General features: G+C 34.3%; 5 protein-coding genes across 12 annotated transcripts; 2 read left to right on the forward strand and 3 right to left on the reverse strand.

The window, feature by feature from the left end:
- Positions 1-16,493: 16,493 nt before the first annotated feature.
- LOC115440448 (dachshund homolog 2) lies at positions 16,494-174,065 on the reverse strand. Its single transcript, XM_030164756.2, is given in 13 exon segments — positions 16,494-18,556; positions 36,061-36,120; positions 36,123-36,266; positions 37,308-37,454; positions 61,294-61,377; positions 74,789-75,007; positions 78,491-78,751; positions 79,234-79,304; positions 93,748-93,807; positions 97,254-97,443; positions 112,573-112,712; positions 147,944-147,970; positions 173,450-174,065. Coding segments are annotated over 13 exon segments (2,100 nt in total). The 5' UTR covers positions 174,016-174,065; the 3' UTR covers positions 16,494-18,425.
- Positions 174,066-198,761: 24,696 nt separating this feature from the next.
- LOC115440435 (kelch domain-containing protein 3) lies at positions 198,762-205,048 on the forward strand. Its single transcript, XM_030164734.2, has 5 exons — positions 198,762-199,159; positions 201,598-202,063; positions 202,172-202,367; positions 202,507-202,680; positions 203,018-205,048. Exons 1-5 carry the CDS (start codon positions 198,917-198,919, stop codon positions 203,079-203,081), a joined length of 1,143 nt encoding a protein of 380 aa, XP_030020594.1. The 5' UTR covers positions 198,762-198,916; the 3' UTR covers positions 203,082-205,048.
- Positions 205,049-206,210: 1,162 nt separating this feature from the next.
- Positions 206,211-208,548, reverse strand: LOC115440439 (DDB1- and CUL4-associated factor 13). Its single transcript, XM_030164737.2, has 5 exons — positions 208,300-208,548; positions 207,679-208,223; positions 207,267-207,433; positions 206,780-207,080; positions 206,211-206,490 (listed from the first exon to the last, which is right to left on the reverse strand). Exons 1-5 carry the CDS (start codon positions 208,376-208,378, stop codon positions 206,239-206,241), a joined length of 1,344 nt encoding a protein of 447 aa, XP_030020597.1. The 5' UTR covers positions 208,379-208,548; the 3' UTR covers positions 206,211-206,238.
- Positions 208,549-212,313: 3,765 nt separating this feature from the next.
- Positions 212,314-237,349, forward strand: LOC115440430 (prolyl 4-hydroxylase subunit alpha-2). Of its 8 annotated transcripts, XM_030164722.2 has the most exons (14): positions 212,332-212,591; positions 216,871-216,967; positions 222,763-222,968; positions 223,054-223,199; positions 223,987-224,143; positions 224,998-225,003; positions 226,049-226,230; positions 227,826-227,965; positions 230,770-230,894; positions 232,324-232,477; positions 233,232-233,456; positions 233,947-234,006; positions 235,102-235,267; positions 236,029-237,349. In XM_030164722.2, the coding sequence occupies exons 3-14, from the start codon at positions 222,790-222,792 to the stop codon at positions 236,145-236,147; spliced, it is 1,659 nt and encodes a 552-aa protein (XP_030020582.1). In that variant the 5' UTR covers positions 212,332-212,591; positions 216,871-216,967; positions 222,763-222,789; the 3' UTR covers positions 236,148-237,349. The 8 variants fall into 8 exon arrangements, with proteins under 8 accessions (XP_030020583.1, XP_030020582.1, XP_030020585.1 ...); XM_030164723.2 differs by lacking the exon at positions 216,871-216,967 and having other exon boundaries at positions 212,314-212,591; XM_030164725.2 differs by lacking the exon at positions 216,871-216,967 and having other exon boundaries at positions 222,749-222,968.
- Positions 237,350-247,486: 10,137 nt separating this feature from the next.
- LOC115440442 (J domain-containing protein-like) lies at positions 247,487-250,918 on the reverse strand. The gene is made up of 3 exons (XM_030164741.2): positions 250,780-250,918; positions 249,731-249,832; positions 247,487-248,806 (listed from the first exon to the last, which is right to left on the reverse strand). The coding sequence occupies exons 1-3, from the start codon at positions 250,864-250,866 to the stop codon at positions 248,483-248,485; spliced, it is 513 nt and encodes a 170-aa protein (XP_030020601.1). The 5' UTR covers positions 250,867-250,918; the 3' UTR covers positions 247,487-248,482.
- Positions 250,919-255,970: the final 5,052 nt, after the last annotated feature.

Here is a 255,970-nt window from a genome sequence, read left to right on the forward strand (position 1 = left end):
CATGAAGGCTGCAATGCCTTCGAAACGTCAGGAGAAAATCAAAATATAGAAAACTGCGATAAAATCCGAAAAATAGTTTTATTTCAATGTCTAAAATTCGCGTAAACATAAGAAATCAATAAAAAATATATTCTTTCATCCCGATTATTTTCAGCTAAGAGCAATTACAGGGTGTTGACTCGATCTGAAAAATTCATTTAAAATTAACAGTCGTTTTGCTCGATTCGAAACACATTTTTGATGTGGTCGTTTGATCGTTCCTCTGTTCTTTTATTTTGGGTTCAAAATTTTGACGTTTACGACGGCAATCAATCATTTATTTTTGGCGCTAAATTATCGTTATAAAAGCAGATAGGTGGGCTCGGTTGTTGACTTAAAGACCGGCTTTGTGCCAACACGCTATATTCTAGATTTGGTGTCTTTAGCGGCTATAGATTAGATAACTACGGGTTATTACAATGCTTATTGTAGACTATTGTTAATAGTTTATTATTAGAAACGAAAACTAATTTAGAAATACGTTCTGTTTATTTATTAATTATGTTACATTCTTTAATTCATTAAAGAATATATTTATAATAAATTCGAATGTATTATATTTTTTTTTATAAATTTGATGTATACATTCGTATAAATTATTCAAACGACAATAAATATATAATATGCCTTTAAAATAGCAATGTATACAATCTAGTTATGTACTTTCTTAATATATTTCTACGATAAATCAACGTATACTGTAATCAAATACTTATAGAAGCTAGAATTAAACATGTGGTGAAAAGTATTTATTTTATAATTAATTCCATTGAATCGCATAGCAGCGTTTAACGTAAATCGTTTACGGGCATAATAATCATTAAAATGTATTTCCATTTTATTCAAACCCAAACTCGGACCTCTGAGATTAGGATCTCTATCCTTTTATTAGGGTCCCGTGAACGTTACGGTTTCTTATGACAACAAAAAAACAAAAATATTATTATGTGAAACATAAACGATTTGCTGAAGAGGTATTAAATAATTAACATCATATATTTTTAACAGCTATACGATCGGAAAAGTTTGTTTCTCGTTTAGATAATACAAGTTTGCCCAAGAATAGAAGCAACACCATCCAATGTCGTTAATTATGAATCATAGCATAGTAGTTACGACACTTAGAGCTTGTAAATATGGCATATATTTGTATGGCTTGCAATGTGTTCGTCCCAACCAGGCATCAGATGTCTCATAATGGCCTTATAATTTCACTATCTAGAAGACTTGCGTACCGTAAAACTGTTGCTACAATCTCCTGTTTAGTAAATATAGATAAAGAGTTATAAGGTACACTGCCTCGTATTACACTAATTAGTATAATTTCTTTCAAAATTAAGGTGACTTTTACTCCGTGTCCGTTTTTATTTATTATTAATATTTTAGGGAATATGTCAGGAAACAGCAACTACAAGGCATTATTTTGAAAATGATTTGATGTCAATCACAAGAAATCAATTAAAATAATTAACTATAACATCCTCAATTGTATGCATACGTTTTTAAAAGTGATATAAACGTAATCTAGCATTTTATTTTAAATTTTCGTATTTATTCGAAAATGTATAATTTTTTGTTAAGTCCCTATTTTAAACCCTGTCTCGTAAAGACATCATTGTCTTTCTATTATTACAAGATGGTTTTATTATTATTCTTACGCAATTGAATATAATATTCTTGTCCTTATGGGCAACACTAAAACAATATATGACAGACATACATGACAGAATCCAGTAGACCTAATTTTTGAGTACCTACTACTAAAAAGATCCCTCTAATTTACCATACGTATATCATTATATTACTGAAAGCTTTGATAAGTCTAATCGCTACTCTATTCTTTCGTATCTACATTATCTTTAAAGAACTGTAGTCATCATTTTTGAAACCAAAATGTTAATAGTTCCTTGATTTTTAAAAACGACTACAGCAATTTCCATTTATTAACGTATCGCCCATTTTTCAACGTAGGAAATCTCTATTTAAATTTGATCTCAGCTTGACAAGACTAAGGCTTTTAGTATTTATAATGGTTTCTGATAATAGTCTAAAGAAATGTGTAAAAAAATGGCGTTTTAGATTTATCAAATCACGAATGGAAAAACAATCTAGAAAGGTCTATTAAATGAGTTTTGATAGCTTTATTAGAAATAAAACAAGAGTTAATGTAGGAGTGTGCTTGATTTAATTTTCTATTATTTAGCGTCAACGATTTCTTAAATATTTCAATTTGCTAATAGACTTTTAAGAATTATGAATAAATTTTGTTGATTTATATTTGTTAAAATAATTAAATGCTAAAAATTTATTTAAATTTGTTACTTTTTCCATTTCAAAATTAACGATCACAATATTATACAGAACTCAAAAAACTAAACAGTGTTATCATACAAAATATTCTTAATTGCCTCTTTATAACAAAAATAATACACGAATATGAGGGAATGGAAAATAAAGCAAGTGAATGTGTTCGTAACGTGTAATTTTGTTAAATAGGTATTCGATACGTATCGAATCATTTTGGGAACAAAAGAGGATTAGGAGTTTGGATATCATATTTTTAAAATGTATCTATTTTGGTCCCCTAATATACATGTTTAGCTATACGTGTTATTTGTTCAGTACTTTGGCGTGTTGAAAATTTATAGTGTAATATTTAAAAAAAATGAGAAAGCGGCGATAGCCTAGTTAGTTGTGGTTCAGACTGCCGAGATGAATGTCCGCAGGTTCAAATCTCAAGAGCACACGCCTCTGACTATTCTAAAATTATGTGTGTATTCTTTGTAAATTATCGCTTGCTTTCACGATGAAGGAAACCATCGTGACGAAACCTGCATACTTGAGAAGTTCTCTATAGGAATTTTGAGGGTGTCTGAAGTTTACCAATCCGCACTAGGCTAGCGTGGTGGACTAAGGCTTAATCCCTCCCAGTAGTAGAGGCGGCCCCTGCCCAGCAGTGAGACAATATATAGCTGCTGGGCACGGGCTGTGCTATCAAAGGGCTGATATTATTTTATTTCGAATTGTGTGTATTTTTTGACTAAATAATTAAATTTCAATGTGTCACATATGGATTACAAAAATTAAAAGCAAGGTGACCTGTGTTCGAGAAAAAGGTTTAGCCATTTGTGCCTTCTTGAATTTTTGCTTATAAAGCGTTATTTTTTGCAACCACTAGCCTCAAGTATTCGAGTATAAATTGGTGTGACTAAACAGAAAAAAACATATTTCTTTATATATAAACACAACTTAGACACAGCCCAAAAACTATTTACCAAATTTTTTGCACAAACATTTCCCGAATTAGGAGTTTTCTTTTTGCATCACGTCACATCGAAGGAGACCATTGGCTGCCGGCACACACATACATTATTAATAATTACCTGCAATACAAAAACTCCACACACGTGAAGTGGAGGTGGCATGCGGTAGGGGGCAGGAGGCCACTCCCACAGCAACGCCTGCTCATTTTAAATTGTAATTACAATTTATTATTGTCTCTGTGCCGCCTTCACCGCGCCAGACGCCATTTTATCGATTAATTCAGGCATTTTAAGCGTTTCAGTACATTGAAAAGGATAATGCATTTCGTGATCTTTTGAAAAAGTTCGTATTATGTAGCTATCGACGACTGACTCGTGACTGATTGAAGAGCTTTTGTGGGGGTGACACCGTTTGCTGGTACGTCTGCAGTCCGTTTTGTTTTTCTATTTTTTTTTGTTTCATATTCAAATAAAGTGAACTTAAATATTAGTATTGTTCTATAAATATGCCAAAAGTTTATTAAGATGAGCAACTTATATGTTAGTATGAACATATTACCCCATCACAAGTAGAAATTAATACTTCTAAATAGGTCTTTCTTATAAGTACTACACTTTTATCCAATTTCCAGAGTAAATATCTCAAAATAAAATAAAAAATAGTTTTAATCGAAAACAATACTTGTCATTTCATTACATTGCACTACACATTCATAAGAATATAAAAAAAAAAAACTAAAAGCAGATGTAAAACTAGAGGCATTAGCCCATCCTGATGTAATACCCCGCTGTTATCCACGCATATCGATGTAATTATATAAGTGTATTAATACAATACGGTTGAAAATTGATTGCTTTTGAATATTGGCGCGTAATTATTGCATGACAGAAAGATGTATACGTCAGCTGGCGTGGAATTAATATAAAGAATTTTTCTGAATTTTTAATTAACCTCAATAAATATTGGATTTAATAGCTTAGTTGATAATACACGGGACATGCGATAATTACGTACAAGAAATGTCCACATTATAAACCATAATTATGTTTTATAGTGCTTGGAAAATTGAAATCAAAATTCTTGAGGCTATGAATTATTCTAAAAAAAATAGTATTGAATGTAAAATTTACATACCCTTTTTATGTCAGTTGGATGTTGCGACGAGCGAGTGCGCGCTTCAATAGTAAATACTAAAACTGCTCATAAATATAAGTTATATAAATAAAGTAGTGCAACTCACTGCGCTTTTAATGCGAAGCCTCTTTATAATACTCAGTAATTTTCAATACCAGTAATTATATAAGCTTGTACCACTACGCCAACAGTTTTAAAAAATAACCCTTTATTTACAATTTGTCTCAGGTTCGCAGCTCTCTACCATACTAATATTATTTTCAAATTGATTTAAATAGCATAATTGCCAATAATTGGCAGATATTTTAACCACACGATATATATTACAACACTAATTTTAGTTGTTAATATGAGACGCAATCAAGAATATATTTTTGTCGACGAAAACGTAAACCTACTGACACAATCAAATAAAGTTACTTAAGATAAGTAGTATTTAATGTAAACATTGAAAAGTTGTTCTCATCAAACATGTTCTCTATCCTTTTATTTTCTCCTACCTGCCAGCTCAAGTTGGTTACTTCGATTTGCACCCTGTATTCATTATAAATTTTACCCCTAATTTAATATATCTATAGTTATAAGAGTAATTTTAATTGTTGTTTAGAAATAATAATAATTATTCTTATGGCACTCTTAATAAAATAATGACCCATTCCAAAATTGCCAATTTGTGGGAATCGTTAAACAACCAATTTCTGTTTCCGACCTTTTAATTTTTTCCCTTTTTTTTCATGCTATAGGTTCCATGTTTTACCTATCTTTAATAAGCTCAGTTTTATAGCAACTTCAAAAAAAAGGTAGCAAACAAAAATTAGTTTTCCGACGACTGCCACAAATTAACAATTTTGAAATAGGTCATTATTTTATTAACAGTGCGTTATACATTGTTTTGACGTATCATAAGTGCATCTTTGTTCGCCTACGTGGTAAATATTGTATTTTATTTTTTTATTGAGTAAGTTTAATATTTGCACGTGACTAGCCACGTCATAACTATGGTGAAAACCCGCCAATGACTTGCTATGTCTAGACGTCTTTGAGGTTCAACCGGTGTGTATCCAGAGGGAGCAGACATACTTCTGAGTCTAGCATATACTATATATCTATTTACACTAGCTTCTGCTTGCGGTTTCCCTTGCGTTAAAGTCAGTTCCCGGGACAAAAACTAGAGGAAAATATTGCTTTCTGCTAGTAAAAATTGATAGTCGAATCAGTTCGTTTGGATATTATTTCGTATGTACAAACTTACATACTTGACCTTTATATAATATAAGTAGCTTTTGCCTGCAGGTCCGCCCGTGTGAAAAAGTTTTTCCGGGATAAATATTTTTTCGGAATAATGGTAGCCTAAAGCACTCAGGAGTAATGTAGTTTTCAAGTGCTAAAGGAATTTAAAAAATTGGGTCAGTAGTTCCAGGGATTAGTACCTACAAACAAACAAACTTAGCTTCTTAAAATTAGTATAATTTACTATCGGTATCATTATGAATAGCCAATAGATCCTATCCACATCAGGTAGTACAATCTACTTTACATGGCCAGTATTTTGAAATAAGTTCCTGTAACGTTCTTTATTTAAAAATTTTACAATCAGCTGGGGACGTAGCCAAGATAGCTTTCTACAATCGTTAACGCTGTAAGAAAACAGATAAAATGTATGGCAATGATATATGCTATCGATAAGATTATTGCTAGAATATGACATTCTCATACATAATGTTACCGTTTACAATGGTAGAAAGGCATCTTGGCTACGGCCCCTATTTTATTTTAAATAAAACAATACAAAATACGCGATAAGCGATAAGCGGCGATAGCCTAGTTGGGTATGGAACGGTCTGCCAAGACGAATGTCCGCAGGTTCAAATCCCAAGGGCACACACCTCTGACTTTTCTAAAAAATCATGTGTGTATTCTTTGTGAATTTATCGTTCGCTTTAACGCTGAAGGAAAACATCGTGAGGAAACCTGCACATCTGAGAAGTTCTCTATAGGAATTTCGAAGGTGTGTGAAGTCTACCAATCCGCACTAGGCCAGCGTGGTGAACTAAGGCCTTATCCCTCTCAGTAGTAGAGGAGGCCCGTGCTCAGTAGTGGGCAAGTATATAATACAGGGCTGACATTATTATTATTATTATACAAAATACACATAAGACGCCTTTATTCGCGAAGGGGTAGGCAGAGGTGCAACCAGACACTCACTTTTCGCCTACGTGTCAATAATGTGATAGGGGGTGAGTCTATCACCATATCGGGCACAAATTTCAGACTCCGGGCTGATTCTAAGCAGAAAAACCCAATATTACTTTTCCCGGCCCGTGATTCGAACCCAGGTTGAAAGCGATGATCATACTACGCAAATTAACTACGGCACCGAGGTACTCATTATACTGTTTATTTTAGATGTTATATTGTTATCAACTAAAGAACTTAATAGCTCTAAAGGCTAAGTGCCACAAATGATTTAGTCGCGTCTGATGTTTATGAGTTTAACATTCAGCATCAAATACCATCAGACCCTCTGTTTAGTCGCTTTGAGATAAACTCCTTATGCCAGACAATTATCCAGTGTTAAGCCTGTACTACACCGAGATTTGGTTATTATTTGTATACTGAAAGGTTTAAAACGTCATATTACGAAATCGTGTAACAAACCGAACTTCTAAATTAAGTAGTTTTGTATAATGATTTTATAGTCCCTTAACCTTAAGAAAGTTAGAAATACATTGCAATTTATTATTATCATTATGCAAGGAGAAATTTTAAATATTTTAATATCCCTTTTGGACCTTATTGAAGGAAATTATTACAGTGTAGTACACGATAATGTCAACTAATGACAGAAGTTTCAGTGAAAGATGTCTTGACGGGGCCAAAACTATGCCGGCCGTGTGTAATATAATACTAACATATAATAATTGCTATAATGTCCACCCTAGGTTGTGTCTGTATCATGACATCGGTTTTGTTTTCATATGTATTTTATTATATCCTAAATAAAAATATTTAGTATTCTAAAGTATTGAGTGTGTGTGCGTGTACGTGTGAAATTATAAAATTATTCATATATTTTCAAGAATCTGTCTATGTCTTTATAATCGAGATTCATAAATTTTATACTTGTAGACACTGGAAAAGAACTCGTTTCCACGAGTTATTATGGCAGGTTTTTCATTATGTGTACGACCGTCGCTGTCGAGTGTACTTTATCTGCCCAAGCGCGACAGCGCTCGGTGTGCCTCGAGACTAAATCCAATTGGATTTATAACAAACAAGAGGTCCTCAGCTTAAAAGCAGAGTAAGTTTATCTGCGTGCCTTTCTTAATGCGAATTTGTGAAAGTTGACCGTACTTGATGTCTTTACTTGTTATTGTTTCAGAATATTTACATAACTTCGCTTGCATCAACATTTATGTTTGCGGTTTCGGTCACAGAATTCTGTAGAATTTTTTATGTAAAAGGATAGAGGCAGGCAACGTCTCACTAATTGAATATTTGCTTATAAATAGCGAACACCACACAACTAGTGCAAAATAGTTATAAATAAAAGAAATCCTATGTTCCAGTAATGGATTGACAGCGATGGAGAATAATTATTGTATCTGAGAAACAAAAAAGAGATATCTAATAAAACATTAAATAATGTAGTACGGATAACGCTTAGGACCTATTAAAATAATATTTAATTTTAAAATACCAAGATTTTTCCACTTGAATACAAATTAATATTATATTGTATACGCAAACATTGCAACTTATATTAATATGAAAAGTCCTGCAAAATATCACAAATTTCGTAGATACATGAAGTGATTTTCGATAAATCCAAATTGTCACTAAAACAGCCATTCCGAAATCAGAATGTAATGCAAATTGGCACCGCGGCCCCTCAGACGAAGGGTTAAGATGTTTTCATAACTGAGTGTCGCCCTAACAGTGTTAAGCAATCGCCTTTCTGTTTCCATTTTAATTGAAATGAATAAAGATTACACGTACCCTCTCCTGACCTGCGGACAAATTCAAATTGCTTTGAGAAATGTCTTCAAGCCTCGTTTTATAAATTATTAGCCGTGAGTCACATAGATTTATCATTCAAAAAAGATTAGCATGTGTCTTAAGCTATTAAATAGCTACATAAACTAGCTTGTATTGGCTCTACTTGCAATAATGTTTGTATTCAGGAAAAAATAGCCCTTGATAGCAACTAGTGATTGCAATTAATGAAAGAATTTATAGAATCCGAGCTGTCACTCCAGCAAGATTTTAAACAAACAAAAACTTCAAGTTGTAATAAGTAATAAATAGTTTTTTTTTCCTGCTTTTGTAATATCTGTATAACTCCATATAAGGCCAGCAAACAAGCAGGAGGGGCATCTGAAGGGAAGTGATTATTGCTCATAAAGACATATAATGGTAAAGAACGAACTTGTATGATAACTATATTTTATAAACGGTGTAGCAGGCTTGTGTGAAAAGGGTTGAGTTATTGGTCTCTAATAGGCTCATATACAATATTGCCCTATATAAGATTTCATTCAGGACATCCTAGTTCACACTCCATACAGATTGCTACTAAATCAAATATCAAATACACAGATCAGTATTAATCTAAAAAAATTACAGCAACTTATATTAATAATCACACATTGTTATTATTTAAATTCATAATACAGAGAGCATAATTTAATCTTCAAGCGAAAACCAGTAGGCCATGATCTTCCACACACCCTCCACAGGGTGGTAAGCTCAAACAAGACAATAAACACGACCATACATCACGCAACAACATAGCTCGAAGTTATTTAATTATCGTAAGGAAAAACTAATCCGTTGAGAGCAGAGAGCGAAAATTGCGCGCCACCGTCGCTCGTCGGCAGGTGCGTGCGCGTGTGTTACCTGCGTAAGGTTATACAGGGTGGTGCGATTTGTGGAATTTTGGTGTTTTGATAATTTCTAATTCTTAATAATATCTCGATTGCTAAACATGGGCCTCCCGTAAATATTACTAGATTATTCTATTAGAAGTGACATGCAGCCAGCGAGTTTACTAGGTCGTCTGTCCATAATATTATGTATCATACTAACATGCTTGAGACATACAAAATGAAAATACAAGTACCCTGAAACATAGGTAATGTTGAGCCATTTTCAAGGCTTATACCATAACGCCAGTTTGTGAAATAGTAGTAATTATAATAATAACACAAATTAAATTATAGATAGGATAATGCTATAAATATAATACGGATTCATATGGAAATAGATTTTTTTCAAAGAATGGTAGTCCATAGATACTTTTTTAAAAATGTAATGGAAGCTCACATGGGAGGTCATATTCATAAAAATCAAAAACTTCAAAAACTTTTTCTTTCATTAACAAAATAAGTAACAGTTTACTGTCTTTTCAACTTATATTCTAACTTAATAGAGCAAACTCTATAATGAAGACACCTTTAAAATGCATAGGATGTATTTGTGAAACGAAATATTGGCACATTCCTACGCATATAACACGCAAACCGAAATGAGAACACCCTGTACTGTACCATACTTCAATAGAGACTACAAGCGGCGAGGAGCTGTCGTGTGCGACAATATTTATGCGCGCAATATTAACTTCGCCACGACGAGTATTAACTCGAAACGTTTGTGAACCGGCTCTATATTACGCAATTATTTTATTACATAGATTTATTACCAGGCTGAAAGATAAGTTGCCGATTGTACTAGTTAATTCAGTCATAATTTTTAAGTTAATTTTTCAAATTAATCCTCTGGAGTCATCTTTTGATTGCTAAGAAATACAATGACCGTCAGAAAAAAAAAATGAATTTTATATTATTTTACAAAGAACAAGTTATATGTCGCATTATGGAAATTGTTCTGAAAGAACAAAATAATAATCTTTAATAATAATAATTAATAATCTTTAATTTTAGAATACTAATACCGAACTTGGAGTTCGATGTTGCCGATCTGGAGTCCAAAGTGGATGAAGAAATAAACAACGGAACATATTAAATATTAGGTGTTCTTTTATGCATAAAAATAAACTTAAGGACTACTTTTGCAGCATTAAAAATGTGGATCAAAATATTTTTAGCCATATAACTTTACTTCTTGTAATATCCGATGGACGCAAAAATATTTTTTACTGTTCCATCTAATTTATCTTTTTAGGGTAGTGTGACCGAAGAAGGGCCCGGTTCCTAACAAGGCCCACCATTCATGTTTTAGTGTTTTTTTGTTCTGTGCAAAAACATTTTACGTCTTTTTTGTTAGTTCATTCTATATAACATTTTATAACATGTCGTGATATACTGCAGTTTAATCAAAGGATTTTGTTTAAATCATTTCATGAACCGATTTTAATTAGATTTTAAAATTAGTTGGGCCTTCAAGAGTTCTGTTAAATTATACAATCATATAAAATACATTCATTAAGTCATTTATTTTCGAATGAATATACGAAAAATGTTATCTTTAGTTGCTTAATAATAATAATAGCCAAAATATAGCTTCTGATTTCCATTAAAATGCACCAGAAACTAAATATTTAAACCAGACTAAACACAACAGATGCAAGTCAAAATCTTTGCAAACACGCTCAAATAAACCATTAACGTCGACTGACTTATTCCGGAGTTATATTATTTGAATGATTAATTACCTATTCATCGAATTAAAAACATAGTTTATTATTATAAAATACAGAGTCAGAAAAAGATTAAGTACAGAAGCCAAACTATAACAGTGCACGTCAAACATTTTTCTTCTTGAATACCTTGTATACCTCTAGTTTTGATGAGTGTCTTAGTGTTACGCAGGTTAGAATATATTTATTGTTATACAATCTTAGTGATCAAGAAATAAATTGCATGTCCATTATAATATTTTTATTTTATCCGCTTGTTTATTTCTTTTCATATGTAAAGTATAAGAAGAACTTTATTTATGCTAAGAAAAAGGAACAAAATAGCCAACATATAAAGGACTTGACACTAGTTGTTGCTATAGAAATTTCAGTAACTGTCAGTGTCATTATAGTATAGTGTTCTCAGATGATATTTCTAGAAAGCGTCTGCGCGACGCTTTACTTAGGATGTTTTTGTTGCCGAAATAAAATTCTTCCCAACCAAATGAAGAAGAAGAAAGCAATCAGATGTGGCGTTGTATCAATAGAAAGAAATTAACACACAGCACCCCTTTATCCTTGAAGGGGTGAGCAGAGGTGAAACCAGAGCACCTACTTTTTGCCATGTGTGTTCAATCCACGATGTTATAGGGGAAGCCTATTACAAATTCCACACTGTGAGCTAATATTGAGCAGAAAACCCAATACCACTTTACCCAACTTCAAATTTGAACCCAGGACGTCATAGCAGCAGTCGTACCACTTACACAATAAGCCTAAACCATCAAGATAGTCGAGGTATAATTATAATAATATCAGCCCTGTATTATATACTGTCCCCACTGTTGGGCGCGGGCCTCCTCTACTACTGAGAAGGATTCGGCTTTAGTCCACCACGCTGGCCTAGTGCGGATTGGTAGACTTTACACACCCTCGAAATTCCTATAGAAAACTTCTATAGGAATTTCTTTCTTCTCAGGTATGCAGGTTTCCTCACGATGTTTTCCTTCACCGTTAAAGCAAGCGATAATTCACATATAACTTTTTTAGAAAAATCAGTGGTGTGTGCCTTTTGGGATTTGAACCTGCAGACATTCATCTCGGCAGACCGTTCCACAACCAACTAGGCTATCGCCGCTTTTAGTCGAGGTAGTTTGCAGGAAATAGATCGTCCATAACTATAGCTATATACGAATCATTTCTAGTAAATCTTTATATCATACAATGTCACATAGCGGTATCAACATCGGCCTGCACAAAACTATGTCAGGACTAGCCTTACTAGTATAATTAGGTACTAGCAATTACTAACACCTTGCTTTACGTCGAAGTAAACATTAAACTAGGGTGTCATAAAGTATACTGAACAGGGCATTGCGAAAAGGTAGTACTGAGTTTGGTATTAATTGGAGAGATAGTGTTAAGTATTGTTTTATTTTAAATTAAGTATTTGACGGAACAGCCGTTATGGCTTATGAAGTCTAGGTTTTGATCAATCTGAGTTTTTGAATCAGAATCATAATAATATAGTTTCATTATCACGGGAAATTCAAATTACTCAATATGATTTCATAACGTGATAGTATAATAAATATTTTTTTTTAAATCAACATTCTTAACCATGTAGTTAGGTGTAGTAAGGCTATGAAAAAAGCGCGGCCACGAATTTGTTTCTGAATAATAATTGCAAAGCACAGTGAATAAGATCATAGGGATATAAAAAAAAAGTTACATATTACAAGGCTGGAATCCAACCGCCACTTTTCGTTTCTTGGTTGATTCCACCTGTTTTGTTTTGTCGATCGTACTCGAGTACAATACACACAGGTACAGCTAGACCGAAAAATAATATTTATAATAATAATTATAGCATTTTTGTTGTTAATACACTCTCGGCTGTGTGGAATAAAATGTGGCTAATGTGTAAGTGAAATTGAATATAATTCGTTGAATAAAATATAATAATAATAATAATATCAGCCCTGTATTATATACTCGCCCACTGCTGAGCACGGGCCTCCTCTACTACTGAGAGGGATTAAGGCCTTAGTCCACCACGCTGGCCTAGTGCGGATTGGTAGACTTCACACACCTTCGAAATTCCTATGGAGAACTTCTCAGATGTGCAGGTTTCCTCACGATGTTTTCCTTCACCGTTAAAGCGAACGATAAATTCACAAAGAATACACACATGATTTTAGAAAAGTCAGAGGTGTGTGCCCTTGGGATTTGAACCTGCGGACATTCGTCTTCACAGTCCATTCCACAACCAACTAGGCTATCGCCGCTTTAAAATATACTATAAGCAAATTAAAATTGCAGTTGTGTGTATATTTCAGTTCAAAAATAGAGGTAGAAAATTTTATTTAAATGAAAACACCCGACCTATTATTTGCAAATCTATTTATTGATTGTGTTCATATCAAAGTTTAAAAAAACTCTGTCCCATCTACAAAGTTATTTCATATGAAATTGGAAAACATTTCTCCAAACATATTTAGGGGGTCAATACCAGCACAACGTCCGAATCGCGAAGGGTGGGCACCGCGTCAGTACCGATCCCGCCCTACGGGCAAATATAAAAATCATTCATATGGACAAAATAAAATTGCATCCCAAATAACCCGGTGCTCATCGGCCGAAAATCTATTAGCAATAAATATGAAGTTTTCCGATTTCACAGGATTTAAAACGGCTATCGCACCGTCTGATATAAAACGCGAACTCTTATGACTTTTCTGTTTTACGACGCCGTAGTTTTATTGGTTTTCAAAATTAATTACCTACCTTATGATATGACTGAGATAAATTATTTTATAACGACATTTTCACCTTGTCCGGTGTTTTGGTTATGCATGTTTGGTTTTTAATTGAGTCATTAAACATTGACTTATGTATCTCGTTTTTAAATCCAATATATTTCCTTTTACGTAAAGTAATTAATTCTACTTAGTTTTTTCGGGTCAATATGAATTCGTGTTTCTAGATTGTGCCATATATAACGGTGCAAATCTTAATGCGGTTGGGCTAAAGACCTGCATCATTTTAATATAAACGCTATCGTATTTACTGAACGTGTATCTATATGTTGTATGGATAATGAACCAACTCCTATCCATTGATTTAAGTATATTTAGTAATGCAATAATAACAATATGAGGTCTGTATTATATACTGACCCACTCATGGGCACAGGCGGCCCATATTACCACCATGCTGGACTAGTGCGAGTTGACAGACTTCACATCCCATTGAAATTCTTATGGAGAACTTATGTATGCCAGTTATCTCACGATGTTTTCCTTTACCAATAAAGCCATACCATTACCATATACATTTGGATACCATATAAGGTAAATCCCTGGCCTGTCAGTTTCCGTCGTCACATCAAGTAGAAAGAGAGGCGTCCAGAATACAGTGTCTTCCAATTACATCTTACCATTGAATGTGACGGGATGATGAGGTCAGTGCGATGCCAAGCAGTACTTGAATTGACAGACGCGACACTTGGTACGAAGTAATTGACCTACTCCTATCGATATTATTCTTCTTCTTTCTCGTTTTCTTCATGACTGAAGGTCGTGCCCGCTTTTGTAAACCTTGGTGGTGGCGCTGACGAGCTGCTTCTACTCCACCCTCTCTTGTGCCTGTCGCAAAGCATCCGTGAATGGGATTCCTATGACCTCTCTGATGGTGTCAGACTATTGGGTAGGTGATTGGCCTCTAGGTCTTTTGCCGTCTACTCTACCCACCACAACCATCGATATTATTAGATTAGAAATACTGATAAACATTTGGAATACTATGTCCAGAGACAAGTCTGGACTTTTGTTTTGAAAATACCCACATGCTTTACTTACATGTGACAAACTATACGCGGATGTTGCCACGTGAAAAAACTAGTTTACATATTAATGTATTCTACAGGTAAGTAATTTTTTATCTGAATGTAATCTGTTCGGATTTATTATAAGTAGGTAGATTTGATTTAAAATGTTTTAAACTGGATTGTAAAAACTATTTTATTGCAAAGCGAAAATCAAAGAGAAATCAATAATAAGATTTGATTTGAAATAAATAGAACCAAGTTATTTTCAGGAAAATAAAAGTATTTTCGTTAGATGAGTATTATTGACTAGTTAGATACAATATATTTGAAACGCCTTTATTGTTTGCTAACAACGTGAAAAAACAATTTAAAAACAGATTGATACAAATTCTGTATAATTTTGTAACACATTTTTTTATTTTCCTTTTAAGTGTCGTGTAATAATTATAAAAACAAAATGTATTATAAGACCTCATTAAGATAGTGGCCACAGTTATTTGACAGAGTTATTCAAAAAAGTTGTATTAATAAAAACTTCATACATGACGAGGATGATTGATAAGGTATTTAAAGATAAAAATATAATAAATCTAATGGTTTTGCTTATTTAACTCGAATTTTTTACGAAGTATTCAATTATGAACCTTATATCATCTGGTTAATGATACCGAATAGCATTTGCCTTCAGCACTCCTCGACTGTAGATACAAAACAAGTTTAGGGTCGCAATGTGTTTCGGGATGAACGGTAGCGTGGTAGGTAGACCTCACACCGTTGGAGTGAAAACTAGGCCTTCGGACATAGAAAGCCCGCACCTCATGACCCGAAATTGGCCACCGTGGAGTTTTAGTTGGTATTCTGCCGTGTTAAGCGCAAAAGCGGTATGTCAGGGAAACCTTATTTCGAGATAATACTGAGATAGAGAAACTCTTTTAAGTTTTTTTAATAAGTTCTAACAAAGATACCGTTATTTAGGCAAATTCATTGGATGGGCATTTGTTTAAGCTATCTGACGCCATAAAAATCAAGATTCTTATTTTTTTTGAGATACGGCAGTAATTGTCATGCGTAGGGTGTATAATGTACCTAATATAGTGTTAGGGACTAAGTCCGGAGTAGTCCGACGTGTTCCATCTCTCCGCTCGGCTTTACGCCGGATCGTAAGCCCGGCGAACCTAACATAACCGTCCAGTCGCTACCCATACGGCCGGGCGTTAGTGGTAGGTCACTTTCGTCGCGAAAACAAAAAAAAAGAGTTTCCATTTATATAAATGAAATATTTTTTTAAATTACTAGTTAGTTATATCATTGATATTATCTTTGTATTTACGTCGGATGCAAGATCATTATTTTTTAGAAGTGATACTACTTCATAAACATAATTGTTTTAAAGTAAACGTCTTTATTATGGTTTATATTCCACTGAGGGTTTTAGTACTTATAGACTGAAAAAAGCATTTGTATATTATATAAGATACTTGCATCCGAATTCATATTTCTATCATATTTAAGTTAGTCATATGATGTCAATAAATACTGCATTTCATTATCGTGGTTAGTGCAAATAGGATCATAAAACAAAACACAAACTGATAATTTTCCCTTTTAATCTTGATATTTTCATCTACGATACAAGGCACACACACAATTTTAATTAAATCAATAATAATCATATAATAAATAATAATGTTTGCTTGAACTGCGTACTATTACCCAAAGAAATAATACGTACATCGACTGAGAAGCCTCAACATTTAAATAAAGAAAAAATCTATACTATGAACGTCAAGACAATTATAGACAATACTGTATTTGTGTGCCGGCCGGCTACTTACAACTGTTATATCCTAACTCAGTATTGTCAATTTACTTTGTGATGAAACAATAATCAAATGATACGAAGGACCACATTCACGCTCTTTACACAGTCACTCGTGATCAGCTAAACATTTATTATAACAACTAAGTTTTATTCATTACATCGTATTATCCGTTACAGATAATTTACCAAATTAATTGTATGAATCGAATATTTGTATCGGCGCTTGACTATTAATAACTTATTTATAACAAATAAAACATTAAGGTATACTGTTGTTACTCAATGTCGGTCATCGCGGACATCTGCGCCTGATTACTCAAAAAACGTATTTCATATCACGTAATAGCCAAGCGCCAATTCTCCGCTTCATATACTCTAAATCTTATTAAAACTATTTAAGACATCCAAAGTCTCGTAAACTAAGCATCAATATAAATAACGCTATCATTTCATACTTTTTATATGTATAATTTTAAAACTACTGAACTTACGTTAGCACTTCTACTCATATACATCGATACTGCGTTACAGATACGAGACACAGCGAATATAATTATTTATACAGCGTCTACATTACCAAAGTTAAAACGAGACACTTAACGTTACATTGTACGAATAGTCGAGAACCGCACTGTCTCTGCTGCCTGTGTTCTCTCTTACTGTTCAGTCAATAAACAATTGTAAAAATGTATCTTTTCAAAACCACTAACTTAAGGTATCATCTATAGTACATTTTATGATTAAAAAGATATACTAGTTTCAGTTACAACTAATCATTGCACTAAAATTGAATAAATTACGTGATAGTGAAGATCACATAACATTACTTTATTGATATTGAACGTTACTTTTTTGGGTGACATAATGTTTACCTACTGTCACTCAGTTTTACTGACGATATGGTGGTCTTTTGCAAATATTAAACAAACGGTCTTATAGGAACTTAAACACCCTTTACAGAACAACGGCGAGACTAGTGTAGTCAACTTTAGAAAAAAACAAAACTCCAAAAGCAGTCTTTGATCAATTCCAACCATTGTTTCAATCGATCTCTGACCGACAAAATTCATCAAAGCTTATGATATGTATGTAGTAGGTAGATACGGATTGAACGTTTCCAAATAACCTTGATCCAATGTGCACATCACAAGAGTTAAACAACAGAAAATACTTATTACATAAATATGGCATTTAACGATAAGTGTAAAGGTACTACTCGTGGTTTAAATATTGAAGAATAAAATAAATTATATATTTGAATCGTCGATAAAACCGCATGTCTTACTCCTAATAATAATATATAAAGTGTTATTTACAAATTTTACTATGGAAGAAAATTTGACGAGACTCCGTTGAACGTTACGAAACCTCCTTATTACGAATTCAATAACAATATTTACAAATTATTCTCAATAATACGAAGTACCTACAACTTCATTGAGATCCTCACGCCGAAAACTTAGAATAGAATAAACAATAAGATGAACATTCGAATCTTGAGAACTATCAAAGACACTCGTTCGTGCGTAGGTATTCTGAAAGATTAGTGTGACGGTATACCATTGTTCGCCAATCTAAATCTTTGGATTTTATTTTTCCCTAAATTCAGGTTTGACGCTGATCATTGGTTTTCTCGATTCGTTGACTTCTTTATCGTACTCTTGGTTGTCGGGGAAGTCCATGGCCCCGGCGTGTGCCAGCTAAGTGGCTGAGCTGAAAAGCACCGAGTTCTTGTAGTAGCCGGCGCGGTCGGAGAGCGGGCTCTTCACGTCGCGTTCCATAGCCTGCTGTCGCGACTTGCGCTCCATCTCCAACTCCTGCGCCAGGGACTCTGTGGACAACGGATATATTTTCAAATTATTTTATAATCTATAAAAATATCTTCCATTATATCTAAATTACATGTTTTCAGAATAATAAATTAATGTCACGAATGTTAAAGAACTAGAACAAAAGTATAATAATTCAAATAGTCAGATTATAAACCCGAACCTTTTAAAAGAGAGATACCATGGCCAACACGAGACTTTAGATAATTATACAACATGTAATCTACTATTTAATACAACGAAGTAATAATAAATTATCAATTTCAAATACATGCAGCATAGCATACGGTGCGGGCGTGGAAGTGAGAGAAAATCGTACACGACATTAAAACGCAAGTGTGTCGCCCCGGGAAATGTCATTAGTGTTTAGGGGAAACCCATTTCACATCAAACGGACTTCACATCCGTACGGCGTATTCTAATTTAATATGCGATGTTGCTCGGTAAAAACGTATCACGCGCAATATTGTGTTATTAAATTGTGTCTAGAAGGGTTGTTCCTTTGCGCTCACTTCTCTTCTATATTAGTGTTAATTTATTGTTAAATATCATATCTCTTTATAAAATAAACGTTAGTATACACGCTATATAGCGTAAAGTATTTGAATTACGAACGCACACAAAATTCAAATGCGTTTTGGAGCAAATGAAATCAAATTCAAATATTTTAATATTTCAAAACACGTCTTGACGATAGGAGGATTCTCTAATAAGATTTTAGGTAAATTGACAAAGTTCGTGAAGAGGCAAGAGTAGGTGAGGTAAGGCAATTGTCTCCAAAAACGTCGACGTTTTACGAAATATGCTTATTCAATTTCATGCAACGCTTGCCGCCTCCTGCAATTTACGAGATATAAAAGATATAAACGGAATCGCGTTTTTTGCTTACTTTGTTGGAACATTTTCTCAACGGGGAATTCAATTTTTGATCCTGACATTCGTAGACAATTTATGCTTCGAGTGTCTTCATTTATAGCATTTCAACGATATTGTATGTTTAATTATAATTAGTGATGGTATATTCAACGTTGATATGTTTTCGTTTCTAAAAAAAATTATATGGTCGATGACAATTTGTTTTAAAAACATTCGTCAGTAAAAAAAACTCAATTATAATCCGATTTGTTTCTGTGAAGTCTTGCTCCAGGGCGCCACACTCGCAAGTGTCGCGCGAGGGTTGTCCCGAAACAGAACCTATTATCTCGGGCGAGATTATACGCCTAGGGCGTCACAATTAAATATTATACACTTAAAAGCTTCGGCCTTTGCCGTTTCACTTCGCTGCCACCCCTAAATGTCCCATTAGGTTTGTTTGAATACGTAATATTTTTGCATTTGCCGCTTCTAAAACAGAATTGCCGGTTCCTTTGAGATGTATAATCTATTTGTTCTTTGAAACAACTGTAATGGTTGAGTGCTCAGCTTAATAAAAAGTTATCCAGTAATGTTTGCCCTCGTCTTTCCCAACACAAGATGTCTACAAAAGACATTTGTTAATTCAGAATGATTTCAGAATCGAATAGGTATTCTTACATTCAACAATGACATTTACTTTCACAGTTTCGTAAAGACACAAAAACATTTAAAAGAACTATTTCGATTTCGTTTCGATCAGATAGTCAGGGAATGATAAAAAAGGACTTTACAAGGTAGACGTGATTCCATTTATTTGTAATACCAATAGAAATAAAATGACACAGTTGTTAAGTGACAGTGAGAACGGAGACCTTTTTTATCTTAATAAGTAAAGCAATAAGTACATTCTATTAAAAGAAGTTTCATAACACACCCGAGCAAATTGGAAGTAATTTTTAGAAGTTAAACATCAATACTTCGAACAATTTAGTATGAATTTAAGAATGTGCTGGATTCACCGTGGTGATAGGTACCACAGTCTCAAAAGAAATTTGATGTGTAACGATGGCTCTGTTGTATAATCTTATATAGCCAATAAGATCAGAAATTTACGTGTATATGTGTAATGACAGCGATAATGCTGACACAATATGGGTGCATAGGGTGTGTAGTTTTAGTCTCCGATATCGTTTCGAACAGCGTCCGATGTATATCGGAACCGACATTTTGATGACACAATGAAAGAGAGTAGCAGGTGAAGTGTCACGTCGCATTTCCTTTACTGTTTTAACGTTACATCATTAAAACAGTTCGAAATGTAAAGGTCGTTTTATAAAACATGCGGTTTGTGGTGCGTCAGTCATTCCGACACAATTATCGGTGTCGGTACAGCTGCCGACACGACCGACATGTCACTATCGATACTATTGCGGACATTTCACCTGGTCATCGTTGTTAATGACAAAACTAAGTAAGCCAGTCTTCGCAAAACCGAAGAGCCTACCCTTAGATACTCGAGGAATTAAACCTTCCTCAAAGTCGATTCATTAATTACCAAGTACGATTTCATAACACATCAATTCCGATGCTTAATCTTTCAGCTGATTAAACTATAAAAGAACGTAGTAAATAATTCACATTTTATGCTTTCAATTTCTTTCTTAATTTTCAAAGGAGTTATGTAAGACACGGCAAAATAATTATAGTCTTAATAACATTTTGGTTAAAAAATACTATTCAACGCACTGAGTAACTAATTCAATTAAAATTATACGAATATTTAGTGAAATACATAATATTGATTACATTGGACGACTCATTAATATTCGTTGTCATAATTTTTTATGTCACCTAACACCCCTGTAAGAATAATAGAAAGTCCATCTGCTCATTATTTTTAACGATTTTTAGCAATCGACACCTTTGTGGGTTGTTAAGGCGAAATTAATTATGGCCGTAAAAATATATAAAGAAAAAAAGTTGATTAATACTTTAGGTGGAAATTTGAGATGGTTGGTAAAAAAGGGTTGCTTTAAACAGATGATGTGTAAAGGGAACTATATCGCATTGGTCACGAAATGAGTTCATAAACAACCGGTGGCTAGGCCCGGCTGCTGACAATCCGACCGTGTCTAATTCCATTGATTGGATTGATTTTCCGTTAGAGACATATTTTTTAGTCCTGTACCAAGTACACGTAGTGATCGATTGGACTTTATGAGTTTGGTGATATGGTTAATATTTAATTAGTATTTGGTATGGTCTATTGCTGACATTCAATCGTATTACTAATTAGTCCATACTTTAAATTGTGTTACCTTATAGGCTATATTGTCTATGTTCGAGTGTTGAATAGGCGACGACTAAAAAATTGCAAGCAATAATGATGTCAAATTTGTCTAACTTTTTCAAGTGCGTTCGTAATTTTTGTATAAATTATTTGCTCTAAGAATTGGAAAACTAAAAATACATTGGACAAATTGATGAAAACTCTGTGTTCAATACTGCGGTTGTATTACCAGAACATAAACAAAAAAGTTAATATCGTCAAAGGTTTTTGAGCGCACCTGTGCGGTACAATTTTTATTCCATTCATTTTACAAGCTCACCTAAAAAGTAACATGGAGGAGTTTCCTCTTTATTAATTTTTCAACTTTATATTACTTATATAATATCGCTCGGTTTATTCGTTTCGCTTGAGATAAAAAACCTGTTTTATAAAAATAAATTGAATTGAAATTTTTGGGATAAATGGAGTATGCTATGGTACACATTTATTCGTAATTGAGTGATGAATACTCCTTGATGGCAAACACTTACTACAAAATTTATCATCTCTAACTCGCTTTTGAACCGATTCTGACAATTCTACCCTCAACGTGCCCTTAGAAGTTGCCTTACTTAAAATCCGTAGTGGTTGGTTGACCATAAGCCATATTATATTAATGAATACGGTACTTGATGTATATATAAATACACACACAGAAAATAAGTTTTAAATGTACTTCGCACTTAAGAATATCGTGGTCACGACCTAATGCAATAGATCAATATACATTTGTTCTGAGCACTATTGTGATACAACCAACTAATAAGCCTTGATACGATCTTATATCATGTAATCATGTTAACTAATATAATAGTTGTTTGTAGGACATGGCCGCAACACAGGGACAATTGTGTTAAAAAGCATTTTAAATTCGATAAATACATTGATGATATTGATTAGTTTGCGAAGCGTTTATTTATACCAATAACCACATTGATTGGTTCCACTAATTATGATTGATTGCTAATACGTACGTAAACATTACAATTATTATGTTGCTCCCAGAAACATTGTTTATTTTAACGAATATAGGTGACGTAGTTGGCTTTACGAAAATCTTGTGTTATAATAAAAACTTAATACATAATTCTTTCATTACCATATTTTTTAGTACACAACTATTACATATATTCGCTATTCTTCTGAATCGAATAAAATGATTAAGATAAGCGTAGATTTTAGATAAATAAATCGAAGTATTAAAATTATTAATCCAAACGTTTCTATTTTCATATTCATAAATTAACGTAATTTCGAATTGGTTTCGTTATTTAAATATTTCTAAGTTGTTTGCAATACTTTTGACTCATCTCGTTTCTTATAAAAAGCACGTAGAAAAAAGTTTTCTAATTTAGGAATAATAAAATATGTTTTTTTTCTTTTACCGACGGCACTGAGGAAAGTTGATGAAAGGCTCCAAGTTTTAATTTTTGTTTTTCTGTTACCAACCTTTTTTTATATTTACAACCCGCTTGTATTTTTGTGTTTTAGCTTTATGGGCATCTTATATTTTTATTTTTACGTCTTCCTTTGCAGTGCCGTGTCCAAAGTCAGAAAATTATGCAATAAACTGTTTTTCAGTATATTCTTTAATGATTAGAGGTAGTCAAATAGAATATTAATTAATTTACTAATTATTTTCTCACTATTTAAGTTATTATATACTTTATATTATATATCAAATGAATATAAATTTCAGTAAATATAATCAGTCGATGATAATATTAACTTATATCTAAACCAAAATTCGGCGACTAATCCAATAGTAAATTGAATTAAGACTAATCTTCGCAATTGGCTTAAGCCGTCCACGAGGCAATCCATTTGTTTACAAGACGATTACGATGCTAGAAAAAAGTTTCGCATCGTTACTCTGTGGTTGGTTAGATATTCGTAAAAATATTGCGCGTCTAGTGTTGTCTTTGATTTCTTTTCTTATTATCCTGGCATGTAATTTTACTACTCTGGCAGCAAGTACAGCGTAGATTTAATAATATAATGTTAACTAAAACAGGGCCCTTATTCTGTATGATAGTGTAAACGCGTAACTCGGCCGTGTCATGTTATCTTCGAGAAATGTGTGTGGAATGGTATTCTGTAAGCCAAATTTCTATAGTACTAAACATGATGCGTTGTGGTTTGTGCTTGTTACGCACTGTTAAAATAACGTGCGGGATAGAGAATAAGGCCCCAGTTTGTGTCCCTCAAATATTCCCAAATTATTATTGCACGTATTTTCTCATGGATTAAAAAAAAATCTTAATTTTATATGGTTTAGTGCGACATACTCCATTCTATTTGTATGGAATCGTTAAACTTGCGTGTTCGCGTGCGTTTCGACACTTGGGGTAGGGTAACAGTTCAAATTAGTTGCAATTTCTACTTAAACCGGACCGTCGGCAAAAATCACGTGGGCAAAATGCAGGAAATGATTAAATCCATATCACTGGTTTGCTTAGCCTTACACTTGCCCGTAATGTCGACATATCAAATAGTTATTTACACATTTATAGTATTTGTTTACCTCGGTGAATACCGAGAAAAATATCTGAAATATTTTCCGTTGCTTTAGTACATAAACAAGATTGGCGATTTTTTGTGATTCATCTTAAGTTAAGTGATCATGGTCGTCCAGGAACATTAAATAATAAATAAATATAAAAAAAATCTAAAATACATCGCGATAGATCTTAAAATGTTGTTTTCAAAAATGGAATTTATGGCTTCTGATTATAAAATAACCGATCATCAAAATGCCACAATCTCATATCTTCGATATCCCGGGGATCCCGGGGAAGTCGCACACATGTTACTTTAATAGTTTGGTACAATATACGTAAATTTCTTCTGTCAAAATAACGTCATTGTATTAGGCCCATGTAGCAATCTAATGCTATACGTGAAAACAAATTCGTAATCATGAAATAAAATTGCCTTTGATAAACTGCGAAATATTTCAATATTTCCACAATGATTGAAGGCGCGTGGTCGCAGCACGCAGACGCGCACACACAAGGCCGGTGCATTTTTAATGAAATTTCTGGGCTCTCCACAAAGCGGATATACATGAAAAAAACTACGGTTTGATTCACCGATACGTGCATCACATTTTTGCTCCTCGTTGGCTAAAAGTTGAGTGCATTGCGTTTTTTGATATCAAATAAAACGTTATTCGTTTTTGAGTTAACAAGGGGCTTGTACTTTTACAACGGCGTTTGTTATCAAACGAATGTTTGGTACAATGGAAGTATCTGAAGTAAGCAAACACACGGATGGTCTGTTGAGAACTGGTTTATTATTTTATTTGCCTCGAACAGTATTAATTACAACTACCCGCTTCTTAATAATATCTATAACCATTACATCTTCCCCCTTTTAATAAACCAAAAGACATATATCACTAAAGAATTTTGCCTATATAATGAATATGAAGTTATTAGTTTTTGAAAAATAATGCAAGCTTGTCTCGAGCCTTAGCAGCAGCTTTTCTAATTTTAGGCGAACTCGAGAGCGCGGAATTAAGTGACGAACTGGCCCCATCTTTATTTTTGTGAACACTTACATCAACCTCCCTCCTTTCCGCGGGGGAAAGAAAGTGGTGACTTAGGCCTACATGCATCCAGTTTAATTATATGGCGCCTGTTTCTCCTATATTTCCTACCAATATCGTCCGATAGAAAATAAGAGCGCGGTTGCGGCGCCTGCGCCATGACGCGCATGTATCGCCGAATATTGCCATCTGCAACAATGACACGCTCACCAGTACCTAACTTTGGTAAATTATGGGCATGCATGTCATAATATTTTTTAACCCGGTCGCGATTACGTTTAATATTTATAAAGTCTTGCGAATTGTCACGGTCAGGTCTTAATTTATCACCGTGCACTGGCAGCCGTGTGTTGATCCTCCTGCCCATTAACAGCTGTGACGGAGAAGAAATACCATCGCGTGGAGTTGATCTTAAATTCAACAGCCCTAGGTAAAAATCTGTACCTGTATGAAGCGATTTTTTTATAATATTTTTAACAGTACGTACGGCGCGTTCACTAAGACCATTTGACTGAGCATAATTAGGAGAGGTAGTTATATGTTCAAAGCACCATTCCCTACTAAATTGACGAAACTCACGAGATGCATATGCCGGCCCGTTATCCGTTATTAGCTCTGAAGGTATTCCGTGCCTAGCAAACTGTTCTTTCATTGCGAATATTATGGATTTCGCAGTAATATTTACTAGTGGACTAACTTCAATAAATTTTGAAAAGTAATCTACTAAAATTAAATAGTATTTTTTGTAACAAGTAAATATATCGGATCCTACTTTCCTCCAGGGTGTATCTGGGGTTGGATGAGATATCAAGGGTTCCTTACATGGTCTAGCGGCATGTTCCGCACAAACAACGCATTCACGTACCACGCGCTCCACATCACTGGACATCCCGTTCCAGAACATTACATCTCGTGCCCGTCTTTTACACCGATCGATCCCTAAATGCCCTTCGTGCACACGCTGCACCATTTCACTCCTAAGTGCCCGCGGTATGAAAACTAAATTATCTTTAAACACCACTCCGTCGAAATATTCCAATGTTTCCCGGTACGGCCAGTGTACCTGTGCAATAGGATCCGTATCGTTTTTATATTTAGGCCACCCGTTTAGAATATAATTAATAAGAATTTGACATTCTCTGTCTTCCTGAGTAGACTCCCTTACTTTATGTAACTTAGTGTCGCTAAATCGAACATTACTTAAAAGAAAACAAGATTGTCCTTCGACATCCTCGGATACCTTGTCGTGCATAAGATCCGGAAGGGCCGCTCTGGATAGAGCATCAGCTAAGTACATGAATTTTCCCGGTTTATATTTAACAACAAAATCGTAAGCCTGAATACGGAGCATCATTCTCTGCAACCTGGCAGGAACAGCGTCTAATGATTTTTTATAAAGCGCCTCCAAAGGCTTGTGATCGGTTTCTACCACAATATCTGCACGTCCATAAACATATTGGTGAAACCTCTCCATCGCAAAAACTATAGCAAGCATCTCCTTTTCGATCTGGGCATATCTAGTTTGCGTATCCGTCAGCGTTGAAGATGCAAACTCAATTGGTCGGCCATTTTGTAAGAGAACCGCACCAAGCGCAGTTGCGCTCGCGTCTACTGTCACCACGATTGGCAAGTCGCTGGCGTACAGTGCCAACACAGGCGCGGCACACAGTGCCTGCTTAAGCCGTGTTATAGCCGCGTCATGGGTTGCGTCCCAATACCATTCAGTATTATTTTTAAGTAGTTGCCGGAGCGGTCCTGCTAATTCCGAGTAATTAGGTATAAATTTTGCTAAATAATTGACCATTCCTAGAAATCTTTCCAGGGATACGCGATTGTTTGGGCAAGGCATATCTTTTATAGCCTTTAATTTATTTTGGTCTATTCCCATACCCTGAGCGCTAAAAATATGACCTAAATACGATATTTGTTCTACGCCGAAGACACATTTCTCACGATTAAATTTTATACCTATCTCACGAGACCTATCAAGCAACGCTTTTAATCGTATATCATGTTCATGCCTTGTCGCTCCCCACACTATGACGTCATCAACAAACGAGTCTACTCCCTCTAAATCCTCGAGTGTTTGCCTTATCTTAGCATGGAAAACCTCACTTGCACAATTTATACCGTATGGCAGCCGCAAAAACTGGTATCTCCCAAACGGTGTACCAAAAGTACATAAATCGGCACTCTCATCGTCCAATTGGATCATCCAAAAACCGGACCGGGCATCCAGCTTACTGAAATACTTAGCACCGCGTAGTTTAGCAGCAATTTCTGTTAACGTGGGAAGAGGATAATGAGCACGCCGCACAACGCGGTTCAACGGTCGCGGATCTAGGCACACACGAAAACTACCGTCCTTTTTAGCTGGCAACACTATGGCGTTAACCCATGGCGTCGGATGCGAAACCTTTTTTATTATACCTATTTTTTCCATACGCTCTAATTCAATTTTTAATTTATCTCTTATACCCATTGGAATCTTTCTCACTGGGCATATTGTAGGACTTGCATTATTTTCCAGTACAATTTTATATTTTCCCGGTAATTTACCTACACCACGAAACAAATCAGTATACATATTAATATGAATAGAAAATATTCTTTGGACCAAACCTAATTCCTCACTTGTATATTTGCCGAGAACGCTTTGACAATTATCCTGCGATATAATAAAATTTATGACATGTTTATTCTGTTTGTAAGACCAAAGCATATCGCACGAACCCAGTATAGGAATATAGTTACCACAAAATGATTGTGCTTTTACGTGACATGGCTTAATATCCTCCATGCTAAAACCTAATTTTTTAAATAGTTTAAATGATATAACATTAAGATCAGACCCAGTATCAAGTTTAAAATATACACTCAAGCCATTACTGCATAATGTTAGTTTTTCAAACCACTTATTGTCTCTAGATCCAAAGCACTCACTTAGGGAATCAATTTGGAACAGTTGATCACTGTCATCACTGTCTTGATTTACTTCGTACACTTGTTTATTTGACCGCATAGGACACATTTTACGAAAATGCCCCAAATTATGACATAAGTAACATTTCACATTTTTAGCAGGGCATCGAAAGTCCTCCTGGTGATCAATACCGCACGCAACACAACACTCCGGCACTGCATTCCGATAAATCACTTTCTGGTTAGCCTGGTTGCGCACGCCAGCCGACATATCGCTGGTCGTGCGAGCTCGCACAGAGCCCGCGCGCCAGCCGCTTGCGCGTTCATTACGTGCGCGCCCGTTGTAAGCGCCGCTTACGCCACCATTCACACGATTTCTTGCACGGGAACCGTAAACTACGTCTATTGCTCCGCCTTTTGAACACTCGCCGAACTTTGTACCCTCAATGTGACGATTTTGTTCGATCGAAATTTCATTAGCTTGACACATTCTAACAGTTTTATCTAGCGTCAGATCATCCGTTCTCAACAGTCTATCTCGTAGAGTACTGTCATTGACTCCACAAACGATTCGATCCCGAATTAAACTATCTTCCAGGTGGTCAAATTCACATTGTTGGCTGAGTAGCCTCAATGCCGTTACGTATGTATCTATAGATTCTCCATTATCTTGATTACGGGAAAAAAAACGAAATCGCGCCATAGCTATATTGTGGCGAGTGCCAAAGTATTCATCAAACTTTTTTATAACTATATCCACGTCATCTTTTTTTTTTTTTTTTTTTTTTTTTTTATTTATTTTGGCAACAAACAGTCATGTACATTTATAATAACCAAAGCTACTTATCCTAAGTAATATAGATCTAATGATATGGACCTCTAGTGCCGAAAAGAAGTTAATGTTAGTTACAATACTTTAGGTCTCCGTGAACAACATAGATAATACAATATAAATTCTTGAATAATAAAAAGATCAATTAATTAAAGAGGTGTATGACAAATATTGCAACACGTTCGTGCATTATTGCTTTATGTGGGTAACAATTTCAATTTCTGGAAGTAGAAGATTTACTTAGTTTCTAGAAATAGAAAATATTTACTAAAAATAACAATTAGAAAGCAATGCAAATCAAGTTATACAACATTATAATTTAATGACTTGAATTGTTTCAAAATATTCACATATACAATATTCTGTTATAATTGGGCAAGCGTGAGTTTTTTGAATTTATTAAAAGAATTATAAAATATGTCGACATCTGATACTGAATTATGTGTATTGCAGAATTTTTTATTATAATTGTTTAAGCTTCTAACAAGAAAACGATTACGGGTATAGTTTTTGTTCGCAGTAGGGGGTATGAACAATTGCAAGTGTTTGTCATTCAGTTGATTTACACGAGATGGGTGTGATAAATATCTACTTTTTGCAATAAAATTTATACGACTTAAGATATCCGGACAATCAATCAGGCCGTTTAGAATTTTATATAGAACAAGGAGATCAAAATGTAAGCGGCGTGTTTTTAAAGACGTTAAGTGGTACATTTGTAATGATTCGTCGTAAGTGTTTGAATTGCAATTGTTTTTATAATTTAAGATGTTGATAAACTTCCGTTGGACTCTTTCTAATCGGTCAACGTGTAAATTATATGATGGACTCCATATTAGGCACCCAAAGTCTAAAATTGATCGTACAAATGCAAAATACAACATTTTAATGGTATGAAGATTTTTAAATGGTTTGCTACATCTGTTGATAAAACCAAGCATTTTGAATGATCTCCCAATTATGTTATCTATGTGAAAATTAAAGGACAACTTTTCGTCCATTGTAACACCTAAATCCCGAATTGTTTTTACTCTAGTTAATGTACGGTTGAATATTGTGTAGTGAAAATGAATAGGTTTAGTTTTACGCGTATAACTAATTATAAAGCATTTATCACTATTAAGAAAAAGCTGGTTGTCTTCACAATATTTGGACAGATTATTTATGTCGGCCTGGACTTTAAGACAATCATCAACAGTCTTTATAGCTCTGAACAACTTTGTATCGTCAGCGTATAGTAATTGATGTGTATTTGGGAGGGCTTTAATAATATCATTTATATAAAGGGTAAAGAGAACCGGACCAAGATGCGACCCCTGAGGTACACCTGAAGATATTTTAAGAAAATCAGATATGTATCCTTTTATACATACAGCTTGACTTCTATTTTTTTATGTAAGATTCGATCCAGCGTAGGAGATTGCCATGTATACCGGCCTTCCACAATTTATCCAGTAATAAGTCATGATTGATTTTGTCGAAAGCCTTGGAAAAATCTGTGTACACGGCATCTATCTGGAGATTCTTATCCATTGCACTCAGCAAAAATTCTGTAAATGTAAGTAAGTTCGTGTCTACACTACGCAGTTTCATGAAACCGTGTTGTTCTTTAGATATATGATTGCGGAAATGATATGCCAGTTGTGATGTAACAATTTTTTCTAATATTTTACCGAGAATACAGAGTTTAGAAATGGGTCTATATTCCGTTATTACATTTGTTTTTGTGTTTTTTGGAATTGGCGTAATAAGTGCTTTTTTCCATAAAATCGGAAAAATACCTGAAGTCAGAGATAAAGAGTAGATTTTGTAAATGGGCAATGATAATTGTGAAGCACATTTAGATATAATTATAGGATGAATACCATCATACCCGGCGCCTTTCTTAATATTAACAGTTTTAAGTTCCTTATGAGTTAGGTCTAAAGACAGGTTTATGGAATTTATACTTACTGTACTATCTGTCGGATATAGTCTAATGCAATTACGTGAATTAGAACGATTGTTATTGATAAATACTGAATGAAAATATGTATTAAATGTGTTGCATATATCTTTTCCACCCGTAAGAGATTTCCCCTGGTAAAGCATTTTGGCTGGCATATCATTCAAACTACATTTTTTATTTTTTACATAGGTCCAAAAGTAATTTGGATTTACTCGAATTAAACTTTCACTTTTAATGACATATGTTTTATGCAATTGGTACTCTAATTTATGGAATCTCTTTCTTAACAATGAAAAAGCATTATAATCATTCGAGTTTCCGTAACGTTTCCATTTTTTGTGATATTTGCATTTTTCTTTATCCAATTTTATTAACGATTTAGAATACCAGGGCGGGTATTTAGAGTTGTTAGATATTACTCGAAGTGGTACGTACCTATCGACTAGGTTATTTAAAATAGTGTAGAAACGTTCTGTGAGCATATTAACGTCAGTAAAATTCCCGAATTCTTTATCCCAATCAACCAAAGAAAGTTCTCTTTTGATTGAAACAAAGTCTGACTTAAAAAACAATTTTTTTGTGGTACTATTTGTAATAAGAGGCTGGGGAAATTGTAGCAACAAGCTAATAGTAAGCGATTTATGATGCGGGTCCTCTCTTACAATGGGTAAATCACAAGTACAAACTTCACAGTGTAAATTACTGAAAATCAGATCTAAAATTCTATTGTTGAAATTAAAATAAGAATTAAACTGGTATAATTGTGACAAATTCATAAAATTCGCAGTGGAAATGGATAAACGATTATTATTTGTGTGTAAATTCATGCTGTCGCGGGTCTCATCATAGTACCAATCCGCATGTGTGACATTAAAATCTCCGACAATTAAAAAAATATCGTTTGGTTGTGCATTTACGTATTCACTTACCCTATCAAAAAATGAATTCAATTGTTGAAAATGTGTCTGACCATGAGGAATGTATGTGCACAGTATATGTACGTTTAATGGTGTAGTCTGGCCCGTCGATCTGTAAGAACCACTATTTAATAATGAAAAACTTAGCCATAATTCATCAACGGGCTCAATTGTACTTAAGTTGTCAACTTGCGTTGGATTTAGGTTTCGACGGATTGCCACCAACACGCCACCCCCGCGTGCGCATCCAGTACTGAGTAGATCACGATCGCAACGAAATACAATATAACGACTATCAAAGTATTCAGAGTCATAAAAACCAGTTGTCAGCCAAGTTTCTGTAATACATATAACGTCAAAGTCGTGATTTAATATATTTGTTGAAAATTCCCAAGATTTGGTACGTAAACCCCTCGCGTTTTGATAATAAACAGATAACGTGTTGGAATCGAATTAATTAAAAGAAAACAAAGTAATAAATTGTAATCAAGCGATAATTTGACCCTATTGAAAAATTTGTGCGAACAAAAACTATAATGCATTCATTAATGTTACAATATATACAAACATGCTCACGTCTTTTATAATCGCGGAGGTAGGAAGGTGCACAACCCGTGCATCTACCTCTCACTAGAACATAATATGTAAAACTACAGTATATTGAGTTCAGTACTATGATTTTATATAATATATCTTGCCCAAAGTTAATCCAATGAACAAAAATGATGTTGCTTATAAGAGGGTAGAAAAATCCTTTTTTTAAGTCTGTCGCTAGTTGATATAAACTAATAATACACTTTATATCACCGCGTTTAAGTGTAAAATGGGTTGAACGTCGCGTAACAACGATAAACTCTGCATCATTTTGTTTAACAATATGATAAAGTAATAAAGCCATTAATGAGAATGAAAAGTTACATAGTCATTTTATTTTGACAAGATCTTTTTCCGTTGCAATCAGAAAAGCTTTCGTGGTTTCTGATTTACGTATGAATATTTTGCTATCGTTCAACCAGACAAATTTAAATCCTTTTTCCTTGGCTAACAATCGGACTTGTCGATAAAGGAACTTATTCTGCGGAGTAAGATGCTCGTTGATGAAGATAGGTTTTGCTGGTCCGGTGAGTCCCAGGTCCGCCGTAGTCAACCCACGGCGAGCTCGAGCTGCCGCCAGAAATTCCATTTTCATTTTGCGTTGAGTGAACCTTATTATGATGTTAGGTATAGAATGTGGTTCAGAAATTTGTTTTGGTGAGTATTTTCTCACTCGTTTAATATAATCGATGTCCCACTCAGAAAGTGTTATGCCAATTTTAACCGACAATAAGTGAATTATGGTGTTTAAATTTTCCTCGTTAGTTATTGGTACTCCAGTAACTTCTATGTTATTGCCACGTCCGTATTGGTCAATGATGCCAATATGGTTCGTTAAATATAATATTTTCTCATCAAATTTGTCCAGTTGTTGCTGAAATAATTTTAGTTTATGATTGTTTTCATTTTGAAGTTCACTGAATTGTTTTTTTAATGTAACCTGTTCACGTTCAAGAGTTTCCTGAGATATTTTGATAGCATTTATTTGGTTAATCACTTGCTTTACATCCGCTGACAGAGCTGATAAACAACTTTTCTGGTCTTGAGCGAAATCTTTTAGCGTAGTCATGATTTCGGAACGAAAGTTAGAAAGTGCTTCTGTATATTCATTCTCCATTTTTTTTCTCTTACGCATGGTAACCGAAGAATTTGCATCCAGATCATGTACTTTTGATAAATCGGGCTGGGATCCAGTACCATACGGGGGCGTCCTCATGGGATTCATTTTATTAGTTGGGCGGGTATGAGAAGAAAAAAAAAAATAACTGTTCGGAATATCACTGCACTTTGCACTTACGGGTGTTAGAGCAAGACGAAAAATTGCAACTGTCTTTGTCACTCAGAGGTGCGGCCGTAGTCACTGTACTTATACGATCGTGGATGACTGACACCAATTGCAACCTTATCACTCACTTTTTAGATATTAGTATTGACTGTACTAATTACGATTGAGCGGAGTAATTAAGATGTAAAATTTGCGTACGTCTGATCAAGTTCACGGATAGTGGACGAATCTTGCTCTTCAGACTTCGTAAATTTAAATGTGGAGAATATGTCATACCCCTCAGATCCAATAAGATTTACTAATAGACTGGACTGAACACTTTTATCTTCCTTGCCGACGCCGGATGCCTTCAAAAATACTTTGAATTGTTTAAGCCATTTTCGCCATGCATCAGCCCTTTTGGCTGGACCACCTTCCAATATTAATTCAATTGGGGGCCTCGCGTGTTCCATAATATTTGCTTTTCGTTCGCACAACGACTTACACGACACTAGTGCAACCACGAATCCAACTGTACTACAATAATAATTATGAATTATATTTAAAGCACACCGCTGCCACCATGAAGTAAGCAAACACACGGATGGTCTGTTGAGAACTGGTTTATTATTTTATTTGCCTCGAACAGTATTAATTACAACTACCCGCTTCTTAATAATATCTATAACCATTACAGTATCAATTGTGTATGTTTAGTTCAAATCAATAGATATTTTATGATTACTCGTAAAATGTTTTTCGCAGTTCTGTACGCGTAAGTTCGTTCGCGGAATGAAGAATAGCCAATATATGAAAATACGTCACTCAATTATTATTAGTAAAAATATGATCAAAACTGAGACGATTAAAGAAATTAGAGTGCCAAAATAAACAAACAAAAAGTGAGCTTTATAATGTTATTGCAAATTTAGCGTGTTATGTGATTTAGGAATCAATTTGTAGTCGTTTGATCTTTTCATTAATTATAATAATTTTATTAGTGGATTATTTACCCTAATCGACTGCTTTCGTGGCGTAGTTGTATTACATGCACAATACGACTCAATTCTGAGGCGCCAAAGTGATATTGGGTTTTTCTATTCATTATCACTCAGGAGGAATTTGTGCCCGATATGGTCATAGGCTCGTCCCTATCACATCATGAGACAGAACACACATGCCGAAAAGTGTGTGCCCTAGTTGCGGCTCTGCTTACACCTTTGGGGATAGGGCACGATGGATGTTTGTTTTGTTTGTTTTATTATTTATGTATATACTACAGATATTTAACACGATTTACATCTCATTAACTCGTGTTCTATAATCGTCAATATTTTATTTAAGCAATACGTGTGTTTGTTTTCAATACAAAAGCAACAGAACAAACTCATTGCTGTATCCGCGTGCCCCAAATTCTCAATACGCGCGGTATGCAATATGATGAGGTATAATTCATTCCATTGAATTTTTTTCGTCTTTTATAAAGCCCTTTTTCATTGAATGTAAAACATATGTGTGTTTGTACACACAAATATTCGGCAACAGGAATTCAATCATGAAAAATGAATGTATCAATTTTATTTATAGACGTAATGCGAACATTTCAATGCATTTCAATATCAAGTAATCATATTTAGAATAAAATATTGTGATTTATTACAATTACCATTAATTTTAATTTGATTAAGTTCCGCATGGAACTAATTCGTATTCAAGATTGCGATTATAAACTTATCGGTGATTATTCATTTTGTAATTGCGTTTTGAAATATTGTACGTAAAAGGTATTCATAGGATTTATTTATGTTTGATTTGTAATAATTATGCTTAGCCATTACAGTGTATAATTTAATCTAAAGCTCGTTGCGGAATAACGACATATTATTATAATTTATAAACATAACGCAAATAATTATATAATATTAATACGATTTTTATTATTAAATATTAATGAAATAGTTTTTAAAACACACTGGGCTTTGCGTCTTAGTTTACGTGCTAACTAAAGAGCTTGATATTAACGGAATAATCTCATCATATTGTCTTATAGCGACTACTGGCTGTCGAGGTGGACTTCAAACCTCTAAATTTTATTTGTATCTCACGTCCGAAGTACTAACTGGTAAAGTAATAGATATGATTAATCAATGTGCAAACGCTATGACTAATTGTACAGTCCTTCTAAAATGATAGGGGCTTCTAAAGCTGTTGCTTCTGGTTTACTTCGGCAAAATAAGTTATCGGAAGATAGTCATTGACAATCGTCATCTTGATCCGAATGATTAAGCAACTCACCAGAGTAGTTCTGCCAGAAGGCGGCACCGCCGCTCATGATGTCGACCGGCGGCGGGGGTAGTTCCACTGCGGCTTGTCCGGGGTGCGCGGCGGCTCGCGCTGGAAGGGAGGGGAGGCGGCTGGCGGCTCCGCACTCGGCGGCTTGCTCTCCGAACCGTTCTCGCGCTCGTGCCGCCCTTGTTCTTGCGCTGCCGGTGTCAGATTCTCTGCATAGACATTTACTCAGTTACCATGCTGATACTAATCATTCAAATTACTTTTTACATATAGAACTGACTACATGATCAATTTAATAAGTAATTTCTGCATAATATTACGTTAGGAATTACGTCAACCTGATGAAACTTATTTACATTAAAGTAATTTAATCAATCGACACGTTGTAAAATTGCGAGCTTTAGATCGTCTTATAATAGCTGCATTAATCAATCAAACAAACAGCCAATAGACGTAGCAAACAATGATTATGCAAGAGAATCAAGTCGAATGCGTGTTAGTTCAGCAATGAACCCCCGTTTCAAATGGCCTGCGAAACGATTTCCTGACACGGAGATTAGTACAAGGCTTCACCGTGCGCCCACCCTTCTTACGTCACGCACTCCATATGAACTTAACAAGCGATAAAATTACAAATCAACTATCGAGAAGCGACCCTAAACACGACTATTAGAGTACAACTTTCTAGATGCGGCCGTGCGAGCGGAGTTTTCGCGTACAGATAGTTTGACAGACGGCAGGTTAACATGTCAAGTGCACATACACTTCACGTCGAAACTTGTTGAATGGTCCGGGTGCCATTGACAATTTGACATATTCAAGACGTTGCAAAGGATGAAATTAATCGTTTTAACTGACTTTGAATGCAATCAAAACTTTGTCGAGTGCTTATTGACGAATGTTTAATGGCTATAGTAGTCTCGCTGCTAGTAGCAATAATTACAGTTGGTATCGGTTATGATTCAAATTAATATGGTTTTTTATTGATTAAATTTATAATATAAATTTTATTGAAGATTAGAAGACTTGATCTTTGATAGGTAATGTTGTGATCACTATCATCGTGTCTTTAATAATTAAATATACTTCATTAATTATAATCTTTGAAACAGTTCAAACTTTTATTTAAATTATTGCCATCAGTACGAAACTCTACCACACTTTAAGAATCAAACGCAACCTCAACGGAGAAAAAACATCATCCTTTTATCTTGAGTACTCTGTAATCTATAATAAGTGGTCATACGTACCAGTTACAATTCTGAGTATTTCTGCAGGAGCTCCGGACTGCTTGAGCGCTTCTTCTATCTTTTGTCGTCGCTTTAGTTCCATGTCGAGTTGTTCTTGAATCATTTGTCTTTGTTTCCTTTCTTTCTTTAGCCGCTTTTGGTACATCACTGTAAAAAAACATATATTTTAATAAAAACAAATCGATAATTCGTTGCCTAACTATTACAAGGCCCTAAGTATTTTTTTATTTATGTTGGAAAAGATTTAAAACGTCATGTAGGTACAAATTTTAATAATCCATGGTTCTTCCTTTATTTATGTTTCGGTATTATTGAGCATTTCAACTAAAAAAGACAAAATCATGTGATACCTAATTCAATTTTCGCTAAAAAAAAATAACATAGAACCTTGTAACAATGAACCAGCAACTTGTCAAGACTCGTAATATAGTAAGATATGTGAGAAAATTATAACTCCGAACCATAAGAAATCTGGGTATTATAAACATTTACTGAAGAACATACAGGATGTATAACATCTGTTCTAATATAATTGAACATTAATATTAATAGAAGAAGGCGAAACAGCTCAGTCGTACCGTATCGAAGCAACAATTACTTCGCATACCGCACGCGGAGCAAAACAAAACTCAGACTAAATCAACGGTTTTGCTTTTGCCTCGAACGCCATACTTCTCTCCACCTGCATAATAACCGTACCGTGCACACACGTGAGGAACTGTTTCACGCGCTATCTCTCTCCTTCTTATGACATATAATAACATCGATAATATGTCAAAATGTTCGATTCGTCCGCGACGTTGCTCACGTAGCGTTTTTCGTTTTGGTATTTCTTCGTCAATAAATCGCTCCATCGTCCACGCATCGATAACGTTAATTTCTCTCTCTTTCGTGGAGCACGGCACTATTCCTATCTTTTTCCCTCTGGAGTTCGATTGACGAATGATTGAGTCGGCATACGTGTTGATAAATGCAGTGTACAGGCCCTGCCTTCGATAGGGCAGAGGGGCGGCATCACTAACATCGCGGAGAAAGATATAAAAATTGATATTTCCACTGATTTCACAGCTTATAAAAATAGTTTTACTGCAGCGTAGAGATATCGTTGATTAAGTTGGTTCCCAGCTTTATATCACCATTTATATTTATCCGTGTAGTTTAATGGAAATGTGCTTGAATAATGTTATATTTAAGCGTCACAACGCTTCAAATAAAAACATGATATAATTTTGCAATGCTCGATAAAAGAAGTACGGAAAATATAAATAGTTTGATATAGTTACGCGACTACTTTTTACCGGACATTCCCGTGCCTAAACCAAAAAGTGGATATAATAAAGAAACTATTTGACTTAAATTCTTATGGTATTTAAAATTTTATAATTAATATCACTGAGGGAGAACTTAGATATTAAATGTTATTGATGTTTAAAACTGGGTCATTTGAAAAGATTAACAAATTTATCGACGGGTCTTGAAACAGATTTTTATATTTAAAAACCTTTATTATTTGGTTATTTATAACCCCTTTTTATTGTGTTTTAGTACAACAGCTTATATAGCTGGATAAACCGTCCTGTATCATTTTATTTGACATCTTGCGCATGACTAAAATTGTAAACAATCTCAAGTCACAGTCCATTAATGTTACAAGCTCAGGACTAATTCAAAGTTAACAAGTTCAAGAGAAATGTTCTGTAAAAACAAAAGGAATGCATGTTTTCTCATTAAAGATTTGCTAGTTGGTAATTAATGTTGTTGCTAATGAAACGGGCGAGGTTCACTAGAGATCGACTCCTACGCATCATTTGTCATGGTACGACCTTCGACATGGCGCACTAATAATGTACGGATACCAACATTGCCCTCTTGTTTCATTTTATTAATGTTATTGTATTGCAGCAGCTAGTTTTAAGGCGGTTTTCTATGATTGCCGGAATTATATCGCTTTTGAATATTGCATAATTACATATTGCTGTTGGATTGTTACCTTATATGCTTGACACAACGTATAGCGACTGCTGTACCAACATATTGGTGGCGAAAAATCTGCTATAGTGGCTTGTTCCAAACTCTGAAGATGCACTCAATTAGTAAGCTCGGCCGACATATATAATCACAGATGGTAAAAAAAATAATAAAATGGCTTACTCAGATATATAACTTAACGAATTCTAATAGAGGGTGTTTTTTTTAATCAAATGTCTTTTAGCTTTTTCAGTCCGAATAGACACATTTAAGTCGATAATATGTCGAAGAGATAGAATTGCACAGTAGCAATGTCAAATCGACGCGACACACTTTTTAAAGTATATTGCATTAACTATTTAACTTTGTTTTTACGACCAGCCGCCTGCCTCACGACAATACCCTCTGGGCATAATAATAAAATAGAAAGTAATTAATGTAAATTAATCGAAATATTTTAAAACATAAACCTGTCGCGCAGTTTAATTATATGTATCGTTATAATTCACAATATATTTACATGAGCGTACATAATTGCCTCGCTTACAAAATTAGGATGGTAAGGTCCTTTTTCAGTGAATTTCTCGTCAATACAAAGGTCTGCGTCCACAGATCCGTTCAGTGGAAAATTAGTCGGACCATCGAGTCCGAGTATTGATTCGGTTTAACACCTCTGAAAAACAGCTTTGCACCCGACTGAAGATTATTTTTAGTCCTTTTCATCTTACTTTTCCTGTTAATTAACGCGTAAACGTTTCATTAATTATGTTTGGACATAACCTTTTTTGACGAAACCTCAAAGGTAAGCTAGCTTGTGTCGAAGTCTGATTTCCAATGTCAAATTCTATTAGAAGCCACCGAAGCCAAAATGTCAATCAACGTCTGCCCACGCATAATCCAGCGGTAGGACCTCTGTCGGCGTCTATTGTTTCTACGAGTCAATATTTGTCTATAGATGTTCGGCCCCGCTTTTTGCTCAATAATCCGGCCCATTGCTTCCTCATTCATAAGTTCGTAGCGCACGATGAATCGTAATAATCTTAAATCGGTTTTCATTTGGACTGACTGTTCAAAGAGTTTTGATCCCTGTTGCCGCCTTTTGTGCGCGATGACAGTTCTAATTCAATGTACTTCAATCGATTTTATAATGTTAATCGTTCTTTTGTTTTCTGTTTAGATATCTGTTAGCGTCGATTGTTATAAGTGAGATAAAGGATGTCAATTAATATGATTTTATTGTGGTATATTTCTAGTTATTTAATAGCACAGAGTACTCTACAATATTGCGAATATGAATGCCTTTGGAATAATGAATAGTGTGGTTTAAATCATAATAGTTATTTACGCGTGTTATAAGCCCCTATGAACACAAAAATGCCCTTTGAGCAGGATAGCAAGTATAAGTATATTATACGACGCAAAATCCGACCGACAATCAGTGGTTAAATTTATTATCTGTAAACGAAGCCTAATATATAAAACATTGAATAACATTCGATGTCTTTGTTCAAAATAGATCAACAATAAAATGAGGATTAAGAGAAGGAAACAAAGCGTGTGATATGAAGCGAAACAATTTGATGACCGAGCGTATGAATAAAAACGAACCACCAAAATATTGAAGGAATCCGTTCAAAGGGGAAAAAATGCAATAAAAAGCCGAGCCCGATACAGAATGAGAGTGTGGTTAAAAAGCAACGAACGAATATGGTTGCGAACATCCGTTGCAGACAAAACTTGGGCTACTTGACTATGCAAATTATATTTGCGGACCGCCGCGGCTGAGACCCGATCTCCGACATTTCGTTTCACTTTTACGTATATAACGTGTATTCTTTTCATATTTTCATCCGATTTCCCTCCCCTCGTTCATTTTGTTCCGTTTTAAAAGTCGCGGAACAATGGTGCTTTCCGCGGGGCTTAGTCGCCGCGAGCCGTTTTCTGGACGCGGCTTCCTTTTCTTATTATTATACGTATCTCTTTATATCTATCGAGTTTTCTTTTCTTTAATACTTTTTAACTCATAAATGGCTGATACGGTCCCCTAGGGTTTGTTGCTCGAATAACATGTAAATGAGTCGTTGCCGGTACAAATTCAAATTGGAATCTTTGTTATTCTGTAATTTAGAAATCCGGTTTGTGTACAAGCTCCGTAATCTACATTGCGAATATAACTTTATACATATTTTACATTAATATAGTCCTCCAGTTCATAATTTGGTTAATGATCTGGAAAAAATATGAAAGGAACCAAGCTTAATATTGAAATGCCTAAAACTTTTATCTGGTTATGTAGGTAGGCAATGTTAGCAATAATAGTGAGTTATCTACTTCGACCGCGGAGTCTATTGGCACTATTGTCAACAAGTATGTACGGTAACCCTCCGCGGATACGGATGTGTTAATGCTTTATGGCTCTCTTTCCTTACCTTTCTTTTATATATATCATATAAAAATAAGTAATGTATTTTATTTATATACTTTTTTTAAAACAATTTTTTATCAAATGGTAAAATGATCATGACAAAAATTATCATTATTTTTTGTTTTCTGTTCATCAACACAACGCATTGCTACTATTCTAAGAGACATATTATGTGCATAGCTGAAAGCAACTCCTTAATTACAAGAAAGCCTCTCGATAGTTGTCCCTATGGTGCAATACGACGTAAATAAGAATCGACATTTATGGCGGAGTGGCACCCTCGCACTCGCACCCGAACCATTTAGATAAGTCTTTTTATAGTTCTTTATTGAAAATAAATTGCCCAGAATAAAATCAGACACAGTCGGAATGGTTTTCCGATAGATGTGTATGAAATAATGTCTTGGAGATAAGATGTGACAGTTATCAAAAACCTATGTTTATTGACGGCTGTAAATGATATTCTAAACGCCCTTCTCGCCTATCACCTTTGCTACGCTACCATTTCACCACATATAAATACTATTAGTTAAATAAAAGACAATCAAATATGAAGCTCACAATATCAAATAAACTCCCAAATAAATAGTAATTAATGAGTACTGCCTACATTAGTTGTGTAATACCTGGCAAACAACGTTTACATTGTAAAATAGGCCCTATGAGTAATAGATGGATTTTGCATTCTTACTCTTCTATATAAGTACGTAGGTTCCTGTCAATATTCTTTTTATCTTTAATTAAAGAGCATAATGGCTTAGCATTAATTAATTAAGAAGCAATATGGATACAAATAAACCAACACACTGTTATAGTAAATCTCGATAGCGCAACCATTTAACCATATATCATGTTTGCACGAAATAGATTACTGCATGTTGGTAGTAGAATATAGATGGCGTGTATAGCAACAATATAACTATTTTATGTAGAATTTGGTAACAAACGATGCAGCTGGTTACCTTGAATTGCTAAGAAGGTAGAAAGCTACATCGGTAGACGGAACGTGATTTTTTGAGCTTCGCATAATCTTATTGATATAAATATTTGGAAGAACAACAAAATTTTTGATATTACGCGAGTTTTTACAGGAGAGAAAATGGTTTCCGATTCACTAATGTCTAGCCAAAATTGGGTAATAAGTAGTGAGTGTTACATTTACTCTAATTTTAATTTTCTTTTTACTGTTTTATTTAACACTATTATTAGAGAAAAAATAATTGATTTTATATGCTTATTTATTCTAGTAATGTTTGAAGCTTTAATCCAAGTCTAGAAATAATTTCACCGAATACCGGGAAATCTCTACACAGGTGCAAAAACGGTTAAAATTCACATTTATGTTAACGTATTAAGAATTCTATTATAAAACACCATGCGAAATAATCGTGGTTAATTAATAATGGCTATTTTTCCTCTTAATACATAAACAGTTCACTAAACGAATTTTATCAATTTATCTAATGGACACGTTAACAACCGTGTATCTGTTTTCACGTTTTATTTTGCCTCCACCGTCATTTATGTGCGGGTGTGGTTTGCGATAAAAAAATCCTCCAAATTGTGCGGATTATTGTATTTGTCAGATGTGCGGGGGATTTAACTTATGGGCTGTGAATGACCTTTGTAGATAAACATTATTCAGAAACCGTCCGCTACAGTTACCATAACGTTAACTTTTACACGACATTCCATTATATTTTTAACTTACAAAATATCAATAAAGGTGTACGAGGAACGTTTTTTTTATGATAAAAAGAAAAAAGATCGCAAGCACTTTTATCAAACCGATCAAAGGGCCGGTCGGACATTCCGACTTCTTACGACGTTAGTAAAAAAATACAATCTCTCTTTATAGTTACCATTCCACTGGTTATTATATCCGTATCGATACGGACGAACTTACGGACCGTGAAATGTTCGATTCTTGATATTTCCAGCCCCCGGCATTGTTCCGACAATTTCGACACTTACAGCTTTAATAATTCTAATAAAAATATTCCCGGTTGACCTAAACAGTGAGTGAATTCATTCATTTATTATTTCAATTTAATAAATATACATTAATGACTGTAGGTAACTGATTTTAATGGTGTAATGTACGCAATACATCATTTTAATAACAATCTACCCTTACACTAATAAGTTATTTAAATTTAACCCTAAACTTCCAATGAGACTATGACTAAGAATACGTCCAACACTTTTTTTATTGTCTCTATTATGGAGATGTTTCATTGTCCGCTTGTTTTTTGGCTGACTAGAGACTTCGTTTCTTATAATTATCCCAATCCTTTGTCCGATCACTTTAAACTGACTAAATTTGACTAAAATTGTTTATTTATATTAAAGCCAACTCAATTCCAAGTGTTCGTTTTCCTTCTGCATAACAAATGTAAAAATCTAACCAATCGAGTTTCGTTTCTTTTTTGTCATTGACAAGGTAAATAACCTAACTATTATAATAAAGGAAACTATTTATGATTTCAAAGCGAATCGTGCTTATTCTGAATAAATACTTCCACAGGTGTCAATCAAAGCACAATAAAGTTAAATTTAAATTCGTCTATTACAATCACGTACATACAAACATACAAACGAGCATTCTGTGAGTGAGACGTAAAGCGTTAACATCTAAACATGGCATTAATGTAAGTCGTGACTATAAAATATTTGGAGCGGCCGAGTCGTGGCGCCGAGCACAATCTAAGCCCAGAATATCATCGCCTCGGATTGACAATTGAGGTGACGACATACCATTCTATTATAAAATTATCGATCGGTATGTTTGTTTCTTAAAAAATACTGTTTCGATCGCGACTGGGTCACAACATCGGTACGTAACTCGATACACATCGAGCGAACCTAACCCGCTCGGACAGATGAAATAAAAAGGAATCGATTCTTAGTAAAAAACCGATGCACTCCGGGATCGAATGCTATATTATTTTCGTTGAAATGGCTCACCGGGCCATGCTTCCTGCGACATCAGTGTGGTCGTAAGGTGACACCGCATATTAATATGGCTGAATTAATAATATTGTAGATATCCGCTGGCAGGGCTCAAAATCGCGTGCAAACACGTCAGCCTGTGACTCGTGAGGTTTCTCTACTTATTTTTGAAAATTATATATACTCTTACAAGGTGGATTTAAATAAACAAATCCAGGCTTGATTTTTATTTTACTTGAAATGTTTTAAGTTTTATGAATACTGTTATTTTTTTATGTTTAGTACATAATAAAAACATTATTGAGACGTTATGTATAAAATAATTTAAAAAACGACGACATCAATATTTAATACTGACCATAGTCAACCGCAAGTTATTTCTATGTATGAAATTGTTCACGAAGACTCAATTTGACTTGTAAACAGTTTCATTTCTCTGTTAACACACTCTACCATAACAAACTATCAAAATACAACCGTAATGATAAACAAACAGGCTATCAAAAATGTCCAATAACAGTGTGACTATCAATATTTATGTCAATTTGTTATTGCAACGAGCGACGTTCCAGATTGGAGAATATTAACGCTATCAACACAATTTATGGCGACAGCGAATAAATAATTTGGATAAATTAATAGATTCATTTTATTAATTAACAAAGAACGTCTCACGAACTCAGCGCATAAAACATTGTTTATAGCTCCTCCAGCTTTCGTTTTATAAAATATAAAACACTGGCGCAGGTAGACAAAACGCAACAAATATTGACAATAGATGATTGCACTCCGTCCAGCGAAAGATCCCCTTAGCAAACTGCGAATTAAAATGGGGACGAGAAAAATTAATCCTAATGCGATTTTAATGAAGCCGAAATGAACGAATGCCATAATGAATTGTTAAGCCGCAGGGTTATTCGTTTCGTATCACTAAAAATAGAAAGAATAAGCCTGCTCTGTATTATAAGTGAAAATTCACCAAAAGAATTTAACATCATATTAATTTTAAAGCCACTTATTTGTGCTGTAGACGGAACATGATATTACCTAAACTAGAGCGATGAAAATGTATCGAAGTGAGGGAAGATAAAATGCAATAATAATTAAGGCTCAGCTTTGTGCAAAGACGCACGCCTTAACATTGAGTATAAAGCACACCAGCGCTGAAAATGTACACCTGAAGTCTGTGCTCGCTTTTGCATTAACGAATGCGGAAGCGGCGTTGTGCATACAGGCCGCGTTGCACCCCGGCTCACCCCCCGCGCCCCCACAGGATACTGCCCGCCCTGTCGCACCCTCCACTTGGGAGAGCGAGCCTCTCGCTCCGACCAAACGCCTCCAGCTGCAAAGCATGTCCCACCCGTGCGTTCATTACCTCCACGCGGCGGCGGCGACCAACAATTCAAGTTTGCTTTCCGCCACACAATCTACGCTACCAGACAGACTACACTGCTCCATACACTGGCCACTCGAATAATAAAGATGCAGAAATTAACCCGTCCGCACTGAAAAAGAGGAAACTAAGTGAAGCTATCTCGAGTTGAATGGAGGTAATGTAACGCGAACACTCGTACGGCGAATGAAAGAAACTCATACGAATAACGCTGAGCATGTTGAAACAGAGGGTAAATGTCAACTGCGGAATAAAAACAGTCAACAGATAAATGCAAACGATAAACACACGCGCCGACTGAAAAGGCAACACGTGAATGCGACTGTTTGCTCTTCAAACAACGATAAAACATATTTTTAAAAGCTGCATTGTATGTGTATACACGGCTCGCGATGAAGATTCGGTACGTACGAGAGATCGATAAAGTTTCTGCACTAAATTTGGTTCAGCCCATAAAATATTCAATTACGCATAAGTACACATTTACTAAGGCTAACAACGACCACACGGCACCCCCATTAAAGACGCCTAAGGGCCATTTAATCGGTCAGTGGATGTAAATTCGCCAGCCCCAAAACAAATATCCCAAAACTAATAAGGAAACGAAATATGTAAATCGTCTGCCATATTGTTTCACAAGTGAAATCTTCCTTTAATCTTATAACAAATCCGCGTCCAAATGGCCGGTCCGGAGTGAATTTGAATATAAGAGGGTTGAGTCGAGGGTCAGGCAGGTTGTTCCGCAGCCTTGTTGCGGTGAGGAAGGAGCAAATGTATGCAAGACACGCACGGACGAGATAGCGCCCGTAATGTTGTCCTATGCACATATTGCATCAAATTAGTTGTCGACTTGTAAACAACGAGGAGGAAAGTAAGGCCGCTAAGACGTCGGCGGTGGGTAGTTTGCATGGATATGAGAACGGCAATATGGGGGTCCGCAGCTGCTGGCTGTACTCATTAAGATGTTTTATGATCGGCCCACCGGACCGTGTTGCCAATTTAAGATATTTCTATGCGGGACGGCGCCACGTTAGTTTGGCTTCCGATTAGGGTATTAAAGTGGTCCTTTAAGGTATTAGTGTAATAATTGCGGTACCCATTATGCGGTGCGCATTGTCCAAATATTCCCCATGCGACGCACAGGGGTAGAGCCAATCGTGACTTAATGTGCGTTGGAATTTACGCGACACAAATGAATTCCACATATACGGCACTCGGAACAAAAGAGTTGAGCAATAAAATCCAGTAGCAGTGGAAAAAGACAAAGTTCAAACAAATTTGGTACGATCCGTCGCGCACCTATTTCCCGCCAGCAAGTAAATCAAAGGGTGTTGAAACTTTACACCCACTTAATTCGGACACAGTAATAAAGCGTTCGAACTTCACCGACTCTGGACATCAAATGGGTTGCCCCTTCTCGAATTTTGTTCAGGTGAAAATTAAAAGTTTAGCTTTGTTATCGTACGTAAGCCGCCGATGCGGTTAATTGGGAAACATTACTATTATTATTACACTTTGTAAAGTGACGTGCGAAGATTTGTAAAGTAAAAATTGTAAAATTGCAATTAAATATTTTAAGTTATTAAATACAAATGTGTTGTTATTTCACATATCTTTGTTATTTATAAGAGTTGTAAAGTTCAATAAAAAAAATTAAAAATGCAAATCAATATTTTAAGTTATTAAATATAAACAGAATATTGTTATTTCTTACATCTCAGCTATTATAAGTGATGTAAAGTTTAGTCTAACATTGAAATTACACTAGCAGAAATCGTACAAACTATATGGAGCTATCAAACAAGCGTCTAGCGCACTGCGCACACAAGTTTCTTTTACAACTGAAGCTCGCTATTTCCTGTTAATTTCTGAACACTATCGTCTTACTGTTTGGATTAATAGAAAACATACAAGCATTTTTCTTTGTTATAAGTAGTTTGAAGCAAATATACAGACGTTCGAAGTTAATAAAAGAATAATTTTAAATAAAAAATAGAAAATAATATTAGTTTTAGAACTCAAGGGACATTGTTTCATCGTCGCCAATACATAATAAATCAATAAATACAAGTTGTAACTTTGTGCTGACTAGTAAACTATTTAACGCAAACTTGATACCGGTCAGTTCACTCCTCCGGTCACCCGGGATGAATAATTGTAGCCCACTTCATAGACTTTGAAATATAAAACTTGGGCTCAATTGAGCCCCTTGTTCTTATTGAAATCTGAAGAAAGGGGAGTGTGGTGTACACCGTATACGACAGTCCGTCTGGGTATGTTTCTATAGGTGATCCTACCTAGGTTGTGTCAGCGGTGAGCTTGTATTGCTCTGTTCGGATTTTAAAGTATGTGGTAAGGTTGTGATTACTAGTAATTATAAACATAATGTCAGGATGTACCACAATGCATTTTTTTGCTACTACTTTCAATTAGGTGTTTATACTACTGACGTATTTCTTACGTCATGTACTATTTAAAAAAATGTTTCAATATCAGATGATATATATAATAACTCTGTTTTTGAATTGCTAATATTGTGTAAAAACGACCTGTCGTAATTGGTGAAATGAAATAATTTTTATAAAACTAGTTTTCGCTCGCGATTCCGCCCGCGTGAAACAGTTTTTTCGGGATGAAAGTCTCGCTTTATATTTTACTGGGATAAAAAGTAACCTATAGCATTCAGGAGTAACGTATCTTCCTATAAGTATTTTTTTTTAAATGTGTTTAATGCTTCCTGAGATTCGCGCGTTATAACGTAACGCAATATAAACAAAAAGTAGAAAATCTCATTACAAAACATACTAATTATATATATACATATGAAAATAAAATTAACAAGATATATAGTCGAGTGTGGGCGGTTATTAAATAATTTATTGACTACAAACTATTCGAGAGGGGTTCTGTACAAATGGCCCGCTAAGATACTGAGAACTCTTGTTATGGAATATTGCTAACGTAAACTTTGCCCATGAAACTTAAATGGATTCGCACAGCTATATTGCGAGCGTGAACAGATTTAAACTATCTTTCAAATTTATTTTCCGTCTTAGAGGCGAATGCAAATATTGTTCTCGAATTATTCGCTGAGGAATATTTTATCTTTGTAGTGATATTATTTGCTCTTCAGTGTTTTAAGTTTTTGGATTTTATAGTAAATAATACCGCTAAGTAGTTTTTTCGATTATTATAACCGTTATTTTATTTCTTGTCTCTTTCACTCAAAGTTAGGAAGAACGAAAAGCCGCATGATCAATTTACAGCAAAACATAAAGCTTTATTTACACTTTATCAAAACAATAAAATAGCAACGCGGCCCTGATTGAGTTTGCACCGAACCTTTTATAGCTTTCAATGTACATTTCGTCCTGTCAGTTGCAAATTACACGGGCTGCCCATTCACGCTCAAAAATCACTCTCAATTGAGTCAAGTGGGACAAAATAAAAGGTGAATTCATCATAGGGGTGCGAACCGGCACCCCCTATCGGGAAACCAGGGCGGAAAACGTATGTCCGCTCCATTTGTAAACACTAACAGGTGCTGCCCGCTTTTGACAGTTTATTAAATTAACTGGCCGCACCATTGTTACTGATCGGAACATCAAAGAAATATAATCAATAATTGTGACCTTAGACGCTTCTTATTTGTTTATATGTTATACGAATAAATTATGTAATTAGCACACCAGGCCTTATTGCCAACAGGACAAATTTAATTAAGTTCAAAATTAATTAAACATCGTTCATTGATATGATGTTTTTTTTTTCAAATTTCACGTAATATCACTGGTGACCATAAAATACAAGTCCATTGGCACCGCTGGTCACATAAGGTCCGCACTGTGAAATTATAAATGTCCACGGACGGTTTTCAATTTCAGTGGACATCATTTGATTACGTCGGGTAATGTAAACGCGCACGCATATCGCAAGGGCAGGACATAATTCGTTTTGGCTGAAATATTGTCTGTCGTCCGGAAAAAATAATATTGCAAGCTCGTATCATTTTTCAATTTGAAAATGTAAATAAAGACTGAATAGAATCTAATAAACATTTAAGTACCGCTATTTATCGCCAGCCGTATTACGGCTCATTGATGGGCTCTGAGCATTTCAAATAAACAGTTAACGTTAGTAATAGAATCTTAGCAATAACAAGTCGAACAAGATAAACAAGCAAATGAATTTACTATAAAAACCAATAAGTCGATAAACCGAGCGGGGATTATGGCGTAAAAGTCTGTTTTCTGCCGAATGAGAGAATAAACCGAATCATCTTTTACACTCCGACGGCTCAACACGCGAAAACAAGATTCATTTTATTGGCCGGCCGTCAGATTGAATGCGATTTTTTAAATTAGTTTTTTAAACTAGTTCAGGAATGATTGATATGTAATCTAGTTACTTGTTCATAAAAAGATCGCTTGTCAGATTAGCGTTGCGGAAAGTAAAGCTTAATAAAGTGCCACGTAATAACACAGGATGTCTATTTTTGTATAATAAAGAGAATATGATATAAGCAGCAACATTAATACGATATCCTGCAATCAATTCAGTGTACGGCTTCATCGACGTCTGTTACTCGTGTGTGGTCGCGCAGTAAAACAAAGATTTTAATGATCGTACTCTGGCAACGTAAACAATTTATTAATCCACAATCGACATCGTTACAATCGACAGACACATTCGATTCATCGATACATCGAATCGACTAGTATCTGTTTGCACGGCTCGATTTTTAATTGCCTTTTCGTTGTACACAGCCGTCGCATATTTAGCATTGATTCGATCAATTGAACACTGCTTTAATAACTGGGTATGAAAGATGTTTGCCATGTTCATATTTCAATTAATAAGAAATGTTAGTAACTTTAGATCGCTAAGTTATGTGTTCGAATTGTAAAAGGTGTACGGAATCAAATAAGTAGTTGGTGATTGATGTATGACCAAACTATTGTTGAACCACAAACCTTAATGACTTTTGTCTTCCATAAAACTTATTAATAGCCTAAATTATTCAATGAATTTATTTATTCTCTCAATGTTGTACTTATATCTAAGGTAATTTAAAAACCAACTAGGCAAAATTGGTTTAAAATTCACCGCGGGCCGGGGTAGTGAGTAAAATTTGAGATCAATAAGCGATTTCCCCGAGACACCGGATGCGGTCCGTTGGGCACAAGTTCAATTATTATTGAATTTCCTATGTCCCCAGTGAGAGCTACACCATGCATATTGAGAAAACCTTACAGTGTAGAGATTCCCTTTAAGTAACAAATTAATTTACTTACTAACATTGCACATAAATAAAAAACATTTTTATATGTTTAAACAATAATTAACTGTAAATCAATAGACGATTTAACGTCTCCCAACAAAATTAACCCCTATAGAAGAAAATTCATTAAACAAACTTTTCTCCTTAGAGTCCGTAGCTTCTTGTTTTTGTTTGTTTCTATAATTAAAAAGCCACTTTGTCGCCTCCGTTTGCCACTTTATACATTTGCATACAGTTTATTTATAGAGTACTAAAGCTATTAATTTTGTTGGTATTTTATGTATGAAGTGTGTAATTGCCCATTGATACGACAGTCCGCCATCAGTTAGCATTTGGTCAGGGCTAGTGCACACTGTAGGAGGCACACGGGTGGGCACATTACCTTCGCCCGGTGGCCGGCTGTCTCATTCTAGTGTCGCCAGTCGCCAATCGCCAGTTTTGAACGGAGTTCTAACTCCCAACCGTCTGGCGCTAACACGCAACTCCGGCTCAGTAGTTCATACGCTCCGATGGGCAATTTGTAAATTGTGGCTTAAAATTTAGTAAATTTGTTTGTTTGTTATCTCCCCTCATAACTTATTTATGTATGAAAAATGTGAACATAACTACAATACAGACATACTATTGTATAATTCATACATTGAGATAAGACAGAAGACAAAGAAAAAATTAAATCGCTAGAAAGCTGTTTATACAGGTACACATAAATTAGCGAAGGAAACAATCGTAAACAGCCGTGATTACTGTAATTATAGAACAACGAGTGCAGCGTGTGATTACAGTTATTAAATCAATTGACACATGATGCGTGAAGTCGATAGTATCGAAATTGATATTATGATCGTGGCAAACGCAACACGACTGCATTGCCGCACTTCTCACTGATTCGGTGTCGCACTAATGTCACGAGCCGTTTACATATTAGCCACACACAGACACGATTTTTTTTTGTTATAAATGGCCTTGTTAATGCCGCAAAATCAAAATATTTTATCGTTACTTTCATTAAACCACGGAAAGGATACCGATCAAACCACAATATTACAGCAGTACATGGCACGTCTAATTATAAAGTTAATTCATTACGTATGAATTTCATATAAATCCCGTGAAAGTTCGTTTCAACTCCTTAATATAACGCGGAAACATTATAACATTCATTAAAAGACGTTCTAACATTTTCACATGCAATCATAAATTCTAATTTGTAGCGCTCACGGATCTGGTTACCACCTCGCCTTCGGTTTTCCAACTCATTGTATGTTACTCCCAAGACATCGCAGCCCCAAAGTGTACATACAAAATTAATTAGACAAAATCTCGGGGTCTTGTAATATTTTATTATTATTTCCTGTGCGAGATATTTTATTAGCACGTTACATTCATTACTTTTCTCTTAAATGTAATGAATCTGAATAGGATCTTGATGGGCGGCGCTTTGCGTGTGTGTTTTCTTCGTCTACAAGTTTATAATTATAGTAGTGGTAATTACAAGGTTGCTCATATTGTGAAACCTTGAGTTTCGTTTCGTTATCTGGCTACAAATGTTGACGGTTTGTTAAATTAAACGTCGAGTACTGAACTGCTATTTTCTTAATTATAAAACGCCTCTCTGTATTTTGTCCGCACTGTGTTAACTTATCTTTTTGTTTGTTTAGACTTTTTTACTATTATACAAATGTGTTCATTGAAATTTTTCATAATTAGGGTGTTGCATTCAACACCTCAACACTGATCTGGAAAATAGGTCACGTCAGTCTCAGCAGTTAGACACTAAGCAACCCAACGTGTATGTTACAATGTCTATACAGACTTTCCTTTATATAGACTATCTCTTATCCAATTACTTGAACATTTTTAGAATTGCTCATAACCAGAATTACGGACATTTTCTGCGCAAACAAGAATAAGATAATGAGTTCCGAAGGATCCATTCCCGGTAATTGTTAGCAAAACACTTCGTAAATACCAAATCAAAGACACTTGAAATGTAAGCTTAAGTTAAGACTCTATAGTACCCCCGATAAGGGAAGACTCAACACAAGAATTAGCTTTGTTAAATAGTGGTCAATCTGTGTGAGTATCCGTTCGGCACGAGCCAACACCGGATTCTACTTAACGCTGATGTGTTGTGCTGTGATACGTGCCTTTCAGCCTTTGCACTGCCGCTGTTTATGTCTCTAATGCGCACTGTGAACGGAATAGCTAAGAAGAAGTCGTTAGACCAAAGACAGATATAATTAGATGGTACTTTTGTGTAATGAAGGACTGTGATGCCGAAGTCAAACGACATAAAAAGACATCGAGCTGATTCACAATAATTGAAGGTTTAGTTTTATTTGGATAATCAAATATCGTCGTCAAATAACTTAGAATGAAATCAAACAAATCATTTTAGGGATCAATTGTTTGAAAGAGTTTTCACCCTTGTTGATTGCACAGCTCCAAACAATTGATATGCATGCGTTGTACGAAGCGGTTGATTCTGTCCAGTTGGCAAAATCTAATCATCTGCATTACTTACGCACTCGCGGAGCTCATACTGCGCTTCATTTCATCACAATATCCCACCCTAAACGGGTTTCGAGTTAGATTTGTTGTTTTCCATTGCTTTTTAAACGTTAATGTGTCTATGTTAATGTGAAACTCGCCAGACTTAAAAAGTTAGTATAGGCTACAACTGATTTTTAGAAAGCTATTTGGGTAGCTAATAAATTATTATAATTTTGATCACTGATTGTTAATAAGGTTTTTCGATGTAAAATACGATCTGATGTGTGAAAATTTCTTTATGAATAGTGATAAATAATATTTTAACATTAAATATAGGAATGGCGGAGTAATAAATGTGCTTGGTGATTAATAGAACATAGAGAATTTATAAAATACCCTCGTACAAGGAGAAAACTCGTCACGCATTCTGCAAGCAATTCAGTTATCAGTTCACGTACAAGATTCCGAAGGATGTGGCGAGAAATCTGTCATATTACTTAAGCTCAATATCAGCTCGAAGAAGACGATAAACTTTTTAAAAACATGGACTATTAACGTCCAAACAAATACCTCGCTGCAGTCTTAAAAAGACGTATTAACGAACACGAACCCAGAACAGATTAAAACAATTTTTCCCTGGCCACAGCCGAGCCTCAAGCAAAAAATGGAACAAAACCACCGAAGCAACGTTTCAGTGTAAATATTTGCACGGCGTCGTCCACGAAAACTTTCATAGCATTCCTAACTTCGGTGAGACCTTACACTTACAAAATGGATAAGTATAAATTGGCCCGTGCAACTTTTATGTTTAAGTAGATATTCACTTGATTTTAAATGACGTTTTATATCATTATCATTATGCGTGATAAAATATTATTTATCGTTCAATAAGATACGAGCGCTGGTATCGAGCAAGGAACCCTAAAAGTCATTATAACTGATGTCGGTAATTGAATTCCGTACACAAGGTGCACAGGCCCGGTATTCCGAATGCGTGCTTCCACGTACTGTCGCGGTCAGGATTTCGCGTGTTTTTCGAATATTTTTCGTCTCCGCGCACTTGAGTGTTCGATAAATGATTCGATGGTATTTTGATTATTGTTCGACCTTTATTGTTTTATGTATCGCTGCGTTATAGGAATTTATAGACAACGCGGGTAAAACGTATTTGCTCTTTTAAAAAAGGTGATATTGTTTGTCTTATATAATTTTATACCATGATTAAGTATGGACAGGTTAAATAGCCTTTTTAATGATAAAGATAAAATAAGTCAAGTATAGACCAATGGCTGTACAGTTTGTTAGTGTTAATTCTAAGCGGGATTGCTATTATTTATGGCGCTTACATTTACACAATAAACGTATCTGCATCATTCACTTCAATAAAACATAATCACAGAAACAAGCGTATAGCATTCTAGTGTATGACTTTATCAAGCTAAACAAACGGATTGTGTGCACCCCAAATAGGAGGCTTCCGTCAAACGTACACACAATAGCGCGTGGTCGTCAGATGCGCATTCGACGGTGCAGATTGTGTCTATTAAACCGTGTGTACCTAGCTGCACAATCGAATTGGAGGGCACTGGCATTTCGGCAATGGCTCTACGATGAGAAATGTTACAGGGAAGGGAACACCGCCTTCTTTGTTTCAAATTTACATGTTTCGAACAAGAAGTTTAAAATTTTGAAATTCGAATAAGAAAAGTAAGCTATTACGATAAGGCATACAAAGAAGTTTATATTAAAAAAAATATTGCACAGTTTTGTTAGAGCGGCAATATTCGAAAGAGAAATGATTCCAATCTAACATTAGTGGTTCAAACTGATTGATTGCCTTTTGGTGCATTAATTCAATTATGGCAGGGGTGACATTTGCAGTGAGCGGCGGAATGTATTAACTACTGACGTATGTTGATATGATTGTCCAGTAGTTAAACGATTTCATTTGAATTTGATCACTGGACTGTCCGGCTGTGATAGTGTTTGCTATTTAGGGGACGAATAGTCAAATGTTCACAATGTTGTTGATGTTACGATTTCATTAGATGACTGTTTATTTTGATAGGTTAATTCTTGTTTTAATAGCTGATGATGAAGCGGGTTGGCGGAGTGATTAGTGAAAATATTCAAACGTGAGCATAAATCAGAAGAATTGGCGGTGTTTTTTTCGGTGTTTCATTCGAAAGATACGAAGTTTCTCTGTGACAAAGAGAGAACTATAAGTCTGAACGGTTCATAAATTTACATTTTATAGATTAAACTGGCTTTGACGCAGTTTTACCATTTAGAGACTTAGAACCGTCACTTACCTACTAACTATTGCATATTAATAGATAACTGAGTAACAAAGTCGTTTACGTTATTAATACAATTACAATGTAAGCTGTTGATAATAAAAAATCAACACCATAAAATATCGAACGACAATAACCACCCTTCAAAAACCAAATTCAATTCCAAATGATTCCTTAAAGCGAAACACGTAAGACAATTTCCGTGTTACTATGGGGTAAAACAGTGTCAAATTATGATATCAATATTACATTTCCTACATAAGTTACATGTAGAGCAGGCATCGATAACCCTTCATTCCAAACATAATGTACGCATAATTGGCGTAACATTTCCATTGCGAACCCTTTCAAGGCACCGTAACGTTACGGCCTACATGTTATTTAATTACACAATCTCGAGAACAATGAGAATTATACCGACTCCTTTACTTGTCTCAAATGCAAAGGGTTGCGGCCGACGCAGGCCCGAATTGGGTGACAACCGACAAGTGACATTGCACCTTCGTGTAAAGGTAAGGTGTTGGCATTGGCTTTTGATACAGTGTGATTAGTTTATTGTTTTTATCCCCGAAATAATTAAAAGTGTTTTGACTTTGTTGTCAGTCTGTTGTTGTAAAAAAGAAGAACCATTTTTATTTTTGTCTGGTTTCATTTATTGTAGTGTTAAATGAGAATATGTTAAACCGTGGATAGCCCGATTGTTGAGTGCTATTATTTTTTTCTTAGACAATTTCCATTTATACAATTATATAAAAGTAATATTTTTAATTTAATACCTAAAACATTTTTGATAGAATTCAAATTGTGACAAAAATTTGGTTCGCATATTTCAAATGTCGAATTATTTTTACCATAAATAAATCTATATTTATCAGTACGTCCCTGTGTTAATTTTCCAGAAGATATGAGTGGAACGCCTCAGAATCATAAGGCGAGTGCGGGATAGTTCCGATCTCCCTCCAACTAACATAAAATCTTTCGTAATGAAGGAGCCAAGCCCTTCAATTGTGTCCCTAGCCCTGGGAATATGTAGTTCGACTCAATTATAAACGAATATATCAAAATGTGACGGGCGATAGCCTAGTTGGGTGTGGAACGGACTGCCGAGACGAATGTCCGCAGGTTCAAATCCCAAGGGCACACACCTCTGACTTTTCTAAAATCATGTGTGTATTCTTTGTGAATTTATCGTTTGCTTTAACAGTGAAGGAAAACATCGTGAGGAAACCTGCACATCTGAGAAGTTCCCTGTAGGAATTTCGAAGGTGTGTGAAGTCTACCAATCCGCACTAGGCCAGCGTGGTGGACTAAGGCCTAATCCCTCTCAGTAAGTAGTAGAGGAGGCTCATGCTCAGCAGTGGGCAAGTATATAATACAGGGCTGATATTATTATATCAAAATGATTGAGTAAGACGTTTCCACGGAACCTTAGCCTTGGCGCCATTTTACTAAACATTTTGCAAGCATTGCTCTTTCTCGTAACGACTTTTCATTATAACAAAATAAAATAATGTACGAAAACGTACTAGTAGTTCATTTCTGCGAGTCCTAAGAAACTAAATATATTTTGCATTCCGAATATGTTTTCGAGACAATAATTTCTAGGTCATTCGGTGAATTGGACAAAATGTACCATTACTACGCAAATGATTTTAATTAAACAAATTCGTTACCGACAGATGAAACATTCACCGAAACCAATCGTAGCGTAACGTTAGAAATCAACAAAGGAATCGTGTTTATTAGAGAGGAACATTAAATTTACCTCAAATAAAATATCAAAAGTTAGTATTTAATTTTCAAAAGCGGAGGATTTACTAGTATCATCTCTGTATAATGGAAGCTCGGTGGGTGCAGTACTAAAGCGTTAGATTCCGATACGATAGCGCATTCAATACAATATCTATTATGAATGGACGGACGTTCCGCGCCCGTTGATTAGCTCCGCCGGGCTCTATTCCAATTTTCATGGCGGAATATCGGCCGCCCTGATTAATTATTATTGGTACTCGTCACTCGCTGGTCAGACTTATCAAACTCGAAAAACGTATGTAACTTTGTAATGTTTTATTGAAAAAACAAATAAATCATTGCAATTTCAGGGATATTCCATTGAATAAATAATTTAAATAAAACAATAAATATTTTCGAGTTGTGCTTGTTTCTAGTCCGTAAGTTTTCGCAAACGTTTAAGTAGACATTAATCCCGTGTGTTTACGATGAGCAGTTAACACACTTCCCGAACATGTTTCATTGTTATTGCACTCCATTATCTTCCATCATAACCTGGCCAGAATATGAATATATTTGTAAACTGATATTTAAATGGCCAGGCATGAATGCTGATTACCTACAATTATAATTTTCGTAATAATACACTGGCATTTGAACGGGCAGTAGTTTACTTGACTGACTACTTGAGCGAGTGCGGAGGACAGGATCACGAGATGAAATAGTAATTGAATAATAATATAGTTTTAACAGAAACATGTGTAGCATCGGTATACAGCTAGAGCGAAATAGATCATCTGCGTGTCTTTATTTAGATACATTATGCCCTAAATTACAATGACATAAGACTGTACTTAATTAAGTTAATAAGCTTTACAATTGTAATTAGAATACACAACAAATACAGTATTTCAAACACTAACGGACGTTTATAGTTTTAAACCACTGACCATATCCAAAGCATCGGTATAGTGTTATCATTAATGACGCGTAAAAGATACCCCTGTTTGATTGTGTCCGAAAAAAGAAAATATATTTATTTATAATGTTTATTTCATTAACATTTTCGTTTGTAAGGTTTAACTTAGTTTTAATTTATGTTATCTATTGTCAATAGCTTGTATTACCAAAAAAAAACCACCGAAACCCATTAGGATAAAGACAGATAGACTGGCCGACTTTAAAATTATATCATAAAAATCAGTTATTAGCCCTAAATTACTCATACAGTATACTTCTATAGTAATACCAAACCGTTATTGTTCAGGAGATCTGTTATGAATAAAAAGTAAACATTTTGGGGTTCTGAGAGTCAACAGGCCAGTTTGCTATCGTGACCTAAAGTTGTATTTCATAGCGCGGACGGTCGCAGCGCTATCTGATGATTGGTTTTTGGCAATTAACAGTATTGCTCACATCCCAATCGAGTTCATTCACCGTGTGAATTATGTATTGAGCCCTGATTCCCTCTTTGTTGCGTCACTGTATTTACATCTACACTGCGTTAATATGCCACTATTATCTTGATACGATTTTAGAACGAGGAAAAATTATAGCGAGTATTTAAAACAATAATTAAACCTATTTTAATGCAAAAAGGAGGTAATTTGCATGTAATTTACCTCGGCGACTAATGCAATAACAAATGATTAACGGAATTTCTTCAGACACCCTAATTATTTGAGATCCAGTTTTAGTATTTTACATAATTTCGTTTTACAGTAAATCGGAATAATTAGATTGGAAACGCTTAAATAAGTTCGCCGTAAAATGTCAATTTGGTTACTCTATTTCCTTAAAAATCAACAGATTAACTGAACTAACAACAAAGGTGCTAACTTGGCAGCGAATAAGTTGTCAAAAAGCTTTTAAACTAGATCGAAGATTGCCCAGTAGTCTAGAAAATCCATTACCTAGGGCTCACACGGATGTTACAAAGCCAACATTTCTTTGATTTTTCTTTAGCTAATTGACTTTATTTTTATAACCGTGTTTGGCTTCTAATACTTTAAGTATTTTAATGCTTACAAAGTCATTATAACACATGTTTCAGAGACAATTATTGTTTGGATTTTATGCTACGACAGGCTCACTGCACCCTGTCAGCCCTTTATTAACATTTAAATTTATATTACATTAACACAAGAGAAATGCCTACCTCGATAAAATATCTACATCACCTTTACATCCTCTGTGACATGTAAAATTGCTCTCGCCGTTGAATTTATCTAAAATGTTTCGCATTTATTTGGTGTAAAGTTGAATTTAGCTTATCGTCTAATAACATCAATAGAATTAAACCCTTTGTCTCAAGGCTTCGGAGCACCGCGGCCATATCGCTTGACATTTGTACAAAGGTTACCTCCATTCTGTTGGTTTTCTTTTTGCTTGACACAATGTAGTATTGCTGAAGAAAGGGTACTTTGCTGGTATAACCTTTGCGTTTGTTAGGGGAATGTTTTGGTTAGAAATTACGTCGAATGCGACATGAAAACAGATATTTATATTTTATTTACACTAATCAAAACTCAGTAGCGTTTATGCCGTACATTATTGGTGTCAATTTATACCGACCTATACACATAAATTTATTTTCCAATTACTTTGCGTTGACCTACAGCACCGTAGTAATGGGTTGGGTATACGAGTAATTGTATACAACAAACAAAACCCAACCTTCATTACTTCTAAGGGAAATTATTTCGGTTAATAAATGATGTAATTATGTTAATTATAAACGTCAAAACAAACCGTAAACTATCATTGAAGCGATAAGTTAAAGTTAGCGTTGACACACATGGACGTGTCTACACCAAATGCAAATAAACGCCTACGGCATCAACGGCTATAACAAGGTTTTTAAAACTGAATATTATTTACGTAAATATCTCATAATTAAATATACCAATAACTACAAAATACGTATTTTTTTCACGAAGCAATTCTGATGTGAAGGCACGAAACAAATTACAATCATAACGCATAAGTAATATAATAGAATAATAGTTATAATGTTGGGAATAAATAAAGCGGCAAGGAAGACAATGGTCCTGTAACGAGATCTCCTGTTAATTGTAGCGAATGCGGAGCGAGCCACTGATCGGAGATTTATGAAGGCATTGAAATTACACCCTATTTGTTCTTTTGAAAGAGAACGCTGTTTGGTGTTCGTAGGAACAATATACGACGTTAGTGTACTCTTTGTCATAATATTCTTATATATTTTTCTTATGGCGTGTGTCTCTTTCCAGCATTGTTAGTCACTTTAATCTTCTTTATAGCAAGTTTGGTAGAAGTCACAAAAGTTATTATCGCTCATGATGAGCCTTTGCACTTTAAAGGAATGGATTGGATGGGTTTTATCGCTTTAAAATATATATCAGTCTTCTCACCGGCCAAGGAACCTTTACTAACTTTTGTAAATACAAAATATCACGACTACATACCTCTCATCTTCTGCTCGTCCAATAGTTGTCGTTCCAAGTTGTCTTTCACCTCTCTTTCTCTAAGCACGTCCATTTTCAGTTCAGCTGTAACAAACAAAACATTTATTCCTTATATAACCATTCTAAAATGTGAAATAATTGATGTCGCAACGTAGATATCGACATCACATAAAATTTGAATTGAATAGAAAACATTATAAAACAAAACGTTATCATAAACAACATTTTAACTTAAATAAATGGTTCATTGTACACAAAAGGCATTGTATAAATTTAACAGTGAGCTAAACCGGTAACAAGGCCTTCAGCTAGGGGCCGATTAGAAGCATAAACACGGATTAACTCATTCGGAATCCCAGTACTATTGTGAAGGAGTCGAAATGGGAGATTTGCATAACTTTCAATTAAACTAACCTGCCGGAAATTATTAGGGGCAAATGTTTCCGGATTTTGGCACGTTTGTACCTGAATATTAATTAATCATTTTGGCTATTCAAATCAACATTAAATTTTAGGTTTAAAATAATAATGACATTCAATATCAAACGAATTTTCTTAGGAGTTATGTGGCTTTTCTAAATAAATACTTTTTAATTTAAGTAAACTCAGCTTAGCTTATACAGGACGGTAAGCCCCGTTTCAATCAAACTGTAATCTTGGCAATCGATGAGCCTAATATCGAGCCATAAGCATGGGTGAAGGCATTATGCAGGAGTCAAATTTGAATAGAAAGAGGTCATGCCCGCTCATAGTTTAATTTGGTCCCTTATTCAATTAGGTACCTTAGCGTCTATCTAATGGAGGTCGTAAGGGGATCAAACTGATTAACTTGCGATCTTAACACTTACTGTTGTATTGCATTCGAGAAAATTAATTTGGGTATGAAGCTAGCTGACAGCGATGTTTTACAGAAGGAAATTAATGTTATTAAAATGGATTAGCAGGGAAACATTGGAATGTCTTTAGGAATCGAATACGTCAGGAAAAAGGAGTAAAATACGATAATTAAACTTCTAAAAGGCTTACTTTCGAATTAATTAAAGAATCATCTATTACAATAAATTGCATGCTTTTATGACTTCTTACACCCTTTGAAAAACTATCGTGTAGTTCTATAAGCATCGATTGGTGAAACATTGTCGGTCCCGCAACTATCTTGTTCAATACAACGAGAACTGATTCATTTAATAATTCCGTTAGTGTTTTAATTATTCCAATCGCTACGATGTAATTCAATATTTCATTTAAAACGATTGCTATGTTGAGTTTATCGTGTATTTAATGAAGATAATAAACTAGAAATCACCAGAACCACGGTATAAATTTGCTACACCATTAATGATTTCTACAAGATCATTTGATACATGTTAAATAACATTAAAATTTGTAATTACACAAATAAACGCTAACAAGGAAATAACACTAATTAAAACAACAGAAACACAAATAAGTTGCCAATTAAAAGCGACTCAGAGATACAAAACAAAATGTTGCTACTGATATAAATCTACAATGATGTGAACATACGAGCAAAGAGTCCGATGAAGGTAGTTGGTCAGCCGATCAGGCACCGTATCGACGTATAAAAATCTTCGCGATAAAACAGAGACAAGTTAACTTGTGGGTGCGCATGGTTATAACAAGGCCCCTGGATAAAGGTATGGGTATCGCACAATAGCTATCTCGTATTGGGATCTTGTAAATTGAAACGTTGTCTGCTCGCTGTTTGTGATTACCGATCTTATTGTATACTGAATGGTAAGTAGGCTAGTCGTGGAACTATACACAACTTTATAGGGAACATCATTTTTGTAAATCCAAATGTACTCATTATGCAACTGGATAAAATCATAATAATGGATACTGTATTGGCATAAATTATTATATCATAATGTCTTTGACGCACGATATTTACAGACATTTTTACATAAACAGATCAGAAAATAACTCAAAAATTTTAATTAATTTTCCACAAGAAACCATTCTTGATCTGTAAGCAATACAGATTTCTTGCATCATTCATTTATTTTGATTTAAAATTGCATCAATCTTAAAACTTCATTGATCGAGAGATTAATTTTGAATCAATCCCGGTGTAAACTATAATTTAGAGGGCTTTTAGTTAAGGATGGTTTTGCACATGAGACGTAAATTACCTTTACCGAGGGACGGCCATTAAGTCCCGCGTCGGCATGCGACGTATCTCAACATCTTGCGATTTGCGAGTAGAAGCGCCTTAACAAAAGACACCTCAGTGTGGTCTCCGCGCGCTCAGTAGCGTTCGTACTTTGTACCGCTGTATTGTTTCAATTTAAAGTAATTGTTCATTCAACATCATTGTATTTAAATAGAACATTTTTTAAGTTATCCTGTTACTTATAAACTATCAATACCTAACACTTCAATCTAAGTTTAGATATTAAACATTATAAAAATATGTTTAGTAGAAAATTATTGACTAATAAATCATAAAACCCAGACACTAAGAAGAGTCAAAATTAAATTGATCCTTTGGAAACGTTTATCGACAAAAACAAGAGAAATCCAAAAATATTAAAGCGGAACACTCGATTATTAAATCGATCTTTATGTCGGATCAATCAAATTTAAAACCTGATCGAGTTGCGTCCGATCGAAAAATTATTACTTTATAAATAAAATAACAATAAAAACGATGCGCCCGCTTCAAGGGAATATATAATTATGGACAATTATTGTGATATCGAAACTCAATGGTCGTTAGATGATTGAAAGGATCAAGACCCATAAACAAAAGGCACCATTTTTGATTGCGTAACTTAATAACTCAGTGGATACAAATAATTAGCTGATAATCGTAATCGATTCACAAACACTTACGTAGTATAGGAAACGGGCGGGACGAAAAGTCAATTTTACTTTTTTGTTGGGAGTACTCGGGAGCCAAATGTGATTCCCGAGCCTGGAAGGGTCGCGAAGAGAAAATTCTATTTCTCTTCAATTTCATGCACTCAGCAAAAATAACAATAATATTTAAATTTCGAATGTGACGCCCTTTAAGACCTGTGCAATGAGATCGAGTAAGTTATTTAAATTTGTAAATACGACGCCCGAGAAAAATGACAAAAAAAATAATTAAATTCAAAACCGCAAAGAGTTTCATGGCTTCGCGGACAAAAATCTGTTTACTAATTGTACAAGCTAAAAAGGTGTTAGACAAAACGAATAATTTATACAGCAACTTCGACGTGGGCCATAACAAACGGAACAGTTTAATTTCACCGAAACATAAGTCATAGGGTAAGCGAATTAAGACATATTTTCAAAGCCCTCGGAATGGCGAAGACGAAGTTGAGCTTGCAGTTAAAATAACAATTAAAGTCTACCTAAAATTTACGACTTAAAACTGGCAAAATAATTTAAACGGGCATTATACGGTGAGCGAACGAAACGCGCCTTTAGAACTGGAAACAAAAGTATGCATTCAAATTTTCCCTATGTGCTCAGTTCAGCCTTTTTAATACCGAACGGCTAGGGGAGCATTCCTTCAGTTTTAAGGTGAAATTATAATGGTAATAGCGTAAGTTGGAAAATATTACGGAATATTGTTGACTTAAACACTTACAGGTTAAACAATGAGAGAAAATGATTTAGTATTTCGCTGCGGTTTAATATTCGGTATAAACAATAAACAAAGTCTGTATTAGAGATAAATACATTAACAGAATTGAGGATCCTTTTAAAAAGAAAATACAAAATAACGGTAATGGTTGTCGTGGCGCGGAAAACGAATTTTCTTCCCTAGGCGTTTTTTTAAATTTACAAACCGGCGGCAATTTTATTTTATTGTTATTAGATTTTTCCGGCTTATGTCACACGGCGATGTCACTGCGGAGGATTATTCCCGCAGTCTCCACGCTAATAATCATAAGAATTGCTTCCCTTTATTATGTGTGAAATTCAGATCATAAAATTTTTTGCAACACGCTCGTTACCGCCGCGGATTGTCGTTCTTCTTGTGTTGGAACAAGAGCATTTTTGGGGCGGCAAATTTAAAGCAACCGTCAAAAAACGAAACATTTTCTAGTACTGCTTTATTACACAACAAGATTTTCTCATACATGTGTAACGCATGATTATGAATATATAATAAGGTGTTTACATTCCGCGTGCCTGTTATTATGACAAAATTCCTGTGTTACGTTACAATGTATTCTTATTGTTGTAGTGGAGCAACAAATAATGAAGATGTCGTCGCAAAATGGATTAAAAAGTAGCAGCGTATCGAACGTGCCCCGTCTGAATAACTCGTACTGTTATCGTTGCACGCGCGCCCAATCTGCGATCGAAATACACCGGATAAGATTATCCAGTAGCCTGTATTATTTTAATGAGACTACACGACTCTTCGAGATTCGATACGATACGAATAAGCTTAGGTAACGAAGCAAATAAAAATATGCAGGTCAAAAGAGATATCCACCGGCCGCGGCGAAATGACGGCTCCTGTGCGAATATAATACTGTTCCAGGGACTTTTTAAATTAGCCGCCGAACACGATAAACTCCAGTACATCTACATACCAGCTGACGGCAGATCGGCCGATACCATTATGTCTCCAGTAAAGCACCGATTTAAAAATATACACATTTATAAGCGACCAACATCTGGTGGTATTTAAATAAGATATAAACGCCGGTTTTGTTTTTGGCTACAGGTTCTCGCTCCCCGCGGAAAACTCCCCTAGCCGAATATATTGGTATTAAAAATGCAAGGGAGATTTATACGAATGGCTCTAAGCTTTCATTAGATGTTTCTTATGCGGGTGTTTTTGCGGTCGCCGCACCCTGACCGGTAATTTTTCATTTTTCTATAAAAATGTCCGCTGTTTCGGGAACATCGCGAGATTTAACTGCATATAAAGAATATTAATGCCACTCGGGAGTGGAGACGCGAGCGCCGGGCAGGTGTACGATATGACTTATTTTATTTCAATTCCCCACCCACGGGGAATAGAAATTAGAAGAAATGTTTTTAATGAAAAGTAATGGATCCGAGTGTTTTTATGTGCGCTGGAGAGTAATTGATCTTCATTTCCTGCTCGCAACTTTATAGACTTTTTTTAATATTATGCCATTAGCAGAAAAATTGTAAACCGACATTCTCTTATACGTGCTACTTCGTGATATAAATAATCACATACATAAAGTTTAAAAGAGCTTTGAATTTCCCCAGATTTTTTTATTTAACCTATTAATATTATTCATATCGAAATTCATAATATCCATTGGAATATATAATTATTTTATGCCGGGAAACAACATTATCATTTCAACACAACAATAATTAAAATCCATACTATTAAAATGTGTATTATCTGTGCGATCGTCAACCATAAACGCGTATAACCATATTATTCCAGCTCATAATTTTGTATGTAAATTACAACTACAACAAGCGTTTGCCTCACCCCATAGAGACTGCGCGACGGCTTTTGCCGCGGGAGCCGTCGTAGAGAAGAATAAATAAGCGTTCGTAGGTCTACTTGCGCTGGACGTGTAACGGCTCTTGAACCCTGGTTTACGTCAGATTTAAATATTAAGAACAGTCGTATGTGAGCTCATGCAGCGTTTTAATAAGGAAGAGGTAGTTATTTGTAGACAATGTAGAGGATATTTCCTTAGAAGAGCATATTTTATATGTTATTTTTTGTTTAAAAATGGCTATTGCATCCTTTCTTATTAATTAATGAATTTATTGGTTTCATATTCTTTTGCACTTACTGCGTAATTTTTATATAGATATGAAAATCTCTGTAGGATTATTATGAACTGTATTGGAATTTTAAACATAAAAAGTTATCTAGTTTGAAAGTGCTATTGGACTCCGGAGATTAACAAAAAATAATATTATGTATAAAGAAATCTGGATAGTAAAACAACAATAATTTATTTGCAACGATTTATTACTGTTTAAATACATACTATAGATAATCGTTATGCAAAAACAGTAATTGGTGAAGTTTTTAAGACACGTACATCAGTTTTATTGGCAACTCTTTTGTACAAAGGTATAGCCACAGCCCAAATCACGCGGCGGTAAGAAGATACACAAACGTTCATAATTCGGCGTGCGTCACATTAAATTATTTCAGCTAAGTAATTCCGAGCGGTTAATTATTGCGCACAACCTGGCAGGCGAGTTGAGAATGTAATTATTATTAAACTTTACGATTGTCTCACTTTACCCCTTTACTTAACCTGACCGGGGCGCGATGTCCTATATACTTTGAGCAAACAAAGAAAATTAGGCATCCGTGCACAGATATGAGGTTCAATTTCGAATGTACTAAATACGGCGTGTATGTATGATGTGTGAGACGACGCGCCGGAATCCTGAGGGAGTTTCTTAGCTTGTTGCGGAACAGGATTCATATTTGAGCCACTGTATTTATATTTATGGGTAAATTGGGCTGGAACGTGCATAATAGATAAACAATACTATATGATAGATAAATTATTTATATGATTTTAGTAAATCAGAAAGGATTATTGACTTTGTTTGAATGTAATTTGAAGTCATTATAAGTGTAAAGAATTAAAAAGATCATTTTATAAAATCATATTTAAATAACGTTCTTTGGCTAAAAATACTAAAGTGATATTATAAAAATCAAGTTTTTCAAAACTTCGACTACAATACATCATGCCTAACAGCATGGGAGTTTAACCGGCGCAATCAATACTCCCCTAAATAAGTAGTCATGAAAACATTTCAAATATTCACTCGAATAACTTGATGAATTCGAGTTCTGTACCCGCGAGCGTTATTGTAGAGTTGCCCTTCAAAAACTAACGGTATTATCAGCATATGCAACTGTTTCAAATAATTATTATTTATTTTATTCTTTCTATAACGAAATTATGATAAAAAATTAAAACTAAAATGCAATTTATTTTTCTAAACGTGTTTTTATGTAAACCACTGTCAATGAATGCTAAAAATGCGAATCAAAAGCTGAATAAAATGAATAGTCACATTGTATTTGTAGTGTGTTGTGGAAATATAATATTTTCATTGTTCGAAGGAGTGCCGCGGGAGAACACGCTCAAACTTTTCCCCTAAGAATATACTGGCAATTATTTATCCTATAGAAACATGAAAGAAGCATTTTCTGTTATAATAACAATTTGCTATATACTTTATTTTAATTAATTATATCTTTATACCTCAGTCACACAGTTTGATTTAAAAATTTTAAATTATTAATGACAGATAAATATGACTGCTAGGCACCGCCAATCGGTCTTAATAGATTAGCTTTTGCACGCGGCTTCGCCGGCGTAAATGCGTTTTTTCGAGATAAAAATCACTATTTAAATTTGGAATGCGATTTCCTTAAAATTATTTCATATAGAGTTAAAGAACGCTTCCAAGGGAAACTAGATATAGAACAGTAGGAATGCAAACGGAGCGGGGGTTTTTCATCTTTGCGGTATTGATTATATGTTTAATATGAAGGAAAGTTTTCCGTAAAAGGCGGTGCAGCTTAAGTTAAATAAATTTTATGTAAAATTTATAAAACAGAAAATGTATAATTCTTTTTTATTATTTTCTGCATTCATGTACTATTGTTTTCAGTAATAATGGCAAGGTTTTATATATTAAGATATCAGCGAACACTAAGTGAATAAAGCCAAGACAGCGACATACAATAGTGGAACTTTATTTTGTTTATGGATTGATCGTCAACAAGGAGACCCAAAAACATTTTTATATTCTAGATTTTACAAGTAGTTTCAAGTACTAATATCTCGTAAATAGTGTTCTGAAGTGGTCTACTAATTGCAGTCACGTATACGTTTGGTATATAAAGCTCCCGCAGTTAACACGTTAGTCAGTCTTAATTCTGCTGCGAAAAGGAAAAAAAAACTCGAAAATACAAAGTAAATTCTAAGTATTGACGCCAAAGAAGCTGCCGTACGACTTACGTCAGAAGTGCACCATTTATAACTATGTAGAGCTATCTGAATAAAGTATAATCAAAATAATCTCATACATAATATAATAGCATTAACTCGCGACGTTTTTCGAGGAATACAAGTTCTTGCAGTAGTTCTAAACAGCTTACTCCATTCTAAATCTAGGTAATGCAAGAAAGTAGAACCTTATAATTGTACGAATTAAATCGGTTACGTTAAAATTATTTTCATATTAGCTTCCGTAAATGCGGTCATGCAAAACTAATAGAGTACAGTTGTCAATCTGGTTGATTAATTAGTATACAGCTGGTAAGGCCGGACGGGTGTTGGGCGCGCGGGTCGCTAGATGTCGCGCGTGTGGTCGAGTCGCGTGCGCGTGCGCACTGTAACCGGAGCGACACGCGCATGTAATCCAATATGGCCGACCGATGTCTTTCGCGTATCGGTACATAGCTGGAATGGCATTTTAATATCCCGCCGTTAATGTCACTTATTGTTTACTTAGTGCTGAGCTATTGGTATGAAAACCACAGAGTGTGAAACCATGGTAATCTATAGAGCGTACAGTTTATGTTCTTGATGCATGAACATTGGCTATTGAAAATGCAGTTAGAAACGTCTACCGGCAATGTAGGTTTATCGTTTCTCGTACGTTATTACGCGGATGTTCAAAAATTTAAATATTTGCGGTGAGAGCATATACTACAATAATGCGTAAACTTCTCTGTCTGTTACATACATGCTACAATTGAATATAATCGTTTTTAACCATATTATGTATAATAATTATAAATGTAATGCTAATGGATAAAGTACAAAAGACTTACTTCTATCTTAGGCCTTTAATTTAGCTGTTATTTTCCCCAAATTTATAAGCTAAGGCCAAGTAATAATCTACCTTACACTCGATTTAACAGCTTGGTAGCACCACCCACTCAGCGACCACACAGTGTGAAAACCAATACATGACTCATTGTGACGACAACCAAGGAGAATCGCATTTCGGGACCATTTAGTACACTACAAAACTAATGAGTAAAAGTTGAATGAGGTTACAACTTTTACTTATCGGTTGGTGAAGGACTACAATTTGCACTCTTAGTGTCCAATTAATAATAATAATATAATAATATCAGCCCTGTATTATATACTTGCCCACTGCTGAGCACGGGCCTCCTCTACTACTGAGAGGGATGTCCAATTATTACTACCAATTTTAAACAAATATAACGCGTTCTAATCTACCTACATTGTTGACAGAACATCCCGTGACTTCAGCCCGAAGTAAACAAACATAGATTGCATTGGTCGATTTTTGAAGCACCTCTGTACAATGGTGCGAAAGCTGGCGCGGCGGTGCAACAATGGCTCGTTTGGCGGTATCTGCGCATCTAGCGGTGGCTCGTCAGAACGCTGCAGGCGTTTGGCAGTGGGAGCCGCGCAGGCCTCGTGATGGACAGCTTTACTGACAAATTCCACTATGAAATGCTGATATTACGAACCGTATTGTAGTGTTTTAATATGGAATGTAAGCATGTGGTAGAGGTTATGTAAATATGGATTTTCTGAACTCATGTTTGTAAATACAAAAGCTCTTTTTTTTTTTATAAAATAAACACAATTGTTGAATGCCGTATAAAACACTTTTATCAACAGTGCTCTGTAATTCAGATAACAAAATGTTACTAAACAATAAATCCATAAATATCGAGAATTATCGACGTATCATTGTTATTTACACAGTGATAAAATCGCATACACTGCGGTAAATTAGTACCGGTGCGATAGCGTCGCGAAGCCCGTCGTCAGCATTGTAAAAGCTTTCATATCAATTGAATCCATTAGCAGAGTACACATTCCCGTCTGTCTATTTGCTCATCAGTTTTTATCATTGGCCAGTTCAGTTTGTTTGATCGGTCACTTCCACGTTATTGATGGCCTGTTTCCCTCCTACTGCTTATGATTGCTCGTTTTCAATGGAAATTATTACTCATACACGTTTTCCATTTTTTTCAATTTTCTATTATAGAACGCATGCGATGGGTATTTTAATGCATTCAATATACTGATATCTTTATACGACATGTAATTTCATACGATGCCGTAATACAAACTTTCGTCCATAGATGGCTCTGCTTGCTGGAAAAGTAATGTTTGCACCAATCCACGAACCGCATTAAAATCCCATTACGATTTTAAACACAAAATAAACAAATTGAAATCTTTGCAACAGGACCCAATAAAGTACCCTATCAGACCGTTCGTTGAACAGCACTTAGCTTAACAAAAACTGATAGTTGTTAAACAAAAGAGGTGAAACAAAACCGGTAACAAGAACGGACCATTTCGTTCAGAAATAAACTAAGCGGTAAGAATTAACAGGGATAAAGGCTTAAAAGAGTAGCCGAAGCAGATTTATGTCGCGATGATCACAATCGAACCGATTTAGCGTGTTACGGTTATTTTATTTTTTCGATTGGACAATGTGTGCGCTAAGACGACCCTTACGGACGATCGCTTTAAGCCACTACTTGCTCGTATTTTGAGTTAAAAGAGACAGGAGTTATAGATAAGGCGTAAATGATATGTTTTATACGATTCTATAATGACCCTCGACGCTCTACTTGTCTTTAGTGACCAACACAAGTAGGCAATACACGCAAACTATTTCTGGCTAAAGGGCTATTCCAGCGTCCGTCCACGCTGCGGTTTGAGGTGAAAAAAATCGTGAAAAAGCTCACTTAAAAAGCCACAATATGACACCTATTTCCCATTCATTGCAAGTGTATTTACACGAACGAATCGACAGCGTTTTATCATAAAGTTCTTTCACAGAACCCTTCCAACGTTTATCTGATAACGTTGTGAATGTGGTACACATTTGTCCACACGTCACCCGCTGTGCACTAGTGTAAAAATTGTCAGCGAATACGCCTAGATAGTGATCTACCATTTGTGAACGAAAGGGGCGCGAATACCATGTTTGTCTAGTGCTGCGCTGCCGACTTTTTATGGGAGGCATTTTATACACATTGTTGTTTTACATTCTGAACTTAAAATCAAAGAGAGGTATATTTTTTGTCCCTTTTAGTTGACTAATTAGAATTTAAAACAAATGAATATATTCAATGCTTGACAGCGTAGTTAGGTTCTAAAACCAAATATTTTAAGTTCGAATCCTAAATCGGATAAACGATTACGTGGCAAGGTATTCGAATCAAGGAACTAGAATTACTTTTGGGGTTAATTGTAGACCTATCAGTGCCATTATTCTGTCTACGTATTTCTTAGGATACCTATACAGGTGTTACGGCACGTCCTTAATAACGTCCAATATTTGTACAATATAGAAGAATATTAACACTTTAAGACACCTCCATCGATGAACTAGCTTATTATTGCCTCCATGTATTTATATATAGGAGATTTGCCGTAATATACAAGCAAATCGATCCAACCAACTAAAACTCAAGGCATCCCGAGTAACACCTATCAATTGAGACGATGCGAGCCAAGCGAGAGATTGCTGTAATTTCTATAAAAAAATTCAACGGTAAAGTTCGCCAGACACATCGATTCGAAAAAATGTTTCATCAACAATAATTTTATTATCGTAATAACAAAATTACTGGTTGTGATTTTATGCGATTCTCACTCTTAGCGCTGTAGGAGTAAGGAGTTATTTCCTGGCCGTTCACCCACATTTATATGAAGGGGAGAAATGGAACCTTTTGTTAGCCTATAGCATTATTATTTCTCATTTTGTTTTGTTTATTAATACAATTGGCTGGAGGCGCAATATTGATATTCAAGTTTGATGACTTGCTCGGCCAGTTTTCTCTTCTGTATTTTTAGGGTTTTATTATGATAAATACTACATTTTTGAAATTTCAAACACAGTGGTTATATCTGACATTTTCAAATATAAATGCTGGATGCACTTTAAACGCGCGAAGGTTATCCATAGTGCACATACAATATTTCTCATGGAGTAAAACGGAATGACGTGAATAAATAACTGGCAGAAATATCAATTAAACAATTATGCTGTCCGAATGGAATCGTGTGTAATGATAGCGGGGCCGGCTATAACTCAGACGCATCTGTACTGAGGCTATTTGCAAAAGGCACGACAGGCAGTGAGCCCGCCGCGCCGCGCCGCGCTGTGCTCTCCACCCTGCCGTGTGCACTATGCACTACTAACGTGTGTTTGCCGTGAATTACTATACAATTTAATATATTTCTACGCAACCTTCCAAAAGTAGGGTGTTCTCGATTCGTGTGTTTGTATTTTTTTTTATATATATTTTCGGAATTATAGGTCGATTTCCGTTATTCCTTTATCATTTAATAAGCTAGGTTCACGTAATGGCTTCATAAAAATTTATCTCGATTTAAGGTGCATGATTCCTACTTTAAAGATAGGACGTAATATTTTATTTGATAACTTATAGTTTTTGAAACAGTTTTATAAAACTAAAGGTACCAATCCAAGTACTGTAGACGGAATTTTAATCTGTAAAGATCTTTGTAACACTATAATTACTTATATAAAACAGTCAACCACCCTCTGTGTGACAATATGGAACACATTACTTTAACACATTAGTTCTGACTTCTGCTCTACATAAATATGGATTAATAATAGAGAAATATTATAAACTATCATTGGTGGGAAGTTACACAACTGGATAAACATGATTATTAAAAACAATAATTTATTTACATTCTTGAATATTTAAAGTGATAGGACCTGCTTTTTGTAATAGCTTATTTGAATTATAAAACAAATAGAACGGACTGAGACGAAACTTGATTGAAGGACTAGTAAATCACAACGTAATGTATGGACTTATGAAAACAATGCTCAACAAAGCTAGTGTTTAGTGGTAATAACGTAATCTTTATATGGCATGATAAACAGTTGGATGCAAATGAAGCTATCGATGTAATACGTAACTAACAAAGTTAAATACGCTGTATAAGCTCATAGGAAACTCTAATTACTGTTGCTTATGCGTCAGATTACGTGAAACCTATTCTCGCGAGATGTTGACTAATATCAATTACAACATTTGCATGTATGAAGCTTCCAGGGCATGATTTTGTGTGCATACAACGGTTATCTATGAAATTATTACTGACAAGAGCAGGATCTCTATCTTTAGAAAATACTAACTGGTTTTATTTTTTGAAACTATATGTTACAGACCTAATTTTTTTTTTAAATAAAGTTGAACATGATCTTACGATTATGGTGCGGTTATGATCATGGTTCCAAATTGGTTACCCAAATATAATGTTAACGTCAAGATACGAAATGAATGATAGCCAGAATTATGCTGATTACCCGGAACTATGTAATAACACAGGTGACGAATATCGTAGATATATTTTTTTTATACAGGTTTAGCAAAGTGATTTCACTGCACCTGATGGTAATTACAACTGTTAAAGTGAGACGATTATCCCTCGTCGAGACAATCATGCCGGTCACTTTAAAACCGTAAACATAAACTGATCCCAAAACTTACCTTTTTCGTAACTAATCTGCCTCTCCTGCTGTCGCGCGTTATCCGCCGCCACCTTGAGCAGGCCTTGTATATTCCTGAGCAGGGTTTCTGTGGAGGACACGAGCGTGTCAGCAGTGGGGTCGACAGGCACGGAGGGCGGCGTGACGGCGGGCTGCGCGTAGCTCACCGGCGCAGGTGACGACGCCGGCATCTCTCGCTCGCCGTCGCTTAGCTCTGCTCCTGGTGGATACCACCACTTAATTAGTTCGTTGAACAATATACTAATATATTACACTATAATTAGTGTAACTCTGTCAGTCTGTTAAGTTTTCATGGCTGAACCGTTGAACCAATTTCGTTGATATTTTATATGGAGCTAGTTTGATACCCTAGGAAGGATAAAGGCTACTTTTTATCCCGTGAAAATATATAGCGGAACTTTTATTTTGGTAAAACTTTTTACATGTGGACGAAGCCGCGAGCAAAAGTTAGTCGATTATACGTTATAGAAGTTATTTAGTATTTGTGGCGCAGATTGACGACAGTTGTTTTTTTTATAGTGATAGAGGCAATCGAGCAACTGAATAACTTGGTAAGTAAAAATGTTCACCACCGCACATATATAACCACAATATTAGAGGAATCATAAATGTTATGCCTGACAGTAGAAGTATTAACAAAATGTCCAAATAAACAAATTCCTTTGTCAACTACATAACTCAGTAGGGCTAAAATGTAATTTAAATAACTTGTCCGATCATTCGATATTGAAATCGATATTGCAACGTATATCTTGCGTTCAAGATATGATAATTAAAATTATTCCATAAAGGCCCTGGCAATGAATTAACACATATTTATAATCACAGCTTCATAAGAAGCAGTTAAAAAGAGCTAAAAGCAAACGAGCAATACAAACATTTGAGTATCGCGTGCGTGTATCATTCGCGTTGCAATTATTGCTGCTATGAACATCGATATCGCGTGGTGATCGGCTCGGCTTTGATGCAGAGTACGGCCTGTTCGATGTAATGGCGAATGTAGATGGTATTTGTTAGAAAAACTTATTTTCATAAAGTCTAATCAGGTTTTTATGAATTTGTATCAATAGAAAACAATGTTTGGTACAATGCAATTTCGTTAATGCTAGCTTATTGAAGTTCTTTTTTATCTCTATAGATTACGGATATTGTAATTGTCCGACACCGAATGGGCTGACTCTATCCAATTTATATGGCCGACCACGCAAGTTATTCATTTTGCAAGAATGGCATAACACCGACATATCTTACGTCGATTTATTCCACGGACAAACATATGGTATTCCGTACAGTAATTATAAAAAAGAGTCAATATAATCTGCCATTAAAGTACATAGTCGTTAAAATTTATTAACGCACCACAATCTCAACTATACACTAACGTGATGAAACACGATGCATTTACAATTTTAAAAATGACGATATAATTACAATAATGTACGTACGAGTACACCTCGTCTGTAACGGACCGCACACATAAAAAAGAAAGTGTTTCGATTGGCGTCTCTCACGGTCCGAAATAATCTATCGATACATTTAAATTAACTGACAAGATAGTGACCGCTCATCAAATAATGAAGACAACATCGTTTCGTCATTGTTGATGCGCACGATAACACTCTCCGGTTGTCACAACACAATCTCCCTAATAAGGCCAATTAACAGGATACTAAGATATTTTTACAAACGAACATAAACTCTATAACTTATACTAAGGATACAAATTAAGATTAACAGGGAATGCTAGTCCACGAAATTAGTTTCCACATGAGTGTTGATTGAAAGAGGTAATTCTAAATGTACAAAGATCAAAGTTGAATGACATGATCTTTAATTAAAAGCATTTTTATAACGAGACTGGATCGATCGTGACGAGCTTAAATTAATGCATCAATATTTATTGTAAGCGTATTAGAATACATAATTATGAATAATGTTACAAAACCTATATTTACTAATATTTAATTTTAATTGCCTAATTGTTATTGTCGAAATGTGGATCCTCCCGTAAGACGAATATTTCTTACACATCGATGATCGTTACCCGTTCCCACGCTCTCTGAACATTTTGAATGTAACCTGTAATAGCTACAATACACAATCCTTATTGTTTCACTTAATTTAGCTATTGTGTTCTTCAAGTATTTACACTCGTCGATCAGTGTTATGATTTGCATTTGCGCAGTTCCATTAAGCGTATATTGCGCATAGAGTTAATTAATTAATTTTAATAGCACCTGAATTTGTAAATGTCTTCAACATATTGATTGCAGTTAAATTGAAAATTTCCCCTCATTACCTACATTCTTATAATGATTTGAAATAGTAGTAAATGCATTTATAATTCAGTGACTACGTCTAAGTAACCAGTTTCTATTTTGATTGATGATATAAACGAATATAAAGTACAGTACTAAATTGATTTAAATATTGAGTATAGCAATAAAATCATGTACAAAAAGCTGAGAATAAAACGAATCTAAGTTGAAGGAGAAATGTAACATCATCTATCAAAAATATCCTTAACAGATCATGATATTTATGATAACGAAGACATGTAAGCCGTATTTATAAGTGCTGAGAAATGAAGGTAGTGATTAGAGAAACCTTATATTATACTGACGTATAAGTGTCCATCGAGAAATTGATTATAACTCGTCTCATAGATAGTGGAATGCCATATATCATATGTATTACGTACCTACACTTACGAATTAAAAATTAAACACTTATAAAAATATCATGAGAAACAATGATTACGAACGTATGGTCCTGCACTCACGTGTAAAATTGAATTGGGTCCTTTTAAGCGCTATTCATACATTATTGGGGGCAATTGCGGCCGATACTCGTAATAAGATTTTATTATATAGGATCATTACAGGCAAACGTGCGGTGTCTAGGGATCAAGACGAGAATACGTATGGGAACGCAAGCTATGATCATTTGATAATCGACCTCCGGGACGCGCGATGCGCAAAACCAATGTTTAGTTTCCACGTATATTAAATTAGAAAAATAAAATTTCGTTAATTAACTTATACTTCGGAGTTACGCTCAATATAACCTATATGTATTATAAAATAATTAGCATCGAATGGTCCTTACAATGTACCCTCGTGTAGTTGTTTTACATGTAAGCATTTCCAGTTTCTAGAATAAAAGGAACCGTGGTTTTATGGCTGATAATTTTCGAACTATGAACGTTGAAGGTTCCAGAGCTATTACAGGGTAATTTCGTTTTGCATTACATGCCAAGTATATTGAACGGGTGATACCACCTTGTGTTAATGCTACACAGACACTTTCTTGTCATACCCGGGCGTGATTACATCGCAAAGAGAGCGGTTCATTTATCGATACATCTAATTTATATGAAACTGTGAGATTAATGCCGATAGATTAATAATTGGATTCGCTGAATGCAGTGCCTGGTGGGCAATTTAGAGCGCTGCACTTGTATACATGAGCCCGGCCCGTAAGTGGAAACGAAACACGCGCACCCGGTATCATTTACGTTTTCATACTACCATATTTTCTAGGCGTACATTTTATGTTACGCATTTAGATTTTGTATCTTACGTTTTAGCTTGGATCTATTGATTACACTTATTTACTAATATAATATGTTTATGTTTATATAATACCTAACTCTTGATGAGCCACTTAACACAAGACGTACCTTCATCTTCGTCTTTAACGTTGTGTTCCTCTTGATCGGAGAGGGCGGCGTCGCTGTCGTCGGAGTGCGACCGGGGCGAGGCGGCTGCCGTGGCGGCGGAGGGGAGACGCGGGGGCTGCGGCGTCCTGCGGGAGGCGGCCGAGCTGCGCCCGCTGGCGGAGCCTTCGCCCCGGTCGCGGTCGCTCCGTTCAGATCGCTCGCGGTCGCCTCCAGAGCCAGACTTGGACAGGTTAAGCACAGGACTGTGGCCTGGAGAGGAACCTGAGAAATACAACGGGTATTTGAATATAGAAACGAAAATGACTCCGAGCATTATAACGCATTAATTTATAGAGACGATAAAAATGTGAATAGTTTCTTCTTACCAATTATATAAGTAATATAATAAATATAATGGTTGATTTTAATGAACTTTTAAGAAGTCGATAGTACAACGCTTGGGTCTTATCTTTACAACCCATTTATCTCCGTATTACAGTAATTACCTTATTTTATGTAGGTTACGATGGTATGCTACACAATTTTGATCCTAAAAATACTTTGCGTTATGTATCAATTATTATTGGAAATATATGAAAACTCTATTTTTTACTTATAATATTTTAAATTCGTAATCCTTGGCCCTGGGCCCTAAATATCTATATGTCATTCTTTGCCTGTCGAAAATAAATTCCCGTAATATAATTAAACTAGAAATCAAATCACATGCAACATTAATGAAATATTAACGAATGAATAATCACCATTGTGTGAACCATCGCGAGCCTTATCCATCGCCATGACTCGCTCCATATCGCCTCTTTCGTCACGCAATCTGCAACAAAAATAAAACCAACTATAGCTAGCCAATACAAAACGTATCCTTGAACAGTAACATCTCGTTATAATGTGTTACTGTCAGAAATCGGTCACGCTACATCGCAAAATGAATCCCAACAAAGCTACTGACAAACATTCTTATCATTTGAAACCATAAAGCATGCTTCCCACTGAGTTGTGGAGCTACCACAAAGGGAAAAGTATAATATTATAGAACCCCGCTGGGTTCCTTTGTGAGCGGATGAAGACGGTATATGTAATCATTTTGTATGCCGATCTCTCGTGCCGCTACCCTAATTCCTTAGGTCCTTTTTGATTGTGAATTATTAGACTTCTGATGCTTCCGTTCCGATTCGGTTTTATTAATATTTACTCGACAACTTTTTACATCTGTTTGGTTAACTTTAATTTATTATACTTTCATAGGTTTAAGTACTTTGCTGAATATTTCAGAAAAATTGGGATAAAGTAAATTGAAGTTGAAAGGCGAAACCTCGCTATTCATAAATATGTAAATAAAAAGTACAGAGATATTGAAAAATGAATTCGTTGTGGAAACCAATTTCGCTCATTTCAAAGGGGTTAATGCTACAATTTTTGCCCAGTAATGCCTTTCGAGCATTTGAATATAAATGACGTCTGAAAGTGAAATGTAACATACATAATAAGTGGCTGTTTTAAGCCTTCGCTGAACCCTTTCGTGGCTTACAGAGTAAATTTACCACAGAGACCGTTACTATGAAACTCGAGTCTATTAAAATATGTGCTTACTTTTAAATAGAAACTAATTAAGCGATGTTGTATGTAGACTTCAGCCGTAAGTAATATTCTTGAGGTACATTCGTATTTCGAACTTGTTACGATTTTAGTATATTTCCTAATGATCGCCGATATAACAATATCCCTCCTTTAACTTACAATTATATAATATAATTACTAATAATTATTTTTATTTAGTACAATGTCTCAATCCAAGAAATTTAGACCGAGTTTCATCACAATAAGTGTCGTATTTTATAATAAATACAACGGAGTGTCTCTGCCCGGCGCTACTCTGCGTTAACCCTCGCAATCTACTTCACTCGTTCGGCACTTTACTGACGAGTCACGAAGCTCCGTTTGAATTTAATACATTTTTCATTTCCGACATAATTAATATGTTAATACTGAAAAAAGTTGTATCACTGCGTAATACTAAGAGAAAGAAAATTTACGACACTAAACACGGAGTATACGTCTTTTATGTACAATTAAAAAAATAGTATTTTTCGAAAAATTATTTAAAAATATTTTCGAACGAACACAAGAAAATATACAACCGTAAATTTACGAAAGTGAAATACTACAAATAACATTTAATATGAGATTTTTTTTTCAATAATTACATACTGATAATTGCTTAAAATTCACGTCATCGTATACTAACGTAACCCTTAAAAGCACATGGTATTTTACAAAGATGAATGAACGTATTTTTTAACCGTAAGTTGTTAACAAGGACTCTCACATCCGTGAGCGACCCAAAAGGAACAATAACATCGCACGATCGGACAAAAGATAACTTTCAAATCAATAAAATAATAAATTATTTCCACTTCCCACTTTTTATCTTCATAAATGTGTAACTTTGATTGATGATGGGGCCGCTACAAATTTGTTACATGAGATAATTAATTTTAATAAGTAGATTTGTAAATAAATAATTTTTAATAATGTTTTCATTATAATTGTGCTTGCAAAATAATGTCTTTATTTTATAATAATGACATCAGCTCTGTATTTTTATACCGTCCCAGCACTGGGCATGGGCCTCCTATACTACTGAGATGGATTAGACCTGAGTCCACAACGTTGGCTTAGTGCGAATTGGTAGACTTCACACATCCTCAAAATTTCGATAGAGAATTTCTCAGGTATACAGGTTTCCTTTAGATGTTTTTCTTCACCAAAGCAAGCTATAATTCACAAAGTATCTACTTATGTGTGTATTGTTTGTGAAAAGTCAGAGGTGTGTGCCCTTAGGATTCGAACCTGCGGATTCGTGTCGGCAGTCCGTTCCAAACCCAACGAGGCTATCGCCGCCGTTTTTTTTTAACTTCTTGATAATTTAGTACGATTAAAATATAATCGTCTTGTTAATTCGATGTTGTTAATATATATAGTATTCATACTATTCGAAAATGTTTACACAAAGAAGTGCCATCATCGTAAAATATGAATTATTTAAACAATTAATAAATTTGCATAACCTGAGCATTGTTTAGATAATTTTCCATATTTTCTAATCACATCGAGACACTAATAACAGTAATGCTAATATTGGTTATACAGAAGGTTAACGTAGTTAGTTAACGCTAACCATTGCCATTACAAAATGGGTAGTGGCCTAAACAGATATTCCGGGGCCACGAGCGCGGACAATGCGTCCCAATCTACCCACCAAAGCCAACGTACGTTGATTAGTTAATACTAGACCGTTCACATAACCTAATACCCAACAACTACTGAGCGTTCCGTTCCGAACCGTTCTTGTATGCATAATCTGATTACGATAAGTATTAACAAAGCTTTCGGTAATAGTGTCCTCGATTTACATAACGCGACTTCTGTGTTGATTGAAGCCGCACAAATGTGAAATTAAAACATAATTTATATGTACCATATTTGCATTCTGAAGGATCGATTACGATAATCAAATCCTGTCGGAGCGTCACTCTGTAAAACATTTGCTTGACACCCAAATCAAAAATCGTTTTAGCTCACCCTCGGAGGGGAGGTTGGGGAAACGTCGACGCCTCAACATTTATTATTTCAGACATATCACTCACATGCAAAACAAACTCGGTCCGATCCATCAAATAGTTTTGTCTCACCCCTACGCCGCCGCGACACAAATCGTGTGTGTAAGTGCTACGGCTTCAGGAACTGATTCCTAACTACTGACAAAATAGTGACTATTCAAAAAAAATTGGCCTCTATCAATCACGACTTAATTATTTTATTTATATTTAGTAGATTATGAAAATGTTTCAATAATTATTATAAACTACAATCTGATAAAGTTCATTTTAAAAATCATTCTAATATTTCACCATGCAATAATAAATGAATCGTTGGCAGAAACACAATTCCTCAGGAATAAATAAGTTTGTTCATTCAGAAGAAACGAGCATTGTAACCCCCTGAACAGTCAACAAAGCTTTGAAGAAAATCGAGCGAAAAAAGGCTAAAAACACCTTAGGGGCTTACTAATCGAATAAAAAATATCAACGACCGATGCCAATGTGTGGGGGAGAGATGGAATAAATTATAAAGAAAATATAAGTAGCAAGGGGCCCTTGTTATGAGTAAAAAGTTCAAAACATATGCAGATAACGGAACGGTTTGATTTCGAGATGTAAACGCAATATTGAAGTGTAATATCCGTGCACATTTACATACGGTTTATGATTGGCAAGGATTTGTGTGCAAATAGCAGCTCGTGCATCTTTACTGACAAGTAGACCTTAATGTTTTACCTTTAGAGTACTTTTTCCACATTTGACTTTAAAAACAGCTAATTACCCACAAAGAACGCCAAAATCAACGCGAAATAAAAGCAAAATTTTGAAATAATAGGAAAACAGTAACACGATGACTTGTCGTCGGGCGCACCCTTCGCATAAACGTCACGATGTCATTTGTAAAAATTGCGGCCTACCAAGCTCTCCAATTTTGGAACAGGAAAAAACATTGCGTGGGAGTCAAATTGCAAATTTTAGGTTGCTTGTGTAATTAGCAAAGCGAAGAAGTTTATTGCGTATATAAAATAAGGTTTGTAACTTTAATGTATTTCCCCTGATAAACAATAGCATATTTCAAAGACGGTAAGTACATAATTCAAGGAAATCTATACATATTGAAGTTGCTATTATATAAATATTTTAAATTACAAAAAGATATTATTTTCCAATTCACAAAGAATACACACATGATTTTAGAATTTCTTTGTGAATTTATCGTTCGCTTTAACGGTGAAGGAAAACATCGTGAGGAAACCTGCACATTTGAGAAGTTCTCTATAGGAATTTCGAAGGTGTGTGAAGTGTACCAATCCGCACTAGGCCAGCGTGGTGGACTAAGGCCTAATCCCTCTCAATAGTAGAGGAGGCCCGTGCTCAGCAGTGGGCAAGTATATAATACAGGGCTGATATTATATTATTTTCCAATGTAGAAAACAAATTGGATATTGGTTTTTACAATATTCAGTTCCGAAGCAAAAACAATATAAGCTCAATGCATCCCCTATTCGAAAACATCGAACCAAAGTAACCAAATTCGGGGGCGCTGAAAAGAAATGGTAAAGACAGTGGAAGCTCCGCGGGGGAAACCGGAGACAGTTATTTAAATTTGAATAATATGATATGAAAAAAATTACATCACTTAATACCGCAATAAAAGTACACTAAGCGACCGGAGCATTACGTTTGGCAAATGCAAAGCGGAACATGCAAATTTAGCTTATGAAACGTGGAATGAAATATAAAATGTGTTTCGAAAATAAAATATGTCTCTTGGGGCTTAAGTGCTTATTATTACATTACGAGTACGTGAGGTGATTTAGTCGGTTTTATAGTAAGGTGTGAAGACAAATGATGTTTTGGCACTTATTGATTAAAAAATAATGGGTTAGAAAACGTAGTAAATGAGGGATTAATAAATAAAATGGCGTTCATTGGTAGTGGATTAGGTGCTGTGGCGTAACGAGATTCCGATCGGATGAGGTTATTAGGATTTAACGGCCAGCGCGTCGCTTGTCTTCCGGACTCCCGGGCGCAATGTTGAGATAATTATGCAAAATTGCTTCTACGATTCGTACGGCCCCAGTTTTTAGGGGCATTACCATTATCCGTAATGGGAGTGCGTTTTGATAATGTACAATTTTATTGCACGATTATTAAGGAAATTGGAATCGTGTTGCTCTCTGTGTATTGTCATTTAGGAAAGGTTTTTGGTAATACATTTGATTTGTCTTTAATTTTGTTAAAATGTTGGCAATTAAACGATGATATATTATCATGTACATTGTTATTACACAAAGAAAGTATTTCTTTTCCTTGTAAGTACATGAATGCTTCACAACAGCAGATTTATTTTATAGGTATACATTTTTCTCAATTTAAAACGGCAGTTTATTACCCCATCATTTCGTCTCTATCAATAAAATAAAATGCCACAACGAAACACTTCTCGTCGTAATGTACCGATATAAACATATTATGTTGTAATACTAGTCGAACAATTCAGTAACCGCCGATTGCATAAATATGGCTTCAATGCACATGCATATGGCGAGACCACAGAAAATTCACATCCATCGGCACACTTCCAGTTCAATTCCTCACATAATGTAAAGCGACAAACTCTTTCCTGATCATCTAGCCGCTTGAATCTAAGTCATCGATTCGCATGATATCTCTTGAGTGGACGGTTTCGAGTCTGCATCGGCTGAAGCCGCTGAACGGGCAAGGCTCAGATGCATGGGTAATGATTGTGATCGAAGTGATCGCTCGCGCAGACCGCAACATGTTTCGAACGAGACGATAATGGCGTATCCACGTACACCTTTTATTTTCTGTGGTGATAATACAGAATTTTATGAATTCAAACGTGGTTACATAATCTTTCTTTATTTAATCGTAGTTATCGAAACTAAATACGGGTCATTAACTCTTTACTTTAATTGTTCTACCAGAATGGCCTTAGAATTAGAATTTAAGAAAAACAAAAATTTATACTTTATTGATGACATCAATCGTAAAGTCATCTTCGTTTGTCATCGAAACAGATAAAGAAATTAATGCATGAGACAGGAAATGGTAATTAAAAACTAGTTGGTCGCGCGGACAGGAGATAACCACTATCTAAAGATATAAACTCCTGTCTCTTTAGATGCTATCTATAGACAAAAGCTGTACATATCTGTGTCGATTTATCTTAAACCAGAATTGGACAATGTGACACATCGATCATAGTTTTGTTCACTTTATTGATAAAAATAACAACTCTCCGTAGATAGTTCTGACTGAGTTGTATAAAAGTCTATTTTATTTTTTAGTGGACATGTTAGCATTAATTATTGTCCTTGGTCTGTATTAGATTACAATCTTTCAACGGGTAAAATAGAAGAGAAGTAGTTATAAATTACGTAAAGTAGGTAATTATATTATGTAGTGAAAAAATAAATACATACTTTGCTAATTATAATTTTTTGACAAACATAGACCTTGTAACAGCAATAAATTAATTTCAAATCAAATATAGTTTTTAAACAGATTGTATACGGCAGTTATAAATTCAAACAGCGCCATCTCTTTTTATTGCTGCGCACTACGTTGTACACTTTTATTTTTTTAACATAAACAAATTAGTTTATTATAAAAATGAGCATCTGGATAAAAATCAAGCGACGCTATACCGACAAATTTGGCACCCCTTTATAATACCCCCAATTTCCCTCTTTCATTGCGGTCATTAAGCTTTTCATACGATTCTGGCGGCACGCGGTCTCATGCGCAGTTTCCTCAACACTTCTTTACTGTGCCTTATTTTAGCGATGTCACTTTATAATAAGACTCTACCAATAAGGACTAGAGACGGATTTCTCATTAAAAGTAAAATATCTAACTGAACTAACTTTTGGTTATTACTGGATCTGGCAGTTTTACTTATAAGAAAATATAAATCTCATAAAAATAGGTATGTATATTGTATTTCGCACTAATTTAAAACTTCAGTGTTTTCAGCTAACAACTGAATTACCAATGTTCATGCATATATTGATCGGCAATAATATTCGTCATATATTTTGAAAAGACAAGACAACTTATAACACAAATTTATCGCATAATATTTCGGTAACTATTCTAACGTTACGTACAAGATTCTATAGAGGAATATTTTTTCGTCCAGGTTTTTTTTTATACGGGCACAGCCAAGTAACCTTACCTGATGGTAAGTGAAGTAGGGTCCAATAGAATGTCGACTGACGAGAGCTGATTACACTCGACAGTCATGCCGGCTCTTGGAACCGGATATACACAGGCTGATCTCGTGGTGGCTGATAACGTGGGGCACTATGGCTGATATTAACACCTTGTGTACGATCGTAGCTATCCAGGTGGATATCAAATATATCCTACCACCAGCAAAGTGTCGGATATATATTAAGATAAAAAAGTTAATACATACAGCAAGTGCAATGGCGAAACCTAATGAGTATGACAGTATGATTTAATGGTAACAGCTACCTATTGAAACAGGTTGTGTCAACTAAACTGTACTTTGTATCTAATTAACTGTGTGTGCTTACCAATAATACGGAGTTAATTAGTTTGAACGTTAGAAAATACAAAATAGCCGGACGAGATAGTATTTTTTTTATTTCGCGATGCAATAAAAGAGCCTCTTTAAACTTGACACTGAATTATCAACTTTCAATGGCTTTTAGGCGAAAAAAGCCTGAGCGTTAGCTACATACATTATCGTAGAGTACAAACTTTTTATGAAAGAAAGTTTTAAAAATAGCAAAGATCCCAACACTAAATCGCTTCTTTCGATAGAAACATGACAGTAAATATATTTAAGGCGATATCAAACCGACTATATTTTTGGAGCATGAAATTCATAATCTGCACTGATGACTAGTGACAATAAATGAATGAAGTCCTATAATTAGTTGTCCAGTCATAAAATAGATTAGGCATTCTTTAGAAAACAGGATACATTAAGTCATAATTCATTAACACGTAAAAAATATAAAAAAATATCATAAAATCCGACGATAAAACGATTGTGAAATTAATAACAAATGTATTTTTATATGTTCGATGAAAACGTATTCATCGAACATTCAAAAAACGAGTAAACAAATTTGATAATTAACGCAACAGAAACAAACAGGCGTGTGTGCATGCATACGTCACATATTGAAGCGGGCAGTTTGGCAGAAAGTAAACAGAAAATATAATTTAGAAGCAATTTGCCGCGGATATGTCCGCAATCAAATTGTCTCGTTAATACCATGGTGCTATCAAAACATTTGATTTGTGGCCAGCAGTGTAGGGTTGAACGCGATTATTTAACCGGACGATGGTTAACTTCGTTTCATGACCCTTGATTGTAATATTATGTTGTTATTTGCGAAAAATTCTGCTTATTTTATGTTGACTTGTAATATGTAACAAGCTTAATTATCTACTGTATACATTTGCATTTAGTAGATGGAATCTGTAGTAGTTCAAAAACAGATTTAAATGAATTTAGAGTCGCTTAAAGTAAATATCGTTATAGCTACTATTTATATGTTGTTTATATTATATACCTGGATTTCCATTGAAAATACATAAAATATACAGGAAAACAACGCAATTTCAGTCGATTAATGCGCACTCACACACGACTCGCTTTCGACGCGAACTCAGCGTGTAAACAGTAAAATACTTTTTATTCGCGTTGTACAATTCCCCTGGGTGCCGGGATTTGCATAACAAAACGGGAAAGGTCAGAAAGCGAACAGAATGGCAAGTGTCCGGTTTGATGCCCAGTCAGCGGCTCTATCGTTGGACGTTCACTCGCGCTATCACACTTGAATTGCAACTATTTATTGTTATAACTGAACGCAAGTTATTCATTTCATATATTAGGGATACTATATGTACTATGCTTTAGATAAAACAACGCATTTACTATAACTGTATATTGTTATGTATTATCCATTTCGTAAATAATAAAAAATATGTTCATATTAAAATTATTAATTTATGATTTAACACTCATTTATAATATTTCCGAATAAGACCAGTAGACAATTTAATGACATATCAAACGCAGCACGGGATGTTCAAACTCAGCCGTACGAGATGCATATTCATGGTTGCTCTACGCCGCATGCAAATTGTGATTTACACATTGTAATGAATTCTTTTGATCTGTGGATTCAGATATTTGATTTATCCCATCGATGTCGGGGTTGCCATGACACGTTAATTTCATATTCATAGTTTCCGGAGATGTTCATTTGTTAAAAAGTTTATAATCTGTAAAATATTTGCCGGGATTAAAGAGCGCGCTAAGCTCTATTACCATGGCAGCAACTTTCATTACTATGAAAACATGACATCAGACCGTGACGTGAGATCACAATATCATTATTAGGTGCATTATAATGTTCACGATACCTTCACTTGGCAAATTGAGTATCAGTAAAAATGAAAGAAGCACGAGACTGTTTATTTCAAATAGAAAAAAACAACTAAAAACTTACATAATTACCTTAGAGATCCAACTGCTTGAAAGAAACGCAGAAATGACAAGACGATGACAAATGAGCATCGTTCGCATCCACACAGTCGGGTGGCGGACCTCATCAAATTATTCCCCACTTAAAAAATATCCGTAAACAAAAACATGCCAAGAAAAAAAACACTCGCGGAGTAAAAAATAGGTATTGGCAACATTGATTGATGTGTACTAATAGGGCGCGAAGAATGAGGCCGCGGCGTAATTAAAGGAAAAGTGACATCTTCTGTCAATGACAGTGTGCCCAAGTTCGTCTAGAAACAGAGCGGTCACGCCTTTTAGTGAGGAAGTGATTAGTGTTACAAACTTATTAAAACTATTACTGAGTGAAGGCTGCGTAATTGATTGCCGAGTGCGCTGCGGCGGCGCATTCTCGACAGATTTCTTGACGACGTTTTATTTTGTGCTTCATGCTAATTTGATTTGTCTATTTTTAATACGGTTTTACTTTTTCTTAATTAAGTGGACGTGAAGGGCACGTAGCTAAGTTGATAGCGCGTACTCAAGTAGCGGGATCGAATTAATGTTTGGCAGAAAAAATGTCTGCGAGAATATGCTATTAATTATGCATTGATTTTATTGACGAATAGGTCTCATTAAGTTAAGTCAGATTTCTTGTGGAACTTAATCGATTACTTTGATCTAAGGAATGGCGTGTTTTAAAGATGGTTTTATTTTACTATATTTGATTATACTGACTTAGAAGAAATCAGAGCATAGAAATGGGACAAGCTAAAGTAACTAACACCTTTAATTACGCATAATCTGCAAAATACGTTTGTATTTGAATACCAACATTTTTAGAAACCTCAAATAATTTTATCTGTTTAAGTATCTTGTATCAATCATGTTCATTGCTATTAAGATTCGTTAAATATAGGTATTAAGTTTATATGAACACATATTTACAACCTTTCCACTATTTCATCGTCTTATAAGGCACTGTAAGTCTTATAAGAACTATCATATTATAATTTGATAATAAGAATTTTATGCTGTAATAACAATATTGATATCTTTCAATTATTATTGCAATGATAAATGCACAGAAAATTAAAAACATAGATCCATTAAAGTGGTAAGGTTGTTATGAGTATTTTCAGACGCCCTCAGCGCAAGTGACACACGAATGAAGGATGGTATAATGAATGTTTTCCACCACGCCCGGCACGCCTCGCCGCATAAAATAACATATCCAATTAGCATAATCAGTTTGTGAAACAGAATGCCAAGATTCTTTCAATTGGTAATTAATGCGTTTTAGGTATTGTGATGTTAATATGAATGTCTTGAAGATCTAGGTGATAGATGATCTAGATTCTAGAATGTTGCGTAAATAAATTCATCTTTTCATTTCAAATGGTTCAATTCCATTTCTTCGTACTGTTTCTTATGATTCTCATGAAGCGTTAAGTGACGTAAGTATAAATGACAAAATCCAATATAATACCAGCTTCGTAAAAGAAGGTGACACGGTTGATTTTCCTTCCTCAGTTTCCCTTATCGCTGTGTACATATCATTAGTAATGCAAAATAATGGGATACGGACACCTCGTGCCGTTTGCCGGCTAATGATTAATGCTTTTCGCCATTAATTCTTATTTTTGATGAGAAATTTGACTTGTGCTGTCAGGCGCCGGATCCAGATTAATATAGGCTGACGTTGCAACTTACATTATAACTGATGTAGGTGCCTCCGACACGGAATATTTGAAATTTTGAAACTGATTCTATTTTTACTATTACGGGCGAGGATAAGAAATGACACGAATATTGTGGTCGGGATGAATGTGGGTGTTCCACAAAAACATAACTATAACTTATTGTTCTCTCATACGGCTTCACAAGAACCTAAAGTAATATTGAAAATCTGTTGTTAAACAAAATTTTACATCAAAGCTCGTGAAACAAATAGTTTGGTTGGCCGACAGAACTAAAGACGAATAGTTTTCGCTATAAAATAACAAAGTACAAAGAGCTAGATAAAATTCCAGTACGACCGCATCAGTGACAAACTCGGAAGGTATTCGGAGGGCCGCCGAGGCCCATGACTCGGCACCCTTTACGCAACCCCCACTGCATATTAGCACACTCAAAATCAAAAGTCGGTATTATTAATGATTGCGCGCCATGACAAACTAAATATCTCCCTGTACCCACTGAAAGTTACGCACTAATCGTCCAAAATTACCGAAATCTCGAACGTCTACGGAGTTGAGTCGCCAGATGCGATAGCCCGCTATCATCTTTCAAAATAGAAGAAGAAAAATCACTTAAGATTCCGAGCATTCAGTATCTTTATCTTTAGGATACAAGAGTTCATTTTATGACCATTAATTTCGCCTTTTCCTCGGGTGTTTTATCACAACGGCTGCGAAGCTCTGTCGCGCGTCTCATTAATCAAAAGCATTTGTTTACAACGAAGGGAATTTGATTTGATTAAAATAATTCGCAATATCCTTGATAAATATCACCCTCGGTCTTCGTTTGATCTTCACTGAAATTAATGGTGGAGGATTCAATCACGCAAATGTTGCCACCGTGAATTTTGACGTTTCGCGTGATGGCACTGACGAATTCGAAATTCAATATCATTTCCGTTGTGAATGTTTGAATTTGGAACAAATTATGTGTACACGGTGCACCCGAAGTTTTAACCGCGCCACTCAATCAATATAGATTTTTAAGAACTGTAAACGTTGAATTGTTTAAAATGTGAAATCGAGGGTCAGCAAACAGAGCTATCTTCTCGTAGCAAGGGGTACGGGGATGAATAACGATCGACGTCAGAGCGATGTGTGCCGATCCGCGTGGCGTGTGCCCTGGGCGCGGCGCGACCGGCTTAACCCGCCGCTCGTCGATTAATCGCAGCTAATTCGAACTGAAACGGAATTAAACCGGACGAATGCATTGATCCAGACGATTTGTCGACTGTTAACTTTAACAACGATTTATAAGTAAGCGAACAATGCTGAATAATATATTTAGTTTTTATTTTTTATATAAATTGATTTATTGCCACGAAGGCATAGTTGTAATAAGGTACGACTGCAGTGGTGAAGTCTCGACTTTGCAAATTGATATTGGTTTTTCTACTCAGTATCAGCCCGGAGTCCAATATTTGTGCCCGATATGGCGATAAACTAGCACCCTATCACATCATGGGACGGAATACACGCGGCGGAAAATGGGTTCCCTAGTTGCGCCTCTGCCTACACCTTCGGGAATAAATATTAATATATTTGGTGTCTCCACTTGTGATAAGAATAATTGATAATTCGTAACTACAATATTATAATATTATATTATTTAAATCGATATTATTTACTTAATGAAATACAGACTCTTTATAACAGTTTTTTGACTTGCTGTTGAATTAAGTCGCAGCCACGCAAATTGGCGAATCGTAATAAAAAAACGACGCAATCTAGATCAGATCTATAAATTATAATCATATAAAAAATTTACGAGAACACGACGCGTATTCATTCCGTGGGATTCAACAGCTATTTACGGTTAATAAAGCGTTATTAAATAAATGACGTGATTCGTAAAACGCGAGCGTGAAGCATCTTGAGTGAAAACAAAACAAACAACACGTAAAATTATATTAAATCAGAGATAATCCTGTCAATTAATTGGACTTAGCATTGAGAACTGGTCTTGCGGGCGCATGCGCAAATTAAACGAACCAAGATAACACCAGCAAGGAAGGCTGACACTTGGACAAGGACATTTATATAAATTACTATTTACAGCTTATTACGTCTTACAATAAAATCACTACAAATTATAATTACGCAACTTGCGATGTATTTTTTTTATCTTATTGACGTAAAGCCATTCGGTTTTTATGTGATGATGCGTAAACTGGATAATATATTTTATAATTAAATAACCACCAACAAATTGAATTTATTAACAGTTAGCACCGATACTAATTGTCACGTGATATAATTTTAGATGCATCTCAGTTTTTTTTAAACTAAGTACTAAATACTCAGAATGAAATTACGTGCATTTCTATAACCTCATATTGGAAATAAATTTGTCAAATAATCTCAATAAAACTATTTGCGCATTTCAAAATAAAATATTCCTTTTTCGAAATTAACAATTTTTAAAAATAGGGTAACCATTTTGAATTTGGAATTGTTCGAATTTTCTTAAAAAAGCGGGTATAATCCCTCGCCAGTGCCGGACGATGGCCGGCCGACTGGCTGACAGTGACACATCGGTACACGGTCCTGTCCGACTGTAATTCTACCCCAGACCTCGGCCCGAGCTCTGTGAATTGCATTTTGGTTAACCATTTTAAAATATTATAATTAAAACACATACGTTTCTTTGGTTAAAACGATTATTTTTCACTTCATTGAATGTAGTTGTGGCGAAAGTATTGTATTTATATATGATAAAGAGATAGCTAAACTATTTTTAATATTGCGCGTCCTTTCATTCTGCCGTAAGCATAATATTTTTTCAATTATGAAGCAATGTCGCTTCTTCATCATATTATACCTTCTTATTAAATAAAGAAAATCTATATTCTGAAAAAATCATTCCCTTCCGGAACCTCAGACATCAATCTAGCGCGAAACAGAAATATTCAAGCGTACACTTCAAAACGAAGTCAAAACCGCGGGTATCAAAGCGATCCGCCGATCAATCACCATCCATTAAACAAGAGAAGAAAAGTGCTTTCCCCCAACGATTGGCCCTCGAATCGGCCCAATTTACATGAGAGCTGCTTTTTCCTCGCATCGAGATTAGCCCCTGAATGAGTTTGATGAATCGTTCGCACCCCGCAAGCGGCCGACTCTGTGAGCGGTCATTTGTTAAAAATACACCCGATCCACGGATCTAATTGTCTCCTCTAATTTCACACCCGCCTGTGATATCTGGGCCCTGCTTAAATTAACACGGATTCGTTTGTTTTAAAATGGATGTTCATTGTCGTGTTTTTCGTATTTTATTTATTGTGGAATTATTTTACGAACTACGTAGAGTACTACGCATAATGATGATGAGAAAATATGTAAAAAATAATTAATGAAATAAAAATAAATTTAATTGTCGACGTCAGGTAAGCGCCTTACCTTTCGAGGTGTTTTACGATGTCCTCATATGCCGCTCTACAATTCTCCCAAATACCAGATCTGCAGACAAACAAACACAAAATAAGAAAAATTAAGAAACGACACAGAAAGAACGAACAAATAAATATAAAAAGTAATGGCGGATGATGTTTAGTTATTGAAATGTTTGTCTCAACAATATTTGCAGACATTTCATTCACTATGCGCGTAAGTACAAGCAAAGGGCTTGTTCAAAAGAAACTTTTCAAATGAATAAAGGGTTGAAGTGTAAAAGAAATAATTATGAGCACTCGAAATTAAATGTTCCGTTAGGTGGAGCGAGGGGCCGAAGAAATTAATTATGTTTTAAAAACAATCGTTTATATTTGTGTCGTAACTCGTGACCGCTCATGCGTGACCGTTCAAATTGTTTCTAGACTACTTTAACTCTTTGTTTTCCATTAAACTTTCCTTCGACATTTGCAATAAGAATCCCTATTATTGCGTACCTCCCTCAAGTGGAGGGTTCTGTACTCTTATAATAGATGGTACCTCAGATCTCTTTAGGCCCTATTGCTTTGGTTTGAGCATAATTCTTTTAAAAGCATTCCGAATTATTGCATATTTCCAATTATGTAATTAAAGACGATGAATATTATATTAAGATACCCTCATTATATTTATCACTAAAATACACCCACCATACATGGATATATTCCTAAAAAGATTTCCTAATAAATTGTAGATAGCCATAGACGGTGAGAAAAATTAAGAAGCCAAAGATGTTTAAGATCGCTCATTCGGTTACGTCTGAATTATAAGCTTCATTGAAATGTTAATTAGAGTCTTTTATAATACACAATATTAACTTTTCCGAGAAACATTATTAATTTGTAATTAACTTCATTAATATTTGTCTCCTCGATTATTCTTTTTATTAAAGAAAATAATTAATTAAAACACTTATTAAAACGTTCACTAGTAAGATATCAGGCGCGAAGGGTGAAGGTGATATGTTCCGAAAGGAAACCCGACATAACATAGTATAATAGATAAGTAATAATATTCATAAATACGATCTGCAAATCGTTCTAATGATAGTTATATTTTACATAATTTACGAAAGAAAACGCCGGCAGGAATCGGATTATATGGGCCCTTCGCCCAGTATATAAAGAAACAACTATTATGTAATGATATATGAACAATGAACTTGGTAAGAGATACAGGCATAACCCAAGAGTGTAATATGACAATGTGGCAGTAAGACAGTGGGGTAATTGATGTGAACATTGTGGGTCTTCCGAGCGGAAGTGAGGGCATTCAGTGTTTGTACTTTTCTAACTGGATTAACTTCCCTGCCCTTAGACATTTAACCTGCACCACTTGTCGCATGACCCGCTTAGAGGTTTCATTTCGTTTACTTGTTTATTGCTAATCCGTTTACGCGATACATTTTTAATTAAATTAGGGAGTTTTACAAAATTAATTAATTTATTTATTGAGTTACAGTATTTTACCTTTTGTGTTATAGATAGTTTTGGAAGTACTATTATGGTGTTAATATGAAAACTGCGATCTTAAGTTTCTTAGTTACTTACTCGCTGTACCGTGGAGATAATATTATTATATTTATTTTTTATAGTTTTATTGTACACCAAATACAAGAACACTGTGCTTAAGATTAAACAATAAAGGCACTAAGGAAGTACAATTGTCGATCTTATACAAGTCTTTAGTTATTGAAATTAAATGATTTACTGCATAGTTCTCTTAGTAGTTTAGTTTAAGTTTAAGAGATGGCGCTGGTAGCATCACCTACTAAAAATAAAATTAAATATTATGTTTCCTTATAAGATAATATATTTGTTTGAAAATTAACATTTATATAATGCTATCAAACGATTTATAATAATAACACGATGAATCTCTTATTGTAACCTAAAACAACGAGTTGTTCGAATATATCCTCTTTTTGATATAGAATAGCTACGCGGTCAAAGCCGCGAGCAAAAGCTATTAAAAAATAAAATACACAGAAAACCAAGTCGTAATAATCAGTTTTGAACCAAATATACCCATACTAAACGTTCATTTGTTTGAGCAAAGTCTTCAGCATGACGCTCTCTCTATTCATATGAAATTGTGGGAGTTCGTGGGCAAAGATATTACTAATGCATTCATTTACTGAAAATATATAAAAATATCTTTGATGCTGTTGTACATTTACTAACGCAATGTCAAAATGACCCTGTATAATAACAAAGGCTTATAGATCTTTAGCATTAGGTTAACGTTGTATGCAAACAATGGAATGCAAAAATATTGTAATTCATAATGTAGAGCCACTTTTACTGATATCTGGTATGTGCGATAGATTGTGGTATAAAATGATATTTGACGTCTAAGTTAAGCCGTGTTACGCAGGCCATATTTGAAAATAACCTAACCTTGACTTTAAAATGGTTATACAAAAAATCCTTGACTAGAAACTGCGTAGAGCCTACCGAATTTGTTTATTTTGTTGTTATTACAAGATATCAGATAAAAACAAACCAACTTTAAAATTGACCGTCGATATTGACTATGAAATAATATGTTCAACATATTCATTTAATTTGAAAGGTCCTGTAAACAACAGTATTGTAAATCTTAATGTTAGCACACCTGACCATTTCCCATATCGTCAATGGTCGTGTAGTTTTTGTCGATGTAAACAACCACGTTATTTTAGTATAATAATTGACCAGTTATCTTTTCGTAAACAACCCCATTCATAAATGGTGGTAAGTTTATCTTTAAATCATTAAAACCAAAATAGTCTCGCATCCGGTAATACGATTTATGACATCCAAATATGTATTACCAGCCACAGGGTGTCCACACCGTAAAACTTGCTTGTACATTTTGACTAGGGTGTCTATTTAATATCCCCCTAAAGACTATGTAATCCATTCGTTTTTAATGCCTTAAAAATATTTAACGATTTGTTTATTTTCACTTATAAATTTTATCACTGTTCCTTAACAATAGTTTGAAGTATTTAGGCGCTATTTTTGTGTAGGTTTTATACTCCGATAGACACGGGCTTCCGGGGCCTTCACTCTTTATCAGTCTCTGATCCCTTTTTTAAGTTCAGGCATTCAATACTGATTTTGTGTTGTGGGTGTTTTAAGCCTGCGGATATCATTATGGTGAACCTCGTTGAGTGCTAGAGTGCTAAAAAGATTTCAAGCACCTATGGTCTGTTTCGGAATTGCAAGACCTAGGAAAACAATTTCTTCATAAAAATATTATGTTATCGATGAAATTTTTCGATAGCAAATCCGACAAATAATATACTAGTACTAATTTTAATTACATTTTGGCCCACAATCCTATAAATATTAATGACTTTTTTTTATTAATATCATTTTTGTTAATAGTTTGCTTATATAAATTATAAAAGGAAAGCCGAAAGAAATCAGGTTGTATGGATCCTTCGTCACAGATAGAGATCACAAGTTGCCTCGTGTTGCTTGACTTACCTTGCAAGCGCCTCCATGTTGTGCATGGGTTGTCCCTTGATGATGGAGCCGTCGGGTCGCGGCACGCCGTGGTGCGGCATACCCGGCGACATCAGGGCATGCTGGTGCATGAAGCCCATGGGGCCAAGGTGGGTAGGGGGAGCGTTGTAGCCATTAGCAAGAAGCGGTGACTTCTCCAGCCTAGCCATTTCTGTAACAAAGACTTTTTATACGTTACATATTGTCTCTATCTTTATATCAATATATGTATTCATGAATCATGGGCTATGTGTATACATATTTTTATTTGTAAATTTCCGTCCGCTTTATTCTCCGAAATATAAACCAAAACAATGCCGGAAGCGACGATCAAGTACAAATTATTGATTACTTTTTATCCTTTGCATCATTTACAGGTAGAGCTCAGGTAAAATCCAATTAATTCCCAGTATTATCATTTAATTACTGGTTCCAATAATCGAATCGCCCGTAAAACGGTGTATCAACAATAATAAAATGAGCAATGAATTTAGAGACTATTGTTTTCTGGGCACCACAAACAACCCGAGTAAACATAGAGGGGTGTTGCGCAAATATTCTTAAAATGACGCCCCGAGAGGAGGATTTCGGATGTGCCGGGTGGTCTTCGGCTGCCCATGACCCCCCCGAGGTCATCAAACCTACTGGGGCGTCGGAAACAATTAACAAGGTGTCGAATTAAACACGAATTAACGGTTGGACGTAAAGGAAAACACCCTTTTCCATTGTGGAACCATTTTACAAAGGATTTTGGGATTGTTAAATATTAAATATTGTGTGTCGCTTTGTTCAGCTAAACGATCGTATGCGACGTATGGTTGCTGTGACAGTGTTTTAATTATTGCTAATTAACGACATACATTTTCTGATGAGTTTTCTTTATTAACCGCATCTTAACTTCGTTTGTTTCAACAGTGAAGAGAAGGAACTAATGATTATGATCTATATAATATTATATTTTTTACAACTACATTGTACCATAACATTTTATACGTGTACAAGAGACCTTTAAATGTAAATACACTACCAAATACAAAAAAAAATCACACTACATATACTATTTTCAAAAAGTATAAATTCACAATCTATCAATCCTATTGAATAATTAATAAATTATACATTTCATTTGAACAGATATGACTCGTTATACGTGGCAAAGGTACACAAACACATAATGCCCAATGGTCCCTGAATTAATTGTGCGGGTTTATTTACTTGGTTAACCGGCGCGGTTATCTTTTGAGCCATGCGCCATTCTAACTTCGTATTTATTGTCATTAATTACCTAACATTTTGTGCTACATTTCAGTCGAAATTTGGTTTTGATTATAGGTGAGTATCATTTTATAGTTCATTTTAACTCATACTTCTGCAATTGCGTATATTTTATGCACGCCTTAAAATTTAAACAGTGTAAATAAAATTAAACGGGTTTATTGCATGTAGTTAATAAAATAAAGAAATTATTTAAATACATAACAGGAAAGCATAAAAAACTATTTACTCCGCATACTTCGATTGGCTAAGGAAAAAAAACCGCTATGCTATGTCTGCAATTTCTACGGAACGCATTCGCTACGACATGTATGAGACAAATAGACATGGAAATGATAAATGTTCTTCACGTCGATGGAAAAGAAACAGATAAAATCAAAAACATAAACAAAAATAAATAACTTGCGTTCAAATGGTATCACATAAATAATCTTCAACACTATTAAGTGTGAACATTTAAACAAATACATCGTTTTTATGCAAATATATTTGTTTTACTAACACGAGTTCGGCTACCTATCTGTTCTTTTCACCAATTAGCATTAATCAATGTACAATTTACCGATGTTTCATTCGAAACAACCAAGAACAGTGTAATGTTTATAATAATTCATACTTTAAGAAAAACATTTGTATAAGTATTTTAGATAATGGTAAAATATCAGCACAGATGGAAACCAATATTTTAAAGGTTATAGCGCGCCTTCCACAACCGCAATTGGGTCACAATACCAAAAATCATACATATACAAATCCCCAACACAAAGTAGGGTCGGCAAACCGCATCGGTTGACCACACTTACTAATTAACTAAATACGTGTTAAATCTCGTAATAACCTGCGGTTGAAATAACCCTTTCGGCCTTCTCTTTCTTACAGGTGGCCGTTCTAATATGTTCTCCCGCTTCTATTAAAATAACGACCGATGCTTCGATGAATTAAAATGCTTACTGGCCAATATAAAAATAATATCGGTAAACTCTTAATGGGAATGGCGTATTCTTGATACATAACACAAATGGTTGCTTCTTAAAAAAAAAACAAGTTTATCCCCAACAAATTGTACCTCAATAATCGACAAAAATGTTCATCGCTTATGATTATGACTATTATTAAGCGAATTCACTGATCAGGGCATTTAAAGAAATGAAACGTCGATTTCGAACAGCTATTATATCGATTTTCATCGATTTATTGATCGAATATCGACTGTCCTCGACAAATGGTCCCACAAAATTACCGGCCATTATTTCGAATTAGAAACGATAGAATCGGGACCCCAATTATATCACTTATACGTTTAAAGGAGGTTGGGATAATCATAACCGCAAAACTTTTGGATAAATATAGTAAGGTGTTCGACAAAAAACCGTTTAGTTGCGATATAGCTGTTTGTTTCTCTTTGACCGTAGTATACGCCTGCCCAATTGTTACAAATAGCTTATTCACATGGAAATGTTTTAGAATGATCTGAATTTGAATCTTTTAGCCTTTCGAAAAACGGAATTTAAAAGTAAACTAACATTAAGAATTTACCATATTCACAATAAATTATAATATAATTTGAAATATCATAATTATTTCTAAAAGTAATTTTAAATAAGCCTTTAAAATACATCGTTAAATACAGCCCGAGTTTAAACTAAATTCTATCAAATCTTTCATTTATAAATTTGTCCGTCTGTATGTGCATCACAGCGGGACTTAGACCCTTCCAAGATCGCACCACCTACAACGCTTCTTTGTCATCCACTCGTTTTCCATAATGTCACTCAAGCCGTTAGCTCAGTTTGCATAAGGTCAACTTATACACTTGGACAATAGTGGCCTCAATGAGCAACAAATAGCAAATCCAGTATCTTTTCCACTTGGCGTTCTATCAAATAATTACAGTAAGCCTGTCTCACAACGCGTTTACAGTCTTTCAAACTGTGTATTACCTTCTGGGAACGGTGCGGGTATTTGCACTGTACGACATATCAGGCAGGGTCTACCAGGTCAATTTGGTATTCAAGCATTGCGGGACAGCGTTATTTGTGACGCATCTTCCCAAATGGCAAATATAATTACGTATAATGCACGTATTATAATTGTTGTGTTAATGAATTAAACCTCCTTTATTTAACGGTCTTCTCTCATTGGCAAGTCCATACATAGTAAAAGAAGCATAATAATTCAGTTTTATTGAGCACTGATTACAAAATGACCAAACAAGCAAGCTATAAAGGTCTGTCCATAAAGCTAAATGGATGAATGAGCTCTGACATTGTAGCAGTCGATCGTAGCATTACATTTTGTAATTACGGTCAGGATATTCGATTATAAAAAAATAGATATTATAATCCGTTTCTGATAGAGTAATTCGATTTTTGTTTTATATTGTTTAGAACTATTCATGATTGATCAAGAACCAGAGCCGAAACATTTTGGCAACATGTTAAAATGCGGCTCAAATCCCAAAAAAAACAAATGAACACATGATAATTTTCCTATCTCTTTCCTATCTTTTTTAAGACACAAGATACAAGATGAATTTATTTGTCAAACATGTGTAGGTTATTATAAATTGGAAATGCAAAATTTGATACACGTTACTACCTCTAAATCCATCGCATAGCTACATAACGTCTTTATTAAATCTACTTGCTAAATACTCAAAAGGGCGAAGCTGCCACTTCGTGAATAGTTATAAATAGAATTCATGTTTTGCTAAAGTTTTGTTACTGTCGTAAAGTAAGTACTATCTATCGTAAATGCTACCTCCTAGATTTAACAACAGAGTAGTTTTTACTGGAAACCTTAACACGACCGTAATGGCCGGTAAATCACAAGAAAGGAATAAATTATCAGATGCATTAACTGCTAAGAAATAAATAATGATAATAAATATATTACAATGTAGTCTCAATTATGTTAAAAACTAAGAATGTAACGCAAAACTGGTATAATCTTCGGTTAATTGATTTTATATACATACATAATACATGCACATACATGTACGTGTTATACCATATAGACTTGAATCATGTCTTGTGTTTAGTACAATCGCTTTCCTATGGCAGAAATTCCTTTATTTATGATAACAGTTTTTAGTTCGTTTTGTTACCTTTGATTTATATTGCTTACCTTAAAAAAAATATTATAGATTGATTTGGTAAGTTTTAATATTTACATTACATACTAAAAAATATAAGAAAATATTCCGTGGCCTTTACCGTGCAAATTAATATTTTTAACAATTAAAAAAGTTACGTAAATACAATTAAGTATTGTTAAAATGAAATTGCGAAACATTGGAAGTAAGAGCGCAACAAATCTTTAAAACTATGTATGGCAAAACGAAAAAACTCGAAAATGATACGAAACAAGGCGAATTAAAAGCAAATTACAGTCAGTCGGCAATCGTAGCGTTTACAATAAATACATAATTGTACGGGTCAGCATGCCAATGGCATATACGATTGGGCAAAATAACGGGCCGACCACTTGAGCGACAAATCTTCTTTCAATCGTGTCTCTTTTAAACAAAAACACATTGCACTGACAGAATTGTAAAATTGGCAATGCAATTATTATAAAGGTCATTGGCATAACACAAACACGGAAGAGATTTTCTGGACGGAGCATAGCTATAGGCGCATTACATACGAAATTGTCTTCGTGTCAATTTTGCCTGATTACTTTATTCATGTAGACTTGACAAAAACAATTTTAGAGCAGTTCCAACATCAGTCAACCTCAAGTGAATGAGTCATAGTGACGGGTTTTCCATGGCGTATACGATGGTCAATAACCAAGCGGCTGCAGGCTGTTTATCAACCAACTAAATTGTAGTTGCTATTGCTGTCATACAATATTAAAAAAATCCAATACATTTCGAATTAGGTACGTAAAAGTATCATTAATTACGAACTTAAAAAAATAAGTAATAATAATTCGAAATTATCTCATAAGGTTTCTGATTCGTAAAAAGTCAGTGTCGATATGTCTATAAAATTACACTTTTTTATAACAGATTATAAAACATATTGACACGGTAAAAAGCTCTAAACTCCTACAAAGTTATGCAGTGCAAAAATATGCGCCAAGTGAAAGATACTGGAAACTTCTTCAATTGCAATAAGCGGATTCCTTACATGTGTAAATTGTTTGAAACGTAATAATACGATTATGTTATTACTAAGAAAAACAAGGTTATTTTACGTTTTATTTACTAAGAGTGTCTTCTGTCACGTGTATAACTTGATAAAAACAAGAATTAACGTGATTCAGCTATATTATGATTAATGCATCATTTATGCATCCTAAACATCTAGAAGCTATATTGCAATTATTGTGTATATTTGTAATAACAAATTAATTGCTACAACGAGGCAGTTGTGTCATCATGCGATGAAAAATATGTATAAGCCACAATTTCCTTGCCTCATTTGCGAATGAATACTGCAAGTATAATCGTTAAATTATTATATAACATCTAAAAATGACGCGTAGTAAAAATACAGCGTACGAATCATACTTATGTGAGAGATCATCGTAATCTGCAATAAAAATGTGTGACATCTCTTTGTCGAGGTTCATAAAACGGTACAGCACACGTAAAATATTTGTCCATAAGAGCTACAGTCGTCGACACAAGTCACGCGCCGAGGACAATCAATAACAGTAATACAATCTACGACAAAACAGCCAATATCATGTGTTAACAAGTCGGCCGACTGTCACGGGTTGCCACATGTGAAAATAGCATGAAAATATTTCAATATCGTCCGGATTGATGAGCCGAAATGTGTTTCATTACCAATTTTAATTACTCATTTAATGCCGGCCTTGGATACATAAATAATATCTCAACTTTGATAGACAAACTGGACGCGGGATTTAAATAGATTTGCATGGTGCGCTAAATATTATTTTTGTCTTCCAACTATACACATGGTTCATACGTATAAATAGATTAAAATCGACTAAAAAACCTGTAATCCTATCAAAACACACGTGTTCACAATATGTCTAAAATATATTGCGAAACATTTTAATTTGAGCGTTAAGAATGCGTAAGTTTTCTACAAAATGGGATTAGCGTTCCTTCAGTGGTAACACCGACAGGCTTACGTCTTCGCCATAAACTCTTTCATTTGGCTCGGACGAGCCTTATGAACAATAAAACGTTGAGGGTTGGAGATTTGGACTGTAATAAAATATTTGCCCTAGCACACGCTAATCCAAGTCCCTTACTTACAAACGCAATTTGAGAAGTTATAGTCCGACAGTAAGGATGGGACATTCTTTGAACAACATTTATAGAATTTTCTATATTGTGTGTTCGTTTGTGTAGGCATTCATTTGAAATGTGTATGCGTGAAAATTTGTAAAGATTGTGTATTTAAATAATAAAGTTTTGAATATTTTTGATGATATAGTTTAACAATAATGTTCGGATGTTTCACATATATGAATAATTAGCCTTAAAAATGGTCGCAACACCTTGGCACTAATGCAATGGCAGCTATTTTAATAAAATTGTAATAGAATTGCAAATTCAATTGCGGATAACTAGATGAATTTTCCAATGAATTATTGGATAAAACGGAAGATTATAATAAATAAAAGGCATATCAATCTAGCTAACACATAGAACTAACCAGCGAAAGCCAACAACAGCACCCAAGATACTGTTATAGACTTAATTTTGAATAAACAAAATAGTATTTTCACACATGCATCAATTAAAAACAAGTATTCCAATAAAACTAAAACTATACACATTAATAAACTGCAGAAGTACGGGCCGATTCGCCACACATTAATCACGATCACGAGTCCCGAAAATCTACGCGATATTAGCCAATGGGGTGTGGGTTTAGGAGCTGTTTCTCACTATTTCACGTGCCAGATAAAAGTTCTCCCTCAAAGCGGGAAAGAGAGCTGAACTTAATTACTCGTAAATTGACCTGGACATAGCATTATACTTTATGTGGCAGCAACGATGTTCGCACTGTAATTTCGGTATTTTATATAACCATATTTAATTTTATATGATGTAATTTACGTTAATTATAATTAACATGGGTGACAGGCGTATCTACCGTATTAAGTATAATTTTAGGTATCTCAAGTTTTTTCGAATCGAAAAACACACATTTTGATCGGTCGAGCTGGGGTTGAACTCAGAACTAAGCTGCTTTCGCTGTTTTATGTTATTAAAGTTATTTTATACTTTAAAATATTTTTTTTTCCAATAAGAGTCAAATAAAAATTAATAAGTTATGATATAAGGTTTTACAGATTAACGAAGGTAAAACGTTCACCAATAATCAGTAGTGAATAAATCAAAAACTTAACCTAAAAGTAAAAAGCCATTCAAGTGTGTATCTTGTATAATAGTGAATCCAATGTATTATATATTATTTCCTTCTTAAATATGTATTTGTTTATATTAATGAGTCAAATTCAATTCACAGCTGGCTAGAGAATATACCTACTATGATTTATCAAGAATTTCATAAAGATTTCTTACAAAATGAATTTGCTTAATATTTTTCCTCTTATAAGTCTGAGGTATTCCTTCATGCCAATTTTCCAGACTTAAATATAGTCTCTTTTTCATAGATCACTATTAAATATCTATAGGTTTTGATAATTATTAGTGCCTCATTATAGAAATTCCTTTGATGTAGAGATGGAAAGTTTCTTTCGCTACATTTTTCCATTCTCAGAACCCGACAAAAACGTGACTGGAAATTTCCGATTTCCAGGAATCTCGTATAACTTCATAAAATTCTTAATATAGTAGTAATTTTTAATTAATTCTTAGGATGGAGTAAGAGGAGAAGGCCAGGAAATATTCATGAGCCCTCATAGGATTCAATGTGAATTGACAACCATGAGGTATACACACTTAACTGTGTGACTTGGGCCGAGACAAATGTCCGCCATACATGGAGTACATTTTGTAGCTATGGTATTGAATCTATACGTATTACTGCTATAAATATACGAAATAATTTTAATTATAACTAAACTAATACAAAAGACAGAATCAAGTTGCCTAGTGGTGTAACCTTGTCGGTCTATTGCCAGCATCTATTATGGGCTATGGACCAAGCTTAATAGTACGTTGGTATAGGATTAAAATAACTAAAAGGAAGAAAAAATAACAACGGCAATCCAAAACATATAATATGTTTACTATAAATAGGTTTTTAGATATCAAGTCAGTATTGTTTGAGCCAGGCAGTTAGACAAATTAACTGATCTGGGCTTTCTATTAGTGAAATAATTATTAGAGATGGTTCATTAGTTTCAAAAATAATCCCTTAGTAAGAATTGCAACACTATTCGCTTCTATTTGATACTACTAAAGCGCGCAAATAATATAAACCAGAAACCCAACCAAGATATCATTTTGGTATTGTATTATTATCAATACGAGGTACGCAAACATAAAACATGAGTCACATTTTGTATTCTATCTAAAGATCCTCTCAAAAACGTAACAATTTAAATGAAATCATCCGTTAACATCCACAAAGGAAACTTGCCATTGTTGCATAATAACTACTGGAGATATCGAACCATATTTTTATTAATAACGTTTCACAATAGAGAGATTATCTGCCGATGGTTCCTGCTGCCAGCTGCTACCGATATACATACATGTAGAAATGGATTGAAACATTGTATCTGTACGGTGTTTGTTAAGTCTAAATATAAACAAAAGTAATAAGGCATTCGATATTAAACATTATTTGAATCGAAGTACATTTCGAAAAATATTAGAAGGAAATATAAAATTAATCCTCGAACGCCAAGAAATAAACATTTATAAGCCGATTAAGTATATAGTATACAATCTCTGTTTAAACTCTATAGTTTATGCTATCATTTACAAACAAGAAGTAGCTAATATATAGCATAGCATTTTACTGTAAATAAAACTATCGAATACTACGTTTAACTACTAATACTACGTAAGCGGCGATAGCCTAGTTGGTTGTGGAACGGTCTGCCGAGACGAATGTCCGCAGGTTCAAATCCCAAGGGCACACACCTCTGATTATTCTAAAAAATTATGTGTGTATTCTTTGTAAATTATCGCTTGCTTTAACGGTGAAGGGAAACATCGTGAGGAAACCTGCATACCTGAGAAGTCCTCTATAGGAATTTCGAGGGTGTGTGAAGTCTACCAATCCGCACTAGGCCAGCGTGGTGGACTAAGGCCTAATCCCTCTCAGTAGTAGAGGAGGCCCGTGCTCAGCAGTGGGCAAGTATATAATACAGGGCTGATATTATTATTATATTATTATACTACGTATATACAAGTTCGTATAGTAAGCTTGTTTCTTTGTCAAGCTAATAGGCTGTTATTATGTATCGTCAATTTAATAACAAACGAACTGAGTTACGGAAGAAAGCAACCTATAATTTTACTCGATTGATCGACAATGCGTCCGGACCGCCGCGGGCGGAATCGAATCTACACATCGGTAAATGGTTAATAAATCATTTGAATTAGCATGGGTATCATTATCAATAACAATTTAATATATAATTATGTGTGGTGACGCCTCAACTACGATGGCATCAATAACATTCCATTTATTTTAATTAAACTGCAAAAAATAAAGTACGTAATTCAAATACGTTGTTTCTAAATAAGCCGGCAAGCGAGCGGCCGCGGCCGGCGAGCGCCCGGGCCCGTACGAAACACCGGTATGGCTAATTAAAAGAAATTCCATCGCAATGCTTTTTGCCCAACAAATGAATCCACTGTGATGAGTCCAAGGTGTGAGCAATGTCATAAGTGGGCAGAAAAACATCATTTTAATTGTGTACGTCGTTCCATACTACATACAAAACGATGGGAATTAAACACTTCAAAGCGTGTATGGAAATTGTCTTGCGATGTTAATGTTTGTTACGTGGTACAAGAAACGTTTATTACAACGATGGTTCGAGAATAACTAACGTGTTACTTAATGTTATTACTGCTTTGTATAACAAAGTTGATTTGAAATGATAGATTGTGATCAGCACTCCGATTTGAGCAGTATTTTTATTAGTATCTAAACGTTTCATTATGTGATATAACTTTTATATTGTAATTAAATGACCATTTGTGAAATTAAAAAAATTCAATAAGAAAATCTATCTCTTTTGATCAAATCTGTCACACTTACTTAATAATTTAAATCAAATTCGATTTACGATAATAAATTAATATCATATAAAAGCAAACAGTAATGCATAAAATACTAAAGAAAGGGAACATAACCGTAATAAGAGTGAAACAGACGATTCGAATTATTCAGAACTCGATTCGAATGTTCGGAATTCGAAATATCAGGAGCGACACACAGCGCACATCACTTACATGCTTGCGTGCGTCTATTGCGAATTTAAACGGTTAAATATTTACCTTAACCCAGTTTAAAATACTTGAATTTTATGTGACGATATGCTTAAAATGAGATTAAATTATTTTGTTTCCAATTCTTTTGAGCAAAGAAATAAGTATTTATTATGTCACATGGCATTAATTGCAATATTTCTGCAATTATAAAAGTTATCCTTGGGTCCTGTCTTACTCATGAGCCGCTTACAAACGTAAGAAAATTCAAAATTATGATTATAAGATCATTGTAGGGTCCTAACTTGGAAGTATGCATAAATGAACTTTTTTTCAATTTCCTCACTCACCTAAAATATGACTCGATAGTGCATACACCTTGACAAAAACCGCAATCCGTTTCCAATACAAATGAATCAATTACACTCGTAGATATCAGATACATGATTAGTACGAAGAAATCATAACGCAATTTTACATAAAGCATAAAGGTGTAGTTCTGTTAATTTCAACTATAATTTATGCTCATGCCGCAATATGGAACGGTATAAAATTACTTTCTGGTAAAAATGTAAATAGTAACAATATTTTTACTAATAAGAGGTAATTTGTAAGTTGCGAATGTGCTGGTCCAATTGGGGATATTTTTTAGAACTGCTGGTCTAATTCTGATAATTCTTTATTAATAGGAAGTTACATTATTTCTTAGTGCTCCAATACGTATTATTCCAGAAACAAGCTTTATACGTAAACGGAGTCCCTGGAAACAGCTAATTTCATGTTCATAATTTAACCAATTTTTGTCACAATTTATTTGACAAAGTGAATTTTGCGGTAACACTGGACTTTGAAAATAACTTAAAATACCATTTGCAAGTCATTCCTTATGCGGCAATGCAGTTGGCAATGTTTGAGTTATAAACACATATTTTCATAACCCGATTATGATGAATGTATTTTTTATTCAAGTAACTATACCAATTTTATAAACGATGAGTGCAATGTGTTCAATTGACGTTCCCTCGCAATGCCCTAATAATATATTATTTAATTTTATTTCTAGCAGTTGATGAAGATCGATAATTACTGTTATAGAGTGTTATAAATGGCACATGGCAACACTGTAAACGTTTTACTATATTTTGTATGCGTAGAGACGTTTTATTTGTATAAAAAACACACCTGTTTATTTGATATAAAATAAAATTAATTATTTTCTTTATAGTGTATTTGCTTTTTAACAATATTTTATTATTAGATCTACATTACCAAAATAATATTATAGCATATATACAATTAATAATATTTGATTGGGAGTACGAAGATGCTATAACATAGACTATAAAATAGTTTGTACTGAACATCGACTCCATCAGTCATACGTAGAAATGAAAAGGAATATGCAATTAGCGGTCATAACATGTCGTTTTTTTATCTTAAACAATGCTTGAATAGTTCAAAAAGGTAACAATTCTTAAGTTACGCATCGCTTGGGCGTTTAATTATTGTTGCCACCGCATTTATTATTACGATTTCCTTATAAGGCGCAACGGCAATTTGTTTGATTGCCTGCAATTGCAAGTTGATGTTTAAACCATTAAAATTGTAAACGCCGTTGTGGATAGCAAGAAATTGCTATGATTGCCGACTGTTGCGCTGTTTATCGAACGTTTTTTGCGTATGTAGAACGAGGAAATAAAAAATTAAAGTCCGATTCAGTGATTGTGGTGAATAGAGAAATCGCTTTTTGCGATACATGTGTAACTACGCACAGAAAAAAACAATATGGTAATTAAATGTTTGTTAGAAGCAGTTTTTGTTCAACCTGTATCTTTTGTAATGGGAAAGGTCCATAAGTATGTTTGTCCGGTTCGAACTCATTATTAAAACAACGTAATTGAAAATAGTTTCTAGTTTTGTAAATGTACAAAAACCCTTTTTACGATTAAATCACCATCTAAGAAAGGCAATGAAACATATCCCTGGGTTCGCACAAAAAGCGAAGCGAGCCGACAACAGAATCACAAATTGACTGATCCATCATATCCCCCGCCCTTAACATAAACAGGCAAATCCTTACTTAATTTCAGTCGCAGAATTCAATCAGAATGTAAAGCTTTATACCCCTGCGAGTAATGTTATAATGCCTTACATTATCCCCCTGTTGTACCATCGGAGTCGCGGCGGCACCGTACCAAACCTTTAATTATTATCAACACATCATTTTCATGCCAGTTCCCGAAACAGGGTTGTCAAAGTGACGAGCTCTCACAAACAGTAGATTATAACGAAATGGCATGCCAACGAATAAACAAAGAAATATTCTATATTTGTTTTAATTTTCGGACAAATAACCTCACGGCCTAGATAACAGACACAACAGCACACATCATCGAAAAAATGATTTATAATAAACGGAACAAATTGGTCGCATAATAGCGCTAAAGTGGTTTACTGAGAGCGACAGCGCGCACATTAAATGTAGCGTATACCCGAATCTTATCGTGAATACATCTCAATATGAAATTAAAATCGATTCAGATTTATCGTCTTAAGATAAACACCGGTGGCTAACCCTTCGAAGGAGCACGTGGGCCGACACATCCCTTTCACGCATTTCATATTCGTATTTCCATTTCGCTCAACCTTCGCAGGAGGATTATATTCTGCCTGTTTTCGTATCCTATTATTTCACAGGGTGAAAATAGGCCACCCGCCTCCTCGCTCACTCATACAGTGACAACTGTGTGTACACGAATACACGTGTTTGTACGAGGCTTTACGAGTGCACCTTCTCAGGGTCTATTAATGTGTGCGTTTGTTTCATCAACTGTAAACCACTGTCAACGACTCGTCAAAATAATATTGGCTTAGCGCCGAGACCCGCACGGATATGGAAAACAGGCACTTGATACGAGCTCCGATTTAATTAAGTACAATGGATTATTATATAATTACGTAAAAATAATGAAAGATGCCACGGAAATAATTTGTAGAACATTTAAATTCCAGTAAACAAACAGCGAAATTACAATAGCCTTGCCTAAGCCATAAAAGTGTTCTACAAAGTAGAAACAATTATATTTAAAATAATTAGCACTGATATTAACATGTTGCATATTTCATTTTTGTCATTTCCCCAATGCAAATTGGATTTGACTTGAATGTTAGATGATGCCACAGAAAAAAAAACTAATGACAAAACAAAACACTCTTTTCACGGACAAGCATTTTTCATTGCATTGCAAATTTCGGGGAAAAAAGCGTACAACCTACACTCAAAGTCAAATGCGGCAAGGCGCGATAAGCAAGTGCCGCTTATGCAAGATCACGAATGTAATTGCTCCCTTGTCTGGCATGACACTTCAAGGCAGACAGAGATAGCAAATGCGAAAAATACACAAGCAAACGAGACGGAATGCAGCAGAATCAACAAAGCCGTAAGCGACAAAAATGATTGATTGCTAGCCGTCTTGCGCTGAGCTCTATTTAATCACTTTATTCCCTTTTCTCCGTTTGTGTTGGGATAATTTTGTATTTGTGTAATTTGTATACGAAATGAGGAGGCATACCTTCCGAGACGGAGTTTCATATCCGGCGCCTATCCCGAGCTTACGCAAACCCGATTTTGATGTTATCACATGTCATGGTGACGTTTGTTTTGATTTATATTACAAAGGCAGCTTTAGTTAAGATAAATTATTCCATATTTAATTTGTAAACAGCTTTATAAATGACGAAGTTAATGATATTGGCATAATTGACTTTAGACTGCTTCGAGTTATGTGCAGCGAAAAACACAAAGTGGGATCAACTTTTTCATTTTATTGAAGACGTGGTTTTGTATTTGGGTTATCAAAATTCTTTACAGACAAAAACCGTTGTTAATTACATATTGCCGCACACGTATTGAATGTTGTTTTATTTTGTGTGGTAGTTGTTTTTTTATATTATAACATATCAGTGACAGAAGACAAGCGCGGAGGTCACGCGCAGGCGACAAACAATCCAAAGAGTTAATTAATCTGTCTCCCCTTCGGTTACACTTCTCGCGTAAGCAAATTTAAACATGTGAATTTCTGACGTCACAAGATTATTCGATCGTGTATTACAGGCGATAGGCATTAGTCATATACCAACTATATGTTGTATACTTCATCCATCTTCTGTGCTGACACCATATTTTTTGTTGCGATATGAAATTAACGTAGTTAATTCTTCGAGTCTTTATATTTTATTGTAATATTTCCTAGGGAGTCTATAATGAGATCCTATTCAGTCTACCTCGAGTATTTGTTATATTTATGTCAAACGACTTTTGAGTAATCTAAATAAATTGCATTATATGTGCTATAGAAATCTGCAATGTAATTACTGGTAATTTTCCCATCAATATTTTCTATCGACTGCTCTACCTAATAATGGTCTCTAATTGGCTTTTATTTTAAGTGTCTTTTATGCCCTGCTAGATTCAGATCTACTTTCCAGAATCATAATATAGTTATATCCTGGTATTACGTTCGAGATACCAGGATATTCCTTGTGTTAAACCTTTTAAGACTATTAAGAATATCGTCAAGCTATTGTACATCTTCACGAGTAGTGACCCAGATTGATTGATAGAAAACGATTGTCACAAATCCTAAAAAATGAATAATAATTAAGGTAACTCACCACTCATATGTCCGTTTTCATAAGGCGAGTACTCCCCGTTCTCAAGCCGATGTTTCTTGAAGGGGTGTCCCGGGAACTGGGTGGCAGCCAACGATAGACCCACGCCTGTGGCGCGCTTCGGAGGTCGGCCCGGTCTGGAGCTGCGGACATAGTAGCACGTTACTGCCGTTAAGGACAATCCACTTAGCCTAAGGAATATATTACGCTAATTAAATTTATTTATTTATTAGGTTTTCCAGCTGACTTAACACTACGATTTCAATAATTAAAATATTATAATTTATAATTCCAATGTAGGAAAACTCAACATGAATATAATTGAATCTAAAGGTGACTTAAGCAAAAACAAAGACATCTCGCCTTTTTCCCGTAAGGATAGGCAGAGATCCAACCAGGGCACCCACTTTTCGCGATGTATATTCCGTCTCATGATGTGATAGGGAGCAACCCTTTACCATATTGAACTTAAATTCCAGTTTTCTTTCGGAAATCACTGTCTGATCCGGGATTCGAATCCGTTGACCTCAAACTGATGTATTGCGTACACAATTCAATTACGCTACAGAGGCAGTCATACGTAAATGTTTATTAAAATATTATAACTCTCCTAGAAACCTAGTACCCTACATCAAAATTCAGAAGGTATGTGCCAATTGGCAATTAGCACCTGCCAACCCCCACTAGGATAGCGTGATTAAGCTTAAACCGTCTCAGTAGTAGAGAATAGAGGTGACGCATTATTTAAAGTTCCCCAGAATGGATGATGACTGACTCAACAATTTCGGTATTGAAAGTGAAAAATTGGTATTAAAACGTACTTTACTTTTATAAGAATTCCGGTATTTAAATTCCGTATAATTCTTAAAGCGTAAACTTTTATTTATATGAGTATCAGTAACTCATTTTAAAATATTAATCACAAAAATCCATATCATAAATCATATTTAAAATTAAGCTATGCTTGTTTATGCCTGGTTTACACTGCCAGACTTTTAAAAAAACAAGAAAACAATACCTAATTTGGTAAAAACTGGCCACTAAAAAAAATTAATGAAATAATTAAAGTTCAGCATCAAAAAGTTTGTGCTGCGCGTCGCACTCGCAGATAAATCAAGCTCGCGTGAGGGTCGGCGCAGATTTATTTTTATTTATTTCACTCCCCTAAGATTTAATACCGCAAGACGTCGGCCACAGTTTCCACAATTTCACGCTTATTGTTTTCCCATCCGTGATTTATGGTCATGTAATAGACAACAGTATTTCTCGGACGCAATAAACTTTGTCACCTAAATCTTCGCCGTTAAGCCTATTGCGCGTTTTCGGACCTAAATTTCGGCACAGCACATCTGAACGATGGTTTAATTAGAATAACCCTTATGTATCAGTGTAAAGTAACCCTTAGTATACGACGTTTAAGTTTAAGGTTGTTTGTATTTATATTGATATCGTTTTATATTATAATTTATAGGAATCTATATTAATGTTTTATTTGCAGAAATAGCTTACGTAATACGAACTCATATTATTTTTATTTGCTAAATATTTTTAACTCATTAGGGTGCTTATTATCCAGTAAACTGACTAATTTGTATCTAAAAGGAATGTTACTAACTTGACCTCATTATTTCAAAGCCGTACTTCACCATTGTGACAATAGGAAGCGATAAATGCAGAAATTCATTATACAGGTGTGCCCAAAATATTAGGTTATTGTGTATACTTGTGTACAAAGTTTAGTAAAGGGACATGTATAATATTTAATGGTAATCTAACGATAGCGTACTTAGGCTATTAAACAGGTAATAAAATAGGACCGAGTCCGGGAAACCAATAATTAGTGCCAGTTTTTGAATTTGAAAGTCAATTCTGAATTTCTCATATGAACTGAAGTATAAAATAGTTGTAAAATAGTATTATATTATACTTACGATACGCAGCATGCTGCGCTACCTTAGAATGTTTTTCATTTTAGTTTACATTCTAGGTTCTAAGTTATAATGTAACAACTACTGGATTTCCTTTTTACATAAATAAGTCTTCAAGTAGGTAATCCAATGTCTATTATTTAATAAGACCGATATTGCTTCGATAAAACATAATAATTTAAGATATAATTGTGACCATAAGTAATATTGAATAAATAAAGAATATAATTTAAATCATTCAATTTTATACAACTTCACTTAGGTACTTTTGATATTACATGTAGATTCATGTACAAAGTCCGCCATTGGAAAATACCCTCTTTGAGAAAATGGTACATTAATTATAATGTACTCTATATTTAATAGACAAAACCGTGTATTATAATCTACTCTATATTATTGTATAAAGCTTAAATACGTTACTTTTGTCTGTTATTGTTAAAACACTCTACGAACCATGTGTCAGATCCAGACTTTTTCTCACTCGAGGTACCTACATTATTTTTGAGTGTTACGTGCTAACTGACAGAAAGCATTAAAGATAACTAGTTGTATTAGTTATAGATATAACTGCAAGTGAAACAGTGAACGATACCTAGCCTAGTTGGGAATGAAATTGACTTCCGAGCGGTATATCCACAAGACCCAAAGCACACACCTCTTACTTAACGAATTTTTAAGTGTAAGTATTGTTTATCAATGCACGTCAGCTATAACTATGAAGGAAACCCTCGTGATAAAAACTACAAACGTGAGATTTTTTTATAAAAATATGAAGATATGTAAAGTCTGCCAATCCGCACTAAGCCAGCGAGGTGAACTAAGTCCTAAACTCTCTTAGTAGTAGAAGAGTCCCATGCTAAGTAGTGGGCTCAATACAGGGCTGATATTATTATTGCACGTCGACAAATCAACCTAATATTTGAAGTAACAGAGCACTTAATTCTATACATAATCGCAATGCTACAAATTGGTGTTTCAAAGTAAGATCAATTACAGTGGTATCAACTAATCCGCACTACATCACAACTAGGTGCGTCGTGGCGTCCAAGTTTGGCAATTATCGGGGGAGCAATGCTGTTATCATAGTATCGGCTTACTCAGAAACTGACTCTCGCCTATTTATTTTTATGTCAGCAACCGTCATTATGAGACACTCCATTAGCTTGGATTGCGGTGAGACTCGTTTTTGGTTACGCTTTGGGGTGCGATTTTGTGACGATTTTTTTCTTATTTGACTTATGTTATAAAGGGTGTTTATGTTGTATGCTGGTTGTAAAAAATATTTTTTTGTAAATTCATTATTTGACTTATATTATAAAGGGTGTTTGTGTATGCAGGCCGTAAAAAATATTTTTATGTAATATCATCGTGTTATTTGGAATGTAAATTGACGATTGCTCTGTATTATTTTAGCAATCGATTTAATCAATTAATGCTAGAATATAAATAATAAAACCGGTTGTATTATAGTACATTATAATTAATTGATAATTTAATGTTATTGCATTTTGTTTTACAAACTAACCAAATTTATTCAGAGTTCCAGTTTTTTATTCTAAGCGTCTCTTTAATTTAACAGGACATTTAAAATGTAAAGCCAACACTAATTATAGCTTAATTAATTATTCATTTCGACAGTTAAAAATGTTATATATGTCAAAGCATACATAAATCATGTCAGGTATTCACAACAAAGCAAATCAATTTAATGAAAAACGCGCAGAGTCTAAAAATATACCAATTTGTATGACTTGTTTAATTATTCAAATAGGTATGTCAGGTGAATGTCCTTTAGTTGTAAATTTATTTCCGCAAAATATACAAAAAACAAATTTGCTTTTAAAAAATGTAAATTGCATTATTTCAAATTTAAAGCCCAGAAAGGAAGACAGATTACAAAAAAAATAAATAAAACAATAAACATCAATTAATTTACAACAAACATTTGAAAATCGAACGTTCCACGTGACAAAGTGTCAGCACATAAATAACAACAATAACAACACATATCTGACACCGATATAGTTAAAAACGCGCCTGCGACGAAATCGAATATTGAAAGTGTCGAGAGACAGAGATAAGACAGCACGTGCCGCTCCCTTGCCGCCACTTAGCCCACAGTAATCTGAATACCGCAAAGCTCACTGCGATAAACTGCCATTAAAAAGCGTTCGATTTATTACCGAACGATTTCCGAACGATTTATACGTGTGCGAAGTATCTACGCAGAGGGCATTGCGGGTGAATAGCGTTTTGTGATTTAAGTCACTTTCGTACGATTTTAGGGTTCCGTAGAAAACTATGAACTCATAAAAATATAATTTTAATAAGACAATTTACTATTCTTGTGTAGTTTTAATACTATTATAAATATTTTATCCCATTTTTAACAATATAAAATGTTCATTTTGATTTACTTTGGATTGTCCACAATATCACTGGAACCTTATTGTAAATAAAATTATAAATCCAGTGTTTCAATGAAGAAAGCGAGTGTTCCTATTTCTTATCTTACTTCTAACTAATTTTATAAATTTGAATATTTATGAAAATATTTGGATATTTATCAAAAGTAAATGCATTAACCTTAGAACGGAATTGAATGATATTGGCCACACGTATAAATCATGTTCTAAATTAACATAATACAAGCTTCTCTTTCTTTCCGTAATTTACTCTTGTATATTTGATTTTTTTGCCTGTTTTTCTAAGTAGATGGCGCTGGCATCGTACAGACGGCGGAATAGCTCGCTGATTACTAATAGAAAAAAGTTACAGAAATCTTTTTTTAATATTGGAAAAAAAATAGACTGAAGACTGAAATTAATCTAAAATTAATATAACTTAATAGATTCAGATGTTGTATACTTCTGCTTACGATAATTAATTTCATTTTACCAGTTATGGAACCCAATTCTAATTGTGGTTTGGTATGATCTTGACTTACTTTATATCATTTAAATTGCAAACTTAAAGAACAACAAAGCCTTAGTCTAATCACTAGCCAAATGGCTAGTGATTAGACTAAGGCTTGTAAATTACAAGTAATGCAAATAAATTATTTCTGCTTATCAATTGTATTAACTTAGTGACAACAAAAGTTTTATTGTTATATAATAAATGATTGTCGTAGGAGTATAGAATATACAGACCTTAAAAAATATTATTTTTGTTTACATATTTAAATAAGAACATATACTAGAAAACAAAATAAATTCTATCTATAATATCGAATACTTTTGTAAAAGCGAATCCACATTCCATTCTACACGCGCTACTCTACGCGAACTAACCCTAGTGAAACTAACACCACGTATAGTTTTGCTTTTTGTATATTTGCCTGGCAATATTCATCACTCACCGCCCGTGTCACTGATCAAATAGCACCCACAAAGGAGTCCCCAGATATTTCTGACAGACATATCAATGATAGATAGTTTCACAAACAGAATAAATCTTTATCATAAAAAATGTCTTAAGTTTAGGTGTCTCCATTGGTTAGGCAAATAAAAATTATGTTCAATGCTAAAAATCGAGTAGGCAATGCTTTAAATTTACAGAAGAACTTAAATAATTTTTTTCTTAATATAAAACACAATTTTGAGATATTTTATATTCTGTTTGCATACAAATAATAAGTATTTGTCTTTATAAGTATATCATATCTATCTTTACAATTTATTAATTAACAACGGGATCACTCTAAAATTTTACTTTAGTTTTAAGCTGAATTATGAAAAGTCAATTTACATAAAGTTAAATTGTTAAAACATTCCCACCAAAACATCATAGACGCAATACCAAAAACATAATTTATTGATAACTTTTAAACATTATATTTATGTTACGATGTGAGTACATTATATTGAGTGTGATTCTTCAAAGACGGCAGAATAAACAGTAGAGCAAGTAAATTATTTTACGTAAACTATTCAAAACAGAACATTCCTTTAAAGTTATGGTGACGTTAATATACTAAGCACAAAATGAACATCAGAAACGAGGAACACACTACCTAACGTTTGTTATTATATTTATATTACTATTGTAAACGCTTAGTGGACGTGTTCACACTCACTAATAATTACTGACACTAAATCATCGTTCACGTGGCGTAAACATCCTTTCACGACTACAAGGCGGTTTAAAAAAAACTAAAAGACCAAAAACAACTCGCTGACAGCCTATTGTAAGCTAATAGTCATAATATGTATATTTTTTTTGTTTTTGTTACGTACGTCCGATTATTTACATGCTACTCTACGTTAGCCGTATGGGAATGTTTACGTATTAAATTAAAACTCTTTTTAAGTTGTTCTTGAGCCAAAAATATACCTTTATAATGTAACGTGTCTTTGAAAGAAATTGAATCGTGTTACATATGCGGAGATCACAGTTTCGTTTGTTATGTCTTGGTTGCTACTTAACGCTCCATATTCGATGCCGTCGGTGCTAGATGTCTTCTATTAGGTTAATGGATCAAAAACAAATTATGAGCTCTGTTGTGTATTTAAAAACTTTGAAAATAGAATAATCCTGATTAGTTATTATTATGCCAATTTATGGCATTTATTACTTAATTCTTATTTCATTATTTTAATATTTGGCGTCGTTCCGTACATACTTATTCCTAAATTCTTACGGATGTACCTATATAGCGTTATTAAGTATAGTAAAACGCATAAAAATGATTCTAAAAGTCTTTGTACGATATATTGTTCTCAACTGATGTATATGAATAAGAGTTTATTTGTAGTAAATTTCCGATTCAAATGTAAAGCATAAATTTTTTACATCTATTTAATTCATTGCCGCGGCCCACACGATATCTAATAACAACATTTTCATGTTGTACTAAATGTTTGCTACAAATATATGAACTAAATACGAACGGAATGCATTGCAAACAATAGATTAATTGTACTCAACACTCTTAAATCTCATGATTTTAGTACAAAATCGCGCAAGTTTGGAACTATCCAGGCTCCACGGAAATGGGTACCTGGATTTCATTCAACAATGGAGCTCTGTTAAAGGCCCAGGAATTGGTTGACAAGGTAAAACAAACGCACGTAATCTTATCTACGGTAAACTAAAACGCAGTAGCAGTTTGTCTTGGGTTCTTTACAAACATGATAAATTCGGTTTGAAAAAGTGTTGGTCTATTTTTTTCTAGATGAGATCCGGTCGGTGTAATGAATTAATTTCTTATACTCATAATACCAATTCACCTTGAGAAGTACCTGAGGAAGAACAGAGATCCATATTATTCACTTGATTTGATAGCAAATAACTGAACTAACAACTAAAACATACTAAGCATTATATTTTTTATGACATCATTGTTTGTACTACAATGCTTCCAAAGGATAGAATTATAAAATGTAACAATATGAATTTATAAAATTTATTAAATATTGTTTTTTTATAGTTTTAAGCAATAAGAAAACGTTTATTTTTTCAAAGTTTCCTAATCAAATGCACAAAACCATTAAGAAGCACAGATATTGTTATTTTTTCATGCCAAAAACTTTTCATCATTAAAAACAATGTCATAATAAAACAGCAGAGGGAAAATGTAATTGAAGCCAAAAAATTAGAGGGGGCAACTAAGACGGTAACAATAAAAGTTAAAGCAAAGCCACGTTTAATTGTGTCATAAAAATAAAAATTAAATAAAAATGGGGGAATGAGAAAAATTTGTGACCGTGATTCCATTTTTGAAATTATTTTATGTACGCTTGGGGAGGGATTATCTCACAATATTACCTGACCGGAGGACCAAAGAATGCCCTTTTGGAAAAAATATTTTCTTCACTGTCATACTACTCTAGCATGATAGATGGCATTTAGGGTTTACTGTAAGCTATATACGATTTATTGGTTCTTCAAATTATAGCAACACGTTCTTTTCCCCTAACGTCTTTACATCTTGGTATGAACGTTACTTCTATAAAAAACGCTTTAATATATTTCGACTTTTATTGCAAGTGTGAAATGTTAAACGTCTAAAATAATGACTTCATAAACTCAACGGTGTAGAATACTACATACCTTCAGATATTATCTAGCTTTGTAAGACAAAAGAATAAAAACTAAAGTTAGAAATTTAAATAAAAGTAAAACAGATATGAATCTTAAATTAACACAAATACAGTCATCGACACATAATGCTAGCATTATCTCTATGCTAAAATATATGTACAGTTTAATAATAAAAAATATTACAGTTCTTAATTAACTGTATTAGCAAAGATGACACGTGGGCATTTTATTTAAAACTAAGCACTAACTGCTCGTTCAAATAAAACCTGTCCAGTTTAATTAACCAGCTGTAATGAACAATAACTGAGTAACATTGTATGTTGAAGGGTCAATGCTGGCCCTTATTTAAAAGACGCCGGAGCACCGTTGTGTTCGACGGTACAAACATAAGTTAATGTAGCAAGTCACCGCAACAGTCAGGTAGCTGCTACGTTTCAATTTCTCCGAGGCATTTTATTTACAAAACTAATTACGTTTGTCTGATAGGGTATTAAACAGCTCCCAGTGCTTCACTTGATTCGATGACAGTTAATAAAGACATTCCGACCGTATTTAAGATCAACCTATTACATTTGAGATGTGTTCGTTTCTTGATGAAGTTATTACGGTCGGTACATTGAAATGCTTTTTTTCGCACGCGACTGTACTTTTGTTCTGTTAATCATCTTCAATAATATAAAATGTCTTATTAGCGATAGAATGAGATACATAAAAATATTAACCGGGTTGAACGCGTTTTTATTGTTTTTTTTTTTTATATTTTTATTACTGTTGGCACGAACATCATTGTCGGCACGCCACGTGGTCCGGATAATTGAAATGTCCAAACACTAAATTTATAGTTTCTACAACATCACTATTTCTTTTTTATTACTCCTATCGATCTTGTTGCCAGTAGTCTAACATTGTTTTATTGGACAGTAACAGTCTTCCATTTCTGACTGCTTAATAAAGGATTTTTGAAATTTAATTACATGTAAAATAATTTATATTTTCTAGAAACCAATTGTACGATGTTTGTTACTTCTTTATGAACTGCCCTATTTTTTCTCTTGGCATAAATCATAATCATTATTTCATCAGCAATAATTACAGAAATTGGCGCATACATTGAACCTCTTTAAAATACCACTGATCTTTTATATATATCGATAACTGGAAAACTTAAAACTAAATATTACGAGTGAAGCAAGCACATTAAAATCTTAAATATTAATTGTAACAGGAGAGCGTCGCCGGCATCCCTTTCTGCAAATGCTGGGGCAACATAATCAGCCCCCAAGGGACAACCTCTTGTAATTAGCGGCTGTTCATTTCTTAATTTCAATATTTAATTACAAAGGAAACTCGATGACTGCCTCGAATAGAAAGAGACGTCATCTTCAGAAAGACTTTTGAATCCGTTTTTGTTACAAATTCACTGAGAATATCGTTTGATACGAGCCTCTTTGTTTCTTTGAGCGCAATCAAGATACTTTAATTTAATCATTGGTATTTAATGTATTTTTTACATAGCTTAATTAAATCTATATTTTATATCAAAATCTGAATTGATTTAATTTGTATGTAGTATATTTTCATTGAAATTAGAAGCTGCATTGATTCGATAGTTTTATTTTAGTCTGGTTATTTCATAAATGATAAATACAGGGGTTGTTACAGTTACTTTTAATTTTCAGAGCAACATTGCTAGGCTTAGTAGGTCTCGGTATTATCATTGTATTTTATTTGTTAAACGAGCTATAGAACTCCCCTCTGTGTCATGTCTGAGAAAAGTAAAAAAAGCCAAAAATATGTCCATGTTGTAGAAACCAATGTCATATACAATTTATAGAACAGGCCCTCTTCTTTGACCGGTTGGAATATAACAACTCAATACGGATGAAGTTACTGTTATTATTTTTAAAGACCAAGAAAGGGGTGGCGAGAGGCGTACATGACAGGTGATCGTGAGACAATTATATACTATTTTTATTAACAGTACAAATTAATAGGCCAATGTGAAGACATTGACAACTGATACGTTTATAAAATCTAGAACCGGCAGGCCATTTTGAAAGTAACTGCAAACCTGTCACCAACCTTTGTCATTTCACAGTACGGTCCGAAATTAAAATTATAAATGATTCTCTTTAAGTGAGTTTTTCATTTGGCACTTTTCAATTGGTTCGGCAGTCGGGATGCGTGCGTTTGGCACGTTTTGTTCTGAATGGTTGACAGGCGTTGGCTCGGACGTGCCCAGGCGGACCAGGCTATTGAATTGTTTTGTTGTGTAAAATTATACAATTTCTGGCCGGGGACCACTCTGCGTAGTGTCACGCCCCGTGCCATTCGGACGAAAAATATTTCATATGGTGTACGATGTATAATCTGTAATTATTAATTTGCCCCGTGGAGAGTCAGAATTCTGTTGTCTGTATATTATCGAAACATAATTATTGTAAAATATATTTTATTTAAACATAATCTTAGGGTAACCATGATCTAAAGAAAAATCCAACATCTAATTTTGGTATCAGGGCAAAGAATTTATAAATCAACTCTAATATTTTTTATTATTAGTAACTGAAAGATGAGTGACAGTCTGAATGCATTCCCATTAGTTTGTTAATTATGAAATTTTTACGGTTTACTTTATCTCTGTTTATGGACAATACTAGAGGCCTTGCTAGCGACTTCTCGTCTCATGCATTAGTATAAAAATAGTCAAGAAAACCAGCAACAAAGCTGTACAATCGCTTAAATCGCTACCTACCGACATGTGATGATATTTCATTACGTGGTGGAGCTCTATTATTATACGTAGTTTAAAATACACAGTCATGGATTCCGGACTTTAGCAAATAAATTGTTTAAGCGAATCGGCATATTTCCATTACTACTTTGAATTTTTTACCACCGGCGCCAAGCTAATCATTTCCTTCCAAAATATCCTAGACAAATTAAAAATGGGGACCCACATCAGATGCAATGATATTGTTCTGTTTTTTTTGGTATTTAATAGTTTTCTATTTATATTGACACGCTTCATCAAGAATAATCGAAAAGTTTTGCTACCGTTCCCGTCGATTGTATACTTTTTTCGTTCAAACGCTCTTTTGTAGAAGTAAAAAATAACTCGCTACCTGGCCCGCAACAGACACAGTTAGTTCTTAAATTAATTTCTTCTAATTCTGGCGAACGATATTGTCGAGTCATATCCAGCGTGTGCGCACCATCGTGCCATCGGCGGCTTTTACATACACAAAGATAGATGTGAAAGTAAAAAACTAGAGCTTGTTTTTCAACAGCATCCATTAAAGGGACACTTGAAAGATAGATGCAGTTGTATGTATTATTCGGAAACGCATAAACGTATCCAAAAATAACGTCGTGAAAGCGAAGCACGTTCCGATATAATGTATATTGTACGCACTATGTACCGACATTGTTTAATTACACATTTTATATTTCCTTTTCAAAGTTGATTACGACGATTTTATATTCACTAAATAATTTGAACAACATGCGTTTACGTCATGGATTATTGTGGCGTTCTTCCTCTGTGATTTACGTTTACGTCCGCCGCTCTCTTTTTAACTTCAATTTCTTATGTTCAATGAAAAATTAAAATAATCAAAACACACGGGCTAGAGATTTGAAACAGAATAGAGTCCCGGACGTGTGATCGTTCAGTGTCGAACAAAAATAAACGTTATGATTTGTTAAACAGGTTATTAGAAAAACATCGCCGCTGTCGACAGCCAGTTTGGAAATAAACTATTAAAAACTGGCCAGGCGCGACTCCGGCCCGCTCTCGTGAGGTTCCGTCGCATGTTTTAATGTGGGCTTATAGACTTAACTGCACGTCACTTGTGAAATCGATACGCAACTCATAATAAGAACTATCATGTTTTATTCCAATGATCCTCGCATCGCTGGTAATTAACTTTAATAATTATAAACACTATTAATTGGCCCTTTATGTCAACGAGTAACATATAGGCATGAATAAAATACTAATGGTTATGATATTTTGCTATTCAATTATCATCTACTCAGACATTAAGAACTACATATTTTACGATAAGATAAAATATTTAAGTAAAACAAAATGGCGATCTCAAAATGTTTCAGTGGTGCATCATACTATTTGATAGAATCGGTGTGACTTAAAATAGCATGGCCGCTATGCTTATTATAGTTTATTTTATTCTCTTTGTAATCTAACATATCAAATACTTTTATTTTTGGGGATAAAAGATTTTAAATATAAAAAACATAAGTGGGATTTTTAACACAAACAGAAATCACTCATAAATCATGAACGTAATAGTTACATTCTGACGGTACGTAAGTACATCTGAAAAATCTTTTGTTTGATCAGACTCAAACATCTGGATGTTGAACAGAAGTTCATAATAAAATATGATGAAAAAATATGTTAAGTCCTTTTGTATCGACACCGCTTCTGACTGCTCTGTACTGCGGCCCAAACGCCTTGATACTTAACGGTTTAATCGGAAAATATTTGAAAAAACCAAACATTTGAAATGTTTTATGGAGAAAAAATTGATCCGTAAATTTAATTTAATCAGTCTGCTCGGTCAACTTATTACGTATATTAAATGTACAGGTATAACGATTAAATATAAAAAATAAAAACGCTATTGATGAATTATCTTTATCGTCCGATCTGTGCTTATCGTCTATGGACAACGTAAATGAGGCATAACATAAAAATACAGTGTGGACACCCTAAGGGCATGATCGTAATACGCTAATTGCGTTTGTTGTATTCAGCATAAAGAAATACAATTAGCTGACATGAATAATGTTGTGTCGGCGTCTGAGCCACATTTCACTAAATGCCAAACGTCTACGTCGAGGGCGCCATCCATACCGGTTTTAACATTGCACTAGACGTTTTCTACACTGTACCTTTTTATTTCTGAATTCCATGTATAATGCATTGTACAATATAAAAGAAAATTCTATCATAAAGATTTATCTACGCGCGCTACTGGTGCGCTGTCATTTTTAACACTATTGTGCCTTTTTTTATTTGTTATACTGGTTTATATAGAAATTAGTAGATAATTTTAAATTGATAGTTTATGCAGCAAACGTTACTTTTTCATAAAAGTCAGTAGTCTTTAATTTATTTTTTAGAGTGCATTAATAAAATGTTGGTACACGCATTTGATGATTGCTCGTTAATTAGAAGCCATTATTCTATTAATGTTGTGTGTAAGCCATTCGTATCCAGTAATATTAGCATTATTTAACTGCATACATAGACGAAGACGAAACCTAATTATAGTCGAACTCACGAGCTATAACCGTACACTATTATGTCAATTAACTACTGTAATGTATTACCGGTGCCACGCAATTTGTGGTCGCACATGTACACTCGCCCAAATAATTTTACTGTGTTCATCGTTAGGTAATAAATAAATGCTAAAACCTATAATTTGAATACCTATAGCACCGTAAATGTCATTAATTTAACCAACATTATTTTTATATAAGAATAAAATACAAACTTTTTGACTAATGTTTATTTTAAATACAGCCAATATTATAATTTTATCAATGAATTAGATACTTGGCGACTACAGACGAATAGTCACAAATACGAGTGTGTAAATACCTGATTCTAGTTTATTCACGTTTATTCATAGTCCTCCTTCACGAATTATACGCCAATCGTCTATATGAGGAACCTCAGCGACAAAACAATTAAATAGAGCAACTATTTAATTTTCAAATATCAAAATCATTAAGTTGTATACACATTGCAGCCGAAACGTATAGCAGTTCATAGTAACTCGGTAAGATTTGTTTTGATAATACATCATAAAACTATTAAATATTGGATCGCTGAGTGAGACTACCCGCGCTACTGTTTTCACGTTTGGTGTCAAGTCTTAGGTTGAAGCGGAAGCGGGACAGAGCGCAATAATTTTCAAGCTATTGGGAAATTAAACTATTACTTCCGATAATAACTATGTATATCTTGTATCAAAATTATTTGTGTATAGCATGTTTCATAATTATTTGCGTGAAATCTGCAACTTAATAAAATATGTGGGTTAATGATAATAGAATAATATAATTTCGAATTCGTTTATATCTATTTAGATCGAAGCATATAAGTATACAGGAACTGACTTTTGATGTGAAAGAATATCTAAACGAAGCGAATCAAACTTCCAATTAATATTTTTTTTAACTTATATGAAGTCATTTATCAATATCTTAGCAAAGACCATTTAACTCACGATCAAACAAAACAAACAAGCACCGTCTATTAAATTTCGTTTATTACCTTCCAAGGCCTGTAAATATAAACATACAATTGTAATGACCGATAACCCGCTAATCGCTGCTCTCATAACTTGCACTTGTACTGATCACTGATCACGGCGTAATCGGTTTGTTATTTCAGCGTTTAGACGATGTTTAAACCTTGTTTTGTTTTGTCAGAGGCATGTGGGAATCATTCTATTGTGTTCCACATCCGGGTTATGATTGGTTATTTCGATTTCAATTTTAGAACGTTCGATCTTGTAATATGCTACTGAAACAGACCGCAAAATGTATGTGAACAGTGGCCGCCGTCCGACGGTAAATTACGTCGTAATGCTTGTTAATAATTATTGTAGCGTGTTCTGCATTGTATACTAATTATACAGTTATTAAATCAGCAAGATTGTAAGGATTTTTGTTGCTAAATCGTTGAGGTGGTTGCACTGGATTTAAGTTATACAAATCATTTTTTGCTGCTGATGGTAGGATATATTTTATATCCACTCGGATAACGATTGCCGTACACAGGGTGTTAAAACCCGCCATAGTGGCCCATGTAAGTGTGTTACATTCCGGGATCAGCCTGTACATACCCCGTTCCAACAGCCGGCACAATTGTGTCGACTGTCGCAGGGTAATCATCTTTCGTCATTTCAATCTATTTGACGCACATCCACTTACCATCAGGTGCAGAAGGGCCATTTTGCTCTGCCCGTATAAAAAAAAAGTTATACAAACCACTTCTTAAGTAAGCAATTGAAATGAGTAACATCGTTAATAAGCCGATTGAAGACGACCAAATCTACTCTATAATAATAATAATAATATCAGCCCTGTATTATATACTTGCCCACTGTTGAGCACGGGCCTCCTCTACTACTGAAAGGGATTAGGCCTTATTCCACCACACTGGCCTAGTGCGAATTGGTAGACTTCACACACCTTCGAAATTCCTATAGAGAAACTTCTCAGATGTGCAGGTTTCCTCGCGATGTTTTCCTTCACCGTTAAAGCGAACGATAAATTCACAAATAATACACACATGATTTTTTAGAAAAGTCAGCGACGAAAAAGCGACGGTAGCCTAGTTGGGTATGGAACGGTCTGCCGAGATGAATGTCCGCTGGTTCAAATCCCAAAGGCACACACCTCTGACTTTTCTAAAAATCTACTCTAAAACTAATTGTTAAATACCATAAAACTAAATAACTAAAGTGTTTGCTCATGAAATGTATGTCTCAATCGTCCCAGCGAGCAGTCCCATATCTCTCTCTAACCTGACGTGTGTCACCCATGCGGTGACTTCCGTTCCCATCTCTGAAGGTTTATCTAACGCAAATATAACAAATCAGATTAAACTTATGAACACAAAAAATATCTTCCACTCAACACGTACAATTATATTAAAATAAGTATATTTAAATAAGTAACAGGACTTGTTAAATTATTTTATCTGACATCCAAACGTTCCCTTCTATGATAGGCCCGTCGGCTTCTAGAATATTCGTTTGTATTTATTTACTCGCTAAGCCTCTGCTTTTGACAACTTTGAAGGATATTTTCTAGTAGTACACTTTTTTAAGTCTCCAATAGATGTCATTGTTATTGAAATTAAGCGTTTTATTAAGCTTATATAATATAATTGATGTAGCGTATAAAAGAAAGCGTTTCAATAACAGAATTTATAAGTGGTTTTGATGCACAATTACGCCTATTTTTATACTAGAAAAATACCCGCCTTTTTTAGTTTCCGCCGTGTGTATTTATGATCATTTATCAAAACTTTTATTCACTGCCAAACTAATAAAACGCAATAATTAAGTCGCAACTCATAACATTAAACATAATAAATATTCTAATGAAAATCTACAACATAATTAATAATTTTTATAGTTATCTTTTGAAACGCGTGGGCCCTCATCTTTAATAGTCGGTGCTGTCACTGTTCAAATAAGTTAATAGACGTAATCAATTTGCCCGAAACTATGCATGAGTATAAAAAACATATTAAGTCAGACGGTCACGCGAACTGTCAGAAGTTACTTCTTTAGGGTTCCCTACAGTTTTATATCGTACATGTCCCTTATCGATCAGATTCGAGCAAATTATTTTTACCTTACATGGACAACCAAACAGCTCAGGTTAATTGCATTACCGAAATTAAATTTGTTGCATTATTTGTATGTAATTAAAATTTGTCATTTACATGCCTCGTGAAACTGTTATTTATTTTTACTTATTTTAATTATTTATAAATCGTAGTGAAATATAGATTTTATGAAATAAAACTTTGCGAGCTCACTATTACAAGGTCCTATGTTAATTTTTACTTATGTTGCAAAAAGTGATTTAAAATGATCATCTAGGTTTTTTGAAGAAACAATAATACATGGATCCCCTTTATTTATCTTTGTAGATTATTAGAAATTTTCACCTAAATGACAGAATCATGTGATCGTACATAATTAAAGCTCATCAAATATAACGTAGAACCTTGTAATAATAAGCCGACTTGTACAACCATTTAATTGTTTGCTGATAGTAAATCAGCTACAAATCAAATCATTAAACAGAACTACTTACTGAAGCGTGAACTCATAATTAATTTCCCTAAACTCTTTGAATTATAAAACGAATCCGTTTTCTTTCCCATTAAGACTGGCAGTCTATGATTATACTGACATTCCTGGTGATAAAGACCTTGTAGTTCATATAACATAGAAATATTTGAAAATAGAATACCAGTACAATGATTTCTTAAGTTTACGCGAATGTTAGACATTTAAATTAAACTATTTTATGAATTTTATCGCGGTTTTAATATTTTACTTTTCTCCCGACGTTTCGAAGACTATGCAGCCTTCATGGTGTTTCGAAGACTTTGCAGCCTTCATGTCAGTCCCCCCCGTGACCATGAAGTCGGGAGAAAAGTAAAATATTAAAACCGCGATAAAATTCGTAAAATAATTTAATTTAAATAGAATACCAGTACATCAATCATTTCGCTTAACATCAAGCCAAATTAAAACTAACCAGTATTTATTGTGACGACCGCGAGCCCGCGCGGCTCGTGCGCGGTTTGCGGTCGCGCCGCACTTACTATCTTTTAAATGTCTTATTTATTGGTTTCGCTTTTACCACGCGTTAGTACATACGTTTAATGTGTTTATTATTTCCGTGATGCACTTGGTGTCTGAAGGAAGTGAGGTTGAGTAAGGTCGCATTGTGTTGACGATTTATTGTGAATGGATATTGTAATTGTAAAAATCCCATGCAACATAAACATTAATGCGGGTTGTAGACCAAGAGCTAAGGCAACTTAGTTTAGCTTAGTTCTCGTTGCTGAAATGATGAGACATAAGCAATAAACATATCTTCTTTATTATTCTTTAATTTGTCGATTTGCACACAAGTATGAAAAAATACCTAGCTAATCTAAATATCTTAGCTCAGATTTCGGTCCGCAGCCCACAATATAGTTGCATAAACAAAATAAAACAATATTCTGTTAATAATAGCAAAAATGGATATTGATAAATATAAAACGTATTACAAAATTAACAATCACATTTCCCAACAAAGTGTTTCATATTGGCATCAACAAATCAAAACGCACCCCTTTAATTAAACTGCCAAGCACTAAGTCAACTATAAGCAAAACTAGTGGCGCTGTTAGTGTTCCAAATAAAGGCACGTATAATTTAGTTATATGATTGTCCTAGTGTTTATGGGTGGGGTACAGCATACGGCTAGAGCCGCGTGCACACTGACTGCAACAGCGAAACTCGATAATTTCTGTACATATTGTTAATTTTTTTTTTGCCAATTAATAACAAAAATGGAGTGCACTAGCTGCTTATTATAAAAAGTATGATGCGCACAGGAGGGCCTACGGACTGGAAGCAGCAGGTTATGATCCAGGGCGTGAAATATTTTTAATTCCATGTATATTCATACTTATGTTGAAAGCGTAATTTTCTTAAATTGCATGGAATGGAAACAATTCAAGGTAATCTTTCACTTTTAAAAAAAGAAAACCATATATTCTGTAATCGGGTAGTGTGATATACTTAATCAGACTTGATTGTTTGTAAAACAAAGGTTGTATAATAACCTAAGAAAATGTCAAAAGGTCAAAAATACAACCGAAATGATTTAATTGCTTACGAATCAACACTTTACAAATAAAAGACGACCAACGTTCCAATTTCAAAATATTCGATCATATTTTTCGTAGTTACAGTTCGCAGAAAACCGTGTGCACACGTGTTTAAATTATTGTTATTCGTTAATTTAATCGAATTTCGTCCGTGAGTGCATCGCTTTGGCTCTCACAATGGCACAACCCGTAGCTACCGTACCGAATGAAATAATAATCAAAGCAGGACGACGTCCATTCAATTATCCCTGAAAATTGAGACTCATTAAAATAATAAAACAACCGGCGGCGAAATCAAATTGAATAATAACACATCGTGCCAACAGCCTGTTAGGAATCTATCATACATCACATGAGCGAGATAATTAGTATTAATGTCGCATTATGACATATTTCGACACTCTTTAATATTCCTACTAAATGTAAAGATGTTTGTTAGAAGTAAACTCTTAACCGAATAGATTTGGATGGAATGCAATACAAGGATAAACCAAATCCGAGATTAACATATTAACTACACACTTTATTTTCCGGACATTTTTCGCGGTGGCACTTTTATTCCGGAAAAGACTATCCCGTGGGCGAAGCCGCGAAGAAAATTTAACAGTAACATAAGTCATGATTTTAAGCTATTAAAATTGCTTTATATTTCAAGTAACTAAGCAGTTAATAATAATTGATCGTCTTATTGATGTTGCTACGTAGTATTCTTATCTAAGAAACCAGTGCCACCTTGAAATCAAGGAAGGAAATAAAACTGTTTAAATTTTGATGTCAATTTTATGACATCTATTTTATCATTTTGGCATATTTTTGTTCATAATCAATGTTATTTTATGACAGGCGGTATAATACAAACCGTGTTTGTATAATACCGCCGGTGTGTCGGCTCTTCACTGCGACCCTTAATGCAATTGGGTACATTCGAGCGCGGATTGTGTTACTCGATGCGATAGTGACAGCACCGCTCTACCGATGTCGATGAGAATTATGAAATAATAAGCCAATTACAGGGTAAACGTATGTTGATTCGTAATTGATACAGTGAACGAATTAAAATACAATAATAATTGAATCAATTATTTTATTAATTTTGCTCAGTATACTATTAGCTCATGTTTGCAATTGATTAATTAATTCAAATTAATCGATTTGATACGAAGTACTTTAACAAAATTATATTTACAAAAAGAGACTTTACAGGTGTATCTAACAAGATATGTAACTAAGAATAGGACTAAGAAATGAATAACTACTGACAAGTAACAACATTGCGACAAAAAGGAATCAACAAACGTTTCATATCGAATGATTTATCAGACCGATTGCCAACACTATCGACATTACTAAATAAGCCCATAAATGACAATTGCCATCGGCCAATGGGCACACTAACCGTTCCCCTATTTGGTTACCACTTGGCGTCACTCGGCGGTCATCCCGCAAATTGCGCTTTCCCAACAAAATTGTCAATAAAACTCATATGATTCGCAGTTAAACAAGCGAGCGACATTATTAATTTATGCGTTGTAATATGGCGCAAACGTTGCGTTATCCCGTGTAAATTATTAATAGTGCTGGGGTAAAAATTAAGCTTAAACCGAATGGGTAGTTTCGGCAGTAACGTTCGTTTTACGATTCCATGTACGAGTTAATTCATTACGATGCGTGTTATGACTATTACCGACGACACTTTTATGGCGGATCTAAATTGCGCGACGGCCTTTTTTACATTCGCCAATGCCATGCAATGACTTGATGAACTTATCGAGCTGTTATATCGTTGACTCAGATAATTGTACTAGTACGGACAAGCGTGTCTGTGCACGTAACCGTAACACTTTGACCCATTTAGAAACAAACAGTAAGATCAAACAGATAATAGCTCCCTCGCGACTCACCTCCGCTGTTGTCTTAAGAGAAAGCGATTACACAAATCTGAAGAAGCTATTAATCCGGCTGGCTGCTCCCGAATGGCATCACGGTTTGTTTAATAAAATCGCGAATTTACATATCAAAACCTACAAAGGGGCATAATTGGACCCGATGACTTAGAAAACGTAGTGGGTGAGGAGGGCGTGCCACCCCCTATAACAAACAAAGGAATTATACCCGCCTCAAGAAACTTTTAGCAATGGAAAGCTCCTTAACAAACAGACGCGTGTGTATCTAATGAAATTCCTATGGTTGCATAACATACCCGTACGAGCGCTAAGCGTTATTAGCGGAATTATTTCTTGGGGCAAATCTTTGAAGACGGTCGCTCTTTCGGAAAAGTTGTTAAGAAAATGGGTTGAAGTCTTTTCGGGATTTCATTAGTTTGTAACTATGCGGTGTGCTACGCGAGGCATCTAATTTATTGGGTAGGCGTAGTCGAGGGAACGAATGGGCAGCGAGCATTTGAAAATGGAACGGAATTGCCGAATCACGCCGCTTTGAGCCGAAGCCGCCGCGACACGATTCGTTAAGAGACAAATGTTTGAATTCAATTCCAACATTTTTTAGGTTGTAATTAGTGACGGTATATTTACACCGCATTCGGTCTGCGACCGAACGGTAGCAATATTTTTTCTGTAATTAAGTTTTGTCGTAAATTTTGATGGTGTGTTTTAGGTTGACCGATTACCTCGGGTGCTAAATTCGCCACGAAGAATCGGTTCATTAGCTAGAAGCTTTCGTTTTTAACGTCCTTAAGCGGGCAGATTTGTTGGGGAGATACATGGCGTGTTAGCGAGTGGGTATTCCCACACAGCGCGTAAAGTGCCATTGTGTGGTATGAATGAAGTGCAAGCCGCCAACATACGGGCATCTTATGCAGCTCTTGCTCCATCGAGGATATTGACACTTGTGGAGCTGTCATCAGCTTTTGTTCTGTCACGTGTTAGGTTACGCGCGACACAGCCGTGCTGCACGTGTTCTCATACTTATCTATATTAATAAAATATTCCATATATTTTTACTTAATTCCAATTACATTTAGTAGTAATATACTATAGAATTAAGGAGCAATTCAATTATAATTTCAGTGTTCAGTACAACAACAAAAATAAAAGATACCCTAATAAAATTGGCTTTATATTTAACAACTTTGGGAGACTTGGGACTAAGTGATAGATACTAAGTCTCTTGATAATCCTTATTACAAAACGTATTGTTTATTATTTTTTGTTGTAATACAAGTACTTCGATGTTGTAAAACCCAAAATAAACACTGACGGACCACACAAATATTTGCCTCAGCGCGGCTCGCACCCGCACCAGCTCACAGCTATTATTTAGCTTTATAGTCCCTACTACAAAACTGCGGTTTGCGGCGTTGTTGTAATACAAGTACTTCGATTGAAAACCTAAAATAAACACTCGCGCGTCGCCTCGCGCGTTATACCAGCTCAACAGTCTGTTCACGTGGGTCCGACTGCGGTTTGCGGCATCGTCGCTCTCGCATTGGAAAGACACGGCAAAATATCAAATTATATTATCGTGTGTTTAGTTACTTAATTATTTATTTATTTAAACATGATAGTATTTACCATTATTATAACAACAGTTCACGGAAGTTTATAATTATATAATTTGTACAAAAATTAAATATTTTGATACACAAAACAACCTTGTTCAAAAAGATGTAAAATAAAAACTATTAAAATTTGCAGAGTGGTAGAGCTAGATTTTATCATAAATAAATAGATTGCTTGACAGATGTATCTCTGTTTAACAATGACAGTGATAGAAAACAAGAAATTTATTGTGCGCTTCGTGTACATATATATGCGAAAGTTGAAGAAGCCCAAAGAATCCTCATTATGACGTTCGGTACATTACCGATTTACCGACTGTCCATATAACACAAACATTAGAATTTTTTGTTACTAAATCAAATTTATTTAACTTTATAATATATAATAACCTATTTATTTTTGAAATCCATCAAATGTTAAAAAAATGAAATTTTATAGTGGGCAGTCTAAACATTGTTATGTCTATGGACCCGCGATGGAATCCGGTAATCTCGCGAGTTAATAGATTCGATAATTCATCTCGACGCGCGTCTGAATCGATACGAGTACGATTGATGGCGCTTGTCTTGCCACTCGCGACTTGGTGAAATCAATGCGACATATTTTATTTGTTTCTTTGTGATTTTTTAATGGTTTCTTTTAACTATTTATTAGAAACCTACATAAATAATTATACTAACCTAACCCGAAAATAAAGAAGCTGTAATGAAATGAAAAAATGCAGTAATTATTATAGTACCTCGTTTCAGTCCATAAGAACACCTCTGCAAGAAAGAGGAGAGGTGCTTATGTTTTTTACAATTCCACAAAAACGCTGAGAAGAAGCATCATTAATTTATACCTTCACACGCGTATATTAAAAGTGCCTCATAATAATAAATAAACGCAATTTTATGTCCTAAATTTTAGATATCGTTAAGCAAAGTCAAAAAAACATGTTGCCGGTTAAAATTCTGACACTAGGCTAGCCACTAATCACGCGAAACTATGATAAATCGACATTTACACACGTTAATTCGCAAAAAAAATCTTGCCGTTTTATTGTTACAGACTGTGGTAAAAATAGTACTTAAACATTCTGTTGGAAAATAAATGTTTACATCAAAAGCATTGTCTTACACACGAACAATAGAACGAGACGATAAAACTACATTTAGCTTCAAATGATAATTTAAGCCGGAACACCTGTTTTTTTATCATAATTAGTGAAACAGTTTGTTACATTTTATGTAGCTTTCCCATCGCAATGGATTGTACGAGTGATTTGAGCTGTGTCACCAAACGATTTGTCGCGCCTCCGAATTGTACTTTAATATAAAAATTTTATAAGAAAAGTCCGCTTTATTCGATTCTTTGTGGTCACATTCCAATGCTGTCACTAATCGCTTCAGTGACGCTCCGCTTTGGAACGATTGATTTTTTACCCAAACATTGCTAAAGAGGCGTAATTATTTTTGTTTTTTTTATTATCGTGCAATTTACGTATTTTGGTTAGTTAGCATAAGCCCAGTCATAACATTAGTAACGCTGGAGGCTATTTGAACAACAGCGACAACCACACCCAAATAGTTTAAGTAATTACAAAAAATATATTTAGCTATATGAAGCCATCATTATTAACATATTTTTTAATTATTAAAATATGTATGGTAGTCATATCTAATTATTACTTATTATACTCTAGCGTAAATAAAATACAATTCCACATTTCCCTAAAATCCGCCATTACAGCTAAAGGCCCAATTTATTGCCCACCGGAACTCAATATTTCAGCATTTCCGCAATACATGCTCATTCTCAGTAATCGCATACAAATTACAATGGCATTTACATTTATATTGTTGCTTTGTTTTTTCATAAATATCTGAAGAATAATCACCGATAAAAATATTTTTTTACTTTATTAATGGTAGAGTCACGTTGCAAATAATATTTTTATCCACTGAACCCGGAAGCGCTTCCATGATTTTTCTTGTATTATGGGTGTTTATGAGCGGTGTAGGTCATTAAACATGCAGTCACCCATTCGCTCGATTACTCGTGCCATAAAAAAACATCACAACCTAATAAAAAAGGTATTGTTATAAGGGTAGTCTATTTCATAAAACTTTCGCCATAATAATGTATGCAAAAGAAAACAATAATTGAATGGTTTGGTTTTCGTTAAAATTGAAGACAAACATAAATAAATTTGGGTTACAAATTGACGATTCAGTCAGTACTTGAAAGTGTTCAGACACGTTCAAAGTTGTAAAATGATCTTAAAGGGCAACGGAGACATGCAAACACATTAATTTATAGGCACCAAAACAAACTTTTAAGTCTGTTACAGTCTTTGGTAACTTTTACATTAAGGCTCGGGACGGTAAGGCAATTATGGTCGCATTTATTAGTCAGTGATGTTTGTGCCATTAGTTTCTGTGGACTTCCTTTACGTTTACAATTTACTCAATAACGCTATATATATATATCAGTTAATAAAATTGTATCTCGCATATAATTGATATTATTTACTACCGCGCCGTATAATGCAACTATACAACATAATTACAAATGTGTTTAGTTCAAGCAACAATGTAATTATGGGATCCAATAAACATTTCAACAAAACAAGCACGCTGTCGAATAAATCCAACAAATATTTAATGGCTCCATGCACCGGCCCTTTTTATTGGCAATATAAAATGCGAAGCAACCCTTGCAGGACAAAGTCTCTAGGTGAACTATAAAATAAATCTAGCAAGTTATCGTCCACAATAAACAGTCGCTGCGGAAGGCTATCACCAATTCCCACGCAAACTTGCTGTTAATAAAAGCAACAAAATTATATATTCAAGAGTTAGAAGGTGGTGGTATGGCAGTTAGGGCCTTCTACGTGGTCCGAGTTACAATGCAAATTGCCGTGGAGGGGTGCGTCGATGCCCTCTAACTGTGCGACTCGCAAAGATGGCCGCCATAATGGCGAAATGAAATTATTAAGCATTGTCTTGTGAAATCGGCCGCAGTCGACACCTGAGTCTCGGACTCCGAACAGTTAGGGTGGATCTCCCGGCGACGATACTCAGGAAGTATATTTACTTCCTGGTCTATAGATGTTTTTTATATTTTTGGACAGATAATATTGAACAAAATCTTCTTAATTGAGAAACAAATAAAAAAACTGAGAGAGAAGTAATCATTTCACATTTATATTTCCCATTTACATTAATATGGAGCTGTGAATGTGACGAATATCTTACAAACTAATATGATATTGTCGCAATGCACAGTAAGCAATTGCGGAAAATAGCAGTTGCAAACAGCCCCTCCATACAATTCCAAAGGCAAGACATTACTTACGACCCTCGACTGAAAGCTTCGTATTAAAATTTAAATCTACTTTGCAAAGTGTATTTTATACGCGTGCTCTTGCAATTTTGATCGTTCATAAACCTCCAAATAGCTCTTATTATTACGCTTTACCTTTTGCGGTATTGAGTGTTATACATCTCCCTCACCAATCCTGTTAACATTTCCACTAAGTCTCCCATGAATTTGGTATGCATAATGTTAATATATAATAGAGGGTGTAATTACTCATTTGCGGTGTGCTTGCGGTCTCTCTGTTGATGTTCATTTCTGTTCTAATTTATCGTATCTATATCTATAGCTATACAGCGTGCCTACCTGTTGGTATTGTCAGGATAGCATACGCCATGGTTAATATTTAGCACAAGCAATACAAGTAGAGTAATAAAACAGCAGCGTCTATTATACTGATAATGCGAAATCAATGTCTTGCAAAAATAAATTAATTTCAAAATTTGTTTTCGACAACAAAGGCACGGGTCCCTCTACTTATTGGCCGGATGAAATTCCTCTTTAATCCAACGCATGCCCAGTTCGTGTTTTTAATTTCACACAAAAAACGGCTTCGAGTCGGTGATCAATCAAAACTCCCGCTCGTTTCTTTTTTTCTATACTTCATTGCAATACACTTTCGCCTCTCTGTAACCGCTATAAATGTGGCTTTATTATTTTGTTTGTACAAAGGAAATGTATGTTTTTTGGTATATTAAGTTTGATGGATTTTGTCCGAAAAATAATTTCACAGACACATTAAAATTACAACAAAAGTATCTAAACATTGTAAATTCTTTGGTATGGGACCGACTTGTTTTCACTGAATTATGTAATAAAACTAGATCTTATTTATTTGTCCGCAATAAATTAAACATCAATTATATTTCTCAATATAAACAACAAACAAATTGTATAGAATTTTAAAGATATATATGACAAATGGTACTTTTTTAAGTCACGATTAGTGCCGACGACGCGAGATTGAGTTTTCGCGATGTTCCAATAGTAACTCAAACGCGAGTGTCTGAATGTAGTACGAATATTGTTTTAGACCTGACTCAGACCGTCGAAATACTAAACATATCTAGAACGTATGTAAAATATCGGTTTGACGCACTGGAATACTATTATAATGGTTTCAAGATAAGTGTATCTTTCTTAACAACGTAGTGACATAATTAAATCTATTAACACATTGTGCCACATAGTACTTAATTTCTTGCTCATTGGAACATCGATCATATCTGAAACAGTGACAGGTATAATATCGTTACCCTCCTTTTGTAGAATTAGAGACGTATATGGCCGAAGTGTAACTACTCTGGCAATAATAATGCTAGGAAGAAATAACACTATATTATAGGAAAATAATTAATGTGTCTTATATAATGAGAAACATTGACAACTTTTATGTAACATACATTTTCATACTTAAACTACAGTACGTATATCAACGATACATTAAAATAAATCCTACTTTTTCATTTTAATAAAATGACTTATACACATCTGTGACATATAAGTTTAAACTAAAAAAAAGCTGCCATATCGCAATGTTGGTAGCTCTTCGTTCAATCTCATGAGCATTGTAGAAAGCCCTCCAAGGAGCGTGTAAACAAATAGTCGTATTTGTTTCGCATACGTGATCATTCGGTCCCGTTGTATAAGAAAAAAGATTACTTTATACACTGTATAATTAATGTAAAGGATAGTACTTTTTTTGTGTTTTTCTCTATTTTTACTTGTATGGAAAATACTTTAAAAATGCCATGCACTTTTATGTTGGTGAAACTTAATCGCAATAAAATATCAATATACAATAAATTAAAACAATACTCTTAACAGTTTTGTTAAATACATAATTTTGTCTCCCCATATTAAATCCTAAAGAAACTGAATTCCTAAAAATATTTTCCATATTCACAGCTTTGATTTAACTTCATCAGTTAGAACACATAAGTTTTACACGACCGATGCGTATGTAGCGAATTGTCATAACCAACATGATTTACACAAAGGTTTTCGCTACCGACCGGTTTTCAATGATGCCGCTGAAATGAATACATTGACGAGATAAAAAGTATACATGGCTTTTGTAATGCACGACATCGTAAATTCTTTACCGTCACATGGCAATGGAATATCATTTGAAAGATCGGCGACGAACCTTTTAAAAGATAAGATTACGCAATCCGCACTCACAACGGCAATCTGCACTAAATCCTATTTCGAAAACACGCAACAGCGGTTTTTAATAACAACTCTCGAGTTGTGAGACACTCCCACACTTAACAAAAGTTTTTCGTGTCGTTGATGCTATGCCTTTTAACTTTTTTATGTTGCACCTAATGTGTTATCCTTTAATTCGCTTATAAAACTTGCTATTAGAACCTTTTGAATTCGGTATAAAATGAAAATAATGTAGGTAATCTGGTGTCAGAGATAATGTATTTTGTTATATTGTGTTAACAGATGTACCCCTTACGATTACAGTTTTATAACATATTTTTTATTTAATTTAATAATGTCGTTTTATATGTTTAGTAATAACGAATATCTAGACGTAAATACAAAATAACATAAGACTAGTCTCGACTTTTGTTCAAAAGTTCGGAAGCGACTGTAACACATTTTGAACAAACAAAGAAACACATTACAAAGCCATAAACCTAGCAACAAAGGCACCGACGAATATGTGTTGAAACTGATCCATCATGTCTCCTTTTAAATAAAAAAAACTCATACGATACAAACAACAGATGTTTTCGTAAAAAACCGACCCCAATCGACCCTAAAATGTAAAACGCTCACTATAATTTCTATTAAAATAGCTGTAATTCGGTTAATCACTTTTCTATCGTAAATGTTTTAATGCAAATTTGGCGTCCTGACGTATTAATGTGGTTAGTTTTAACAAATTAGAAAGGAACTCATATTTGTAACAATTTTATAATGTTGGATAGTCGAGGGCAGGTGTACAATATATACAGAACTGAACAGAAATCATAAATAGTAGTAATTTTGCAATAAAAATAACCTATTTGTGTACTCAATGTGCGATTATTTATTGAATATTTACTGTGGAACGTTATTACATCAAAACCTAACAGTACCTAAAGCAGATTACTTTATCGATTTCAATTAGCTAATATTGACTATAAACGATATGATATTATTCACACGAAGGTTTTTAATTGCACTCATTTACCTAATACCTCCTAAATAAAATGTAAAACTAATTATTGAAACAAAATATCCATATTCGCCCAGAGTAAAGGGTAAACAGATAATTATTGAACTAAAAGTATAATAATAAGCATTTTAATTTACAAAACTCTTTCTGTTTTGCATTTCCCTAACACCAACAAAGCCATTGAAAGCTTTGTATAAATACACACGTTATCATTGATGAAACCGATATATGAAATACAATCATTAATATCTGAAAGCAAACATAATATCGACCAATAAAGAGTTCACCATATCAACATGCAAAATTCCAATTAGATTCGAAACATTATGATTGTGATAAAACAACCTTTATTGAAGTCCCTTATCTATGTAATTAGAAAAGAACTAAGCTGTAACCATTTGTGTTTATGGGGGTCTACAAGTGGCATGGTCATGTTTTCTGACATCGCTTTATCGTGATATTTAAAATCAGTTTCATTATTATCATTTGCAGCTGTAGGTACTTGGCTTGTCCATATCTAATATCGTTATGCTAATGGTGTGTTTAGGTTTTCTCATTTATGTTAAAGTCTTCATAAAAAAACAAATTCAGTAACATGAAAATTTATTCGTATATTATACCAAAAATAAAGAACGCGTAATTAAATAGAAATCATTTCTTAAAACAACAAATTAAAGTTAACAAAAGCAAAATTCAAACTGTCTACTACTAATCTTTAAGGGGGAACAAAACACAACAGAACATAAATGCGTAATACACGACATAAGGATAATGTACGCGGTCGTTATCAAAGACATTCAAAAAATAATCCACCACTGACTCCGACATTCACCACCCGCCGGAGATAGTCGGCAAGGAACACCATCAAATATTCAATTTTAAAACAGCCGCTAAAAGCGAAACGTCATCGCCCACGCAAACGCAGCTGGGACATCGCGATTTAGAAATTTTGCTACAGATGGGACACGCACTCCAGGAAAGATAAGTAAAAAATTGCATTAACAAGGGGGATAAGTATAAATGAAGATGACAAAAATAATGTGTCTCATGTCTCCAAATTGCTTCCTTAAATGTTTAGGGTATGTTTGTGTCGCAACGGGACTCTGGGAAATTACACTGTCAAGAACAAGAAAACGGCACGCCAAGTACGAAAAATTTCATTAGCACCAATCAAAATGACGAGGTCCAAATGAAGCTCGCAAAGAGAGTCGTAATCACGGAGTTCAGCAGGCACCCCCTCGACGTGAGGTCTTATTAAAGGAATAATATTTACAAAACGAGACGCCTCAGAAATCCCCAAATTAAGATCTCGCCGAAACCCGCCCAACTTCCACAAAGTGGAATCATTAAATTAAAAATGTAAACTTTTCTCTTAGCAAGGTAATGGGCATCCCGATGTAGATAAATAGATGGAATAGCTGCAAAAAGGAGCATTTTCCTGTTCATTAAATTTTTCCTTCGCTTTTTTTATTTCGACCCCTGGTGCTAATTTTGTTGGAATTCACGCCCCTCGGCCCCACCCGCTGGGACTCAATCACAGAAATTTTATATCCGGAATTAAATAAGTACCCAACAGTATTACAAACGCAATTTAATATGAGCTTATTTCAGCAGAGTATCTTTCTTAATTAGGTGGATATACTTTGTCATGATTATTGAATTTAAGATATATTGCATGAAGACTTCCATCACGATGTAGTTACAATCTACATTTTACTGGCAACAGAAAATAATTTATTTAAAAGTTACCGTTAAAGCATCACGAAGCGAAATATTTCACTTAATAGGAACTTATTTTGAGGGGTGGTTTGCGATAATAACTCAATTGTCTGTAAGATCCAACAGTAGATACATTGTAGGAAACGTCAGCGAGGTCGGCAGCAAATGCAATTATAGCCACTAATATGCCGTCTGCAACCGTCGCTCATCTCCACGGCGCGGCGCCCAGCGGTGCTTCGAGCGATGCGGCGCTAAGTGTTTAGAAGATCACTTTGGATTCACTTATAGTGGTTTCGCACCTGATTTGCCCGAATTACTATTTCTAGGCGCGTCTGTTTATTTAAATTAACTTCTTAGAATGATGGTAGGTGAAACGATATATATTTTTTTTTCAAGAAAATACTTTACTGGGCCGTTGATATTTTAATGGGCAATAATTTTGAGAATGATTAATTTACATAAACAATACGACTTTTCAGTTTCAACACAAACAATTTGAAATGTCCATAGATGAAAAATCTTTTGCGTACGCTATCAGATTTCCTCATAAGGTATCGATTGGAGCAAATAAGGAAATCGAATTATTCAATGTCCGCCCCTCATTTGTTTCCCGCTCCCCACCGGCAGAGATGAAGAAATTCTTTCTGAATTTCCGATTACTTGTCCAATTAATTTTATAGATTCATTTGTCTTTGACGCTTTGAAATATGCACTGTAAATATTGAACGTTTGTTTTTTTGTAACCATTTGTATAATAAAAGTCGGTCGATTGAATTTATATTGAAAATTAGTTTGACATTGTGTGTACATGCATACAGTGGGAAATGAAGTGGCTTGTATGAGTCGGTTTATTGATTACGCATGACCACAAACTCGCAATGGGCGAGGGCCAGCGAGCAGCGAGCGGGACCAGGACAGGGACGTAGTGTTACGTAATACGAGCAGTTAGGGTATTGTGATGAGAGGGAAAGTTCACGTTCCGTTTCTCATCACGCCTCCGCGCGCAAGTGGGTGAGTGCGGTTAGTGGCCAGAGCAACGCACCGGCCATTCATGACATAATTGGCAATCGGGCTCATTAAACATAAGATTTGCGCATTGTGAACATGTTAGCACCTTTGTGGGTCGCTGTGTTTACATAAACCTGTGTACATTTATATTTGTTATGTCATTTACAAAGTTTGAAATATAAATAAATAAATATATTTTACTAATTTAATAATTATTTTCAACAGTAGAAAGTGGCAAATAAATAATTACTTCCTCGGATAATAGGCCATTACCGCTGTCCATAAACGCTCACAATATCAAAGGGATTGTGGGTGCTTTGTCCACCTTAGACGGAGAGGGGACCTGCCCCCCGATAATTTCACTGACTACACAAAATGATATACTGAAACTGTTAATTCTGCATATTTATCTGAGATAGCAATATTAGTTGGATAACGACTGACTAAGTTAAACATAGAACTACAGCTTGGTTGTATCAAACACAACATTAAAATTAATTAAATATGCTTTTAAATCCGCATCACTTATCTATTCACAATATTTATCCGAACAGTTTGTATTTAACTAGTAAAATAAAGTCGTGATAAAAAATTGCAGTTTAAATTATTGTTCAGTTAATATTGAACGGAGCGATGACGGCGACTGCGGCACGATCAAAGCGATTGATTTTGAGATTCGACCACACCTTATAGACTGCGCTGCAAAGGATTCAAGAACGATTAGAATATCGGCCATTGTAGACTAATTCAAAGCGTTGATAACATTATGTCACAGACTTTAAAGTTTACTCTAGACATAGATTTAGGTACATTACTTTACCCTAATATACCTAAATGCAACAAGAGAACAGTGCGCGAATGCTCTGATACTTTGCTTCGAATACTAAATATACGGCCTTATGCAGTTATAATATAGTTGAAAATAGCAATAGAGATGTTTCATTCTAGCGCATGTGCGCGCATGCAAGCGGAAGTCTCGAGTCTGTAACATAATTTAATAATTGCATGCTATTTTCAACTGATAATTTATGTTTTCACCGGAAAATACCACCGAAAAATTACGATAAGACACCATTACGTATTATTTGTTCTGAGCTCTTGTTGACTTTTTGACTCACAACTTAGCAGACTAAACGTATCTCATTCTAAATATTACATCTTACTAGCAAGTACTAAAGCTATTATTCATTTAATAATGTTCTTTTATAAAGACAAGACGTTCTTGGGCCCGAAAAAATTTACTTTAATGTGCCTAAAGTTAACGTAAAAATAGTAAAGTGCTTTTAAAAAAATGCAGAATTAGGCAAGACAATTAAATTATAAAACAATAAAAGTATTTTGTTTAATCCTAATACAATCATTATTAAAATAAACAAGAATAAGGCATCACGCAGACGCTGTGCACTTGCTTAGAAATACTACGTATGAAACTAACAGTTACTTCAACAAAAAAAAAACAATAACAATGTCAAATACTACGTTTTGAAACAAACGATACAAAATAAAGGTCGGCGTGAAAATAAGCGTACATCAGAACGGGCGCGTCAAAGTGTGGACCTCGGCGCCCTTTACAAAATCATTTCCATTCCGTTTTCCGAAGTGAAAATTACCTACGGACGGTCAAAGGGTTAACGATTTAGTGTTTATTTGAATTCCGCCTTTGTTAGTTTAAAAGGCGTTAGAATGTAAACGGATCCTTTGTTGTGATTGCTGTGTGTTTTGCTCAAAACAATACAGATTTAACTGTTCATTCAATGACACTTATTGCAGATAGCTGTGTCGGTTATATTTGTATACGAGGAATTTGGATTTATAGCACATTTGGCACATAATATTTAAAGATTTTTTGAAGACGAAGGGCGCTTAATGTTATTTGAAATTGTTATTCATTTATTAATTAAATATTTAATACTCTAAAGTTGGCTTAATTTCAATTACTTTTCGTGTGTTGTTCAATTACTTTTTGTGTCGGATTAAGTTATATTAGGTTTTTACACTCAGCATCAGCCAGGAGTCTAAAATTTCCTGTGAGCTCGCTCCCTATCACATCATGGAACGGAATATACATGGCAAAAAGTTGGTGCACTAGTTTTGCTTCTACCTGACCCTTCAGGAATAAAAAAAGTAGGTGAATAATGCTGACGTATGCTTCTTAGAAAAAATTAAATTACATATATATAAATTTGATCATGTTCATATATTATATAACCACTCTAATAGTTTTTACACACTGAGTATTGCTTAATATACGTATCGAACCTAAGGCTTCCTTTTAAAAATTAATTTCTTCAGCCACTACACTACGACGAGATAATCTATGCATATTATGTGTATTTTTTTTATTGCAATAATACAAGTTTAATTATTTCTTAGTTTTAATACATGTTTATTTAAAGATAAGCTATTATTGTTTGATATCAATTTGTCATTAACGATTTAATAAAAGGTTTAATGCCTTGAAAGAATAAGAGAGCCGTAAAGGAATACGATAACAAAGTTAAAAGCGAAACTATAGACAATCCTCATATTATCTTAATGCTCAATGGGACAGGATTATTTTTATATCTTTCACGTCACAGAGGTTTTATTTGAATTCCATTAGATATTAATTTATTTTATCAATTGTAACCAACGAAGCTATTTTTATAATGATTCGACAAAATTATTATGAGTGACCACCAGGGTTCGTTCTTTATAATAAAAACTATAATCTTTATTCGAACCAGCTGTCGTAGCAGTGTTCGAAATGTCTGAATTTTAATATGCACTGAACTAGTCTTAAAATACGACTCTACTAATAAAGTTATTAAGAGTATGTTGTAGCTGTAAATTCCGCGAAACTTAAGAAACAATTATTTAAATAATTGCATATTTGAAAATCCACGCTTAATATGTAGAATTGGAATTTATAGCAGTATTTTTTTTAATAACACTATATTTTTATAAGTTTACAATCCAATGTTATTGATCTTATAACGCGCAAAATACATTTCAGTAACTCATATAAACCGACAAATATTTTTAAAATAGTGAAAGATTTGCAATTAAGATGCAATGTAATAATAAATATAGCAAAATATTTATTTCGATCAAATTATATGTGAGTCTTAAGTAGTGTCAATAGCATATTTTAGTTAACAAGCCACTGCAATGCCACAATGATCGACCAGAAGTGGAGAGCGGAACATTCAGCGCTTTTGTACGTTCATTGTACGTATCCACAGCGTGGTATCATTCCTCATTGAGATCACGCAGTGGGGAGTCTACGGTAGCCCGCCAGTCTCTTTTTGTACAGCCAACGTTTTATCAAACATGTTAATGGCCGGCTTTATGGCGCCAACAAAAGGAGCGTGCCAACAGAGGCGTTAAATCCTTTACGATTTGATGATGATGATCACGCGTTTGTCATTGGATTGGTTTGGGACTCGTTATCGGTCATGCGTGAATCGTCGCCCAACTATACAGGATTTAGTACAGATGCCGGCTGTTATTCTTTCGGTGAGAACTTCTCGCTGTTCGACATAGTAAAATAATGCGAATATTACTTACCCACGTGACGTGCGACGTACAAGTATAGGAATCAAAAAAGGTCACAAAACAATCATGCTTATAAAACTGAACATATACAACTAACGCAACTCTACACGAGTAATTACTTTGTAAATTTATCTGTGATTTAATTAATGGTTTTTTATAGATTTTGTAATATATAGGGTGTAACCTGGAACCAAAACAACGACAACTAACATTTCACCCACAAAGTCAATTACACTTAAATACAGTAAAATAAACACACCATTGAGATATGCAATCGAGTGAATCAAGACTGATTTACGGACCAATCAAGCATTTGTAAAAAAATTGCTCATATTAAAATTTTAATGACAGATGAAATGGGACCTACCTGCTGAGATATGGAAATTGCGGAACACAACATAATAAGTATCAAAAACAATGAAAATAAAAAACACCAATAAGCAATTTTGTTCAAAAAATATACTGTGTGTAAATATCCTGCGATGCGGGTGTAACGTGTGGTCTTCCAGGCTACCCCTTTGGCGAGCGAGCAACCGCTGAGCGGCCGAGCCCGCCCGAACGTATCCGAACGCGACCAAACGCGGCCGAACGATACCGAAAGCGCGGCGCGAGCGAGTTAGCGACATACCTGTCTGGCGCTTTCATTGACAGGCACCTGAAATGAAGAAAAAAAACGATCCAATTCGTTGAAAATTTTAAATTTTTATAAATGTCGAGACTCGATATTGACACAGATAAATTTACATGCAAGTTACTTATGTAAATACACGGACACCTGATACACACGTCAATACGATATGTTCGACATCGGTTCAACTCAACAAACCAATCATAACACCATACATACATATTGTATCTAAGTACATTTGGATACGAAACAAAAAATCAAAAGTAAACACAGAATGAATAAACTATAATGTGGCAAAACAGTTAAAAATAACATTGCAAGATGTATTGGGACAGTTGTTAAAATATAGGGTAAGTCGAAACGGCTTGACTCCGTTAATACTGTGCGCTTACACGCGATATCTCTCCCATGTTTACAATTGTACGGTGCAGTGTGCGCTGCCGAGTGCCGCAACAAGCGCCATACCAGCCAACGGTTATTCACATTTACATTATCTGCTTCGGAAACTAACACCTAAATATAATATTTATTGTACATTTCCAATATTCTAGCTTTGCTGTTTTCGATTCCGTGAACTGAAATAGATTAACTATATATTGTACGAGTCGATGACTCACAATCAACTTGGAATAAATATATTAATCATATTGAGTATTAGCAGATATGAATTGACCAATAAAACAATATAATACGAAACCCATTTTAATACAGACAAACCCCCTCCCTCCCAATGGACGAATTTATTAGATTATTACCGGGCGAGATCACGCAAACGAAATCGTAAAATTAAAGGAAATCAATTCCGTTAAATTGAGTCCAATTCACTTAACATCATTTTATTATGGGAAGGGATACATAACATGCACGTTTGGCTACACATTTAATTAAATAATGCTGGATATTAGTTTTAGGACGTCCCCGAAACATATGGACATATTAGCTGTCGATAATGAAAACATCAATTCGCTACAAAATCGAAGTAAAAATATCAAACAATAAAAAGTAGCGGTTTGAATAAGTGTTGTAAAGTAGCGGTCCGGGCAACAACACATTTCACTTGGCGTGTGAACGATGAACGTCAACCATCGGATGACTATCGTTTTGTGCCATTTTGACACAAGTATAGACACGAAGATATTATAATCGCTACCACTCGCAGTGTACCGACAACCGACGCATATGCACAACAAAACGTAAAGCCACTTGAAAAAACCAATCTATCAATATTAGAACACAAAAAATATGCAAGTCAGTTAATAATCCCGAATCGGCAATCGACAATGGAAATAAAGTCACAGTCACTTTTTTAATAATAGCAACAGAGTTTTTCTTTTTTTATTGCCACCCTAGGTTCGTTTGACATTTGAACCGGCTGATGACTTGGCTGTAATGATTGATCGTCGCGACCCGGTAAATGAGTGCAATTTAGCGTTTATTTTCCCTTCTTTTCAATGTTTGTTATTATTAACTGCATTAAATTATACCCTTAAAAGCGCCTTTGCAAGTTATTTTTCAAGACATTTCTGATTACGTAAACCATTTATAAATATGAGTAACTTGCCAGGATGCCTATTAACCTCGAATGAATTTGAAAAGCAAAGAAATAAAATCATATTTACATACAAATTAACTGTTGAACTGTGACTAGCAATCATTTGTCAGTCTGTTGTGTCATTCGAAATCCCACAATCCGATGATGAAACGCGTTATTGTAAAACATATGTTCGTAGCTTTTACATAGAGTTCAAAATTATTATTTTCGTCATGCAATACTTTGTTGCGTTCCTGTTAAGAAATTTCTCAATTTAGATTCTTAAGATCAGTGTCTTACAGTTCGAAATATGTTAAACGCAACAATGGTTCACAAAGAAAATGAGCGACTGTGTACAATTTATCATCGGCCCAAGTATCCGCCCAAACCGTAACGAATTGCTAGTAAATAAATTGACCACAAACATTTCGGAGCATTTCTTTTGATGCGGCGTCCACCACTTCAATATTAATTTATGTCTGTAGCAAGTATCAGCAAGATTTGTGGCTCCGTTGATTTGCAATATTTGTTGTTATTAATCAAACTTTCAATGTGCAAAGTATGTTTTAATGTCTTAGCTTGATTATTTGTGGGTTATAACCTCAGAAATTACAACATCTGTTAACATATTTTTGTATAATTACAGAATGTGTTGGATGTTTTTATTTTGAAATAAAACTATTTTACGGATTTATTTTTATATTTTTATACGAGCACAGCAAAGTGACGCCGCTGTTCCTGATGGTAAGTGGATTGGGCTCCAATAGAATGACGAGAAATGATTACCCGTCCACAGTCGACAAAATCATGCCGGCCTGTTGGAACAAGCTATACACAAATTGATTCCGCGGCACACTTACGTGAGCGACTATGGTGGGCTTTAACACCTTCTGTACAGTGGTCGCTATCCAAGCGGATGTAAAATATATCCCACCACCAGCATAATGTAGTACGCGTCTCCCCCTACATTGCTGGTTGGTACAATAAGCGATAATGAGTCACAACATATAAATTACATTTGACAGGTTCTCGAATTAGATTGATACGTTCTAGGCTAAGCATTCAATTGACAGTGACGTGTCGGGATGTGGGGGTCTACCAGCCTATTTGACGACATGATATTCCTCGTTCATACTGTGAATGGCTTTGATGTTGCATGACCTATAAATTAAATTACAGTTAAAAGCATCTATAAACACGTCGTGTTGTACGTATTATCTGTAAATGGGCATACTAATAAGGTTGATAATGTTATTGTCGATGTTGCGATACGATTTTATTAATATTAACAAAATACAGCTGACTTATAACATGCCGTAATTAATATTAATTACTAGGAATGAATAAAAATGGTTTAAAATATATTTAATATTTGTACCGAAGATAGTAGTATCTACTAGTAATATTCATTTAATAGTTCTAAATTTAAAATACTCGATATAATAATATTTAAGACAAATTTACAAAATTTTGACGTTGACAGTTTCTGTGGCGCGGTGGGTGATGATCACCCAGCGCTACCAGTGGCCACGCAGTCGACACCTATGCGAAAATATACTAACTTACTAATTTATAAATATTTTTTGATCTACATGATAATCGTCCTAACTGATACAGACATAAGAGTTAAATTTAAAACCGGTCCGGCGTCTTACAATATCTGTATGAAACTGTTGGATAATATTAAATTTGAAAATTCGTAGAAAATGGTATAGAGTTCCGTCTGGTTATAATACAAGGCGGGCATTACGTACAAATGTACTTAAGCAATGATCTCTTCAAGGGGCTACAAATTTCATAGCTCTCAATTAAAACGCAGAAATAATTATTCGGAAACATCCACCCCACTTGTAAATCAATTAATAAAGTAAATACGAGTGCTTGTCCCTCTTGCAAGAGGTACTTATCCGACGTTTTAAGAGATGAATTTAAGATATTAATAATTTTATTTTATAATAACCAAATTGTTAGGAACATGGTCATTAAAGACGTCTACATAAATTAAAATTTCATGTTTATACTCAACAAGCCGTAGCCGATGAATTCGTTTGCGTGTACTTTTAATAAAAAGCCAATTAAGCAGACAGTTGGCTATGAATGAAATACGAGTGTTTCGATTGTTCAATGATCTATGTGCAACGTGCGCAGGTCAGCTTTAGTGTATGTTAACTCCACACATTCATTACGATACGAACACACTCGATAATTACGCGCACACTTATCGACATCTGATTAAAATGTTACGTTATTCAAATATTTTATTTGCATAATACCTAATATGCAATTCCAATAAAAATAAATAACTTTTCCGCTATTCCAGATAATTAAGAAGATATTTATTTTGTCTATTTCGGTTTTAAATTAGTAAAACTGTACTTCAAATCATCTCGTTTGCCTATAAACGTCGTCGCCCGCACAAAATAAACATCCAAACAAAACACAATAAAAACATAAACCTACCTAACTCTTTCGCGCACCTGCCCTCACAAACTTTGACACGACGGTTAATACTTTTTTGGGAAAATTAATGCGCGTTTTTCCTCTTGGGAGCATTAATATCCCCTCACCCGGTATTCGATTAAGAAAACAACCCAATTAGTGCATTACTTTTCACTTAAAAAAGATCGGGTTTCCGGTTAAGACGTTACGATGCATTAATCCGTAGCATTGTTACAAATGCAGCTACAAAATTAAACTTATTTAATTCATTTTTTGCTCTATCAACTTCTTAAGCACTCAATGTTGGCTTAGAGACCATTAATACAATAATTAAATGTTACATAAAATTTATTTTATCAAAAGTAATAACATTTACTATCTGCAGGGAAATTGCAATGAAAGATACAATTAGCTAAGTCATTAATAATTTATAAACTTAAACACAACACGTACGTTAAGTGGCGGCAAATTAAGATAGGAAAAAAATATTTAACTATCCTAAAGCATTATGCAGATAATTATAGCATTTATTATGTTAATGTGATGGCGGATCCCTCAGAAGTGCGCAATATTAGTTTTTATAGAAGATGAACATCGTACTACATCAAATTAAAATCATCGTAAAAAAATATTAACCGTTATCAATGAATTCAATATTCAAAACCTAGGTCGACGTAAATTAATTTCCCGGTTAGGAGCGTGGCGTCGGTTTAAATCCTTCCCCGTTCCCCGGAACTGTATACGACAAGAGCCTTTATTTTTCTTATTTATAACACTGAGAAGAATTATTACATCTGAATCGTTTAAGTCCTTGCTCAGTGCTTGTAATCCAGCGAGGCGAGATTAAAATGCTCGCCCGCCGCTAATTAAAAGGGTAACTTTTTTACTTAAATGATTAATCGAAACAGTTGCGATGTACCGAAGTAAAACGATGTGAATGTAAATTTTTAGGAAAAACTCAAACGATGCAAAAACTCACGACAATCAATTTACCTATTTAGGTATTGTAAGTTCATTCAAGTATAATCAGTAATCATAAAATTTAATCCGGCGCATTCTTGCTTTCGCATCCAAGCGTCTCCAATCGGAGCTATTTATATCTATACTTATAATAAATCTGTAGAGAGGTCAATTCTGTACATGAAATATATTTCCAAAATAACTATCAGGGGGTGATTAGGGATCGATACTGATGCCAAAAATGCAATTAGTAAAATTTTTGTCTGTCTGTCTGTCTGTCTGTCTGTCTGTCTGTCTGTCTGTATAACCGTTATAGAAACAAAAACTACTCGACGGATTTTAACGAAACTTGATACAATTATTTGTCATACTCCTGTGCTGGTTATAGTATACTTTTCATCACGCTACAATTAATAGGAGCAGAGCAGTGAAGGGAAATGTTGGGAAAACGGGAGAAGTTACTCCATTTTTAAGCTTCCGTCGCGTGTGCAACCTTAATGGTTAAAGCTACATAGAAATCATGTATGACGGAAATGTTCTCCTTAAAATTATGTAAAAATATCCCACGACAGCATAAGTCTATCTTTTATGGTTGACTCACAATGACACGTGTAACTCCCGATAGCTTAGCAGTTCGAAGCTTTCTCATTATATTTGTTTACTAATCTTAGGAACTATCGGTCCAAACTGAAAAATTCTTTTTACGTTGGATAGCCCTTTATTTGTGGATTGCTATAGGCTATATATCATCACGCTATACCCAATAGGAGCGGAGCAGCAATGGCTAATCTCTGGAACTACCGGTCCAAACTGAAAAATTATTTTTGCGTTGGATAGCCCTTTGTTCGTGGAATGCTCTAAGTTATATATCATCACGCTATGACCAATAGGAGCGGAGCAGTAATGGCTAATCTTAGGAACTACCAGTTGGAACTGAAAAATTCGTTTTGTGTTGGATAGCCCTTTATTTGTGGGGTGCTATAGGCTGTATATCATAACGCTATGACCAATAGGAACGGAGCAGTAATGAAACATGTTACAAATACGGGGACAATTTATTAGTTTTGAGAGCTTCCGTTGCGTGCGCTGCGTAAACGGTTAAAGTTATGCAACAATGATGTATGTCGGGATTATTCCTCTTAAAAAGTTCTAAAAAAATATATTATAAAACAAAGTCCCCGCTGCATCCGTTTGCCTGAACGTCTTAAACTCAAAAACTACCCAACGTATTAAGATAAAATTTGGTATGGAGACAGTTTGAAACCCTGGGAAGAACATAGGCTCCCGGGAAACTACTACTTTTATAATGGAAAACTTTAGCCTGAAAAACTTTATAACGCGGGCGGAGCTGCGAGCAAAAGCTAGTTTATTATATAGTCACATAAAAAAATTTGTTCATGTCACAAAATGTTAGATTATAGAGATAAATATGGACATCGAATTAATTTAGATGATGTTTAGTTGAGGCTTTCAACATAACTCAACCATACACCTTGCAACACGTATGAATTACTATGTTATGTCTCGCACGACATACAATCATGAAGGTAATAAATATTTTGTTACATCTCTACTTAAAGGTGCGTATATAATTCCATATAGTATAACTAATTTATATCAATACTCCAACTTGACATGTTTATTTTCCCCACAAATATTGGCTGTTCAATTATTTTTATGCAACCAACATTGTTATTTAATGGTGAGTTCTATAGCAGCTCCAAATTGTCGAAGCCATTGAAAACCGTTTGCTAGATAATGAACGACGGTCAGCCCACCTGCCGTATGGCTGATGACATTTGCTAACACTGTTCAGTTATTAAAAGAGTTCGATAATTACGTGACGACTCCACGGCGCCGCGCATTTTTCCTCGTCCAACTAACGCGTGGTAATTATTTAATCGCCATACGACGACGATTTTTCTTAGTGTAATAATCAAAATATTAAATGTAATATTATACTATTTAAGTTTATATCGCAATATTATTTATTTGCAGGTTTAATTTTAAAATTTAAATACGTTAAATAAGTGCTTAGTGGGGGTAATTTTTATATTTAATGACGTCGTTCGTCATCCCTTCTGTATTGCACTTCAAGCTCAATATTAGCAGTTTAAAAGTGTCGATATCACGCTGAAAATGAGATATAATTGATATTAACTAGTGTATCTTTTTTTTTACTAATATACTAAGCTTTGCTTGTGGTTTGCACGCGTGGGAAACCTTTTCGGTAAAAAGTTCCTAAAACACTAGCGATTCATTGTGCTATCTAAGCAACACCAACGCCATATATTTTAAAAGCTTTAAAAAGATTTAAAAGAAAGATTTCAGATTTAAAAAGCTATAATTTCTTATGACAGCAAATTGCCAGGACAAAAATCGCCTGCGTATGAATCCAATACAAAATCTTCCGGTGAGCCGAATTACAACTAAATCCCTTCAGCTGTTTCTGAGTTTATTTGTTACAAACATCCATACATTTCCACATATTTTCAGATCTATAATATAACAAATATATTTATAATATTAAAAATATGAGTTTTTATGTTTAGATGTTTGTTACAAGTAAACGCAGTAACCGCTCAACAGATTTAGGTGAAGTTTGGCACACGAATAGACCACGTCCTGGATTAACATATAGGCTACTTATAATCCCAGATATTTGCTGCCCTATGAAATATTAAAATTTTTCATTTGATTGTTAAGCAGATGCCGTTGGCGTCGTACAGATGGCGCTGTAGATTGCTACAGCGATTTAGGGACTATTATAGCGGGAAAAGCTTTACTTAGGAGCGAAGCGACGAGCAACACCAAATAAAGAAGAAAAAATCCTCAATTTTATAAATGTTATACAATATATTTTCTAGTAGTAAAGTGTTGTTCACAGCACGAAAACACAGAATATTAAGTCCCAATGTTAACCTTTAAAATTTATTGGTAAAGTTTGATTAGTCCTCACCACGTGACAACACTTTGGTGGTCGCAATCCGGTTTACGTGTACACATTTGTTAAACTAATTGTTATATTAATTAAGTTATGTGTGGTACACTAGATCTATCCGCATGGATAGACAACGTGCCCTTTACTTGTTACTCCGCATTGAACCCAAGTACTTGTACTATGCACTACTTCGAGGAATTCTGTTTATTCATTCCTGTGTAATTGAAGGCTTTACTTTTTATAACATGTTTAAATTGCAGTTAATCTACGTTTTGTTGTTTCTGTAAATATACTTGTCGTTGGTAGCCATTGGCTTGTAATTGAAACTCATTATAAAAACAATAAAACAACTTTCTTACTTAGCCTTAAAAAACGTCATCTGGAAACGGACATGTTTATAACATTGCTTTGTTGTATTCGAAATAAAAAATCCAAATTATCTAATTAAGATGGTGCGCACTTAGCACAATCTATCATCAATTTGCATATAATAAACTACTAACCGCAATTCCTCTACTTTTCACGGTACATTAATTCCTACCCGACTGCGACAAGAGTTCAATCAATGTATTAAATACTTTTTACCTTTTGATGGTAATGAGTATTAAATTGCAAAAAGTCCGTAATCTACATTCAGCGGAGGCGTCACGTCTTGTGAATAATTTCTGTTTAAGACAGCAAAAATTGTGCAATACGTGAGGGAATGGAAACATGCTTAAAGCGTTCTCAAAGGTAGAATAAAAGTCAACAGGAGCGATTAGCTCCGGGCACCTAATACGTGGTCACGATTCATCTCGCAATAATACATTAATTCTGCACTACACAAATTCACATATCGGCTTTTGCATTCCGTACGTATTACAAAACTTCGCAAATGGACAGTTGGCCTTTTATTTCGTTTGACTAATCAGAAAAATGTTGCTGTGTGTAAATTGAAATTTTGTGGTTTAAACATCATTAGGTGGAGCCTCGAATAATATTTTCAGATCTAACGAAAATGTGAAAAGAAAGATGCATGTGAAATAGTGCATTATAATATTAAATTAAATACATAGGAACCTTTAAAAATATTATACAAAACTAGTTACACTCATCTATTAGATTTTCTAATCCAATAAGCAAATGACCCAAAAGGAATCTGAAACTTAAGTGGAAAATAATATAAACATTAATATCAGAACTAATTTTAGAATTCTAGTTTTTGAAACATTCAGTCTAACTGGTATAATTTACAAACTAGATGTATGAAGACAAGGCAAATTTTTCAACCGTCACACATAAGCCGATAGCGAACATCATAAAGCGAATAACGTTGTAACAACAACTGGCAACAATTTTTCCTCATTATTAAGTTTGTTGTATCACGCGAACCACGCCAGTTTAACATCTGATATGTTTGTGGCATACTGAAATTGCTATCGATTATTTTTAAATGTCTATACTGTCAACAAAATGATAAATCCTCGTTTTTAAATACCACATTTATTGACCAAACGTCTAGTAGTCTCAATAATACAACACACATAGTCTCAATCAAATATATTCTCAAATCTAAGTATATTTTTAATAAATATTAGTATTTTATATTTGTCACTTGAAAATTATTTGACATAAGAGCAGAAGTTACAAACATTTAATAGATAAAATCTCCGTTAATAATATTTATTGGCAAAAATTTAAATGATTTTATCCTCTCTTTCCATGGACAGTATTATTAGAATAGCTTGTCTTCAAAGACGGATACAATTTCCTTTTATTTATTGCGCTAAAATAAAGATATCAAAATATAAACGTTCCAAATCGTATATTTCTCACTCATACTTCCGGTATGCATACATCACCTTAACATTAAGACATCAAAACAGCGAGGGGAAACACACCTTATTTTACCAAATGCAGGAAATCGTAAGTTGTGATTTTAGTAAAAGCTTTTGTACATAAAAATGGAACAAATTGTACATTTCTACGATTAAATTACTAATGTCTGTATAAACTTTAACGGATCTTTTAATGTAAATGGATTTAAGTTTGTAGATAATTGTTTTGTGAGTTTGTCGCGAAGGAACGAATGGATAATAGTCATGATAGCTATACTGTCTGTTTGTTATATTTACTAATGTTGCCCTGAATTGGAATAGAGCCCTTCTATTTTAAATGTACCTGATATTATGACTTAATTAATGAAAATAATTATTTAGCAAATGCGGAACATTCAAGAAATTCCGATCCAATCGAAGCAAGCTGACTACTGGCTTCAAGTAAAAATATAACTACGTAATTTTTATACACACTGTTGTAAAGAACGGCCAACAAATTTAGGGACATAAAAGAATATAAAAGTAACCTACTAAAGGAAAAAGGCTAAGAAATAATTATTAACATATAGAATCGTTTATTCAATAAACCTCTTTTTATATCTTTCATATTGTTAATATTTCTACTCACAATTTTTTTTATTATATCAGTATTATATGTAAATGAACAATGAATTCAAAAAAAGAAATACCTATCACTAATTAGTAAAGGTAAAGAATGCCTAGTTACGATAACATGAATCATTATTCGATGCTGTACATCGCAGCTCAATTGACACGAAGAGCCACTAGTTAGTTACGAAACTGCACAATAATTAGATATGTTGGCGAATGAAAAAAAACCTGAGAATCCGATTGCCAGATAAAGAAGCACGATTGTCTGTGGATTGCATATTGAAAAAACATGCAACAGAGATAAGGAGTTACATGCTTGAGTGAATTAAAGGCATCGCGGGTGAACACCGGCTAATTACATTTCCTACCGAGTTACTACACTCACTGCATAACGAGTGCGCTATTGCTATTATTTTGCTTGTTACATTTTTGATAGTAAAATATTGCTCCATAACGTTTTAGTGTTTGTACGTTCTTTTCAAAGTATACAGTGGCGTGCTATATTCAATCAGATATGATTTGTTATGTATTATTCAAAATCAATCGTATGTGTATAACACAATGGTCTATACTGTAAATATTGATTTACGTAGATTACACATTACTTCAATTATGAAATCTAAAACCTATATCGTTTTTTTTTTCGCATATTCTAAAACTACTCTACTAAGATAACATGCGCTACGGACCAAAGTAAAACGGATTGAACGGTGCACCTTAACGAAACCGCTGCAAGAAAATTACTGTAAATTAATTATGGAAAATAATAGACAATTTGAATAATGGTATCCGTGGTAGACAACACGACTCCCTCGCTATCTTGACGTACGGAAGTTGTATTACCGTATCAAACTATTTATTGTACAAACAGCTTATCCGTGTGACTGCATCCTAAGGACGTTGTCACATTCAAGTTAAGCATACTTCACTCTCCCATCCCCATGCGAGAACTTTGTAAAGTCGTGTGAGAGAATCGTTTCACTACATTATGAATGAAATTAGAATAACACCAGTCATTACCATTTATACTATTGTGCGTACATCAGATAAACAATGCACGTGTAGTTGTGAAAATAGAATAAATTTTCTACGGCATATGTAATGGGTTTTTAAAATGGCCAACAATTTACACTCGGTATTTCTTATGTGTATAAGTAAGATAATTGTTATAGTTATATGGAAAAATATCGTGGTTTAATATATCTGGAAATATAATATTCAACAAGATTGACAAGAGAGGAATCGAGATTTGCAATATTCTTTTATTTGATAGAGAAGATATAGGAGAGATAGAGGAACCAATAGCATATTATCTCAATACACTGAGGGAGTAATTTGACAAAATTATAGAGGTATGTAACATCCTTTTAAGTTGTCAATACACCAAGACTGAGAATAAACAATCATAATAATTTCACAAGACAAAATTTAAACATTACATAAGATACCTTGCGATGCAATAAACAAGTCACAAAATAACAAAGCAGCGGCACTTTTGTTTCGACAAACACGATTACTGAAACAGTAGTCTATTCATAAATTTTTCCCTATAACTGATAAGGTGAACACACGGATTAGGCCACCGGGAACGCAGGATGTATCAGTAATCTTGTTTGCCGACAGCCATGATGTGTTTACCTCATTACTACCTATATTTTAAAACGTTCAGTATGTATTTTGTTACTTATCTATTCCGCATTGTATTTTAAATAGCTTTATAGTTTATAATCCACACAATTGTAGATTACACCATAGCTAATAAAAACCAATGATAAGTGTCTATAAGACAGAAAAGAAGAAAATTGAGTTCATAACCTAACTAAATTAGACCACTCAAATAAAGAGGTAAAACGAGTGACATAAATTATAATTTAATGACATTTACCTATATACAACATTTAACTATGGCAAACGATCTAGATCTGTTTACACAACGTATAACTGTTTGGACGTTTGCTAGAAACGCATAATGCATTTGTCCAAGTACCTGTGTGTGATAGCACAAAACTATTCAGTGGACAATAGAGATATCTGATTCGTAACAATGCATATGTATAGGAATTTTAATTAGAAATATGAGAAGTGAATGCTACGTTGTTTTGATTTAGCGCAGTTTCTATCCTGTGTACGTTAGATTGTTAGCGAGATATGACTGTATTCTTTATGGCCATTGATTACCATATGTAACGAAGCGTAATTAAGTAAAAAAGCAGTGAGAATTGTATTGCCTAGTTATTTACGTGGAGTGAGATGTTGCCGCGATAGCCTGACAACCTGGTTAGGTTCATTACTTGTGTTTTCACTTGCGCTCACTCGGTGCATTCTTTGAGTTGTAATAATGTAAATGAAAATTAAAATCAAATATATATTTTAATTAGGAAATTAAGTATTTGTTGCTTGCAAAGTATGTCACCTAGTAAATTTATGATAAATATATTAACTTTATTTTCAATAACCTTATACAGTAGTATATATCTGTCCAACTGTTAATCTGATAATCGAATATATAAATAAAAGTTACATTAATCGATATCAGTATAACTGTATAAAAACCGAAATTATTACTTCGGACAAAAAGGACGACAAAGTAAATGAAAATTACTTTTCGAAAATCACAGAAAAATTCCTTTCGTCAGAAAATTTAATTTAAATTAACAACGAGTCAATTACGCTCCCCAGTACCAAATGAGGTATGTCTGATGCAAAAAATGAGGGCTAAGGGTTGCCAAATTTCTTTCCGCCTCTATACATATATTTAATTAATCACATTCTTACGAATGGGGCCGTCTGACCGAATGTCCGAATGTTTGGAGGTCTTTTACTGAATTATACCTCGCTGTGTATATATTACAGTACTTCACATATATTACGCTTTATTTAATCCATTTTAAATTTTGAATTGCTAATTTTTATTACTCACATTGATGGCCCTAAATACTTAAATTGCCATTAAAAACAAATGGTATAGTTATACAGTTGTGTACCTTTACTTCGTTGAATAAATAATGACTTATTCCTACAATTCTATGTTTTCTTTAACATACATGAATGATAACTATAATAAATAGAATAACTATATTGGATTAAAGTTATGACATGATTAGGTATTGAAAAAATTTACATTAGCTTTAAAAAAATGCATTAATGCATTGTAGAGATCAATGAACGGCAAACTAATTTTAAGGGCTTAAAATGTAACATTAAAAATTATGTAACAAAGGGGACGCGAATAGAGCTCTACATTAAAATCTGCCTTGTAATTATGCCAGCTAAACATAAACAGGGATTTATTTCGAAACTTACGCTAGTAATACAATTTCTAACTAACAGTAATTACTATTATCAGATCACGATAATAATTTGAAACCAGATAATTACTAGTGTGTACACTAAAAACACTATTTTATACCGTGTATAATTGTAAAATATAATCTTTTGTATTTACATACGTCAAATGGTAAATATAACTACAATAATGAAATTTTTTTACTCAACTAGTAACCAAATCAAATATTAACATAAACTTATGGCGGCCGTATCGCTTAACTGTAGCGCGTCGAATTGATTCGCAACTATACAAAGCTGTGTTAAAAACACGCACGAAAACAGAAAAAAAAAAATAAAAAATGCAAAATCATATCGCTGTTACATCTCGAATGGTTCTTTTTTATTACAATTTTCGAGGGTTCGCTAAACGTTTGGAGCGAACTCTATTATTCGGTCCCGTTTCGATGTGACGTAAGCACATTCGGCACTCAACAGCCGTTTGTTATTAAATGTAATAATGTATATCATAAAGTATTCATATCTATGATCTCAATGGATATGCCAATTTCATTATTTTGGATTGTGCAAGATTAATAGGAACCACATATTTTTTTGTTCCCTTTGTAACATGGCTTTTTATAAATTATACTTGTAATGTTATTACTTGGTAGCCAACCAAACATTTTAATAGTGAATTTAAAAAGTCTAGTCTTAAGAAATGACAATATAACAAAATCACTGACTAAATAACTAGGTCAAATAAAACGTTGTAAATAAAAAATAATTATTGTGTTCTAAATTCCACAAAAAATAAATCCGTCGTGATCGAATAAAACGAATTTTTTACGATAATTCAAGTAAAATATCTCGAAAATCGTATCACGCAGCACAGGTACGGTCTGAACTAAGAAATAATCTAATAAAGCCCCAACAAAAACGATTTATTATGGCTTTCTTAACATCGCATTACGTCAGTTTCTATTTACATCAAAATGTTTCATTTGCATAATAGGTTTTTTTACCGCCATTACTATTTATGTTAATATTCTGATTCGTCGGCTTTGGGGTCGCACGCACAGAAAACATAAAGACGATTTGTACGCGGTGGCCATTTATGTAAATAAATCTACGATAACGCACCATTACGGAAATATGTACACAACGGGTGTGACCTGTGCGTATTTGCATACCCCGGGTGTGGTTTCTATTTACTCACCGACCGTACCGTATATTTTAATTAAAACATATCGTCATAACACTATACAATTAGTTTTTAATATTAACCCTATAAGGCAATATGAAATCAGTAGGTGGATACATGCTCGAAACAAAATAAAGGATGTTGCAAAACTTAATAACAAATTTGTGTTCGTTTAATCAACAAAACATCAGAAAGCAATAAGCTCTATTAAGAGTCCGATAGAATTTCTCATTTCATTCGTCTTAAGTCGTCAGAAACAAAGTGCGGCCGTCGTCGGTGGTGTTATTAACGCGTCTAAATAATTACAGGGCACATCAATCAACGGCCATATGCAGATAGAAGCATTTTGTGCGAGTCAGCGCGCAGTCGGCCCACTGTGCAACCCTTTCTTTGATATCTGTATGATATTACGAATGGAATTATTAAAATACGTTTCCAAAACGAATTCTCTTCATAGGGATGGGAACAGTCGATAATTAAATAACTTTGGGGAGATGTTTTATTTAAGTTACGTAACGAATAACTACGTGCCGTTATCCCACAATTGTAGTTATACTGAAAAATATTTCTAATATTTAACTAATATTACTTTTCTGAATGTACATTAAACGTTCACGTATTGTCTTTATGTCTCTTTATCTTTTCCTTACAAATCTCGACAATTATTTTATAAATGAAATACCTATTAATACACTTAGTTTTTGTATCTAATAAAAAAATGTTTAGGATGCTTTTCCTCGTTTATTTTGTTAAAAAAATACATATTTCACTTAATAAGAGTGTATGCATATTAACCGGCATCGACCTTGAAATAAATTGGAAATGTTAGGTAACATGATCCGTTAGTGAAGTAGTTATATTCGATTAATAATTTTATGACTGCTTAAAATCAACAGTAATATCATAATTCATAGATCTATTAATTACGAAAATACTGGTCATGTAATATGAGTCGAACACCAATGTTTTAGTCAATACGTTCTCGTTATGGTAACAAACTAAATAAAATACATAGAGGATCCACAAAAACCATCTGAATAGTATTCCCTGCGACAATGATCGGCATATTTCATGTAGAACGCCACAAATTGACCGCAATTAAAAAAACAATGACTGGTTTCAATTCCCCAAACTCAATTTCCTTCGTCACAAACGTGTAACTAACCGAAAAACGCATTAATAAATACGAGTAAATTAATATACTCCGCTTCACCACCTCGGCTTATAATTGCTAAACTCAACTTGAATATTTATACAAATTTGTTTCTTTAGAACCGATCATTCTCGGCGAAGCAATGAAGATTATAATTAGTATTTTCGCTATGACTCAGCAATGTCGACATACTGAGATATTGGGCACGCGTCAATATTTGACTGACATCTTCACCTATCGTCACCATCAAGACATATTCACGCAACAAACTTGTGTTTGCGGTTGCGTTACCAAAGTTACTTTTGTATTTTGAACTCTATGACTTAAGAAATTGTAGTGTACATTAGAAACCTATTAATATCAACGGTTTCAATTACTCATTGGTTATTAATGTTGCTGTGTCTTTGAAAGCCTAATTAAGTTTTTTTTATTGAAATTTATTGATTGACAGATGGCGCTAGCGGCTATTATAAATGGATACGTTAGTTTAGATGCGCGTTTTGTTTTAAGGTCCCGCGCATAAAAGGTTAAAACTGTGCCCTCTCGGTGAGATTTCGGTTTACATTTATAATTTGTTTTAATCTGCCATTAGATTTTTTAAAATATTTTTCGTGATATTTAATGATTACTAGATCAACATTTCACCACTAGTTTTAGAAAATAAATAAAAAGTATAAGTATAATATATAATCTAAAAATAATATTCCAGACAAAAAGCCAACTAATAATAATAATATGAAATATATATATTATATATATATATATAATCTTGATCCATTTCTAACTTATAGACATGTTTTCTTTAAACATACGAAATTGTTTTATTACGGTTCAGTACGGAACCAACAATACGAGATGCACACGCATTTATGTTCTTAAAAGGTTCGTCAATATACATGAGTATTGTTTAATGCAGACGTCACTGTCAAGTAATAGTTCACATCTTGCCTTGGGCTCAGGATATTATTTGTTTTGTTAAGAATAACAATCACTTTTTCGTGGCTGCGCCACGTTGGCCAAAATATGTAATACTCGAACAAATTTTCTTGGATGTACTGTTAGATAACACACGTATGTATTGACCTAATATAAACAAACATAGTATTTGTAGTAATAAAATTATAGTTAAATTAATATAAAAATAATCATAAACAGTCCCATCCGATTAGGTAATACTAATTATTAACACGAAATTGCAAGCACGACCTACTGCGAAAGCAATTGGCATCAACGCAGAATCATAAAGAATCCATCAACATCAGCGCAACACCGATCACGAAATCCGCCATCAATCATAAACATCAGAAAGGATTAAAATCTACGTTGCACCTTCCGAAGCACGAGTACCCTTGTTTTTCTCTAACCCGTAAATACTGAGGGGCGTAAGTATAGCCGGGGGGCGGCAAATATTATCAGGGGGGCAGGGGGACTACCCCTGCGCCTGGAGGGGGACACTATCCCTTATCGCGAGCGTTACCCTCGCCGGCGGCGTCCGCTAGACCGCCAAAATGTGGGGCAAATCGATTTCTCTGCCCTATTTTTGTATGAATCTGGACCGCCATCGATTTTTCACCGACGCGTACGTACGACAAATCGATATCGACGGGACCTACACTACTACAAGAATTTATTTCGTATTTCGAATATTAAATACATTATGTACATTTACACATAGTGTGGTGTATAAACATATGTTGTACTTAAACAAAGTTATTTTAAGTGAACCTAAGATAATTATAATAAATATAGCCGCGAGAGGAATTAAAATAATTTTATATCGGTTGTAAATTACTTTAATCGGAGTGAGACGCGGTTGTAGCTTAGAGTTCGAACTAACGATTGAAGTCATTTTACAACACTTCTCAATACTATGTTGCTGTTCAAAATAAACTACGTACATTTCAAATTTAATTTTTATTTCAATATATAAATTAATAACATATTATCTATATTTTGGTAATAAAAAAGTACATTAACATAAAATACCGAACAATATTCTATTTATTTAATTTTCTTGTAATTTGCAAATCTAGCGGCAGTTTGAGTAGCAGCTTTACAGCGCAATGCAATAAATAGATTTATGAAACGCCAGTCGCGCTTCCTTAAGCTTTAAACTATAATGATTGCAGGTAATATAATTACCAAGACTTGTTACAGTTTCGTTGAGATTACCGAGTGTGCGAATGGTACAATAAACAACGCAAAATGTTTTATAGAGCCCGTGTAACTTTGTTGACTTTATAAACGAGTGATTTGATTAAAAATAAAGCAAACATTCAGGTTGTAAAATGCATTTTACCATCTTTTAACCGGCAACCTCCACAACGCATTTGATATTCGCTTGCAAGGTTTTTTATCGATTCCCTTTTTAAATTGTTGCAAATGTTTTATTAGGTTTTATTATAAATCGTATATCAGACTTTAACGAGGGCTTCAGACGGTCTTAAGTAGCCTTTATCTCGTTTTGTTGCTATGTCGTAAAATTTTCTTTCCACTGCTTACAATTTATTGAAAATGGATAGATAGCTGTTTTATTTTTCTATACATTTCTGGCGTTCAGTTGTATCGAAACTAATGGAGAGTATGTTGAGTAATATTGAATTTGCATACACGACGCAGATTAATTGGCAATCACAATTTACAAGTTTATTTGAATGAGGGAGATGCGTTTGGTTACTACATGTAGGTTAGAGACATACAAACAAAAAGCCTCTACACTTTTTACGAATAAGTATTATAATTTATTTTTCTCAACTTATTCATAAATATTTTTCGACCAAAAATAATTTTATGAAAGCCAAACGTCTAGTACTAAGGATTTTAACACTTTATATGTAAGCGACTATTGAAAAACTCGCTAGTTATTGATATTTTATGACTTAAACACATACTAAACTAGGGACTAAACTATAACGACTATCTTTATTATGTCAGGGTATAGTCGTTTATATGCTTTTTACAAATTATTATAATTAAACCGAATTTTAATATACTGCATATTTTGGTACGTATTAACATCATCTTTATTATAAGTTTACCGACATATTGTATATAAGATGTATATCTAACTATATATAATGATGTATTTATCTATACCTCCGTATTCTTAGTTATTACTCGACATATTTCCCGTGTATTGATTTCTAGCACTTAAACATCTAAACAATCAATAGCACATTAATCTTTATATGAGAATAGTGCATAACAATCGTTTTAACATATAATTTTATATCAATTAAAAGCTTAATCATACAATAGTGTGATACAGTTAACGCAACAAAAACGACAATTTCTTTCATTTCCACCTCCCATTGTCTTTTATAATCTGTATTTGTATAACTACATGTGTAACATTTGTATATAACTACTTAAATAATATACTTTCCACAAAGCAGTAGGTAATCAATCTTCGCATATTCAATTATAATTTTCTTAACGTACCATTCTAGCCTATTTATAAATTTCGTTACGTATATTATAACACATAACTATAAAATAAGATCTTGAGACATAGCTAAAACATCGATTGATGTTGTTTCCTGCATAGTTTTACAGGCATAACCCACACATTTCACAATATATTATCATGATCTGACAGTTTACTAATTGCGCTAATTTTAAGTGGCCGGCGTTGTTATAAAAACAACAGAGGCTCATAAATGGGGCGCCGAGCCATCCGTCATGTTCCCGCAATGTTTGTACATTTGTAACAGTTCATCTCATGACAAGCGGCAATGACTACTTCTGTCTATAATTAAACATGATTAGAGCTCAACACATGGTGAGCCGCAATTATAAGACGTTACAACGGCTACCGGCGCACTACGGTACACGCCACGCGATAGTTTCTATCGACCATTCAATATCTGCTCGGCACGGAAGTGTGCATTAATTGATACTCTTCACGAGAACGCTCTGGCTCGGGAATCGGGATGGCAGAGAGGTTCGCGCGACGCGTCCCGACGCTACGCCCGCCCGTCGCCCGTCGCCGGCTGTGGCGACTTGTGGATTGCGGGAAGAAACGCACCAAATCCATTCAAATCCACAATCATGAATGAACCGAATGCGAAAGAGAAAGCGATACGTTGCGAAACGACGTGCGAGTGGGACGCAATTTGAATAGTACGCGAAACGGAAATAGAACTGGAGATAATTCCGTCTAGCCGGGAGGGATTCCCTCGTGTCATTTGTGTGAGAGTTACGAATGTCGGTGTGCGTCGGCACCCGGCAGCCGGCAGCGCCATTCGGAGGGTTCGTTTCTGTAGTCGGCACGAGGCACGAGGCACTCGCATTCTTGCGTTTCCGTCTGTTCCCCGGCTACTTGTTGAATCAGTCGTAATAAATTGCCTCCATAATATTCCCATTGTGGAACAGTTTGTCGCTTTACTGCCTACGAGGAAATTGTGTTTCCTTCATCCACTTCAGTTTATTTGACACTGGAATGCTTGGCAAACCAATTTGTTGCTGCGATTCTTTGCGTATTGTTTTGATTTGTTAGAATATATTAGTATGTGATGTGATTAATGTACGTTGTAATGATTTGATAACACTTTATTAAAACGGAAGCTACTGGTTCTGGTTGGTAAAACTTACACCATAGACTTTCCAAAATTATAAGCTTTTTTATTTTTAACTTATTTTTTGCTTTAATAAAACAAGAAAAACTACAAAGGTTACAACTTTTCATAAAAAATATCGATGATTCATGAACTCTACGAACCCGCAGTAAAAAAGCGTGATGAAATAAAGGCCTAACATCCTTACCGCAGAAATCACCCGCGTCCAGCAATGGAACAATTGAATACACATTTATCATGTAATGTATAATTCTTAATAATAATATTCATCAATCAACTAATGCCATATAATATATAACTACCTTTCACGGAAATAAAAGGATCTAATAACCAAAATTCTATTTTAAAATACTAATAAGTTCAAAGAAAACTAAATACCAAAGGTGATCTAACATCAGCGTCAATTTTTATATTAAAATAGGCATCCATCGAACCGTGAAGTACGCTGACCACAGAAGATCGTGACGCTACAAATAAAATTAAATCTTTCGATTATGTAATGGATCATAGATTCTAAACATAAGTTTCTAAATTTGAATTGTTGTTTCTTTTTTTAAATTTTCTATAAAATTAACGGTTATACAAGTGATTCACTTATTAGTCACATTCTCTAATGTAGAGAGAGTCGGTGTAAGGTTTTTTATGTGAAGTTACTTAGAAAATTTAGTCCCGAACCAAACATATTAAAAAGTTTTATAGGTTGGCCTAGGTCGGGACACTTGATGAACTAAGATTTTTCGATTTACAGTCCAATTTCACAGAAACATAATCTTCTTCACTGCACTCATTACTATTTTTATTTCGTAATACTAAAATAATCGGGTCACAATATTTTTGCAAACGCACGAAGCATTGAAAAAATTACAGAACGAGTTCAACAAAATTTATTAGCTCGGTGAACTGCATCAACAAAAACTTATTTCTTATCTTTTTGCCGCACTAAAAAAATATTTTTTCTACACTAAAAAAATAGAATAAAAATATATAATTTGAATATAGAACCCCAAAACACAACAAAAATTTGGTTTCATCAATACGTCCACATATATCGCTGCTATCTTTTTTTACATAATAATATTTATAGTTTAAGAGCTTTGAATAAGGATGGTAGTTTGAAAATCACTACCATATTATAGCCTTAGGACAAGTGTATAACGGATGACCTATATTATAGCTACGACAGAATAATGCCACATATATTTTCTTCACTGATTTTATTTACTAAGTTTTCCAAGAACAATAACTATTAATATCATGTACAGCGAATTAGTAAATCGATTTTTCCCGAAATTCCGGTAAGCGTACAAAAACTATAAACAAGTAACATTTTTAAATATTAAGTAACATATTTAATGAAGAATAGCAATTGACAGCCTGCAAGTGATAACATTCAGGCAACCTGGGCCGGCACTAACGGCCAACAGCGACGGCCTCCCGTACTAGTACTACATAAATACTAGGAGTGTCGTACGCGCGTTTAATTAATTTGGCAACGCGCGTGTCTCAGACGCCGCATTGCAGTGTCTTGGTTTAATATTTCAATGAGAATCACTGCTTGGACCAACGCCAGTCGGAGTGCGGAACACATTCTCGTTATTATTATTATTCGGACATTAGTTACTATGTAAATTATGAATGGATACCACGCGTTACCCTTACGCTGCGCCTTACCCTTCGAGTACACTGCTGACAAAATTTCAATGTAATACCTAATAGCTAATACTGTAATAATTGCGTATGATTTTGCATTAATGAACCATAGATGGACTATTACTCATTGTACACCTATCAGCTGGTTTTATTCGCTGTTGATTTTAGAAGAAAACTCGATTGTGCTAATGTAATTTCGTTCCTAAACATACAAAATGTAGGTCACCGTTATACGAGTAAACTGCAATTCAGTTCCAAAGAATAATTCCTGTTAATAAATAATATTGACGTGTATTTTAAAATAGATTTTATGGATGCAATAATTTTGAATTAAGACAACATTATTCCATTTAAATGTCTAAGTGACCATTAGTTTAACATTTCAAAGCATTTTCTAAAGCTATTAGTTGTAATGGCACGACATATAAAACTAGAAATGGAGGTATAAACATTTTTCATAAGATGTATGACGTGATCATTTGGATCGAGTCCTACAGCGCGTAGAGCTACCGGCCCCACGGCACCCACCGGCTCTACAAAGGTAATGAGCCAGTTATTTCAGTCTTTTGTTTATTTACAAAATATCACTCCGTTTGAAGGCGGACCATCAAAATGAGTCGTAAAGCTGAAAATTCCATAAAAAGTCGTGTTGATGACCTCCGTAATTGAACCTCGCTCTTTGTAGCAGAGACAATGGACGGAACCCTGCGCTTTGATTCTATTGATTAGAAAAAAAATTACGGCCCTATGAATGGAATAAGCGCGCACAAGTGCTACTTGTATCCGTATTCGTCTAGTCTAGACTGTATATGACCTATTATTGTAGCTATAACGTAAGCAATCATCTGTGTCAATCAATGGCTGTACAATCTAAATACCAAAGCAACAGTTCCCGTTGATTTGCAAACGCTTGTATTATAGAGGAACGTTGTTCTAATTTCAAAGTTCAATTTTATCTTTTTTTTTTTCATACATAACGACTGCCTTATTCAGTGTATCATAATACTAAAATTGAAATAATAAAGGGGTGTCTGCCTTACCTGTATGTATAACGAAATAACCGGTAGTCCAACAAACATCATTTATAATTCTAATATGAAACTACAAAAGACTTAACATTGAAAGAAACTAAGCACTTCACAAAGAGTTAAGAGCGAACACCCCTGCGGAATGTAACACGAGACGCATTGCACTCGTTTATCTGCTGTCGAACAATTATTGAAGCGTGAAGCACGGTCCTCCTATTATTTACACAGCGTTTTGTAATGCGGGCGTACCGTTTTTGAAAAATATCGCGTTTCCATGTGCATAGTGACACGAGTCCGCCGAGCGTCGAGTCCCGGACCCCTGTCGCTGCCGTTATTTGTATTCTAAAATTAAATTATTTTATAACTTTCATTTATTTAATTTGAACTACGAAGTTTGTTTTTTTATATTTTTGTGAGTGAGAAATTTGTTTAGAATTGAAATATAATTTTTCATTGTAATAAAATATTTGTTTAGGTACCTACTGATTATAGAAATATCTGCTAAAATATATTTGACTTCATTAACTATAGAAGTACCGGTACGTTAAAAAATATTCATGAAACAATTTCCTGTGCCTCAGTTTATTTACAAATAAAACAAGACAATAAAGTATGTATTTAAAAAATAACTTTATATGTGGTCTCCCTCGTCAAAAATTACATAATTCAGTAAGTGAATTATATAAAAACCGTATCACTCGCAGAGAACTCTGAGTTACTTTTTTTATTCTACAAAAACTTAAATACCAATTCCATAACTGGTATTGCTAATTACAGGTAAAAAGGGCAAACATAAAAAAATGTTGGCTTTAAAAATGTTTTGTCGATACAATCAGTGGAATCGTAATGGTGGAAACATGTCAATACATATTAGAACGAATGACGGCCGCCACGGAACGGCTATACCTTTGCCCGACATTCGACTCGTATTCTTAACATTTTGTTTTTTTAAAAAGAGAATGTTGCTGGCCGGAAAATATTATAGATAAAGTAAACTTGTTGAAGTGTTTTAATAAATAAAAAGGTTGAATGATGGAATTAAAAATAAATTAATTCTTTAGCAGTAACGCAACGTTAATTCATCTGTCTTATTAATTTACAGAATAATTTGTTTTGTTACAATTGTATCTATTATTTTTCCCTGTAATCAAGATATCTATCATATGAAATAATATATGACAAGATAATTATTTTTAATTGAGGAAATCTAATCATCATCGAGTAACGCCAAATGATTTGTTATTGAAGAATGTTGCATTAAATATACAGAACAAAAAATAGTATAATTGTTCTAAATTTGAAATGAAATGTTTTAAGAAGACCAAATATCTTCAATCATATTCAAATCTCAATAAAAATACCTTATGTGACCAAAATAAAAGAGCAACGACGTAATGATATCATCAGCGAAGTGACGAGCTAACGTGATTTAACGTCAAACAAAAATGTGAGTCAGCCGGGCGGGCCGCTTCCGCTGCCAATAAACAAACGGCGAATATTCGCACCGCGGCAATACAACACGCAAATTCAACTTTACGCCTCCCAAGCGCGCACTTGCGCAGCATTACATTTTTAAATCGCACCGTGTGTAAGTGCATAATGAACTTGATATAGGCCTACCGCGCACCGCACGCCGCCGCGCGCCTTAACTAAACCACATTTTTTAATCTAACTTTACCGTTTGTAAAAATTACTATTTAAAAATTCATGTCTGAGCCGCTAATTAACGGGCACGTAACCCTTCTGTCGCGGGACCGCCGCTTTAAAATTTAACCCCGAGGAAATATTTGGTGCGTATTAAAATGTTAAATATTAATGTAACGCGTTTTCCCTGGAAACACTTCCAGTGTTCACTCAACGGATTCAAGTTGGATTTAAAAGTACTATAATAGTAATAAGTTAAAGCATTGCTGTTCGTCGATACCGGCCGTTCGAGGTATGCAGGTAAACCGACACTACACGTAGGCCTACATATTGTGCGTTTGACGGTTTAGTGGTGTGAGCTCGAATTACAAAACAATAAAGCAGACTTTAATCACTGTACTCGAGAGAGGAATGAAAAATAATTAAAAGGCATTTATTAAAAAAAACTTTAAACCCTTCGTACTCTAGTAATCTACGAAATTGGTAAAAAAAAAACAATCACATACACCAAATAAAATAAAAGAAATAAGCTGCTTATACAAAATCAATTAACGAAACGCATAATTTCTAAATGCAGTTTGACGAATTTTCGGACGTAACGCAACACAAGTATAAATACAAGGGTATTGCAGACACGTGAGCCGGCGCAGACCAGACCGTGCGGTCTATTGTTTGACAACACGTACCTTGCGGTGGTGCAGTCCTTGTAGAGCACGTCGAAGTCCTTGCACGAGAGCAGCTTGCAGCGGTTCACGCCCGGCTGGATGGCGCCCAAACCGCGCAGGATGCGCACCTGTTCCACATTGCACACCAGCGGCACTATGTCCAGTCTTTTAAGCTTGGTGTACACCGTGTGCAGACCGCCCACCAGGTGCTTCAGGAACAGTTCGAACGCCTGCGGCAGGCACAACATCGTATCGCCCTGGATGATGAACGCGGCCACCTTCTGCCCGCGGTAGTCGACCAGCTTGCACTCGTTGGCCGACGGGTCCGAGGTGGATATCGGCGGTGGGCTGCCGTACCGAGGCGGGCCGTGGTGGTGCGCGGCCGCCATCAGCTCCAGCGGCGAGTGGTGCATCATCTGCAGCGAGCCCAGCAGCCCCAGGCCCGGCGGCGGCAACGGCAGCCGCGGTGCCAGCAACTGCGGCGGGCTCAGAGCCCTGGCCGGCGACGCCGCCTTCACCCTCGGCGAGCCCCCGGAGGAGCCGCTCACCTCGCTCGCGGTCGACGCTGAGTCCACGGCGGACTCCATGCTCGTCGAGAGAGACTACGCGCGCATCACACACCCGTCGTGCGCGCCGTGCCGCGCAACAATAAATAAAAAGCCCCGGCGAAACGAGGGCGCGGCCGCGCGCGCGCGCCCGCCCCGCCGCCCGAGCCCCATTGGCGGGCGGCCGGCGAGCGCGCGGCGCCATTGGGCGACGGCGGCGCGCCTGAGTCTCCGCCTCTTTTTTCGTGGCGTTGCGTGGCGAGCCCGCGAAGAAACGTTCCTGTTTCTTTTGAATGTGGCGCGGCGCGGCGCGGCGGTGTGCGCTCGTCGCTCGCCCGCCGCTCGTCGCTCGTGGCTCGCCGCCGCTCGCCCGCCGCGCCGCTGATGACAATGTCACTGGCAATCAATATACAACTAGGCTGCCGAATACTAGCACTCGTCCCACCAACGACACGACACACCAACACCGACGCGGTGAAAACTCCTCTCACACTCTCTGCTTTCGCTGCGACTGCACCATAGTATTGTTATATTACAGATAGATTAACATGTGTGTCCATAGTACGATTATCGGCACAGTTGGGATTGCCTGTATACCATTTTATTGTTTACTCACTGACAAATATTACTGATATTGTTACTAATAACAAATTGTGAATACCTGAATAAATTGCAAAATAGAAAAAAGCTTTATTACAAATCAATTATAATTACAATTACATATAATTAAATGTTAGATACCTAAAAGAATTAAGTAACATGTCTACTGGGATAAATACATTTCTATGTTAATTCATAGTCATTGTTTTTAGGATTTACTTACCGTTTGAAACTGTTCAAAATATAAAAATAATAGAGATAGAGACATATAGAAGATATAACATTACTTAACAACTCTTATATTTCTGAAGATGTGAGAAACAGATTACAATATAAAAAAAATAATGTATCTGAGCTGAATGAGTAGGTACACACATATCTAATATTTAAGTTAAATTTATTCCAAATATGAAACTATCTCGTAATTAACATACCAACAGATAAAATTCTCTGTATGTAACTTAATATGCAAACACAAAGATAACTATTATTGAAAAATAAATTCAATTTCTAAGGTCACCTTGTATCATTTATTCCCTTACCCACTAAAAGTAAAATTATAATTGACTCTTATGGCCTGTTAATAATGATCTATTTTCTTTGGGTTTTACAAAATAGTTTTCTATACGTACCTAATTCTATACATTTATACTTTGTCGTGCCCGTACCAATAAAAATATCAAAATGTAAAATATTTATGTTCCATTATAGAATTTGTTTTTTAAACTTCCATGACCTGTAAGACTAATATTATAATAATTCTTTTCCCACTAATGCCGTGTCCGAATCTTTCCCAAACAAATTAAAGGTGTCTGGTGTCTATAAAGACCCCTTTAATTTATTTATTTATTTAAGTTCCTCCAACGAAGGATACACGGCATATAATAAAAACAATGTCGTAGCATTTTTACAATTAACAATGTGACGTGCCGCTTCAATTATAGGAGACCACAGCATATAATTGTTATTATTATAGAAATGGAAACAAGATTTTCGTCTTAAGATGGAAATAATTATGCCGAATAAATACAGTCAATAAAATTCGATTTTTATAAATAAAAAGTAGAGTATAAGAGTTATAATTTTGGATATGAAACTTCTGCAGAAATTACATTTCTTATGAGTCATTCTTAAATAGAATACTAAAATCTACAATCGAGAGCAATTGTTTATCTATTTAGAATATATAAGGGAATATTATCAAGTAAATAAATAAAATAAAATTTATCGCAATTTAAAATAGTAGAGTCACCTGTAGATATTTGTGGATTTATAGGTACATAATTTTGAATATTTATTATTTTTTTATTATATTTGTCTACAAAATAAATGGGCCGGCGTTTCAGCGAGAAAACCAACGAGAAATGTCAGCGTGCTGTTTGTAGTGAGTGAGATTTCCGGAGGGCCAAATACCTCTCTCTCTCCGCTAATCCCTATTCCTTCCGGTAGCGTATCCATCATTGTATTGTAGGTATTTATGGGTGGATAAAGCTACTTAAAATCTGGTGACCTACTTGTTTAACGGTCTATATAATAAAATAATATTCCTAAGAGTTCGTGCTAAATTAAATAAACGTCCAAAAATAATTACCTATGCATCCACAATTATAGAAAATTAAGGTAATTAGGACTCTAGTAAGGTAGCTAGCTTCACATTATATAACTCTGTTTTCTTAAACACCATATATTTGATGGGAATCGAACTTCCATCTTTTGTTTTTCAACTGACATCACGTGGTTGATATTCAATTATGGCTTGTGCCCATTTATCTATAATATATTAATACGTGAAGAAAAACAAAAGTGGCCTTTTTAAGCACATTGCGCGCACTGAGGAGTCTAAGATTTAGCATAATTAAAGTTCATATATAGAAGGAATACGGAAAATAAAATGTACCTGTTATAGATAAGTAGATAGATAATTCTTTATTGAACTCCATATAACTAAAAGGGATAAAAACACATACTAATTAGCTATAAATAGTGCAACAATAAGCGGTCTTATCGCTAAAAGCGATCTCTTCCAGACATCCGTAGGATGAAATCTTTTCTACGGAGAAGTTGGAGTGTAGATTTATTTATAATTAAATAAATAAAATACATAATAATAACTTACATAAAATAATAATATTTATTATATATTTACATGTACATTGACAAATATGAAGTAAGAGCATTTGAAATACAAATAATTATTTATGTTGCATTTGGATAGAATATGATACTTTGTATCTTGAACCTGCTGAGCTAAAGAGCTCTTCGTACAGGCACCGGCAGTGCGTGTAATATGTGTTACAAATATATAAAATTCGACGATCGGATTTCGACTACTAGTTACAATTATTATTTACTATCAGCAAGTCTTTCACTTAGGTTATAGAGTAGCTTATTCCCGTGAAAATATCAAACTCATATACTTATACGTATACTCCTATTAGTGAAATAATTTTGAAAATCAGGTAAGTTGTTTTAAAAAGTACATCTAATTCCTAAACTATACTTCTTTTATAGGATAGAAAAACTGCTGCTACAGTTTTATATCTTCACATGGCGGACAAAAACATAGAAAGTAAATATAGGAACTGCAAACATATAGTTTCTTATTAGAACCGACATCCCTTACCTATATGTCGTATATAATAATTATAATATCAGCTCTGTATTATATACTGACCCACTACTGGTCACGGGTTTTCTCTACTTCTGAGAGGGATTAGGTCTTGTCCACCACGATAGCATAGTGCGGATTGTCAGATTTCACTTACCCTTAAAAATCCTTATAGGGAGTTTCTCAGGTATGTAGATTTTCTCACGATATTTTCCTTCACTGTCCAGGCAAGCTATAATTCACAAAGAATACACACATAACTTTAGAAAAGTCAGAGGTGCATGCCCTTGGGTTTTGAACCTGCGGGCATGTGTCTCGGCAGTCCGTTCCCAACTAGGCTATCGCCGTTTTTTTTATAGGTTTTACCAATAAGAATTTCTTTTCTTTAACTACCCACTCTATTGTCGCTTTCATTTTCATATCAGATAGTTTAGAGATGATATCTGTTAAATACATTAAACAAGTATAAAAAATAATAAACAATGATTAAAAATATCCATTAGTAGAATATACTGGTCATTCCATAATATTTATATAGCTCAATCTATAGGTATACACAGAGTCAAACAGCTGTTTATTTTTTCAGCAGAAACGTTACCATAATTTAGTAATAAAATACAATATATTTGTTTTTAATAAATATATTAACGTTAGACATTGATTAAAACTTTTTATCAAATATTATCACGGTTTTAATACCTACTCTAATTTTCTCCCGACGTTTCATAGACTGCAGCGTTCATGGTTACGGGGGGAACTATGATGTTGGGTTTCCGAAAAGTCAAAGTTACAATATCTACCTACATTTTACAATTATATTAAAGACTAATATACTTTTAGATAAAACTTTAATATTTTAAATTCAGACTGATATTTAATACTAGTAGAGCTATAAAATAGACGTGATACTTTCCTAGTGTATGCATGCACCCATTTTACTTTTGATGTAAGTATGCATATTTTTCGCTGAAAAAAAGGTGACCCACTATCTTATACTGTATAGAATTGTGTTAATGTAATCATATACCATCCATAATACAAACGTAAAAGATTTTTTTTTATTTGAAAGTAAATAAAACATACAGTATATACACAAATAAGTTAAAACATCATACCAGATAAGGTTCCCACATCTAAATGATTAATTTATTATCAGTTGTAGCTTTAAGCAGGGTATCTGTATCAATAAATACACATTACTTATTGATACCCCTGCTTAAAGCGATTCGCGTTATTCTTGTTTTTTCGATCAACTGCGACTGTTGACGATTTCTTGACAGATTTTTGGTTATGTCACAAAAAGAAAGCTACCACAATTATCTGTCCAACTTTATAATATAAATTTATTAATTCTAATTATTTACCTTCTAGTTTTTCAAAATCACTTACCCCTTTATTAATTAGCGTTAATTATAACCGAAATTTTAATTACTGTATTGTCACTTTCTTAAGACAAATATTTTTAGTTAAGATGCCGATTACGTTATTCATTGATTAAAAATATTTCATACGTGACGTCACCGACGATCAATGTGCACAAGCAAGGTAATTTATTGTCAAGTTTTTTCTTTTGGTTTCCGCCATTTAACGCGTTATTCTTAAGGTACGTTGCTCCCGCAGGGTTGATTGAGACCCGGTAGAGAACTGATCTTAAAATTGCATTTTTATGATAATTTTAAAATCTAAATACATACTAGATTTTTATCGGATTTCGGCATATGACTCTTAAATGATTCTAGCATAATGATTCTACCGTGGTATTTATGACTATCACACTGGTATAGTGGCGAATTTTCAATAACCACGCAAATTTTAACCAGGGCACATCTTAGTATGGAAAAGATATTGCACTTGCGAATTTGTTTCTTACACATTTATTTCTCCTTTTCATCCCCATGACGTCATTCATTAACTATCGCACATGATGATGAAATATCTTTACAGGCTGAATGAAATCATTTCATTATTTACGCCGACCTTCCTAACTATGTACAAAAAATATATTCGCATATTACCATTAACATATGCATTGCACTTCAATTTAAATTAGGTCGTGTACCTACATCACAATATTTTCTCACGTACACAATCATTTCTAAAGGTTACTGTTGCGGTTGAAATAAAAAAGGGGTTCAAAGTGTTGAAACAATAGAGATCTCGACAACGACGTTCAAAACTTGGCGATACCACCAAAAGCCACTCGAATAGGTCCCGGCTGGACAACCGACTTACACTTCACTTATATTTAGAACTTGCCAAACGTATTTTAACTATCCACGGTCGGTATAAGGTTTAATGTGAATTTGTGCATCCGCAAAATTAACGTTGTCGTATCCATACCCTTTGTTCGAAATGTTTTTCAAAGATTTTTATAAAAATAATAGTCTTTACACAAAGTTCCAATGTTTAATGGACACTTAGATCGTTTTCTTACTGTTAACGTATGTATGAGTAAGTGCGTTTGTTTCAAGATTTTAATACTACAGTAACCACTAGAAAACACAACTACATTATGTTATGGTACTCTATTGAATATATATTTATATAAATAAGTGGTTTTGTTTTGTACGCGTGTAATATGTATCTACAGTATTGTTATGACATGGATTCGAACCCTGGACTATATGCGAGTCGAACTTAGTTACCGGATTAGATGGTTGAAATCAAGTGAAATGTGAAGCGTAACATTTAATTTGTGCTAATCACAGCTTTTCTAAATAAATATATTACAAGTATTACTATTAGTCTCACCAACAACAATGAGTAGCCTTTCGTAACCAGATTTTGCACGTACTTTTTTCATACCTTTAACATATATTAACACGTTTATTGCGCCTAATCAGTAGACAATCTTTTGTGCCACATCCATTTATTTATTATTTCATTGACATTGCATTGGACCTCCATGAAGTTTAGATCAACTTTAAAGTACTAATAAGAACAAATCGTCGTTGTAGATTTAGAACTAAATAACTCGGATTTTGGCCATTTTGGACTTTCATCACTTTTGTGTTGCCCAAAACATGGCGCATATTTTGGCCTAACAAGTATTTCATTATCTTATCCCGTTTCGAAATTATAGCTTTTTTTATGTTAAAAGTGGAGAAATAAATATATTCAAATAATATATATTTTGTTGTAGAAAAAGTAAATAATCTATATATATAAAAATCAATTGCTGTTCGTTAGTCTCGCTAAAACTCGAGAACGGCTGAACGGATTTATCTTATCTTGGTCTTGAATTATTCGTGGAGGTCTAGGGAAGATTTAAAAGGTGAGAAAAATTCGAATAATTGCCGGGAAAATCCTCAAAACAGCATTTTTCTATTTCCCATACAAACGTTTTCTAAATAAAATGGAGAGTCAATTTGTAATTTATTACCGCTGCATAAAGTTCAAATTCGCGTGCGCGTTGGAGGATCTAATATCGCGTTCTGAAACTCAACAAAAGTGAAAGTGAATCGCGAACGCGACAAAATTGCATAGTCTCAAAATACATAGTACATAAATAGTGGTCGGCTTCGAGAAACTCAATTTTAGCTAACTTCAGTTGTTAATATAATATATAACTCAAAGGTGACTGACAGTGATATATCAAGGAACAGCCCAAACCATTGGACGGATCGGGCTAAGACTTTACATGCATAAAGCTACTATGACGTAGGCATCCCCTAAGAAAGGATTTTGATAAATTCTACCCTTAAGGGGATAAAATAGGGGATGAAAGTTTGTATAAATGTTCTTAGATTTTCGACTGATTGAACTGAAATTATAGATTGGGGATAAAATTAGTTTGAACCTATAAGTACCGGGAAAATATGTAGCAAGACTTTTATCAAACAGTGGAATTTTATCCTGGAAAACACCTTCACGCGGGCGAAGCCGCGAGCAAAAGCTAGTTAAATAATAAAATCAATAAACTTCAACTTATAATCTGTTCAATAGTAAAGAAATTAAATAAAATTAGTTGTTTAATTCTTCCTCGAGTCTATTGTTTGTAAACAAAATTAATCAAGTGTGTAGAAGAACTAAACAACTTGATTTGTTTTATTTAGACATTGAAAATCCTAATGGTATTCACTTTAATAAACTCTATAATTGTAATTATTTAGCCTTATAATTCCTTTACCATATGGTTTCTAGTGTGGCAAAACTAAATAACTATACGAGTTATTTAATTTATTTCAGCTTACTTACAAAACATTGTTCTGGCAGAATTAAATAAGAAGTTTTTATTTTTTTATATTTTTATTCTTCAGGTCAGAGTTTTTTTTGTTAATGCATAATAGGTATAATAGATAATAAGACCCAAGATATATAAAAATACTGACATTAAAATTATTTATAGTTTTTTAGTAATGCTTAAAAATAACGAAAAAAAAAACAGTTAATCGCGTTTATCTCGAAACTAGAAATTTTGAGTTATTTATTTCTCCACCTACAGCGACGAAATACTAAGGATAATTAGTTTGACGTGGTACTTTTTTTGAAATCGTCATCTTTATCGCTTAAATGTTAATGTGATTACTGGATTTTGTGGAGAATTACGTAAAATAAATCATATTTGAACATAACCAGAACTTAGCTCGAGCTATTATTACGGCACTCACCTATAAACTTTGAATGTCGTCGGGCATCAATTAATTAAACTAATAAAATTACGCAAGAATAGAACGAATGCTAAGATTATTAGGGATAATTTAATCAAACGTGCTATTTAGTAGCTAATTAAAATGCAGAGGTATTTTTATAATTTAAATAACTTACATTACAGTAGAAAATGATACGTTTTGTAAAAGATTATCAATCATATTTCAAAGATAATGACGGTGACACAACACAATGATTAAAAAATCAAGAACAAAGAACATTGTTATCTATATTTACGTACTGAAACAGTACATAGCGGCCGGAATGTTGGCCATTAAATATGTTTTATGTGTCAGCTTAAGGTGAATACGGAGATGTTTTATCTAGCTTTTTGCATTATTACACAAGAATACTTTAGAGACTCATATAATACTTAGAATATACACCACCATGTTTCTACGATGAGTAATAAAATAAATTGTAATTGCGAGATATTAACTGGTAATAAAGAATACACCTGCATTGCCTGGAATTTGTTCCTGGTGTGGTTATAAGATCAGCCCCCATGACGTCATGAAATAGGTAAGCTTGGTGAAATTTGGGTGGACTAGTAACAACTTTGCCTAATGTTCAGAAATAAAGGATTGAGCTTATTAATTTTAGTATGAACTCGAAACAACTGATGCTAACTGTTTTGAGTCTTTTACTTACGCACTTACCAATTTATAATAACATGAAGCAGGAATTTATATTACAATTAGACAAATAATAAATATTTGGAATTTTGATCCTTTTTTGTGTGGACGCATTGCTATAGGACACAAGCTGTTTCCATGTATTTATTAATTAACCTTTGACATTTTTATTGCGCAGTCGCAGTGATATCTTATTGTTCGTACAAAGTATGCCAAGTATTTACAAGAGCAACCTTCTAGCATCTGTAACTAGGTTTTGCAAGTTATTTGTTTGTTATATTAACACGTAGTATGGTAGGTGAATATATATATAATACATATTCCATAGGTGATTATCGATTTGATTTCTTACCCTCTAGGGAGACAGGGGATTACTTAAGCTTTTAAAATATGTGTCAAAGCCGGCATACCAAACATAACAATGCGAATTATTTTGAATTGAAATACCCAACAAAAACTAACACACACTGCCGTTTATTTTAGTAAGTTATGTATTATTTCTCGCGAACTAATGCTTGTTATAATTAAATAATTGTCATTATTCTAGCGTTGTACTTGGGTTGTAAATCGCGCAACAAAAATGTGTATGAAAATTTCAAATCGAATAAAAAAGCCAGAATTTCCCGGGATTCGATGTTATACTCAACTCTACCATGGGACGGATATAAACACGAAATGAACTCTTTACTCACACTAAACATTATACTCACTATTCAAGGATGAAACTTTGATATGCTATTTAAAATTATTTATAACTCATAGAAAATAAGTACATCTTCCTATTTCGGTTCCATCATAACAAACAACCACGTTACACTGCATCAAAAATTAAAAACCTACTGCAAACTTAACTTACACACATAGTAGATTAATTTTAATCCGCATTGTAAATATTAAGATTAATTAACTAATTGTTGATGAGTTCACCTTGAGTATATAGCGTTGTCTGTATATAGTGTGAAATATTGCCACCAGATAATCTCAGTTCCCAGTATCTAACAAACAAATCAACAGTATATATACTTATCTTCCTTTGCTCTTTGAAATTATATAAAATAAAATGTTTTGCTACAAAAGTGTAAGTAGATAAGGTGACTGATAATCACGTTTAAACAAACCTTTCACGTTGAAACACATTCATTATAATAGGATTTAGTGAAAGAATGATAAAAATTTCAATATTACAATAGTAAGGTAATAAATATCTAAGTATTTTAGAATATATTTACATATACATATGTGTGTTTACATTGTTTTTTTTTTATAAGATTGATCTAATTTTTTCTTCTATATAATACGAAATTTTATATTTTCAAAGCACTTCTCTTATCACTAGTATCATGCAATTCTTTGCAATCGAAGTTCTGGACAGTTTTCTTATCGCTTGTGACCCATCAAGTCGTTATTTTTTTAAAAGATAAACTGGCAAAACCGCTCCATGGTATAACAGCACCGTTGATAAGTTATTGTCACTATAGGAAACGCAACAGTAAGTTGTCAATTTACGCTAGTTTTCCGTGAAATAGTCATACTACCTTGATCAAGCAAACCAAATCATTCTGTAGATAAAATAATAATTATTAATAAGTATTTGTTTATTCTTTGTTAATAACACGGTAGATTCCTATGATTGATTTTGTATATTATTTTATATGTAATGGAAAAGAAGACGGAAAATAAATTCTTATAATATGTAATCATCATCAAATTGATTAAAAAATAAATCAGTTATTCATATTTGAAATATTGTTTTGAGCAAAGTGGGAACATGATGGATTTATCGCGCTATCTTTTTCTCACGCACATAGCATTATGGCCGGTGACACACGGCGGCGTCACAGTTTGCTATTACTGTTATTTGACAGCTACCTCTTCCACCAAATATAAAACCTTAATGACGCATTTATTATGGCATTGATTTTGAAAATTATTTTCTTGTCAGATTTAGCACGACATACATTTTTGAAAAATTTATTAAAAAAAATCGACAGCTATTATGGTTTACATAATAGCTGTAATAATAAAGGAAAATAAATTTCAATTAGGAAATACAAAGTCCATATTATATATTACGCAATGTAAGTACGAAACACAAGTACGCAAGCCTTACTCACACTGACCGGCTTTTTTACACATGTTAAGTACAGGGAGATGGTTGTCTCTGGGCAATCATTTAATCAGTTGTAAAGTTTTTGAACATTTCTCTCTTTAAATCGTGTATCATTAGTGTCATGGACAACAGACAATTTATCAAAAATAAATGTCAATTTTGCTTAATGGCCCGATGTGTTTTTGTTTTCCAAAATATTATTTACACAATTACTTTTACTTTGAAACATTATTTTTGTTTCAGTTATTTAATTATTACCTACCAAATTGTTAAATTGCACCAGGGTAAAGCGCATCTGAGATCACATAACTTTGTGAAAGAAAATTATATCTATAAATATTACATAGTACATGATATTGACACTATTCAGTTTGAGTTACGCTAAACTATTATCTGTATCAATAGAAACAGAAAATCCGAGACTTTCTCTGCAATACTAGTGATAGTGAATCGCTATAAACAAGCTCTTACCAACCAAAAATACAATTTCATTTGTGTGCCTGGTTTTTGTTTCAAAATATAGTTACTATCTACAACACTATTCAACTTTACGTAAACAGTAAAAATTAAAAGAGTTATAAATTCTGACAAAACTTAAGAAAACATCATGCTAATTTATTTAGTATTATTTCACCCTTCACTTGCACTTATATAAACATTATACTATACAGAACTTCATAGTATTTACTACCCATAGGAAACAATCACAAAACTAAATATTTAATTAAAATAATATTAAACAGATTTCAGGATTAGCCCACAAAAACTATGAGTAATAAATTGTCTTCGGTGAGCAATAAATCGGGCTCAACATTGCGAAGCTGCAACAGACTGCGCATACTCGTTAAACTTTATTTTTATATTAAAGCCGTAACTTTAGGACGCGACGCCCAACAACTGTAATCCCCGATGGGAAACTATATATTTTACCTACGCAGCTATCAATGGAAGGAATGAAATGAAAATGCAATGTGATTGCATTGATTGTAAACGTGCAGATAGGGAATTTTGAGAATGGTACTTGAATGGTGGTTTAGCAGAAGTTATTTAGTTACCGGCTGTAATGATCACGAGGACAAATTTTGACATAATTTATGCGACTAGCTCTCAAAAGTAAAGTCAATTTGAGTTCTCTTCTCTATTGAAGAACGTCTGACCTCTTCTTGAGTTTTTTGGAGTGAAAATCTTGAGTTGTAAAACTTTGTTTTAAACTACAGATAGAATACGTTGCTTAGTCTTACTTTAATAGAAGAACCATTTAAAACACATCACCAATTTATTTTTGCGCAGTTTTAACCATTCTGACAAATGGAATCCCTTCCCACTCCATCCTGTTTAAAGTATTTCTACTATTTAAGTTACATAATATTAACAAAAAAGATTATAAGTTTAATAAAACTGAGATACAACAAAAAAGACGTAACATTTTTCGTACAAAATATGAGAAAAGCACTCGTACAATACCACAAGCAATAACCCAATTAATTACGTTGCTTTTCAGTGCACCAAAGTGCAGTAAATAATGCAACCAATAGTACGGCAGGTCGCCGTGCTCACGGCGCGGCGGGCCGTTTCATGCATTTAGTGGTTGTTCGAACTAGGAAATTAAATTTGTTCACAATGCAAGGTACGTGCGGCTCTTTCAATAATTTATGTTTTCGATAATTTGCTCTCGGAGCCGCTATGGCCACGCCATTGCGCTATCACGCTAACGAAGAAACTGTGTATGCCTTTTATTAATGTATGGCTTTTAGTTTAATCTTCTCTGTTTTTATGGAATTAAATGTACTTGGACGATTTCTATGTTTATCTTAATAAGAAAAGCGAGAAAATTATGTTAACTAAAATACCTCATTTCTTGAGTTTATTGTTAATGAATTGTGCAATGTGCATGTTATAACATATTCCTAGTTCAGTTATTAATTTGCGTGTTCACATACTATTAACACGTATTTATCATATTAACATTTAGACTTAGCATGATAGTAATTATTGTGTCGTCTGCCTTTCGCTCTACAAGGAAGGAAGAACTGGTTTCCTATTCTACGTAATATTTCCGTTGATTAGGTTCCGATTGTGTATGAAAACGCAGTTTTTGACTATTCTACAGATAATAAGTCGTAAGTTTGAGTTATACAACATACCCCCAAATACATGGGAAAATTCCGAAAAATTATTACAAACTGGTATTTATCCGACGTCAATTACAGTTTTGGCGCCTTCAAAATAATGCCACAAAAAATAATGTCTGGTCAAAATCTCATAAAATACGTTAAATAATTATTAAACATGACACCTTTAATAAATGGACACATATCCTAAAACTTACTATATAAAATCTACAGTCACAACACAAAAACATACCTATCCTATACCAGCAAATCAAGAATACCCCCAGCAGACATATATTATGCCGTTTCTATCAAAGGATGACACATCGTAGAGTCAACACACATTACAATTAGCAAGGACAGTTCACACTTACACCCGTGGCAAAGCAAGTGTCATATTAACCGCGTGTTTAGATGGTGTGATTTAAGTTCCACTTGCCACTTCGCTTTGAACCGTTCCGCGTCGCTTTTGATGTAAAAATCATCCGTCTCTCCGTATAAAACTGTCTGCCAATATTTACACGGCTCTACACTAGTTCCCACATGTGAAACAACGCTTGTGATTACATATCTATACAGGATGGAAGCTGACATTAATTCTATATTTTAGGTAAAGTTTTCTTTTATTGTTGAAACGAAAAATATTTTAAGGGCGAATAAAATCAACCCGCGATGTTCCCATTGACAATCCGTTTTATTTCCAGAAAGCCGTCGTTACTCTAGTTATTATAATAGACGCAAGAAAGTCAAATACATATAATAATTAAATTATTTAGCTTCAAAAAAATATTTTATTGCAGTTTCCACATTTAATTTTGTAGTTCTTAAAATACTGAAATCTTATTTATGCAATATTATCAATTTTCGGGATTATTTATCACATTACTTGCGTTACAAGTCTAATTTGCTGACCTTAGCTCCGTCCCGACCCCTCATGAGATAGGAAGTCTATTGCTAAACCTTAGAGAATATCAAATCTTGGGAAATTCTCGGCAAATTTGTCTATAAGATGATGACTAATTTTAAACATCTTATAACTATTACCCCACGTATAATTCCCTGCCCCAAAATGTAGTGATGGTACTGCTGAGACCCATAGCATAGTAGTAGTAGTAGTATTAAGTACTGTATCGCTTAACCATCGAAGCGATGATCAAGTTAATATGGCCGACAAAGTGCACACAGGAGCATGTTAGATGTATTTTATCCCCTTAGTGTGGTCGCACTCAGCCTACTTTAAGATCCCAGAATAGGCATTCCACAGCACGGGAGTATCTTCATTTTTTCCCAGTTTTCAACACTTCACGCTCGGTCTGTCTTTTGATTCAATGGCTGTGTAATGTGGTGTTGCTGCATTTATTTTGCACTCTCACCTTAGTGATGCCAGTTTATTTTGCATTCTCTTGGTGTTGCCAGTTATTTCCCAACGCTTTGAAGTCAAAGCCCTTTTGACTTTGCAAGGCGGCTTAGTCGCTGCTGACCGCACTGCAAAATGAATGATACTTTTACGCTGAATAGTCTTGTGTGGATTTTTTTAGTTGGCCACTACTTTTTTCAGCTTTATGTTAGTACATACGCTGTTTTTCATATCTTTTCTAAGAATACCTACGGTGAACTCAGTGTGTGTTTATTTTCTGAATATTATGCAGCAATATGATAGGTAACCTCTGTTTTTATAAAACGATGTATGTAAGTAGGCCAACTATAATGTTTCCGTATCACAGCCGTCTTTATTTACATCCAATAAATTACATTAAAACTTTAAAATCTAAATAACTGTTAAGTTTTCAAACAAAGTAATTTATTAAGTTTAGTATTCAATATTCCTTGCTACTTCTTTATTGCTCCTGCAATTCTATCTATTTGATTTGTTCCAGAGTACCTGACACTAAAAATTTATAACATGCTACACGTGAATCCTCTATGATTAAGCATAATTTAAGGCGCAACGCATGCCAAATAAGATATTCGGTGGTTCATAACAGAGCAGAGTAACGATACATAATAGGAATAGATGAAAAATTATTCACACTCCCGCGTATTGACTCTACATTGACAGGGGCGGGTGAAAGCGTGATCTCTCGGTACAATCAGGGCTGCCACTATATTTCTAAAATGCTAATAATATATTTATATAAAACTAGTGTTATTTTTAAAACTATGTTCAATATAGTTACACTACCTCGATGTCACGACATGAGATGAAAATATGTTTGGTGATATGTAATTAGTTATTGTCATCTTGTAACTAGTGATTTTTTCATATAAACGCTTAAAATTGCCTGTATCTTATAAGCATGACAATAATATGATAGCTGAATGGTGACGACGTAACGTACCAAAAATACACTGATATTTACAATATAAATAGAGAAGAAAATACATGATATCAGGCTATTAAGAATATCATAGCCTGATATCATATATTTTTTTCTCTTGTATACACAAAGTTTTAATTTTTTATTCATCAAAATTGTTTAAATTGGATTTCAAAAACCATATGTAAAATAGAAATAAAATTTGTATAACATGTTCATCCTTAATCGGTAATGTTTTGAAACGAACCGAAGTAGATGTCAACGCGTGACGCGTTTTAAACGTACCTCCATGGCTTCCTATAATAAATAGAATATTTTTATCGGGAACTCGCACCCGCTGTGGGCAAATATTGTATTGTCGATATCTGACTTTTTACTTACCGCACAGTTTCTTATAAAACAGCCTAAAGCCAACCACACCTATTCCATTCTCTATCAAAAGTAAACTTAAATCGGAATAAAATACGGCTACATGCGTACTTATTTTGTAATAAATAATAGTTATTTTTATTCTATTAATGAACATTTTAATTGTTTACAATTAAGTATACCAGAAAGATTATATTAGACTATAATTAAAGAGCAACTTTCCTAAATCAATAAAAAAATAATCTGGTGCTCTACAACATATTATCTCAATGGAATCATATAAATAATTAATGATTTTGATGTACTGATGTAGACGACATAGTTGCTTCAAACATTCGTTAAATGTACACGAAGTTTAATTAAGTTTAGTAGAATATACTACAAAGTAAATTCAAAGCAGATTTTATACAAAAGCCTGTCTATTTGGTTATCAAAATATACCGCCACCCTCCAACTAAGATCAATTTATTTAGACGCATATATGCGTAAAGCGTTTTATTACAATCCACTATCCATCAATCCGTCAGCTTTCAAACCCTTGCCATAAGCCTCATCGAACAAAACAAATTTTACGTTCCTTCACTACAATCAGGTAGTCACTTAAATAAACTAAGAAGTGCTTGGAGATCTGTCTCTTTGCTAAATAGTAATTATTAATTAAACAAGTAGCATTTCGCCAGCCATAAGCACTTGGTGCCTAGGTAACATAAATTAGGTTTGAAGTAGGTCGTCGCGAATTTTTATGTGTTGAGAGATTCTCAATAAGTAGTATTTATTATAGTGTAATCTGAAGGAGTAAAATTCTTATAATTTCGGGACTATCTTAGAAGACTTCTTGTTAAAGGAGTATTGCGCGAATTAATAAACCTTTTTAGATATAGGTAATATTGAAAAGCATGACCAGTTAAACGATTATTGCCATTTTTTTTATAAAGAAGGCACGTACGATATTCTAATGCGTCTGACTTGACGGTAAACACGTCTCCGGTAGATTTCATTTGAATAATTGCAATACCGTTTCTACGACGTGATTGAAGGGCGGCTTTAATCTTTGATTGATCGCTTGCAGCTTCACCAACTGCAACATTTTCTTTAGATGACGATGTTAGAATTACGTTTTGAAATATCTAAAATAAAACCAATAAGTTTTAGTCCGGTTTAAAAAAAATATACTAATAAACGTAGTTTGAACACTTACTTTTGTAAAAAATTGTGTATTTACATTTTAACAATGACGTTAAATAAAAATTGTTATATATAAAAATAAAACCAATGAGGAATCCAGTATATGTTATATCAATAACTAAATAAATTATAATTATTTTATTGGACCACAGCACATTTTTTCAAATACTCGTCTTTGTATTTTAAAGGTATATGAGCAATAATTTCACGTGCTTTGTAGTACAAGACATTAAAGTTTGAGACCTCGTCCATACTAATCTGGTGTTATTTAGAGATTAAGCCTGCATTTTAGTGAATTTCAGTGCTCCGTGGCGGTATTTTGCATCATACACGGGTAATCTCATTAGTGCAACAATGGTAGCGCCTAATCTGATATGATAGCACAATGCACCAGTTTTGGGACTTAGGACTCGTATTAATTATACTGTAGGATTTTAGTTGTCTACTTCAGCACGTGTTTTGATATTAACAGAGGATAATGTTGCAGTGTTATGACATGAGTGTGAATTAGAATTTTAGATAACACACTGATTAGCAAGTCAATAGTGTGCAGTTTGATTTTAGTAATACGGTTTGAACATAATTTATTGGGTATTCTGATATGGTTAATAGATTTAACGCATTCTATTGTACATTAGAGGACATTTATAAAATGTAATAAGATAAATATGTGTAATTAAATAGATAACACTGTATATAAAAGAAAAAATGTAATCACGAACGTCCAATATATCACAGAGTACAAATAACATTAAACATCCGACAGCAACAAAAACCGAAATGATACCACACAAAAAATATTTAAAATTCCCCGAGGAAATGGCTACTCGAAATGCGTAATTCGACATAGCGATCCCCGGTCACCGGCTAAAATGTAAAATGGCTCCCTTGCATTTTTTCCTAAGTGCCATAAAATATGACATTTATTACGGTCAGATCTGCCTCAACCACTATTGATAGGCAAATGAGAGAGTTTTTTAAAAGAAAAACGATGTCTGCTTTTTATGTGTTGGATAAGGATGTTTTCAAGTTGCGAGTCGCGACGCGACTTGGCCGTAATGGCCGCTCTTTTTGTCTTACGTGATGTTGCCAGCTGTTTGGCTTAATATTGAAATTCAGCCCTATTTAGAAGACAAATAATAATTAGCATGATTGTCTATTTCTAAATCTTTAATAAAAAGAGGGAAATGAAAAACTTGAATATTGACAAGGGCCATTTTAATAAACCCACATTTCAATCTGTCAATTTCTTTACGAACTCAATTTTAAAACACAGAATGTTCTCTGTGGTGATGTCCTCTATGTAATTTTATCATTAATGCTAATTTATTACTTCTGCTATTTTTATACTCCAAATACACCATGCAATTTATAATCAGTACTTTTCTTAGTAATCATTTTCATTTATTTCGACCTTTAATGTCATCTCCCTACATACCATAAAGTACGAAAGAATCTCAAAATTAAGCTATCATTGAAGATAAGTGTAATAACTCAAGGAATAGGTCAAGTACAATAGTGAGTGCCACCGATAATCGTATATTAAGGCCCTTATCCCTATGAGAACCTTTGCGACAATGGAAAGGAATATAACGTCGAAAAGTGGCCACATAAAAATGACATACGGTTCCAGCGACGTTGGTTTAGATAGGAAAAAATTGCCGCAGTTACTGACAAAGGATTGTAGCACTATTTTAAAATACTTCCTGTCTGTTTTAAAGCTTTGATAACGGTCTACTATTTTTCAGGTCAATTAGTTAGTAACTACTTTACCTGGAATATAATAGCTTTGTTTATATCTAATTTTTTAGGTAAATTTATATTTGCTAAGGGGTAGAGATCAGTATGTACCTACTTTTGAACTTTGTGTATTCATGTAAGTAAGTAAAGTATCTGTAATAAGTTGCAGATACAATTAAGCATCTACATGAAATCTTGATATAAAAATGTGCACACCACCACGGCGAGATACTATTATCTTACAGAAAATCAAGGTCAACGTAAGTTCATGACACATAGATTAATATAGGTGCACAAAAAAGATCTTAATTCCTTTCCAATTTATTTTTCCTTAAAGGTCAAACAGTCTTATTTCTTTCAATCAATTACAATCAAATAATCTAATTGCTCGTTAAACTACATTTTGCTATAAAAACAGCAGTAACAATATATTCAATACGATCTTAATTCCTTTCGTTACCGCCTTAGAGTAAATATGATTTGTATTTTTATTGGAACCATTCGCTTCATTCAATAATAGTAAAATACGAGGTATTTCCAAAAAACGGCCCTATGCTAAAAATCACATTTCACATCAGGTGGCAAATGCGAAATCGTAATAAAACTATTCGTATGATATGTAAAGTAGCCATAATATTGAAAACTTCCAAAGTCCATCAATAAATGTGACGCTGTGTGGGGAACATTCGCCTTATGTTATGATATTTGGGGACGTACCACGCAAGGTATCGATATTGCTAAATAAATTTTATATTAAATACAGCCTCACGCAGACTAACTGAAATATTTAAAAATATATATTTTAAAATAGAGGTTCTCAAATTAGGAGCAGAAAAAAAAGGGTTTACATAAACTGACCATTTCTTGGATAATATTAGATATACCTAGTTGTTGTTGTAGATAAGAAGGCAGTTAGACTTTTAAGGCGGTAAATTTCTTTAAGAATTAAGTCTGTTTAAAACTATAGATATAAAAAAAGCATCAACTTTTCTCATAATTCATACATTATTACCAGAAAAAAATCATAATAATGATTAATACTATTTAAGTGCAAAGTAGAATTTACAAAGAAATAACAATTGCGAACAATAGACATGTTTAACGGTAAATTATAATTTTCAATTTAAACCATTAAACTGTCAATTCAACAATCGAAACGCAAAAACAATACTCGCATCGTAAACTTATGAATAATGCATGCAATTGCTAGTTGAATTGTAAAGATTATTTATTGGTCTCTCTTTTATCGACAAAATCGTAAATTTTGTCGCATCACTGAAGCAAGACGACATGCGTCAAAACGCACCGGCCGCAACTATCAAAGAGAAATCTTTTCCGTGTATCAATAACGCCGATCGTGGCGTCGACTAGACACATTGTGCTCTTTTGTGGCGATGTGACGTGACGTAATGTTGTAGCATATCGATAACATATTTACACTTTAATGTATAACTTGCAATGCTACTTTTTATTACATTTGCGTGATTTAAGTAGTTATTTGATGCGCCTTTTTTTACTTTTTACATAATATTCGCAATTAAAAATGAGTCTTCAAAAACAATATTTGAAGTATAATGATTTGAAATTATTATAAAATAACGCTTTATGCAAAAACTATTAGTAAATACGAGTTTCTTGGTATAACTACTTAATAAAACTCTACAACCTACCTATCTCTTCAAAACTGATCTTATTTGTTAAAATGTTTCTAAGGGTTCAGACAAATTAAATTAATCACAAACCAAATATCTACTTCAATACTATAAATAATGTTATTATGCATAACTACCGATAAATGACTACGTAAATACTTACGCGGAAAACGCCCGAACAGCTCAGCTAAAGTATAACATTTTTCACCACATATCAAATTTTATTTGTAAATTCACAACAAAGGCGTCTCATCTCAATGTGGCTAGGGCGTGAAATTATTTTCCTTGGCGTATGCAGATTAGGGGAGAACTGCTGGTGGGGCTTGGGGATTAGTTCCGGTTTACTTTTTATAGGATTCCGATGATAAATGTTACTATTGGATAGGTTAACGGGTGGTGCGTGTAACGTATCTAAATAAGCTTTTTAAAAAACTGTTGTTATTTCGAAGATAGCGTGGGCTAGGTATGGCAAATGTAGATATCGAGTATGCTCTTGAATGGGTATGATTTGACGATTGAAGTTTATAGTATAGGTAAAGGTTTTCAAATACACAGGCACATAGTATCACGCTTTTACCTAAATAGGGGTAGGTAGAGATAGGTGAATTTACACCTGTCGGTACATATGCACATTACGCAAGCTTTGTTTGCTAATAAACCAATAACGTAAATCATTCCACTGAAATATAAAATCCAATGTCGACTGCTTAAATGAGTGTAACAAATACACAGATTTCGTATGTGAAAGTCTTAGACTCGATTCCACGACGCGCACCTCAGACCTTTTGTAAGTAATTAGTAATTAATTACTTACCTACTTTTAACAATTATACCTAAAGGAATCCCCGTCCATACATGTACATTGTACATGCGTCAATTACCACTTAGGTTTTAATGATACAAAACATGTGTAAATTGAATTATCTCCATTGCAGGTAACATCGTGACCATAACAATTGATAAACGCAATTGAAAATATAACACATGTCGCCAATCGGCTCCCTTGTCTAGCTACTGTTTAGGAGTCAGACAAAAAAGGAAGAAAGTCACCGAGCAGACGGCCGGACGACTGCCTACCCCAAAATATGATTTATAGATCGGACGTCATAAGCAATGCGCTTTTTATACATCACGGTCTCGCAGGACGTGTCAACTGTCATCGTCTCGGCACAGCTTCGACAAAAATAAGTAAAGTTTTTGTACATAGAAACATTATCTATTTACAATAAGCTTAAGGTCGGCCTGAGGACTATATTTGTTTATAAAACTTACTTGCTTACTATTTTATGGTGGTAATCTATATCTATACTTATAATAATCTATACTTATCTTCTATCTATACTTATAATAAATCTGTAGAGAGGTCAATTCTGTACATGAAATATATTTCCAAAATAACTATCAGGGGGTGATTAGGGATCGATACTGATGCCAAAAATGCAATTAGTAAAATTTTTGTCTCTCTGTCTGTCTGTCTGTCTGTCTGTATAACCGTTATAGAAACAAAAACTACTCGACGGATTTTAACGAAACTTGGTACAATTATTTGTCATACTCCTGTGCTGGTTATAGTATACTTTTCATCACGCTACAATTAATAGGAGCAGAGCAGTGAAGGGAAATGTTGGGAAAACGGGAGAAGTTACTCCATTTTTTAAGCTTCCGTCGCGTGTGCAACCTTAATGGTTAAAGCTACACAGAAATCATGTATGACGGAAATGTTCTCCTTAAAATTATGTAAAAAATATCCCACGACAGCATATGTCTATCTTTTATGGTTGACTCACAATAACACGTGTAACTCCCGATAGCTTAGCAGTTCGAAGCTTTCTCATTATATTTGTCTACTCTTACGTTTATAACACTCTCAGTCATCCCTAATTAAAAATGTTAACATTATTAAATATTCCATAAAAAAGAATCATAAAAATCGGTATAGAAACACCAAAGTTATACATGAAATACGCTAATAATAAGCCATCATGCGTGAATATTGAATCATGCTATAAGGATTATTTTTGTATATATAAGGTCGCGAACGCACAGGCAGGCGGCTTGCTTGGCACCTAGAGGCTAGCGAATCACGTAGCGATTAGCTTCGTAAAACGAACATTCTCGAACGTTCGCGACCGGCTCCATTTTTGAAGTCCGAAATCCACGCGGGCGAAGCTGCGGGCGGAAGCTAGTGGTAAATATAAGTTCTTGATGGTTAACAAACTACTTCTAGCAGTAGCGAAGCTTCCATATAACCCGATTCCTACCGGTTTCCCTTTTAGGTTTATTTACCTTCATCTCAGTTTTCTGTTAAATAGATCGCGATATGTTAACCAAAACATTTATTTTGCCTCGAGTTACCTTCTGAAAAATTTCACCCTTCGACACTGACTTCTAGATAACAACCAAGATGTTGCCAAACTTGCCATTATCGTAGATAAAGTTAATTGTGGTCGTAACCGTTGCCTTCTTATTTACAATTTAAAAGATTTCATTTAATTGATGTCCTTGTATAGACGTCAAATCATAATACCTACCTATCGGGTTTTATTACCTACATATATGGCAGATGTATCCTACCTGCAATCATACTTATGTCGCTTTTGTACGCGGCTCCACCTGCGTGATAATGATTTCCGGGATAAATATTTCTCCGTGATTAAAATTAGCCCAAAGTACTCAGGAGTAATGTAACTGCATACTACTGAAATAATTTACAAAATCTGTTTACTAATTCTACAGTTTAGCCCCTACAAACCTACAAACATACTCATAAACATTTCCCTCTTTTAATATGAGTAGGAATAGATTAGTTTAGAGTCGTTATAATATCCATGATAAATGTGTTATAAATATAATGTTAGTTATTTTATTTCAAATCCCTATAACATTGAATTACATTTTCCCGTCGTAGTAAAAATTCAGTTCGAGATCGGGGGACGTCAATACTAGTTTTATCAAACGCAGTTGACTGAAACATTTGTATCAAATCGAAAAATAATCACTCATATTGTCAGTAACAATACAATTTGTTTGGAAACTCGACGCGTGAGTGAAATAATAACAAATGATTCGCTCCCTAACACCGCCTGGCGTTGAAAGATCACGCCTATTGCTCTCTTGTTGATGAAAAAAAATGCATCAATAGATATTACAGCTCGGACCACTTAAATAAGTAAATAAAATAAAAATTTTGTAAGTACTTATATAGATACTTAAAACGTTTATAAATCAAATGCCTTATAGAAATTGTACCCAGATGCGATTTCCATGAGATTGCATTAGTACTAGGTAACTTAAAAATTACTTTAAGAAAATAATATAGTACAATATTACTACATCCAGCCGCAGATAGAGAGAAAAATAAAGGGGAAACTATAAGTTGATTCTTAAGGACTTTACCGACACCAGGCAGTATCCCCGTGTAGATTACTTGATAGATGAAGGAAAAAGCAACGAATCAAACTAAAGATCAATTTCAAGATCAGCATTTTCTTTAAAAGCCACAACTGTTCACTGTCACACAATAAGGAAATCAAAATTAACAGTGGGAATTTGAGTCATGGTACAGTGAATCTCGGTAACGTCCTCTCGGGATGTCCATTGAACTCGTTACCTAGTGTTTGTTGATGGCCGATGTTTTTATTGTAGCAATTCCAATGGCTTTTATTTTACATATTAGTTACTTTTATAGTTCATAAAGAAATGAACTGGAAACTGTCTAAAACGCGCAATCAAATAGGAATAAGTAGGTATATATTATGTAAAAAAATAAAATTTGAAATACTTATAACTTAACTTAGGTATGCCTAAAGAAATGGAATATTAACAAATTACAGCACGAGAACAGTTAAGTAAAAGTCCTCGATTTCAACAATTTCGTAGGTACATAAGACGTTTTGTAGATTTACAGAATGATTTCCTAAAACAGAAATTGCTGCAGCTGGGCATTGCGCGAGGCCCAAGGCAGTTGTCCGGTCCCTCCTCCTAAGACTGCCACTATCCTAATAAAAACTGTAGCAGATTGCTTTAAAAACCAGTGGCTCTAGAGTACTATAGATGTAAAATACTGCAGAAAACAATGTAGGTACCTAAGTACTAAATACTCATATCATGTAAATGGTTAAATATAAATAATAGGTATGGATAAGCACTAAAACTAGGTAGTTTCCCATTATTTGACCAAAAGAAGTGAGAATAAGTATTCTATCTAGAGTTGGGTAGGACATGACATAAAAAAGAGTTTGTAAGAGTAGCCTCTTTTAAGCATTGAGCCGGTACAACGTCCTACTTCAAATGAGGCGAGGCGTAGTGAGGCTCGGCGCTTCAATGCGTATCTTACAGTATTTTGTAATGTTAACCCTCAAAATATTTCCCTCTCGCTTGCGACTTGAATCGCAGTAATGTAATGTCCATTGTAAAATAACGTCCTATTGTAATTTGTAGCATGCGGTTCTCTACCTCACTGTCCTCGTCCTACAGTTTACCAGAGACGGAGAATAAGTAACGCGACTGCCGCGACATAAAATTTGAAGTAGTACAATATATAATTATGAGCCACTCTTACATTTTGACGTCATGTCCCGGACAAATGTACCGCCTCTTGTATGCCCTACTCAACGTTAATCCTATCAACTATTGAACTTGGAACCATAATGTGGTTTGGTTGTTTTGTTATAAATACCTTCTTAATTATATTATTGTTATTATTTCGGTGTTACATGCCTGATAAAGCAGGATGGTCTTTGTCTTTAGCCGGTTCGTTATGACCAAATAACCGCAATTTTAAAAAGTTCCATTTGACAATGACAATTGACAGGCGACAGTCGAGAACTAATGTCAGTCATCAGTGTAGGTCGAGTCAATCCGTAAAATCAATCAGATTTATTTTTAGTTAAAAGTTATCAATTATTATTTGTTTCCTCAGTATCTATTCAGTGTGCAGAGTAATTGTTATTAAACATTTAAACCATGAAATGGATAGTGCATATTGAGGGTGGGCCTATGAGAGTAAATCATGCAGCGGTATGCATTGGCAACAAGATTTATTCTTTCGGTGGATACTGTTCTACGGAAGAGTATAAAGATTGGGAACCGATACCAGTCCACGTACTTAATACTGCTACTCTCAGATGGGCCCCAGTGAATTACAAAAAAACCGATGTTGTTCCATTTCAGAGATACGGACACACAACGATTGCTTATGGCGAAAAGGTAAATAATAACATTCTCATCTTATCTTATTTCTTACTAATATTATAAATCCAAAACTTAGTGAAAATGTTTAAAAGTTTGTTAGAAGATAACTTAGAAACCGCTGAATGTATTTAGATGAATTTGGCACACTAGGAGATTGTCTTGGACTAATACATAGGCTTTTTTTTCCAGTCATTGGCTTGTGTTGTAGGAACATATTAAGCAGGAAAGGTTTAGCATGCATGCAAATGCACAAGCAATAACTCGTTTATTGTCAAATATAAAAAGAATAATATTTCCCAGTTAATAACATTCTTCCACAATGGTTATTTATTATTGATGCAAAAGTTAGGAACCAAAAATTTTTTTACCTTATAGGATTTATAAAACTACCTCTATTAATTAAAAAAAAAAACAGTACAAACAAAATATATAATACTGTAATAATATTAGTAAGAATGCACTGCACCATAGGAACCAGGCAGACAGGAACCAACCATACTAAAATTTGATTATTAATATATTATTTATTTTGATTTGAAACAATTTCATAGCTCCTCCACTTTCATAATTCCCTTTTGTATTACTATGACAATACTGATTATTTAGGAAGATAGCTATTGCACATTCAATTTGTGTACACTTTTGGCTTACTTAAGAAGATTTCCTTTATATGTTTAGGCACTCTCTCAATCTGTCTGTATTCTAATTTGCTAATTATCACTTTTAAACTAGCTGTAGTCAGCACAGTATATAAATAGACATTATGTAATTCATTGTAAGAGTTCAGTGTTATAAAAAATATTGAATAAACTATGACTGTATCAATCTATTTACTATCAAAGCTTTGGACAATATTAGTAATAGAAAAGTTATAGATACAATTTGCAAGATTGATGGCCAATAAAATTCATAAATTGTGATTAAAACTGCTGGATTCGATTTATAGGGCAATGCATGAATTATAATGCAATACAATTTGCCTTTGAACTCAAACTCATACATGGTAATCATTTTAAAATTGGCCCCTAGACCAGTGTGATAATTGATGGGAAAATACCAGTAATAATGATGTCTCAGATAATGTAACCAATATTGTGTAGTAGTCAGTCTATTTTAATATCAATGTTGTACTAGGGTTAGCTTGAGGCTTTGCCTATGTCAAAAGCAATTCCCTCTATACTTACTCACAACACCATCTGTGATCAGATAAATAATTCAAATATTTACACTGTGAGCAATTTATGAGGATAAAAAGTTTGCCTATAGTTTATTCCGGGACATGGTCTATCCTAGTATCCATGCACCAAATTTTATCCAGGTCCACCCAGATATTTCTGCACTTACCTTTAACAAACATTTAAACATTTTTACAAACTTTTGCATTTGTAAGAAGTAAGGTAAGATAGTGATTTATTTTTTGCTTAAAAGCTGTAATTTTGTGGGACAATCAGTGACAAATAAATAGGTATATAATATACTTTTTCATACATACCAATATCTCGTCGTTGTAGGTGGAGAACTAAATAACTCAAAATTTCTAGTTTCGAGATAAACACGATTAACTGTTTTTTTTCGTTATTTTTAAGCATTACTAAAAAACTATAAATAATTTTAGTGTCGGTATTTTTATATATCTTGGGTCTTATTATCTATTATATTATGCATTACCAAAAAAAACTCTGACCTGAAGAATAAAAATATAAAAAAATAAAAACTTCTTATTTAATTCTGCCACCACAATGTTTTGTAAGTTTGCTGAAATAAACTAAATAACTCGTATAGTTATTTAGTTTTGCCACACTAGAAACCATATGGTAATGTAATTATAAGGTTAAATAATTACAATTATAGAGTTTATTAAAGTGAATACCATTAGGATTTTCAATGTCTAAATTAAACAAATCAAGTTGTTTAGTTCTTCTACACACTTGATTAATTTTGTTTACAAACAATAGACTCGAGGAAGAATTAAACAACTCATTCTATTTAATTTCTTTACTATTGAACAGATTATAAGTCGCAATTTATTGATTTCATTATTTAATTATTTACTTTTTCTACAACAAAATATATATTATTTGCATATATTTATTTCTCCACTTTTAACATAAAAAAGCCATAATTTCGAAACGGGATAAGATAATGAAATGCTTGTTAGGCCAAAATATGTGCCATGTTTTGGGCAACACAAAAGTGATGAAAGTCCAAAATGGCCAAAATCTGAGTAATTTAGTTCTCCACCTACAACAACGATATATAAAGACCTGAATAGAAAATTAGTAAAACACAATTAAAATCAATTAAATGAATTTATTTGAATTAATTAATATATTTTTAAGTAGTGAACATAATATACCTGATACTTTGTGTATGCCTTTTCAAGGTTGACCTTTTACGTAATTCAGGAAATTATGCATATTAGATATACAAATCAAGGTAAATTGTGTTTCCAGGTCTACATGTGGGGTGGCAGAAATAATGCAGTAGCATGTGACACATTATCTTGTTTCGACACAAAAAAATTAGAATGGAGCTCTCCGACCGTATCAGGGATGGTACCATTCGCAAAAGATGGTCATTCTGCTTGTGTAATAAATAACAAGATGTACATTTTTGGAGGGTTCGAATATCTTACTGATCAGTATTCGCAAGAAGTTCATTGTTTAGACTTAGACACTCTACAGTGGACATTTATTGATGCACAAGGACCCCCACCGTCTCATAGAGATTTTCACACTGCAGTAGCAGTCGGTCATAGAATGTATATATACGGTGGACGCGGTGACTTAAATAGCCCTTACAATTCGCAAGAAGAGATTTACTGTCCCCTAGTGTATTATTTGGATACTATTGAAGAAAAATGGGTAGCAGTCAATCCAAGTGGAGCATGGCCTGAGGGAAGACGCAGTCATTCTGCATGTTTGTATTTATAATAGTAACAAATTTGTTGCATTTTTGCCAATGTCAAACATATTTCTTGCACAGGGAACTAGCAAGGAAAGATTGAAAAATTTTCTCCTGTTACAGGGCTTTACAATGACCATATGTACATCTTTGGTGGATTTAATGGAACAACAAAAACACACTTCAATGATCTTTACAGTTATTCTATAAAAAACAATGAATGGCAATACATCAATGTAGATGGCTTTGTTCCTTGTAAGAGAAGACGGCAGGCCTGTTTGATTCACAAGGACAAAGTGTACTTATTTGGTGGCACAAGGTATGGTATTATATAATTTATTAACTACAAATAAACAAAATTCCTAAGTAGCTGATGCTACTCATGCTTTTCCGAAAAAAAAAGATATTTCTAAGTAAATGAATATTTAGTACTATTGATCGTTTTTACGATTCCGCAGCCCCTGTCCACACATAAGTAACCGACCAGTGGACAACACCGACAGTAATCCAGAAAGATTAATTGACAACAGTGATTTGCATATACTGGATTATGAACCAACACTGAAAACATTATGTATTCTCGTCGTAGTGGAGCACAACCTTGACCAGAGCTCGCTTCCGCGTGACGTCATGTGAGTTTTACATAGTTAATAAACAGTAAAACAAATTATACATAATCGGCGATTATATTCAGTTTTCTTGTAGTATAAGCCAACAAATGGACAAGGGGGTCTCCAGTTGTAAGGGTGTCCACAGCTCATAAATAATAAGTTTCATTTATATTTATTATTTTTGCAAACTCACCTATACATTAATACTATTAGCAAAAAAAAAGAAATTGTATAATTTTAAACTGCCTACTACAATCACCAAGCAAGAGATTTTTTTTATGCAAAATTATTTGCTTCTATGCTTCTATGCTATCGAAACAAGATGACATAATATGTAAATATATGAAATTTTTTACAGATTAGACATCCGGACCATGACAGTTCCGAACCGCATCAGCAGGCCAATTAATCAAGCAGGCTGAACTTATGGTAATCCCTCATGCACGAGAATGCATTACTAAGTTACGAAACTGCAATTAACCAGATGTGCTTTGGAGATTAAGTTGGTGGACCCCACAAACATTACAAATGTTGAAACTGATATTGGCAACAAACATTCAAAACAGCTTAGAGTTAACATAATATCTTTTTTTCAATTTGTGCATGTAACAAATTATTAGATTATCAGATATAAAAAAATATATGCTTGCATATACTCACTACTGGTTATAATCAATAAATGAGATTAACACAAAGGTTTCATGGAAAGCTTCTAGTGATTTCTGGTTCAAAAACGAATTCAACTTTAGTTGTTTACATTAAGTGTTAATGACCCTTTACCTGAAATATGTTGAAAAAATCACCCAGTCAACATCTCCACATAGACAACCATGGCTTTCCTTGAAAACCTTGAAGACCCGAGGGCTGACAAGTGAAGAAGATCGTGAAAAGTATTCAGATTGGAGCAAAACGATTCGACTACTTTGTCGCCGCGATAAAAACAACTTCATTGACCATATCTGTCATGAAATACAAGACCATTCCCGCATATTACAAAGCTCCGATTTCTTCAAAAAAGTGAAATTTCTCGACAAGCAAGTTAAGCCAAGAACGAATCGAGAATGGACATGGCACGCTGCTTCAAGATCTGGACTCCATAGCAAAACGATGGCGAAAATACTGCGAGAAACTTTATGACAATCCGCACGATCATATATCACCGCTTAAGATCATCAAATGGGACTACATAAGTCTAGAACCTTCCATATTGCTCCATTCCATAAAAAAGCTCTCGGCCCGGACCAACTAACAGCCGAGATCATAAAATCAATGAGAGCATCCGAAACGGTAGCCTTTCTCAAGATATACAACAATATCTGGCGCACTGGTCAATGGCCTGAGGAGTGGGTTAAATCTGTTATTCAACCACTACACAAAATAGGCACAACCTCTAAATAGGATTATTACAGAACCTTAATGCTCATATCTTACGCAAGCAAAGTTATGCTCCATATTAAAAATAACCGTTACTGACACTACCTACCTGCAAATCCCACAAGAACAGGCGGTTTTGTAAAAGGCAAAGGGACTTATGAACAAATCTTAATTATAATTGTTTATGCAGACAACCACACTGCTGGCTGCCAATAAAAATGAAATTGCACAACTCTTGGATTGTATTGGAGTTTTTTGGCTATATAGTCAGAAAATAAGGGCATGACCTCAAACAACTGATGGTTACTGACAAAGTCGAGGACAAACGTCCGAAAGCTCTTAATCCCATTGGATGGTCAGACCAAATCTGCTCCATTCTTAGCCATCAAACATGATACTGCGCTCCACGATGCCTAAGATAGGAATAGGTAACGCAACTTAATCTAAACAAAGATTACTCCATTTTCATTGTTCAGGGGATCACGACCCTCAGCAATGAAGAAAAAAAGGATGAGAGGAGACTGTTAACCTGCTTGAACAAAGAACTTTTTTTGTGTACAAACCTGGCTTCGATATATTTTAATGTTTCTCGCTACCCTATATTGTAAATAATATTTTGTTTGTATTATAAAGCAATTAAGAAATATCCAAACTATTACAATACAATGTAGATTAAAATGTAGATTTTATAATAGCTTACAAAAATTGTGCTTAAAATAAGCCTGAAAATATGTTTTTCATGAAAGTAACTTGTAATTTATAATATAAGTTAATTGGATGTACTATATATATATTATATAACTAGATAAATTCATGTGTGAAACCAATGTTTCAAACATAAATATACTATAGGTAATTAAGAGTAAAGGCTGCATGAGATACCTGTAATGTAATTATTTTCGTTAGTTGTATCATAATTATAAATTATTTATTTACCTGGTCTATATGGTCTGGTTGCTATATGTCTGAGTGTATGGTACTAACAAAAATAAACTAAATTTAACTGCCAGCTTGATATACTTTTCTAATATTTACTTGCATTTCCTACATACATAACATCACGCATTTTATCCCCGAAGGGGTATGCAGAGGCGCAACTAGGGCACCCACTTTTCGCCAAGTATGTTCCGTCCCATGATGTGATAGGGGGCGAGCCTATCGCCATATCGGGCACAAATTCCAGACTCCGGGCTGATACTGAGCAGAAAAACCCAAATATCACTTTGCCCGACCCGGGATTTGAACCCAGGACCTCAGAGCGCTATTGTACCGGACTTGCAATTCCTTCCCCCAATAAATCCACCATTATGATTTTTTTAGATTGAAAAGTAGTTTACGCTATAGCAAGCTATAACTTGGTCTGCAGCCTTGTAGATTGTATTAAGGCGAATCAATACTATGCTCAGCTTTTTGAACCACAGGCAAAGGATAGGAACATAAAATATGGACTTTTTATATGGGCTTTGTATCTTTATTTCGAACAAATTGCATTCCACGCCCCCATAAAGAATCATTACTGTTCTTTGATGGTCCCTGACTCTGATTTTATTTAAAATTACAAAACTAATGTGACACAGACATAAACGGAGCAGTTATTGTCAGATACAAATAGACTAGATTTTTGACAACTTTTTTTAGGGGTGTGTTCCAATGTAGCAACACTTACATTTCGAAAGCGTTAATTTTAAGTGTAATATTGAAGTAAATTCAAATTATAACAAAGTCAAAATCAGAGTTCTTTCAAATGAAATTATTTCAGTAGGCTTGTACATAAGAGTTCTCTCTAAATAATATGTACAAAATATCTTTGTTAAAATTTCAGTGGAATAAAACACTGTTTTTGGGTAAGTCCTTTAAACTCGAATAGAAATATATCTAAACATATTTAGGAAATGGCATTTCCTTAGCAGGCCTTACTAACAATTTTATTTCTGTATGATTAAAATTAAACAAATGAGTAAAGAATGGTAAAAGAACTAATAAAATATCCTAAAGAGAGGTGTTTGCATGATTATAATAGTCTCCTAAAATCCTTTTTCAAAATAATTTCTTAATTATTAAATATTCTATGAATACTTTACTAAACAAAGGTTCTAATAGTAACTCTAACAATGCCTGACTTCAAACTTTCTTACTTTAGTGGTGATAGATATAGTTGTTATTAATTATAATATTCATTAATTGAGTAAAAAAATATTTATTATTTTAAACATCCTCTTTAACAATGTGTTTTTCACGCTCAGACACGCGCGGGATAGTGCCAGGTTTACTATGTGCATGTCTGTTGGCTTCCTTTCTCTTATTCTTTTCTCGTATAGTCCTAATTTCCTTCTGTGCATTTAATACGTGTTTAGGAACGTGTCTATGGCGTGCAATGCGTTTTACTTGTGGATGTGAGGCAAATTTCTCCTTTAAAGCTTCAGAGTAGTTGAGTGCTGTTCGTTCCCTTGGTTTTAACTGAAAACACAAAATACTCAATAAGTATATTTTTTTACTAATGTATTGTTAAAAACATAATTAAAATCTAAATAAAGAACGATTTTGATTTGCAGCAATTAATTTGTTTTGTTGTCAATATAACTACCATTATAAAGAAAATGTATTCAAATAAGTGACACAGTTTATGGAATTAGATAGCAATATAAAATGTTCATTAAACTGTATCAATAACTAAAATATAATCACATCATAAGTTTAAGTGAGTAAATAAAACTCATGCCATTAATGAATAATATAGATTACATACCACACCAAGTTTTTCTGATGCTTTCGCTTTCCACATTCTTATATTCATCTCATCAGACCCAGTCAATATGTACTTGTTATCCAAAGACCATTTGACACAAGTCAACCTCTGCATCCGTTTTGTATGATACACATCTCTTGAGTGACCTCTCTCACTTTGGAATATTCTTACAGTTTTATCATAACTGCCTGCTACGAACTCACGGCCAGTTGGTGCATAATCAACATCAATAACAGCAGAAGTGTGGTCCATGTGTACATGTACAGGTTCTTTTAGTCTTCTCATGTCAAATGAATACAAGCTGAAATATAATACAAATAAAATATGACAGTCAACCTTTAAAATACAAGGCAAAAACTAGACTTGATTATAACACTCAGTAAGATTTTTCGGATACACAATAAATGGAACAGTGTTAGAATCAATTATTGTAATAAAGGTAAATAAAATTGAGATTACTTATGTCAAATAAAAATACAATACTGACTTGTAATCTTCATTTGCTACGGTGAATATGAAAGCCTCCATAGGATTCCAAGCCAAAGCATTAGATCTTAATTCCATTACAACTTTTCTCAAAGGCCCTGATTCACGGGAATCATATAAAATTATGCTTCGGTCACTTGCACATGCAGCAAGTATGTTATTTTCTACCTGTAATATTTAAAATTCCATAATATTCTTCGTTACAATATTTATTTACACATATAAACATCAATGTAAAAAGGCAGACCTTATGCCAGAGGCATTCTATACCAGGCAACCTTTGGGTGATGGACATATAAAACAATATAGGTAAGTGTAATAAATATTATGATAAAATATGGAAAGAAAAAAAACTACTCAAAATAATACAATATATTTGGAAAATAAAATACATTATCTATGAAAATAATTACCTGATTAAAAGCAACATAATGCAAACTGTCCACACCCCACTTGAAGACTTTGATGGGTTCATTTCTTGTACTCTCCCAAAGCTGACAGTGTTCACCACATGTAGCGAATATTGGCCTTTGTCTATGATGTGTCACTCCAGTCACCACACATGAGCTGAGCAGTGTATTGACAGGCTCCTCGTCCTCTTCAGTTACAACCTGTGACTTCCACGTTTTTATCGTCTTGTCATCGCCTACACTCGTAAACTTATCTCCGCTTGGTAAGTAACATATTGCTCTGACGCATCCCTCGTGTGCGACGTAATTTCTTGTGCATTTACGCGCAGCCAAATCCCATAAACGTATCTCACCGTCGAATGCGCCGCTCGCAAGCACTGCAAGTCTCTTTGGGTGTTTTGCCATACACGACACCCCATCTCTATGTCCATCAAGGCTTCCAATAAAAGGCTTTGCAAAAACTCTTTCCAATTTTACAGCATTAAGGGCTCGTACGTATTCACGCGGAGCTTCCAAAGGATGCAGGCTAGGATCATAGTTTCTTGGGACTGTAAATAAATAGGATTTTGAGAATAACATCTATAAGATACCAAACACCGAAAAGGAAAAATGTATGATTCTTACTTTTATGGATATCTCTTTTTGTAGCACGCAAATACTCATCTGGATTACGACTAATAACCTTGATTTTTACGTTGGCCATAATTGTCTTTTACTGTATAGTGTATTCACGAAAACAAAACATCACTTTTCACATAACCTCTAAAAAACACCTGGTGTCATGGTGACTGTTGAGTGTTGTTACTAATGTTGAGTAGGACATACAAGAGGCGGTACATTTGTCCGGCACATGACGTCAAAATGTAAGAGTGACTCAAAATTATATATTGTACTACTTCAAATTTTATGTCGCGGCAGTCGCGTTACTTATTCTCCGTCTCTGGTAAACTGTAGGACGAGGACAGTGAGGTAGCGAACCGCATGCTACAAATTACAATAGGACGTTATTTTACAATGGACATTACATTACTGCGTTTCGAGTCGCGAGCGAGAGGGAAATATTTTGAGGGTTAACATTACAAAATACTGTAAGATACGCATTGAAACGCCGAGCCTCACTACGCCTCGCCTCATTTGAAGTAGGACGTTGTACCGGCTCAATGCTAAAAAGAGGCTACTCTTACAAACTCTTTTTTATGTCATGTCCTACCCAACTCTAGTTGTTACCATAGAGTAAGTAATATACTACATTAGAAGAGGCGGCACTAAGTACATTGAATTTGAGCTCACGCACGCATACATGAGCCCAGTAGAGTTATATTTTGTACCAACATAACGCAAAAAATGACACGAAAGACTGCCAACTTATTATAAATCTGCTCCTCTCTAGGGATGTTCCTTATTCAGTCGATAATATCGATAATTTTGTATCCATAACTTTATATAGATAAAAATTGCTGACCATAAATTTTACACTGGTATAAATTATGATTGAATTTAGAATATTAAAAATAAAACGTCCACAATTTTGAAATTACATAATACACAATATTATTACGTGAATTTCTTATGTATAAATTGTATAATGTTTAGGTCTCCTGCTCAAATATTCATTACACTCCAGTTTTCCGTTATTTATTTCCATATTTATATGGAAATTGAAAAATTTGATACCTTATAGATATGATCTTTTTCCGTCCAATCAACAATTACTATGATACACTCATTCCAAGGGCAAATTCATAGATTTCGCACGTGCCTTTTTTGATCAGATTAATAAGCATAGAATTGAAACTCTATTATTCTCTTCAACGACCACTTGAGTTTGTAAATTTGAATTAAATATACTTATATCACTTTTATGTAATGTTTTAAATCATAATATAAATTTTCTCTTATCGGTGTGGAGCAAGTGGAAATTTAGCCATGAATACGTTTGACTTTGGGTACCTTTGTATGCCATAAACCTCACATTTTTTATACACATTATTTTTTTCTCCATTCTCGCACACAAAATAAATAAACATAGAATCACTATCTCATACGAGTCAGTATCTCGTAACACAATACACAAATTCCTTCATGAAGAAATATACGTGAAATGTAGAAGCAGGCTCAACTCAACGTATTCGGCATAAAACTTAAGTTATTATTGAATAAAATCGCATTATCCCATTTGCCATCGGAATGATTGGAATGTTAGCCGGCTAACATAACAGCTATATTACATTACGCGTGTTACGGAAAAATAACCTTATTATGTAATAAATAATAAGGTTATATTTCCGTGATACGCGTAATGTCATGTAACTGTCATGTAGCTGTCATGTTAGCTGGCTAACATGTCAAGCATTAGGTAATTACACAAATTTTCAACAATCATGATAGCCAACATACTTTCTAAATTTTTGGTCTATTATGTTGGTATAAGATGTTACCTTTTGTCAACCAAAACTAAACTCTACTTAACCGTATTAAGATATATAATCATTCTTTAAAAATCCTAACCCAAATATCATTACACAGAATGTTCTAAGAGTCCACCCGCGGTTGTTACTTGTACATTTTTTTTTATTTGTTCCACACGAAATCGGGTAAGATCAGAAATCATGCTGTCATGTCATAAATAATTGGTATTACCCTCAGTTGTTCTTGTTCTTGTTCTGAGGTATTACCCTATGTTTGACATTCTAGTTCCTAATATTGCCAGATAATGCTATTAAATTAAAACTCCAAAAAAAATATATATAATATTGTAGTGGAAACGATACTGCCTCCGAGCCATAAAGTACGATTCTTCTCTCTTCAAAAACTCTTTGATAACGTACACACGATGCGCGCTCGACTGTCGAATCTGCACGAACGAAAAATGTACTGCGCACTAGGGGGAGCCCTAACTTAATTTATACGGTATTTTAAATATTCAAATTTAATTCCTAACTCTGCCGTGAGACACCCTGCATTAGCTAATCTTAAAATCTCGCTGTGTTCCTTTTGTTTTAATTATTTTACCCACCCACAGTGTTAGCTCATGTACTAATCGTCTTTGGTAGATGAGCATGTAATAAAACAGGAAATACTGCCACAAATTCTGATTACGACGGTGTTTGGTCACAGGACATTTTACATGATTTTTATGGACTTCGTATTAAAGTCAATAGGGGACCGGACAAATTTTCAGAAGGTGTTTTAAATTGATCATTGTGGATATAAATAGCCCAGAAAAATAGTATTTTGCACAAATAAAGCTTAAAAAGTACATAAAACCATGCCTAAATGTTAAATAGCTATAATTCCCGCGCAAACGCTACATTATGTCATTTCGTCTCGTGTGACGTCATACGTGGATAAAGCAACTTGAAAAGTCTTGTTATTTGAACAGTGATTCAATTATGCCAGATTAGGGTTATTTACCCTAGATTTAGGGTAAAACTGAATCAGCAGGGTATTTTTTTTATGGTAATTTTTGGGGTAATTCTACGAGTTAAGGTATTAAAGCTATTGTTTCACGGTATTGTAATAAATATTGAGCTTAGAGAAAGATGTTTCCTACAAAAATTGTAGGCCATGAAACAATTATAATTTTTTATTCTATACAATTTTCGTGTACAGCTAGTTGTTCCTAATAAAATGAGATAATTAAATTAATAATTATTGAAGTGGAAGTGAAGAAAGAAGTGGCGTCTGCATAGATAAGGATATAGAAAAAAAAGGACCGAATTATTTGTGATTGGTTTAAGGGTAAAATTTTAAATTCCAAATAATCCTGGGGTAAAGATAAATTATAATCTGGCAACACTGCATAGACCGTGTTAATCTCAGGCAATCTCAGGTTACTGTGTAACAACCAGAATTCTATATAAATAAATATTCTATTCCATATCATGTGGCAGCTAAAACATAAATAAATACATCTCATAACCATAACCTCCCTGGGTGTACAAATGATTTAATTAATTGAAATATTCATCGATTTATTTTAAACCGAAACACTATTTTTTATTTATTTACATGGAAGTGATTCTCACAGAACTAAATCGGTGAGTCTGCAGACATTCCGTCGTAGGTTCGTCTTGCTAACTGCAACCTCTTTATTCGTATATCTGCTTTTCGTGGTACATCAATAAATAATTTGTTTGGTGAAGATATAAAAGTATTGTTACATTCAGGTACGACGCACCAACGATATTTTTTGCGGTCCATTATGATTAACGATTAAACAAACTGTAAACGTTAAGCTGGAAGATATTAACAACGTCCCGTATAAATTAATATTAATTATTAGAGCAGTTCTGTGTCAAAAACACCTTTAAAGCATTAAAATAATACAACGGGGTATGATATCCAGATGACGTCTGTTTGTTTACATTTTACCTACGTGTGACGTCATGCGCCGTGATTGGTGTTTCATTTGCCGTAAAGAATAGGCTAAAAATATTATAATTATTGTATTTTATTTATTGATTTAAAAATACAAATCACAACTCTTTTACAGAAACAAATATGAGATAATATTTTTAATATTACAAACTTTACTTTAAACTGAATTTCAGATTTTTTGGTAATATCTGTCCAGTCCCCTATCGTTGATTTCTATATGGAGCGAGTTTCCCGTTTTATTGGGAATTGGAATAGATCTGACAACACTGATTTCCGAAAATGTCAATGATAATGTGAGATGAAAGCTTGAAGCTTTTGCGATAAATGTTTCCGTATCCAGCTAGTTACAATTTTTGAATAATGTATAAATTTAATTCATCTTGATGAATGTGAATTATTTTTAAATTGAAAATGTTGCACAACAAAGTGCATATACACTAGAGTTTTTAAAGAGACGCCTACTTCCTGAACTGAAATCTAAAAGTGCCTATGTCAGCTAGCTTTATTGTAACTATTTAATTTTGCTGAAGTTGAAGGTAAGAATTTAGTAAAATAATTGTATAATAACATATAAAATTACTGTGACGTGCTATAAATAGTAGATAAGCGAAATTAAATTTTATTTATGTTATATGATTTTTATAATTAAAAGAGACATGTATAATTAATTAAATTATCCAATAAGAATTATTTGTTCTTACATTCTTATGATACTTAACTAAGTAATGGATTTTTAGAAAAACATATTTAGCTATAATAGATCTTTGTTACAAAATTGAATCATTCATGTGATAAAATTGTTATGAGCAGCCTATATTTATTGAAATTATGCCCATCTTTATGATTAATTTGATCATAATGCACTAAAATGGTTTAAGCATAAAGTGCTAATAAACATCTAAGTACCTACCTAATTTAAAAAACTTTTATATTATTTCAAAAACCATTGTAATTTTTTATAATAATACCTATTCATAGCTGTAGGGCTAATGGCATGAAGTGAAATAGAAAGAAGAATGAAAACTACAGTGAACACTATTAACTGGACTCATTTTTATCACAAGTCTTTCAGATAATGGAAAATACAGATATATTTATTTATTATAGGACAACAAGTAGTCCTAACAACATATTTTTGTTCATAACAATGAGTGACAATAAAAAAAAAGTAACATCTGTTTATAGCGGTAACAACAACAACTATATGTGCAATTTTAGCAATTCAATTTCATAATGATTAAAACACAACAGCACAAAAAAAAATATTTTATGTGTAATCTAAAGTAGTAAATTGTCGTTAGTGATTAGTTTGAAAATGTAAAAAAATTAATCATGGATATTTCTGCCTTTAAAATTTCGTCATATTAAATTTTAAAGGCCGAAATATCCATGATTATTAATTATTTTTACGTTTTTCTTCAACTGCGAGAACTAATCACTAACTAGACGTGAATTTAAATTCTTTACTTGCCAATACTTGTTTAGTTACCCAGATTAAAGCCGAAACAAAATGTATGAAAATGGACCTTGAGGTATCGCCTTAAAATGGTATCTTTGGAATATGAAATGTGTAGCTCACTATTGGTATAAGCTTATAAAAAGCTTTTTAATTCTGGCTCACATACATTGACTATCTTTAGAAAGCCAGAACCCCAAAAATTCCACGAATTGTATGAACAGAGACACTATTATATCTTTGCAAAATCTACTGTTAACTAATTTGTTGTTGTGTACTGCGGTTCTATATTTTTTAAACCAGTCACTTAAAATATAGTCCTGCAATCTGTACATATACTCACACCTTTTATCCCCACATGTCAGCAGAGGCACAAACTTCTGATTACAGCCTTATATTGAGTAGAAATCCAAAATCATCTTGCCCAACCTGGGTCCATATCTGACATATTAGAGCAGTAGTCTTAATGCGCATGGAATACGCCACTGAGGCAATCATAATTGTTTTACACTATCTTCTGATTGTGGCTCCATCCGAGTAATATAAAAGTCAAATTCTGGGATAAAATGTCATCAAAGACTTGGGATAACTTAATTCTGTTAGTGAAATTACTTTCGAATCAGATCAATAAATAGAAGTTCCAATAGTCAGCACATTCATGAAAAGAATCTGAATTTATCTAGCTTTAAGTAATAGTACCTACTACCTTGTATTACTCACCATTTATTTATAGCGGTTCGAAGGATGAGTTAAACTCCTGTCTCTAAGATAAAAGCCTGTACTATGGGTAACAATTATTATAGTGGATAAAAGTTCGTATCCGGGATAATAGTCCATACCCGGGATAATAATTCATACCCGGTATAATAATCATACTCGGGATAATAATCCATAAACGGGATAATAATTCATACCCGATATAATAATCCATACTCAGGATAATAATCCATAACCGGGATAATAATTCATATCCGGTATAATAATCCAGACTCTGGATAATAATCCATAACCGGGATAGATGTCTACATTAGTTTAAAATTTACGTGAATTTACAAATTATGCCCTTGTAATATGAATCTTTGCTATCAGCACTTAATGCGTTAAGGTCCGTTTCGGGGATAAAATATTTCCTATGGCAGTCGGAAATAATGTGCCTTGTATTAGTGCAAAAATGTTCTAAATTAGACCAGTAATGCTAAAAATTCACACTTTCAAACTAAACTAGAAAACATCTCTTCAATTTGAACAGACAAACGGGCTGAAACGATCGCAATTTTAATCTCGCGAAAAAAAACATTCAATTGAAGTCATTTGTGAGCAAGTAGGAGTATTGAAAAAGCGATTAGCACTTTTAAATTAACAACGGATAGATAATTGCTATAATAAGCGAAATTTGACTTGTACCAAGTAGCCACTTTTAAATAAAAGGATCAACGAAAGCTCAACAAATACAACATTAACCCAATTGTGAAATACAGGGATTGGAATTGGAATTTGGAACTATTTCAAGTGATTGGGACGAAATATTTTCCTTACTTAATAAAAGGACGCTAATAGCAGGAGATAAAGACATAAATGGACAGCAGTCGAATTGGTCAACTAAGACTGATGTAAGGTGTAATAAAATTTTGATTCCTTTTTCAAGATATTTTTATTTTATTTAATGACAGGTCACATACGAAATACGTAAAATGGGTAAATGGGACATTATACAATCCTCTCCCGATTTGAATTTAGATTCTGTTGATATTTGAAATTTGCACTAAGTATATTGAAAGAAAATTTGGGAAGCGACCACTTAATGATTAAAAATTGAACGGATATTAAAAAAGGAAACGAGTATAGAAATAAATGCAATATTTAAAAAGCTGAGAAATATAGAACTTGTAGCAAAGAAGAACTAATGAACCTTGTAACTACGAACTATCATCGGTCAAAGCAGCTGATAAATCAGTTCCATTGACAAAACTATGTAAAGTCTCGGTAATAACAGATTTTTTCTCCAAAATCTTATGGTCTCAGGATATATCAAACGACGTCGAGCTCTTGCGGAGTTTAGAAGAAACCCTACCCCAAATAATCTCGAGTACTTACAAAGTAAGATTAGTATTGCACAAAAAATTATTCGCCACGCAAAATGTAAATCATGACAAGGTTTTAGATAGCACTGACAGTGTAACATCGGCTTGAAAATGTGGGCTAAAATTAAGTAACTTAAAGGAGAAATCATTGTGGGATTGTTACCAAGGAAAAAGTGGTAGTTTTACTTTTTGTTTGGCTCCTAAGGATGTTATCCTATCAGCCTCTTTGTTTGCAACAGATAATCTGCGTTTATCTTTACCAGTAGTGGTACAGGAACTTTTAAACTCCATCAAACAATTAGACGCTGCTCTGGAGAGCACATATCCTACTTGATGATTAAAAATGTACTACAAGACGCGAAGAATATATTAGTAACGCTGTATAATAGATTTTTAGCTTCAAGTTTTGTACCAAGTCCATGGAGAGACAATAAAGTAGTTTGCAATAATTTACAAATCGTTTCTTGCATGGGGGTTAAATCGCTAGGAACTTCACTATCTGTCTGTTTTTGCGGTTCACCAATCGTGTAAGACCACACATTAACTCACGTTGTACGCTAATTACGAATATGTTCCAAAATTGAAATACCAAAAATGAAAGTGAAGCCTATTCAAACACTTTTAAAGTTATAGAAAAAATGTAGCGCCAGTAACTCTAGTGATCTTAAAAATATTGTAACGGCTTTTTCGAATTGAGTACAATTTATCAGTCATAATTGATAGCGACATGCTTTGTGAGTTCCACAATATTCCAATGGGGTTACAAATGATACAATATTGTTTAAAATACTATGCTCGAGCAAGATGTCTACGCAAAGTAATATATTTATCATTCCGATTGTGATGTCAGCTATATTGAATTTCAAACTTAATATGGAACCGGTGTCTGACTCATATCGGTCTTAGGTATAAATGGTGGATTTAAAATTTATTAAAACATTAATTAATCAAGTCTTATTGATTCAATGTGACAAAGAATCTTGTGCTTAATTTTTCTTTAAACTCATTCTGTCGTTAACGAAGAAGACTTCCGTAAATCCAGCAATCAGTCCTTATGAATGTATGTATGAACGCGTTAGCACGGCATCTCAGTTGCTTATTTAGATAAAGTCGCCAGTTTGCTGCTAGCTAGTAGCTTCTGAACGGCTGTACCTAACAACAGTTTGTTCGTTGACCCGCGGCTGGCTGCGCTGGCGCACGCCGCACGCATATAAAAAATCGAACACTGCCTTTTGTTGTGCCCATAATTCTCGTGCATTTTTTATTTAATTATTTCAGTGTTCGTGGACGTACAAAAAAAAAATCATATAATAATAATCTCCGTGGTCTTATTAAATTGTGATTGACTGCTGTACTTTCTATTGAAGATTTCTATGTAAGTAGAATTATTTCAATTAAAATTATTGAGTAGTACGGTACCGGCAAACATCATTGCAATAATGAAGCTTCCAGAAAAATGTTGTTTAAGCTTTACAGTGTTATCATCGGTATTACCATCATAATAATAAATCGAAAATTCCTGTATTAAATATTAGTCGAATAATTTATACTGTAGGTAATTTATTGATGTAAAGCGAATACCAAATTACTTCATGATCTATATAAGATTGTAGTTAATTTGACCCATTTTTTTGTTATGATGACGCTTTATTAATAGTCGTTACATATGACTCGTCTGATAGTGAGCACATCCAGTCACGTGTCACATCGGGGCCGGATAAATTGCTATCCGTTGTCCTGTATTTGTCATTCAATGTTGAAGCCACGTTCAGAAACTTGGCAAATTTATAGAAATACCATAGAAAATATGCAATGTCACAAAACCAGTTTGTAATTTATAGGTCGTTAAAGCATCTCAGAAAATTGACTTTTTACACTTTCCGCTAATATAATTTGTTGTGTTACTAGTTTGTCAATTTAATTCACACGGCGAATTCATATAACAGGCCAAATATTTTTGTCATAAAACAACTGTAATTTGCTTATTAGAGATTTAAAGTATTCTAGACGACCTGTAGCTCAATACGTACATTAGGCTCTACATTTTCTAGGTATAACATGTTTTCTTTCACTCGACAGAAAGTCACTTCGTCGGCTTAATAGACAGATACCTACATTCCTATAAGAAATATTTTTTCGCTATTCATTTTGTCTAAAGGATAATTCCAGATCGCAACCTATTTGATAGTTCTATTATCGCTAAAAACCTGAAATGTAAGGATCCAGGATACAAAACCGTTTTTTGGTGGTCTGGTCTGGTTTGTCAAATTCTGATAATAAGACCGACATGACGAGTATGTTTAAACAGTAGGAAATAATAACATTTTCGACGAGCACACTATTGACAAAAAAGAGCCGATAACGTTCGTATGGAAAATTCGAGTCATTTTCAAAATATTGACTGAACATACATTAATTTATAATTAAAATTGTTTTTTTTTCCTGTAATTAATTTTTCATAATGATGTTTTAAAAATGGCGCGGTATTATTACCATTCAGTTACTAGTAAATAAAGCATACACGTGCCATTACCGACTGTCGGAATAAATGGAGCACGCGATTTTATTTCTAGAATGTACTTCGATATTGTTCCCGACTAGCCGGGGTTATTTCTGTTTTATATTGTGATAGGTAGCTTTATAACCAAATCGAACAAAAATTCTAATACCATATTGCATGTTTCCACAATAAGAAGCTCATTGATGTTCTGTGCTATATATCGCTTTGTTTTGGTATTGTTTATGGAAAGCGACTTGACTTCGGATCAGTGGAGCAACTACGCACTTCCACATTCAGTTCCATAAAGAATAAAATGTATTTTCTAGCCTGGAGGCCCCACCCAGTACCTCACCGGTTTCGCATCTTAAGCCACCGTCACTAGACCAATGAAACATGATATTACTAATATTTTATAATAAACATGTTATGTTTTAATTTATTTCGGTGCAAATGACGTCAGATATGTATACCAGATGCAGTATTTTCGGCCGCAATTGGTGAATTGAAGTGTCAAAGCCCATATCAATAACATGTAGCTTATTTCTATTGGCCGCTATACCGCATGGGTGTCCCCAAACACGGGATAACTAATGATTTATTTTTCGTTTGCCTTCCCTATGGCATGCTTAAACAAAGGTCTTCCGCACCCCAAATGCGAACACTAATGACCAATGAAAGTGTACCATGAATATCTAAGTCGATTTACAGCATAAAGAGTTTGTGTTGTATAAATACATAATTTTAAAGCTACCTACCCGTATCACATGTAAACATATAAATAAAGCTAAAATGGAAATATAAACTACTTCGCCCAAATCGTAATTGGTTAATGGAATAAATTAGAATAATCAGATCGGTCATTCCCCTTTCAGTAGAAAAACTTTACTATTATTTACTTTAAGCGTATTCGTCAGACTCAAGTTAGCACCGTTAATTACTGTGAGTAAAGTTTTTTCGCGAATTTATTTATAAATAAAAAACTGAACAAGTGCGAGTCGGATTCGCGCACATAGGGTTCTTTAAAACTGCATAGGTAGTACATTAAGAAAGTATCTAATATTATTGCCCTAACTAAAATACAAATTAGTTTACTCGTAAAGATCAAACGTTGCCGTTCGATCACCAGATATGGTACACCAACTGAAAATAAGAAGTTTGTAATAGTAAAAACGATTTATTTTGTTATTAAACTAAATATTTATGAATTTCCGACTATTTCCTTTACATGTGCTGTAAGACATTCCTTCTTAACAAATTTCATGATTCAAAGTAGATGGGAAGTACCTTTGTGATATTGCAAATATATGACAATATACGTTTTATAAACGGTAAGATCTTTAGATCGCGCTGACTTAGAAGTTTATTTTTTTACACCATAAAGAGACCGTAGACCCATGTAATTGATATTAATATCAACTTGATACCTTTACGCGTTCCTATCAAAAATAATCTTACAGACAGACTGTCGACTAAGTGATCTTATTAGGGCTCTTCTGAAGTACGGAACCATAAAAAGTTGTTATTTTCTACTACTGAGCGAGTCCTTGTATATGTTTATTGTCAATGAACTTGCGAGCAATATAAGTATGCACATATAATTTGCCACTGATTCCAGTGGCTTCCTCGATGTAACAACCGTCAATTGATCCCGATTCCCTCCCTAAGGGGGCTAGGAGTGCATTGACGATTCTTCTGGTATAACGATACACAAAACAGTTTACGGTCAGCGGAAATTACTTAAATTCAGCTTACCGTTTTAGTGTTGGCCTAAACTATAAATCGGTACCTAGGATTTAGGATTATTCACGTAATTGTTCTTCCTTCATCTTAACTACGAACTTTTTACGAACATTGGAAATCGTCCAATCATTATGGCAAATTGAATTCGCCTCTTCCTTCGAATGATGTTACAGAGTGTCAGTCACGTAGTCGTGGAGCCGTGGGACCGGGGTCACAAGTCGCCGTGGGTACATCATTAGCAACGATTTCGCGATCTTGTGTATACTTTAATGTGAGAATATTTATCTCACTTCAAACATTGTGATATCATACATAAATTATGTCGCGATTATTTCGCCACTCGGATACACCGCCGCGCCGCACCAAATACCTACATTTTATATGGTTCTAATACCATATCATTTTTTTTTTTTTCAATTATGTTGCCTCGACCTTTTCTTAGGAGCTTCGATAGCATAGATAGAAATAAGGATACACAGTAGGTATTATTGTATTTTTTGGTATAAGTTATATTTTAAATATTTTTACTCTTATTAGACTTTGTAAGACAGTCGGACAGCTATAACTTTTTTGACCTTATTTTTTAAACGTTACAAATAGATTGACATAGGTAGCTATAACCTGATTTGGAAAAACCCTGACACATTATTTTTTCTTCTAAGAATTTAAACCGAAAAAAATTTTGATATTTTATTCAAAAGGGCACTCAATTCGCATCACGTAACACTAAGCTTTGTCTTTGTGAAAGGCTAACCTCCTTTCCGTGAGCCTCAGGAATAGGGTACCGGACTCATTTTTGTTCTTTACTATTATCAAATATTTACATAATATAAATTATAACACAGACGAAATTATTAAAATCCGGTAAAAAATCAACAAGTTATAAGTCTTTGAATTTCGGCGGAAGGGGTAATTAACAAGAAACAGAAAAGAAACGAAATACCCACATGTGACGTCATCGGGAATTACAACGCGTGCGAAAGAAAAAGATGAAGCGATATCCCCACTTCGCGCCCACTTCTGCACATTACAATATTTTAAATATGAATTACTCGCTCATTTTTTAACCAATTTCTATGCAGTTTTCGCAGGAGTGCTTCTTTTTCATATTATTAACCATTACATATAGAATAATGTACAAAATAAAGCATAGGCCGGTCCCCTATTGAAAATACATAATGTAGGCATCGCAAACTTTAGTCATGATTACCCAAACAATCGAGCGGTTCGGCAGGATTTCCATGTCAGTAAAAATGTGACGAATACATTCATTTCAATCTTTATGGGTAGCAGGTACATTGTTAAATTATACCGTAAGAGTCATTGCCCCATCCAGCAAACATCATTCACAACTTAAAACACGTCATTTAATGAATTTCGTCGCCGCCGAATTTTTTTTAATGTGTCTTTAGAATAGAATAATGAATGTCATTTATTGCAAACATACACCATTGACATATTATATTATGATTATCATTATTATATAAGGTGTTGTTTTGCATCCCCGCCATGTTTGATTTTGTGAATTTCGTGGGTCTGAGAAGTCTGCCAAACCGCACTAGGCCAGCGTGGTGGACCCAGGTCTAAACCCTCTCAATAGTAGAGGAGACCCGTGCCCAGCAGTGGGCAGTATATAATACAGAGCTGGTATTAATATAACAACGTTTTAGTAGATTCCTTAATCTTTATTACCTAGCCAATAACGGACTACTGAATACTGATGGTGTTATCTTGAGATCTCTGCAATGTCGTAGACATTTTCCTCAAATACTTATTCCGCGTATTTTATTGTAGTTTTTGCAAAAATATTCACGTTGCAATGTGCAACTATTCAAATAAGGACACGAGGATTTAAAAATTATTTTGTTTGATCTGTTTATTGGATTAGTTTTGGTGAACAAAGTAGATGTTAAAATAATGATATAATATCTTTGCTAATTTATTGTATGCCATATCGTTGTGTATAATTTAACCATGAAAGTTATTGGAGATTTTTGTATGTTCCGATTTTGTAAACTAAACTAAAATCATAAATGGATTTGAATTTAGCATAGACATGCCGAGATAAATATATAACAGGCAATTTTTATCATAAATAGCTGTTATAGCTTATATACTTTACATTTAAATGTTCCAGTTGGTTAAAGAATTATTAGCCTCATTACCATGGATTTAATGCTTGGTTATGAGGAAAACTAAATAAAGCTGTTGGATATTGAGTGTTTATTTAATTAAGATATGTTTTCAAAAGACACGTGCCTCACGTTTTTCATAATAAGAAAAATTTACCTTGAAAAGTAAAGTCAATCGAAATGTAAATTTGAACATAAGCCTGGCTATTAAATGTTTTATTACTTGAAGACAAAGCACAATTTTTCTTGTTCCTTTTAAGGTTGGGGCAGTGCATGTTTTTTATTTACGACTACCAGTCGTCACAACACTTGTTTAAATATTTTTTTATGTGTATCATCTCTTGCTCAAGGCTTTTATTCGTTCGTTATACTTTAGTATCCTACTGAATTTTCTCTGTGGATGGTTCTTGCCTTAAGCAAAAGTATTGATCGTACTGTGACACGCGGGCGGCAAACACAAGACCTTCCTTTGCTCGGTCAGCCCTTAGCCTCTACCTAGCATTTACGTCTTATTTCTAACTTAATGATTCATTCATTTATTGTTGTTATGTTTATTGTTTTTGCCGCTGTACTAATATATAAATTTGCATGCTGTAGTCTCCTATAATTAAAGAGGCACGTCGCACTGCTAATTTAAAAGTGCTACGACATTGTTTTTATTATATGCCGTGTATCTTTCGAATGGAAGTCCTTAAATAGATAAATTATGTGATTTAAAAAATCAAGCATTAACTGTGTGAAAACATTAAATGTTACTATGTGAATTTACTTAAAAACTTTTTAGTTGTTAATTTTTAGTGAGACCAAACAAAAGTGGCGATTAAGATGAGATCGTTACGAGTATTTTGCTTGACTCTACTCCTAGAGGTGTGTATGTGGACGCGCGCTGAACTCTTCACAGCCATATCGGATGTAGAACCGCTTCTAGAAACGCACAAAAGAATTATAGATGACTTAGACTTCTACATCCAGAAAGAACAGAAAAGACTTATGATTTTAAAACAGTAAGTACTTATGTATATACAATGAATTTATGTACGTGTTAATCTATTTTCGTGTAACTACAACAAATATTTTATTCACTTCCAGACACTTAGATCTCTACAAGGAAGAACATGAAAGAGCTATGGAAGATATTCCCAACTATTTGGGAAATCCAATTAATGCTTTCACTCTCATAAAAAGACTGACAACGGATCTGGACTTAATTGAAGATAGCATTAAAATTGGGACCGGTAAGTAACAATTTATTCGTATAGATTTATAAAGCCGCTCCGCCGCGCCATGTACTATTTCAAAAAGCTGTATTAGTATTTACTATTTATACATGTAGGTATTTATAATATGCCAACACTGACCCAATAATGATAAATTGCCATTCAGTTATATTATAATCACTTTCTTATTTTCTTGCACCACTTTTTATGTTATCGTTGTATACTTTAAATAAATATACAACGATATAATTATATCACATAAAATACAACTCTAATTGGTTGTTTTACATCCTTAACGTAATATATATGTTACCCAGCAAATTAAAAAAACATTTATATTCAGATATTGGCAATATATATTATGACTTAACTAAATAGTTACTTTTGGATTTATTAATGTGTCTCTAAATTTATTGTTGGAAATTTATTAATGGGATTCCTAGACGTTTTTTAAGCATTTAAAACGAGTTTATAGCGATGCTATGTTTGTTCCTTTTTTGTATTCTATTGACCATTTCACGTACTATTGATAGAGACTACTGTATTAAAAATTTTACCCATTACCGCGTAGATATAAAAAATGCTATTAAACAATATTTAAGAAATCATTAAACACTATTGTATAAAGTAATACGAAGCATTGTTCATGTTACGTCGAATCTAAGTTATTGAGACTACGTAAATACAGTCTCTATCAAACACAAGACTTTATCGTATGGAAAGGAATACTACCACTCTCACCCGCTTATTTCATAAAATGCAGTACCTAATATTTAGAATATAAACTTATATGATTTCCTCATAGAATACATCAAGAACATAACAATAAACCACGAGGATGTGAAATATCCCACGCTAGAAGATCTCACTGGTGCTGCGCAGGCGCTCACTAGATTACAAGTCACTTACAATCTGAATGTACGAGATCTTTCTGAAGGAATGTTGAACGGAGTTTCTTATAGGTAAATAACATACCGCTAACTATTTTTTTTTTTGTATATTGTAATACTCATTCCATTCTTAATTTGCATGACTACCTAGTTTTGGATAATATTTATATTTAACCTCACGTTATAACATGTAATTTTACGTGAATTTTGAGATAATTTACGTAGATATCGTCGTTGTCAAATAAATTGCAAAATAAATAACTTTTGTAAATATACGATTTTTTTTTAAATTTTGTGGTGTCTTCGTAGAGTCTTTGTAAAGTGAGCTGAATGTACCATTTTTATCCTTACAATATAGATTAAAGTACTCTAATATCGTCATCCGTGTAAAGTGTAAACGATCACCTGCGTACCTGTAATAACTCGTGTGTTTCGGATATCATGTTTCTATAATTATGAACCCGACATCGACATGGTTTGCAATTATCATTCGTTTTAATATTAGAATTAATAAAATCAATTACACATATTTTAAAAGTTGCTTCTACTACATATTTGCATGACATGACGACCAATCATAAGTAATGCTTAAGTTCCTTTCGCATGCAAATTAACCTCATTATAACTAGGAACTGAGCGTACTCCTCTAACTAAATGCATATGATGTTAAGTGAGTCATCTTTGTCTCTGTGTAAAATCCGTGAAACAGCAGTCTGTTCCGTAATATTTGTACAAATACCGGGTTGTTACGCACGATTTCGTGACATAATTCCCTATTAATACATCACGTAAATTCTATTTGATGTTTTATTAGCACTATTACTTATATGTACATAGCGTTTATAGATTTCACGTTACTTAATTTTTATTTACAGCAATAATAGCATGAGCTTATATTAATATCAGTTTTATTTGTTTTTTTGTAGCGACCGGTAAGTTTTTTTTAATGTATTATTGTGCTTAAGGTTAAGTAAATATACATGTTTTTTATAGAAATATATATGATAGAGAGTTGGTTTCTGAGATTAAAAAAAATATATATGCGATAGTCTGTAAAAGTGTGTCAATTATAAGTAAATATGTATTATATGACTTATGTATAATTTATGAAGTATATTTCGTGGGAGATAGTGCAATAACGCGAAAGTAAAACTATATTATAGTAACTATCAATCTCAATTTGGCTTTTTTTGTAACTTACGCGGTGTTACACTTTCCTCGACGATTTTCAATATGCGAGCGTGAAAAAAGGTTATACTATATTGTTTGCATTTTATTTTACATTTTTGTAATTTATATTTTTTATCTTTATTTAAGGAGCTTGATAGTAATTTCACGACAATGCCGCTCCAAAATCAAAATGCTTTTTCCAAATTGAGGAAACTATTGTACATTAAAGTAGACTAAGTCAACATCACAAAATACATTGGTGTACCTACCTACCTACGCTTTGTCCTTGGTCGACTGCCATTATTTAAGACATTTATGCCGTTGCATGGTAGGTACCTACCTTCGCCTTTTGGCTATATTACAACTTTGAAATTTTTTCTGGGATATTTTTTCCTGTGACATTATCTTCCTAATTTTTACAGACTTTGAATCTTATCCTACATTTATTTTGGCATCATGTTTGTGGTATTCATAAACCTAACGTTCTCATAGTGTTCCTTAAATGTATTAAGAGTGTGCTGCAATGCATATTAATAATAATGTATCTGATTAATCTTGGGTATTGGATTTGAATATTTTTTATGGAATTTGAAAGTTTGTGGGTAACATCTTTTGTTGAGTTGTGACTTGTGTGGAATTCTTTTGATGTGACCTTATAATCTTTATACATATACCCAGATGTTTGTGCATTTGGGTAATTACTTGACTATAAGGATAAAGTTAATTCTGGCTTGCTCACTTTTGTAAATATTTGGACGGGATATTCAAATTTAATACACATTAATAAGAATGTTTTTCCATTGTCAGTACGTCAATGACAGCGAGCGACTGCTACGAGTTAGGCCGAGCACTGTACAACGAGAAAGATTATGAAAACTCCCTGAGTTGGATGAAGGAAGCTCTGCGCAAATATAAGAATGAAAACAAGCGGTATCAATTTACTGAAGCCGACATATTGGAGTACATTGGATTCTCGTACTACTTGAAAGGTTTGTTTAATCAAAATTTATTATGTGCCTATTGAGTTTTGATTGCGGCCTTGTTCGCGTAAAATGACCTGGGGTAAAACTATCTTTAGGTATTTCTCGGAATAAAGAGTAGTCCATATGTTAATCCAAGATATGATCTATCTATGTTCCAAATTTCATTTAAATCTGTTTAGAAGTTCCTGCGTTTACTTGTAACAAACATCCCAACTTCGCAACATCTTACAAACTTTCACATTTATAATATTAGTAGGATTATTATAAATAATATTTTAGTAATAATATTTTATACGGTAATTATTCCTATGCATCACGTATCCAATTGCAATAAGGAAACTAATTAAAATGCGTGTTTGGTTTCGTGCATAACTGATTTTTCGTTTGAAAGTTAGCTTGCCTAATTAAACAGTGAAGTGCTTTCGCTTTCTTAGAAATTGATAATTATCGAGGTGCATTGAAAATGCATGTTTATATATACGAGAGTTACGGTTGTTATTCCCTTGATCGTCTAGAAAGGATCCGCTATGTGCCTATTAACACAAACAAAACAATTCTGTCACCACTAATTACCTCGGTGGCGTAGTTGTACTGTTTGCGCGGTACGGCAGCGCTCTGAGGTCGTGGGTTCGAATCTTAGGTCGGGCAAAGTGATATTTGGATTTTTCTGCTCGAAGCTCGGAGTCTAGAATCTATGCTCGATGTGGCGATAGGCTCGCCCCCTCTCACATCATGGGACAGAACACATTTCGCAAAATGTGGGTGCCCTGGTTGTGCCTCTGCATACCTCTTCGGGGATAAAAGCGTGATGTGTGTGTTGTTTGTACATTAAAAGTCTAATACAAACAGTCAAATCGATTTGTGTCGATATAATTACATAAATTAACCTTCAACGCTTGCACACTAATATTATTCTATAAACATGTGCATTTGATCAAATACTTTTGACATAGGAAAAGATCGTGAAAGCCACGTCCTTTATATATTGAAGGTTTATCCATTAGTTATTACGCCTTATTTAGATAAAATTTGGCAGGAGTAAGGTTTAACCCCACGGAAAACACATACCACTTTATTTTACATTAGTCACAAACCAAATTCCAGGCGAGCGATACTGCGACCAAAAGCTAATAACAAAATAATGCCAATACCCTTTACGAATGAACTTTGATCCTTCTAACTGCATGCAACAGAATTGATTTCTGAAATGAAATGAAATCCTTATGTTTATGTTTTTAGGATTGCAAACTGAGTTTACAATGATAATTTACAAATATATCACACATTCATAATAAACAAAAAAAATCATATTGAAGTACAAAGGCATTAACAAGCGGGGACAAGGAGGGGCAACTGCCCCTCTCCCCCTAGAGGTTCTAAAACTCGAATGAATTCACAAATTCCATTCCTAATATTCCGTACGTTTAATTACGCTCTGCTCTATGTTATTGTTAGCAGGAGAAGGGGAGTGACTCTACCTACAATTGACTTTACCTACAATTCATACTTTTCTCTTTTTCCATATTAACATGACCCCCCCACCTGGGCCATCGGTTAGCTATATCTCTCTTGTTGAGTTGTATTTATCACTTATCTTTCAGGCGATGCGAAGACAGCAATAGAGTGGACTAAGAAGCTGTTGGCCATCGATCCGAAACATCCTCGCGCTAAAGGCAACATCCCACATTACCAGAAGGCTCTCGCCGACCAAGCGGCGGATCTTAAGAAGAAACAACGCGGCGTAAGTTTCATTTTGTATTGATATCGTCATCTTCGTAATATAAAAACGTCAATTCTAGTATTTTCTTTATTTGAGAAAACTGATAAATATAATTTTTTTAATTATTATAAAATTTAAGGACGTTAAATAATTTTAAAGACTCATTTAGCGTCGGAGAAGCAATTAAGATATAGTATTTTGGGACCAGAAAATTCTTGTTATTGTGTCGCGAAGTCTTGATTGATTTTCTCAAATATATCAGCATTTGGTGGTAGGTCTATGATATGTGAGAAGTCGTCTGGGTAGGTACCACCGCAATGTCTATTTCTACCGTCAGGCAGCAGTGTGTAGTCACAGTTGTGTTCCGGTTTGAAGAACATTGTAACCAGCCTAACTACTGGACATAATAAGACTTAACATCTCACGTCTCAGGATGGCGAGCGCAGTGGAATAAGAAACAACACTTTGTATATCAAGGTGTTGGATGGTGTTTCTTTTGTTTATGTTGTATCGCTTAACACCAGGCGAACAGCAAGATCGTCTCGTCATTCAAAGCAAAAACAAAATTAGAAGCACATGTATTAAATGCTTTTGTTACCTACTAAGGCGGCGAAAATAGTATGATTTTTAATCATTTTTTTTAAATCATACAAAAGCTATGTGTGACCTTCGCATCGACAACTATTTTAATTTATTTAACAAATGTTAACAAAAAAACAAGAAACATTTGTCATAATGATTGAGTTCACAAAACTTTAATTTATGCACATAATAAGACTGTCTCAGTATTAAGGTACAACATAATAATACAGCTGTATTGTGGTACGGCTGCCGTGTTGAGCTCTCAGGTTCGACCCCCAGGTCGGGCAAATTGGTATTGGGATTTTCTGCTCAGTATTAACTGTCAGCTTACAGTTTGGAGTTGTGTTTAATACGTGGCAATAGATTTGTTCCCTATTACATTGACTTTAAAGCGTTCCCTCCAGCAAAACGCAGTGCTATTTTTATAATATGTTAATGTTACTTTCGTTGCTTAAATTTTTTGTAATATGGGTATTGTCTCATTATGAATATTCCACTAAAATCGTCGATTTCTTAAATCTTCTCCAAAAGTACGACAATATCAAATAAATATTTTCAACTAGCTGACCCGGCAGACTTCATACTACCTCATGGATAAATAAAAGACCTAATCTTTTGTATAAAATGATTTTAAAACAAACAAATCGAATCCGTATTTAATAAAAAAAGCATTTATTGAATAAATAATTTAGCCTATCTCCTACATTGTCACTCACTAAAGAACGCAATTCTGACATAGCAATACGACTATTTTCTTGATCTGTCTGTCTCTGGTCATCAGTGCGGTTAGCACGTGAGGTAGCTCTTCGCACATTTGATTGACTACGACGACCTAAGTCAGGTCGTCTTCTCCTCGGCATCGTAAATTGTAATTAATCAAAGTGAGAAAATTTCCCGCTCATTTAGCAGTAAAGTGTCACTATCACAAAAAGAGCACATTACTTGGAATGTCACTATCACAAAGGATCACCAAAGTAAAGAAAGTTCTCGCGCACGTAACCACAAAGATAGATATAATATCGTAATAATACTTTTTCCGTGCTCTGAAATGCGACAGGATGGATTGACATATTAGTTGGTTGTCAAATCTAATGTCAAATATTATGATTGCGTTCAGAAATTTAACTTAAGATTCATAATTTAATTTGTGACAAAACTTAAGATTTATCTTTCGATTTCTATATAGTCTTATTAAAAAAAATAATCGGACAGATTAACAACTGAAGTTAGCTAAAATTGAGTTTCTCGAAGCCGACCACTATTTATGTACTATGTATTTTGAGACTATGCAATTTTGTCGCGTTCGCGATTCACTTTCACTTTTGTTGAGTTTCAGAACGCGATATTAGATCCTCCAACGCGCACGCGAATTTGAACTTTATGCAGCGGTAATAAATTACAAATTGACTCTACGTATTAGTTAGAAAACGTTTGTATGGGAAATAGAAAAATGCTGTTTTGAGGATTTTCCCGGCAATTATTCGAATTTTTCTCACCTTTTAAATCTTCCCTAGACCTCCACGAATAATTCAAGACCAAGATAAGATAAATCCGTTCAGCCGTTCTCGAGTTTTAGCGAGACTAACGAACAGCAATTGATTTTTATATATATTTTCAATACTTAAAAATGTTCAAAAAGATCTAAAATTGTTTTATAAAGATATTCGTAAATGTTTGCATATTATTTCCCAAAACTCATGCGTCGTAAATGTTCGGAACGAATGCTCATGTCCGTTTGCTCGGGAGAGACCCTAACATAGCTGCCAAAAATTGTGCATCATAAAACCAGTTCTGATTTTGTTCACTCTTCCTTCGCTATCCAATCTATCCTTCTTTGGAAAGCACTGCCGCTCGAAATCAGGTCGTCCTCAACACGGCTGGCTTTTAAAATGAGAGTTCGTCGATTGTTGCTGGCAGAAGTATTCCTCTCATTGACTTATTAGTGTATTTATATATTTATTTATTTTTATATATGTATTTTTTTATATATTTATATGTATATGTGAGTATGTCGTTTTTACATTTGTTTAGTATTACTCTTATTATGTGTTTTTTAATTTCTTTTATTATGCACCTGCCTCCGTCCTCTGTACACCACCCCAAGGTTGACTGGGAGAGAATGCCCATGGCATTAAGTCCGCCTGTATACCATGTGTACAAAATGTAAAATAAAATAAAACCTCTGCATATCCCTGATAAATGTAAAAGGCGTCATACTATATATAGACAATGGACATTGACAGGACACAGGCGAGGAAACACAAGACGAGGAACGGAAAAAGAAATTATCAGCTTATGAGAAAGAGAGACGTACTTATGAAGCGCTTTGTCGAGGTGAAATGGTTATACCGCAGGAAATAGCTAAAAGGTTAGATTTTTTTATTATTTCCGCATAAATCTATCCCCCTTATTCATAGACGTTATTTATCTAGAGACGGAGCATTGCTGTGATTATCACAAGTCTGTTTCTCAGCTTTGTTTGCTTGCTTGCTTTTTGTTCAGCTTTGTTTATCTGACAGCCAACTAGATTCAAGTTGTATCTCAATATTAGCCAATCACAACGGCCCTATGTCTACGCACTACGAAGGCTACCATGCCGTCAGCACTGAAAAACAGACTTGTTGTTACAACAAAGATAGAGCTGAGATAAATAACTATATGGGGGTATGTCTATACTTCTATACTATTATATAAAGCCGAAGAGTTTGTTTGTTTAAAGCGCTGTTTTCAGGAACTATTAGTTAAAATTATTTTGGCGTGGGATAGCCCTTTTATCGAGGAAGGCACGGCTATACATCACGCTATGATCAATAGGAGCGGAGTAACAATGAAAAATGTTAGATAAATGGGGAAATTTACTACTTTAGAGAGCTTCTGTTGCGTGCGCTATGTAAACTGTTAAAGTTACGCAACAATTATGTATGACGGAATTGTTCCACAAGGTTCTAAAAATAAACTATAAAAACAAAGTCCCCCGCCGCATCTGTATACCTATCTGAACGCGATAAACTCAACGGGCTCCGATAAAATTTTCTATGGAGATAATTTGAGACCTTGGGAAAGACATAGGCTACTTTTATCCCGGATAGCTCATTCACGCAGGCAAAGCCGCGGGTAAAAGCTATTATTTATAAAAAGCTATACTATAGTTAATTACGTGTATGTTCAATTCGTCTCATGGTTACGATTTTATTCCATGGCTGTTTTCTAGCGGCAGAATTGACGAGGTTAAGAAAATATTTGCCATGTCGAGATGCGTGGGCGGAACTGTTACATCACGTTTTATTTGTATTACGTATCCCCCGCACAGAATCGTTTGCATATCTAATGAATAAATTAGCGAAATTGACTACAAATTAATATAAATTTTTATAAGAAATTTCTAAATTCTGGTTTCGTTAATTTGCAATTTTAACACATTATTTGACTGCCTGTTTGGCGTAGTTGTATTACGGTACGACTGCAGATCGGGCAAAGTGATATTGTGTTTTTCTACTGCCTACCTATAGGCTGAAGTCTGGAATTTGTGCTCGATATTTGTGATAGGCTCGCCCTCCAACGGAACGGACAAAACATGACGAAAAGTACACCGGTTGCGCCTCTGCCTACCCTTTCAGGGATAAAAGGCATGAATATGTGTGTCATTTTATTTTACATACTCCATTTTTAAACGTGTTGAAGTACATTTTTGAAATATGCTGCTAATTTTGGACTTTTTTAATTTGAAAAAAATATCCATATGTACCAATATTTACAGGATATGAATACTTATTGTAACTGGATATTTGTGTTTGCAGGTTGAAGTGCTGGTACCTCACGGAGAACCATCCGTTTTTAAAACTGGCGCCGATAAAGGTCGAACAGTCATACATTACTCCTGATGTGTTTATATTCCACGAAGTACTGAGCGACAGTGAAATAGAGCACATCAAGGCAATGGCTAAGCCTAGGGTAAGAATTTTCTTATACACTCTAACAAGCCAAATCTTTTAAACCTTAATTACAATAAAACGGCAGAAGTTCTAATGCATACCTTAAGCCCAAAGCCTTAATTTGTGTAAATAATTCCTGTAGCAGTTGATTATGTATTAAGTAAGGGTATTAAGTTTAGTCTAGACTTGTATAGCACATTACTCAGTAACCTATATCTAATACTCCTGGTGCACTGCTATCCGGAGGCGATAAGCAATGCCATTACCAGTCAGCATAAAATTATTCCTTTATTTAATTTTCAGTCTTACTTAGAATAGGGTATTTGATTATGTTTAATTGCGTGCATTTTAATATCAAACAGCAAATAGTACACAAAAGAAATCCTTCTGTGAAAACAGAATTAAAATTCGATAAGAAATGAGGCAGTAATTCAAATTTAAAATATTGCTACGTGCAGGAGTGGAGCGCGAGCTATATAGTTCCATCTCTTTCTTTCGCATGCATCCTAATGCCCGCTGACGTCACACGCGACTATTTCGTCCTTTTTCTGTTTTTTGACACTCACTTCTACTACCTAATTTCAATGCCTTATAACTCGTGTATTTTTCACCAGACTTCAATGATTTCTTTTGTTCTAAAATTTACACGACGTACATATTTTATAGAAGTTATAAAAAAATAAGTCGAATACCCTGTTATTTGTATCATGGCGTTGTGTGAATAAATGTTTTTATATTGTAAAATATATGACATAAAAGAATGAATGTTTCAGTTCAAGCGCGCCGTAGTGCACGACCCCAGGACCGGCGAGCTGGTGCCGGCGCACTACCGCATCGGCAAGTCGGCGTGGCTGCGCGACGACGAGGCCGACGTCATCGCGCGCGTGTCGCGCCGCGTCTCCGACATGACCGGCCTCAGCATGGACTTCGCCGAGGAGCTGCAGGTCGTCAACTACGGCATCGGCGGCCACTACGAGCCGCACTACGACTTCGCACGGGTCCGACATCTCTCACAATAAGCAATCTCACCCCTTAACTGCAGATCGATCGTTGCAACTTGCTGGTCTATCCGTTTGGAAGTTTTTAAGAGAGGTGTACGTTCGGAAGTGGATGCTGGCTGTAGGGATGGCCCAGATACTGATGGTAGAATATTTGTCCCCCACTCCCGATCGGATATACAGCACCCTACCCAAATGTGTGCCTATATAGTTATGTTGCGTTCCGGGATAAGCCAATATGTATATGCGTTTAATGCGAGAGATCTCTCGTCAGTCGTTACTGAATTTGGATATCCCTTCACATACCACCAGATGCATTAATTTATCATGCCCATATAAAAAAAATATCTATACTAGTTTTGCACGCTGTCTCGTCTGCGTGCGTTTTTTCTCAGTATAAATGTTTATTAATTTCCCGACATAAATACTGCAATTGATCTACGTCCCTAATTCTATCGAATTGTATTACAGCTGTATTTTTTTTTTTCAGAAGAAGGAACATGCATTCGACAAAGTCAGTGGAAACAGAATAGCCACCGTATTGTTTTACGTGAGTACATTTATGTTGTGTCATATTTTTTTTGTGTTACCGCAATGTACGATTGTATTATATGAAAAAACTTATGCAATAAATATGCAATGGTTACATAACTGTGCTTCCATGGCTCCATACAATACTGTATTCATTAAACTCATGAAATTAACATTAGTGCCGTGAAACAATAGAATTCCTATGCCAATGTTACCTTTATATACACGACCTTCATTCAATGCTTACAAAGAGATTATGCTAAAAAAATACAAACAGATTGTAACAGTATGTGTGAGTTTACTGAATAAATTAATTGCAGAAAACTTTATTAAAGTATATGAGTCACATGTTTATATTTCTATAATAATAGTATTGAACTATACATAGAAACTAGTTTTTACTATATTTTCTCGGGATAAAAAGTAGCCTATGGCCTTCACAGGATTTCGCATTTATAATGTAAGTATGGGAGTATAGATATGGATTCATAAGTCATTGAATAAATTGTAAAAGCGAAATGATACCATAAATGTATTTTTGGTAATAATTTATGCATAATAAACATTTCCTGATTAAAACTACGATAGTGAAGTCATGAAAATAAGCATATTTCTGGTAAGATGAAAATCTAAAAATCAAACCCAATGGCTATAAGATTTATATTTTTCTGTATTAATATATTTTTTTAAAGTTATACAATTAATTGCGCAGTTTATGAGGTACAATGTTGCTCTATATAAATTCAAAATGGGCTTTATTACCTCCCTAAATACCTATTATTACAATACAATGGAAACTTTCCTGTCCTCACACCCACCACTACAACTCCTGTAAGCCAGGATCACCAGTGGCACGCATTTTATGACACCGAGCAGTGAAGCTCGGCGAGTCTCAGGGAAAACTAATTTGTCACTATCCCGCAACGAAATTAACCAAATAGAAAGATAGAGAGGAATTGGAAATATTAATTGTCCACTTCCACCCATAGCAAAGCGGGAGACATAAGGAACTAAGGAGGCGTTTTGCCAAAGTTAGTTAAGAAGAGTTGCGCGAAGTTGCAAATATGAATCGTCCACTTTATTACAATGTGTAACTGAACGTCGTGTCTTGCAGATGTCGGAGGTGGCGCAGGGCGGCGCCACGGTGTTCACGGAGCTGGGCCTGAGCCTGTTCCCGGTGAAGCGCGCCGCCGCCTTCTGGCTGAACCTGCACCCGTCGGGCGAGGGCGACCTCGCCACGCGCCACGCCGCCTGCCCCGTGCTGCGCGGCTCCAAGTGGGGTCCGTACTACACATACACACACTTAGTGTTCATACATACACTGTCATTATGCTATATCGAAGCTATGGATATAACTGGATATCGAAAGGGTAGCAGAAAATAAAAAGAAGGACCTCCATGTTTTAGTTTTAGGTTTTTTTGGGTTTCATAAAAATGCCAAATATGTGCCAAAAAACCGCCTCAGTGGTATGGTTGTATTACGTGCGCGGTACGACTACCGCTCTAAGGTCTCTGATTCAAATACCCTAAGTCGCAGAAAAGTGATATTGGGTTTATCTGGAAAAACCCTCCCTGTATCATATGTGACGAAATACACGGCGAATAGTGGGTATACTGCCCGTCAGTCTACCCCTTTGACCATAAAAGCGTGAGTGACTGAGCTAAATAAGTGTTTTATTAAATAAATTATTTATATTATGTCTCAAAATCTTGAAATAGGCATCATGTAACTTTAGAATGAGCACGTCAGAGAATGCTAAATTATTCACATTTCAACAATCAATTCATCACAAATTCATATTTCGATAAACTGACATTCCTAAGCAAGGAATAGAGAACTACTTCAGTCTCGTATAACTACATGATAATAATCACACCGGGTCTTCAAAATATACTCGACAAGATTAGTAATATGTTCGATGCAGTAGGCAGCGGCTTGGCTATACCTCTGGCATTATAAAGTCTATCCAGTCCGCTTGCTCGTTTGCTTACAAAGGCAATAAAAAAATGCACGAATTAATTTACCTTATTATTTCCACAGTTTCCAACAAATGGATTCATCAAGGAGGCCAGGAACTCCTGAAGCCGTGCAATCTGGAATATCAGGAGGAAGGCATCGTCCGCAAAATCCCGCGGCCCATCCCGAAGTCGTCCAGGTAGAGCCACGAGTCGCTTTTTATGTTTTTATTAATGAAACAGAACTGATACAGTCAAAACTTAGGTATATGTGTAAGGCAATTGTCATATTCTATTAGGCTTATACCAAATTATGGCGGATTATAAAAATAAATTTGAGGGAGGTTTGAAGTCTTATAAACCCCTTGATTCGCTCGTACACCAAAATGTATGATGATTGTAAAATGTGCTGTTGATCTGTAAATTAATATTATATTAATGATGCATTTAAATTCATATGTAAGTGTAGAAATATTCGTATTGTAAGTGATCGTAAGTTGATCCAGTGATTGTATACCAAGCGCACATATTAACCACAAAGGTGGGACATATCAGTACAAATGTCTAGCAGAATACATTATCAATTCTCTAAGTTATTGTCTATTATTATTGTCTATCGTACGTAGTTCTTATGGGATATGCCTCTAGCCTTGACATTTTTAGTGATATTTTAAAATTCTCTTGCCACGAGGTATAACTTGCACGATTTTTCGCGGTTCCATTGCGCAAGTAAGCCGCAAGACGGAACTTATATGCAGCTTTAGTACTAGAAACATAAGCAAGCTGCAAGTTGAATGCGGGTAGTTTGAACAACACGCAAGTATGTTATACCTGCAAGCTCTTGCACAATGGTACCGCGGCTTCTAATTATTATAACGTAATGGCTTAATTTAATATATAGTAACTAATTGAGGCTTCACTGTTACCACTGTTAGTCGGTTTATAATATTATTTTTGGATTCTAGTGTCCGATATTGCTTTAGCGCCTTATTAATTATTGATACGATTTATTGCGTAATTTGTCAAACTTATATTATTAGCCGTTTCCAAATATACAATAAATGTGTGAAGTTAGTGAAAACTTAGCCTTACACATATAGGGACTAATTAATTATAATTAAGTAGATGTATTACTATGTATAGTAAAATTATTATGTGCATACAGGTGAAGTTTTTACTACTTACATACAAGTAATGAATACTGTAGGTAATTTTGTAACATGATTTCGGGTAATTAAATTTGAAGGCATTTTGTTTCTTTATATTTGCATTTAGAAATGAGTTCATGGTCATATATGGTTTTTAAACAATGATACAAATACCCAATTTATATTGTAAATTAAATATTCAATGTACAAATATTTCATTTTTATCTAAGTATACGTAAATAGATGACATTTTGTATATCTGGCTGGTTTTATTTCATTAATATGAAGAAGACCCCTTATAAAAGTTATTAGTTACATCGACACAGGCTGTATCGTAGAAGCATGATTATAACTAATCAGTCGGTTTAAATTATAATCGAGGTTGGACGATTCAAATGTATTTTTAACCGACTTAAAAAAGGAGGAGATTTCAATTCCACTACTTTTTTTTGTTTTTTTTTTTATGTTTGTTACCTCAGAACTTTTGAATTTGAACCTATTTTGATGATTCTTTTTTTTATTAGAAAGTTGGTACTTCCAGTGTAGCCCCAAATAAATTTCATTATTTTTGGACTTGACTTCGGATATAATTTTTTTTGGTTTGTAGTGGTTTTTGAAAGCAGTGTAACCTCTGAGTAAATGCTATTCGTCACATAAATTTATAAGGCGACCAAATACAAAATCTAATCTATGCTCCCAAATACAAAATCTAATCTATGCTCCCAAATAAAGGGTAATAACAAACCGTCTCCAAAAACTAGTACATTCCAAAAAAGATTTGAGCTTTATAATATACTGCTTAATAAATAAAATTAAATGATTAAATGATTTTTTCAAATGAATAAATAATGCTAGGGTCACACTAACGTCTAATGGCAGTTATATCGCACTAGCTTTTGCCCGCGGCTCCGCCCGCGTTATAAAGTTTTTCAGGCTAAAGTTTTCCGTTATAAAAGTAGTAGTTTCCCGGGAGCCTATGTTCTTCCCAGGGTCACGAACTGTCTCCATACCAAATTTCATCTTAATACGTTGGGTAGTTCAAAAACTACCCAACGTATTAAGATCTAAACTCAAAAGTTTAATACGTTCAGGCAGACAGATGCAGCGGGGGACTTTCTTTTATAATATATTTTTTAGAACTTTTTAAGTGAAACATTCCCGTCATACATCATTGTTGCATAACTTTAACCGTTTACGCAGCGCAGGCAACGGAAGCTCTCAAAACTCATAATTTTCCCCGTTTTTGCAACATGTTTCGTTACTGCTCCGCTCCTATTGGTCATAGCGATATATATAACTTTGAGCACTCCACAAACAAAGGACTATTCAACACAAAAATATTTTTTCAGTTCAAATCGGTAGTTCCTGAGATTAGACATTACTGCTCCGCACCTATTGAATATAGCGTGATGATATATAGCCTATAGCACTCCACGAACAAAGGGCTATCCAACGCAAAAGAATTTTTCAGTTTGGACCGGTAGTTCCTGAGATTAGCCATTACTGCCCCGCTCCTATTGGGTATAGCGTGATGATATATAGCCTATAGCACTCCACGAACAAAGGGCTATCCAACGCAAAAAGAATTTTTCAGTTTGGACCGGTAGTTCCTGAGATTAGCCATTACTGCTCCGCTCCGATTGGGTATAGCGTGATGATATATAGCCTATAGCACTCCACGAACAAAGAGCTATCCAACGTAAAAAGAATTTTTCAATTTGGACCGGTAGTTCCTGAGATTAGCGCGTTCAAACAAACAAACAAACTCTTCAGCTTTATATAATAGTATAGATTAATCGAGAGGAAGTGTGAGTTTAGTCTTGTCAGTTTCCACGAAATCATTTTGAATCGGTCAACTTTTCAATAAAATCGAGGCGACAATGGAAAACACGCATTATAAATATTGAAAACATATTTAAAACACTAGCTTTTGCCCGCGGCTCCGCCCGCGTTATAAAGTTTTTCGGGCAAAAGTTTTCCGTTATAAAAGTCACGTTGTATAATTTCCTGGGAGCCTATGTTCTTCCCAGGGTCTCAAACTGTCTCCATACCAAATGTCATCTTAATACGTTGGGTAGTTTTTGAGTTTAACACGTTCAGGCAGACAGATGCAGCGGGGGACTTTGGTTTATAATATATTTTTGTAGAACTTTTTAAGAGGATCAATCCCGTCATACATTATTGTTGAATTACTTTAACCGTTTACGCAGCGGATGCTCTAAAAACTAATTAATACATTTTCCCCGTTTTTGCAAAATGTTTCATTACTGCTACGCTCCTATTGGTCATAGCGTGATGATATATAGCACTCCAGGAACAAAGGTCTATCCAACACAAAAATATTTTTTCAGTTCAAACCGGTTGTTCCTGAGATTAGCCTTTACTGCTCCGCTCCTATTAGTCATAGCGTGATGATATATAGCCTATAGCACTCCACAAATAAAGGGCTATTCAACACAAAAATAATTTTTCAGTTCGAACCGGTAGTTCCTGAGATTAGCTACCACTGCTCCGCTCCCATTGGGTATAGCGTGATGATATATAGCCTATAGCACTCCATGACCAAAGGGCTATCCAACACAAAAAGAATTTTTCAATTTGAACCGGTAGTTCCTGAGATTAGCTATTTCTGCTCTGCTCTCATTGGGTATAGCGTGATGATATATAGCCTATAGCACTCCACGAACAAAGGGCTATCCAACACAAAAAGAATTTTTCAATTTGAACCGGTAGTTCCTGAGATTAGCTATTACTGCTCCGCTCCCATTGGGTATAGCGTGATGATATATAGCCTATAGCACTCCACGAACATAGGGCTATCCAACGCAAAAAGAATTTTTCAGTTTGGACCGGTAGTTCCCGAGATTAGCGCGTTCAAACAAACAAACAAACAAACAAACAAACAAACAAACTCTTCAGCTTTATATAATAGTATAGATATGATAATGTAAATACATAATAATAATTTTAACAGTCATCACTCATTTATCGCGTACTTATATAATGAATTAAAATTTAAATAACTAATAACAATCCAGGCCGATATTATGGTAGATAGAGACAAAGCGAATATGATGCTAATACCTTAGTCTTGGCCGAACGTTCGCTTCATATCTACCAACTTTTTAGCAATCTTTACTCAACAGCTCTAAATACACGATCCATCCTCTATGATAAAGGGTCTAAATTTAAAAAGACCGAAAGAAACTTCAAATAATATTATTATGCGAAGTCACCACTTTCAGGCGACTTTACAATCTAAAATTAACACTTACAACTAGCCTCGCCATTCTTCTGAGTTCGCTGAAAATGTCCATTTTCATTGCAGCTGATAAAGCGTTGTGCGGAGAGCAATTTAAGACAACAAAAACGTTACATATAGAATTATACGTATACTGTACATAACATTCCTGTTGTTTATACATTACCCTAAAGCTTCTGTCTTCGTTATGAGTCTGTTGCACCGCGGTCGTTTGTTAGAACATTTCAGAACAAACAAAGTAAGTACATGCATGTTGGAACTTTAGCATTGCACACTACTGTGTTTGCTTTGAAACACTCGTGTGTGTTGATCTTGATCTCTTGTATATTAATATTTACATAACAGAATGGTGATACAGTTTTGCATTTCAGAAAAAAAAGAAATATTGTTTTTTTCTTTAATTTTAATAAATTATATTTAATTCGATAGGTCGCCCCTATGACATGACACTCATGGTGAGAAGAGGGTGTCCTGGTTGCGCCTCTGCCTACCTTTAAGGGATAAAAACGTGATCTGTGCTTGTTATTTTGTTTGGTTATAACAAAATTTTGCTAAACGTATAGGTACCTAGGTGTGCTTTCTCGGTATCTCAGCGTATTAATTGAAATTTTTGAAGTATAGTTATCAGTTACACCGGTTAACCCTAGAACGCGATTCACCGGAACGAGCCACTTCGGCGATTTTTATGTACCCCCAAGATCCAAATATAATATTCCTCCAAGACACTTCCTTATGCTCTAGGGCGTTGATTTCAAAAGTGGTCCAGGTCCAACCCCAGGAATCCACGGGGGTATACTTTAGCGTGGTCAAAAAATGGGGTTCACAATTCGTAAGCGGAGGTCCACGAAAAGGTACCTGGTTTTGATAGTAAAGAACTAAAATGTTGAGTTGACTTCACCTATCAATGTAGGCAGATAATATTTTAAGAAGCTCAACGAACTGTTATATATCAAAGCTTGCATATTCTGGGGAATATGGTAGAAAATTAGCTGCAGGGGACCCACCGGGACCAGCAAATTATCGAAAGTAGTCTATGAGACAAAAAAACGTGTGGGACCATCAGCTCTACGGGCTTAGAACTAGACCTGTGTCAATTTATTTCAAAAGCATTGATTTAAAAATATATATATATATATATATTTAAAATAATTACGCAATTGTTACATATCAGAATTATCTAACAATATTTCGTGACAAAAAATAATAAAATATGAATCAAAATAATAAAATATGAAAAAAAATAATGCACTTTTTGAAAGTTTTGAATTACCGACATTTTCCTTATTATTGTCATTAAATAGTGTTGGTTGAAAATTAAAAATGATTTATGCTTTAAGGAGAAATGCACGTAATCGACAATTATAGTGTATTTTCACTATCAAATTAATGAAACAATATCCACATTATATAAACATTTGAAACAATCAAAGTAAAGGTCTTCATATATCATAGAAAAATAGCTCTAATATATCACAGAAATATGATGTTTAATATTTCTCTTTATGTGTAATAAATATCGAATAGATAGCTTCTAAAAATACAATTATAAGCCGTTTTGCTGGGAGCACCGATTTAATACGAACACGACATAGATATTGCTCTATAAAATATATCGTTCTGGAGATGTTTATCCAGGTGTGTCATCGATAGATTTATGAGACTATTTCGTCATTCTTAAAGCCACTCCACGTACATTAACTGCAGGTAAAATATAACTAATTCATATATATATATATAGTTACGTAATTAATTTACATTTTAGTTCATACACTCTGATAACTTTACACAATAGGTACCTTCTTGTTTAATCGCTATATTTATTTTGTTTATATGAGACGAATCGCTCGGTATAATTAGGTTTACCTTGGCCATTGTTTTAGGATTCCCAGTTTAAGTATTCTATTATTGCAATTGCTAAGTAAGTGTACGAATCATTCATCAGTCAAAATAAGATAGTTAGTTATATAAGATCGTGTTTTAAACTAACACAATGCCATGAATCTTTGAAATGTTTCCTTATACATGGAATTAACATGCCATTCATGCCGTTGTCATCAAATAGCTCTTTGTTAAAAGGTCAACAGTGTGGCAACTGGAAAATGGTTCTCAGATTACTTCTTCGATAATACACTTGAAACACATTAATGCTTTTTCAAGAAACATTTCAGTAGGTACCTATGTATATGTCTTAGATACTAGGGCAATCGTAAAAGGTCACACGTTTTATTATTAAAAATGAAGAGAAATGGATTGTGATGTTAAGTTGCGGAAGAAAGCAAAAGGTCACATTTTCTGAAGCGTATTAAAAATAAAGGAAGAATAATGATCTTACGTTGAGGCCTAAGGGGTATTTTTTCGAATATATATATATTTCTTAGGAATCATTTAATGTTGGCTGGTGTTATAATACTAACCGCTTTTGAACCGATCTAAAATGTAGGCCAATAAATGCGTAGTTTAATTACGGCGAAAAGTTGCGCTTCTGTCTACGCCTTTTTACATAAAAGGCGTAAGTGTGTATGCACTTACTCGATGCTTCAATACAAATACAAGCTCAGACAAATAAATTAGTTATGATAGAGGCGTCGTGGATGCCTCTTAGTCTGCAGTCGTTAGCCCTCTATTCAATTTATATACATACATACATAGTTTGCATATTAACTTATCTTCAACGGGTCGTACTTTTTATCCTAAGACCAGTAAATGACATAACGATACATCAATGTCGTTATCAAAATTTAAGGCAATGAGTTGATTATCAATATACTGTGAGTATAAAAGGCGTGTGTGTGCAACACCCTTACTAGTTAAAAGTCATTATACGGAAAAAGTTCTGTGAGAGTCCGAGCAAACTGCAACACTACGTGGCTTTATACAGTGTGCCGATCAATATCTATCTTAGTCCATTAACCCACATTACCAGCCGCGGATATACATAAGGGCTTTTTGATGGTGCCCGTGGATTTATAGAGGCCCCAGTTCCCACTAAAGTCAGAATATTATATTTCGATTTTAAAAAATGTTTATAAGAATGTACCTAGTATAAATAGTTAACACAACCTAAGTTTTTCATTTCTTTTGAAATTTCTTTGTTTATGTGTCTCTGTCATATTCAATAAATATGTTTTGCTATGTTTTTTAATATGTACCGTACATCATTGTCGAAAACCGTTTTTTGACATGATGACAATTATTTGATTAATTAAATGGGCCCCCAGACTAGAATTAGCCCAGGGCCTACCCAACTCTCGGTCCGTCCCTGTACATTTCAATTTAAACTAGCTCACTAACATTACGTCTCATACTCTAATTAACAGGAAAGAAGGCATTTGTTAAACAGTGCCTGTCGCTGCTTATTCAAAGCAAGATATTACTAGCATTGTCATCACAAATAAATGTAATTTACTCAAGTAAATCTCTTATATAATATCTAAGAACGTCTATGGTAGGTGTAAGGTATATAAAGGATGTTGAATACATAAAATATTCTAACTCTCTTTCCTTCTTATTATCTACACTAATTTACAGGCTAGTGGACAACTGCCGACTCCGGGAATTATATCTACAACTTCACAGTTCAAGTAGGTTCCTTGGCTGTCAATTGTCATTAGATAGATGGCTGAATTCCATTATTCGATCGACAAAGGGTATGAAACTATAATTAACTGCAGATGTCTAAGGTTAACAGCAAAAGCTTATCACAAGTCCTCAAGTAACATTAACAAAGTAAATGTTAATTTGGATAATATAATCAATATTTCCATATCTAACTATACAAGAATAATGATAATTAAATGTTAGTTGCTGCGGCCGTCCTACCAACTTTATACATAAATAACATCCCTAGGAGAATTGATTTGGAAAGTTTTACCGTCGCCGGATGTAAGCGGCTAGGTGGATAACTTGCTGAAGAGTGAAGTTTGTATGAACAGCTATATACTATGTATATTTACTTAGTGTTATAAGCGAGTTTATTGTTTTTAATAATACCTACAACATACAAGAAGACTAGATGCTTTAGGTAATGAAATCTCCAGTTACATCCGAGTTAACAAAGTTTTTAATAATGTCTCACAGATACGAGAAGAAATAGCACCTATATTTAATAGCACTATTCACTTCATGACTATCCTATTTTTCTAAATCACAGGGATCTTGAATCTTGTTACATCTTCCTATTATTAAATGACAACATTAAATATTAGTTCCTACCTAATACGTGATTAGCGTTGCGCACGGAAGACCGGAATATGCATTTTTAGTATTTATACGCATTTACTAATTTTACCTAACCGACTACCTCACCTTACCAACTTAGGTACTACATGATATAAATGTTTGCAGCTATCAAAGCACTACTAAATAAACTACCTAACCGTCAAAACAAACATTAGTCATAACTTTTTAACTCACCCCTAAGTCTAAGACCCACGAATCCTCACTGAAACCAATTGCATTGGACCACATCAGCAAAAGGTTTGCCTACACTACACTACTATCGAATGAACCAAGTGCTGGCAACGAACTGATGGTGCACTGGAGTCCGTCGATGGCTAACGATGAAACCGGAGCTGTGTACTGTAAACATCCAGTGAATGGAATCTTCGAGCCGACTGTTAGTGTCGCCCGGTGACGCTCGCGCCTTCATGCGATTATCATATCAATTAAAAGATAACGCTAAATGACCACGTGGGTGGTATATTCTCGAGATGGATTTGGACTGTGAATTTTACATCGCAGTTAAAACAATATTGTCTAATTCACTTACCTTCAAATAAAATCAAAGATGACTTAGGTCAGCTAAACTGATATCAGCTGTTAACCTGTTTATATCAGCTATTGTACTTAGGTATTGTTGTGTCTGGTATATTTTTTTATTGTTAAGTAGTGTATGTACATCACACGGTACACATTTGCAGGGCTTGTAGGTAAACCTAATGGGAAAGCAGTATAGGGACACAGATACCCATACGTATACTATCAAGACCTAAAAATGTTTCAAACTATAAGTTCATGGAGATGTGAGTTCTCAGGTATTTTGTAAGTGACGTAACGCAGGTATAATACTGCTAATACTTAAACATACTTGAGTAGCGTAATTATACAAACATCTCTGTATAGCACGTGCTGGGATTGTTTGCCGCTCACGGAATCCCCGGAATTATTAAACAGGACAGTGTCAATTGTGTCATTTTTACACATTGTGTTTTGTTTGATGGCGCTGGCATTCTGTAAACGCGAATATTACCTGGAAATGTTTTTTAACTCAGAAATGGTTTTATTTTTTGGCCTCTAAATGCTTCTGTTTAACTCGTAAGTAGGTAATTATGTTTTTTACCTTATAAACTGAATCTACATTAAGGCTTTCCATAGATTCTGGCATAAAACCTTTCAGCGAGTTATTCGCCGCTACATAACTACCTGTACATACATAAATACCATAATGGTCGAAATATTTAACTCTTTGTAAACAGCTGTTTGTTGCCACCTACTTACTTGGTATCTTACTTATTTTCGCGATTAGGGTAGAGCGAGATTTCGGCGCTTTTTGGGCATATCACATTACATAGTTTAATTGTATTTCAGTTGTACATTATATTTATAATTCTTAATAATTTTTGTTCGAATTCGTATTTGCATTTATCATTTAACGCCCCTCGCCTAGCGCTGCTAGACCGACCGCTCCTCTTGCTCTACCACCGGGTTAGGGTTATCGATGTCCGTTATAGCATTTGTTCCTACAAATAGACAGTAAATAGAACTCCCTGCTTCAGCACACTGAGATTACAATCTAGGATGATTATTGAGCACAAACTTATCGCATGTTATAAGCGACATAGCCAAGCAAATCTTGGAGCGCGACCACTTATCATGAGTTGGATCGCTTGATCATGAGCAATGAAATAGATAATTATCTACTTATATCGCCATCTAATTTTGTTACGAACATGTTGACCTACATACCTACATTTTGTATAATTACTATTAAGTTACAAGTACAAAAGTAAAGATACGAGTAAGATCTTCCTATAACATTATTAGAAAGGATTACTTAATCGTAAATCGTAATTTAAAATGGATGAAAGTACTACAACGGAGAAACCAGGCGATGTCATGGCTGCGCAGAATCCTATCGATCATTGAAACTGTAAGTACGAACTTAGTTATGGATGTAGCCGTGAACAAAGAACTATTGCAACTTACATCTATCGTAGGTATAGATACAAATAAACAGCATTACTGTTCGTTGAATGGATTTATTCGATTCCGGACTTTCGTAATCCAGTAGAAGGGTTGGATCAAAGCTTCCTGTCTTATGAAAATCCTGTTAAGCTTTATTAAGCACGAATAATTTGTGTGATAAGAATTACTAATGTAATGGAAAATGTATAATTTCCTCGTTTTTTACTAGCTTATTCCCGCAGCTCTTTTCGCATGAATTTCCTTTCTCGGATACCTCGATAAAAGTATAGGTACTTGTAATAAAAGCAATAACTTACAGTGGTTTACGAGTTTACTTCTAAGAAACAACACAATATTTTTTTACTATCGCATTTACCTACTTAGACTCCGGGTCAAGGGTTTATTTTCCAGGAAAATGTAGGTAATTACTACATGTGACTGACTCGGCAATGGATTTCCCTTTACCGCGGTAATTCACCTAGTTCCACCACGCAAACCACATGTTTCTAATGTATTTGTGCAGAGTATTTGATTTAAGAGAATTCTATGTATTTTTTGAATCCATAAGTAAGCTCAAGTGTTCTTTTTTAACAGTACTGACAAAGGCGCAATTAGAGCCTGATTGTACCTACATTGAAGAATATTCATGATAGGTGATACAAATGCGTATCATGATGCTATTTTCGTAAACTTTCAACCTTTATCCAACTTTTATGTGGGGTTCGCGAAACGCATTTTACAAAAATAATAGATAGCTCGGTTATTGCGTATATTAGCCCCTTAGGAGGATTTTTGTTTGGTCTAACTATGGTCGAAATTCTCACACAAAGTATTGGCTGACCTGGGAATAAAACCCATGGCCTTCCTGTCTACAGCCCATATAAACAGACACTAAACCAAGGAGGCATAGTTAGAAAGTTCTCTATTAAGATGCAAATAAAACCAACATCTGGCGCGGTAACCTTTATTGTTTTCAAGATGAGTCACATCAAAAATAAACATATTCATACAATTGTCATGACAATAATTATTATATTTTAATAAGTTAAAACATTGAAATTTAAAATCCACTACAACATTAAACAACACTGATACGTAAATATGTTTCACATCAAAAGTAAATACTGATTAAATATTTAACACATAATAATCTCTACGTTTATAGATCTGTATTACTAAGGGGGAACACAACACCTATGGAACATATTTTACTAAGACAGATACATTTTAAAAGCAGAAATAGACAAAACGTAAAATTAAACAACCTTTTCTCACATTACCCTGTAAATATCTCACAACGACTCCCGCTACATTCACAATCATGTAAAAAATAATATTGCACTTATCAATAATATATAGAGGATCAAAAATATAAAATATTCAAAATATAGACATTCATTAGAGGCTTAAGTATTGTTCTACAGAAATGTCAATAAATCAGACTCACAAGTTTTGTCAGGAATGTGCAAAGCTTACATCTAGGGAATGTATAACTAAGTGTTTCTCTATAATATCCACTGGGTTCGAAACTTACATCCATTTTCTACAACATGTATTGTATTAGACACATTTAAAACATTAAACATTGAACATTCAATACCTAGAAAACGAGTTACATTCGAGAACTTTATTCCTTCATGAGCTGACCTGATGAATATTGTGCCTTTTTAAAACTAATTATATCTAACATTTAGATTTTAGAAGATTTAATTGATATTATTTTAACACCAATAATGTATACAGTTTGAAATGGCAAGTATTATTAAAACATCCTAAGTATGGGTAGTTAAAAACGTTACAACATATATAAATAATGAAGTACATCTGATAAACACGAAATATTTATCGAGGTGGGGCACAAACAACCTCTGATAAAACAAACTTAACAAAAACATTCAACAAAATAAAATATTAATAACTTCAAGCATGGAAGTTGGAGATTCAAATTAAATTTCATAGTTACGGAACTTGGAAATAACTTCCGAAGGGGGCTCTTGGTTGCCGGCGCCCCAGCGGCCCCACAGAGCCGCGCCACCCTCGGAAGCCCTGCGAGCCCCTGGGTTGCTAGGCCCAAGGCTAGAAGGGCCCGACGGCTTGCCTGGCTCACCCTCCAGCATACGATCCTTAGTATTGGGCTTGCTCCAGTGCATGGATTGCTGCACATGATCCTTCATGCCGAGCCACTGCTTGAATCCCATTGCAATCCCGCTCTGCCTCCACTTATCATAGAGGGCACGCTTAGATGGCTCACAAAGGGTCTCCTTGGCTTCCTGTGTAATAAATAATCAAGTCTTAAGAATATAATGAGTGTAGAGTCTATTGCATAAAAATTACATTAAAAATGATTTTTCCCCTTCTTAAGCCAGTAGGATTATATCTTTTATTCTTATGGTACATGCAAAGGCTGGTCAGATGGCCAGAATATCAGGGAATATCCTGAAATTTTGCAACTTATCCCGTTTCCAGTAATTAGACTTTACTGTCCCAGGCTCGCAACATCTACTAGTTTTTCTTCACAAAATTACCGAGTTGTCAGTATTTATTATATTATGACACTAGCACATTTAAGTTAGTTTATTATGTACTGATTATGTTATAAATTTTATAAAAATAAATTATATATCTGAGGTAGGTACAAGTATCATATAATAAAAAAAAAGTAAATTTGAAACCTGCATTTATTCTTTTCTGTTTAAATATACAAGTAAAAATCATTATAAATCTTTAATACCTATTTGTTTACATATGTTTTTTTTATGGTACAACCCACCTCCATTATCACTGTAGAATTGTCCCAGAGACAATAAATCTTTATCTAACATACCTATACTGCTGTGCTAAGCGCAAAAGTGGTATGTCAGGGAAACCTTATTTCAAGATAATCAAAGTTTTGTATATAAAACTGAGATAGAGAAACTCTTTTAAGGGTTTTTTTAACATGTTCTAAACAAGTTATTTAGGTATGTTCAACGGATGGGTATTTCTTTAAGGTATTTTACATCATAAAAATCAAGATTTTGATATATGTAGTGCTTTTAAGCTTACCACAGCAGTATATTGCATTTAAATAATATACCACAGAGATAACAATTAAAACATCAAGTGAAGGGTTAACCATTAGTCGGTTTTCCAGACACGCTATTAATAAAACAACTATTAAAATACTAAGTGAAATATAGAGCAATTCTATATACCTTCAGTTGTTGAAACTTGGCCTCTGCTTCCTTATCTCCATCATTCTTGTCGGGATGGTACTGCAGAGCAAGAACCTTGTACTCTGCAGTTATTTGTTCAACCTATAACCACATCTATAGTTGAAATATGATCAAACACCATACTATGATTGTACATAGAAAAATACCAAAGTTAAATATAAAAACATATGCAACATTAGTTATTGTTGTTTTGTTAATGCTAAACAAATTTCTTGCCATTGTTTCGCAAGGAAGACTAATTTCAGTATTTTTTTCTAATTAGATACATAGGAAAATATAGCTCTAGTTTCTAATATTTATAATAGTTAGATTCTTAATTTTGCTATGAATAGTTATTGTAATCTTTTTATTAATTTCAAAGTTTTAAAAGGATCTAATAGGAATAATTATTTTGAATGCCAGTAAACATTACATAGTTTACATTGCTGATACAAGTCTGGAGCACATACTACACATAAAATGCAAAAACTGCCAAAAGGTATCATTTTCTTAAACCAGTAACTTATATATATGTTATTACTACGTCATAATATTTTAAGAATTTTTCCTTATGACTCAACAACCTTAGTAATGAATGCCAAAGGCCAAGTCTACAAAACAACAATCTTAATTTTAACTTTCTAATAACTTGCTTATTTAAACAAATTATTATCTATATTGTTCTTAGAACGTAATTTGTTTTCCTTTTCTAAATTAAAAAAGTCAAACATTTCATGCATATGTCATGAACAATAAGGTTCCTTTCGAAACTGGCATCTAAAAAAACCAAGACACAGTGGTAATAAAACTTCAAGATCATTATAAAATCCATCCTTGCTGTTCACATAAAAAATAGACAACCGTAGAAGCAATAAAAAGTCTATGCAATTAATTTATCTCAGGATGTAGGTCAGCTTTCTGGGGCTCGGGGCCTCGGCTAGAATAAGGTCATTGAGCAGAACAGTGGAATCAATACATAGATTTGCAAAAATATAAAATGCACTGGCACGGTGCAACTAAAGAATCAATAATATTTCATGCGTACTTACAGTTGAATTTTCATCACAACCCAACAGCGCATAATAATCATCATCAGGATTTCTTTTATAATTTAGTATTTCATCCACTCCCGTCATCTTCACAACCCTCCCGCACAAAATCCCCGGAGCTACTGAGAAATAAAAAAAAATAAAAACGATGTCGAAGGTCACTGATATTGCCAACCTACAAAAATTATCATACAGGTTCTCGTTTACAAGTTCATTTTATAAAATGTAATGCATAATATATTGCAGTGTAATCAGAAACAGATATTTTTATTTAGTACAATTTATAATAGTAGGACTACATAATTATCTAACTTTTCAATCACTATTCACTACCTATTCGCACAATACAACAAGATTGTGAATGAGATCTATTTATTTATATAACTTTGAAGTACGGCTTACCCAATAAAATATAAAAAAACTTCGCTTGCACGATCTTTAAGTTTGTCCAAACTATAAGATGAAATGATTATGCACAAGTTTATAGAATTATATTTGTGAGCATAAACAGGTAAGCGTTGAATATTTCGACACAATTCGGTTTGACTAAGTATATTCGAGTTCTTGATTCGATGGAGTAGTTTGATAACAGACGCGACGATTTTTCGACGTTTTTTTTTGGATTATTTTAATATTTGGTTATAAATTACATAGATACCTCCAAAACTCTTATTTTTATCTATGTATAATTTTATAAGTTCAAACCTACACATTTCGTTCTTCTATTCCATAGAATGAGATCATCGAGTTCATTTGCACGAAGGTAAATGTGCGACATTTTAGATTGAAAATGATTTTGTCTCGCACTAGGGTGGAGGATATTTCATTTTTATCAATTTATATTGAATAATTATGTATTAATTTAAATTTAATTTAAATAAATTAATAAAGGTCGATATTGACCTATTGACATTTGCTCATAACTACTACAATTCCTGTACCTCTGGTAACACTTTATTTGTCAAATACTAATTATACTCTGAGAATTATTCCGTCGAATTTATGGCAGATTGAATTAGAGTCAAAGAGAACCATCGCATATGAGGAACAAGCTTATTCAATATTCTACTCTAGTAACTTTTGGCGCTATCTTTGAAATTGTCGCAACTGTTACCGTAATACGATACATGTCGACGGACACTTATACAAGAAATGGTTCTGCTTACTTAACCTTCCATAGTCAAATTAAAAACACCACTTGTGCTTATCATTTATCTTACTTATCGTTTGTGCTTTCAATCAATAAGTATAATATTACCTATAGTCATTTGTCCTTTCAATGCAGTAGTGACTGAAATAATAGAAAATTGACTAAATGCAATTAAACTGCGAAGCTATAAAGGGAAAAAAAGTGACAGAATTTTCTGTTAGTGTACGAGATAAGCACAAGGCGCCAATAATATTTTACATATAGACGTGTCGTACACTAACAAAATTACACATAAAAATAACGAAGTAGGTATTTACTTTACTACTTTTTGTGAGTATAGTCACAAGCCTTTTTTTTTCGCGGGGAAAAACGTGTTGTCGCTACCACCACTTGGAGGGTCAGTGGAATGGTTATGTTGGTTTACCCGGTCTTACGGACCAATGTCGACACTCGGGAGTATAACACCATCCGTGTGAGCATTGGACCGAGTCCCTAACCCCTGTATACCCTACACCGGCATACCAACCAAAAGCTGCGGTGGCCTTCTTCGGCGCATACGGGACGGCTCCGGGGTATCTTGTTGCACTAAGATAGCTGCTCGGAACCGTCCCAGCGCGATACAGCATTGCGGCACCTCTTCAATTGAAGGGGGCTAAGATGTCACCACATGCTAAATGACTCCTTTGGAGTCTACGACATCGAAAGACCTATCCGCATTGTCGTCCACCTCACAGTCGCTTTAGTCGAGCGAGAAGCCCCCCACTGCTCACCCCGCGACCCTCTCTAAGCCCTAATTATTCGCCTCTTATGACAGGCAGTAGATACCGTGGCGGAATTCTTTAGATGCCCCCGAGCCACAGGGCACATAGTCACAACCCTAGCGGCTCGCATTGATACAGCCCGAGTGTGCCCGAATGGGCCCGAGCCGAGCATCGACCGCCCCGTGGCCATGACAGTCGAATAAAATGCATTTATTAGTTAAAAAATAAGTTACATAGTGTATACTTATTACTAACGTACGAAATGAAACATTTTCATTCACAGTTGGAGTATAATTTGTACATCGTCTAAAAACACAGGAAGGCATTTTATTTATAAAAATACAAAAAGTTAGTAAGCCGACTAGCCGCGACAGTGGTTGGAGCTTGACTACGTGAATGTCGGGCAATTACCTTGCTTTCGTCTTGCCAGTGTTGAGCTCGGACAACGTATCTATGCAATAAAAACATCTTAGCATGGCGCGTCCTTTCTTGGTCTAAGAAAACTGAGATCGCGTATTTAGCGTGCTATGTTGAGGATGTCAATGATATTCAAAATAAATCCTAATGTCGATTTGCCGTAGCTTACAAATCACCCAAAAAAAGGTTCCATATATGCACAATATATAAATTGATGTATTTTGATAACATTACACATAAGTAATACTTATTGCCAATCTCGAACTATGAGCACTTTTAGCGGGAATGCAATTTAAAGAGGCTGACCCGCCGGGCTCTTATTTTTATTATCGTCATCTTGTCAAGCACCAAGTTCAAACATTGCCCAACCTAAAGTTAAAGACAGGATTTTACATCCTAGTCCGTATTCTGAATCTTATATGTGGATATAGAAACAGAACTACGTATGTAGCTTTGTAAACTAAATTTTAAACGATACCTTTATATTTAATAAAACCTTCTTATGATTTTAGCTACTATTTAAAGCTCGTCGGGTAAAGCTATGTAAATTTTTCTCATCAGCATCAGTGTTTACTTCATTGTATCCGATATGGCGGTAGATAGGCTTACCTCCTTAAGCACAAGATGGCGGAAAATATGTGCCCTACTTATCCCCCTAGAATAAAATGTTCTGAGATAAAAGCGCCATATGTTTTGACGAAATTTTGTTTGTGAGTTGAAGTTACTATAGCAACTTCATGAGTTTCATAAGGATCGGAAATGGATAAAGAACCAGTAATCAACAAAACAAAATTTCCTAGAATAAGGACATAAGCCAATATTTTTATGCATGAAAAACTCTTTGGAGCTGTCGAGCTGCCAAAGTTTGATGTTTTATTCGGTCTTTTAGATACAAAACGGCGTGAAATATAAAGTGCTCATGTGCATAGACCAATTTATAATACTGGAAACTCATGTGATTGAAAGTCTTTGTTGAAAGTTATATTAGCGGCTTTTGTTAAAGAAATTGTTAGTTAGGTAGGTAGCAATCTGAGGTAGTTAGGTGTTCATATGTATTGTATTTTAACCAGAATAATATGTTTGTTGGATTAACCATGAAATGTAGACGACTATACGCGATGTTGTTACTCTAGAGAAGTTATGTTTTTTGATATTTTGCCAATGTTTATGACTAGTGCACTAAAATTGAATAGTTCCAGTAATAGGAAAATGTCGAAATTTGTTTTATTATTCTGTATTCAGATTTTTAACTAATTTTACTCTAATTTTTGTTCTTTACTATAATGACTCAAATTATGGGATTTAATAGAAATCCGGTAATGAACATCTTTATAAAATTATACAGTTGCTTTATCTTTTTATTTTAAACATGATGCCTAAAATAGACTGCACGCCTCAAACAATATCCGAAATAGCCAGATCTTTAAACTATACATAATAGGTGTGTTTATCTTACTAATGTAATTTTTGGTCGGCAATAAGTGAATAGCATTTGCGCCATTCTTTATTACTCTTTCCATGTAGTGTCTACTGCCTACTCCTGCCCTTAGGTATGATTTACCGATTTTCTCTACTAAATCCGAGGGCCAAAGGTTATGGTCCATTTATTGCCTCAGAACCAGATTAGCACACATCTCTCCATGTCGTCAGTAGTGAGCTAAATCGCATCCTATATACAGACTATCATCAGAAATCATTGCGATGTAGAGCGCTTTCCCTAAGTGGCCCATAGCTGTTCATGAGTTTTTTAAGTGCTGTCAATGCGCCTGCGTGGTTACTACAAGCAAAAACGATAATTAACAATATTTACAAATCTTAAATACATTGTGTGTCACCTTTTATTACCTTATTAAATTGTTGGAGTGCAACGAGTCATGCTGATCTTCTGCTGAGGAGTTAAATGGATGACGTTTCTTACAAACAGCCATATATCTGCAGTTTGCAATTGAGGGATTGTGATTTTATGCACTTTAAAAAATGAAAAAGTTTTATATCCGTAGGTATCTAAATTTGTGCAGATCTTGATATTTTTCTTATAAGTTAACACAGAAATTGTTGAAGGATTGTTATTTAATTTGGCAACAGATAGAGAGTGTCTTAACTTAATATATTATATGTAAATAGGATTTTTCCGGAAACGGACTGGCACCTTGGCAGTGCCGCAAGCAGGCCCTATATAATAATAAGGAACAATTTGAGCATCTAATTAGGATGACGAGCGCAGCATCAACATTGTTAATAACAATTTATGATCCATGTATCATTTGACTGCCTCGGTAGCGTAGTTGTAATGTGTACTCAGTACAAGCGTAACTATCGTGCTGAAGTCCTGGGTTGGAATTCCGGGTTGGATAGCAAAATAACTGTGACTAGGTTTTTCCACTTAAAAAAATATTTAATGGCGGCTCGGAGTCAGGATGTTGGCGATGTGTTAGCCTCGTGTCTTGGAGAGCACGTAAAGCCGTTGGTCCTGTGCATGATATCTCTCAATTTTTCGGTAGAGTTCATATATGGCAATTTTTACTACCGGTAGAACGATTGTGATCGATAATTATAATCAACCTTTATTGAGCGATCTAACATACAAGAACTTCTCAACGCCATTTTGAATAATGATTAGTTAAAATTTAAACAAATATCGCGGTCCTTTTCTTAACGTTTTACCGAGGTAGAGCGAGATAGCACTTTACTGTAGAGTGCAGAGTCTACCTATTGCCATGTGGTATGGATAAAAGGCGACACTATATATTGAGATAAACATCATTATTTTTTAAAGCCACTGGGAATGATAATAAATATTATAAATCAACGAATAAAACATAATCAATATTTTATTTATTTGACTCTAAAATTTTTTCACATA

This window comes from Manduca sexta, chromosome 24 (assembly GCF_014839805.1).
Source record: "Manduca sexta isolate Smith_Timp_Sample1 chromosome 24, JHU_Msex_v1.0, whole genome shotgun sequence".
NCBI classification, from domain to species: Eukaryota; Metazoa; Arthropoda; class Insecta; order Lepidoptera; family Sphingidae; genus Manduca; species Manduca sexta.

Excerpts from the sequence above, each read along its gene's own strand:
- LOC115440442 (XM_030164741.2), bottom strand. The coding sequence starts at position 250,866 with ATGACGGGAGTGGATGAAATACTAAATTATAAAAGAAATCCTGATGAT. Across the intron at positions 249,833-250,779 it reads GTTGTGATGAAAATTCAACT|GTTGAACAAATAACTGCAGA; the intron begins GTAAGTACGCAT and ends ATGTGGTTATAG. Across the intron at positions 248,807-249,730 it reads CCAAGTTTCAACAACTGAAG|GAAGCCAAGGAGACCCTTTG; the intron begins GTATATAGAATT and ends TTTATTACACAG.
- LOC115440435 (XM_030164734.2), top strand. The coding sequence starts at position 198,917 with ATGAAATGGATAGTGCATATTGAGGGTGGGCCTATGAGAGTAAATCAT. Across the intron at positions 202,064-202,171 it reads AAGACGCAGTCATTCTGCAT|GGCTTTACAATGACCATATG; the intron begins GTTTGTATTTAT and ends CTCCTGTTACAG. Across the intron at positions 202,681-203,017 it reads TCGCTTCCGCGTGACGTCAT|ATTAGACATCCGGACCATGA; the intron begins GTGAGTTTTACA and ends AATTTTTTACAG.
- LOC115440430 (XM_030164723.2), top strand. The coding sequence starts at position 222,790 with ATGAGATCGTTACGAGTATTTTGCTTGACTCTACTCCTAGAGGTGTGT. Across the intron at positions 230,895-232,323 it reads CCGCAGGAAATAGCTAAAAG|GTTGAAGTGCTGGTACCTCA; the intron begins GTTAGATTTTTT and ends TTGTGTTTGCAG. Across the intron at positions 233,457-233,946 it reads CGCACTACGACTTCGCACGG|AAGAAGGAACATGCATTCGA; the intron begins GTCCGACATCTC and ends TTTTTTTTTCAG.
- LOC115440439 (XM_030164737.2), bottom strand. The coding sequence starts at position 208,378 with ATGGCCAACGTAAAAATCAAGGTTATTAGTCGTAATCCAGATGAGTAT. Across the intron at positions 207,434-207,678 it reads ATTATGTTGCTTTTAATCAG|GTAGAAAATAACATACTTGC; the intron begins GTAATTATTTTC and ends TAAATATTACAG. Across the intron at positions 207,081-207,266 it reads GTAGCAAATGAAGATTACAA|CTTGTATTCATTTGACATGA; the intron begins GTCAGTATTGTA and ends ATTATATTTCAG.